General features: G+C 45.8%; 1 protein-coding gene and 1 non-coding gene across 5 annotated transcripts; both read right to left on the bottom strand.

Moving 5' to 3' along the window:
- Positions 1–59,636: 59,636 nt before the first annotated feature.
- On the bottom strand, positions 59,637–275,258 carry LOC135370263 (autism susceptibility gene 2 protein-like). 4 transcript variants are annotated; one of them, XM_064603971.1, is made up of 18 exons: positions 274,805–275,258; positions 200,382–200,525; positions 180,600–180,698; positions 176,591–176,626; positions 156,873–156,899; positions 91,355–91,403; positions 82,805–83,792; positions 80,024–80,292; positions 78,965–79,158; positions 77,186–77,236; positions 76,624–76,728; positions 74,281–74,310; positions 71,362–71,590; positions 66,560–66,634; positions 66,246–66,398; positions 64,980–65,274; positions 61,574–61,609; positions 59,637–61,479 (listed from the first exon to the last, which is right to left on the bottom strand). In XM_064603971.1, exons 1-18 carry the CDS (start codon positions 275,036–275,038, stop codon positions 60,534–60,536), a joined length of 3,960 nt encoding a protein of 1,319 aa, XP_064460041.1. In that variant the 5' UTR covers positions 275,039–275,258; the 3' UTR covers positions 59,637–60,533. The 4 variants fall into 4 exon arrangements, with proteins under 4 accessions (XP_064460041.1, XP_064460042.1, XP_064460043.1 ...); XM_064603972.1 differs by having other exon boundaries at positions 64,980–65,271; XM_064603973.1 differs by having other exon boundaries at positions 80,042–80,292.
- LOC135371301 (U2 spliceosomal RNA) lies at positions 186,597–186,780 on the bottom strand. Its single transcript, XR_010415558.1, has one exon. It is a non-coding gene; the product is annotated as a U2 spliceosomal RNA (small nuclear RNA).
- Positions 275,259–288,358: the final 13,100 nt, after the last annotated feature.

Raw genomic sequence — 288,358 nt, 5'->3', positions numbered from 1 at the left:
GTATTCCTTGTGTGACAGAACCACATAGCACGCTCCTAATCAATCAACAATCGTTGCGAACGATATCCTCTTTTTTCCTGATACCCCTGCCATACGGACCGTCTTCAGTGATCATTGAACACACCCCCCCCCCACACACACACATGCACACATAAAGATACGATGATGAGATGGGGCTGATGTCGGTCAGCAGGCTGGGTGCTGCTCCAGTGCCATTTGTAGGTAGTGAGGATGAGGATTCAGGTGGTCAAAGCAGGGTGGAGATGGCCTGTTGATGACAGGAAATCCCAAAGATGACGAAGGCCTTGGTGCATATGAACGCTACTGGACCATGGGCCCAGCACCTTGCCCATGGTAAAGGGGCGGTGGTCGACTGCATGCATTCCGTGCTGCAAGATCTCGCGCTCCCGCTGGTAGTCAGGGCAGTCCATAAGTATAGGTGGTGCAGGTCAGCGCGCACATTGCATGATGCACAAAGGTCCGATGGCGCACAGCCAAGACGCTGCCTCATAACTGGTGTAAATGCAACATTCAGCCGCATGCGGTGAAGAAGGGATGCGTAGTGTCGCGGAAGGCGATGAGGAAGCGACAGTGAGATAGACGGATCCACTGCGTGGAGCAGAGAGTAGGGTGTCATGTCATGCAGCCACTGTGATCTTGTCTTGTCTGCAGTTATAGCACAGACGAGGGCCTGACGATCACCTTTGTACAAGATGGTAGAGCGGGCTGAAAGTATCTGATGACCCCGTAGGGCAGCCCTGTCGGCCTCTTCATTGCCGGGTATGCCGACATGACCAGGTACCCACTGTAATACTATGCAGTGGCCCAGGTCCAGCAGCTTCTTGTAAGTTTCAAGCACGTCAGCAACAATGGACATGAGAGGAGCGCGAATGCCCATTGTCGAGGCATTGGAGAGCAGCCTTTGAGTGTAAAAGCCCCATGACCGAGCTGAACACTTCAGGATCTTGCGCAAGGCAAAGAGCAAAGCATGCAGCTCAGCACATGTTGACGACGTTGGATGCGAGAGACGGGAGATACCAGTTATGTCTTCGGATGAAATGATATAGGCGCATGCGGAGCTGGTTTTTGTGGACGGGCCGTCCGTAAAAACAGGAGTAAAGCATGCATACAGCACGCTCATCATATCCAATATGAGCGCCTTGGACCACACCTGCAGCGACATCATTCTTTCTCTGCAGTCCGGGAACCAATAGCGAAGCAGATGGTAGAGCGAGGTTCCAAGGTAGAGTTGAACGCGCCTGGGGCTCAACTTGAAAACGTGGCAGTTCAGGCTTCAGCTGTTGAATGCAGGATCGGAACTTGTTATTCCTGCGACGGGAAAGCTTCCACAGTAAAGGATGCCGCTGGTGATGGGCCAACAAACGGAGGTATAGTGACGGCTCGTCTCATTAAAGCGCTGGATAGCAAGCGGAGTCTCTCTCTCCATTGAACCCAACAGCTATTGAACATGCGTGTAGCTGCACCCAGCGTTTAACGTGTCAACTTCGCAAAGGGCATTGGATCCAATGCTCTCTGACAGGTTGGCACGGTACGCGCGTGATGGCTCCACGCACATGTTCAATGGGCATTTGTATTTATGCTAATTGTCACAGAAAGGCGTACGACCCACTCAGATCAGGAGCATGATAAAGGTGTCACTTTGGGCAGTAGCTGGCTTTGAATGAGTCATGGGCACTCTTACTGTGTATTCACGTGAGCGACATCCTCACAGAACATTATAGTGGAAGAAAAAGCGAAAACACTGCTCACGGAGCCAAAGTTCCGTCCGTGTTAGCAGACGACGCTCGGCGCTTAACATTTAGCAGACGACACCGTCAGCGTGTTTCCCTGTCGTCTGCTACGGAATATCTTGTGGCTCTGTCCAGACTTGTGCCCGTTACTCGAAGAAAGTAATTGATTGCAGTTACCAATTACTTGACTCCAAATGTAATTGAGTAACGAGTAAAAAAGTAACGCATTACTCCAGTCGTTACTCTGCATTCACGCAAATTATAACCGTCTTTGTGCGCCTCAGGAAAAAAAAGAACAAACAAAGAAAGGTTCAACAGTGGAACAGCTGAGATAACAACAAAAACAAAAACGCCTAGGATAAGAAGATCTGTATGTCTACTGTATTTATCGCAAGGGAAGACGTTGACCAGATTGTGGAAGAGCATTGCGTGGAACTTCCCCATGACTCAATAAACCTCCAAATCTTCAGGTACCATCACACTGGTGTAGGAAGGGATTAGAGAGAGAGACCCCGAAATTCCAGAACGTCATTACAATGACCTCCGCTTGCTATAGTAGAACAGCAACAGCCCAACAAAGGCAGACGGCACCAGGGGCTTGACTTGGGGCAGAAGATCTAAAAGATAAGCTAATACCTGCCGGAAAAGTAATCAATTACTGAGTAATCGATTACTCAGAAAAGTAATTGATTACAAGTAACGCAATTACTAGTAACGCGTTACGCACAAGTCTGGCCTCTGTCACAGCATATTCCCCACGGTTAGCAGTGTGCGTGAAGACACAACGTTGGGCGCTCGCCATCACGTGACAGCAGAAAACTACGACGTTTTTCGCATCTTCCGCTGTAGCGCTGCGAAACTTCGTCGCAGGATGAAAGAAGCCGTTACTTTGACACCAACACAAAAGGAACGAAATTCGTCCGTCGCATCGTCCGCGATTTATGCGCCGAAAGAAACCGGCAATTAACAATATCTTCTCTCCGTCTCTCAGGAAGCTCGACAATGCCGAGCGGCCTTCCGTTGGTCTCGTCAAACAATTTGTCCTATATCATCGCCGGAGGACGTTTGAGGAAACCAATCCGAGGTCTCTCCGCATTGTTGGGCTCCTTGGGAAGGAGGGAGAGGGAAATTACAAAACAAATACAGGCTCCAAGTGACCTCCATGCCCCGTTAAGGATGGTGTCCACGAGGAATACGGAATTTTAAAGTAAGTGTGATATCCACTTGAAGAGATGTCTTTCAAAAAGACAACACCAAAATAGTTTCGCAAAATTTGTTGGTGTTTATTTTTTTTTTTTTTTTCATATATCATCAAAAACATCGAATTCGAAACCAACTTCCGGTTGAAACGGCCCTTTCCTGCTTGGCCTCTTCTGATGACGTCATTGGCATCGCGGGCGAGGTTCCCAATCGCTCAGGTGACGGTGTCGCCAGGCTGGTTGCAATCCGATACCACCGAAAGCATGGACGCAGATTGTCAGTCGGAAGACCGCATTTTGTGCAGGGCAGCCCGCTTTGGTAACAGACTCCAGTGACGTCCGTTCGCACACTGTTGCCTCAATTCAGCCGGGAGCGCGCAGACGGCTGCAACATTCGATTAAATTCATTTTCTAATGTTTCCGACTGTTTCAGAACGAAATATTCCAGGTAAGTGCATTCACCCACAATTCCGATAGCACCATCAGTTCAACAGCGTTTTTTGTCGTGACAGCACCTTTAAAGTATTGGACACACACTTCATAGGGTATAGTGGTAGGTATATCATGCTTGCGCAACACAGTTTAATTAAACTTCCAAACGTAGCTCGCCGCAGGACGTGAGTATAGCATTAATACAGTGTTTCCCAAACTTTTGGCGGTGAAGGACCCCCGGAACCGATTAGAACCTATCCACGAACCCCCCCCCCCCCCCCCCACACACACACACACACCGTCACAGCCAGTGCATAACCAGCAACCTCGTCAGCTGCTGCGTGCTTTCGATACAGCTTCAGAAACGATTCCGGACTGGTTTCTTCTTGTTTGTATGTGTATGACGCGGACAAACGTGCATTGCAGGACTTTTCTATAGGAAATTAGAAGCTAGCCGTTGAAGCATGCTTGTAGCAATTTTGGAAGTTCTGGGTGTTTGGAAATCGGGCAGCATGTCCGAGCGCGTGTTTGTGGGGACGAAAATGCTCACTGAAATGTGAGAGACGGTCGCGGACCCCCACGGACACTCTCGCGGACCCCCAGGGGTCCGCGGACCACACTTTGGGAAACACTGCATTAATATTGAATTATTACGGTCGATGAAATCTGAAGGCATATCACATAATTCCGCCGCCTGTGGCGAGCGTTATTTGTAAGAACCCTTCTGCTCTGACGAAGGGATCAAGATTTCCAGATCACCCCTTTTTTTCCCCTCCTCTACCACATCACACCACATCCAGTCACGGAAAAGTTACTTTACGAATGTAACTGTACGAGGCACTACCATGGAAAAATAACTAACGTTGAGGTACGTATGCTTACTCTTCAAAACTTTATTTACTGAATTGTCACAATTATTCCTATTTGCCTTTCAGGCTGGCAAGACCAAGAAGTGAAAGTTAAACCGGTTTTATTCCGAGTTCTACGGGCGTACTTAAATTACCTGTACGAACCGTACTTGTACATCAGTTGTTGTGATAATGACCATTTCTTGTTGTTGTTGTTGTTGGCAGAACAGGAGACTATTGCCATGAGAGTTGTCGATATATTGACGCCATATTTGATTCCGTATACGTCCCCGCCCGCGCAGACAACACAGAAGTGAGTCTCTTATAGATGTTCGCGCTGTATATACCATTAGGGACAATGTCTTCAGGTGGCTAGCAACCCGTAACGGTACCTGCCCGTGTTGGTAGCAACGCGCACAGAAATACGAAGTCGTTACCTCGAAAAATGTTGAAGCTGGTTTAACTGCACACTCTAAAAATGCAGGTGGTGATGATGAAATGGCGGGCAACGTCACGACTGACGCCCTGAGGGGAATGTGCGTCCTGGGCCGACTTCTAAGGGAACTGTGCCGACATACCTCTGAAAGCGTCCGAGGAAAACCGAGGAAAGATACCCCAGACAGCACAGCCGGCACCGGGATTCGAACCCGGGTATCTCCCTCTAAAAATGCAATTTCGCTGCATAACATTTTCTCAACCGAACGGGTTTCAGAAAGATGTCGTTCTTTTCTGGTTGGTTGCGAAATCAGAAATGTAAGCCTTTTCTTTTGTTCTTGTACCAATTAACATTACCCAAACTGATACAAGACAAGCGTGCATCTCTTAGTGAATGGCGCTTAGTTCAGAGCGTGCTATGACTGATCGAAAGATAAAAACGCTGATATTACTGTTTATTAACGTATAAGCCTTTCGTGAAGTGATGTTTTGTTTTTAGTGTGCTTCTACACTGTATAGTATGCAGTGTATCCCAGAAAACGTGTCATTGAATTAGGATATAAAACTACGCCACCTAGGGTCACGCGGTCAACGTTAGTTCTTACTAGGTTTTTCCCACCTCCTAGCTGATGTGAAAGCTTTATTATTCAGGGTGTCGAACCGAAACGTTTTTCGTTCCGGTTTTCGTTCCGGTTCTATCATAAACGGTCCGGCACCGGTTCTGCTCCGGAGCAAAAAAATAACGGTTCATACCGGTTTTGAACCGGTTCCGCTTCTGGTGGGCAAATTCATTCCCAGAAAAAAAAATCAATGTTGCAAAATGTAAACCCGTTTATTCCGCACACATGGTATTTAATATTAATAGGCAGCTGTGAAATTGGTAGCTCCTGTTCCTGTAGGTGCTGGCTGTCTGTTCAAATAGGCTTTCCCCTTCCTTGAAGCGCATGATACAGACGGACTTGTTTGTCGTGATGTCATACGTAAAGTACTTTCTTGCTGGATTGGTGCGATCGCGTCCCATCCGAATGTCTGTTGCTGCTTCCTAGCCAGCAAGCACCACCGCATGAGTACGACGCAAATCGATGAACACCTTCACTCATAAACGCGCTCGACGGCTCCGTTTTCTTTTCTTCGTGTCCTGTCCACAAAAGAGGCACCACTTCGTACGCGCTTGCCCTCGCGGATACCTATAAACGTATTAAACTCCGCTGTTCTCAAACAAGGGACGCGTTGCGCGACATTACCGATAGAGCATTACGTTACCAGAACATTACGCAGCCCCCTTGGGTCGTGTTTTGTTCAGGAGGGTTTGGGCGGATGAAATTAAAATGAACACTACGGCACATTGGTAGAGAGTCACAACCGGTCACATATACCTGAAAGTCTATGTGCGCGAACGATAAAACGTTACCAAGGAGTCATAGTATACCGACATACATTCCACCATAACCGTAACCCTCGTAAAGTATGCGTGACATGACTTCAGAACACACGACGTCAGTTTCATTCGATCATTCGTAGTCCAAACCGGCGAAGCTTTTTCTTGAACCGAAGACGTTAAATAAATTTTTCGGTTTCCCTCCTGAGCGAAAAAAAAAACGTATACGGTTTCGATTCCGTTCCGGTTCGCAGCAAAATAGCGTGTTCTTTTTCGGTTTTCGGTTCTGGTTTTCGGTTCGCTCCGACACCCTGTTTATTATGCTGATTATTACGGAGTGAATTCGAAAATTTGCCAAGTAAACGCCGCTTTTTTACCTCACCAATGTGAAGCGCGTGCCAAATTTACTCACGTTCGTAATAAATGGCAGGGACATTAAGGAACTCTTCCATCAGAAAAAAATGGCCGAACATCATGCTTCTCGGAGAGCACCACAGAGCATAGCGCTCGACGACTTTCTGAGCGCCTTGGACGGAAGGAGGTTGCTAGACCCAGCCCACTGAGGGATAGTAGGAAAAGTAACAGTTCTTGAAATTGAGAGAGGGAGAGCATGATTCCAGCAGAATCCGGATGCGATAAGCCATCCATGTCTTATCTGTTTCTGCTATCCGTGTGTGCACTGAGTTTAGCAACCACCTTCGGTCGGACTGACAACCCAGGCAGCACAATGCACCGAAAGTCGAGTGCAATAGGGGTGGACGGTATGTGTCTTATCAATGTTCTTTAGTTGCAGGAGCGTGTTCAAGGCCTTCCACCTACCCGTCCACCCCTATTGCACTCGACTTTCAGTACATTGTGCTGCTTGGGAACCTATGCGCGGAAAAACTCGTCCAGCGCTATGCTCTGGACGCTAAACTATCACGAGCTAGAGCAAATTCGGCACGCGCTTCACATTGGCGAGATAAAAACGCGACCTTTACTTGGCAAGTTTTTTAGTTCAGTTCGTGAAAATTCACACGTTAAAACCTAGCAAAACAAATGTCGTTGACTGCTTATCTTCCGCCACCCGCGTGTGCCAACCAGGAAGATTAACACGAAATCGACAGTCGGACAGATGATCCAAACAGCACATTGTTGCAGTGCTCCGCGTAAGAACTATGTAAACCGAAACAGATTAATTACTCGAAAAACACACTGTGTCGACGCGTTTTTCGTTTTTTTTTTTCCTGGAATATTTTTGCTGAAGGTCCCGATACGTAAAACAGTGCTTCCGAAAGCGTGCGTAATAAAATTTAAAAGTTATGCTGTTTATTTAAATAGCCAGCGTATGCGAATGAGCCGCTCACTACTGAGTTCATGGTCGATGTCCCGAAGGACTTTACCGAAACTTTACCTCTCTCTCTGATGGCGCCACCTGTTTACGAATTATTCAGCCAGGGGACCTCCGTGAAACACCCGGTGTACTGTAACTGTACAGCTACTTGCTGACATAGCTATGTCAGAGCAATACGACGTGGACAGAAAGCAACACAGACGACACGGCGCCGAATACCGGCGTTAATAAAACTACCAAGCGTATAGCTTTACATCCTGATAGTTAATTTAATTTTTCCTCTGCTGTTTCACCTCCACCTGAATTTTTCATCTTTTCATCTTTCATCTTTCATCTTTCATTTTTCATCTTTCGCTGTCTGAACAATCCTCACAAGACTCATGTAACATTTTTGTATACCCGTGTTTTTTCCCCTCCTGTGCTGTTTGACAGGGCTTGCCCTCTCAGCGCAATTTTCCATGTATTTCAACTATACTGTCTCTAAGCAATAACAAAAAATATCTAAAAAAAATTTATCCGGGTTACTTCCCAAGGCAGAATTTCCGAACGAATAAGTAAAGAGTTGGTCTAGAACATTCCTAGTGCGTCTCTTGCGATAAATGTCAATAAAGTGTGAATAAACTGCATTTCAAAGGATGTCGGAAAGCGAAGTTCGTTGTAACTACACCACCCACATGAGCTGCACGAGGATCACAACCAAAAATGTTGCGCTTGGATCATCCGGGTGTTCGTGTCGCCGTATTTATAACCACCGGCGGGTGTCGCGGAGGCAAATAAAGTCTCGTGCGTGCAGCTGACGTCTTCGATTGACCTTTTCACTTCGAGTGACTTCGCTGGATGTTGACACGTTTCCCTAAGCCTAATCCACGCGGCCCAAGTCAGCTGTATCCGAAAACACACGTCAGTTATCCTGCCAAACAGTTCACGAAATGATTCGGCGCGATTATGTCGTCTGTCACTCGTTCCAGCGAAGGAAGCCTGTCTGAAAGCCGTCCATTTGTATCGACCTGGGTCTCCAAAGAACTGTTTGAACCGTTTTCTCATTTACTGGTTCGTGTAACGGTTGGTGAATAGGTACACGCCACGACCTACTACAGGTTTTCCCCGCGATTTTAATCCAAGTGCCAGCTAAATTAATCCATGTCCCATAAAGTTTGCATGGCATGTGGATTAATTTAACTGGCACTTGGATTAAAATCGCCGGGAAAACCTGTAGATTGTAGCGACCATGCGACATGGACCCCTTCCTCGAGATGCGAAGCCCCGGAAAAAAACCCGGAAATTTTTGGGGAAAAAAGTTTTTTTCGTTTTTTTTCCTCGTCTCAGGAAAAATAGCCCAAAATGTCCAGGAGACAAAATTCAAAAATGTACATTTTCGTGACTTTGATGCGTTCCCAACCCGCCAACAGTGCCTTAGGTGCCTCTAATCCGCCAACAAAACCACCAACTTAGTGCTCAGACTGGCCGCTCCAAGCGGTCGCCATCGCGTTCACATAATGTCGGAGTTCTGGTCGGAGTGGACAGGTTGTTCTAATTACCAATCTCTGAGTAAACGGCAGTTTCATTGGATGCTCTGCTCTGCATTTATGCCTAGAGGATGAGCACTACTAAAGCTTCTAACTCATTGTATGCTGTGGTTTGGCCGGCAATGCTTCGACTCAGCAGTAACCACATTTGTTTCCATTTTTGCCAATTTTTCGAAAAAAAAAACCGGAAAAAGAACGGTTCTTTTCTAGCGATTCAAAATTTCCGGAAATTTTGATTCTCTACCCCTCCCCAGCGCCGCATTTGGTGGCCAGCGGTGGCGCTACTCATCGGCCCGGTTATTGCTTCCTGAATTTCTACAGAGCTCTGTATTTTAGCTTACCTTAGTAGTTTTGTACAAGCGGTGGGTGTCCCACGAGAGATGCTTCTTTCTAAAGTTGATTATCATCATCATCCTACGCGTTTTCATAGGACCTGTTGCTGTCGTCTGCTACGGTATAGTCGTACACGTCCGCTTCTGCGCGTTCAAAATTCAAATTTCCATCGTCCAATCACGATGTAGATCTCGTGGGCCGACTAGTAGCGCCCAAAGCGGATCGTGCGGACGGGCTCCCCATTGGGTCTGCCGATTATGACATGGTCGCTATAATCCAGTAGGTCGTGGTACACACACGAAACCTCATTTTCTCCGCTTTAACCGGACGCTGCCTCGCCGCGCGAGTTATTTGTGCAGCGAATCAAATGTGTCCCCCACTCCGGATGATAAATAATTTTCCCTTGTGATGCTACATGATGCCGTTCCCTACACCCATATTCTCCCGCATTTTCTTTCTCACTCTCTTCTTTTTTTATTGCCACGGAAAACGTCTGGAGCTAGACTCAGACCGGAAGCCCATTCTGAGTGCGTCTGCAAATATATTCCACATATACGATATCGTCAAGTACGTTCTTGGTTACCATTCGGAGTTTGTCCACTGCCGACGGAAAACGACCGAGGAATATGAAGCCTGCATGTGACACTCGCTGCACAGAAGTGGAATGAGGAATGCATGATTTAACGCGGGATACGGATAAAAGTAAGAGTTTCTATCTCAAGATGTTTTCGCAGCATCAGCCTCCCATATAGAGAAGTACCCCTTCAGGGTAATGGCGGTGCCCGGGAATATTTCTTCGGTCCTCCATCCATCCATCTCAGTATTAGCCTCGACGTTCGCTCTACATTTCAACCTCTGCTTCACACAGAACCGTTTATTATTGTTATTATTATTTGTAGAGGTTGAAGAGGAAAGGAACAGGGGAAGGAAAAGAGGAGGTTGAAATAAACACTTGTTGAGGCATCCTTATTCCTTAGGATTCAGGTTCCTTATCTTCCGTCACCCCCGTGTGTCAACCATGCGGATGAACACGAAATTGACAGCCGGATAGCTGATCCAAAGAGCACATTGGTGCACTGCTCCGCGCAAGAAATATGTAAACCGAAACCGATTAATTACTCCGAAAAATCGCTAAGTGTCGACGCGTTGTTCTTCTTGGAATATGTTTCGCTGAAGGTCCCGATGCGTAAAACTGAGGTTCCGTACGCGTGCGAAATAAAATTTAAAAGTTGATATGTTTATTTAATTGGTGAGCGTATGCAAATGAGCTGCTCCCTACCGGGTTCATGGCCGATGTCCCAAGGCCTTTTACCAAAAAGAAATTTCTTCGCTAGCGCTACCTGTTCTCGAATTATTCAGGCGGGGGACCTTCGTGAAACACCCGGTACACACTATATACAGGGCTTTCTATTTTTTACATTTTATTTACCTTTTTCCTTTCTTTCTTTCTTTCTTTTTCTTCTCTGTGTGTGTGTGTGTGTGTGTGTGTGTGTCGCAGAATTGGTAGGGTGCCGAATTCAAGTTCTTCATATTCCATATGTTTTAAAAATTACTTATCAGCTTATGGCGTTCATTTTTGTCCGTTACAGTTTTTTTTTTACAAAGAAAGCTATCCTTTCGGACATCCTTTCGAAGAGACTATGCAACTACAAGATGACTAGATGACTAAAATGCATTGATTCGTTCGTTAATTAGGAAATTTCAGGCAGACGAGAGAGCAGTACGGCAGACAATCCTCGCTGAAAGATATTTTATGTTTTAAAACCACGAAACGAGCGCGTGCCGTGAAGTTATCCATCGCCAAATTTGGCTATGCAAATGAGCCGAAACCAACACAGCGCGCCTCAGGAGCGCCGACGGAGGCTTATGTGGACCGCGAAGCGGTTGATCTCGCCGGCAGATGAGCATCTACTCCAGTCATCCCCATCGCTCCAAAGCACGGGACCACCTGACGTGGAAACTGTCCGATCGGCGCGGTTTCGGTTCCAACGCACGTGCGCGCGTTTCAGGATTTTTATTTATTTATTTTTATTTTTATGGAATAGCTTTCAACGAGGATTCTGCTATTTCCCCCATTCTGCTATTTCCCTTTTTACCGGGATCCCCTAATTCGAGTGTTAAATAATGAATTTCAGGTAATTATTCATCTTGTAGTTATCTAAGTATTGTCGTTTCCAACTTAACAACTTCAAGAAATCTAGTCCGTCAACTATACCGTATTTTCCGGTGTATAGCGCGCACTCGTGTATAACGCGCACCCCTAAAAACGGGCCGAATTTGGAAAAAAATGTTCCATGTATAACGCGCATCACAATGTTGCTACAAGCTTCTGTACTGCCACCACTATACACAATAAACCAAGGCGGTGTATAATATATGCATATGCTTTATTTGAAACATGTTTAGTTTCGCGTCCCTTCTCAATCATGCCAGCCTTCTGAAATGAATTCAGGATTATTGACTGCTCAATAGCATCCTTAAGCAGGATCGTGAATTTTTATGAAGTCCAGCGCTCTTTCGCCAGCTTTGTCAGCTGACCCTAAGAGATTTGGGAGAAACTCACAGCACACCCTGGAAGAGGCTAGAATTTGCTCGTCACCGACCAGAAAAGGAACTCTATAGGAAAATATTTCAGTGTATAACGCGCAGGACCGCTTCAGAGCGCTTTTTTTACTGTATAACGCGCGCGTTATACACCGGAAAATACGGTACATACACCGTAGAAGGTAACGAGGTGCAATTGCACGTCAGGTGAAATACTGCTGCGCCGCCACGCGCCATCAGCAGGGGAGCGCACTTTCTGCCGCAGCGTATAGCGTCATGCGGTCATCTTAACAGCCAATATGGAAGCAGAGTGAGAACGACGTATTACATTACCTAGCGCAGGAGGGAGCACGACCTCTCTGTGTCCAGCCATCCTATCTGCGGCGCACTAATATTTTGAGAGCTGTCGGATTAGATACAGAAGATGTCCGCCTCGCCGTAAATTCAATTGCGAAAACGACATTTATGCTTCTCTCGTGCAGTTTTTATATTTTAAAAAAAATCTGTCATGGATAAACATACCTGTATGCGTGACAACGAAAGTCTGAGCATGGGTACAACAACAACAGGACGTAACGTAAAACACGCGAGCTTAAACCAGCAAAAACAGTTGTTTGCTGGTGTGAGCCTTATGTTACCATACGTCCCTCTTGTTGTTGTACCCAAAATCAGGCTTTCGTCGTCACGGATCTCGCCCAACAACTTACTTGCCTGCGTGTATGCTATTTTACCCTGTATACACTATGCTATAGCACCCCCACCCCACCCCCACGCGCACACACTATTCGATGGATATAAAACATTCTCCGCACGCGTTATCTGTACATGTAAACGTACATATGCATATACACAAGGCTCATTCGTACATTTATTTATTTTATTTATTCGTATTTTTATGGTGTCCATGAACAGAAGTTGCCTAGGTGATTACATACATACGTACATTACATACATTCTACATGTTACCTAACTATCTCTACATTATCTACAACCATGCGCAATATTGTTGTTATTCTATTATTATTGTGTTATTGTTGTTATTGTACCTGTTGTTGTTGCTGCTGCAACAGACACTTCGAAGTTAACTGATCCATTAGGTGCTCCCCCACGCTGATCGCTCTTGCCAGCCAGTGTTTCCTCTAAGGACATCGCGTCCAACTGGCATTTGCCCGTAGATTTATTAAATTTCAACTTCTCCAACGCGCAGTGAAAGCTGTCATCAGAGTCATGACAGCCACTAACAATCTCGGGCCACGTGCTCAAAATCGAGCGCAGCCACTGTTCCTCCCTCCAATCTAATAAACGTTTCGGGCATCGTCACATTTCACTTCCCGTTAAAGAGTGAACGCGTTCCGACACACACTCAGGTCAAGAGAGAGGCCACTTTCTGGTAAGCCGAGTCAGGGGTCAGAAAACTCTCACTCGAACAACGACGCGTATGTGCTAGTGTCATAGATCAGACCTCATGAGTTGCATGGCACGCAGGCTTCCACTGGCAGATTTATATTCTACAGAAGCACAAAAATTTGTCATTGATGAGCCTTCCCCCGTGCTCCGACTGCTAAACCAAAGTGCGTTTCTCGATGAAATAAAAAAAAAAACGCACATAAAAAAAACCAAGAAAGCATTAAGGTGAATTTCAGCCAAACGAAAAAACGAAACAGTGTAATCTTGGACTGAGTGTGTTATGGCACAAACAAACGTGTATAGAATACACTTTCTGGCCCAGCACAACGGCCCAGCGGGGTGAATGACAGTCTCCCATTTGGACCCTTTGAAAACACATTACACTGAGAAAGCCGACGTGCCGCTGTACGCCTAAAACCATATATCACCCCCGAATCAGTGCCGAAGCTCGTCTCAATTCCCTTATCGTCAAGGGAGGAAGTCTCATCGTTTATTGCGGTTCGGTGTGAGACGAAAGTCCTTCTTTTCGGATTTGGCGACCAAGGCTAATGACCTTGAATGACTTCCTTCTTTTCATGAGTCATGAATGACGATAAAAAAAAGAACGTACTGTCGTGGTCTTTTGTTGCTTTCATTTGCGTCTCCAGCGGTCTTACTGGGAACAGCACATGCAAAGGATTTTTTTTTTTTTTTTGTCTCAGGGTTGTTTTATGGATGACGTTTAATGGGATCTTCGGCACCATTTATTTCCCTAACGTATTGTCGTCCAAACGTTGCTATACCTTTTAAAAGGGACGTACCTCGAATTAAAATACTCGAAATCCCCGTTGCAAAACAAATTGGTGGATGTGAATGTCACTCGGTCCCCCAATCAAAAATAAGCTGCCTATAGAACGCGCAGATGCGCCTGGGGAAACGCCAACAGCGAACTTGGTATATCATTGGAATAGAAAATGCGAACACCGATCTTGGACTAACCTGGCAATACAGTAACCACCAACATGCTGTATTTCGGCGTGTCCGCCCTGCAAAGTCTAACGGCCGCCAAAAATGTGGCTTTCGCTATAGCGACTTCGACAGACATCGAAAACTCCTGAAGCTGAGAGGTTAATTAGTGTAACTAGTGGTGTCGGATTTTTAAACACGGCATATATCATCTTACGAAGCAATCGAACTTTTCTTTTTTTCTATTTCTTCTTTTTCTTCTCTTTTTTCTTTTTTTGCCGGGACCAGACCGGCGGTTTATATCGACGGCACCACCACCTTACCACCTTGTTGCTTGTAAATTCAGCGCAACATGTTACAGTGTGACAGATAACGCTTATATTTTTAATTTCCTAGCAAAGTTGAGGTAAAACGTTAGACGACCTCAGAAAATCCCAGAGAGCTTAGCGCCGCTTGGAACTATGGGAACTTGCTGATAAGGGAGGGGGAGAAGGTCTCCAAGCTGTTTCGGTTCCTTCTCTCTTGGCCGATTGTCCACGGGGAGCCGAAGGTCTGCGAAAATGAAACGTGAAGGACAGATCTCCCTTCCTCATTCCAGTAATCTCCCAGGATGCAACGCGTCCGCAAGGAGCTCTAGGATTTTCTGAAATCGCTCCTGACTGACTTGTTGTTGAAGCTAACTAAATGAGGAGCACTGAGGAGCCTGGACGTTAACATAACATACGCAGAACGCTACATTCGATAACATGACTTGTCGCAAGAAGCTGCTCTCCTTTAAGAACGTAATGCCAGCTGTTTTCAACATGCTCCAGCAATGAATGTAAACAGCAAAGTGAACAACAAGCGTTGAGATTCTACGACAGCATGAAGCGTTCAACGAATTACTCGAAGAATTTTGCGAAGCACTTACATGGCTTGGCGCGCTCTTTTGTTTAATCGTTCAGACTTCACGTACGGAATGAATGCACTATAAAAGCTTCGAAGAATACCTTGAGAGGAGGACTAGCCATGGTCACCGTCATTTACGCCCGCGAAGTACATACCAAACAAACGCTACTATGTTGCAATTTCGTACCGTCACAAAAAAAAAGGTCTTCCTGTTCACGACAAAACAGCAATTCGTGTGTCCACTGATAGTGTCTTACCCGTCACACAGTGTTCATTTTCTGTTCCATTGTTGGAACCAAAGACCATGAAACAGATTGAACGCACCGACCGTAAAGCATGCAATGCGAATTGCGCACGCCGATCCACACTGTTGACAGTTTCCACCGCGCGGTGTCGCTATGTAGTACCTATAGCCTGCTTAGCGTTGGCATAGCAGTATGCTACTGAAAAGTCATCGGTAAATACACCTATTTTCGCTTACCAGCGTGAGTCCTGACGCGACCGGACGTATCGTAGCGCCGCCCGTGCGGGTGCATTACGCCGCGCCACGTAGCGGCGCTACGGTGATACGGTGCTCACGCGCTGCCAGGAACGCGCCCCTGGCTGTACAAACACGTCCGACGCTAACCCAGAGGTAACATTCCACAAGCCGATCACACACTCTCCGCGACCTTCAGGCGTTCTCCCACCAAAGGTCCTTCGGTCGCCCCCTCCGTGGACTTGTCTGCGCAAAAGGCGCTCCCTGGTTGGCATTGTTCGAGTGACGTTTTCTCCGATTTCCAGAGAGGGTATTCTTGCATATTCTCAACATCCGTCTTTAGCTCTTGCCGTGCATTGCATCCAATTGCACAGAAGCTACTCCACTAGTGCGCGTCGGATCTGCGGTGTTATTGTCCACGACGAACGAGGGGTAAAAGGGCTCTACAGTTTCGGAATCGACTAGGACGGATATGGCAGTCCATTTAAGTGGAAGAAGGAAACGTCATATTTGTCATTCGCTGGTGCGAAATTACAAGAGGTTCGATGCTACTGACATTCTTCATACATATCAAGAACACAAAACCCAACAAAAGCTATCTCATGTAGTGTGAATTCATAACAGCATTCTCTTCAGATTATCTTTCCAGATCTCCGATCTTGTTCACTGCGAATGACGATTACTCGTTTACCATTTTTATTATCGGACCAATACTTTCCCAATTGGACGCCAAACGGACACGATGCCTGATTTCTGTGCCCATTCCTGCGACGCAGACAGGATGCGCGTAAAAGTGCCGAGTCATGTCTTCGCACATGAACAAAACTGCATTTTTTTCACTTTTAAACACGTGCCTCTTGTCCAACAAATTGCGGACGACCCGATTTGCACTCCACGAGTCTTCTCCGCTTCTGGTTCAACAGAAAATAGAACGTTCTGTCTGACTCAGCCGGAAGCCTGTGCGAAGCTTCAATATCACTTTGACACACGGTCTGGACACCTATTTTTGTCGCTACCTCGTTTAATCTCTGGGATACCGTGGATTTCAAGCTGTTGACGACGACTACGACTCTACAAGTTGTCCACGTGTAGACTTACCCAAGGAACCAAGCTGATCTACTCGCTTCGATAGTTGCTTTGTTTCGGATATAACGAAACGCGTTTGAAACGCTATCAGTAGGTAACGGCACAAATGCTTCGGTTCCTTCAGTCTCATCGACGCTGGTTGGCAAGCTCAGAAGGAGGTCTATCTTGCACTGTAGACGCCGTAATACTGGTTGCCGTATAGTGCGGAAAATCTTACGCTGGTCGCTTCATTGCAATGTGTCGCGTTCAGTAGCTTTCCCAGAAATCGATCTCGGGGGAGGGGTTTTTATTTATTTATTTATTGCCGTCAGGGTCCCGATCTTGAACTTTCACATAACGATCGTTATCCTTATATTTGAAGTTCACGCGCTCCAATGCCGCTGTGGTGGGCTTGCACAGGAGCTCGTGGCGATTTACGGGATAACGACAAGTTGAAGAGGAGCCTTACACCCCACCCATGTTTTTATGGATGTATGCGTTGGTAGCAACCGTACTCGGCAATCTCAGAAATCTGCGGGGAGGGGTGGGGACATTGCAAAACACCTAGGAGAGTGTACACACACCCCTAGTGGGTGTAGGGAAATCCCATATAGTCGCGTTTCATTGGTTCGTTCGGTTCGCTTCGGCGGCTCAGCCGGTAGCGTGTTCGTCTCCTGATCCCGAGATCGCGGGTTCGAACCCGGCCGAGGGCACCAGCAATTTGATGGCAGGGTACAAGTTGATTAAACACGCCGTTTGCGGCGATGGGCGCTAAATACGTGGTGCCGTGTGGTGAGCTTTCATTGCACGTTAAAGAAGGTCTCAGGTGGGCAGAAGCAATTCACAGACTGACCGCTGTGGCGTTGCTCGTCATCTCAGTTGTCTCGCGGCGCAAACCCCCAATTACTATTATTCGTGCCTGAGCGTTCGCCAAGATAAAAGATAAAAGCAGAACTTACGGTGTGGTCACCTCGGCCGGCGTTCAAATCCTTTACAGCACTACAGCATCTGTCGCTCTCTGCAAAATCACACACTGAATCCAAGTCATGCGCGCACTCCCGCGGTCATAAAACAGATGTCAACTTGATTCCCACGACGCCTCGTAAAACTCAAACCATTACACCTCACAACTAGGATGGCAAATGGAAACTCCCATTTGCTTGAGCACCGGCCGTGTAGCCTTCGTGCCAAAATCAGTCGAATGTCTTTCAACGCAATTTGCCTTGCGTTTGGTGCCGTCTGCTTGATCTTCACGCTCAGGTGATTTGTCGCTAGGCTTAGCATGCGCGCTTATCATCACCCGGCACCCCTAGATAGTGAATTCATGTACTGCGTCATAACCACGGCGAAGAGATAAGACAGTCGGAGGCTATCGTGTGAATAGGAGGCTATCTGCTTGCGTCCGAGATATGCTGAGGCATGCTGACATGCGTTACTTGATAGAAGATTTCACCGCGGAAGCTGCATGTCGCCCGGTTAGAGTGCAGCCAACACCACCTAGGTAGAGAAAGTACTCGTCGCCATGACGTAACAATTAAAAGTCAGCCAATCAGGACCGTGTTTTCAACGGCCGTAGCCAATCATGAACGTGCTTTCAGCGGTCGTGGCCATGGAGAAGAACCACCGTCGTCTGCGAGTTGTGATTGAATGTCCCCCGTACTAAATGGGAAAACTTGAAAATAAAGCGCAGAACGGTCTCAATCATCCTCAAAACTGATCTTCTGGAAAGCGTCTTGCACTTTTTGTCTAAATATTTAGGTCTGCAGGTTCCAGGTGAGCTGCAATCATTTGAGGGTTCTTGAATTCGCTGAACGAAGAATCGCAGTAGAGGACGAATTCAATTCTGACTGTTAATGTCCACGCAGCGAAGGAGGGGAGAGGAGGCAATAAGCAGGCCTTCTGTATATCTAGGTGGCGTTGGTGTAGCCCGGTTCCTTTGAAGTGGCTGACATCATGTTACCGCGGTCTTTCATTTGACAGGCTTTTTTCGTCGTCTTCGCAGAGACAGAACGTTTCCGACATTCTAGAACTCCTTAACATCTCAAAAGAAAGAGAGCTTTTTAGCTTTTCTGTTTTTTTTTCTTTTCTTTTCTTGATGAATATCTGCGAACGTGCGCCCCTAACTCAAAAATGCGATTTTGACCTCAAACATCCAAGATGGGTCCCAGGGTAAACGGGCGCCGCAGGCGTTTTGCAGCTGCGAGTACGCCAGAGTTATACTGCCGCTGCGTCTCATTCTTTTCTTTTCGCCAATTAACATAATGAAGATGCGAAAGCGGTGCGGCAACGCGACATCACACGTAATTGGCTTGCTTGGCTAAACCCCATAGTTCCCCATCTTTATGTTTTCGTGCCCGCGGATAATGTACTTATAAAGTTAGTTGAAAACTGGACGTCAAAATAAATAAATAAATAAATAAATAAACAAGGACAGTCTCGCGGAGCGTTTGAACGATGGCAGTCGGTCGCGTGGCATGACCTACCCAGAAAGGCACACCGCTCTATATTATCCGTCATTAAGCGTTTCTTATTCCTTCCTATTTCTTTCTTTCTTTAATTCTTTTCTTTTCTTTTTATTTATTTATTATTTCTTAATTTTTGATTTATTTATTTATGTATTTATTTATGGAAGAGCAAGCCGACGTCTCGTTTAGCTGACCTTTCCCCCGTTTTTTTTTTCTTTTCGTCTAATAAATATATCCCCCCCCCTCACCCGTCGCTGATAATGCAACAGTGGGAACTCTCCTGACCCGGAAGGTCATGGTTATTAAGGGGAGTAATTAAATTAATAGGAGCTCCATAGCTTACGAAGAGCTGTGCTGGCAACATCAACATCCACTACAGGTCTCCGAATAATCACGAGTGGGAGTCGACAAAAAAAAAAAGGTGATGGAAGTAGAAGCGAAGTTTTTCTAGTGCCGTATATAGAGAAGACGATATCCAAAACACAGGAAGCAGGGTGGCTATGATCTCTTTGCGCAGTAGCGTAGCCAGAAAAACATTTTTTTTTGGGGGGGGGGGGGCACGGGACCTTTACGTGGGGGAAGAGGACTTCACCCTCGTTTTCCCTCTCACAAATGCACTACCAAATGTACGATATCGGGCGCGGGGGCGGTTGCACCACAGAAACCCTCTTCCCCTCTGGCTACGCCACAGCCTTAGCGCCCCCTCTCCAAAGGCAAATGGAAAGGATAACTGGACCTAAACAAATACAACTCTTTGTCGGAACTCCAAGGAAACGCTAAGGACGAAGTACCGACACATACGACGACATATTCAAGTGGCCTGTGCAAACAGGCAAGAACACAGACTCATTTGATGTAGTGGATGGCACTGATGAAATTACACAGACACAAACCGCCACGCCGAGCCGTCACCGTCACCACCGCGCATAGACGCACGCGGGCAAGCTAGCGAAAGATCCTAAGCGCGCTTCATCACATAACACGTTGAAGAGTATTTTGCTCAATACGCCGCAGCCATTTCACTGCTCCTTCCTTACTTATTAAACATTATTGCAAGTCGGTCAAACTCATTAGGGAGTTTTAGTATAACGTACGTAAGGGATAGCGTGGTGGTTCTGCGTAATGCGCAAAGCTCTACTTGTATCTTGCGCGTGCGCAGAACCGCCAACGCTACCCCTTACGTACGCAAAGGCAATAGCGTACTAAAGACCATTTAATTTTAGCTCGCCTCAAGATATTATCTTCTTCGCAGTTTTTGTAAACGATCTCTTCCATTGGATGTTTCTGTACGCAGATGAGTTCAATATACAAGCCTGCATAACACATCTGAGCAGATGATATCAGATCAATCAGGGTAAGCAAAATGAGACAATATTTTGCTCGACGCCACCTATGGTCGCGCAGCTTTATAAACTTCACACTTTACTGACAGGTGTCTCTACGTTGAACAGAGATAAACTGATGTTCTGAGGCTGGAACAACATAGAGGGGACAGATACAAACAAAGCCTCAAATTGCCTAAGAAATCAACGATGAAAGATGAAAGTCAGAAGATGTGGGTTCGATCCCTACAGCTGGCTAACCTTTTCAGTGACTTTCATCTTTCATCGTCTCTACGTGTCCGCTTCATTTGACTTCGGAGTTGTGACCGGTGCATATGCGTTGAAGAGAAAAAAAAATCAAATCGTCACCTCCAGATGTATAGGGTGAAGGCTTACACACACAAAAAAAGGCCGTGATCTTTCGCTTTTCACGCGTGCAGCTGCGCTTTACAAGTCTACTATGTCAAAATTCACGTTTTGTACATTTACTTATCTTGCTCGATTTCTGCAAAATGTATGCTCTCCGGGTTTCCTGGTTTTGAGTAGGAAAGATTATTTGGGTAAGAACCGGCGAGAGGGTGGGGGAGCCCCGGGCCCGAGCCACTTCAGGGGCCCGCGGGACCCAAAGCATGTCGTAAACGCATAAAGAAGAAATACTTTGACTGTGTTATCGAGACGTGAGGAGGGGACCCGGGTATGATTCATCCCCCGGGGCCCGTAATTTCTCTCGTCGGCCCTGGTAAGGACATGACACCGAGCACAACATAGAGTGTGCCATTTGGAAAGGCATAATCCTTCAATATTGTATTGCACGCCACGGAGAACACACACGGGAAAAATAATTATTTTTCTACGTGTCGTACTTGGAGCTCTTTAACCCTTGAACACGTTTACTCGTCAAGCTCTGACATCACAGCTCCGACCATTCCCATTGGTAGTCGTAAGCACGTGACCTCTCTCGCGCTTCCTCATTGGCGGAGAGAGGCCTGCGCCGTGACGTTTCTGGTATTCGTGGTGCAGGTTTTCTACGCATCTATTGACCCTTTGCTGTAAAATCTAGAATGTAGGTTCATATCAATGCAAATGACTGCGTTTTACATTTATCCGGAACAATAATTATAATAATAATCTTTATTAACGTGCCCACGAACAGCCAAAGTCTTGGTATTGGCGCACATAGACAATACAGTACTTACAAATATAGACACACACACACACACATATATATATATATATATATATATATATATACATATACAGATTAGGCAAAACATAACGTATTCAGGAACAGGAACAGGAACATATTCACACTGATACATACAGTAAATACAGATATACAGTACATGGCCGGGAGGGAAAAAAAACTGTACAACTTCACATGTTACTGAGTGAACGCCAGAGGAGGCTTTTGAAAACGTTTGTATGGGAGTCGAAGATGTCAACAGAGATATCAATAATAATAATAATAATAATTCGAGTCAATACGTTGCGAAGCAACTGTGATCATGAGTGACACCACAGCGGTCGGCCTGTGGATTAGTTTTGTGCACCATTAAGGGGGCACTAAACCGATATCGTACACCGAGAGCTTAGCACACGGTGCACAGTGTGTAACGCCCCTCGCTGCAGACGGCGTACCCAGGCTATACTTGTTCCCAGTCACCAAGTCGCTGGCGTCCTCGGAAAGGGTCAAACATGCAACCTTGGTATCAGTATGCTGAGAAGCTATCAACTGAGGCCGGTTTTATCAGAAATAACTTAACACAAGATGTTGCGACTTGCAACCCCTTCAAGTCTAGCTTCATTCTTGTTAGTGAGGAATTTCTTAATCACTTATTGTCTGGCGGGAAGTTTCGCACATATACGGGAAATGAAGACTTTGCAAAGCCGAGTACGACGATAAGGTAAAACAAGAGCCCCCAGGGAACCAAGACCAAGCCACGTGAGCCAAGGCAAACGGGAAATGGTTTGCTTACCCGCTCTCGTGGCATAGTGGTTAAGATGATCGCTTTTCCACGCCGAGACTAGGAGGTGACACGGGTTCGAATCCTGTCACCGGCTGTGCTGTCTGAGGTTTTTCCTGGGCTTTCCGAAGACTTTCCTGCCGAATTTCGGCACAGTTCCCCCTGAAGTCGGCCCAGGACGCATACTAACCCACTTTTTCCTGCTGTCCTCTCTCCATCTGTCCACGTCTGTACGCCGCTCATAGCGACAGTTGCTTCGCGGCGCTGACATGGAATTTAAAAAAAAATTGTTTGCTTATTACGGAGGATCAGTGCGCCGGATGCGGAGAATGGGCTCATCAGGACGATTGCGATATGGGAGTGGTTCACTTTGCATGCCTTCATTTCGAGAACGAACCGGCACGGTTCATTTTGCAAGGTCATCTCATTTTGCCCCCGAGAGTCGGCGGAAAAGGAGACGAAAGGGTTTATTCACTGACGTCATCCCGCCAGGGGGCACTAGTTTGGAAAAGGCGAAATAGCCGCCATGATGTATTTCGTTTCGAAGTTTGGTTTCAGTTTTCGTTATGCTATTTAGAGGGCTCTCGGCGTTGAAAACGTGGAAATTGCTTGGAAATTATGGTACAAATCATCATCTGATCATTGTTTCTTTGTGTGTGTGTGTGTGTGTGTGTGTGTGTGTGTGTGTGTGTGTGTGTGTGTGTGTGTGTGTGTTACAAATAATATTCACACAGTACAATAATTTTGAAACATCAAATGGCGAATGCGATGTGCATTGATGAAGAAGGACTGGACGGTCAAAACATGAGGACCTATATTATGGCGGCAAATCGGCTATCGACAGTGGCGCTCTCCTGCGGGTGACGTCACGTGAATGAACCCTAGTGTGAGTTTTGAATTTCACGGCACAATCTATTTCTCAGACTAAGTTTACCGTTGTTATATTTTCCGGTCGGAAGCTCGGTACCCCTAAGAAATGTTGTACCTTTAGTTTCTTTCGAAATAGGTGTACAGATAAACATGTACGTTCAATTCCAAATTGACCTTTGCGAATTTGTGCCTCACTTTTCCCCACGTTAACCTATAGTCTGATACAAACACGTTATCGGAGTGGTTTTACGGCATTTTGGACGCAAACTCGGTTAACGCATGTGAACTTTATTGTCTGTGATAGGCTTCTGACTTCATTGCATTCCCTCTGCTCTATCCATGGCTCTCCACACACACACAAAAAAGGGAGTTACATCGTAACACTTCTCCTCCATGAAGTCGACCGAGGATGCACGATGCACGATGTGCCTTCCCCCCCACACACTCCTCGATCTCCTATGAGCTCCCCACACCCTCCCCAGTTCCATACAAGCAGTCGTGAAACTTCCTATGGTCTTCGAGAAGATTTAGAATGTGTGCCGGTTGGTCGTACATTATTAAAAACAACGAAACCCATAGAACTCGCACAGCTGGGCCTCTTCAGACCTGCGCAGGGTATGAATCAATCTTTAACAAAACAAGAATTGTACAATAATGACAAAACAAAACCAAAAACAAGGTTCATTTCTGTACCGGAATGCCACGGATATTAGAAAATCAGCAAGTGGTTGCGTAAGTGCGCGCGTGTGCGTCTTCATTTTTAGCCAACTCTGTGTGGTGCAACTCTAAGAACAAAGGGTGTGAAAAGGTTGTAACTGCTATGGTTACCACCTATAGGTCAACATAGTGTCTGATAAAGGGTGTAAAAGGGTGGTAAAAGCAACTATCATTTATCCAAATTGCTACAAAAAGGCGTACGCCCCCCTCGCTCACCGAATCAGAAGCACTAACCCTATCATTCATGACAATAGTTGGCGGCCAACGTGCTATGCGGTGAAGTTCTTATTCTCCTTCTGCAGAAGGCGGGTCTTGCTCAACGACCCCTCTAACACTTTGCTCCCCCCAACGAACTCATGCACCCTCTACGCATCTCCACCCTTCATCCTCCATCCGTCTTTCTTTCTTTTTTTTTTTGCTATAGTCATGACAAAGCCCACTTCTGTGTGTCCAACAACGGCGAGCCGATCCTGCCATTACTCTCTCTCTCTACTTTGAGAGTGAGGTAGCAGGTAACTTTGCAACCTTTTAGGCACAACATACGTGACAACTATTACCTCCTAAAAGGTGTAACTGCTCCACCCTTTTTTCTAATAGTGTGTAGTGGTGGTGGTGGTACAATGTTCAAGCTCTCTGTTTGTGTACTGGAGTAGCATGATCGACTTTATCGCGCCTTACGTCGTCTTTCTTCGTCTTCTTCTTCTTCATTTCTTTATCGCCGCCACCATCGTAGAGAAATGCCTCTGCTGACTTTCTCGTGCGAAGTACCCTGCTGCCGGATGAAAAATACTTCCGTCATAACATTTATTCCACTCTGAAGTAAATTCATGTGCCTGCATACGACGCGAGACTACTGCATCATACTATACCTCGCAAATCCTACATGTTTGGCAAGTCCATATATCATTTTGTTTCATAGGTGCCGAAACACGACTCGTGAGTATAGAAGTATTCAGAGCGCCCTTCAACGTGCCTCAATATTTTACCATCTACAACTTCCCACCTAACAGTTGAGAGTCTGTTGGAGGAATTCGAACCGTTATTTTGGGAGTTCAGCTCGCGTTAGGCTTCGAGCATATCGGTTTGGTTCAGGCAGTGGCGTATCTAGGGTGTGGCAGGCGTGGACAGGTGCCATGGGCGCCAGGTGAACAGGGGCGCCATTATGTGGTCGGGTGTGAATGTGCCAGGTCGGGCACTCAACCTGGCACATTCATAAATGATCTAAAGCACCCGCCAGTAGGGAGGTTGTAGTGTGAAACCTAGTGCTGACCACACGAAAACGCATCCCCAAGGACATCATGTTAACCATGTTGCCATGGGCGCAGGTAGCTCTAGATACGCCACTGGGTTCAGGTTCGGGTCTAGAGCAGAAAAAAATAGAGGTTCCGTTCGAAAACGGTCCACCAAAGTAAATATTTCAATGAACCGATATTACAATTCAAATATGACTTAGACCACGTTAAGTACACAGAATATAACATGCTCACCCTGAAGTGTGATTTCATAGCACTCTGCAAGAAGACATTTGGCTGACGGATGTAGTACATCGTCAAAGCTATCAGTGTGTTGTAGATGGCCTCGACATATGAATTACAGGACTGCACTGAAAGTGCAAACGGTAATACCTGACGGAATTCGACGTTGTGTTCTCATTAGAGGAGAGCTCAGAAGCGTATTTTGCAACTGCTCGAAGCATTACATTTACGACCCCTTGCGAGCTCTTTCATCACCACCACCACCACCACCACCACCACATTTACGACAACGAAGTGGCAATATCTGTTGACAAATAAATAAATAAATGCGGGAGAGAGAAGGTCGGATTAAAGACAGGAAATTTCACCTAGTGGTTCTCTCTTTTATGCATGCTCGAAATGAAGAATGAATCGATCAAGTTGCTATTTGTTTCTTTGTGAACTTTCTGAGGAACACTCTACACTCGTACAAATGTGCGCTGGTCCCGAATGAGGTAGATTCATATTTTGGTTTATTTATTTATTTACCTTAAGAGCCCGAAGGGGCATTACATAAGGGGGGGATAAAGGGCATGAGCTTCACACAAGGTGTCACAAAAAGAAAAAAAAAACACGATAAACTACCATATCTAGCCTGTCACTTGTAGCAGCCCCAGGAAACTGGGTACAACTGAGAGGAAATCATTCACTCGATGTGACGATAGCGAATTCTGTCCTTGTGAACGATGTTCAGCTTTCACCTTCCTGACACTACATATGACAGCCAATATCTCACACTTTACTTACCTGCACTCCCGAACTTTATTCCAATGTCGGACCAAGAAGTCATTTTAATGCGACGCTTTATAATCAAGGCAGCAATGACATCTTATTACCTTCATAAATTCGCCGGTTGAAAAACATGAGCCCTGTTGCGAGATCCAGTAAGACGCGATACGTTCCAGTCAAAGACGCTGTCAACGCTCTCCGTATGCGAGACCGGAAGAAAACGAGAACGTCACGCAACTTCCGTTGACTTCCTGATTGGCCGAGGATGTTTTTTTTTTTTTTGTTATTCCGTGTTAGAGCCGCGAAGCAACTGTGACTATGAGCGGCGTACTGATATGGACAGATGGAGAGAGGACAGCAGGAAGGAGTGGGGAACAGGGGGGATTAGTATGCGTCCTGGGCCGACTTCAGAGGCAGCTGTGCCAACATTCGTCTGGAAAGTCTTCGGAAAACATCAGGGGAGGATGTGCGGCATCCGCCGAAAATCGTGCGCTGCGCGGTCGGCGAAAAGCGGATGCGGCTTTTTCAGCGTGTGGATACGCGGCTTTGCCGGGCTCCCTGAAGGAGTTAAGGGGTTTCTAGAGGGTGTGCAGACGAAAGACCTTTCTCGCGCTCTAGAGGTCAGCTACGATGATCGTTCTTGCGCAAGAGCGCATATTATTTGTTTCGCAGTCCGCCAGAAAGGAAAAAAAAAAAAATAGATAGGGGCTTCCACTGTTCCTTTAATCAATCCTGTAACCAAGGTAACCGCACACATTTTTGCTATGAGGCATCGAGTAATAATAACAGTCGGTAACTGGGCGGTTCCGCCTTGGCAAACGAGGCTTCTCAATCGTTAATCCTTTAGCCGGTATAGTAGATGCCGGCCGACTCCATCTACTCTACGTGTGTGTGTGTGGGGGGGGGGGGGGAGGTTGTGGAATGAGATTCGAATCCCTGGATCCCAAATTCCTGGGGCCTTGTGAGGACAAATCCCTGGATTTCGGGATAATAAATTTCAACTTTCCTGACAACGAACGATTAGTGGTTACGTATGAAAAGGAAAGAACGCTATCTTAGCGACCTTGCTTTTAAGGCGTCCCTTTCGCGAAATATATTATTTCCAATCCGAAACCGAAACCATCTGGCCACGGCACACGAAAAACACGTTAGCTAGTGAACCCAACGCGCCACACGCCCCATAGCCGAGTACAGGCATCAAGTGGCATTCAAACTAATATGAAATCGTAAGGATTCTTCTGTTATGAAAGATTACAAAAAATACTGCAGATCTTTCTCTCGCGCGCGCACTTGTTCTTTTAATCATCATGAATATACGTTGAGTTGAAAGAGGAAGAAAAAATGGAGACAGCCTTTCCAGAAAACTCAGCTGTTCTATAGACCAGAACACAATAGTTACTATGATGAGGAATAACGAGAGAGAAGAGAAAACGCATCACTTGGTAGGAAACGTGTACTGTATTGGTATTTGGAAGAGCGTGTATTAGAGACTGACACGAACCGGGCCAGTCCGAGGCCCGGCGGCACGGCAACGCTCGCTGGATGGGTTCGGGTCACGCATACGTGTTTGGCTCCGGGCCTGTGGAGGACTTGGATTGTTCTAGGCATTGTGAATATTCTTTATTCCGAAAACAAGACGCACACCAGCAGCGCAAGAAAATAAAACAGTTTAGAAAAGGCAATAAAGGTCGTTGTGTGGTGGTATGTATGTGTTTGAACGGTGTCCCTCGATATCGACAAAAATAAATTTCCCTTAATTAAATATTGTCCAAAGCCTTCCTCGATGGTGGCAAAAGGCAATTGCCGAAAGTCCCACAATCCTCCGGCGAGTGCATCGCCAGTTCCAATTTTTTATCACTAAAGTGATAAAAAATTCCCCCAAAAAAAGTGAAACGCCCTGCATAACGCAGAGTGTTGAGGGCTCGGGTCTTCGTGAAGAAACGCACCTAACGAACAGCAAAGATGTAGGAAGCAGCATTAGTGCTGCTTGAAAGCGTCACTGCCGCATCCCCGGAGAGGGGAGGGGGATATATGTTTCATTGCGAAAAGAAAGGGAAAGGGGAGGGAGGGAATGGAACTATATCTTTATTGGATGAAAAAAAAAACAGAAGAAATGAGAGGCCAGTCCGACTCAAGGTCGATTTGCTATTCCATTGGGAAAGAACGAGAAGAAAAGAAAAAGATTGAGAGGAAGGGAAGCGTGAACAAGAAAAAGGCAAAAAGAAAGTCTCACCGGTGATTTGTCACCGATTCACTCATGTGGTTCGCTTGTTCAGAGAATGGTCGTGACTTCTGTGTCTCTCTCGGGAAGTGAAGTCCTGTTTCTGTCACACTTCACATACTGTGAGGGGAGTTACTGCATATAGGGCCGAGTAATATCACCAAGGAAAAGGCTCTATGTCCCATCAGAGCCGTGTATAAACGAGGGAGTCTGGTGGTGATTATTGAGACCTGCCTTACACCAGTTCCACCCAATGTTTGAGGTGTGTGGCCAATCACCGATCTAAATACAGTTTCGTATAAGGTTTATTCACTGACGTCCAGAGGCGGAGAGTTTTCATTTTCCCGGAGGGGGCAAGGGCGCACCGCGAAGTAAGTACTCTGGCGGGGGGGGGGAGATATGTTTATTAAGAAAAAAAAAGAAAGGAAAGGTAAGCCAGATGGCTTGTTATTCCAAAAAAAAGTGAAAGGGAGAAGTCAAAAAAGGCAAAGAAAATAAGAAAACAGAAAAAGGAAAAGAAAAATGAAGAACACAAAACTAAAGCTGAAGAATCACACACTCTGGCGGGATCCTATGATGTATGCAGAACTGGTATAGAAATAAGAGGAAGGAAGAACAGAAAAAAAAAACACAAAAGAAAAAAAAAACAGAGAACGTAAACAGTGAAGATGTGCACAACTGAAGGCATTACGCCTTTGAAAACTTAGTGCAAAAGGAGCAAAATGCATTGAATCCTCGGTGTTTGACCCGAAATGCGCGCAATATAATGAATATGGTCAATGAAATGGAGCAGCGGGAGTTGTCAGTCTCTTAGCGGGACTTCCCGGGGGAGGCGGCGCCCCCCCTAGTTCATGCTCCGGGGGGGCAAGGGCCCCCGCGCCCCCCCGTAGTCGGCGCCTATGCAGTGACGTCCCCCTTCCACAGGGCTCTAGCTTTGAAAAGGCGAAATCGCTGCCGCATGGTGTCGGTCCCTTAAAGTTTGGTTCCTGTTTTCCGTTCGCTGCCATATATGCTATTTAGAGGGCTATTAACGTTGAATACATTGAAGTTACTTGGATTGTGGTACAAAACATATTAACGCAGTACAATAACTGCCAAACACCAAATGTATACGCTGATTGCGATGTGGATGAAGTCCTGGACGGTCAAAACCTGAGCGCCTACAATATGGCGGCAAATCTGCTAGCGACAGTGGCGCTCTCCTGTGGATGACGTCACGTGAATGAACCCTATTATTGCAGGTTGAATCCGAAGTTGTATTTCGCCCTTATTATCTGGGCGCCGCCATGTTGGGGAAACTGGGTTGGTTTGAATTGAAACGGATATTCCTAGCGACATACCAAAACAGTGTATTTTATCAACGGCATCTGGATGGACAGAGGCATGTCGGGGAGAGGAGGAACTACAGAAATGGTTGCTGGAAGAAATGGAAAAGCGGCAGAACCGCTTCTTCGTACACAGACTCCTGCTGGCATGAATCACGCAACATCCGCAGATGGAATCAAATATGGGCAAAGGTTCGTGTATAAATAAAATTTAATAATACAATGCAAAATTTCATGCATCAGTGGCGTTTTCCCTGCTATTTTCTTGGAACGCGGTTTTCACTATAGGGCTAACCACAGCGCGCGACGAAACATATTTTCACGTAAATAGTAATGGCGCAGTGAAAGCTCAAGCTGATTTTGGGTGCGTTTTCTTATTCAACTCTGGCAACTCCGAGTTACTCTCAGTCGGCGGAAATGACGTCATAACTCTGCGGCGAAAATTAGTCAGAGTAACCAGGAGTAGCAACTCTTCTCTACTCTGCTCTGAAGAAGGGTAGCCGTCGTTCTGACGTCACACACAAGATAGCAGACGACGATACGTCATCTGCTACCAACCGTCCTGTTGACAGGCAATTGCGGTGGTGTTCAATTTGGAAGTGTAGGACTAGTTAAAAACTGTCGAAGATTTTCAAAATCTGCTAGAGTGCACGCATGTGCGGTAAGTTGTTAAACAGGCAGTATATGCCACCACTTCCACATCGTCTCGCCCGTCAGGCCAGTCCGCCATTTTCAGCGCAGAGTAACTCTAGACGTTCGAAAATTACGGTCAAAGGTGGCTACTCTGGAGTCACGTGATGATAAAGTCTCTGACGTCGTTACCCAACTCCTGGCTACTCGGGTTGAATAAGAAAACGCACCCTTTGTAGATAGTACAACAGGACATATTGTACTCACCGAGTGAAATTTTTTGTCACGATATTCCTGCTTCGCCGTTCCAAGCTATACACCTCCATGGTGGGGAAGCTTTGGTGGTGGTGGTGGTGGTGAAAGGGCTTGCCGTTGTCGGCCTCACGTATGTGGGCAACGTCACGACTGACGCCCTGGGAAAATGTGCGTCCTGGGCCGACTTCTAAGGGAACTGTGCCGACATATGTCTGAGAGCGTCTGAGGAAAACCATGAGGTTTCTCCTGGGAAACTTTGGTATCATGGCGGACCCCATAGAAAACAACAACCAATGAAACAAGCCTAAGTTTGATTGACAGGTCCAGCCCCTTTATCGGGCTCCTCCCAATGTCCAGACTCCCTTTTAATACGGCTCTGCAACCCATATTGGGTAAGCGCCATCTGTGAATAGCACGTGGAATGCACTACCACATCCCGCTCCATGGACCATAGCGTGCCAGGGGAACGCAATGCATTCTTTACGGATCTGGGCCCGTCGTCACTGCAAACGTGAACATACACGTAATACACGTCACCATATGATGGCGGCGCGCGTGATTGGCGGCTGAACGCGACCGCCGTTTATGTTCGTCGTTTTGTAACGTGATGGTGATGCGATAAAGAAAAAAAAAATGTGGATATAAGTTGCGACGAAGTCTAACCGGCTACCCCAGTGCACTTACACACAGGACGGCTTTGGATCCATTCCAGTAGGCTTCGCCCAATATGCTTGCAGTTAGGCAGGTCGGCTTGTGCATGTGGCCTGGTACCGCTCTCCATTCACAACGATGTGATAACGACGCCAGTGTATCTGCGTGCGATTTTTTTTTTTTTTTCAAAGAGCAGCAATCCTTAGATTATGGATAACAACTCTTAACTCATAATAATAATCAGAAGAAGAACGACGCCCATTGTAAGCCCCCCCCCCCCACCCCCGAAATCGTACCCTTCACTCTTAAAAATGAACTTCACCTCATAGCACGCTCCTAGCCAACCATAATCTCGAATGATATCGTTATCTGCCCTGATTTGTTGAAAACGGGAGGCGTACGCCTTTTCTGTGACAATTATCAACAGCATAAGTGTCACAGAAAAGGCGTACGCCTCCCGCTTTCAACAGATAACGATATTATTCGAGATGATGGTTGGCTAGGAGCGTGCTATGCGGTGAAGTTCATTTTTAACAGTGTTGGTAGTTCATTTGGGAGAGGGAAACGAGAGTGAAATCCTCCTCCCTCATGTAAAGCCTCAATAGAATCTCCTCCCCCCCCCCCCCCCCCGAAATATTTTTTTCTGGCTACGCCGTTGACTCAGCCTGTGTGATGCACTTAGAATTCGCAAGAATAAAGCAGACCTTCGAGCACGAAGCACCGTGCAACTTGCACCAGCAAAATACGTTCATCTAATGATTTTATGCTAACAAGGAAATGTTATCCAGCGTCAAGAGGAAACATATGAAAAGGTGGCGTTTCCTTTTACGTGCGGCCAGGATAGCGATTTTGCCACAAGCGACCGCTTCAGGGTGGTTACAAAATCTGAACCCTATGGCGCCCCTTTGCGAAGAGCAGCGTATCATTGATCGACCAATAAGAGATTTGGCGTATCTGCTCCCGCGTCGCAAATGAGGCAGATTAGAGAGTTTGGAGGATGAATCTTGAACGAAAGCGATGGGGTTTTCGCAACGTGAAAACGTTAAACGATGGAGAATCGATCCTGCTCGTCGAGATAAATGTCGTGCGACGACAAAGTCCTTATCATCCCATAAAAGGCAAAGCGAAAGTGATGCCGATCATCTGTAGGCAACAGCATCGGATAAAGAGTTAAGTACAAAAAGACGGCGACAGATGTTTCTACAACAGAAAGGACAATGCGACAACTATACTTTTCTTCCGTCCTTCGGCGCTACCTTTTATCGGAGAATAAATGTGGGACATAATCTCGTCCCGACTATTAGGATGGAGCCGAGACTGCTCTGTTCGGATTGATTCGGAGCAGGGATTCCTCGAAAGCACAGCTACTGACCTTGGCAGTATGAGATCGATACAGCGAAGGAATCTTTCTTTTGCCCAATGCGTTCGGGCCGGTGGTTGTGAGCAAGCGTCGCCTAACAATGAGGTCGGGGTCTCGGGAATTGGGTGCGAGCAGCAACAACGGTTCTTTCCCCCTTTCGGGAATCTTTCTGCGCAGCTGGGAAGCAGTAAAATAAGGTGCTTCGCATTCAACGCGCATGCGCACTGTCTGTCGTCATTTCGTTATTCTGAGAATAACGGCGATAACACGCTCTAAGAAAAAAGGGTGCGAAAAGGTGGTAACCTCTACAGTTACCACCCAGGTCAACATAGCGTCTGATAAAAGATAGCGTGTAGAACTTTGCAACCTTTTAGGCACAACATATGCGACAACTATTACCTTCTAAACGGCGTCACTGCTCCACCCTTTTTTCTAAGAGTGTAGAAATGTGCTGTTGTGCCTGACATTATGAACGACGCTTGCTGATAAGCACCAAATGCTCATAACCTCCAAGTGCTCAAAACCTCCAAACGCTCATTGACGGTTTTGAGCGTTTGGTGCAAATGAGCAGGAGGGGAGAAGCTGCTCATCATAAGCACCAAATGCCCAGACGCACCAAATGCTCAGATGCACCTAAATGCTGGTAACTACAAAGGACGGCCGGGTTTCCTCCCCACCGCATTTGGAACAAGGAGTCATGGGGGAATGCAGAAACGACTCGATTGGAATGAGTGGCGGCTACCGAAACCGCTCAAATGTCTCTCTTTGAAGTTTATGTAACAGCTTCGTGATCGTGAGTGTTTGAAGGATCGCTGACAAACACATGCACGTTCCTTTTGGTGGTGGTGGGGGTGATACAATGTTCAAAGGAACACACTAACAGTGATGGCTGTCGCACACCACGTGTCTCCTCAACCTATTTTATTGCAATTTTTTTTTAAATGAATTGAAGAAAAAAATAGAGCGACCTATCACGTGTGTGTGTTACGTTGCGAAGTATCTAAACGTAACCAGCTCTTAAACGACACCAACCATGCAAGCTGGTTGCTCGTTGCTTTACACAACCCGGAAGCCGAATACTTCACTTCCCACAACGTTAGCCGCAGAGGTCAGTGCCACGGTCACCCATTCGCCGGCGATAACGTAGTCCGGAAGTGAGCTCGTTATGCGCTCCCTGTCCTTCCGGGACATATATTTCATCTTCAATGTCACATCATACCGTCCCGTTAGACCGTCATTCTCTTCTCGTTCGGAAGTTATGCTTTTGTTTTTCTCGTGCACAAAACGGAAGACTACAGCAGATCCTGTAGCAGGAAGAGACTTCATAGGCTTTCGTACGAACAGAAGAGATCTTTTAAGAAGACACATCACTCGGTCTATCTCCAGTAAATGGAAGGGAGAAGGGGTCTATCCGCTTAATCGGAAGGAAGTGTCAGTCAGAAAGAAAGAAGAAAAAAAAACGGCTGGCTATTTTTTATAAAGGAAAAAGAAGGATGTGTTTAATGGTGATTTTAAAAAAAAGGAGGGCAAGGTTAGCCGTGATGTAGCCTTGCTATTCCCAAGAGCAAAACAAAAAGGAAGATGAAGCGGCAAAGACAATTAAGAAGAAATACAGGAAGGGACAGCTCCTTCACTAATCGTTCACTCTTAGAAAAAAAGGGTGGAGCGGTTACACCTTTTAGGAGGTAATAGTCTATAGTTTAGGAGGAGGTAATAGTCTACAGTTTAGGAGGTAAAGTTGCAAAGTTCAACCTGCTACCTATGAATGATAGGGTTACCGCTTCTGATTCCGCGAGCGAGGTGGGTGTACGCCTTTTTGTAGCAATTTGGATATACGATAATTCCTTTTACCACCCTTTTACACCCTTTATCAGACGCTATGTTGACCTCGGTGATAACTATAGAATTTACCACCTTTTCACACCCTTTATTCTTAGAGTGTTGTGCAGCCAGTCATATAGGAGGTGTCAGAGAGTGCCCAAGACTTTAGCATCCCGAAGGAATCGTGTAAGCGCCGACGTAACCTCAGCGAAAAAGGGGTCACATCAAGTGAACAAGCAAGGTCCACTCAATGCGTGAAGCCTCGGCAAGCTGTTATAACTATATGTTTCCGGGTTTGCGAGGTTAATTTTTTTAGCATATTCGGGAGGAATTTATTATTTTCCCCAGAATTCGAGTTACTACGTAAAAATTGGGAGAAAAAGCGATGGCTGTGAAACAACATATACAAAAAGAATAAGAAGCTGCCTAGCCAAAACGCTCTCTGTTACGCGTGAGGACTTGTAGACAGAGGCGTACGTATCACGATTGCCTGGCGAAGTGGGCTATAGTGAACACCTCGAAATCTTGCTTCCTTGACATATACCCCTTGATAAATATATTCCTTGACATAGACACAAGGCAGCATTCGCTTGCGTCCCATCCTATACTGCCTGCGTTGCGACGGCTATAGTCATGCTTTCATTTCATTTCATTTCATTTATTCCTAACCCAAAGGCCCTAAAAGGACATTACATGGGTGAGTAGGTGAGGCAGCAATAGAACGATAATAAAACATTGAAAGAAGAATACATGTTATAACAAATACATGGTGACATAAATACGGCATAATCACTTTAGTAGTCGTGGATTAACTAACAATTCAACAATTAACAAGGATAGTCGAGAAGGTGGAAGAGCAAAACCCTGTTTCGAATGATTATGAGATCGCCTGATCTAGAGCGTCGTGGAAGCGAATGGGTGAAACGAGGGAGGGTGGGTGTCGTGTGAGAGGTTATTCCAAGCAACTGCGGTGCGCGGGAAGAATGAGCCGGTGAACCTTGATGTTTTACAGGCGAAACGTGTCACTTTATATTGATGATCAATGCGAGAAGATATTAAATGAGCTGGGACAATGTATGGTCGTACAGCGAGAGGAGAATGGAACATCTTGTGGAAAAGGCAGAGGCTGGCTATGGCCCTTCGTCGACGAAGTGGTGGAAGGTCAAGGGATTGTTTTAGTCCAGAGATGCTAGTGCCACAGTGATAGTTATTTGTAATGAATCGTGCAGCACTGTTTTGAATCTTCTCAATCTCGTCAGATAAAAACAGGGGTTGAGGATCCCAAACGACGGAAGCATATTCCAGCTGGGGGCGGACAAGGGTTAGATAGGAAAGGCGCTTGATGTTGTCAACTGAAGCTAAATGGAGGTTACGTCGCAGGTACCCTAAAGTACGAGTAGCCTTGGCAGTGATGTTAGCGATATGCAGATTCCACGACAGATTAGATTGTAAAGTGACGCCTAAGTATTTGTAAGATGTATTAGAGGGGATAATAGCAGTGTCGAATCGGTACGTATGAGGAAATTTCGGTTTCTTTCGAGAAGACAATTTGTACGTTATCCGTGCTTCCTTCTGCACATTAACGAGTTCGCGAAGCATTGTACTCACTGAGAATTGCTTTAAATTCTACCACCGTATGTTTTTCGAATAAATCCGAAACCGCGAGAACATATAGTTATGATACAGTCGAAAACTGGCGAACCTTCCACTCTTTCGAGTTAACTGCACAGATCACACAAAAACGGGCTGCGCGCTTGATTCTATGCAATTACCATCGAGTTTCTTGTGTGACACTAATGGAGACATACCTACACCTACAACACGCAGGCACATGTACGTTAGATGATGATGAGGTGGGCGCTTCACCGCCATTGTAATGGCCGTATGCACTGCCCCGTTGCTTCGTGAGAGCAAAATAAGGGGATTATGATTGAAAGGGTAATCTTAAAGATCTGTCGCCAGTCCGATGCAGCGCAAGAACTTCGCCAGCACATTACAAGCTCCGTATAAAATTGCCAAGAGTTCCATATTTCGTAAGATACACTATCGTAACTCTTCGAGAAAACATGAATTTCTGTCGGGATTACATTTTCAGGAGACTGGGGACCATGTTCGTGAAATGCTCGTTCCTCCAGCTGGGAGTAATATATTTCAATAACTCTCGCTAAACCGCTCGTTCGTTCCTCATACATTACTAAGGGCTCAGATTTTTAAGCATTTGCCTAGAAATGCCAAAATGCGGCATTTTCTCGGTTGCATGCCGTTTTATCGACTCTCTTTTTTAACAGTTCTATGACATAAGAGCTTTTCTCTTCTTCTTCTTTTTTTTTTTTTTTTAAGGTGTAAGTACGAGTGCTAAGCGCTGAATTTTGCTTTTTGTATCCGTCTGTTTGCGCCTATTGTTCCTTTTTTTGCCTTTTGGTTTCCTTCGGTACCTTGCTGCATTGAATGCGGCGACTGCTCTATGCAATACATTGGTGAAACCGGCCAACAAATGAACAACCGCATTACCGGACACAGAACCAACACGTCCAACAAACTCCCCAAAGCAGTCGCCGAACACTTTAACGTTCCTGGTCACAATTTTGACAACATTAAACTATATATTTCAGAAACCGGGTTTAGATCCACACGTGACAGACGTGATAGGGAGTCTTATCTCATATACAAGTTCAACGCTCTCTACCCGTCCGGTATCAACAAATCACAAGGCACCCTAGAAAGTTTTGGCAATAACGACACCGTACCAGGCGACGCGAACTCGATGTCAGGTATAGTCGGTACGGTTTGGGACACTGCTAAAATCGTCAGTACTTCCTTCCCATATTACCTCGGTTGCGCTTGAAAGTGTTGTGCCAATATTGTATTTGAAGATGGACCATGTGCAGCACGTGTTCATTACTTGAAAGAAATAGTCTCGCAACACCTGGAGATTTGAGATGAGATAAACCACGGAGTGCTTAATTTAGGCAACCATGTCCCCTACAGTATATACATCATTGTAACTGCCGAAAGAATTCATAATGCCATCATCTTGCGAGAAAATCGACGTGAAATAACTGTGACAGTCGTCGCCGTTGTGTTGGGGGACGGAAAAATCAGCACCCTTTTTAGACGACAAGACGTAACGCCAACATTTACGCGGCGATTCTACTAAAAATCTACTTGTAGGTCTGGTTATAAAAGCGAAGTCGATAGGTACGACTTTTCTCTTTCAACAGTCTCCGAGTTTCGGCAATCTGTTGGCCGGGGAAGTATGATCGCTTTGTCAACCTGTTTTAGCAACGCTTCAAATGAATGATTTTCCTGTCAATCGAATGGTTATTCCTGGCAACTTGTTTCTTTTTTAATGAAACGAACGCTTGTATAGAACTTTTTACAATATCATGAAACAAAGACCACAATTTATTACTGTAACAGCCTAAGGAGATGTCAGAGAAAGGATCCAGTTCATAAGCCAGATGGTCAAGAATACCGACATAATCGACATACCGACATAATCACATGAAATCGTAGATAAATTCAGGCTCACAAATCAAATACTACACTCTTAAAAATGAACTTCACCACATAGCACGCTCCTAGCCAACCATAATCTCGAATGATATCGTTATCTGCCCTGATTTGTTGAAAACGCGAGGCGTACGCCTTTTTTGTGACAATTATGATCAGCATAAGTGTCACAAAAAAGGCGTACGCCTCCCGTTTTCAGGTCTAAGAGGGACGCTGTTGTGATGAACCTGGTTACTTTATCAACTACCTGGATTGAGTTGATCCCAAACACGACATCACAGAAGAGTTCTGCACTAGTATTCTCTACATGCTTCTCTACATGCAGAGCCTTCATTTCTTACTCTGAAACTTTGGTAGCTGGGTTTCTGTACTTATTTGTTGTTCTTTTATTTCCAAAATATCTTCATGTAGGGAATTCTGTCATTGTTTTTAATATTATTATTGTTGTTATTATGTTATAGTAATGTACAACGGGTAGTGCGGTCCCACATACCGTGTGTCCGTGATAACCGTCCCTAGCCGACAGTCTCCTGTAAAGCGTGTTTCCACTGCACTGGAACAGTATATGGAGGCGAAGCGACCACGCAATATGACTCTTCCCCGGCTCTCTTAACGAGCGGACGTGATGTTGCCGTGCTGTTCTAATGGAGCGCGGCGATAGTGAAGTGGGCTCTTCGGGACTGCTTTAGATGTGCACCTAGGGAATGCATAATGTGCACAATCGTGGATTGCAATTCAAAATGGAGAGAGGGAAGGAAACCGGCAATGATTAAATGAAGAGGACTGAGCCTGTGTACAGTACACCATTTATTTCAGCCATCGTAAACCCATTCTCTGCATCACCAAGTCAATCCAGGGATCGGAACCGGAGCTCAACCGGAACCGAAAACCGCTATAAAGCGTCATTTGTTTGCTGAACCGAATCAATGTTGCGTTTTCTACCGCTGAACCGAACTGGAACCGGACCTAAAGAAATGTGGAACGGTTACTGGTTTGCGAAACGGTTCAGGTGGAATATTTGTGTGGAAGGAGCACAGAGGTGACCCACAATTATTTTTATTTATTTATTTATTTATTTTCCTTTTTCTTTCCTTTTTTTTCTTTTTTTTGCTGCGGAGTGTTCTGCGACGAATAAAATGATGTGCTCTCGCGAAAGAACGATGACCGCAGGGTGACCTACAGAGTGAGCGCGAGGACTCTGTTCCGCACACCTTTCAAAAATCCCCCCCCCTTTGTGAAAAGAGCGCATCGCAGATAGCGAGGTCGTAGTGACGTAACGTGATCCCGCAGCACGTGACCTGTAACGTACAGCGGCGCAGCTCAAACATGTATAAGCAGCGTGTTGTGAGCTGACAAGAAGAAACACAGCGAAAAAAGGGCTCGGGGCATTCTCCCCGTCGCGCGAGGATCGTGTCGGCCGTCCGCGGCTGCTTTCTCCGGCTGTTTTTTTTTTTTTTTGTAAATTCGATTGCGCAGCTATAATACACCGGAGAGCGGAAGTATTTTGCGTGGCGACTCCTGGTGGACTGCTTGACAGATGACGCTAGGTTTCGAGCGAAATTAAATGTTACATCATGTTACCTTTAACCTTTTAAGTTTAAATGTTACCTTTAACAATACACCCTACACTCTTAACACAGAAGTTCACCGCATAGCACGCTGTGCACCACCATTGCGAAGAATGATAGGGTTATCGCTTATGATTCGATGAGAGGGGGGGGGACGCCACATGGGGACGCGGTCTCCGCCGCTCTATGCCTCCGCCCCTATGCCTCGACCAGCCTTGGCTATACAAGCCTTGGATAGGGGCGGACAGTGACAAAATCCGTAGCCAACGGAAGCAGAGGAGCAAGCGTTGCCAACAGTTTTCGGAATTGCGCTTCCTTTCACGGGCTAAAAATACGCAACGTTCCCTCGTCTGATTCAATATGGCTGCCTCCGGGCGCATACATTTAGAGAGGGAAGAGCCCCGTTCAAATATTTTGCTCTCCTCCGATCCTGTTCCCCGCCTTTTCGTCTAGCCTCTCTCCTTAAGCTTTTTGTGGTAAACAGAAACACAGCTAAGTCTTCCAGTGCGTCCGTGACGCATTTCCATAACGTTCCTTCATTCACACAGGCACCGTCAGCCCCTGGTGTTCCCCCGTGGACGCTTCCGAGGCCATTCATTTCACCACACGTAAAAAATGAAACTCCGTTTCCCGTCTTCAGACAAACCGCACTAGCAGTGATGGACACAAGACTCAACAGTCATACCGCGTTGTTCACAGGTTGCTGTTCCACCAGCAACGCATAGTAAGTGTCTTCGATTCAGAAAAGGTGCAGGGCGCGAGTGTAATGCGAGCGACCGGAAGTGTACGTCAGTGCAGCCCTACACTCTTAGAAATGAGCTTCACCACATAGCACGCTCCTAGCCAACCATCATCCCGAATGACAACGTTCTCGCCCCTGATTTGTTGAAAACGGGAGGAGGAGCCTATTCTGTACCGTGCATAATGGCCACAAAATAGGCTCTGCCTCCCGTTTTCAACAAATCTAGGGCGAGAACGTTGTCATTCGGGATGATGGTTGGCTCGGAGCGTGCTATGTGGTGAAGCTCATTTTTAAGCGTGTAGTGTAAGTTGAACCAAAGCTGAATCGAGTAGGAGAGTTGACTCCGTGCAGTCTATCGTCTGCTGCGCGCCGTTCGGTTAATTTCGACAATTTTTCAACAATGAGCGACTTTTTGCCCAGCGCCTTTGAGCTCGCAAACTCCAGTACTGACGAAGAGAAAGACGAGAGACAACGTCCACCGTCCACCGTGATCGCGGCGTGTAAGGTGTTATGCGAGTTGCTGTTGGACAGGCATCGAGTGCCACTCTATTATGAGAACGTCGCAGACACACATGTTGGAAAATATCATTTCCATCGTCGTCGAGAGCAGGCCAAACAGATTTTAACACTCCAGCAACTTCAGCGGCGAATTCCATGATACAAAACCGTTTGCTTTAGTGACAAAATAGGCAGACGACACACTTCAAGCTTCAAGTACATTCAGAAACCGGATAAGGAATTAACGCGTAAAAGCGAAAACACGCAAGTTCATCACAAGGCTTAAAAAATTAGAATAGGGATACTGAAATTGAAAAAAAGAACGTGAAGCTACAGTTTTCTCTTCAGTGCTTTATTTTACGCAACCGCCATGTTGTCGTCTGCTACTGAGTTGCACGGATCGCTGCACGGTGGTATGAGGAGGTGCAACATTTTCCTGCACTCGTGCTGCACTCCTGCGGCACTTTTTTTTTAATCGAATGAGAAAGTGTAGTGTAAAGGCTGGGGGGGGGGGGGGCACCTTCGCTGAATCGAACGGCAGAAGTTGCACTATACTTGCACCAGTTCAAAAAGTGCAGCCCAATCGGAGACACTTAGTATGTGCACCTGTGTTATACCAGCCGAGTCCATCTCACGAGGCCGCACCGCACTTCGTCAACCTCTACTACGTGCCGTTCTGAAAAGCGTACCAGAATTCCAACCACGTACCTGGATGGTACACCCTGACTCCAAAGCGGCACTGCAATGTATAGGAAGCATGACTATACACTGTCTTCTACACTGTACGCCTTTTTTGTACCAATTATGCAGTATATAATTGGCACAAAAAAAAAAGGCGTGCGACTCCCGTTTTCAACAAATCGTGGGCGAGAACGATGTAATTCGGGATAATGATAGGCTAGGAGCGTGCTATGCGCTGAAGTTCATTTTTAAGACTGGGAGGTACCCGGGTTCGAATCCCGGTGCCGGCTGTGCTGTCTGGGGTTTTTCCTGGGTTTTCCTCAGACGCTTTCAGACATATGTCGGCACAGTTCCCTTAGAAGTCGGCCCAGGACGCACATTCCCCCAGGGCGTGAGTCGTGACGTTGCCCACATACGTGAGGCCGACAACGGCAAGCCTTTTCACCATCACCACCACCACCATCATTTTTAAGAAAATACTGCAAAGCAGCAGAGCTACAACCGCAGAAAACGTATCTGTTCGATAGCCTCAGCCCTCAGTACTCCAAAGTCACAATTTTCGTCACAATTGCCCTCATAGTTTTTTTAGACTATTAAAATGGAAAATTATGGGCAACACTGTGTCGAAGTCGGCAGCAACTGCGCATTCTTCGCCAAGTACGGCGGCAAAACTACATCGCATGCGCTTAACACTGTGTCTGAAAATAAATGAAGTCGGCTACGTGACGGCTACGTAGTCATCACGAGCGGCTAGCCAGTCGGGAACGTATAGATGACTGTTGCTTGACAAACTGGGGATTATTTCCCACCAGACGTCGCCCCGAGCCGTTTTCTCGTAAATTTATGAGCGAATTAAATATATCTAGCGTTCCCTGTCACATGTACAACTTGTTGTGCTGGGTTTGCAAGCAACAACCTGTTAAAGTAGGACAGAAGTAATTTTTAACACCCTGTTTTCTTCCTAAAAAAACTGCTAAGCAGGCCAGTAAGATGCACCATGAGAAGTAATTCACACCACAGAGTCATAATTATCGCAGAAATTGAATTTAAACTACGCCGCAAAAAGCGACCGTGCGCAACAGTTGTGGAGAGCCGTACCAGCCTGTGATCTGCCTGGGACCTCGCGCTGACGCTACAGGGCCCACGCTCGCTGATTGGTCCAGAGAAATGATGTCTGCTACTCGGCTGTTCCGGGTTTTGAAAAAGCGTTGCACCGGGCTCGGTCATGATTCGGCCGCTCCTTCTATCCCGAATTCTTTGGGGGAACTGGTAAAACTGGTTTACGGCGGCAAGGAGACAGGGCGCAGACCCCCACTGACCAGCGAACCAGAACGAGTTCTCCCTGTGACGTCATCGGTGACGTGCATCGTACCTTCTCGTCCTGGTTATACCCGGAGTGGCGAGTTAAGAGTGAACGCGCGGAGCCATGTTTATGTGAGTTGTTTTTTTTTTTCTGGGAAACAAATTGCGCACGTCAAAACCTTTCGCGCTACTCCGTAAAATGACACACACACTTTCCTCAGACGTCTTAATCTGATTTTTTTTTGGATGGCCCTCTGTACTTCTTTAAACTCCGACGTCAACATCAACTGCCTGTCTGCTGCACAGTGGATTGGGGTCAAGAGAACCACGTACTACACTTCCTTGTCCGCGGGGGCTGGTAATCCGCGATAAGAGACAATAACTTGAAGCGAAAGGCAACGAAAAAAAAAAAAAGAAGAAAACGTCAATCGGTCACAACGGCACTTGGTGAGCTCTCCTGTGTTACAGGCACCCCCAAAAGCGGAGTTCTGAGGATAAATCCGAATTTCTTTACATTTTTCCGGGCGTAGGTTTTTCACGTTTCTTTTTTTTTTTTTTTTGAGCAAATCCTTCATTCTCACACACCCTTTTCTAACCGTGACGCTTTTGACCAGAACAGCCTCTCCCAAAACTTATCCTTCACTTAAAAAAGCCGCGAAGAACGTCTGAGGGAGGCACTGAGTATATTGACACGCGGACCTGGGTGAATTTCGCCCACACGCACGAAGATATTGCCCTTTTGAGAACGGAAGTGATGTGCAAATTCTATCCGTATTGTGTAGATCCTTAGAAATTGTGGAGACTCAAGACGTACATCACAAACGCTCAATTCACCTATGTCCTTTTGAAAGTAGCAATGTTCGTTGCCGTTTTCGAGCACTGTATGGTGGTATTGTAGTAGCACTCAAAAGGACTTAACGTGAATCCTTTTTCGTGTATATGAAGGATATTACGTTTTACGTTTAAAGGCCAGACGCGGGCTGCAACACTCGGAACAACTCACGCTATCTGATTTATTTTATTGTCTGGACAGCGTGTAGTGAAGAGCACTACTTCTGAAGCGACAGTCTGTCTTCTCGTAGACAAGCGGTTGTAAGAATAGAGTGTGATAGGGAGTGAGATCCGCGAAGTGATTTCCGAAGTTGTCATACCATAGCGTTTCCCATTGTCCGACGATCAAAATGCAAATATAATACAAAATACCGTTTGCAAGCATCATTGCCTGCAGTGTGTTGTTTCCGTTTAGTTAAAAATATATACTAAATCAATGTCCACAGTAGTATTTGTGAATTTAGAGCGCGTAAAGAGCAGACACACTGAGCCTAATAGACCTCTCCCTGTTTGTAAACAAATGACGTCATTGTGTTCGACAGTGCCACCAATTTGGTAGAGCTGAACTAGTACGCTGGAAGCTCGGGGCGAACAACGTCACGGCCTTGAGAGGATTACGATGGTCCCTGAAAGGGACGCGACCTTCGGTCCTACTTTTCTTTCAATAGGAGGCAGCGAACAAGTGCCCATTCGTGGAACCCAGCCCTCCCCTTCCGATTTTTTCGGTTTCAGTCTGTCTACCAATGTCATGATGACGTTTCTCGGGTAGAAGTCTATTTCGTGCCATCGCTCACTTCTTTGTTCTTGACGTAATGTATCGGCAACCACGAAGCTTCAGTTTGGATGGAGCCTGGACTTGAAGCCTGGAGCCTTCGTCTGATTCTGAGATTAGAGCTATATCCGACTGTAAGGTACTGCTCGTCGGTGTCAAATGAACAATTTCATCCAGCAGAACGTCGTAGTTTTCGAGAGGATCGAGAGAAACGAGCAGGTCAAATACAGTTTCGGTTTCACGATGGCGTCAGCATGGCCTACCGCGAACCTTGACTATGCCTTGACCGGACGTCACGTCTGTGTGCAACCGAGATTAGGGTTATCGAGAGCTGTTTTCAGGTGTGGTAAAACGCAGTCAGCAAGCTCTGTACGTCTCGAATCTGTGAGTTGATTGTTTGACGGAACAGAAACCGAAAGTCTATGACTGTGACGTCACAGCAGCGGGAGCGCTGGCAACAAAATTCAGTTATAAATGCAAGTGATGGGCTGCGATTTTAATTGAAGTACGGTGGGTGACTCTGAGCATCACAAAAAGGCATGTGACAGCGTTTGTGTAGCTTTGGTGAGGGACAGGAGTGTCGCCTTACGCTACGAGAATGACGGTCACTTTCCGGAACACGATTCCGCCATTTCAGCTACTCTAACACGATAAATTCACTCATACCGATATGCACCGCGCAAATAGTTCCTCTGCTTCTCTACGCATAGTATAAGCCAACTTACTTTGGTAAATTAGCGTGAAATTATTCTCTATTGACAGAAAATTCATTTTTGTGCCGTTAACTTGGACGCTTTCAGCCGTTTAGCTTAGACGAACCCGTTGAAAACGGTTTGAACAGTCCTTTTTTTTTTTCGTTTTTTTTTTTTTCGCCGAAACATGAACCAAACCGCTATGCTTAAACCTGAACCCCTAAAAGCAAAAGAGTTCCGACAAAGTGCGGCAACAAAGTGTGAACCCAAAATGTCACGCGACACCGAAGTCTTTTCATTTTGGAGCAGGCATGCGTCCTGTGAAAATTGTGCCTTCAACAGCGGAGTTGCCAGTGTGACCTTCAAGTTCCTCACGCGAGATTTATAACGAGCAAGCAGATTTCGCGGCTGTGTTCATCACGTTAATGACGATCGTCTGGCGTTACTGCCCACGGTGATCCTGCGTGCTGCAACCAGACGACCCCCTAGACCTTTTTTTTTTTTTTTTCGCTGTTATTACACTTAATGGGTTTCACGTGTAACAGCTTCGACTCAATGTACACACCGCAAAGGCAGAAAAGCAGTAATCAATGAACCACATCCGCGTCGGCAGCATGAACCTCGGATAGGGACGGACAAAATGTGTAGACGTGCAAAATTATTGGCAGTTCGAATATCGATAAATATAGATATCTCAAACAGAGTATCGATTTAAAATATTCATAATACAGGGTGTTTCCCCTAAAGTGATTAAAATTTCTAACTTGCGACGTACTCGGCGCGATTTAGGAAGGCTTTGGACAGTTTCAATTGAGGGAAATTTATTTTTTTAAATTGAACTTTGAAAATTGCCAAGCGAACCTCACGTTTTTTTTACAGAAATATGAAGTCCTCTACGGATAACCGCAGACCCAACAAAAACTATGCGCAGTATATCGCAACGGAAATAGTCGAGAAAAAGTAGTAAAGATTCCGTTTTAGCCCCGTCTGCTTGATTGTTGCAAAGAAAAGCGCACGGAAGATGTGGGGAGAGGAAGAAGTGTTCCACTGACGTGACTGAGCGTGCACTGACAAGGGATGTACACGGAACCGTTCAACTGCAAGGAACGTGACCCCTGCTACTATGGGGGAATTTTATCCTCACAAACAGCAGCCAACGCCTACAGCGGAGTTTGGGGCTCACACAGAAATGCTGCGCCAGTTTGAGGGCTGCATTATTTACCGTCGCTGACTCTCCCAGTTTGAAACATCCTTCCTCTGAAGATTCGATACCTACTGCTGTCGAATCAGCTTGTTTTTTTCTCTTTGTGGAAACCCGTGCATTGCAAAAGGCCTCGAACGCGGGCAGTCTTTGGATAGCGACGGCTCGTGAATTTAACAAACAGCTTTGTCCCGCACAATCAGATCTCTGTCACAGTTTGTACACTCAATCACGGAACAAGTCTTCCCTCTGCTTTTCCAGACTTTGCACAGAACTGTAGCACAGCGGCAAAAAAGGTCAGAAACACTCACATAGCCAAAGGCACACAGGCACTCGCAGAAGGCAAGCGATGGCGTGGCTACTGTGGCGCCATCTATTAGAGCCCGAAGCAACTGGCCGCTGTAAACGGTCTATAGGAGAATACGTTTGGACTACATGTATTCCGCTCGTGTTGCAGGGGATGTTCATCCTTAGCCAGACGCTGTGAACCGTATGCAGGGAAGGACCCCTCAGAGCGCCTGGCCAATGGCCGTAGCCAACGACGGACACCAGTGCAACACGAGTGGAATAGTCCAAACGCTGTCGCCCTTTATTTCTGCTAAGCGCCGGGTGTCTTTCGACCCGCTCCGCAGGGCGAAGCTGTGTAGCAAGCTGTTCCATCGCACCCGACGGGGGACATTCTAGCACCGCCTATGCCAGAACGTTGTAGCTCGTCGTTATGTGGTGTTGCGATTCCGCCTCAAAGTAACGACGATGGACCAGGCTTTACCAGAGCACTGGACGTTTTATTGAAGACTGAGTGACGATGATGGCCGATTATAGGATTCAGGATGAGAACAGGAGAATGTTGATGATCGGCCCTCGTGGAGCCCGGTTTTGTTCCTTAGGACAACTGCTCGTGGGTCCACGAGAGCCGTTGCCTATAATGGGGTCTCTATCGGGCTCCCCCACAGAGCAATCTGCGTGGCCCCCATCTCCTCGTGTGACGTCAGCAGACATGCTGCGCGGTATCAGGCACGGAGCATCAGGAGCGGACGTAAATTTGTCAAAGGCATATGCCGAGCATTTTTGTATGAAGTCGGCCCAGGACTCATTAATCTCCCCAGTAGCATCCCGCAGTATCGACAGACAAATAGCTCGGCAAAGTAGCGAAACCACCACCAGTGGACACCCTGGACGACCTCTGAGGTGTGACGACCCACGATGAGTAACAGCGGAGAGTACAAACACAATCGTTTCCCGTGATCATGTCCTCCACTCTTAGGCCACTCCCTATCATATCCGTCGCACTCAAAAAGTTCGGGAGTTTATGTGTTAAAGAAGCGCATGGCATTCTGAGCCAACTCTTTCGTGGACGGAAAAATTCAACACCCTATAACTAAGGTAAACATCCTTCGTCCATGGGGCGCTTTGTTATAGTACACTCTTAAAAATGAGTTTCACCGCATAGCACGCTCCTAGCCAACCATCATCTCGAATGATACTGTTATCTGCCCTGATTTGTTGAAAACAGGAGGCGTACGCCTTTTCTGTGACAATTATGAACAGCATAAGTGTCACAAAAAAGGCGTACGCCTCCCGTTTTCAACAAATCAGGGCAGATAACGATATCATTCGAGATAATGGTTGGCTAGGAGCGTGCTATGCGGTGAAGTTCGTTTTTAAGAGTGTAGGATTAAGCTAAGCGAGTTGGTGCCCGAATGCCTGTTTAACACCGAAGCGGATTAGAAAGAGCGTATCATGAGCTGCAAGATACATATAGCTTTTATGTTATGATGTTGTAACTGGATTAGTCAGGGCTTAGGAGGTAGAATGATGTAGTGAGCACGCCGGTAAAAAAAAACATGAAGCATATTGGAGGGGAACCTACTTGTGAAGTGTTTACATGGTTCCTCTTGATTTATTAACGCTAAATGGATGGATTGTGTTAAGGCTGACGCGTGAAAAATAATTTCCGTCCGTCACGTTTGGGCCTAGTACTACATGTCTACGTAAAAACAGCGCAGAGACGGGACACGATGAAGAAACAAGTGCACACACAGAGCGCTTTCTTCTTCGTGTCCCGTCTCTGCGCTGTTTTTACGTAGTTATGTACCAACTTGCCCAAATCTCCGCCTTAACCTGGTACATGTAACTGGATTGGATTAGATTGGCTTGGTATGTATTGCATGTGGTGCCGTAAAGCAGTATACTGTAGGGGACACGGCTGTCTAAAATCAACACTCCGTGGTTTATCTAATCTCAAATCTCCAGGTGTTGCGAGACTATTTCTTTCCAGTAATAAACGCGTGTAGCACATGGTCCACCGTCAAATACAGTATTGGCACAACACTTTCAAGCGCAATAGCGGTAATATTGAGGTAGTATATCTAATTATTGTGTTATGTACAATTCTTTCTGGCACTGCTTTGTTGAGTGCCACACATTTTACACTTGCCAGTAGAGCATTCCACATTCACCACCTTATTTTGTAAACCCCACTGCCCTCTGTAACGCTAACGCCCTGGGGGTATGATAAATAAATAAATAAATAAATAACATGGGACGGCGAAGTACTGACAGGCAATTTTAGCTAACCGTGTCCCCAACAGTACAAGTGCAATCTCAGAAGATGCATCGATTCGATGGCCTGAGCCCTCAGTACTGTGACGTCACAATAGCGCTCATAGTTTCTTTTTTCTTTTAGTTAAAAAATTAAAATTGAAAATTACACTCTAAAAACTGAACTTCACCGCATAGCACGCTCTGCGCCAACCATTGCCACGAATGATACGGTTATTGCTTCTGATTCGAAGAGAGAGGGGGGCGTACGCCTTTTTGTGTCAATTTGGATACATGATAATTGACACAAAAATGCGTACGCCTCCCTCTCTACTCGAATCAGAAGCGATAACCCTATCATTCGTGGCAATGGCTGGCGCAGAGCGTGCTATGCGGTTAAGTTCAGTTTTTAGAGTGTACGGGCAACACTGGGTCGAAGTGGTCACCAAATGCGCATTGCACGTCAAGTACGGCGGCAAAATACATTGCGTGGGACGACACTGGGCACAAAACGAAGTTGGCTATACGTGTCGGCTACGTAGCCATCAGAAGCAGCAAGTCGTTCGGGAACATAGATCACTGTTGCTTGAAGAATTGTGGGTTATTTGCAACCAGACGTCACCCCGCGCCGTTACCTCAATAACGTGTTACGCTGGGTTTACAAGCAACAAACTGTTGAACTACGCCGTCGACATAAACTGCCCGTACGCTAATTTACGGTATACCTTTAAAATGTTCAGAAACTGCTTTGGGGAAGCTTTTTCAGTGCATAGCCGCTAAGGCCATCTTTCATTTGTTGCAAAGTGGTCCTCACTGTACTGCGTGCAGCAATCCTCGAGTTCAACGCAGCATGTACTTATTTACGGGCGCATTACACATCGCCCGGTCGATATAAGTAGTCATTGAAAGTGACAACAACAACAACAAATGCATTTTTAAGATGAAGAATGGGGAGTTTGTAAGAGACTCTACTGTTGTTTCTATTGCATCTCGGTAAACAGCATTATTAAAAGCTAAGTTTCTCGTTACGATCCAGCCAATCAGTACGATGCACCGCTCACGGACGAGTTGCAAGATTATTGAAGCGTTCAGTGAAGAAAGCTCCACTATCGAAGAGCGTTATTAGACTCGGAGATATAAACAAACATTCGAACTCGCGATGTAACGAAGCAAATTCAATGTTATCGACCGAGACCGAAATACAGTTGTCGTATGCAACGTATGTCGTAAACGCGTATGCAAAGGGGAATATATTGCCTTGCGAGAAACAATACACGCTATGATTGCGACACCTCTTTTGCAGCTCTGTCAATACGTGCCCTCCAGGTTAGGATATAGTTTATAGCGTGAGGGGAGGAGTAGATCACGTTGGAAGTAGTGCGCGTGAAGGCATGGTTAATAAAGGGAAAATGTAATATGTATGTAATTAGGTAATTAATAAAATAGGCGTCGCTAATGCCCGTGGTCTTCGTGCAATTGGTGCGTCGTATATCTCTGCAGGTTTTGCAGCGTGGATGGTTGCATGGGCGTATTCCGTTGCGGCGAGTTATTTTTGCTAATAACTCTGCGTTTACTAGAATGCCCCTGTGGCTTCTTCCGCGTAGTATGTGGCTTGTATAGGACAGGTAAATATCAACCAAGAAAGAAGTGTGTTTGTCCTTGCTTCTGTGTTCCAGCCTCAGGACACCAATGCTCATCGTTCCCATCAGGTAAATACGCTTTGAAAAGCTTTTCATGTAGTCGTTACTTTGGAGATGGTGTTTGTATCTCCGCAAGATAGCTTCGATGTTTGGTTACCATTAGCTGCATATCTATAGAGCCACTCTGCGAACATACAACCTTTATATTGGCCGCCGCATCAGAGAGTGTACAAGTTCGCGCTTAAATAATAGTAGTAATAATGCTAATGATGCCGCGATGTCACACTTCATAATTAACACCATAGACTAATTAATTAACACCCACCTTCATAATTAACACGTACTTCATAAGTAACACTGAGAAAGAAACGAGCTCAAAAGACGTGGCAAAGAGCGGCATTATGTAAGGCCGTTCAAGCGCATTATGCAATAAGAGTGTGTCCGCACGAGCGACTTTATCAGATGCTGGCGGAGGAGGGCAAGGAGGAAAGCACGCGTCAAAAAGGATATCGCGGGAAGGGGGGCATGCCAAGAGTATCGATCGACGCTGGAAGAAGAGATTCGAAGGACTGAGCTCAAAGCGACGCTGCTAGCTAGCAGACGACACAAGTATAGACGAGCGGCGGAAGAAGGCATATTCTGTGACGAGCGCACAGAATCTTCCTGAGGCGGCACGGAATACGCGAGGAGACGTGCTGTAAGGCTCAGACAGTCACGTGCACGCAAATACCTCTGACGTTGCACCTTTCGCCCTCGCATGTACTCCTGTGTACAGTCGCTCGTACCGCGTGTAATGACAGCGAGGCTGGATACATCGCCGCAAATTGTGCTACGTCAAAAATCAGCTCGTACGCAATGTTGTACTTTGAGGTCGCACGTGCACTAGCTGGAGTAGTTCATTCGTCGTGGTGAGAAGATACAGGGGGGAGTGAGACCGGGTGGTAAAGTCTACGTCTGCCGATGGCAAAACTTCGGGTCACGGCCCGCGACCGCTACACTCGTAAAAGTGAACTTCACCGCATAGCACGCTCCCAGCCAGTCATCATCTCGAATGATAACGTTATCTGCCCTGATTTGTTGAAAACGGGAGGCCTACGCCTTTTGTGTGACAACTATGAACAGCGTAAGTGTCACAAAAAAAGGCGTACGCTAGACGTACGCTAGGAGCGTGCTATGCGGTGAAGTTCATTTTTAAGAGTGTAGGCATGCTGTACGCGAAAGCGGCGATTCTTAAAAGACCGCCCGAGTATGCTTAGCTTTTCACAAATGGCTGTGATCAATTTAGAGAGCAGGCACTAACAGGTGGCGCTCTTGATCTCATAGCACGCAGTATGCCAATCATAATCGCGGATGATATCGCTCTGTCTCCCGATAAGCTGAGAAAGGGGGCGTACACCTTTTTATGTATCAACTTTCCTTCCAATTGGAAGATAAAACAATACGATTCTGAAGATTGGTTGGCCTAGAACGATTTATGCGACGAAGAGCGCTCGATCTAGTAAAGACAGATTTAGCTACGAGATGGCGTTGTCCACCCTCTACACACGATCAGAGCGAGCCAAGAGATTAAGCACTATAACTGCAATGAGAAGGAGTTGGCATCTCGGACGACTAAGACTGTAATACCCCCTGTCAGACGGACTAATAGACCTCTCCCTGTTTGTAAACAAATGACGTCATAGTGTTCCACAGCGCTACTAATTTGAGAGTTGAACTACGCTCGAAGCTATACACGCTTAAAAATGAACTTCACCGCATAGCACGCTCCTAGCCAACTATCATCTCGAATGATATCGTTATCTGCCCTGATTTGTTGAAAACAGGAGGCGTACGCCTTTTTTGTGACACTTATGCTGTTCATAATTGTCACAAAAAAGGCGTACGCCTCGCGTTTTCAACAAATCAGGACAGATAACGATATCATTCCAGATGGTGGTTGGATAGGAGCGTGCTATGCGGTGAAGTTCATTTTTAAGAGTGTAGGGGCGAACAAGGTCGCGCCCGAAAGCGAGGATCTTGATGGGATTACGATGGTCCCTGAAAGGGACGCGACCTTCGGTCCTACTTTTCTTTCAATAGGAGGCAGCGAACAAGTGCCCCTTCGTGGAACCCAGCTCTCCCCTTCCGATTTGTTTCGGTTTCAGTGCGAATACCAACGTCATGATGACGGTTCTCGGGTAGAGGTCTATTCACCTTCTCAAAACAAGGAAAATCAAGGAGAATGCTCGGTAGCGTCGTAAGATGACATGCCGTGTTTAAAAACACGACACCATTATTTAATCATTCATATCCACGGGCTCTCGACGTCTGTCCAACTCGTTTTAGCGAACGAAAGCCACATTTTAGCAGCCGCTAGGCTTAGCAGGCGGACACGGCGGAGCGGTATGCTGATTAGTTTATTATTAGATTAGTCCAAGTTCGGTGTTTGCATTTCGATGTCCAGGTTAGTCTAATTTCGCCGTTGGCAGTTTCCCGTGCGCGGCTGCGCATTTTAGAGTCAGATAACATCTATGTGCTGTACCCGAGCACTCTCGGCACATTGTACTGCTTGGGTTTCGTACAAGGCGTGCAGAATTTGACTTACAAAAAGGGCTAGTGCGAAGGTTATCGAAGTTTATCCGCACGATAAAGGATTCTGTCCTCCGTCGATAGATAGGCGGACTTTGACAAATAAACGGACGGCTAAATTATTTTGAATGAGCTAAACCTGTACGAAGGGAGGTGACGTAAAAAAGAACGCCGCTCTTCTTGGTTCAAGGGCGTATTCTGTAATTTTACAACGGAAGATTCTTCGATCCGTCGGTTCGATCCTGCAGGCAGTGCCGGATTGACAGTGGTGGGGGCCCGGGGCAGTGTACATGGTTGGGGCCCTCCTGCTTGGTCAGTATATTTTTCATGGTGCTTCGTAGGGATAAATTATGGCCAAGTCCATGGAGATGCCTGACCTCGGTGCTACTATTCCGTGCGATATACTTTATTACCACCCAGTTTCCGGAAAGGGTACTTCACTCTAGCTTTTTCAGTTTACATCTTCTTATATCTTGCATGGAGTATCTTGCGTGCTATTTCCTTACTAAGAAATCCCTAATGAGCTCTGCGGGTTGCCGTGGTAACCAACCTGTGCGTCGACAGGCCTATCACAGGTAATCATAGGCCGCGCTCCAGGTAGAAGAAGAAACATTGGGCACTTACACCACCGTACTACGAGGGGAGTTCAAGTCAAACCGGGACTTTTCATTTTTCGCAAAAGTCAAATGAACTTACAGGCGAGAAATTAGTTTTATTTTTCAACGTAATCTCCAGCTGCACTAATGCACTTGTCCCAGCGTTTCACGGAGGCTTGAATGCCAGCAGCGTAGAAATCCTTACCGGTGCGTAGCAGCCATGATCGGACCGCATTCTTGACCTCGTCGTCGCAGCTGAAGTGGCGGCTCCCAAGGAACGCCTTCAGTGGCCTGAAGAGATGGAAATCGCTGGGGGCGAGGTCCGTGCTGTAAGGGGGATGTGACAGCAACTCTCAGTCAAGTTCCTGTAAGGTGCGTGTCGTGAGATGCGCGGTATGCGGGCGTGCATTGTCCTGTAGGAGGAGGACTCCTTTGGTGATGAGGCCCGACCGCTTTTGCTTCAGCGCCTTATGCACATCCCTGAGAACCTGGCAGTAACATGCACTATTGATCGCACTCTATGCACTATTGATATCGAGACATGTTATCCGTTGGTCCCTGAGGATCAGGCGCTCCACAAGTTGGATGTTCTCAGGAGCTCTGACACTGGGCTCTGAGCCGCCTCGCCCAGTACTGATGTACGGTCGTCTAGGAAGCGTTTGCACCACTCAAACGCTTTGCTGCGGCTAAGTGTATCGTGGCCATACTGAGCCTGAAGTTTTCTGTGAATTTCAGATGACTTTACGCCTTCATTTACAAGAAACTTAATCACAATTCGCTGTTCGATGTGCGCGCTCACCTCGTTGTCGGCCATCTTGCCCAGCACGTTTCTTCTGGTTTGCACAAACTTTGGACCACAACGTGGTGAACGCGGAGGCCTGTCGTGTGTGAAAATGACGAAAAACAAGTTAGCACGAGCCACTTGTACACTCAGGAGACAGAAAGTCCCGATTTGACTTGAACACCCCTCGTATGTAAGGAGAGTTTCTGTCTTCTTCTTTTTTTTTCGGAAACGCCACTATGCTCGTGTTCAACTTAAAAAAGAAAAGAAATCTAGTTCGTTAAATACATACGCCGTTGCAGATAAACGGTGGTGGTCATTTTTGCGGCGCAGCTGCTGAGCGTTTGCTCGAAAACAAAGCCTAGAATGGTGTTTTGAACACGATCTAGCAGATTATAACGGCCATGTCATAATCGGCAACCCCTATGAGGAGCCCGTCCGCACGATCCGCTAGTGGCGCTACTCATCGGCCCGCGAGATCTCCATCATGATTGGACAATGGAAATTAGAATTTTGAACGCGCAGAAGCGGACGTGCTACTACCGTAGCAGACGACAGCCACAGCTCCTGTGAAAACGCGTACGATGATGATGATGATAATCTACTTTAGAATGAAAAATCTCCCATGGGACACCCACCGCCTGGACAAAAATAATAAGGTAAGCTGAAGTACAAAGTATTGTAGAAGTTGAGGAAGCAATAACCGGGCCGGTGAGTAGTGCCACCGCTAGCTTCCAAATGCGGCGCTGGGAAGGGGTGCCTATGACATGGTCGTTATAATCTAGCAGGTCGTGGTTTTGAACTCCGGTCGCGTCCATCCTCTTCCTTTATCCTGAAGACACTTCGTCATTGCCGTTCTCACGTTTTCTTTTGCAAAAACAATGGTTGCCACATTGAAAAATCGCGGAGTTTGTCATCTTTCAATACCGCTACCACGAAAAATGACCACCAGTGGGGGAGCTTATGCGAACGCCACGTCACAACGTGACGTAGGTGAATATGCTCTATAGCGCGCCAGGAGAAATACTGCAGCGCCACCACGCAGCGTAGTGTCATGTGGCCAGTCTTAACAGCCAATGCAGAAGCAGATTCAGTATGATCGACTACGTTATCTTGCGGAGGAGCGAGCGTGACCTCTCTGTGTCCAGTCATCCTGTCTGCGGTGCAGTATTACTTTCAGAGCTGACGGACTAGATTTCTCTTCCTTCTTATGTTGAACACGACTAAAGACTGTATTAATCAATTCATCAGGGACGTCCTGCCACAACGTATTATTTGTAAATCTGTTCCAGAAGCCATATATATATATATATATATATATATATATATATATATGTATATATATATATAAAGTCATCAAGTCCTCAGGTCCTGCTGCACAGACCCGGTCATTTCTTTCACTTAGTCACCAACCTGTGTTAGTCATGACAAAAGCGCATGCGCGGCTCTCTTTCCCTTGTACATAACCCTCTCCCATATATAAAGCTTGTTCTTGTCACCAAACCCCAGTCCCGTCTGCGCTGACTGCCGAAAAGGGGCCCCTATCCCTATATGTGTTAATAAACTCCCCTTTGTGTTTTCCTGTAAGCTCTTTGTCGTCTTCTGATTTTTCCTGCTTTATTTCATTCTCGTGGTCAACCGCCCTCCTAAGCTTCTAATCTCTCTCTCTCTCTCTACATATATATATATATATATATATATCCTGACGAAGACAGTGCCACTGTCGAAACGTCGCACGTTCTTTTAAACGTCTCATAGTATATTATATAGATGGGACAAATCCAGAATCCGAATCCAAGAATCTTACGAATCCTTTGTTTAAAAAGAGTAAAAAGCCAAGAAAAAAAAACCTACTGGAGAGTATTTTGAAGCACAATATGATACATTCGTTTAACGAAAAAAAAAAAAAAAGTTCAGTTTCGGGAGAAAGTATACCCATAAAGTTTACTTAACATATTTAACATACCGTTCACCGACTACAAGAGATACATAAATTCTCGAGTCTGAATTATTTCCATAAAGATAACGCAACAATCAAAAGTAAAACCATATTACTTTTAAACTTGTGATGCAACAGTTCCTGCCTGAACTCTTTCAGTCCAGAGCAATGTAAACAAACAAACAAGAAAACACCCGTGGGCCAATGAGGCTTTCGGCGGACTCCGGAGGTGCCAATTTGAAAAAGAAAGGAACAAACGTGGTTCGAAAGATCTGATTCGCCGTTTTGGGCACTAGGATTCGGATTCTTAAATCTCGAATCCCTGCCTAGGATTCGTGAAATCTGTTGGCACATCCCTAGTGTATTATAATTAGGGAGTGACGTTTTCGGGTTAAACCCGATTTCGCACGGTTATTCTCCCCCTCGAACTGACCTCCGACCAATTTGGGTTAAACCCGATTTCTCCCCGAATCCCAGTCACTTTGAAACCCTCAAGTGACGTTTCCACTAACGACAAACAAAGGTCGCCACGTGTAACGCATGTAAGAATGGGTCACTTACGTTCCCAGCAATATACCCGTGTGTGGCAACACTGTCTATGCCTTCGGGGATTACCGCTGGAAGATCACGATCCCACAAAAAAAAAAAAGAGAGAGAGAGATTAGGAAAGGACTTAATAGACAAGAGGAGAAAAAAAACCACCCGATAACACCCGAAAGCACAATTATCACCCAATTTCTCCCCGAATTACAGATTTAAAAATAATGCCACATTTCCCCCCCTCCCCCGAATCTGGGAAAGGCATTTAACCCCAAAAAAGTCACTCCCTAATTATAATTAGAGCCTGAAGTTTTCAGGAAATATTTTTTTCTAAATTCAGGGGGTAAAAATCGGGTAAACAAACATGTGCACTAAATTCATGCGAATTCGGGTGAAAAAACTCCCGGTATGCTAAATTCGGGGAGAAATCGGGCTGAGTTGCTCAAACTAACTGTAATTGTTAGGTACAAATGGTGATGTAACTGTATTTTGCTGCCAAACAAGCAAGTTAATGCATTCCTACAGACATCCCAGTGAGGGGAATTTGCCGGGTAAAAATCGGGTTTCACCCTAAAGGGTGGACCTTCAATTCGGGGTGCAAATTCGGGGAAGAATCGGGTAAAACCCTAAAACTTCAAGCTCTAATTATAATATTTGTGTTAAATTACCCACTAAATAAACAAATTTTTGTTAACTTCCCTCTAATCTGTTGTCCACGTCTTATTATTTTACTTATATATACATATACATATGGATGAGAGCTTATTAGCTGCACTGTTTGTTTGTTTGCATGACTACCTGTCATGGACTCACAAGTCTGCAGAGCTACACTGCACTGCTGTGTTGGACGAAAGAGGAGGCAGGAACAGGTCACCGCAACGGTGTCACCAGCATGGAATGCGGCTGCTTAGTAACAGTCAGCAAAGTAAGTGAACCTCGCCGTTTTAAGGAGATCAGGACCTTTCCTGCGCAGCCAACGAAAGACGTGGATGACAGCAGTTATTTTCTCAAGTTGGGTTCGTGAGATCTGCCATTGCGCTGGGTCCAGCTGAACAAACAAATGCAAACATGTATAACAGACTATTTTCAGCCCTGACACGTGATGATGCTTGCCTGTAAATAAATAGTTGGATATCTAAATGCGTCTCTTATACACAGTCAACCCTCGATTTATGAACACCCTCGGTTCCCCGAAAAATCGTTCATAAATCGAGGGATTCATAAATCGAAAATTCAGTTAACTGAGTACTATCGAGCAAATGGAACAGTATTTCCGAGTTGGGATTGTGTTTATAATGACATATATTGTGTAATTTTGCTCTTGACCATGCCTTCTACTGTATCAATCTCACAAAGAACAGAAGTTAGCGCATTCACACTCTGTTTATTATGGAATACTAAATTGTTTAATTTTGCTTTGGACCATGCCTTCCGCTGTGTCAATCTTGGAAAGAAGAGATGTCACCACATTCGCACTGGACTGGTCTCGGATTTCCTCCAGGATTTTTAACCTCCGTTTATTAATCTCCGGGTGACAGCGACCACCTTATTCATCAACTGAGGTCAGGAACACTTGGTCGCACCTTGTGCGACCCCGGAAAACCAGTTTGTTGTTCGGATTTCGAGGGGTTAAGAACCGAGGGTGCAATACCTGGAAAGCGTTTTGTCCGTTCGGGCGTCATTCATAAGACCACGGAATTATCCCTTTGAAGGTTTCTGTTGACCTCGGAACGATCCGTTCATAAATTGAGGGCAAAAACGCTGGGCACCTCCTAGTTGGTTCCCAGAAATTCCGTTCATTATTCGAATATCGAGGTTCATAAAACGAGGGAAAAATGAATGGAAAAAGTTTGGTTCCCCGTGCTCGTGTTCATAAAACGAGGGAATTCATAAATCGAGGGTTGACTGTATATCGCATGACCGCAAAGGCGCGGCACGGCCAAGTCTTGAGGTCCGATGCAGCTAGTGTGCAGCCAGTGCATCAAGCACCCATTCAGAGTAACTCCCTTTAGTACTCTAACAAAATCTTCAGTCCCCTTTGAGTTCGAATCAGTGGGATTGCACCGTATTCCATGATCGGTGCAAGTTGTAACAACAGAAGTTTCAAGACTGACTGTAGGACCTCGTGTTATAGTAAAGGTAAAACCCGTTTTTACGCCCCTCCAATCTGCATCCATAATCGCTTGGGGGTAAAACTCGAAACCCCCAGGAAAGCTAATTTGGCAAAGTGCCAATTCAGCCGCAGATACGTAGAGCCTGAAGTTTTCGGGAAATATTTTTTTTGAAATTCGGGGGGTAAAAATTGGGTAAATAAACATGTGCACTAAATTCATGCGAATTTGGGTGGAAAAACTTCCAGTATGCTAAATTCACGGAGAAATAGGGCTCAGTTACTCAAACTAACTGTGGTGGTATGGTACAAATGGTGATGTAACTGCCTCTGCTACGAAACGATTAAGTTAGTGCCTTCCTACAGACGTCCCAGTGAGGTCAATTTGCCGGGTAAAAATTGGGTTTCACACTAAAGAGGTAACCTTCCATTCGGGGAAGAATCGGGTTAAACCCTAAAACTTCAGGCTCTACAGATCTGGCACCATGCACTGTACCTTCAGCATCTTGTGTTCATCTAAAATGTGAGAAGCGCTTTTTTTTTTTTTTACTGTACACCCGATACCGCCCCATTTTGCAGTTTTACGACTCCTTAAATAAAAACCAGATTTTTTTACCCCATCCCCGCACCTGAAAAAACGTAGGACCCGAAAACACGAGGCCCTTGCTACGTGCGGCAACGCCCGACTTTTCGAAGACACAAAAACTGGACGACCTTCTTTTCCCAACAGTAGAGAGCATCCACTCCCCGATGGCATTTATTCTCAGCTATACACTAATTCAAAAACACCTGCTGCAGTGTTTCACACCAGTGGCTCCGAGGACTCGTAGAAAAACTTAAAATCAATGGGAGCGACAAAATTTCTCCACTATACAAAAAGATATCTGCTCGCGCGATCTTATAAATAACTCTTCACACACCACTTCGTACAGAGCATACGTTTCCTTTTTTTTTTTTTTTTTTTTACTGGCATGACTGACTGCAGGCTTTGCAATGTCCCTGAATGGTAGATTTACATTATAAATAGCGACTTTACTAACAGACCACCCGATTGTGTTAAGTTAGACGTGTTTTGGCAGCTTGCGACGGAAGGCTCTGTAAAAAACTAGCTGTACATATCACTAATGCAATGAACAAAAAACTTGACCCCTAGAGTGAAGCTGCTTCGGTCAGTCTTAAATATAAATATATATGTACACGTCTGTGCCAAAAGGACCGGGGGGGAATTAATTATGTACATGTGTACAAGCCCAATCGTCTCAAAATGCCAGCAAGGAGGGGGGGGAAGTCACGTGACAACATTGCTATTTCCTGGCAATAAATATTCTTTAAAAGAACGTATAACAAAAAAGCTGGAAAAAAAAAAAGTACGGATTGCATCGTTTTCGTTTATCACAAATTTCGGGGGAGCGGGGGGAGGAGGAAGTCCGAACACATCACACGCACACACCTCGAGGTTCTTACATATATACAGAAAAATGACTATGTACATATGAACAACACAACACACGTTTTTTATGAACACCTCTCACGGATTATGCTGTCCTATATCTTACAGGCACACAGTCGCACACACACGCACGCACACTTGCACATCACCGAGGCATTGCAGCTATCTCATCTGGGCATCCGCCGCGGACTTGTGGTTGCTCAGCTCCCTCCGGTCTTTGGCATAGAGCACGCCAGTGTCATTGTGCTCCACGAGAGAGCTGATCTTGTGGTGCACGGGAGGGGTCAGCCGACTGTGGTTGGCCGCCCCGCTGCTGCAGGGGATGAGAGGAGGGGGCACGCCGCCCCCGGGGGTCGCCGCCGCCGCCGGGGACCCGTTCTTGTTGCGCGCAGCCAGCCCCGTCAAACTGTTGAGGTACGAGTTCGGCGGAGGGAGGGGGTTAAAGAGCGCCTGCGCCGCGAAGCTGCTCGGGTCCGCCGGACGGAGAGGGGGCGGCGCCAGCTTGGACTGCAGCTCCCGCTCCAGCGCCAGGCGCTCCAGCTCCGACGGGCCCTCGCGGAAGCGATCGTGCAGGGGCATCATGGGACCGAGGAGCCGGTACCTCTGCTCCAGGTCCCTGACCGAGTGGAGGTCCAGGAGCCGGTAGGGGTCGCCGGGGACCCCGGCCACCCCGGGAGGTGCCGCGAGCGGGGCGCCCCAGAACGCGCGGTCCGCAGCCATGTTGGGGGGGAGGCCCCCCACGGAGCCCAAGAGGTGAGCGGCCCCACCCGCGCGGTCCAGCGACTGCAGGTTGCGGAGCTCGTTCTCGGACCTGGGCATGTGCTCCAGGCTCTTCTTTGGCGGATCGCGAGGCAGGGGAGCGCAGTGGCTGTCCTCGTCCCGCCTCTCTTCTTTTACCCTGACCTCCGGTTTCGATGGGGGTAGACTGCCGTCGAAGGTGTTCTCGGTCTTGGGGTCCCGAGACAGCCGCATGGGGGACCGGGGCCTCTCCCTCGGTTGACTCCACTCCCTGTGCGGCTCTCGGATGGGGTTCCTGCCGTCGTAGTAGTCTCCGTTCCGCATAAGGCCGTCCGACAAGTGGTGCATGTGTAAACGGTTCTCTCGGTCTCTGCAAAAACATGAAATGTAACATGTTAGTGGCTACCAGGTGTAGCTGGTGAGCACAGCAAACTGTTCCCTCTCAGCACTGGTTGAATGCTAACCTTTCTCGCTGTCGTTCTTCGTGAGCTTTCTTTTCCCTGCGGAAACAAATGAAAAGTGAAATTAAAAACATGACTAGAAGCAGACGGGTAACAGAGGTCAACAGAGCATCCTGCTAGTCCAACTTACGTAGCACGTCTAAAACGTTCATTTCGGATTGGGTGCAAAGTACCAGACTGCCATGATGTCCTTGCGTTGGGCAGTTGGTATTGGCACACCACGATTCCGAAAGCAGCCCTTAACATGGACAAAAGGTTACGCTACGCAACAGGTGCATTGACCTCCTGTTTGATCCTGTTGCAACACAATTAAAACTCAAGGTAGCTTCAAGTCAACTGCTCCAATAGAAACAATTATGTAGAGATGGGACGAATCCGGAATTTTGCAAATCCGAATCCGAATCCGAATCAAAGGAAGGTTCTGCGAATCCACGAATCTCAAATCCTTTCTTTAAAAACAGTTTAAAAAGTTAAGAAAAAAAAAAAAAAAACGTCTACCGAAAAGTGTTTCGAAGCAGAATACGATACATTCGTTTATTGAAAAAGAAAATATACGATAGTTCAGTTTCGGGAGAAAATATACCCGCATAGTTCATATATTTAACATATTGTGCGTGGACTACAAGAAATACACAGATTCTCGAGTCTAAATTATTTCCATAAAGCTAAAACAACAATCAAAACCAAAACCATATTACTTTTAAACGTGTAATGTAACAGTCCATGCCTGAACTCTTTCAGTCTAGAGCATTGTAAACAAAGAAACAAAAAAAAAACACCCTCGGTCAATGAGGCTTTCGGCGGACTCCCGAGGCGCCAATTTGAAAAAGAAAGGAACAAACGTGGTTGGCGGATTCGAAAGATTCAATTCGCCGTTTTGGGCACTAGGATTCGGATTGCGAATCTCGAATCCCTGCCTAGGATTCGGGGATTCGGTTGGCACATCCCTACAATTATGTATGTACGTCACTGCAGTTGCCCCCACAGAAAATATCTGCACCACTGATATGTCCGTATCTGGTGTGCTTCCTTGGCTATGAGCAAAATTTGAGTGCTTTCTTTTTTCTGCATTTCTACTAGATTAAATCAAGCCGTTTAGGTCATTCCCGTGTTTGAGCACCGCGTATGTATAAACAGAACTGTTTTCAAATAGGGCACCGCGCCACCAAAAATGTTAATGGCACAAATACAATCGTGAACATGATATTGTTCGGTGCACTTCTGATTCCCTTGTTCCTTGAAATCACTTAGTATATGGCCTGGAGAGTCTTTCGTTGACATTTTCGTACATATATGCTGGGATGGCTGCGTAAATATAGATCCCTATGCTTGAGGGTTTTATTTCTGACTGAAAATCGGGAAGGGGGAGCAGGAGGGGCACTTGTAATCCAAAACGGCCGAGGTTCACAAATTGCAAAGTCACGTCAGAACAGCCGCTAAAAGAAACGGCTCCCCGCTCCCGAATCCCACATATGGCCACGTCATACAGGGTGTCCCAGTATGCAGCAAGATTTAAGAAAAGATTACCGTATTTACTCGCATATTTTGTGCCACTGCATAATTTGCGCACCCCTAATTTAGCACTCAAAATTATGAGAAAACAAAAAATAACGTAATTTGCGCACCCCTACTTTAGCACTAAAAATTACAAGAAAACAAAACAATCACGTACAGTCGAACCTCGATATAACGAAACCCACGGGGACTGCAATTTCTTTCGTTGTACCGAATTGAAGGTCACGGATCGCGACCTTTGCGAAGGCGCGTGCTGTACATAAGCGTCGATATACTCCCGCTGCAATGCGGAAAAGTTTCTCGTGAAAAATGACAACAACTACAAATACAGCGCCAAAGTGCACCTACGGTATTTTATTCTTGCGTGAAATAGCCGGTTACACGCGTCTGCGTCGTGCCTAGAAGACGCGGTGTCACGCATTGTTCGTACGCCACCGAAGCCTCCGCAGCTTTCTCCATATCGTGTTGCGATCTCCCGCAAACCTTCTACGTCTATGACAGTGCGCTTTCTGTAAGGCTCTCCGTCGCTACGGCATGTTTGTCCCCGTCAAGAAAATCATCTAGGCCGATTTCGTCACTTACGCCGCCACGCGAACGAAGCGTTTCCCACGCGTGCGATGGCGCCTTGTGCTCTTTTTACTTGGCGGCAACTAGAGTGACTCTAGCTGCAACCAGACAGTTCAAAACAAGCGCGAAAAGGAGAAGCCTCGGAAGAAAATCCCTAACCTTCCAATGACTCAGAATTCCTTTTGTAGGCACCAGTTTCCTCCCGACCCTAATCGCGCGTGTCATCCTTCGCCGCAGGAACAGGACGCTGCTTGCGCCCTTTGTTTTCATGACCCTAAAGTCGGCTTTGGGGTCATAAACCTTATCTCGTTCTTTCGCTGTATCGAGGCGGCGGCTAAAAAGTGTTTCGTTGTAGCGGGCGTTAAAATACATTGATCTCTATGGCTCTCTGCCCGGGAATCCAAATTATTTCGCTCTATCGCGAATTTCGTTATATCGCGTTTCGTTGTAACCAGGTTCGACTGTAATTTGCGCACCCCTAACTTAGCACTAAAAATTACGAGAAAACAAAAAAAGAATCACATAATCTGCGCAGCCTTGTTTTCTTGCGCGGGTATTTGGCACGAGCGTCTCAGCGACAGTGGCGATTGCCCTTCGCAACGCGGTCAGCGCTACCGAAGTTATTGCGGTGTTTTTTGTTTGATCTGCGCAACCTTTCAGGTTACGGTACACAGACGCGATGGACGATAACGTCCCTCGAACTACAAAACGTGGGAAGAAACGCTGGGCAAACACGCCGCGACATACCTTGTGGCACAACATGACAAAGTTCGCGAACATAGTATGCTTTTGGTTGTCAAGGGAGACTAGCGGTGTCTTCCAGCAGCGTCTCGACGGTACTTCACCGGTGTATGAGCGTCAGTGGGCCGGCATTTTGCCTCCCATACTGTCGGCTGTTGCGCAGTATTTGGGTACTTCTTTCGTGTGTGCACAATGCAGTAATAACGTCAATATCGGCTCTAAGGAGGGTTTATATGGCCTGCATACTACAATTTTGAAATTTTGCATCGTTTGAATATCGTAAAGAATGTTTCTGCGCAATTTGAGCACCCCCAACTTTTCAATACAGTCAAACTCCTTTATAGCGAACACCTTTTTAACGAAAATACCACTACAGCAAATTTTTTTGGCTGTCCCCTGAGTTTCGTTGTAAAGGAGTTTGACTGTACTTTTTTTTTTGGGGGGGGGGGAGAAAAAGCGCTCAAATTACGCGAGTAAATACGGTACCTGAATGTTATTAGCAGTTCAAGTCATTCATTCATTTCATTCAGTTCATTCAAGTCAACACCGCAGGAAACGCTGGGAAAGGAGGTCTTGGGAAAGGTACCTTTCCAATTCCTTGGCCTTCTCCAGGGCTGCTTCCCGTTCTTTCCTCTCCTTCTCCTCTGCCAGCTTCCTCTGCTTCTCATTCTCGTGATCCAGTCGTTCCCTCTCGGCCTCCGCCTTCAGACCTCCCCACGCACTGCCGGAGGTGCGTTCGGGGGGTGCGGCACCCTGTACCCCCATTGGTCCTGGAAACGAGGACGACCTGTGGAGTCGGCTCCACGGGTCCTGCCCCACGCTTGCTCCTGCCAGGGCGCCCAGGTCGCGACTAGGAAAGAGGCCGCCTCCTGACAGGCCTGCTGGAGAAATGCGTCGTGTCACCTCGATAACAGCAGGAAATTTCTGACTTTTCAATTACGTACAATACAGAAGACCTTGGGGACTCTGCATCGTGCGCATACAGGGGCTTTCACTCAGGTGGATAATAATAATCATTCAATAATCATCGATAATCATTCAATAATCATCAATAAGTCATTATCGTATTTGCTCGGATAATTTGTGGAACGTTCTCGTAGACTGTGACCAGCTCATAACACATCCCATTCTATTCTCAATCAGTAATAATGGAACCTCTGTATGCAATAAGAGGATAAGTCGAAAAATCCCAAACCGAGAAATGGGGCCTGATTTGATTGTCCGTCCCATTGACGCACATGCATTTCCCGTTTTTTACCCTCCTGTAGCGTGCCAATAAATTGCAATACGGTCCTAAATTCTCTTTGGCATGTACATACTGGTATGTAGATGTCATTGCAGCAAAAATAGTAAAAATGGGATAAGCACACTTATCCCCTTATTGCATACAGAGGTTCAATTAGAGGTTGAAGTTTCAGGGTTTAACCCGATTTCTCCCCGAATTTGCACCCGAATTGAAGGTTGCCTCTTTGGGGTGAAACCCGATTTTTACCCGGCAAATTGCCCTCACTGGGATCTCTGTAGGAATGCACAAACTTACTTATTTGGCAGGAAACGCAGTTACATCACCGTTTGTACCAAACCACTATACTTAGTTTGAGTAACTGAGCCCGATTTCTCCTCGAATTTAGCATACTGGAAGTTTTTTTCACACGAATTCACATGAATTTAGTGCCCATATTTATTTACCCGATTTTTACCCCCCGAATTTAGAAAAAAATATTTCCCGAAAACTTCAGGCTCTAATTATCATCACTATGCTCTAAGGTTAGGCATAACCAAGTGCAGCTTCTCACAGTGCAGACTCCCTAGTTTGTAAAAAGCAATCCGTAAACTCAGTGAAACGACGTACCAAGGCCTCCGAGACTGCCGTAAGAATTTGCAGATGCCACACCAAAGCCAGGGTAACCAGGCCGTGCGAAAGGCGACATGCCAGGGGGCAGCACCCGGGATGATGCGGTGCGGTTCAGGGAACTGCTCGATGTGGAAGGCAACCTTGTCATTCCTGCGGACGAAAGGTGTTTGTTTGATGAGTGAAAGGACCAAAGCTCTCGGTGATTGGAGGGCGACAGTTCCCCTTCGCACTTTCCATTTCATCAGAAGACAGTGACATCCAGTTTTTATTGCATTTGCTAAAAAATATTGCTGCTTGTGTCTTGTTCTTACCTATATGACTGGGGTTAGGAGTGAGAAAGTTGCCATGGGGTGATGTATCAAAGTGAGGCCTTGTGTGACTGGATGCTGGAAGAAAAAGAGCGCAATGATTATGTGGCACTTTCGGAGACACTGCAAGTGCGTCGCGCTAATCTCGGTGCACATCTAACACACACATAGTTGTTGACTCTACTTGTTGTTATTGTAGACCTTCGCTGACTCGGTATATTCCAGAAATCAGTAAAATTCCAGAATGTTTGATGAAGTGATTAAGCACTATAAAACTGTATTCGTTTCAGAAAACTTGCTTTCACAACAGAACCAGAACTGTACAAATGACCACTAAAAAAAATCGCTGATCGTCGCGATGAATGTCTGCTTGGCGTTCACATTTGACCTTGACTTCCATTCCACTCTCAACGCTTTGCACTGCTTGACCTGTGCCCCAAGCAGCGCAACATGTTGGCACAATATTGGACCAATATCGGCAATACCTGCCCAATATTGTGCCAATATTGGTCCAACATTGTGCCAACATGTTGTGCTGCTCGAGATCTTTGCACTGATTCAGGAACTCGCGCTATCAGAGGCCGAAGCTGTAGGGAGCCAGACAACGAGATGTAAAGAGCACTTGATAGCAGTCTGCCCAGCCCTCCCCTCACAGTATGAGGAGCATGTGGGGAACTCCACTCCACTGTAGTACAGGTTGAATGGTAGAACATGACAACTTTAACGGCGCCAGGCACGGGAAATGGTTTAACAAGCAGGCGGGATCACAAAGGGGCTGGCGAGTGCCATGGGGAGATTGCTTGTAGAATGGCAGCGCAGCCTCGGAGCAGGTACAAGCCCAGTATCCTGCGGATGACTGGGTTTTTTCTTCCTTTAATGTTCGCTGACTACATTTTGGGGTATTGGAACTCCGTCCCGAACAGCTTTCGAGATAAGCGAGGACAAACAGGTGGCAAGTACTGCAGCTCGTTCCATGGCGTAAGAAACGTTCGACCTGATCGATTTTTGACGGACTCAAGTTAATGAGGTTCTACAGTATAGAACAAGTGCACCAGCCTTACAAGCCACCGCAACCACTTGAAGAAAGCTCGTAATATAGCCAAAGGGTCCCATAACAAATAATATGTTTGAAACTACTGCTCAGGAAATAGTAAAAATGTGACAAAAGATGTACATTTCCAAGTGTCTGTTTCAAAGGTTCTGTGCATGGGCATTTCTAAGGAATACAAAAATTTAAGGCATACTTTTCTCAATATCATACCTTCTAGTAACGAGTATTGAGCGAGGAAAGCTTTATTTAGCTCTTCCTGTTGTGTTCTCCAGCCTTGCAATCTAGATTAGCAGCATAGCTGCAATGGTATCCTCCAGTTTCCCATACAAATGCTGATTTTATTACTATTACTATCTCTATCCAGATTTTACTGGAAGCAGTTTTCTGGGCAAAATGTACAGCCTTAAAAATGCATACTCAAAGAAACCTAAAACAACCAGCATTTACAGCACCATATTTGAGACAAACAGTGGCAGAATGAACTACATAAATCTATCATTCCCATTAACAGCAGGAGAGAGTTGTGGTGATACTTGCGTTTCATTTTGTTAATAATCTGGAAGAGATTAATTGAATTCATTCATCACACAGAGATCATACAGAGAACCGACAGGTCTTTGTAAACGTGAATGATTGCGGTGTGCAGATATAGAACTTTGGGACGAAGAACGTCAACAAATCACGTCACTTAACAACCTTTTTCAGACTGCTGGGAGCCACAAAATCGGGCAAAAACTCGTTTTTTTTCCAAAACCACTACTCTGCATAGCCACAAGGGATTCACAGCCATTTACAATAATAGGTCTGCTCCACTGCAAACAAACACGAGAAAGTCGTTACAGGCAAATTACTGCAAACGCAGCTTCAACAAGCTTGTTACTGTCAGCGTTATCAACGTTATCATCAGCACCACGGCCATTGCGAACAAGAGGGGCACGACAGCTCGACGTGCCTTCGACTCTGCTGGAGGCTGGCGCTGACATTTCTCCTGACCATATTAGACATTTCCTCAGCATTAAAGCGCAAAGCTCTGGCATTCTGTCACCAGGTGATTACCAGGTGAAAATGAGAGTATGTACGGTATTCTACGACCCGAGCAGCGCATTGCCAATATGCGGCCAAGATGTTGTGCTGGTAGAAGTGCGAGGGTGCAGGCGAGCTGGTACACTGTAAAAACGACAATAAAAACCAGAGACACGGAACAGAAAAAGACAACACGACACGTTCTCAAACACAGCAACCCATTTAATGAACAGACCTACACTCCCAGACCGGCCTCGGTGGCTCAGTCGGCAGCGTGTTCGCCTTCTGATCCCGAGATCGCGGGTTCGAACCCGGCCGAGGACGCCAGCAACTTGGTGGCAGGGTACAAGTTGCTTAGACACGCCGTCTTCCGCGAGGGACGTTAAATACAGGGTGCCGTGTGATGAGCTTTCATCGCACATTAAAGAACCCTCAGGTGGGCAAAAGCAATCCACAGACCGACCGCTGTGGCGTCGCTCATGATCTCAGTTGTCTCGCGACGTAAACCCCCAATTATTATTATTATTATACCTACACTCCCAATAACCTCCGGATGGGTTTCCCCCTTTCCACCCATCCGGAGGTTATTGGGAGTGTAGGTCTGTTCATTAAATGGGTTGCCGTGTTTGAGAACGTGTCGTGTTGTCTTTTTCTGTTCCGTGTCTCTGGTTTTTATTGTCGTTTTTATTATGTTGTGCTGCTTGGGGATGGAATAGTGACAAGGTTTTCAGTAGGGACATGCAAACATTTGAGTCCTCGAATTTGAATCGAATGTCAATCGCTCGAAGTATTCGATTCGTGAATCGAGTACCCAATGTTTGGTTTTCCGAACATTCGACCGTTCGCCGAATACGAACGACACCTCCCCCGAAAGTGGGCTTCACCTAATGCCTCCCTGCATGAGGTGAAGCCTGCTTTACAAAATTGCCAGTGCTGCAGCACCAACAAAGGTGGATTATTTAGCTTAAGATAACGTCAGCCCAAGTTTATTGTGTATATACTTCGCCTGAGGACGGGGCGGTGACCCTCCCACATGCACTGTGGCAGTGCCGGCGGGTGATTTCAATATGATCTGTGGAAGGTTCCCTTTAAAAAGTTAAGGCTCCTAAATAATGCATTTCAGCAATGTAAAATTCCTCAGCAAATAAGCTGGAGGACATTCACGGCAAAGCTGAGGCAGGACGCCAATTTGTTTGTTTCACAACTGACCCATGAATGTTCAGAAACTATTGCAGCCCCATCTGTGTAACATGACACTGGCTGACACGAAATTTTGAAATCAAGGCAATTACCCCAGTAAGTACTCATCTGAAAAGCAGGAAACACTATCCTGTAACAGTAAAGGGTAGGGGCTCCCCACAGAAAAATTGCGTGTCTCTCTTGTGACAGTTAATGCCAGAAAAATTGCACTGAAGAAATGGGCTAGAAATTGCAAACTGTTTATGCAAAAAGCATGTATTGTAGACTTTGTATGACTATTCGATATTCGATTCGGCATTTTTTTCCCCACTCGATTCAATATTCGATTCGACTTCAAATATTCGGATTCGCACACCCCTAGTTTTCAGGTGCAATCATGAAGGTGCAGCTATTGCTGTGGTTGACAAGAAGGCTCCCTCGTGACATTAACATGCTTCTGCCAGCTTTCTACCATTCACACAGCAGCGTAATAGTTCCAGAAGTGCCAATTTGCTGTTCTTTGTACACCACCAAAGACAATGTAGTTGTATACAGCATTGATGCACCTGAGGTTATGCTACAGAAGTGGTAAATATCAACGTTATGATAATGAATGTGTATTGCTGTCACATCAATGTCCAGGATGACAGCCACCATCATGTCTTCCTCACTTCACATTGAGGACAATACTGACATTGTCTGTATTGCAAAGTCCACTGGCAGAATGCATTTGAAAGGGGTGCAGCTGAGCAGGCTCCACAACGCTCCTCCTCCACTGCCTACATGCAAGCTTCTGCACATGTGCTGTGTCACTGTGGCCAGCGCCAAAACTGTCCCGAAATAATTACGTCTCAAACGCATCATTTGTGGCGGCTCTTTGAGTGTCGAGGCAGCCAAACAGCCAAAAATCAGGCGAACACAAGCTCGAAAGTGTATAAAGCATCAAGCGGTTCCAAAATACTGTAAGACCCTAATTATTCGCAAATTTGGCACTTTGAAACTTTGCAAATCTTAATGGTATACAAAACTGTCCAGGAGGACTTGACACTTTGAAAAATATGCAAGGACAGCAAACTTTATATTCACCACTGGTTGTGCAGGTTACTAGTAAGGATTTGAACTCCTTTACAGCACAAGCATTCGCAATGTCACATTTATATGTGCTACGGGCAACGCCAGAGTTATCACGGATTAAGCCAACTTTATCGTACCGAATTCGCTAAATTTAGTCGCTGCGGATATGTACAGTCAAACTCCTTTACAACGAAACTCAGGGGACAGCAAAAAAAAAAAATTCACAGTAAAGGTATTTTCGTTAAAAAGGATGTCCATTATTGGACCTTTAGGGCTCCGGCGGGACCGCAAAAAAATTTGCTGTAGTGGTATTTTCGTTAAAAAGGTGTTCGCTATAAAGGAGTTTGACTGTACCCGATTATCCCAAAATTGAGGCAGCGAAATTAAAGCGTCTTACAGCATTGGACGTGAAGATACACACCGATTCCACAAAAAAAAAAAAATGTAGCATGGTGTAGAGGCAATTGCTGCGCCTTACCTCCTGCTGCACCGAGAAGCGCCGACGGGAAGGGACTAAGATCGTGGGGCCTCGGTAGAGAAGAATAAAGGTGGTTTGGTGGCCGCAGGAGGTCGTTCTTGCCAGGAAGAGTAGGGGGTGCCACACCACCCATGCCACCTGGCTTGTGTCCGTCCACCTGCTGCTTTTGTTGGTGATTATATATCTCCCAAGCAATTCGTACATGCATCGCGCACCAACGACCGGATTTCTGCAAGGAAAGAACCAACGTTCGTGACACGCACTTTCGTCAACGGGACAGGATCGCAAGTACGGTAGAACCTCGATGATACGATCACGGATGATACGAATTCTTTTCCCAAGTAGTACAGTTCGGATGACATGAAATCAGGGATCGGAACCGGTATTTTTTTCGGTCCGGTTTCGGGTTCGGGTTCAGGCATATTGGTTCGGTTCGAGGTTTAGCTCCACTGAACCGAAATTATCAGCTTGAACTGGTTCAGGTATATCAGTTCGGTGCGGGTTCGGGTTTGGCTGAGGGAGAACCCCCCCCCCCCTCCGCACGTACACAGACAAAAAAAATTGGTCAGCGGTCGGGACATTTACAGGGATTGGAACCGTTACTTTTTCGGTCCCGGTTTAACCGGTTCATGGGCAGTAATTTTGCTACATGAAAGCGTGCTTACGCTTGAGAAAGGTGCGAGATAACCATTTCAGGTGAGTCAAGAAAAAAGGTCGCTCAGTAGTACAATTATTTCACCTCTGAACCAATTCCCGAACCAGTAACCATATGAATTTTTTTTCGGTTCAGTTCCGGTTCGATTTGGGACAAGCAAAAAAATTGTTCTGGTTCGGTTCGGTTCGGGTTCGTCAGAAAATAAAGTTTTTTTTCCGGTTTTCGGTTCGGGTTCAGTTCCAGTTCCGATCCCTGATATGAATGAGCCAAGGAGGTGACAGATGTCGTCCCCCCATGGAGCATGCGCCCCAGTCATGCTCCTCCTCCTTCTACGAATGAGCGGGGAGGGAGGTGCTCAGCATAAACTCGTCTCATTGGTTTAGAGGGAGGACCCCCACGCATCAAAAGTAAACAATTACTCATCGAACTTTGGTCCGTGAAAGTGTCTTTGCAAACGCAAAGCCTCGGTGGATGATACAAACAGGCGAGACATTTTGCCTTGTCAACGCTGGTGTTGACGATGGTGGTGGAAGCACCGCAACTGGGACTTTCAGATAGTGATATCCCGTAACAAGTAAGACGGTATTCTCCTGTGCCGGCGCCGGAAACAATGCCTTCTGTGACTCGGCTACGGAACCTTCAATCCATATCAGAGCACACCGCATGTGCCGGTTTTTATGCGCATCCACGGGACGATATCGCAGGAGAGATAACATTAAAAGATTGAAACTAAGTACTCTAATTTTGAGTAGAGAGGAAACGCATAGCAAGTGTACCATTTCCTGCACTTTAGTGCGCTCACACGCTTAATTTCTGATCGTACAAATTTTGGATGTACAAATATTTTCCACGAACCCGAGAGACTCGTATCACCGAGATTCTACTGTACCACCTGATTTTACCCGTTTCACAGCTCCTGAAACCACACCTGGATTTTACCTCCCGATGTTCGAGAAAAACATGGAACCCATAAAATTACCGTTCTACCGAGCACCTATACGGCCGCCACACTAAAATTTTGCGTCGTTCGAACACCGTAACAAACGTTTCCGCGCAATTTGCGAAACGCCCACTTTTCCGAGCCTGAGTGAACGGCATGCCGGTCTTTTGATTTTAATTCTGAGTGATTCCGCTTTCATCTACTACAGTCATAACGTGTGGGATTCAAGTCACTATTGTTGTTGTACAGTCAACCCTCAATTTGTGAACCACCTCGGTTTCCCGAAATATTGTATATAAATCGAGGGATTCATAAATCGAAAATTCCGTTAAGTGAGTACTATCGAGCAAACAAACAGTATTTGCGATTTGGGATTATGTTTATAATGCAATATACTGTGTAATTTCGCTTTCAACTATGCCTTCTGCTGTTATCGCATTCACACTCTGTTTGTTATGCAATACTAAATTGTTTTAGTTTTGCTTTGGACCATGCCTTGCGCTGTGTCAATCTTAGAAAGAAGAGATGTCAGCACATTCGCACTCGAGTGGTCTCAGATTTCCTCCGGGATTTTTAACCTCCGTTTATTAATCTCCGGGTGACAGCGGCCACTTTATTAATGAATTGAGGTCAGGAACACTTGCTCGCCCCTTGTGTGACCCCGGGAAACCCTTTGTTGTTCGTATTTCCAGGGGTTAAGAACCGAGGGTGAAATACCTGGAAAAAGTTTTGTCCATTCAGGCGTTATTCACAAGACCACGCGGAGTAATCCCTTTGAAGGTTTCTGTTGACCTGAGAATGATCCGTTCATAAATTGAGGGCAAAAACGCTGGACAACTCCTAGTTGGTTCCCAGAAATTCCGTTCATTATTCGAATATCGAGGTTCATTAAACGAGGAGAAAATGCATGTAAAAAGTTTGGTTCCTCGTGCTCGTGTTCATAAAACGAGGGAGTTCATAAATCGAAGGTTCATATATCGAGGGTTGACTGTATGTCACAAAGAAATTAATCTCAATATTTTTTCCTCGTCCAAATACGTCCGCCAATACGCTTTGCCTCCCTGACGTTTGTACCACATGCCTCCCTGACTCCACCATTTGTAGCATGAACCGATGACTATGTCGTACCGCTCGACGGACGCAGTTACAGTTTTGCTTTTCTAAGGTTCCCGAATGGGGTAGATATCGGCAATGTAACACTCTGCCCCATGCCTCAGTGTGGCACACGTTCCCCTACTTCATGCGGCATTCGAACTAGAATTTGAACTCCCCACCTTGTTACATAAAAACTCAAAAATACATGTTACAATGTCTGAATGCTTACCATTGTCTTGTTCTTTACAAGTGGATTCATCTGCAAGTAAAAAAAAAAAACATGTCTCAGCAGGATGTTTCTGTGCCCCAACAAGAAATTGCAGAAGCACAATAAAAAAAAAAGGGCAATAGTAGAATTAGGGGTCCCTTCGATTTGGCTGCACTACCTGCACTCATGACGCACAATTCCACAAAGAACGGGGGTACAACACCGTTGAATACCGAAAAGAACGAGAAATGGGTACACATCACGTGGACGTTTGCGCTGATGGAACTTTGACTTGCGGCAGTTGTTATGCCCATTTCACCATCGTCGGCGTCATCGGCGCGAACAAAAACAACTAATAAATGGCACGAAACTGCAACCCACTGTCATCGGCATCAACGAAAGCAAATCAGACTTCCAAAGTGGCCAGCAGTACGCGTGTTCGTGTGCGAAAACAGGCGGGAAGAGGCCCGTGCGCCGGTTTCGAAACGGCGTCGGCGTACCGAAAATTACCGCGGCGGCGTCGCACATGCCTGCCGCTCCTTTTACGGAGTGCCTACAGCACCTGACAACCGCAGTAACTAACGAAAGCTCGCGTGAGGACAACGGAGAGGGGAAGGTTTCTCCTCCTCTTCTTCTTCTTCGTGGTGAGGGGGAAAGACATGTGCCAGAAAGCTTTCGTCGCCCAGAGATCTTCGTTAAACAGAGGCGACCAAACGAATGTATTTCGTTAAATCTAGCGCGAAAATACACTGGCATGTATGAGTAGGGCCTGACTTTTTCGGGTTTTATTTTTGGCCAAATTCGGGGGGGCAAATATCGGGTGAGATTTTTCGTTCGAAAATTCGGGTGTATTCGGGTTAAATCCCGTTACGGCACTATTCTGTCGTCAGGAATTCGGGTGTACAGTGAACTCCCGTTAAGACGAACACGAGGGGACCGCGGAAATTTGTTCGTCTTATCAGAAGTTCATCTTAACAGAAGGACACAAAAGTGTCATAGAAAATGTCAAAGCCAGAGTAGCAATTGTGAAACGGCATATTGGCAACATGGCAGCATACAATAGCTTACTTCCTGCCAGTTTGGCCACCTACTGAAGCGTTATTAAGCCGCTGGTTGCCCACTGCTGCGCACGCGGATAGAATGGGCCCTAATAGCACGCGAATGGCAGTTCCCCCGGAGACTGCACGCGAATTGCGCAATCGCACGTGCGCATGTCAACGTATTCCGAATGCCTGCACATCAAAAGACACCACAAAGTTTGGGTTTCATGTTATGGTGCACTTGCTTGCTAAACGCTCGTGCTCCCCGGTTGACGGCCAATGCGCGTGACGGAATGAGCGCGCAAATTTTGAAAAATAGCTATAATGATCGCTATGTGCAGATCAAGACTGAGCCCCAAACGACCACAGAGTGTTTCTGCGTGGCGGGTGTGGTGGAAGCTGAGCCCCAAAGGTGCCGTGTGCACAGAATCACGTGCCTTCCTCGCTTCCGTGCGTGCGGCGAAGCCCGTTTACAGGCGCCGCGGGCGCCGGAAAAGTTTGGGTTATCCGAAGTGCCCGCGGTGTCTGTTCGTGTTAAGCGGATTTTTTTTACATGGCGTCTATGGGAAAACAAACAAATGTCCGTAACTTGTTCGGCATAACCGGAAATTCGGCTTAAGCGAGTTCGGCTTAACGGGAGCCCACTGTATTCGGGTGATTTTTTTTTTTTTGTTTAATAAAAATTTGTCTTAACATGGAACTAATGTTTAGCAATGTTATCAAACTTTATTTTAATGCCCGCTTACGAGTGTGCCAGGCGACCCGGATGTTTTCGGGTAGATTCGGGTTAAACCCGAATTTTACAAATTTCGTTCGGGGGGGGGGGGGGGGGGTAAATATAGGGCGGATACGGGTTTAACCCTAAAAAGTCAGGCCCTATGTACGAGCGACGGGAATTCTTCGTTAAACAGAGGGTTGTCGGCCCAGGACGCATACTAACCCCCCCCTGTCCCCCACTCCTTCCTGCTGTCCTCTCTCCACCTGTCCACGTCTGTACGCCACTCATAGCCACAATTGAAGCAACTGCGGTGCTAACACGGAATTTTAAAAAAATTTAAAAACGGAGGATTTCGTTAAGTCAACGTTCGTTATTGCGAGGTTCAACTGTATTTGCACAGCTCTACAGGTTTTCCCGGCGATTTTAATCCGAGTGCCAGCTAAATTAATCCACGCCCCCATAAAGTTTGCATGGCACGTAGATTAATTTAGCTGGCACTTGGATTAAAATCGCCGGGAAAACCTGTAGTTTTGTTAACTCTGCTGGCCGTGTCTGCTGGTGACTATTCATGGGTGAAGACAAAAGGTTGGTTCAAACATACTGTACCTTTGGCTGAAATGCAGCTAAGTGCCCGGGAGCAACAAACGGGGTTGCGTTGGACACTCCAGGATTTAGCAATGGAGAAAGACCGGTATAGCCTGGTAGGCCCAGCTAGAAAAGAAGACATCAACACGTTGCTTATTTTCACATACAAAATACATGATGGCCCATCTATCCACATGTATATAGGGCCTGACTTTTTAGGGTTAAACCCGCATCCGCCCGATATTTACCCCCCGAACGAAATCTGTAAAATTCGGGTTTAACCCGAATCTACCCGAAAACATCCGGGTAGCGTGGCACGCTCGTAAGCGTGCATTAAAATAAAGTTTGATAACATTGCTAAACATTAGTTCCGTGTTAAGACAAATTTTTATTAAACAAAAAAAAATCACCCGAATACACCCGAATTCCTGACGACAGAATATGCCATAACGGGATTTAACCCGAATACACCCGAATTTTCGAATGAAAAATATCTCCCGATATTTACCCCCCGAATTTTGCCAAAAATAAAACCCAAAAAAGTCAGGCCCTACATATATAATGCCGATCTACGCCGACGTACCGCGTTTCTGGGGTAGAAAGGTGAGTCCAGCTTCGGATGGAATTTGTCGTACTGCAAAAAAGAATGCCATTTAGCTTTAGGCAAACTGCGACAGGTACAGTCAAAATAGCAAACTAAAATTTTGCCCCAAAGACTGGTAAGTGCAAGCAAGTTCCTCAAATCTGCATTAACATTACTGCAACCACTCACTACATCTTGCCCTCAGTTTCCCTTCACATTACTTAAAGAGGCACTAAAATGCAAAAACAACTTGCTCTCAAATGAAAGTCTGTGTTTCAATTAGTAGAGTGCAAGCAAAATTAGTAGGGGTGTGCAAATCCGAATATTTTAAGTCGAATCAAATATAGAAACAAATTAGGGAAAAAATTCCGAATACCAAATCGAATATCGAATATTTTGTGCAAAATTTACAACATTTGACTTTCGCACTAAAAGTTTCCATTTTGTAGCCCATGGCTTTAGTGTAATTTTTCTGGCATTAACTGTCACAAGAGAGACATGCAATTCTTCTGTTTAAAGCCCCTACTCTCTAATTTTACATGAGAGTGTTTCCTACACTTACTGGAGTGGTTACCTTCATTTCAAAATTTTGTCAGGCAGTAGCATGTTATACGGATGAGGCTGTAATTGTTTCAGACAACCACAGGCCATTTGTGAAACAAACGAATTGGCATCCTGCCTCAGCTTAGCCATGAACACCTTTTAGTTTCTTTGCACTCGTCCTAGGAAGTTGCATTACTGAAGTTTTAGATGTAAAGGACATCTTTAAGACACCCTTCTTGTAGTCATTATTCGAGAGTCCTAACTTTTTAAAGGTAACCTCACAGACATCAAATCAAAGTCCCTCGTCGGCACCGCTAAACTGCTTGTGGGAGGGGCGCCGCCCCTTCTACAGACGATGTCTACAAAACTAACTTTGGATAACGTTATCGTAAACTAAACACCGTCCGACCTGTGTTGGTCCTGCAGCAAGGGCAATTTCGTAAAGGAGGCTTCACCTCATGCACGGAAGCATCAGGTGAAGCCCACTTTCGGGTTGTGTCGCTCATATTCGTGGAATAGTCGAATATTCGAAAAATCGAATATTGGATATTCGATTCGCGAATCGAATAGTTCGAGCGTTTGATATTCGATTCGAATTCGAGAATTCGAATATTCGCACACCCCTAAAAATTAGTTCACACAGCACTACCGTTTAGGAGAAAAACGCCAATGGAAACAGAGCCGTATTTGGCAGCAACGAATGGTATCCCCAGGAGGCAAGGATTGGCGGCATCCAATCAGACAGCGGGGGAAGCGCGTGAATACCTATCGTGGGCTCGTGGATTTGGAACCGGTCCAATCGTAGTGTTCCGTATATGCGCTGCATATGACACATTGATATGCATATGATACATGCATTATGATAACAAGTAAGAAATTAAGACAGCGTGCAACATAATTTGAAGTGAACTTGTTTTTGCATCTTAGTGCCCCTTTAAAGCACGTATCAAGCAAAAAGTGTAAGCAACTTTGATCATTTCCAGTGAGGCACACAGATTTTCAACAAAATTACAGCAAAGAATTGGCCTGAGGTTTTGCCTTCTCTCAGTAGAGTTCAAGATATTGAAATGGTAAAAAGTACAAAAATGAAGCATCTCAAAACTCTGTGCAGAGTCGGCACTCCATCGGGTGATGGAAATTGAACATACAGCAAAACACCGCATGCAAGAACTGTCAGAAAGACATATGTACCTTGGTAGTCCCTTGCATGCACAAGTTACATAAAGCTTGGCTTACTATGTGCTGGGCCCCAGGGGGAACTAAGGAACCTCCGAGAGAGGGAGGAAGGAATGGACTGTGCTGATGCATGTGCTGATGTTGATGATGATGCTGATGAAGTTCTGTCCGCATGTAGGGCGGAGGAGGAATATTTATAGACCTATCTTGCGAAGCAAGAAACCGCGTATCTAGTTCTCGTAACAGGTCCCGGTCTGGAAAAAAAAAAAAAGGCAAGTGAGCATCAATGAAAAGTGTTTTCAAAGCTCACAGTATGAAACCCTAAAGAAAGAAGACCCTAAAAGCTTATCATAATCTGTTCAACAAATACTTGTCGTACCCACTGCATACCACTTCACGACTGCCCTGCACAACAATTTCGCAGTTTTGCAGTGAAAAATAACGCTACATTTCTGCACTACAGAGCAGTGCATATGACCACCAAAACAGCACAACGGGTGCAGTCATGACGCAATATCACGGCTGTGGTAGTGTGCGTAGTACTGTGGTACACCTTCTGACTACAGTATTTACTTGCACAAAAAAGGGCACCCCAACTTTGTTTGCTGAAATGTTGGTGGTCTTTTTTATATACATGCATATATAGGGTGTTTCACCGAACGTAAAAACAAAAAATTATTAGAAAATCTACTTCTCTGAGCACTATGGGATCAGTGATATTTATCTCGGGGCAGAGATTTTGCAGTGACTTCTAAGCACTTTTATCAAATTGAATTTTCCCAATTCATCTCCAAGGTTTGGCAAGTGAACCTCATGGGTTCTTCTTTCGTTTTCTTTTTGCAAAAACAGGAATAGCCCATCAGTTTTACCCCATTGCATTGTAAGATACATTCTTTAATGCTTCGGTAATTGGCTGAAAAAAAAAAGTTAAAAATGTCTGTAAGAGACACGCAAATGGTAATTCAAGCGGTGGGACTGGTAATTTGAGGGTCCATTATCTACGTGCACATGGCAAAGAACGCGACAGTCTAATGCTTATATATGTTTCAGTTCTGCTTGTCTTAGTGAAACGAGCAATATATATATCGTAATATATGATATTGTAATGCAAATCCATACCACGAAAGTGATACTTGCTTGGTAAAAGTGGCGTCTCCGCAACGAATCCTGCAGGCCCAGAGGAAAGACCAATGTTTGGTGAGGCCAAGGATGGTGCTGGAGGAGGCATGGGGGGAGGAGCAAACATTGGATGAAGCTGCGGATGGGAGGAGAAAGGGTGGTTGCTAGGTAGGGAGGTGGGAAGAGGTGGTGGTGGAGTAGGCCTATGATGGACAGGAGGGGTAAGGTGGGGACCGTTGGCACTGGCAACGTAGCTGTTGGCACTGGGGCTGCAAAAAGAAGTGGTGACATACTGTCAGGTACGGTTTGTACATTTCCTACCCAACCCCCCTATAACTAGGGCCTGATTTTTTAGGGTTAAACCTGTATCCGCCCGATATTTACCCCCCGGAACGAAATCTGTAAAATTCGGGTTTAACCCGAATCTACCCGAAAACATCCGGGACGCGTGGCACACTCGTAAGCGTGCATTAAAATAAAGTTTGATAACATTAGTTCCACGTTAAGACAAATTTTTATTAAACAAAAAAAAATCACCCGAATACACCCGAATTCCTGACGACAGAATATGCCGTAACGGGATTTAACCCGAATACACCCGAATTTTCGAATGAAAAATATCACCCGATATTTACCCCCCGAATTTGGCAAAAAATAAAACCCGAAAAAGTCAGGCCCTACCTATAACCAGCCTATAACTAGAGGTGCGCGGGGGTTATGTCCGCGGACCCGTGCTACATCCTGGTTTGCAGATGAAAATGCGACGTTTCGAAATCCGACGTGGCGCGGATAGATCTACGGTATCTGCATTTTATCTGCAAATAAGCACTAGTGTGTCTGTGTGTATACATCCACTAGGTGGACCCATAATTGAGCGTACGCGCTGAAGAGAGTGTGGTATACATAGGGCCTAACTTTTTCGGGTTTTATTTTTGGCCAAATTCGGGGGGTAAATATCGGGTGATATTTTTCATTTGAAAATTCGGGTGTATTCGGGTTAAATCCCGTTACGGCATATTCTGTCGTCAGAAATTCTGGTGTATTCGGGTGATTTTTTTTTTGTTCAATAAAAATTTGTCTTATCATGGAACTAATGTTTAGCAATGTTATCAAACTTTATTTTAATGCACGCTTACGAGTGTGCCACGCGACCGGGTTTTTTTCGGGTAGATTCGGGTTAAACCCGAATTTTACAGATTTCGTTCGGGGGGTAAATATCGGGCGGATACGGGTTTAACCCTAAAAAGTCAGGCCCTAGGTATACATTGCAGTAACTCCCCCCCTCCCCCAAATCTACATCGTTAACAAAAAATGAATGCATATACACAAGGATTTTACTGTCATATACACTGTATTCTGTTCTGCAGAGGTGTCTGGTATCGCGTGCTTCTTAAGAATTCTCCAAAATGATGCCGAAGCGTGTCACGCTTTATTCATTTTTTTCAACAAGTGTGGACGACACCTTAAATCTGAGTGGCTTACATGCTGAGAAGTGAAAATGTTTGTGAAATAACATTTCCATCATGTGGATTTTTTTCCCCACGATACAATGACTGCGGATGTGCTCGATATCCGTGCGGGTGCAGATGCTGATACTGTCAACGTTATCCGTGCACGCCTCCACCTATAACCACCTTATGACCACCAACGCACCCTACAACTGCGATAACCACCCTATAAATTTCTGCGAAGGGGCTGGTGCAGGAATAATAAAATACCCAAACACAATTTTTTTTTTTTTAATTTAATCACAGTGCCTTTTTTAACTTCATCATCCCACAAGGCACACGTTGCTCGGTTGATCTTAAAGGAGCACTGTGGTGACCGCCAAATTTTTATTTTTATTTTCATCATGCGAGGATCGGGTCTGTCGTCCGCGGCTGTTTTCTCCAGCAGTTTTCGTAAATTGGATTGCGCAGTTACAATCCGTGGCAGAGCAGAAATATTTTGCATGGTGGCTGCTGATGGACAGATTGACGAATGGGACGGGGTTTCGAGCCCGGTTTTATGTCACCACACTGCTCCTTTAAGGTAAAAAATGTGCCAACTGCACACTTATAATGAAATATATGCTACTTCGACATCTATAGACAAGACCAGGCTTGATTCCGTGATGCCTCGCGAGGGGTTCTGTGTCCTTAGCCAGCAATCGCTTCGTACAATAACTTCTTCCAACATATTGTTCAAAGAGTAAAAACTATTGTTGTACGACGTATATCCTTGCATGATGTGTGGCTACGTTAACTGTGGACTTATGTTTCATGAAAAGAACGCAAAATGGGCTTTCAGTTGTGAGGTTTTATGGAGGTTTGCAGAAATGTCTGTTCCGTTCATTGCTTCATTAAGTAACTTTTAGTGTGTTGTCCTCTGTGAAGATGTCACGGGGAAGGTGTGAGTGGCCCTCCCCATGGCACAAAATATGCTAGCAGTTCAGAGTTTTGTTCCACCAAGTACATAATGATTCCACGGATTCAAGACAAGACTCGCTGACTATGTTGTGCCATATCTCAAGGAGGATGTCTACCAGATCTACCAGAATATCTACCAGAATGTTCCAGGAGGAACTGATGTTTGTGCATGAAGAGAGTGATGCCACCACAGTCTAAGCCCAAGAAAAATGCTGGCCACCACCATTTGCCCCCGTTTCCAGACACCCCCAACAAGTAAATCTAGTGCTTCCGCTGGGAAAGTGGGACAAAAACTCTCCTCCCATGGCCCAGTTAACACCGGAGTGCCTTCAGAGGGTACCAGCGTACTTATAAGAAAGAATACACCGCTCACCTGACCCAGGGCTTGGAAAACACCAAGCTCGTAAGACTATTGGTGGTGCCCCCAGGAAAACTGGCAGCAGCACAGCATGGCGTAGTCGCTGTGCCCAAGGAACCCAACGCGGGCGTGTTGTTCCTGGAGCTGCTCCGCCCGCCTTCTTTCACCTGCAGCGACTGGCTCAGCTGGCTGAGGCTCGAGAGGCTGCTGTTGGAATGCGAACTCCCGAGGCTCGGCGTCGGAGTGGTCGGCTGCGTCGTCTGCGACGAAGACGTGGCCAGGTACCCCTGCGGAGGAGACGCCCTGCTCAGGGAGAAGGGGAAGAGCGGCGCCGGCGCCGGGGCCCCCGCGGCCGGGGTGACGGGCTTGGACACGGAACTGCCCGCGCTACCACAGTTGGTCGTGTGCACCAGGTGGCTGGCGAGCAGGGGAGACGGTGACGAACTGTTTGTGAACAAACTGCCGTTGCGCAGTGACACTCCGCTGCTTGTAGTCACCACGGGGGCACTGCTGGGGATTGGAGTTCGATTGCTGTCCGCACCAGCGGAGGATATTGGAGTCCGACCAAAGTCTGCACTACTACTGGAAATAGGTTGAGTCCGACTAAAGTCCCTCGCTATGGAACAGTTTGAATTGCTGCCGTTTAGAGCGTCCGTCGGTAGAAATGGGGGCTGGGAGAGCAGCTCCGAGACTATGCTCGGCTGCGTGCTGGGCGGAGGCACCTGCGGGGGGTCCGGGGTGGGCCTCCGCGGCTCCGGGCGCTGCGAGCCGCTCACCACGAGGGCGGCGGCACTGGCCGAAGGGGAAGATGGCGCGCTCGTCGTGATCGGGGGCGCGCTGGACGTGGCTGTCAGGGCCACGGCGGCGGGGGCCTGTGGCTCCAGGGGCCACGAGGGCCCATTTGCCACGGGTGATGGGGGCCCTCTGCTGCTTGGACTAGAGCATGCGTTGGTCACGCACTGAGCAGCCGGACTGCTGGTCGTCTTTAGGCTCGGCGGCCGCCCTTGGAGAAAAGGACAAAATGGCTCCTGTTAGAAATCATCGTAGCTACGACACACTTTACACATTTGATGCTTTTCACGATGCTTATTTAAATTTAAATTTAATTTGAATTTAAATTAAATTAAATTTAAAATTAAATTAAACTAAATTTAAAATTAAATTAAATTAAATTTAAAATTAAATTAAATTAAATTTAAAATTAAATTAATTTAAATTTACTGCAAACAAACGGAATGCCGTAAAACCCTTATTGTTCACGAGACCTTACGTTTCGCGAATTTCTGGAATCGCAAAATTTGGAGGTCTATGGAGATGCAAAAATGTCTGGCCAGATTTTTCACTTCGAAAACTATGCAGGAATTGCAAGCCTTGCCTTCACTGTTTGCTGAACATGTGCAACGTGCTAACTAGCAACTCTTGGGCTCACTGCGAAGTTAGCCAATTAAGATACGAATTTTGGCATCCACAATTCGTGAAACATACTGGCCTTGAATGTGTGCCCTGTGCCTGGTTCGCAAAAAAAAAAAAAAATTGCCGTCACGAAGTTATAGAGCTTTAGAGTATTATGCGGGTACAGCTCGCATCAATGCTAACTTGTGCTCCGCTCCAGCCTGCAAAGCCGCAAGAGAGAGCCCCCCTGGCAGCAAACAACGCCTTCATAACGATGGTCATCCCCCTCTAACTGGAATGAGATGACCCAAACACCCTCCACCATTATTTCTACTAAGCACCAGGAGGGTACTAAACACGAAGGCCAGAATGGCATTCAAGTTCACTCTGATGCGAGCTGTACAAAGAACCTCTCCGTGATTGCTCAGTCATGAAATTTAGTAAGAGAAAAAAAAAAAAAACTCAGCAGACCTAATCATTTAATTTAGGCCACTTTGAGGACAGAACTGTGATTGAAACAACCTGACTTTTTTGGAGGGGGGTATCCTTTACGTGAAACCAAAAATTTTCGTAACCTATTGCATGGTGTTTGTGACAAAATAAAGTTTATGACTCTCACAACCAGGTGCACGCACACAGACCCAGGTGTGTGTATGGGACTGCAGGTAAGAGAGTGTGAGCACGCTCTCTTCACTTCACCAGGTGGCAGTCACCAAGGGGAAGCACGACTTCACTAGTTTTCATTCCAGTCTGACGCAAGTATGTACGTAATAGATGCCTCGACATTCAGCACTTGTTCATCACTCTGCTGTGGACATGTGGCAGCAATGCTTGCAGTTCTTTCTCTGTTGGTTTTTCTTCCCTTAACTCTTTTTTTCTTCTTTTGTTAGTTAAAATTGACAAGTACACCTGTAGACATCTGTGTAACTACATCAGTGACACCTGACTCACGAAAGCAGCAATTTACTAATCTATTTATTCTATTCAAGATCAAGCATAACTTCATCTTTCAAAATCTCAATTACAGATCTTGTAGGCATCGTGCAGCTTTGGATGCATTCTGGTTATAATCGAGCATGAGAATGTGACTGTTTCCATACGGTGCGACCAAGGCACAGATTATACCTGTCAGCAGTTCCTTTCTTCTGCATGCTTTGGCACAGAAGCACAGACACAACAAACAGATTCTACAACAAACCTGAATTCATTCACCATCACGGTTAGATCAAATAGAAGAAAACATGAAGACGTACGCTGTGCTGGATGAGGCAATTAAACATAGTAGGACAAACACAGCACGAGCCTTACAATGACCTTGAAAAGAGGGTAGCAAGCATGTGTAGTTAGCACACTTGACTGACAATCAAAAGGTAAACCTTCGTGTTCTTATCTGTCTTGAGGGATGTGTTGTGTTCATCGGTTTGTGAGTTCCAGCCCTTTTTATTTCAATCCATACCCCACTTGCATCCGACGTTGCTTCAAGAACCTCATGCACTTTCAACAGTTTTGACCAGTCCGTTTTCAGGTAGAAACACTTGCAGAGCAAGAAGTATTTCCTCCCAAGCAAGACCGCCACAGAGAGAGAGAAGGGAACGCTCTCTCCAAATTGTGGTAACACGAGAGGGGGAGAGAAGTTGCCCTTCAGGGAGGTGTGTCCGAGAAGCCGACCAAAACAAAAGGATAACAGCAGGCAGACACAGGTCGAGCCAAATTGCAGGGAAAGCCAACGCCGTTCCCCCGGCAAAATGACGGCGTTGCTGCCTCCTTCGGAGCACCTAATCACCGCTCTTACGGCGATCAAATCACCGCGAGGAAACGGCGCAACCGTTCATCATGCGCGCTTTTAACACCCTCCAGACGAGATAATGGGGCCGAGGAGAGAAGGCCTCCATCTGCGGGTACCGAGGAAGAGGGATATCGCCCTTTTCAACGTGACCGAACGATCGGGCAACCGTCAACGCCACCTAGATAAAGAGAGTCCGCTTTGTGTCTCCTCTCACTGCTTCGTGGACATGTCGGGATGTCGTCTGCTTCATCCAATCTCAGCAGACGATCTCAAATAGGTGGCTACCGGTGGCTGCCCATGCGGCTGATGGCGGCTCGTTTCCATAGCAACAGCCGCCCAAAGCACGGTCGCGATTGGCGGACCCGTAATGACTACGTAACTAGTAACTCGTTTAGACGACTATGCTTTGCCCGTCTGGCCAACGTTGTGCAGAGTCGCGATGTCGTCTGCTTCAGCCAATCGCCGCAGACGATTTCAACGCGGGTGGCTACCAGCGGCTGCTCACGCGGCTGACAGCGGCTCGTCTCCATAGTAACGGCCGCCAAAAACTCGCTCTGCGATTGGCGGACCCTTAATGACTACGTCACGTCGTTTAAGCGAATGGGCCTTGCGTTTCTAGGCAACGTTGTGTGGAGCCGCGATGTCGTCCGCAAACAATTTCAACACAGGCGCTCGTTCCCATAGTAACGGCCGCCGAAAACACGATCGCGATAGGTGGACTCTGAATGACTGCGTCACACCAGGCTTCGTTTACTCTAGGTGGCGTTGCAGTGCGTCCGCTTACCGGAAAGACACATCGGACAGTTCACAACAAGCCGCGTGTAAGCCACAGCACTCTCACAGCGTTGAAAGCAGCTGCTCATAAAAACGGTCCGGCGGCTGCACGCATACTGCACTGGGGGGGGGCGTGGGGGATAGTTTATCGTTGCCAGCACCATTTTATTGCGCGGCGATAACGATGCTTTTACGACGTCTGTCGGTGGGGGGAACTCACATTTTTATGAGGAGAGGTAAAAATAAATCTATTAGCGGACGCGACAAGGCGGCGATCTCAGCAAAGCGCCCTCCCCCCCCCCCCCCCTTCCCGACTAAATGTGATCTCGTCGAATGTCATTTCCGAAAACAAACAGTACTCCAGAGGGAAAGAATAAAATAAAACTGCTGTGCCACACACGCTCCTGGGCTCGGCGTTCTTATTATCTTGATGGTGTACATTAGAGTCCGCGACGGTGCGACGCGCTCCGCATACACAGTGCCTCCGAGTTGAAGCAGTGTTCGCTGTTTGGCTCAATTTACGACGCCGACCACGTTTGGAATCCATGTCACGGAGGAGAGCAGGCCAGCGGAGGACTCATTTCGAAAGAGAACTGGGGGGAAAAAGGTGGACTCCGAGGAAAGTCTCCAAATAACACTAGTGCGCGTAGTGGAGAAGTTGCCGGACAATAACAAGTACAGGGTTACCCAGCACAAAGTACGGGGTCTGTAATGAAGACAGGGTTAGTAACCTGAGAGTTTAGGGCTAAGCTATACTTTAAAGGAAGTTTTGTGTGCTAGAACTTTATACAGGGTGTTTTGTAATACATATTCTGCTGCACAATGTTCATAAAAAAAAAGATATTAAAGCAGCGCAGATGTCGGTTTTGCAGGCCGATTACTGTAAACGTGTTTTTATTCGCGATGTATTAATTTTCGCGAATCGCATTCGGGAAGTTATTCGCGAGTATCTAATTTCGCGATTCCAGGTCTGCTTCCTTTCGCGGGATCAACGTCAGACTGCGTTCGCGAGTGCAATTTTTCGCGAATTTTTGGCGGTCGCGAAATTCGCGAACATTAATACATCGCGAATAAAAATACGTTTACGGTATATGGCCAAGCGGGCATTCTCTCTGGAGGAGAGTATGTTAATTTTTACTGTTCACCATTTGTTAACATTTGTTATTCTTATTTGTTATTGTTGTATGTCAACTGTTAACGTTTCAATTAGAGTTTTTGGGAAATGTGTGACAGCACCATCGAAGCCAGTCATTATTTAGGGCCACCATATTGAAGAAAATTCCAGAACGGGCACGTACTTTGACGTACCCGTCCCCAAAATCGCCAAAATTGTGAAACCAAGCGAAAAGAACATCCGGTATAAATACTGCCACGTGTAAGTCATCGTGAAAATTAAAGGACCGTTTCCCAACATTTCTAATCGCATATCGCATGCTGAGCCTCGTTTGTGTATAAGACCTCGCGTAGTTTTGTAGCAACCTACACCTTTGCGTTACGATATATTTACTTGGCTGCTTTGAAACGATTTCGAAGCGGATTATGTATAGAGTATTGAATGTAATGTAAGGGAGTCAGTGCCTAGTCAACCCACATGGCTTTTTTGCCCTGATTTCCAACACCTTGAGTGTGAAATAAAATTATCTATCTATCATTACGCTCTTTTCTTGTACCACTTTCAGCAAATATGCTCTCCAGAGTTATCTGCAAAGCCCCAACGATTTCCCTGGAGCTCAAGATAAGGGCGGAATAGAGTATTGACAATGTACAGGAACATGTCGTTAATTTTCCACGGTTCATTGTAGCAAACCTGGAAGACGAAAGTTTTTGACACGATTTTGTAGCGCTCCATATATCACTGGGGTCGGCGTCTGTCGTGCCACCGGTATTATTTTACGAAGTAGAGACACCGTACCTCGTCTTTGGGTAACCCTGTAGATTATGTGCAGATTATGTGCGAGCATGACGAATTTAGACCCATAAAAAAAAAGATTCACAAATTTTTCGACAGTGATGGAAATGGATGAAAGCGGTTGAGATAGTAGCACCCACCCCAAAGCTAAAGATCGTCTGCGCCGTGCAATCGCAAGAAGCAATGTTATACTTCTTAGGTAGGTTATATTTCTTGCTGGACTACGGCTTGACGAATTGGGCAATCAAGGACCGCATCCTTTGCTACAGACGACGATGGGGTTGACGTGCGGCGTCCCGTGGACGAAGACGATGTAGCCTTGCTGCCACACGCTACGCCCTGGCACCGCACATGCGTCAGCTCGGCACCGCTTTTTGGAAGACGCTCGCGGCAATGCCTCACGTAACCCCCACTGCCCTGCTACCACCTGACACGACGCGAGCACTGGCGCAGCAGCACGACGCAAAATGCACTACATCGCCAACGAACGTCGACGCCCGCTATCCGCGCGCCTGTGCTGCCACGAACCCAAGCCGTACGCGAAGCTGTCCCTCATCCACGTGTCGTCGTCATTCTTCCCTTCATGGTATCAACCGCATCGCAGACGTCAACCGCAAGCACCGCTTCGCGTCTGATGGGGGAGTGATGTGGCGGCCCGTGGACGACGACGATGTATCCTTCGCGTCACGCGGTACCGCGCTGGCTCGTCAGTACTACCAGCACCGTCGTTGCGTTAGGCCACGAACATCTGCCCGCTGGGACATTCCATCACCGCCGGTCAGTATTCATGTAGAGGAACACCATCTCCTCTGCAGACGTATTTAATACGAAAACGATGTCTGAACATCGAGACCCTGCGCAAGCCAACAAGCAACCTGTGACCTGCTGCATGGAACGGCTCTGTCACGACTAGAAGCGACTTTATCGGGCGAGATGCCGGGTTAAGAGGAAAACGGGCGAGGAGGAAAGCACACCTCAAGAAGACGTCTCGGAAGAAATGCCAAGAGTAATCGAGCAGCGCTGGAACGGAAGATGAAAGATTCGTTAGCAAACGCGGAGGGCGCTGAAACCAGGGCTGGTATAGCAGACGATGCCAGCACACGAAGGATGGAAGAGGGAATATTCTGTGAGGTGCGGACAGATCTTCAGAACTGTGTGGTGTCAGGAGCTATTTGGTTCCTTCAGTTGGCACCTACAGCTCCCTTTTTTTTTTTTAATGTGGTGGCAAGCAACTAAGGTTACTAGCACATGTGACACTCTATCACGAGTGTCACCGGTTGCTTTCGAGTCTGGGTCCCATGCTTGGGGTCACGTGTTAGTACTGGTTTGCGATGCCGTTTTCTCTGCTTTTCTTTGTTGTTGTGGGCATGGCCAAGGTCCCAGTAGTTTACAAACGCCGAACGGGCAGGGGTCGAGCTTTACAAGTCTTTCTCTGTGTGCTTTGTAGGCCGGACACTGAATAATTACGTGGAGTGTGTCCTCCGAAGTCTTGCATGTTGAGCATAGCGGAGATCGCGTGAGCCGCATTTGGTATGTTTTTTTTTTTTTTTCGTGGGCATATTTTTCCTTCTGTGGATCACTTCATGGGTTCTGTGGATCACAGTTTGCAGAGGTCTTTCACAAATTTTTGGTATGGCGCCTTTTAGGTAAGTCCAGATCAATGAAGGAAAGTTAAGGCCAACCTCCATGGAGCGAATGTACAGCTAAAAAGCTGCGAACTTCGCTCAGCGTCAGACTCCCTGCACGAGGCGCCAAAAATGCAAGCGTCTGCCGGCGGTCTGCCCATGCCAGATATTTTCCAGTGTATATTTTTGCCCAGCGTCCGCGATTCCGGAAGCGTCAGCTGCAGATGAACACGAGGCCGGCAAATCAGAGCGCTCTTCCGCTACGAATCTGCGCCAGCTACGTTGCCTTGTCGTCTGCTCCTGTGAGTCGTCGCCTTCTTGCTATGGGGTGCGGTCGTCTGCTCGCTGTCCCGCCTACGGCTCCGCTAGAACGCCAGGGATTCTCTGCCAAGAAACATGTTTTCCTTTCGCAGTATTGAATATGCCTTACGGTGCATGGGTACATGGCGTTACGGTGTTGGATTTAGTTACAAAATTTATGACATTAAGTACACTTTTCGAACAACTGATTTCACTAAGCTGTCACTTTGTACTCCTGCAAGAGTGACATCAGAGCCAGACTTCCGACGCCGTCCGCTACTTTTTCGTCCCATGGAGCTGGTGCCAGCGAACAACTAGCGGCGGAACGAACTTCGTTGCAAAAAATTCGCTCCATGGAGATTGGCCTTTAGTCGGAGGTTGTGTGTTGAGGCTTTTGTGTAGTGTACATGGCGCTAAACATTGTCTTGGCCATCTTGTCTGCTGTTTCATTACCTGGTATACCACAGTGTGAGGGGACCTAGTGAAGGATCACGTTGTGACCTGCCTGTATGATGTCGCTGAAAGTCGTCAAGATCTGGTAGATGAGATGATTGTTCACCCGTGCAAACCCATTAAACGTACGAGCAATGTATACATCACAATGGAGTTCCCGCAAGCATCACCAGTCTAATGCACAACTTGTTACGTATAGGTACGTTAGTTGACGTTGCAGCAGTCTGCATGTGTATGTGCGTCGCAGGCTCAAATACATTCGGTACTTGTAATGCATGCGTGCAGGGTACACTCTTAGGCATCACCGCAATTACGAAGACACTTACTTGGATTGTGTTGTGGGCCAGAGAAAAGATCCGAGCCTGCGTCGGACGCCTGCGGAAAGAAAGAAGTCATTTTGTAGAGCTCTTTCGCGCACACATACATGCACGGTTTTGCGCTCTCACATGAAACGTGTGCAAAACAACCCCAGCTGTGCGCGATGAACGATAAGTTGGCGACGGCCTCATTTCGCAGCGGGGACAAAAACGTGCAGCGACAGTGAACCCGAGCAATAATTTGTCTGGTTCACGCAAGATCGTTTTACCCTCAAACGGTATCGCCGGTGAGCAATGAGACAGGGAATCGACTCGATCATGGGCATCTTTTTCGTCTAGCTCGGCAAAAGCAAAGCCCGTTTTTACACTAAAACGCACTACCGGCCTCGGTGGGCCAGTTGGTAGCGTACTGATACCTAAGTAATGGGTAGGTAGGTAGGTACTGATACCTAGGTTGCAGGTTCGAACCCGGCCGAGGACGGTTGCCATTTTGGTGGTAGGAAATAAGTAGCTTAGACGATGCTACGGTGTGTGCTACAATTTGCGCGCGCGTTCAAGAACCCTCCGTAACGTAACGCTGTGGGATTTCGACGCTAGTTGGCTCTTATCGACGCCACCTAGATACAGAAAGCCTGCGCGCTCGTCGACGTGACGTAACAATTAGGAGTCAGCCAATGAGGATCGTGTTTTCAACGGCCGAAGCCAATCACGAACGTGCTTTCAGCGGTCGTGGCCATGGAGAAGAACCACCGTCGTCTGCGAGTTGTGATTGAACGTCACGGCGCGTATTAAATGGGAAAACTTTGAAATAAAGCGCAAAACGGTCACAATCTTTCTCAAAACTGATTTTCTGTAAAGCGTCTCGCACTTTTTGTCTACATTATTTAGGTCTGCAGGTTCCAGGTGAGCTGCAATCATTTGCGGGTTCTTGAATTCGCAAGAACGGTGAATCACAGTAGCAGACGAATTCTGACTCTTAATTGAAAGAGGGAAAGGAGGCAATCCGCAGGCTTTCTCTATCTAGGTGGTGTTGGCTGTATTCACCATCACGTGACTTTCACACGATGTCGGAATATCGGCAGTGGCGTACTGCGCATTTAGCAGACGACACTTAGCAGACGACACCGTCAGCGTCTTTTCCTGTCGTCTGCTACGGAATATCTTGTGGCTGTGTAGCAGGATACTCCCCACGGTTAGTAGTGTACGTGAAGACACGACGTTGAGCGCTCGCGTTCACGTGACAGCAGAAAGCTATGACGCTTTTCGCATCTTCCGCTTCTGGGGGAATGTCGCTCGTGTGAATACACGGCATCGTGACGAAGCGATCTTCCGTAGAGGGCTTGCAGAAAAAAGAGATGCAAGGCTCGTAAGGACAACCCTACATTATCGACAGTGCATTTCGCACGAGCTCGAGAATGCGAAGTGTAGAGCAGGAGCAGCACGTGCACTGGGAAAGCTGCGCTAAAAGTAAGCTCGTATCCCAACGGCACTCCTTGCGAACGGGACTCTATTTGTAGCATTACGTCGCGGTCTCGAACACTAACCACTGCCAAGTCGGCGTTGAAAGGGGGATTACACAACAAGTGAATCAACAGACAAAGACACTGTGACAATTGAAGGCGAGTGAAAGAGAGGACAAGGATTAACAGGCCCAATTAGCACCACGTATAGTGAGACAGCAACGCGGTATCTATAAAGGCTGAAAAGCCGGTCCCGATTTGCCCGATCGAGTAACCGCCCAGCTTTCAACGCCAGACCCAACTTTTGAACGGGAGCGTTACACCCGACGCTAGGCTACAATCGGAACCACAGCGCCGTTCCCGCTATATCTCCACAAACGATCTTTGTTGCTTTCTTTGCGAAGCCGAGCGGGTACATAATCTACGGTTTAACGCGGAATGCGGCAGGGTTGATAAACGACCTCCCAACGCGGTAATAGAGGCACAAGATCAAGTATCCGGAGAGAAAGCGTCGATCGAAAGAATCCCCCGGGGCGTTTAATTACACGATGACCAGATAAGAAGCGGGGGGGATTCTTCGAGGTCACAGAGACTCGTCGATGGGATTTCTTTTTTTTTTTTTTTCTCGCTCTCCTCCGTTCTCACCAGTGAAAGCACCGCCAGAAGCATTTCGTCGCTATACTCGTTAGGCCTCGTACAAAACTGACTGGAACGTTCCGCGAGTGACGCGCGAGTGAAACATCCGTCACGGCTTCGTGGAAATGCGCGAAATGCAGCGGCGGTGGCGACGGGATAAATATATACCCCGCCGCCGCTCCTTTTGTACCGTGTGTTGTTCCCCCCTTTCTGTTATGCAGTGCTCTATTTTAATCTGCGAAGTAGTGCGAACGTATTCTTTGTTAGCGACGAATTTCGCGACCGCTAAAGAATCGCGAAAAATTGTACTCGCAAACGCAGCTTCACGTATTTATCCCGCGAAAAAAAAACAGTCCCGGAATCGCGAAATTAAACACTCGCGAATAACTTTGCAAATGACTGAATGCACGATCCGCGTAAATTAATACATCGCGAATAAAAAAAAAATACTACGTTTACAGTAATAGAAGGCGAGCCTGAGACTCACTTGACGACCTTTACTTTCACAACTTTGAAACTGAAAAGGCAACTTCAACATCAGTAGTTTATTCGTGTATCACCTGGCATTGCAGATACCCGCTTTCACAACACCAGCAGGCATATGTCATTGTTACGGGATAGGAGTTCACGGGAAGCCTCTATAAGACAGCCGTCATGTACAGGCTAGCATGTAGAGGCCGGCTAATTCTCGTTCTTCACTGTCGGCAATGTCACAAACCCCGAACTCCCTCGATCCCGCGATTTCAGCTTCCGTCCGCTTCCACGCGGATTCGCGAAATTTCGCGAAAGGTCCCGCGAAATATTCCAGAAACGCGCTCCAACACGAATTCGCGAATTATTCGCGAAGACCGCGAAATTAACCATTTTTATAGCATGTCAGAGCCTCATATATAGGGCAAGACATTTACGCACGAAAGGTGTAAAAAAAAGACAAAAAAAAACGCGAAAATGTGCAAAGTGGGGAGACAAAGCAATGAGTGCCTGCTCGTCGTTTTTCGGGTGAGATGATGATGATGATGATGATTAGTATTTCTATGGCGCAGCAGCGACGAAGGCTATAATGCGCCAAAACGTTGTTAAAAGTGTCACTAGTTAAAAATGGAGTGATGGGGTTAAGCCCAGTGCATGATACAAATTAACCCACGTATTCTGTTTATAAAAAAATGGTCTCCTTAAATTTCAAGGCATTTAAAGAACCGGTGTCTCTATAATAAAATTATATTTTATTGGTGGTATTATATTATATTTTATTATTTTTATATATTTATTATTTATTTATATTTTATTTTATTTTATTATTTTCGGGCGAGAGCAGTTCTTTTTTTTTTTAAAAAACGTGTATACGGGCAATCACAGCGCTTGTCCCACCCTATGCAGATGCCACTAGAAACTTACTATATGTAGTCGAATCTCGCGAAATGTAACCATTACACCGACGTCCAAGACGCTCTGCAGTCGTTGGGCTGCGATCATTTCCTAATAGATCTGCGTTACTGGCCTACGAAACCATCGGCGTTCGTACGAGTCACAACGAAACTCCATACGACGCGGTTGCGTCGTAATAAATTGAGATTCTTACTAAGTGGAAGCTGTCCAAGTCCTAGCGACAATTTTTTTCTTTCGATAACAGATCAGGAAGTGCCTGCATGCGTAGGCAGGAAATAGCGGAACAACTGGAAAGTTTGCTTACAGGCGGCAGCCTTGTGTCAAATGGGCTCCAGAACGGGTTCAACTCAGAACTACAGACTGTGTACGTGATAAAAGGACATTGAAACACCGGTTGATGGTATGATGTCGAAACTCGGGACAGGGGCGAGATAACTTCCAGGGAAGGTGCGAACGTAGCTTGATTTCGAACATCGATAGCTATCGATATCTGAATCAAAGTACCCATAAATATCGGCTAAAAACGTTAATGCCTTGTCGATTCATGTTTGTATCTTATAGGTATACTAACTTACTACATCAAACTTGGGAGAAAAAAACAAAATCGTGATCTTATCTATATTGATCTATATTCGCCTAAAACGAAATCGATATCCTGGCGATACACAAATCGATAACATTTCAATCGACACATGCATCAATTAGATATCAATATACATCAAAGAGCGATATCCAAGCGAGGTTTATCGATATTCTACATATACACAAATCGATAAAATTTCGACAGTTAGATCGACGCACACATCGATTAAATACCGATATCTTTTGAAAAGCTATATGCCATCGACTGAAAAAAAAAACACCGACAATATACCGAAACAAATACCGTCATCCATCTACACCTAACCTGCAAGCAGAGTTGTACACGTTACTCGAAAAAAGTAATTGATTACAATTACTGTTACTACTGCGCGAAAAGTAATTCTTTACTGTTACAAATTACTTCATCAAAAATGTAATGCGTTACCGATTAAAAATGTAACGCGTTACTTTTAAATTGTCTCGCCTCCTGTCCCAAATGAGGACGACCGTATAGGCGTTGAAACATCCGCTTCGTTTTGTTACTATTGTTACTGTTGCTCTGGTAGGTGGCGGTTGTAAGGAATTATCGTATTACTGTGGTCTGCATGGAACACGTGAGGACTAGAGACGGCCGTCACAGTGACTTCTGCGTCATTGCTTCAGTCGAAGATCGGGCTTGCTGAAAAGTGTTGCCATTGTTGACAGAAGGTTAAAAAAAGTAATCGATTACTCAGTAATTGATTACCGAAAATTGTAATCAGATTATTTGGAAAATTACTTGCTCACAAAATTAATTGATTACGTTACAATTTACTGGAAAAAAAGTAATTGATTACTAGTAACGCGTTACGTACAACTCTGCCTGCAAGGTAAATATATTTTACATCCGGTCCACTTCCACGATACACGAAGACCCTGGCCACATAATACAGCGTCGCTGGCTGACTCTCACACGCGTCGGAGAGCTGTCGTCCACCACGAGTATACGTCGCTGTAAAAACAGCAATATAAGCGACAAAACGACGGCAAAGGAAGCAGCCGAAGAAGTGTCTAAAAAAAAATAGCTTTTTTTTTTTTCTTACAGCGTCGGCGGCGCTTTTTATTTTTTGTGCCGCATTTACGACGCCGTGAAAAGGCGGACACAAGGATGGAGGGGGCGACGTCGTTACACGTTGAGTAGAGCGGGATACGAGCGACAAAACGGCCTTTAAGACGCCTTTTATGCTTTCCCCACCGGCAGCTTGTTTCGAGGCGCGCGCGCGCTCGCGTCCACGCTGCAAATTATACGAGCTCGATATTTTTTTTACGACCGGTCGTTGCGAAAAGGTCCGTTTACTCAATCGCCAGGAAGAGTCCTCCAATGACAAAGAAAGAAAAGGTAATCATTTACGGCGTGGGTACCGCGGCAATAACTCGCTCGTTTTGTCCCGCATAAAAACGACCCCCCTCTTTTCTTCTACAGTGAGACGTTCCTGATTCGTAGACCCCTTGAACACGTGACAGCGGGGGGCCCTGTGAGGGCAGGCGACGGTGGTGGTCATCCGCACGACCAGTCTTGGGTAAGTTACTTCTAAAAAGTTATAGTTACTTCCCTGGTTAAGTAACTAAGTTACAGTTATAGTGACTGAGAGAAAGTAACTTACCGTAGTTACATTACAGTTACTTTTTTATAAAAATGACCATGAGAGGGTGATACAATTGTTAAAAACATATTAATTTACATTTACTTGAGTACGATAACAGTATTATTGCACTTAACCAGAAGCTGTATAAGTCAATACGTGGCTCTCCCACAGGGAAAAAGACGACACGCGTACGTACGTAAACAAGGATCAACATTTATTCGAGTAACTAGTTACATTTTGCAGTTACATTCACAGAAATAGTAACTAGTTACAGTTAAAAGCTACTTTTCTGGAAATATAACTAGTTACTGTAACTAGTTAACCCCAAAAGTAACTAGTTGCAGTTACAAGTTAAAAGTAATTTAGTTACTAGTTACCAAGACTGCGCACGACGGAGTCGAGCGCCAAGGTCAAGAAAACGATTTCCGACAGCGCTTATCTAATCTGTACGCGAGGCGATCGATTATGAAAGTGCTCTATCTGTTTACAAACTTCTTGGTCGCTTATTATCGGTACGCCGATACAATTTCGGTGTGTCAGTTTGTGTACGCCGGAATGGACCTGTTTCTGTGGGGCAGGACAACGTCAGCGCCCCAAAATATGCAACGCGCGGTAGTTTAGCAGACGACGTGGCACTTTCAAATGCATGGTCTCGAGTTGTTCGCTCTTGGCAAGATGCACCGCTTTTGCTGTGAACGTCCTACAGGTTTTGTAGCTCTCCCTGACGTATACTGCTTGAAACACCACGCAGAACCCGCTGATAGAACTCCCTACTGTTTGCATCCGTGGCCGCTTGGGCCCGAAATGGCGCTGTGCAAACTTTGCTGCAACGGTCCCATTGTATCGGTGTACCGATAACAGAGAGTTTTAGCGCATCGTACGCAAAGGCGATGGAGTACGATGCATTAACTCTCACTAATAAATAACGACGAACACCTTTCCGAGGAAAGGGGATGCCGCGAAACATCGTCAAAACCGAAGTACAGGTACAAAAAGTTTGTACTGTCTCAGTGTTATGGTCTACCGACTCGTACAGCTTGGGACAAAAGTTTACGGAACACGGCATCTGCGTATTTCTTCATCGGAGCGCTTCCCTGCTAGCTATCACGAAGCGATCGAATAGGAAACGGGTGGCGGGCTATTCTATTCATCTCTCAATATGTATGTCCACTCCTTATTGCTGCTAGGTTGTCGCTCCATTGGAGAAATGCGACACCCCGGTGTTCCGTGAACTTTTGTCCCAAGCTGTACATGTGTAGGTTAACTGTGGTGACGTGACAACCAGGGAATACAGCTAAAATTCGTTACTATTTAGCCAAACCTAACATCGCAGCTTACAGTGTTTCTGTCGCAGCAGTCGTAATGGTGGGAACACGAATCGACGATGACATCGAAGTCGCTCAGACTGCATCACATTAAAAAAGAAAGAAGGAAAAGCAATCCCTTAAAGTACAACCAGAGTCAAAATCGCCATTACGTGCAGACTGTTGCACACTTAGAAACCCGTGTAATGGCAAACACTGTGGCAGCCACGTGTCAGCATCATCCGGGTCCCTCTTCTCGTCCAACGCAAAGCGGTTTATCCATGCGTGCAATGGAGTACGGGCCAAACAACAGCACGTCGGAAATTATTAACATTAGGAACTGTGTTTTCGTATCACCCGAGTGCTGTGGCAAAAAAAAAAGAAAGAAAAGAACAAAAGTAAAAAGAATACCACCAGCACGGGTATTATCTATGGAAAGCGTGACCAGGCGGCAACGGCGCCATTTCACCTGGGGCGGTGGCCTCACGTTTCGTTGCTTTCCTGTCGGTAATTATATGGTGGTAATTTAATGGGCGCTCTGTCATTATCCCCCCCCCCCTCTTTGAAATGGGGTATCACGGAGATACCCAGTGGAAAAGATGCTTATCGGGGGGTCGTCGTTCCGCTTATTAATCCGGCCGGCCCGCGGGACAAACCGGCTCAAACAAAGGGAGGAAAGAAAAAAAAAAAAAACGTCGGAAAGCGAGAGTGCACGGCTGGCGAACGGCACAGTTAGAGCTCTAATTTAGGAGGTCCCAAGAGGCGGGTCCTTCTCGAACAGTGGCATTATAAGCTGGGTGCACCGCGGGTCACCGCATTCGTCCGTGTGACCAAGTGGCCCGCAATCCGTGCTGGCATGGTTCTCGCCTCTTTTATGCATTTATGCTTCGTCTTACGTTTGTGCTGTCCAAGAAGACGGAATACGCGTTCCAAGTGCATTTGAGAGCAGAAAAAAACGCACCAGCTCCCGTGGCGTAGTGCTTAGGTTAATTTAGGTTAGATTGGGTTGGGTTGGGTTAGGTTAGGTTAGGTGAGGTGAGGTTAGGTTAGGTGAGGTGAGGTGAGGTGAGGTGAGGTGAGGTGAGGTGAGGTGAGGTCAAAACAGGTCAGGACAGGACAGGACAGGACAGGATAGAATGATCGTTTACCACGCCGAGATTCAGAGGTGAAACGGGTTCGAATCGTTGCACCGGATTTGCTGTCTGATGTTTCCCCTTGGTTTTCCAGCATACTTTCCGGACGAATGTCGGCACAGTTCCCCCTGAAGTCAGCCCAGGACGCATACTAACCCCCCCTGTTCCCCACTCCTCCCTGTTTTCCTCTCTCAATCTCTTCACGTCTGTACGGCGCTCATAGCCACAGCTGCTTCGCGGCGCTAATACGAGATGTAAAAAGAAGAAAGAAAAAAGCGTTGGGCGAGAGACGTAAGACATGGGATGAGTTTTAGCCTTCTCGAAGCTTCGTAAGGGTCACGTTACCTAAGATAGCCAATGACGAGGCTAACTGCACAGGCTACTTGGGTGGGGGAGGGGGGGGGGGCGTGCACCTTGGCACGGTAGGATCACACCTCTCGAAGCATTCCGATACTATGCTATGCCGGGTTGCCGGCAACCACAGGCAACTATAAAACCGAAACCGGAAGATCAGCCGTGACGTCACACGTTTGGCCCCTTCGATCGTAACATGACATAAACATAAACGGCGTTGACATAAACCTGCCATCCTCAAACGGGTGCCTTTCGCAAATCTGCCATATTGTCCCGGTCACACATCATAGGAAACGTCATTTTCAGGTCACGTGACTTTGTTTACATGTCGTTCTAGGGCTTGCCGATATATTCCCGTCGGCACGAAGCCAAGAGATGAACGTATATTTGCCAGCGTAAACTATGCGGTACTTCTTCCTTGCATTCAATGGTATGGAAATGTGTCCACGTGGAGTTGCATGACGCATTGCAGATTGCGCACAATATAGTATGACGTCATACTTGTCAAGACTAGAAATTAATTACAGTGAACCCTCGTTATTATGACCCCCGTTAATCTGACATTCACGCTTTATGACCGAATTCGTGGGGAACGGTTTTTTCCCCATGTAGTAAATCCTTCCCGTTAATATGACATTCCGCTTATCGGACTATGACCGAGATTTTTGGGCACAGCTGGGGTCAAAGACACGTATTATCCTCCCGTTATTATGACCGCGTCACGCACCCTTTTGAGTGGCTGCTTAAGTTTCTCAGGAACAAAGTGACACAGTTAAAGTGGGGCGCAAAGGATTAGGGTGACTCGAGGCGTTGTTGTCCTCAAGATTACTCATACCTCTTCTCGGATTGCTAAAGCAGTGAAGCACTGAAGGTTGCCTTATTGTTTTTTGAGCAACACAATGACATTAATAATGTTTGCGTGATCAATAATACTCTTGTACAGTTAGAAAAGCTGATCACTGCAAGCTACTCCAAGCAGTCATTGCTGACAGACTTTTTTTATTAAATAAATTGTTGTACAGCATCATGCGTACGTTTTGTTCTGCCGTGCATGCCCTCTGGTCCCCACTGGACCGCTTTCTCGTTATTATGACAATTCGCTTTATGACCAAAATCTGCGGGAACCGACGCGGTCATATTAACGAGGGTTCACTGTATATGATACTTCCGCTTCGCATAGAGAGACAATATTTTGAGAGAAGTGAGTCACGTTGATTGCAGGAATATCGCAAATTCGGTAAGATTTTCTAAAGACACCACCAGATTTTGTGGGTATAGTGACCCTTTAATCATGTCCTTCTCAGAGCACTTTTTTTATTATTATTAGTGTTTTGGTTGCTACAGTAGTCAGTAGTCATGCTCAGTTTGCTTTACCGCTTGAGGCGGGTTGTCTCTCCGAGATGCTGTCAGCGGTGCTCTAGAACAGCGTTTCCCAAACTTCTCGTTGTGTCGGACCCCAAAAACCACTGAGAATCCATTCGAGGATCCCCGTTAAATACTTTTCATGTCGACATAAACGAGGGACGTGAAGAAAGAAAAGGAAAAACAAACAAGACACCGCCATGTAGGAAATGAGAAGTTAGTATATTTCGGGCTTGTTTAGTATTGACTATATCGTCCATATATCAATATCGTCACCCTCAGAGATGACGTGATCACCAGCACTCGCCAAGACGGTCTTCGATCGTCGTGACCCCCCACGAAGACTCTCGAGGACCCCCGGGGGTCCGCGGAGACCATCACTTTGGGAGCCACTGCTCTAGAAGATCTACGGCACCTTCTTGATCATTGCCCACACTACCAACCTCTCTCTCCCTTTCTCTCTCTCTCTCCCAAAATGGCTTGGTCCCTGGCCAAATCCATCCCACCAACGCTGTGCCCTCAAAGCTCTTTCGACCTTTTTGGACACCATAGGACTTCGATCCTTATTGTGAAGGGGCTCATTATGTTAGATATATTTACACAATGTGTTGTCTAGTTTCGTTTTCGTGTTCGTCTGACGTATGCTCACGTGTTTGTTCACTTTCATCTTGCGCACACTGCGTGTCTCGCGTAACACGCTGTTCCTTTACTTTTTCCCTTTTCCTTCACGAGTAAAGTCGTTCCTTGTTCGACTCTTGCTGTGGTCTCTGTCTACTCATACCTGCGCAGCGCTAACAGGTTATGGGCCCAGGGCGCAAGTGAAGACGACACGTCAGGATGCAAGAGAAGACGACAGCTCAGGACGTAAGTGAAGAGGGCAGTCCAGGACGCAAGTGAAGATAGCGACCGAAGCCCGAAGCGACGTTAGCGAAGCCAGACGCCAGGAACACAGAAGTAGTGCCTGGGACGACAAAGCGATTCTGAGCGACGCATACCGAGACGGGGCGACAGTCAAACCAGAGAAGATTCAGCAGTCATGGCTTTCAGCGACGAATTCAAGATCACGAAACTGAATTCAGAGAACTACCATGCGTGGTCGATTAGGACGAAAGCTGCACTCGTACAAAAGAATTGCTGGGAAGCAGTGGATCCTGGATACTCCGGCTCAGAAATGACAGGCGAGGAGAGGAAACACAATAACAAGGCCCTCACTTTCCTGTTCCTTGTAGTAGAGGACAGTTATCTGGATGACATTGGCACTTGCACAACCGCGAAGGAAGCGTGGGAAATCCTTCGGGAAATTCACACGAAATACGGATTGCTGCACGTCCTACAACTCCTGCGAGATTTTGTGAATGTCCAGAAGAAAGACGATGAACCGATGAAGGAGTACCTGAGCCGCTTGATGGACCTACATCGCAAGTTGACTAACGGTGGATACGGATTCACTGATAAAGAGGTTGCGCTTGTCATGCTGATGGGACTGCCGGAATCTTACGAAGCCCTCATCCTCAAGTTGGAGCAGGACGAAGCCACACTCACCGCTAAGGAAGTAAAGGCAAGACTCTTAGTCGAAGAAAAACGCAAGAAACGTCGAGATGAAGGGCAGACGACGGAGAGTGATGGTACAGCAAGAGCTTTGTTCACCAAACGGGAAGCTGAGAGTCAGTACAAGTCAGTAGGCGACAACATGTCCAACATGTCTGAAGGGAAATCGTCCTCTCGAGGCCGTGGAATGAAGAGTTTTCAAAATGTAAGACACGATGTTGGAAGACGACGTGTGAGATGCTTCGCCTGCGGGAAACTGGGACACATCGCCAAACACTGTGAAGAGGTTGATGACGACACCACACCGCAGAAATCAACAGGACGACGGCAAGCGAAAAAGGTGACTCACGCATCATTATCGGTGTCAGATACAAGATCTGGGAGTCATGCTGTTTGGTACATGGACAGCGGAGCTACAGACCATATGACATCAAATAGGACGAAATTCGTGGAGTTCCAGCCATATGAATCTACTGTACACACAGCGAACCAAGACGTAATGAAAGTCCTCGGACTTGGCGAGGTGAAATTCCAACTAAAAGAAGAGTACGGTGGGAATTTCTTAACCCTCAAGAACGTGCTGTACGTACCCGAGCTAGACGGCAACATCCTATCTGTAGGGAAAATTGAGGAACTTAATTTCAAAGTAACATTCCACAATGGAAAAGCAGAAGTGCGACGGAGCAACGGTGAGACCATCTTATCGGCAACAAGGTCGGGAAGATTATACACAGTAGAAGAGTTGTGCTCGTCATCGAGGCTATCGAAACGTGGTTGTACTGCAGATGCATCGCTGTGGCACCGTCGACTCGGCCATCTCCACCTGGATGCCGTATACCAGCTCTGTCCAGAAAGCTTCAGGAGCGATGAAGGAAGATGCTCGACGTGTGTGGAAGGCAAGCTCAGGAGAAGTAGTTTTCCGAGCAGTGACGTCACAGTGAGAGCTACAGCGCCGTTAGAACTGATCCACTCAGACGTGGGGAGTGTGACACCAACTTCGAAAGGAGGTTCGAAGTATTTCGTAACTTTTATTGATGATTATTCCAGATACGCAGTCGTGTACCCCATGAAAAGGAAGAACGAAGTCCTTAAAAAGTTTGATGAGTATAGACGGATGGTGGAAAATCTTCACAGCACTACCATCAAGACCCTTCGAAGCGACAACGGTGGCGAATATGTTGGAGAAGACTTCAAACAATACCTGACGAAATACGGGATAACACGACAGTTGACAGTACCTGGGACACCGCAACAGAACGGTATAGCTGAGAGATACAACCAAACGCTGATGGACATGACCAGATGTCTGTTGATTGAGTCCGGCCTGACTAAAACACTTTGGGCAGATGCGCTTGATACAGCAGCGCACATACGTAACAAGTGTCCTTCAAAAGCCGTCAACCATCAAGTGCCGGAAACCCTATGGCTCAACCGAGAGGCCAAAATAGACTACCTCAGAGTCTATGGATGTCGAGCTTGGGCAGTACAGCGGAGACAACGTAGAAAGACGAAGTTGGACCCCAAAGCGGTCGAATGCATTCTTGTAGGTTATCCTGAAGGTGTCAAAGGATACAAACTGTGGGACATGAAGAATGATGAATTCTTCTTGAGCCGTGATGTTGTTTTCGACGAAGGCATATTTCCCTGCAAACCCGAGACTGTCGAAACAGTCACGGAGCCAGTGACTGCGGAGTCATGTAACGACGACGGAATCGTAGTCGTAAATCTTGAAGTCAACGACGAAGACGAGGCCCCAAAGGAGACTCCTATACGAGAACCCGAGCAACAAGAAGTGGCATGCCAATGTGCAAACAGAGACGAAGAGCTCGTCGATGAAGCAGGTCAAGTGGAGCACGAAGTAGAACAGCTACCAAGACGATCTCAACGACTAGCGAACAAACCACGACCAAACTACTGTTACACGGTCACACAAGCCGACGCTATCCCAGATCCTATCACTCTGGAAGAAGCGTTGTCGATGCCTGATGGCAATTATTGGCAGGAGGCCATAGATGAAGAACTGGGAAATCTAGAGAGGAACGGTACGTGGGAAATTGTCCCAAGACCGCGCGATCAAGGAGTTGTCAAATGCAAGTGGATATTTCGAAAGAAATATGACGAGAACGGGAATCTACAACGGTACAAAGCACGACTTGTCGCTTGTGGCTATTCTCAAGTCCAAGGAATTGATTTCAACGAAACTTATTCACCCGTTATAAAGATGAAGTCAATACGGATACTCCTTGCGGTTGCAATTGAGAGAGATTGGAAAATACATCAGGTTGACATTACAGCAGCATACCTCAACGGAATTCTAAAGGAAACCATATATATGGAGCAACCCACTATCTTGTGTAAAGAAGACCAGGACAACGTTTGCCTGTTAAAGAAAAGTCTTTATGGACTCCGTCAATCAGGGAGGGAGTGGAACATAAGATTGGACGAACTCCTAAAGAACGAAGGCATGACAAGGTCAAAAGCAGATCCCTGCGTTTACTTTTGTGAAGACCTCATTATAGGTGTGTATGTGGACGACATACTCATCCTAGCGAAGACGGAAAGGAAAATTGAGGACTTTAAGCAGAAACTGCGAAGTGCATTCGAAGTAAAGGACCTTGGTGAAGCGAGCCACATACTATCTATGAGAATCAGAAGAAATGAAGACGGAAGCCTGATCCTGGACCAAACGAAGTATGCTGAGGAGCTCGTGGAAACCTTTGGCATGAAAGATGCGAGGGGAGCTTCGTCACCACTAGATCCAGGAATGAAGTACAAGAAAGCGTGTGATGACGACGAGGCAGCGAATGCATTGTCTCACCAGTACCGTCAAGCGATTGGAGGGCTACTTTATTTAGCTGGAGGAACGAGACCTGACTTGGCATTCGCGGCGTCATATATGAGTCAGTTTAATGTGAAGCCTACCGAACAGCATTGGAGCGGATTGAAGCACATGCTACGCTATCTCAAACAAACGAAAGACGTTGCGTTAACGTTTTCAAAGACTGGGAAGCAAATTCAAGCCTTCTGCGACGCAGACTGGGCGACTGATTGTGTTGACAGACGTTCTTTCAGTGGCTACGTTTTTACGCTAGCAGGTGCAGCGGTATCCTGGAGTAGCAAAAAGCAGACGTCAACCGCACTCTCAACAGTCGAAGCGGAGTATATCGCAATGTGCCACGCAACTAAAGAGGTCTTGTGGTTGCAACATTTTACGAAGGAAGTGGGAGCGAGTGAATTCATCGGTGAGCCACATACCCTCTTCGTTGACAATCAGGGTGCAATTGCGGTCGGAAATAATCAAGTGGTATCCGAACGCAACAAGCATATAGAGTTGCGACACTTCTTTCTCCGTGAGAAGATCGAGACCGGACAATTGAAACTCCAGTACATCAGAACATCGGAAAATTACGCGGACATCATGACCAAGGCTCTGAATGGGAACAGGACACGCCGGCATTGTGAGAGTCTGGGTCTTCATAAACATTAGACTCCGATACCATCGACAAGGGTTTTTGCGACGACACATTGAGGGAGGGTGTTAGATATATTTACACAATGTGTTGTCTAGTTTCGTTTTCGTGTTCGTCTGACGTATGCTCACGTGTTTGTTCACTTTCATCTTGCGCACACTGCGTGTCTCGCGTAACACGCTGTTCCTTTACTTTTTCCCTTTTCCTTCACGAGTAAAGTCGTTCCTTGTTCGACTCTTGCTGTGGTCTCTGTCTACTCATACCTGCGCAGCGCTAACACATTATTTAATTCCCCACATCATCACCACAAGCAATGCAGTAGACTATCGCCCTTGGCAATGGAATTCCCCATTCATCATCTCATAATAAAGTTGTTGCTGTTGTTGTTGTTATGGTCACGCTATTTGATCGGTAGGTTCGAAAAAATTTCTTCAGAAGCTGGTCGGCACGTAAGCTCTATTCGGGAAGCGCTAAACGCATTCCGTCTCTCTCTCCTCTTTCTACCTATCTATCAGTCTCAATCTCTCTCTCTTTTTCTTTCTATGTATATTCATCGCGTATCCCTCTGTGTATCTACCCCTATGTATCTCTCAATCAACTTATCTCTCTCTTAATTAATCTACATGTGTATCTTTTTCTTTCCTATTCCGTGTCAGCGCCGCTAGCCAAATGTTGCTACGAGCGGTGTGGAAAAATGGAAAGGAGAAATGAAACCGGGGCGATGTGGAAGACGGTTGTATATAGCGAATAGACTTCTCCCTGTTTGTAAATAAATGACGTCATAGTGTTCGACAGCGCCACCAATTTTGGTAGAGTTCAATAAAACTCGAAGCTAGGGGGCGAACAAGGTCGCGCCTGAAAGCACAGGGGTGGCATCCAATGTATTGCTCCGTAGACGAAAGCGTGCTGGGCGAACGCAATGCATCCGGGGCAGGTCCTGGTCGTACGTCACAGCAAACATCAAGACACACGTGACCTTAAAGATGGCGGCGCCCGTGATCGGCGGCCAAACCGTTTGTAAACAATGCGGTTGTTGTTTCTGGACGACGTTTTGGATGTTTTTCGATCACGGGAATTATTTTTATCCGATAATTTCGCAGTAAAACGCGCAGTTTTACACATAAAGCCTCGTATTGTTGACAACTTCCAAAGATGTGATGACGACCGCGCGTTAAGACTTACCGAGCTGATGCGATGTACTTAAACTAAGGTGAAATGAGCTACCATGTTGCGGAAGCACTGCATAGTTTACGCTGGCAAAATACGGCCATCTCTTGGTGTTAAGACGGTGAAAATATGTCGGTAAACGGCAAAACGACATGTAAACAAAGTCACATGACCTCAAAATGACGTTTTCTATGACGTGCGACCAGGACAAGATGGCAGTTTTGCCAAAAGCACCCGCTTGAGGGTAGTTACAACAATGGCGGGTTTGTGTCACCCCTGTGCCTGAAAGCCACGGTCTTGAGGGGATTACGATGGTCTCTGAAAAGGAGGCGACCTTCGGTCCTACTTTTCTTTGAATAGGAGGCAGAGAACACGTGCCCATTCGTGGAACCCAACACTCCTCTTCCAATTTAATTTGTTTCAGTCTGTGTACCAACGTCATGATGAGGTTTCTCGGGTAGTGGTCAATTCAGCTGGTCGTTCTAGTGCAGTGTAGTGTAGTGCACCGGTGTGGGTTCAGCCTATAGAAACGAGCGAACAGCGAACGGAAGGACCGGTGGAACACAACGCACGTTGGGTTGCAGCGGTCACGTGATATCTACACTCGAGCCAGTGCAACCTTTGCTGCACGAAGACGACCAGCTGAATTCGCTATTAAGTAACAAGTCCCGAGCCAGCTTCGCGGGGAACTGTGATCCATCCGCAAAACCTGCCCGAAAACCCGTGGAACGTCTCAGACAGGGGAGGACCTCGATATTACCGGTTGCGAAATCCCCGATCGCGAAAATCACGTTCTCGAAGCAAGGAAACGTTAGTTTGTTCGTAAGATTATACGCCGCGTCTGAATTTAAACACGGCATCACTATATATATAACCACTTAAATTCGCGGGTTTACGACGTCTATCCAAGTCGTTTTAGTGGCCATTAGGTTTAGCAGGATGGACACGTCGGAACAGAACGTTGTGGTGAGTTTATTGTTGGGCTAGTCCAAGTTCGGTGTTTGCATTTCATTGCCCATATTAGTCCAAGTTCACTGTTGGCAGTTTCTCGCGCGCGACTGTGTATTTTATAGTCAGATAACATTTATTTACAGTGTATTTTGCAACGTGGATTTTGACGACACTCACGTGACCTTTGTGGCGAAAACACACACACACAAACACACAAGAAAAACACCCATCATTTTACACCCAGTTTTGCCATTAGTGAGCGCGAAACTCCCAGACACTCGAGCAAGGTAAACGTCAGAGAAAACCGGTCGCAAAGCACACGGCGGCTTTCCGTTCCCTCAGGCTGTGGACGTCTACGCATACCAGCTACTTATTTAGCCGCAATTTTCTTTATCATAAACGATGTAAAGCCATCAGCGTGCCCGAGTGTTAAGCGTCTCGGCTTTGTTGCGGCCCCGAGGAAGTCTCCACAACGCTGAATGCCATGCGGTATTTGATACACCGATAACGTTATCTCGCCGAAGTCAGTTGAAACAGCGCAAAACCGTGTCAGCGAAGATGGCGTAGCGATATTCCCCGTTCTGAGGAAGAAACTGATGTGGAAGCCCGTTACTCTGGCTCGTAATTATTTATTTATTTTAAATTCCGTGTTAGCGCGGCGAAGCAACTGTGACTACGAGTAGCGTACAGACGTGGTTAGATGGAGAGGGGACAGCAGGAAGAAATGGGGAACAGGGGGGTTAGTATGCGTCCTGGGCCGACTTCAGGGGGAACTGTGCCGACACTCGTCTTGAAAGGCTGCCGGATGACCAAAGCAGATGACAAAAAAAAACAGACGACCAAAACACCCTCCGACGTTATTTCCCCGAAGCACCACCAGGGGGCCGGAATGGCGTTCAAGTTAACTCTGATGCGGGTTGTACAAGCCGCTTAGACACGCAGTCCTCCGCGAGGGAGGGAGGGAGGTTGAATAGCGCGTTAAATTTCGGTGCACGTTAAGAGGGCATACCCAGGCTCTCTCCGTCCCAATGTATTTCCTATGGAACATATTGTATGCTTTTTCTCGGTAACCACCGCGCAGATTTTAATGCGGGTGGTTTCATCGTAAAGAGGAAGCCAAGATGAATTAAATAACTCAGAAAGAATTCTGAAATATGCCGTATGTGTTTTCCAGCGACGTCAAGAAAGTGAAAAAATACACGTTTTTTTTCTCATCCCCCTCTTTGAACAGGTTTTTATTACATTTCTAAAGCCCTGTGAGAATATTTCAGCGTCTTATAATGTGGAAATATTTCGAGAATCGATAGACACCTCACTGATATGTCTGCCACTTTCCGTTTTTATAAAAAGAACATGAAATATGAGTACACATATACACCTACTGAAACCCCAGTGAACCTTGTCAGTCTGTGTCGCCACAAGGCACGGCGAACGTGACGCCATCTAGTGTTTGGAAAATCGTGAATCGGAGATGCTCGTAGACTGGTATGCCCTCTTAAATAACCCCAGTCGGGCCAAATGAATCCACAGAGCGACCACTGCGGCGTCGCTCGTGATCACAGCTGTCTCGCGGCGTAAAGCCACGAATAGATAGTATAGTAATACATGTAGTATAGAGATAATAGTAATCATTATCTCTAGAAGTGGCACGTTCACAAGCCCCCTTTGGACGCGCGAAAATATCGTACAAGAACCGACACTCGGAAAATTATGCTGCAATCTCGAACTCATATAGTTTTCATAGGTTATTGTACGCGTCGCTAGTAAGCATTTGAACTATGCTTTCCAGCGCAAGCATGTACTTTACTTTACTGCAAGCATACTTTTAGCAGTGTGACACTCTTGTAACGATAGTTCACACGCAGAACATCTACGTTGTTATGGTGTTACTTACAAGCAAAGTGTAACTTGAGAAGTAACTTGTGTACTTAGATAATTATGTTAAATAAAATATTCTGAACAGCATGTACGATCCTGCTTCTACCAAATGCTGTTCCTGCAATCTCAGAATTACGAAGAAGTAAAGCCACCAACTTTAGCATCCAGAATTTCGCGACATTTAGAAGCCCCCTACATAACTAAGATGATCGCCTTCGACACTCAAGGATAACCCGCGTTCAAATCCCGGCACTGGCTCTGCTGTCTGGATGTCACGCTGTGTTTTCCTCGAACGCTGTAAGGCGAATGTTGGCACAGCTCCCCCGTGAAGTCGGCCCGGGACGCACAGGCTGACAGGTCGCTCGGTAACAACACGACGCCAACCAACGCGGACATGTGCCAACGTGTGTCCGACTCCTGAAAAGTTGAGGCCGTGGAACTAAATGGCATCGTCAGTCGTCATCAAGAAATGGTAACCCTATTTTCCGCTTCTCTTATACCTCGGATGCAGCGAAGCGGGAAAGTGGCAAAAGGGAGAAAGCGAATAAACTGGTCACACACACACACAAAAGAGCCATCGGGTTATTGTACGCCACACCGGTTATTCTTCCTATATGTATTCCTATCCGTGAAAATTCCGTTCAACGAGTTTCCGCTCCGACGACTCGCCCTTTCCAGCACATACACCGGACGTAACAGGTGGGGAACAATTACTGGTACGGACAAAAAATACATGTCGAACAGATGGCTCTATTACGCTTCGTCGCTGATGCGCTAGCGAGGCATTTAATAGGGCCACGATTTTTCTTCTTCTTTTTTTGTATGATTTACCAATATTTTTCTGTTTATCATATATTTTCTCTTCATTTTTCTCTTAATATTTTCTCTTATTTTTCTCTTAATTTTCTCTTAATCACCTATATAACTATTTCCCGCGGAGGAGGCACATTTGTTTCACCTCCTCGTAGTTTCATCAGCTCTCGATCGATCGATTGGTAAAAGAAAAAAAATGGCCCTCATGGCATGAGCTCTCATTCTGAGATAGCTGAAACGTCGCACTGAGACATATACATAGGAAACCGATAAAATCGTTTCAATATCTCATTCACAGCACGACACGAAGCTCCCCATTATTGCGTGTGTTACAGTCGCCGTGCAAAAGCGTTGAAAGTTTACGACGAAACGTCCGCGAATTCTGCGTGTACGAGGTAATTATTCTTTTATGTACAGTGAACCCTCGTTAATATGACCCCCGATAATATGACATGCTCACTTTATGACCGTTTTTCTTGGGAACCGTTCCGCCGCCATGTAAATCCAACTCGTTAGTATGACAACCCACTTATGACTTATCCGACTATGACTGAGCTTTTTGTCACAAGTAGTGTCAAACACGGGTATTATCTTCTCGTTATTATGACCACGTCGCATAACCCGCACAGTAGCCCCAGGGAGAGGCTACCCAAGCAGCACAATGTACTGAAAGTCGAGTGCAATAGGGGTGGACGGTATGTGTCTTATCGATGTTCCTTAGTTTCACGAGTCTGTTCAAGGCCTTCCACCTACCCGTCCACCCCTATTGCACCCGACTTTCAGTACATTTTGCTGCTTGGGTACACACGTACCTCAGGCAGAGGGTGACAAGTGTTGAAGTAGGGCGCCAAGGTTTGGGATGACTCCTGATTTTGTTGACCTCGGAATTACTCATAGCACTTTTCGGACTGCCAAAGCACTGTAGTGCTTAAAACAGCAGTGACCACGACACCAGGTCACACTGTGCTGCTGCTGTTGTGCACCTAAGAATGGCCGGAACGAAGCGGTCCCTGAGGTCAGCGGATTGTGCGTTTCTCGTTAGTATGACAATTCGCTTTATGACGAAAATCTGTGGGAACGGTGGTGGTCATATTAACGAGGGTTCACTGTATACCAAATGTTCTGTTTGTGTCCAAACTCAAGCTTTTAGCACACTATGAAGTTTATACAAAACCTAACTGACACACTGTGAAGAGACTTCACGGTAAACTCGGAAGGAGTTCGGTAACAGCACTTTCCCGGCCGACGGAACAATTGCGACGCCATTTCATAGAGCGTGGCACGTTCCAGACAACTTTGCTTCGGAACTCTTCGCCGCGTTCCGTTTGCAGGGTTAATTTTACTATAGTTATGGACGTAATGGAGTTACTCCAGTGGGCAGGTCTGAATGTACGTACAAATCTCCACTGACGCGAAACTTGTGCCGACGACATACGCGCCTGTAACTATACAGCAACCACGAATTCGCATATTAAGTTTGGTGCAGTCATTCAAAAGCTTCTACACCGGATAAACACCGACGGATGTTCTTCTCGAGAACGGGCTTTGTTCCCTGCGCGAACCGGTTCCGAATTTCGAAAAAAAAAAAAAAACTGGGGAAACCGTGGAAAGACGAGGAACACGACATGTTCAGAATGACGTACGCGTGACGTTTTACATGGTGCCATGGTTTCTGTGGTCTGAGGACGTAATATAGTTTCATTTACAATAGGTTGTTTCTCGAGAGAGAGAGAGAAAGAGAGAGAGAGAGAGAGAGAGTCGCACTTGGAAGTGAAATCCAGGGTAAAGAGTGGGCTTGAGACAGTTCATCCTAGGGATGGGCCAACCGGATCTGCGAATCGTCGAATCTTATAGGGTTTATTCACATGACGTCATCCGCAGGAGACCGCCACTGTCGCTTGCAGGCAGGCGGCCGCCATATTGTATAGGTCCCATCCAAGCCGCTACTCATATCGTACTCTCCGTATATTTGGTGTTTCAAAGTCATTGTGGTGTGTGATTTGTAGCGTATCCAAACAATTTCCATGTTTTCGACGTTAGTAGTCATCCAAAAAGCATATGGCAGCGAACGAATGCGGGAACGTAACTCCGAGGGACCTACAGTATGGCGGCGAGGTGACGTCAGTGAATAAACCCTATAGGCAGGGAGAGGGGCCTATTATTGGGAGAGGGGCCAATGAGACCCACTCCACGAGCAACAGGGCGGAGAGGGAAGCTGCGCAGACAGCTGACAGACTTGCATAACGTTCATTCAACCGGGGGGGGGGGGAACAACAACTTTATTTGGGCTGTTTCGTCGCCATACCTGTCGCGGACAAAAAAAAAAAGCTCGGCCTCCGTCGTGTAAATATGCCAGCGTCCAAATTTCAGCGCCAACTAATCTTCTAGGCAGTTTGTTATCTCTGCGTGCCCCTCCGGGCACTTGGTCCGCAACGTTGCCAAATTCCTGAGACAAAGGAGAACCTCAAAGACCTCGAAAGCAGCACGTGCTGTACACAACACCCCTCCCTCCTCCTCCTCCTCCTCCCCTCATCGTTAACTGCATAGTCCGCCACTGCGGCCATTAGCCTGGCGTGCATGTTTTTTTACGAGCCGTATAACGAATGGCCGGAAAAACGGCTCAACGACATCGTAAACTTTCACGAGCCTCTTTTTTTTTTTTTTCTACCCGTGTTCTTCGTTTTGTCGGCGGTTTTGTGCAAAACGGCATCACACACACACACATACACAAAGGTCCGAGAAGAAGGAGCTCGGCGTTTCAAAAGCCTTTTTGGCCGTTCGCCCAAATTCTTGGCCCGTTTTACGCGTCAGACGGGGACACAACACTCGCGAAAAAGGCCATAAATATTTGCGTCGCAGCCCCTTATGCGTTCCATTGCGCGAATTGCGATCTGGTTAGCCTTTTCTCAGAGCTAGAGGGGCTATGTTCGAGTCGTAACAATTTTACAGTTGGAGTGAAGAGAATGCGGATAGATATATATATATTCGAATCTTGAACGCATCATTGACGATATAGGCTAAAGCGGTTCTGGAAACGGCCTACACAACAACGTGCTAGTTCTTGTGACACCCAAATCGAAGGGTCTACTCTGAATGCTATATTATGGGATAGGGGCCAATTGGATAGTTACACAAGCAAAAAAAAGGGTGTGTAGAAAGTCAGAATATTGTGCTATTATTATTATTATTATTAAGTGTGTACTTATTGTTAACTGTGTACACATGTGTACTGTGAGGTTTTGATGGTCTATGGGTATGATGTGGGTATGGGTGTGTGAGACAGCGAAAGACCTCTGACCCCCCATCGCCTTACTCTTAACTACCCCAGGAATACGCACTAAGGAATTATTTAACAAGGAATAGCAAGCCGTCCTTTCCTGCCGAAATATATAGTAGATTCCCCCACCCCGGGAATGATGTTTGATGTTCTGCTGAGATGGTTCCGTGCACTGACTGACTCTAAGCCGACAAGCCGTTTGGCTTAGGTAGGCCAGTTGTTTGCGTATTTTGTATTCTCGGTTGCAATAAAATTATTATTATTATATTACTCTTATTTTGTGTAATTACATTCATTCGATTACTGTTCTTCGCTGTCTGTCTGCCGTGCCGAGCCCACAGGCCGTTCGACTTAGGCGGCCCTGCACTGTATTATGTGACGAGTATTTTGAATGCAACTGGGTGTTATTAGTTATATTTATAGCATTACCATTTCGTGTCGCTTTCAAGTCCGTGCGGAACAAGTCAATGAGCGATTAATTTATGCCTCTACACAATAATTTCTTTCTTTTTTTTCTTTTTTTTTACATGTACATATTTCCCGTTTTCGGCAGAATTGCCTCGAACGGGAAGATATTGGAGCCACTTGTGACCCCCTTCAGGGGTCGATCGTATATCAGTTCATACTGCAAGAAGAGCGTCAGAAAAGTAGATTGCTACCTTCTGGTACTATAGGGATTGTACGGTGGAGCTCTGAATAAATTAGCGCGATTATCTAGCGGGAAGTCTGGGTGAGGATACAGTACTGAGTAAAACTACAATAGTTCAGGATTTCCGTCGCGTTACGTCTATCCCATGGAAAAATTTCTGGCAACTATAAGGGTAATTACTGTGGGGGCACGCGAAACACGGGAAAAATAGTTCCGTGGAAAAAAAAATGAAAACAAAAACAAAAAAGCCATCCTATAGGGTACCTCCTTGAACATAACACGACGAATATCCAGACGTGCTTCGAAATGCAGGGAAACGTTTCTTGATTCAAAGCAGAACTAATATCGATTCATTGACTAGAATATTGTACAGTTCTCACCGATGTTCAAAAAGGAAAAATCAGACTCTTTCGTACATACACCTTGTTACCTCTTCGTGTTCATGCTTACACTCGTAACTTTACACCGCGCTGGCATACACTTTTATGATATGCTCGTCTATGTATATATATATTTATATATACCCTCCCAGGTGTATATCGCTCGCTGAGTGACCCCTGGTTTGCCAATCCCGAACGATGCGCAGCTACCCAGGGCCGACGAGCCGCAAACACGGCGAAACACGTGTCCTCTGGTGCTGTCGCATCGTTCAATGAGTATCTATATATATATATATATATTTGCGCGCCACAACATCGTTCTGACCCTCATGGCACACAATGACCCCCCATCGCACGCATACGTTTGTATCTATACTGGCAACGACGTTTTCTCTGCAGCCGTGCCAAGCTGCCAGAAGTATCGTCTGTTGACACGATAGCCGTCCAATCAGTGCGAGCGACATGGAAAGCCGTGTGTGTACTCAACCACTCCGCACCACAAGTGGCCGTTTGTCAAGAAAGCTCTCGGGCACCGAGTGGCTTTTTATCACACACACACACACACACTGGCTGCGTCGTACGTATACTAGAAGGGACACTCGAAACAACCCCGACGCCGTCCTCACGTCGAGACGTTTATTTGCTATACACGACTTTTTGAGCGCGCATAATCTATTTCCGATATTACGTCACACGCAGAGACTGAGGCGAATTCGTTTTCTCTCCCTCAAGGAACGGTGCCCCATGTGGAACCTATTTCTAGAGCCTGAAGTTTTAGGGTTTTACCCGATTCTTCCCCGAATTTGCACCCCGAATTGAAGGTTGCCTCTTTAGGGTGAAACCCGATTTTTACCCGGCAAATTGCCCTCACTGGGATGTCTGTAGGAATGCACTAACTTACTTGTTTGGCAGAAAAATGCGGTTACATCACCGTTTGTACCAAACCGCTACAGATAGTTTGAATAACTGAGTCCGATTTCTCCCCGAATTTAGCGTACTGGAAGTTTTTTCACCCGAATTTGCATGAATTTAGTGCGCATGTTTATTTACCCGGTTTTTACCCCCCGAATGCGGGAAAAAATATTTCCCGAAAACTTCAGGCTCTACCTATTTCACGCACCCCATTCGCGTTTTTCGCCAAATCGACGCCGCACAGCGGTGAAACTCGGGACTAGCCAAACCAGGTACACCCGGCCGACTCCGCGTGCGCTTGCGGAGAAGTCGCTGCTTCTCGCATGAATCGCTGAGCTGCACCCGTATTTTGCTGTTGAAATCATGGATGAAGTAAACATTTTGCAGACAACGACTAGCGAACTAAACCAAACTAGTTTTGTTCTGTGTCACAATGCGACTCTGCGCGCCGAGGGGATAGCCAGTTTGTCTTTCCGCGTTTTCTTCTTTCGACACATACAATATCGCCTACTTCGACGCATCCTCGGAAGAAATGGATTGAGCGACTCAAAATCAGCAAACCTGTTACATTAGCAATGCTTGTGCCTGTGTCTGGCAGAGCTCTTGGAGCGGTACTGCCTACGTATCTGATGAACGTTCTTTCTTTTTTTTCCTTTTTCCTTTTTTTTATTTTCTGAAGCACCCCAAGCAGCAAAATGTACTGAAAGTCGAGTGCAATAGGGGTGGACGGGTAGGTGGAAGGCCTTGAACAGACTGATGAAACTAAAGAACATTGATAAGACGCATACCGTCCAGCCCTATTGCACTCGACTTTAGGTACATTGTGCTGCTTGGGACACGTCTGTGCAACTCACGACAGGAAGGGAAGCAAAAACTTGTCTAGACAAAACAGAACAATGAATCCCCTCTATGTTGTTGCCGCCTCAGAACATCAGTTCTTTCATGGAAAACAGAACAAGTTTGTTTCAAACTTGAATAGCCATTATGTGTAAGAAAGCGCAAGAGATAGCGTGAAAACGTACACCAAGTCAGTTTTGTAACTCTGCATTTGAATCAGCTCGTCAAATCACCTGGGAAAGAACGCAGAAAGAATGCGGCGTTTCGTTAAGGTTTCCCAAAAACATGCGCACCAGTGACACACGTATGTCGCAACATTACCGTGTAACTTGTAAACTACATTAGTACACGCGCTACACACTTAGAAGATGTTAAGCTGTAAGAGAACTGCAGCACAGATGTCGTCAGTGCTTGCAATTCTCTCACGTTCCTGCAGCGCAGGACACTCGCTGCTCGCTATTTCGGCCTCGCAACCGGTAAACGTGAAATTCACCTTCACGAAGTGTGGTTGATCAAACACGCCGGAACTTCGAAAATAATACGCGACAACTATAGCCTTCTCTTTGGACAACCCGGTTACGCCTGCCAGAAGTATATGAGCAGCGTTTAACGCTAGTTCGACTTCAACGCATCGACAATTGACACTGCAGTTCAGAAATCTCAAAATCGAAACTAAGCGACAACCTGGATACGTCCGCCATGTTTGGAGTTTAGGTGCGCCACCTACAGGTCATGAAAAACGCGAATAGGAGCATCGGAATAAGAACAAATGAGAGACGATGGTACAGAGAGTTTAGCGTAGGTGTGTTTATTATGACAGGGATTCAAATAACCCGATTTTCAACTCTCGCTTTCCGGATGCCACGAATTAAGACCTCTCCCTGTTTGTAAACAAATGACGTCATAGTGTTCGACAGCGCCACCAATTTGGTAGAATTGAAGTACGCTCGAAGCTAGGGGACGAACAAGGTCATGCCCGCAAGCCACGGTCCTGAGGGGATTACGATGGTCGCTGGAAGGGACGCGACCTTCGGTCCTACGTTTCTTTCAATACGAGGCAGCGAACAAGTGCCCATTCATGGAACCCAGCCCTCCCCTTCCGATTTGTTTCGGTTTCAGTCTCTCTACCAACGTCACGATGACGTTTCTCGGGTGGAGGTCTGTTCATCGGATTCGGATCAGTGTGACTTTATAGTGTTCAGCGGCGTTATACCGTTTGTGACAAGTTGACTCTCCTAGATGCCCTCACTACGGTGATCTGGAAGATCTAGAGCACATCTTTCTTCATTACCCGCACTATCACTCTCAGCAACAATAAAAAAAAAAAAAGTGTAGAAAGACGGTAACCCACCACCTTATGCGTACGTCACCTCCTTGCTCAAGACCGCAAGGGGTGTTACTGCCCTCGTTACCACCTTCATAGCAGGGTGATAAAACCATGCAAATCTTGCGACTGCGTGCATTTTTCATCTTGTATTGAATTATTCTGACTGTGTATCGACATTAATTGTATCGTTCTTTGCTACACATATGACTGTAATGGGTTCTTTTTTTTTATTCCTTACTTGTTCCGTTTCTTTTTCTTCGAGGCTATGCAAGTGCATAAATACTGGTATTAGTGACTGACTGCCATCTAGCAAGGACGGCCCACATGCAAAAAGGCATAGGCCATCCTGTTTAATAAAAATGTTAATAAAGCTATTATTATTATTATTATTATTATTATTACTAACACAAATGTTGCGTCTCTTCAGCCGTCCACGGTGATTCAGTCGGCTACGCGTCCGCCTGCTGATCACAAGGTCGCGGGCTCCAACCCGGCGGGGGCGGCGGCAACTTGGTAGAAGGGTAAAAGGTTTCTCCGACACGACGTCTTCCGCGATGGACGTTAAATGTGGTGTACCGTGGGTCATGATTGCACATTGCACGTGCACGTTAAAACAACCCTCAGGTGGGCAAAATTAATCCACAAGACCGAGCCTCTGTGACGTCGCTCGTGATCACAGTTGTCTCCCGACGTACAGCTCCGAATTGTAAACATTATTATTATTATTACACCCGAGCAAAATCCAGCCCACCAATGCTCTGCCCTGAAAGCACTTCTAACCTTCTCGCATGTCTTCAACTTCGCTGCCGCTCTTCACAGCGAGATGAGTCATTATTCCATTTCACCACCATTACCGCCTGCAATGGGGTAGAGCATCGCCCCTGGCGACGAAACTCCCCTGCCATCATCATGGAAATTAAAGTTGTTGTTCTTAACCGGATTTCTTTTGTATAGAGACGATGGAGAATGTACAACGGAATTGAATTTCTAGCTACGATGAAGAAATGTTAGCGAAATAGTTTGTCGTCGACAGTTCTTATAACATCAATGTGGCGTGCTTTACGAGAATAGAGAGTTTTAGAATATAGGGTACTCGAGCACTTTCCGGCCCCAATGACTGGGTCGAACCCCATGTCTCACCCCAGTTCCGTGACTGGGGTGAGACATAAAGTGCGACCCAGTCATTGGGCCCCCAAAATGCTTGGGTGCCCTTATTCTGAATCTCTCGATTCTCATACAGCTCACCTCACTGACGCTAAGTTTGGAAAATTTGAAATATAACACGTACGGCTATCTCGAAATGTTATTTTCGGAAAATAGCGTGGGTGCCCAAAACGCTTCCCAAAGTGAATTTTTGCGTCGCCTTAGCGCAGCGCGAAATGATGCGAGAACTAGAGCAACTGAAGAAAAAATGAAAGAAACGTTGTTCAGTGTAACGTAAATTCAACGACGATAGTTGGGACTTTCCACGGCGGATGCACGCGCAATTCCCTCTGAAGTCGGCCCAGGACGCATAATAACCCCCTTTACCGTCTCCCACTCCTCCTTTTGCTATCCTCTCTCCATCCGATTACGCCTTATACTTAGGGCCTGACTTTTTAGGGTTAAACCCGTATCCACCCGATATTTACCCCCCGAACGAAATCTGTAAAATTCGGGTTTAACCCGAATCTACCCGAAAACATCCGGGTCGCGTGGCACACTCATATGCGTGCATTAAAATAAAGTTTGATAACATTGCTAAACATTAGTTCCATGTTAAGACAAATTTTTATTAAACAAAAAAAATCACCCGAATACACCCGAATTCCTGACGGCAGAATATGCCGTAACGGGATTTAACTCGAATACACCCGAATTTTCGAATGAAAAATATCACCCGATATTTACCCCCCGAATTTGGCCAAAAATAAAACCCGAAAAAGTCAGGCCCTACTTATACTCCGCTCACATCCATAATTGCTTCGCGGTGCTCACAAAGAATTAAAAATAACACACTATACAGCGTACATTCAGCTGCAGGAAGATTAACCCCCCCCCCCAAAAAAAAAAAAAAATAACGCATTTTGTGGTAAGACAGCCTACCTGACTGTCCCAATGACACTTAGAAAAAAAAGACATGTGCTCAAAAATAATTCTGACGTAAATGATAACACCGGAAGAGTACGTCACGCGAATTGCAGGTGTCGACATAAGTGTAAACGTATATGGGGCACATATATGGGCTGATAAGGCAAGTGGCGAGATAAAAGCATCTCACTGCTACTCGGCGAAGCGTCTGTGTGATTGCCGCTTTCGTCGCTCTCCCGTTGCAAGACCACATTCCGGTAAGTATGTCCTGGTAGCGGACGCGGAAAAGAACCAGCACCGGAAACAAGACAGGAATGGTGGTAGCTATACGCCCTTATTTGTAACAAACGTCGATTTTACACGTACGCGCACTCAGTTTGAGCGCCTCATAGCGTTTCATTTGAACCTGCGTGCGCCTCACAACCTTGAGCTGTTACCCCCTTATTTGGAAGAGGGACCGATGAGATCTCTCCACGGGCAATAGGGGAGAGTGGGTACTAGAGAGCTGCGCAGAACAGCTGGCCTATACTTGCACAGCGTATTAGGCCAGTGTGCTACTCCGAGTGTTTCTTTTCTCTTTTTTCTGAGGGACAGCGAGCATATTTTAGTCTGGCTGACATCTCCTTTCGTACAATCATAAACATCTCCCCCTCTCCCAGTTCGGATTGTGCATGAGCGAGGGAGCGATTGAGAGGGGCGGGTATAGAGTAGGGGTAGCTTTCTTTTTTGCGAGGCGGGTTCAGTGTCGGGGCAGCAGAAAGCGTCGCGTGACGCGGTCAATCTCGCTTTCTCCTTCTCTCCCTCTCACAATTCAATTCAATTCAAATCCGCTCACGAAATATCGTTGGCGTTCCGTCCCAATTCAATAAACGAACCCAACTTACGAACACAAGAAGCAGGAAAAGAAAAGACGTCGCTTAAAAGACGTCCGTACGTCGCTATGGCGTTCTGTTTTCTTTTTTTTTTTTTCTCTCTCTCTTCTTTTTGTCCGTGTGTTTGCTTCAGCTGTGTGTAGAAGGTTCCGCCGTGATCTCGCTATTAGGCTGAACTGACACGGACGTTTTGTTTCTTTTCTTTCTTTTAGAGAGAAACGTATAGGGACCCGTTAAACGCTACGCTGATGGTCACACATCTTCCAGAGTATACGCAACTCCATAAATACACGCCAGAAGATGTGGGTTCGAGTCCTATACAGCTGGCTAACCTTTTCCAGTGACTTCCACCTTTCATCAATAATTTCTTAGGGACTTGAGGCTTTGTATGTATTTGTCCATACACTTAACTTTGTGTGTTTCAGCCTCAGAACATCACTTGTCTCACACCATTCTTGCAGCTACAGAAAGAGAAAGGCCCATTCGTAAAAAAAAATAAAAATAAATAAAAAATAAAACGATTAAAATAATGAGCGGCTCTATCGCACGCGCCGAACATGAATATGACGCAGACGATACGAGAACTACGCAACTTCAGTGTCCGTGCCACCCCCCTAAAATAAAAAAAAAATAAAAAAAATCGCAGTTATCTACAGCCGCGTCAGCTTGTATACCATTTAGCGCTATACCGGCGCAGAGTCCATGGAGTGACGCGACGCCATTGGGAGCGCACGCGCACACACAAAAAAATAAATAAATAAATAGATATATAAAAGAATAACAACCGTTATTAGGTGCACGCATGTCCGCAGCGAATGAAGCTCTGCGTTGCGGAGAACCGTGAAGGGATATGCGCAAGACCCAGGTTCCCGCGCGTGCGAGACCGCAGCCATTCTATAATGGGATCGTTATTGAAGCGTGCCAGCTCGGAACAAATTGTCCGTTTGCGTACGGCGGTTATTTTGGCGGCACTAAATTCTCCAGATTTCATGCGCAGCTGGCGTGACCGCACGTCGTTCACCGGTCCTTGCCGTCAATTCCGTGCATAAAGACCATGCGTCAATTGTACGCACTCTTCCCCCTCTCCCAAGTAACGCCCCGTCACGGTTAACATTTTTAAAGCGGGCTAGGTATTGATTGCCTTCGAAATCTGTGCTTGACTCTTTCTTTTTTCTTTTTTCGCTAGTCATCATCATCACCATCATCATCATCTTGAATGCAAGTTGCGTGCGGACAAGCGTCACGGCCGGGTTAAAAAAAAAGGCGCTGGGTACTCCACACTCTTAAAAATGAACTTGACAGCATGCACTCTTCTAGCCAACCATCAACTTTAATGACATCGTTATCTGCCCTGATTTGTTGAAAACGGGAGGCGTACGTCTTTTCTGTGACAATTATGAACAGCGTAAGTGTCACAAAAGAGGCGTACGCCTCCCGTTTTCAACAAATCGGGGCAAATAACGATATCATTAAAGATGATGGTTGGATAGGAGTGTGCTATATGCGGTGAAGTTCATTTTTAAGAGTGCAAGATCGTGCTGTCTTCATGTTGATAACGTCTGACAAAGGAGGAAGTTGATAAATTATCTCAAATCGAAGGCGTGTTTAGCTTAGCTCAATTGGTAGAGCCCTGCACCGGCGATCCAGAAGATGTGGGTTGGAGTCCTACAGCTGGCTAACAGTGACTTTCATCTTTCATCGTTAATTTCTTAGGCAAATGGAGGCTCTGTATGTATTTGTCCCTTCTATGTTGTTCCAGCCTCAGAACATCAGTTCTTTCATGTTCAACAGTTGCCGCCTGCGTCGATCCCGTCGTATGAATGTGTGTATGAGTGAGCAAAAATGTAAGGGTGAAAGGAGGATGAGTGAGAGAGAGTGGCTGGTTTGTCCCTTCAGATGACGCACCCTTGGAAATCGCTGAGAAGGCGTGTTAGCTTAGCTCAATTGGTAGAGCCCTGGACCGGCAATCCAGAAGATGTGGGTTCGAGTCCTACAGCTGGCTATAGCCTTTTCAGTGACTTTCATCTTTCATCATTTTTCGTCATCTCAAATCTGTTGGACAATGACGTAGCATGAAATAGCGCACCCCGGCGGACGTCGGAAATGTGCCATGAAAACAAAACTGTTCGATCGTTGCGACTGCTTCGAGATAGCGGTGAGATAGCGGTGACGCAGCGTTAAGGTAGCGCTGAGCAGTATATGGGAAGGTGCCGGAAGGTGTTTACGTCGAAGGGCATCGCCTTGTGGATCTTTGATTTGACAGCTTCCTCTGCCGTATCGTGTTCGTAGACTGCTTAGGAGCCGCTAAAAGTGTCTGCTATAATGCGTAATCAGCAAGCTTTTGTCCGAGTCGGTTGATGGATTGCTTTGGCAGAACAAACAACGGAAGCCGGAAACAACAGTTAGAACCGAGACTGCTGCCTGTATAATCAAGCATACAAATAATTGGAAGCGCATGTAATTCGGAATATTTCGCAAGGTGACTGAGTACCAGAAGAACCACGCTGTTTTTCCTTTCTTTTTTTTTTTTCGTGTTAGCGCCGCGAAGCAACTGTAGCTATGAGCTTGGGGCTAGGTCACCACTGTCGTGTTATAGCGCAACTACCGATTATAAATCTCGTGTCTTCAGAATCTTACTTTATGAACGCCATTGCAATCCATGCGTCTCACACTGTATGTTTAAAAATATAGATTTCGTAAACTTAAGCAAGTAAACTCAGTAAACTTAGTCTTGATGAATATGATGTTAGAGGGCGCACAACATTATCTGCATTGCGTCTGGCAACATCGATCCTCAAAAGGCATAGCCGCTGGCAGACTTCCAACGTCAGGAGAAGACTGGAGACGCTCGCGCTGTTGTTAGGAGAGAGACACCAACACTGGATGACGTCACCAAGTCTCGGTGAATCCGAAACTACGAAACTTCGCAGGTTCCTTCGAAAACTGGTGGAAACGCGTACTGTTCCCTCACGGCATTTAGAGTATATTTTGCTTACGGAGTGTTTGAGCGAGGATTGCCTACTGATGAAATAGAATGAATATCTTTTTTTTTTAATCCATAGTTATACTTTAATGTAATCGAGCATAAAAAGAAAGCTCACAAAAAAAAAAAACAGAAGACAAGAAGTGCAAAACTCTTTTCGTCCGCTCTATTTTCTGATACAACTCGAACATGGGTCTGAAGAGAACGCCGGTCGCTGAAATGTAAGCAGAAGAATACGAAGGCCTAGAGTCACTAAATAAGCTACGCTTCAGAGTATCGACACTGAGCCGCCATGTTGTTTCGGATGACCTCCAGCGCCATCCACTTAGCGCTCTTCGAAGTGTTGTCTTCTTCCACTGCTGAACTTCACCTTCGTCTATTTCTACTGCCAAAATAGAGGTGGGGCTGGAGGTCATCCGAAACAACATGGCGGCTCTTTTTGCCTCAGTGTCGATACTCTGAAGCGTAGCTTATTTAGTGACTCTACGAAGGCCCACGTACAAATGGAAGAAGAAGCAAGGGCAGCTTTTGAGTTGAGCAATTAGGATTGATTGATTGATTGATTGATTATTTAAAAGAAAACCAGGGAGCAATTAGGGTTCCTCGTTGTCCCCATAATACGCAGCGAGACGCGCTACGACGCGAAAAAAGCCACCTGTACGCTCCCGCAAATGGCTTTTATCGGGCAGATGGTATTTCTCATGAGAACGTTCGTCACGCACCTGTATACGGACGCACGTGCTGCGGAACGCGCGCAACATTATTTTCCTCGAAAACAGTATTACATCTCTTTTTTTTAAACATTTCCCCGAACTGTTTTCTTTTTCCTCTACGCATACAAGGTCACTCTATATAGTACACTTCGCACAGTTATTGTATCTCATCAAATGTAGGATGGGTCGGATTGTCTCACGAATTTGATCGAGAAATTCAGCCTGAATGGCCGGAAAACAGCCAGAGGCCGAGTGTGCCAACTTCAAGCTAGTGAACATGACGCACATGAACATGACGTGTACATGAGGCACCCTGGAACCCAGGCACCCAGTGAACATGACGCACCCTGGAAGTCGCTGAGAAGGCGTGTTAGCTTAGCTCGATTGGTAGAGCCCTGGACCGGCAATCCAGAAGATGTGGGTTCGACTCCTACAGCTGGCTAACCTTTTCAGTGACTTTCATCTTTCAAGCTAGTGTTCGGCCTCAGTGGACCCGTCGGTAGGGTGTCCGCTCACTGATCCCAAGGTTGCGGGTTCGAACCGCGCAAAGCCGCGTCAACACTGTGTCAGGGTACAAGTTGGTTATACATGCCGTCTTCCGCTAAGGACGTCAGATGAACCGACCCTGTGGCGTCGCTTATTATCGCAGCTCTGTCGCGACGAATTAATATTAACTGACAAGCTATTTGGCCATCTTTGTACCCCAGTTTCACTCCACTGCAATTTGGGCCCTGCTAATTTACGAAAAAAAAGACAAAGAAAATGAAAACAAGTGCTTGTCGGGGCCAGTATTTTCGCACGAAAGACCACGACGGCTTCACGGTAAGCACATGGAGACCCACGACCCTCTCATCTTAGCGAATGTTCTGCATATGTCCATTGAGCGTTGTATTTCAATTTCAATTTCAATTTATCGAGCGATGGAAATAACAAAAGGGAACACCAAGACAAAAATGAACTCCCGTAGCTCTCGAACCATGGGGTCCAGGGTGACATCCCAGAATTGCTTCGGAATAAAATTACTGTGTCGCGACTAGGCAATACGGGGCTGAAAGAGACAGGGAATTCGGTCGGCGGCCAGACCCAAAGTGGCCGCGAGGCGCGCCAAGTGCGCTACCGGCGCTGATGATGACACTGACCATACGGCAAGACCATACAACTGTAAAAAAAAAAAAATTATATATATATATTGTAACGCAGTCCTTGGCTGTACTGCGGTGGATCAATTCGTGGCTTCATTATTAGCAACTAAGGGGTTACCGTCGCGACCTCAGACACCGCCAGTAAATCCACTTGCATGCGAGACGACTGACCCGTGCAAAATGGCCCGTTCGTATACCCGGCCGGTCGGCATTTAGTCAACCGTGGCACGTCCCATCCTTCTGTACGTCGTACGATCGCCATCGTTCACAATGAGATATCCACAATTTCTTTTTTTTTTCTGTTTCCTTTTCCTTTGGGAATAGCAAGCCTACCTCCGTTTGGCTGACGTTTCCTAATTATACCAATAAACTTTCACATCACCCCCCACCACCACATGTTTTTCTTCACAGGTTCTGCATCGGCCAACACGAAGCAAAACAGCCTGTTTTCGTAGATCGGAAGGCGTTCACGATGACGGTCACGAGAACATGATAAGCCAATCGCCTTGCTTCTTCGAAGTATGATTTTTAGGAAAAATCTTCCCGGGAACAACACCGTAAAGGATACTGCGAAGTATGATGACGTCACTTTGCTTATCTCTGATTTGACAGCTTCATTTATGGTATCGTTTTTGTAGTCAAGAGAGTAAAATAATACACAGTCCAGCTTCTTAAAACGTCATCGGAAAAAATAATTTAAAAAATTAAGCACGAAGCACTATTTAATACGTATAAGCTTTCGTGCAGAGCCTGCCCTTCTTCATATTGCTTATTTTGTTTATTGCTATTTGCTTATTTTTCTCGACATCGTTTTTGTAGAATGCTTACGATCTATTAAAACGGTCTAATGAAACGGAGAGCTTGTCCCTCGATTCCCATTTGCCTGCAATGGATGACGCATTATGTTGAGGGATTGCTTCCGCGAGTGCTTACGAACACAGCTATATGCCACGAAGTAAGTGGACTTGCGTGCATCGCGTGGAAACTGGTAACACTGTCGCAAGAACACGTTTTGTAGGTTTCCTATTTTTGCTCACTTGCGTGTCGCCAGCGGTAAACCAGTTTTTTTTTTGTTTTTTTTTACGCTGTATCAGAGCTATACGTACTATCTCAATGCCATCGCATTGTCTCGGTATATAGACACGCTCCTAAATTACCGCCACGGGAACGGGTCCTTCTCTTTCGGAAAAGCGGTCTTTATCTGTGTTTTTATGCTCCGTTCCTGCGGCGACATGGCCTCATACGACACGCTCACACTTTGAATTTTTTCTTTCTTTAATCTTTTGTCGGCATCGTCGCAAGAAACCCCCTTTCCCCGACACACACACACACAAAGAAAAGCTTCATTTGAGAACAGTATGAAACACGTTAATATCGCGACTCGAAGTTTTCGCGAGTCGGGCGACACAGCGTACATGTTCGCGGCCACCAGTTTTCGCGAAATACGTACAATCCTAACGTTCGTGGCTTGATTGCCTCACTTTATGATATACGCCTTAGATCGTCCTCGCTATATTTAATTAAAACGGATATTGCCACAGTGAGCACTGATACCCGATACATTACTCAATTACATTACCCAATGATCAGTGCACTTACCCGATTACATCTGGGGGTTAGTGCCTAATGGTAATGCATTACAATTTGGGAACAGGTAATTAGTAACGATAATGCGTTACATTTTGACCGAGTAACGCGTCATGGCGTTACTCATTGCTTGGGCTGAATGTTCTTGCTCTGACTAAGGCGAACAGCTAAAAATTGTTCGAGGGACGGAAAACGTCTGGTTTTTTCCAATCCGCCTTTAACAATGACTCAGACTTGTACGTATCTTGAGTACGTATGCTCAGAATATAGTATTTTAAATACTTTTTCCGGTATCTTGGTACTCTACTCAATACTTTTTGCGACGAGTATTTTTTAAAGCATTTAAAATACTTTTTTCAGTATTTGCTACTCAGTACTCAAAATACTTTCTTGCGCCGTATCCAGCACACTTCCCCGCCGTGTAAAGATTTTTCAGCTCACTGGAACTTAACCCCTTTCTTTTTAATTATTTTTTTATTCGAGCATCTGTCATTTATCCTCCTACAACAGGCTGGTCCCACGCTGGGCCTTGCTTGTCAATAGCCCGAGCCCTTAGTCAGAAAACGGTTCCTATTCATATTAGATCCTATGAGATACAAGAGAATCCCAGCATTTATTTCCTTGGTCACCAAAGCAATAAACACGCGCCGGAGGTTGAAAGACCCGAGCTGATATACAGAAGGTATTATGAAGTGAGGGATCTCCCTTTTTTTTTTACAAATGAAATCAAATCAGGGATTACAAAGTTTGGGGTAGAACACATAACCAAAGTTCACCAAACATTAATTGACACAAAGACCTTGCAAATAAAAGACATACTGAAGTATGGCGGATGGAGCTTATTCCTTTCATCATGAGATAGTACAGATAATTTATGTTCATCGACCCGCATTTAGGTATGTATCGTCGCGGATACAGGCGGATGGGGATCTATTAACCTGCGGGTACGGGTTGGATGCGGGTCAAGCAATTCCTACCCACGCAGCACTCTACAGAGGGGCAAAGTACCACAAAATTGTACTTTAAGTAAAGTACCTAGCACCTGTTGTACTTTAAGTACAGTACAAAGTACCATACTACAAATATGCTTACAGTAAAGTACAAAGCCATTTGCAAAGTACTTTAAAGTAGTCATCAAGTATATTACAACTTTATATCGTATGACTGGAAGCTTCAACACTTGGTAGTGGTAAAACGTAAGGTAATTATGTTTCGACTGTTATCTTTTTATGATTTATCTTTTTTTTTTTAAGCTTTTATGTAGCAGTTTTGCCGAGTACCAGCTAGAGAATATGGATAGTTTACACTTGACTCATAAATATGGACCGAAAGAAATGATTTCGCGAACAAGCTTTGCCTTTGTATTGCCGACTGGGTACTTGAGTACATGAAAGGAAAGTACCGAAGAAAAGTACTAAAGTACAGTACAAAGTACCCAAACTGAAACGTAAAGTAAAGTACAATTACCGAGAAATGTACTTCCAAGTAGTACTTGGGTACTTCGTACTTCAGGCACCGTATATATATCTCCGTTGTATAACGGCGCGCGTTATACACGGAAATATTTTCCGACAGAGTTCCTTTTCTGGTCGGTGTCGTACAAATTCTAGTCTCTTCCGGGGTATGCTGTGAGTTTCTCACAAATCTCTTAGGGCCAGTTGACAAAGTCGGCGAAAGGGCGCCGGACTTAATAAAAATTAATGATGATGCTATTGAGCAGTCAATAATCCCGAATTCACTTCAGAAGGCTGGCGTGATTGAGAAGGGACGCGAAACTAAATATGTTACAAATAAAGCATATGCGTATATTATACGCCGCCTCGGTATACTTTGTATGGTGGTGGCAGTACAGAAGCTTGTGGCAACACTGCCGTGCGCGTTATACATGGAACTTCTTCTCAAATTCGGCCCGTTTTTAGGGGTGCGCGTTATACACCGGAAAATACGGTACTTCCCCATCACTGTCTACAACCAACCAAACAACCGTAAACGCATATGTGGCATCGCGTCACACAAGTTAGACTGAGCGGGGCCGACGCAAAAGATAAATTCCGAGCAATTTGTCGCGTCAGCGCGTATTTGTCTACAATTAACGGCGGTGAAGGCGGAGCGTATATATACGAGTGCCACAGAGTGAAGACAAGCACGAAGCAAATACGCAATCGCTCGGGCAATTTTCCTGCCACAATAGAAGGCGCCGCCAGTCATTTATCGCCCAGTTCCTTTTGCGCGGAACATGAAGCTCCAGTTGTTCGTCGACAACAATGGCCGGCAACAATGAATGCCCCCCCCCCCCCCGTCGACAATGCGTCGTTGGGTGTAACGATTAAAGCTGACATTGCGAGTCCCTTTTTCCCACGTCTGAAATGACACGGATGCGAGACAACAATTGCGGCCCGCAACATAAGAGCCATTCGCGCTAATAGCTGGGACGAAATAACGCTCTCGCCGCGCGCGCGCGCGTTGTCCGAATGGAGCATATAAACGATAAGCAGTAGCGCATGCGGGTTATCAACTGTTGTATATAAGGGGGACAATAATTGTGGTCGAAAGACTTCTTTAGATCTACAAGATACATACATTAACGATGTGGACACAATAATTTAGTAGACTGCGTAGTTCCGAGCTTGAAGAGTTTAGGTAGGGGCAGACATGTACAAGATACTCAAAAATGTATTTAAGATAAGATAATAAATACTAACGTTAGAATGTAATTAAGATAGAGTATAAATACATGAAAATTAAAGTAATTAAAATAGAGTACAAGATACTTCAAAAAGTATTTGAAATACAATGAAATTAATACTATTTATCCTTGAACGCAAAAAGTCACTGGTCATAGCGGCGAGTCGCCGTTATGTGACATGAATCACCAAAACCCCGCGCACTACGCAAGCCGCCGCTGTGTGATAGGAGTCATCTAAACACAAGTCCCAAAACGATGACAAAGAGATACCAGACAAGTCCACTAAGCAAACTTCTAGCACGTCCCTGCTCGGCGAGGTCAGAATTCGGCGTCAGGGCACACATAATAGAACCCTCACTGGCCAAGGATTAGGACACACGGGGTAGGATCTCTAAACAGAGACCTCCAAGAAGGGCCAATGTCCAGGTCAAGTCCGAGGGACTCAGGAAATTTGCACTGAACAAGCAAGATAATGGAAAGACGAGACACAAAAAGTTTGAGAGGGAGATCCAAAATATGTAATTAGAGTATTGAGTAGAAAATACCTTAAAATGTATTTTAAATAGAGTACAAATACACAAAACAAAAAGTATTGAGTAGAGTACCAAAATACCTCAAATTGTATTTAAAATACAGTTTTTTAAATACAATACTCCAAATACGTACAAGTCTGGGTAGGGGGGGGGGGGGGGGTTCATTTCACCCACAGAGTTTCGAATGGTGGTGTTTCGCAGGTATTTCGGAGACGGCGACGTGGTGTACGAAACCGTGACGACCTACATTATTAGTCTATAACGCTGGAGGAGCCAGGGGGATATGCTCTCGGTTGACGGTTACTCCGAACAGTGAATGCATAAGAGATGCTAATAAGTAGGGCCCGGATTTTTAGGCATTTGCCTATAAATGTCTAGAAACGCCCAAATACGACGTTCTCGGGCTTGCCTGCCTTTTTATCGACTCTATTGAGTTGTAGCCCTTTTTTAAACATTTTTAGACGCCACAAGAGCCTTTTTTTAGAGGTGTATAAGTTCGAGTGTGTCTTTCAGGCTCGTGCTGAGTGCTGCATTTTGCTTTTCGTCACTGCGTGTTTGCGCCTTTTGTTGTTGTTGTTGTTGTTGTTGTTTTTTTGCGTATGTTTGATCCAAAGATTTGGCCTCCCTGGGCCTTCTGTCCTGGGCGGCTTCTGTCCAAAGGCAACTCCCTTCCTGGGCCTTTCAAGATCTTCAAGGGCGGAAAACTAAAAGTATCATTCAATAGCTGTCCTAGTAGCTGTCCTAATAATAGTTTCCTGGCTGCCTCAGCATTGATGTACCACACATCAAGGCTTGTATGGTACTGTTGCCTTTAAAGGACGAAGCTTTCCTGGATCGAATCCTTCTGATCGAAACACCAAGAAAGCCAAAGAGCGTACCAGATTAACGTGCCTATTTTTGCTCTTTATTGTCTATTTTATCCTAAATGCCTGCCTATTTCCGTCGTTTTGGTGCCTAAATTTCTGGGCCCTGCTAATAAGCAGTAGGGGAAAAAATAAAATAAAAAACTGATGAGAAAAGTTGAGTAAGACTAAGGAATTGGACATGTTGGCACGTACTAAAAGAGTTAAAATACCCCAGTGCTGGGTAAAAACGTTTAAAACAAGGACAGATAGGAGGACACAACACAAGCCCGGAACCTGAACCAAGTGACGCTTGCCTTTATTGAACCTGTGTAATTGTAATAATGAATTGCAGTCGTACTGAGCCAATCAAAGACAGGGTGTACATGTATTTAAACCGGTTCAGTACAGGAAATCGTCGCTCGGTTAAGTTCAATCCTTGCGTTAATTGTGTCCCTCTTTTCGTCCTTGTTTTAGATGTTTTCACGCAGCACTGAGGTATTTTAACTCTTTTTTTTGAGAAAAAAAGTTCTACCCCATTGCAACAAAACTACAAATCTACGTGACAATCGGCTACATCGTCTTCACGAGCAGAGTCAATAAAGAAGTGAAAATGATAAAATAAACAAATTGTCGCGTATATGGAAACCGCCGAGTCTCAAAACGCTGTGCAAAGTACAGAGTATTATGTTACTTTGACTTTTCAACGTTAGGAGATGACAGTGCTTGCGTGAGGGGGGCGGGGGTGGGGGGGGGTCGGTTTAAACATTCCCCAATATACCTTTTTGTTTGTTTCTTCACCAAGGAGAAAGGCTGCAGGGAGTTGCGTGTGCTTTGACACAGTGCAGTTTCGATTCCACGCCTCCCCCCCGACAAGCCATATAGATGTAAAACAAACAAACAAAAGTGCTCTCTCTATATATATAGCGTTTCACAAGCGGCGGTGTTCCCTCCGACAGCTTATCGTCCTCAAAGGGACACGTTGCGACAAAGAAGAGTGAGACTAATCCCCCCAGACTCCGCCAGCGTACAATTCACTTAATCCCTTAATCTTCGACGCCTGCCTGGAATTAAGAGGAGGTCGGGAGATTAGCGAAATCGCATTCGGAGTTCCTGGCGACCGACCCTCGAGGTGAGCGATAAGCACCATAAAAAAAGACACGACGAGGAAAAAAAAAACAAAAAAAAAAAGACGAATGGCCTGCTCCTGTGATCCCGTGTAAGAAATCGCGTTTTGCTTTATTTCAATTGGAATTAACGCCTCCAAATACGTCGTTAGTTAACCAAAACGACATGGTCCGTGTCCCTCAGAAATCGTTCGCTTTCTTTTTTCTGCTTTCGTTCTTTCTTTCTTTACCAGACCTTCCGCGAAAAAAGCTGAGAGCAGGATATATAGCGTTTTTGCGGTTCAGTTTTACGGCCAGGCGAACATCATCTCGATGAGAGTATGTAACTACAAAATGACTAATTAGAGACTATTAAGGACTAAATGACTATTAGGGAGTACTAGTAAATCTGAAGATTTTTACTGATCAATGGTATACGTGTAGCACCCAGAAGAACTTTGCGCCGTCGACGGCAAGACCAACCTATTTCTCGATAATCTTATTTACTCATGTTTAGCGAGAAAAAAGAAAAGAAAAGAAAACATTATACCGGCATCGATAGAGGGCAGAGCCACACTCACACACACAAAAGCGCTCCCGTAACAACGTCCATTGCGGAGATAGCGGTGACTCACTGCAATGTCTGATAGTGGCGTTATTCAGGAACAGAACAAGCAGAAAGCGGAAACCACGCGCGCGCACGTGATTGATGAGGCGTTTCAAAACTACATTCAACATAGGGCGTTAAGAGGAAACCGGTGGGATTGGAAATTGAGTTTTTTTTTAATTCCGTGTTGGCGTCGCGAAGCAACTGTGGCTATGAGTGGCGTACAGATGAGGACAGATGGAAAGAGGACAGCAGGAAGGAGTGGGGGGGGGAGGGGTTAGTAGGCGTCCTGGGCCGACTTTAGGGGGAACTGCGCCGACATTCGTGTGGAAAGTCTTCGGGAAAACCAAGGGAAAATCTCAGACAGCGCAGACGGTGGTGGGATTCGAACCCACCACCTCCCAGTCTTCAGCACGACCTTGGCTACCACCAACGAGCGGAAATGGAGATGGACCAATCTCTCCTACTCTAGGCTAGCCTCTCCCCTTACAAGTCCCCTAGCGAACCAAGAGCCAACCAGCACCATTCATCAGTCCGAAACTCTCAATCTCCTAGTGCCTATTAAGAGGACGTTTATCTAAAACCTGCCGTCCTTTCCACGAAGGCGTTTTTTTACTCGGAAACCAAGCTAGATCCCATTTAAAATACAATTCTTCAAAACAAGGCTTCATAATACCCTATAAGCTTAATAAATATATAACATTAACTAACGATATAACTAACTTCTATAACGTTAATATTTAACTATAAACGTTATACAACAACATAATTTACTGCGGCCACATCGCAGGATAACGTAGACAGATCTAGCGCTCGATGAGATCTCATCGCAGGACTAGCCGGCGATCACACCCGACACGAAGTAAGTCTTAATGGATTCAGCTCACATTGATCTCAACGGCGTGCCGTCCCGCGCGTCGTATTCCAATGGTTCGTATATATCCAGCGGCGAACAACACACAAGTGCACAGCGAGCGAATATGTATTCCGCACTGGCCGGCGTTATATCCAGGAGGGCAGAGAGAGTCTGCAAACGGGCGAAGTTCGCGGCTCGCACACACACACTGAACGAGCTGCCCGCCATCTAGAGAGATACAGCTGCGGATACTTCCCGCCACGCCACCTGGCGGTCATAGAGACGGCGGCTATAACAACACGCCGGCAGGCCCGGAGGGAAAAGAAGAGCGAAACATGCACGAGGAAATGTGAGCCGGCCAGACGACAGCGGTCGTTATCTTTTCATAATAAGCTGTTCCCCGCGGACGGGTCCAGCCACGATTCGCAGTGGCCGCAAATCGCCTCTAAAGAGAGAGTGAGTGAGTGAGAGAGAGAGAGAGAGTACGATGGGGGACCACTTCTCCTCGTCCTCAGAGTGCTTCTGGTCTATCTCTCTCTCACTCTGTCTCCGCAAAAAGAAACTACCGTAATTTCACGTGTATAAGCCGCACCGCAGATAAGCCGCAGGACGCGTTTTTAGGAACGTTTTGAAAATTTTCTGGCAGATAAGCCGCACCCGCAGATAAGCCGCGGGCAGTACGAGACGACTGGTTTGTGCGACAAAGGAGACCATAGAGAAGGCCATACACCCTGTGGTCCATACTCCGGGATCGGCACAGTGTACAACAGAGGAGGTCAGTTCTGGAGTTCTACCAAGATCGGATTGTGCCCTTGTCGGTTGTTTTTCGTGTGCTGATGGGTCAGTGATCATCCAGAAGACGTGAATCACTGTCACTACTTTCGTTAAAGCTGCTTGGGGGAATGCACCAGGAAGATCAATCTACTCGAATGTGGACCCGTCCCTGTTACGCACTGCTCGTACATCGGCAGGGCAGTGCTGTTCCAGAGACACTGTCGGCCCTTTCGTTAAAATCGGCGTATGGGGAAAATACCAGGAAAAAATAGTCATCAGATAAGCCGCACCGGTGGATAAGCCGCAGGGCGCCCGTGAGAAAAAAAAATCAATCGCGCATAAGCCGCAGCTAATACGCGTGAAAATACGGTAGATAAACAAGAGGGCAAAGAAGCAGGGCGAGCTTGCGGTGACGGACCCTGAGACTGCGGGACACACAAACGACACGGTACAAATCAACATACTCCCGAAGATCTTCGCAACGCGACATCAAAGCCAGCCAAATGCTAATAGAGTGATCGATCTGAACTGATGTATTATAATATTCCCCAGTAATACCGTTATCACCAATAGGGTTCAGTCACTGACGTCACCCCCTCCAGAGGGCACTAGCTCCGAAAAGGCGAAATCGCGGCCATGCTGTAGGTCCCTCGGAGTTTGGTACTGGTTTTCGTTGGCTGCCATATACATGATATAGGGGTGTCTTCACATGACGTCAAGCGAACGCTTGATGGTGGTCACTTTTTCGGCGCAGCTGCCGAGATTATATAGCGTTTGCTCGAAAACGAAGCCTATAGAATGGTGAAAGATGAAAGTCACTGAAAAGGTTAGCCAGCTGTAGGGATCGAACCCACATCTTCTGGATTGCCGGTCCAGGGCTCTACCAACTGAATCTTGTTCAACAGGTGCCGCTTGCGTCGATTTCCGTCGTATGAATGTGTGTATGAGTGAGCAAAAATGTAAGAGTGAAAGGAGGGTGAGTGAGAGTGGGTGGCTGGTTTGTCGTCCCTTCAGATGACGCACCCCGAAAGTCACTGGAGAGGCGTGTTAGCTTAGCTCAATTGGTAGAGCCCTGGACCGGCAATCCAGAAGATGTGGGTTCGATCCCTACAGCTGGCTAACCTTTTCAGTGACTTTCATCGTTCATCGTTGATTTCTTAGGCAATTTGAGGCTTTGTTTGTATCTGTCCCTTCTATGTTGTTCCAGCCTCAGATCATCAGTTTATCTCTTGTTCTATAGAATGGTGTTTTGAAAACCGGTCGCGTCCATCCCCATCTTTTATGGTAATCCCCTTCTGCTAGCCCGCCATACTTCTTTTATCCCAAAGCCACTTAGTCACTGTCGTTCTCACGTTTTCTTTTACGAAAACCGTCGAAAAATCGCCCAGTTTGTCATCTTTCGATGCCGCTAACACGAAAAGTGATCACGAGTGGGAGGAGCTTACGCGCGTGCTACGTCACCACGTGACGTAGATGAACACACTCTAGTTATAAGCAGGGTGTCGAACCGAACCCGAACCCGAACCGAAAACCGTACCCGAACCGTTATTTTTGCCGGAACCGAACCCGAACCCGAACCGAAATTTTCATGACACTGCTGAACCCGAACCGGAGCAGAACCGTAAAAAATAATAGCGGTAACCGGTTCGCAACAAAACGGTTCGGACATAAAAGAAGTCAGCATAAGAGTTCTTCTCTATCCCCGAACGAAGGCACATTGGTATCATCATCACGCGCCTATATCATGGATTTCAGAAATTTTCACCTAGCAGTCAGACGACGACGTATAGTAAGTATACTTTCAGTGTCTTTTTAACACGTTGAAGCGCAGTTGTCCTTGTGAGCGCCGCGGCTAGCGCCCCACGCACGCGGTGATGCGGAGTCTACTCTTCAGAGACGAGGTGCCACGCGGACGAATGAAACAGGAATGGAGTAGGCCAGTTATGTAGCTCTACAGGACGAATATGTGATCAAATAAGCGCCCAAGATTTCCCTTTTCACGTGAGCAGTACAAATTAAACAAGTCAGAAACATGAGAAGTGGAGAAGGAGCGTACGCAGAACGGTGCCTGTTTGATTGGTCGTGGTTTGAAAAGTAAATGTGGTTCTTCTTATTGGTAGTGCAGTTGTGTCGTGACACATTGCCTTTGTGTTGTGGATAAACTAGTACACTGCTGTGAGCTCGGACAGAGTAAGGCTGGCGGCTTATTTTCGACATGCTTCAATACGGTTTCAGATCGATTCACGCTGCAAAGGCAGTGTGCCGGCAAGTACTGTCGTCTATATGTTACGCTGTCCATCTTATTAGGCTTCTTTAAGTGTATCTTGCTGGCACTGTGCGTGTGAAAAAAGAGATTTTGGGAACAGAAAGTAGCAGGACTACACCGCTTCAACAGCGTGGACTCTATTTGGAATAAGTGTTCATCCATTTCTCATTGCTCTCGCTAAAGGGCTACCTCACCTCTAGAGAGTTATTAGCCACGCATTTCCTGATAAATGCAGTTTTATGGAACATATAAAACGGAAGCGTTGAACCGGTTCGCGAACCGGTTCGGGGCCGCGAACCGGTTTGCGAACCGGTTCGGTTTTTGGCGTGGCCGAACCGGAGCTGAACCGGAACGAAATCAAAACAATGCGAACCCGAACCCGAACCGAACCCGTATTTGTTGCGGTTCGACACCCTGGTTATAAGGTCTACGAACGTTGCAAACATGGAACTTCCTTGGATATGGTACAAATAATATCCACACAGTACAATACAATACACAGTGTGACGTTGGTGAAGGCCATAGGACAGTCGAAACCTGAGGACCTACGATACGGCGACAAATCTGCTAGCGAGAGTGGCACTCTCCTGCGGATGACGTCATGTGAATAAACCCTACACACTGGTAATACAAGAAACAGGTGACTTATTTCCATCTCGCAATGACCACTAAAACGTGCATATACCCAAGCAAAGATGAACCTATATAGCCTTCGTGCCCCAGTGCTACAGAGGAATGACCTTTTTCCGTTTTTTGATGATGATGATGATGACTTTACAACGTACTTTACGTATGAGTACTTTTGTCGCACGAAGAAGTTACCAAGCACGTGCTCGAAACTAAGTAAGCAACCGACGGCACGCATGAGACTATACCTTGTGACGTCACGCAAGGTACAAGAGGCCACGAGAGAGAACCTTCGGGAGTTTAGGTCTCTATACAAGCTTTCCAGCTCTTTTGGCAACTGACGAGTTTCCGACCGGCAAACCAACCGTGTTTCTCATCTCTGAAGAATGCACCGAACTCATTTCCACAGCCACTATAAGAACTTCGAATTGTCCCCCGGAGACCGGACACAATAGGCGCAAGGACGTCCTTATGAAGTGACGCAATTATTCGGGCTCAGCCACTGCTCGAAACGAACTTAACCGCCGCATGCGCAGCAAAACGAATGAATGTGCGAGAAAGTGGATTACTAGTCCCTGGGGATGAGAACACCGCCTGGACTTTACGCCGACCGTTCAGGCACGTCCGGGTATGGAACGGCAACACGAAATTCCCCCTCTAGTCGGCCACAAATCCTCCTAAGCCCAACTAATCCGCCAAACGAGCAGGGGGGGAAACGGCAGGAGCACTCCCATGCTGTGCGTGGAGACACTTGTCCGCTTTGAAATCGGATGCTTTGTGCGGAACCGCTAATGCTGACAAAACGTACGCCGGATATCCGCCCATTTTAATCCGGTTGACGCCCGGCAGCCCGCGCCACGCGCCAGATGGCTTCTTTTTTTTTATTTCCCCTCTGGGGGTACGCATTACGTCATTACCTTAGCCTGTAATGCATCGAGATTACTCTCGCTTTCTCGTGATGGCAGACAGTAAAAAAAAAAAAAAAAAAAAACAGCTCCGGTGGCGCAGCGGTAACGCGTGCGCTTGGAGACTGGGAGGTCCGCGGTTCGAATCCGCGGACCGGCTGTGCCGTCTGGGGTTTTTCCTGGGTTTCCCTCAGATGTGTAATAGGCGTATGCCGGCACAGTTCCCCTGAAGTCGGCCCATGGACGCAGCTATCCTCCCCCCGAGCGGATTCCGCTCGGTCTTCCACTTCACCCTTTCCTCTCCTCCTCTCCACAACCTTTCCCTTCCCGAGAAACATGCCGCCTAATCAGGCAGGCAGACCTCTCGGGTTCCTCCCAACGACACTCCTCCTCCTCCCTCCTCGCAGACAGTAAAGTATGATGCGCTGTGGGAAGTGACGTCACGGATCTGCGGCCACTCCACGGGCGCCGAGATGGTGCCGTGGTGCCACCGTGCGGACTACGGTGGGGACACGGAATCGTGACGGTGCAAGAATCTCCAAGGTACAGTCGAACTCCTTTATAGCGAACACCTTTTTAACGAAAATACCACTACAGCAAATTTTTTTTTGCTGTCCCGCTGGAGCCCTATAGGTCCAATAATGGACATCCTTTTTAACGAAAATACCTTTACTGCGAATTTTTTTTTTTGCAGTCCCCTGAGTTTCGTTGTACAGGAGTTTGACTGGTATATCTAAACTGGTGGCCAAGAAAACAACCAAGGATACCAAATCAGACCCATCGGCGAGGCGGGAGGGATCCTGGGGGGTTGGTAGTAGACGTATGATAGTGAACAAGTAGGAGTAGGGTTGGAGTAGTATTAGGTAGGAGTAGGATTGTAAAAAAGTAGTTTTGTAAAAAAAAGAGGTACGATTGTGTGTGTGTTTTCTGTACGCTGTGATCGTTACTGTATTGTTGCTGTAAATAGTGAACTTGGGGGAGGAGCCGGTGTCAAGCCTCATTGGCTTTTTGCTGCTCTCCCAGCCGCAAGGAAATATAAATTGAAATTGAAAACTTTACAGCATCGGTGTGGCGTGTGTGTACTAATAAGTTATTCATAATTTCACTGTAGAAAAAACTATCTGTTGCCCACTCGTGCACATGTACAAAAATCATCTACCACCCGAGTACGTTTTCGTATTCCGCTCCCCTGCGCATGTATCACAGTGGCCGTATTTATCCGTGCATCTCTGTATGCGTGCCGCGTGTCCCTGCATTCTAATACGGAGTTCGTACACTTTTTCGGTTTAAACACGAAGCGACGTTGACATCTCGGAGTTGTAGATCAAGATAAACACGTGTAAACAGGAGAATACACCGCAACCCCTGTTGCTGGCGCCCCACGAAAAAAAAAAAAAAGAAACACTTCGCCATGATGGCATGAGTGCCAGCAGGAATCAGCTGTGCACCAATGTCATGGGTTGTCATGGGTTTTTCTTTCTTCATCTGTTTTCCTTTTTTTTTTTTGTGGGTGGGTGGGGGGTGGGGGGTGGACCCATTATGGGCAATCATTAAGAAATCCAAACGTGTAATCACTACGTGTGCATATGGGCTAGGTGAGAAATGGACCTTAGGTGAACCTTCCTAATCTCTGCGTGGTCATCACGATGCCCTTCTGTTTGGAGTTGCCAAAACCTCTGGTAACTGTGTGTATTTCGAATTTATATGCGTCATTAAACGCGATATGGTTTATTTTTAATTTATGTATTTTGATTTATTGATGTTACGATAAATTCCACTGTTGAAGAAACTTGAGCTAGGGCACTAAGGAAGAACGACAGACACGTATACGGGGAGCTCAAACCAGCAAATGTTTAAGAACACAGACCATGACAGAATTCACCAACAAAATGCGTGGGAAGAGAGGGAAAAGGGTGAAGAAGGAACTTGCTTCGCGTCACTAACACGGAATAGAAAAAAGAAAAAAAAAGAAAAACTCCGCTGGTACGGTTTCATGTTCCCCTCTTATACTATCAACGACGACAGAGAGAAAAAAAAAAACTCGTCATTCTCAGCAGTGTCGGATGGTTTGCGTATCGTTTTGAGTCATGCCGCTTCGGAGCATCATGTTGCGACAACTTAATCGTAGCGCATATAGGATACGGCAGCAAAAAAGGTCAGCCGTAAAATCACCAGACACCCGTTAATGTGATCTTATCTGCCAGGGAAAGCTGACAGGATATGTTACAGTTTCCATATGTACAACTAATGGACATAGCGGCGGGCAGATAAGGTAGACAACTGATTACGATTAATTTTTGTGTAAGAATAAAACTGTATGCATTCTGCATTAAAATGCACGACGGTTTTAATGGGGAGCGTTTATCGAAAGAAAGGAAAAACAGGCGGTCTGCCTACCGAGACGGACGGTAAGTTGACACAGAGAGCGAAAAACGAGGAGAGAAACAAGGAAAAAAAAGCGGGAAACGACAGGGAAAAACGACACACACCAACACATCACACAAACGGGACACACCGACAAGACGCACGACACATAGCAATGATCCGTTCAGTGCAAAGTTCGGTGGTTCGTGTTCCATCTGGTGGTCATCTTCGGTTCGCCATACAGTTCACCATAATAGCTTTCAGTTGGTCGCATTATTCACACTGTATAGGTCATTGGGGTAAACGGAAACGGCAAGTATTCTTTTCTCACTTCCGATATTTTTGTTAATTAATGACTGTAGTACCGTCGAGATTGTCTCTATAGCAGTGTATGCGCCTCCGAACTAACCCCCCCCCCCCTTTTCAGACTGAAAAAGGATTGCTGTTACTACAGTAACCAACATCATGTTAAATTGAAAAAAAAAAAAAAAACTCGTCTCGAACTCACTTCAAAAGAAGGACATTAATCGTCAGAAATAAGCCCATCAATAACCAGGACAGAACAATTCAACCCCGCGGAAATAACTCCACAAACAAACACACACACACCAATAGGAATACCATTAACTCCCACAGAGGGCAAACTGAACAAAGAATAAAAATGCAAACGACGTCGATGCAAGAAAATGGGAAACCAGCATCTGGACTGGCATGTTCTGGAAAGGGCGCACAAAAATAGACGACAGTAAAGGCAGTTCGAAGGGAGAAATCTTTATGCGAGAAAAAGAGTGAAAGAAAAGGAAAAAAAAAAGGGAAGCAGCCAATTTGCACTTTGAAAGCTTCTTCTCTGTGCACATATGAGAGCTCCTCATTCAAGCGCTCCTTTCAAGAAGGAGGAGCGTGCTAACGATAGAAGCCACCACCACAAGCGCCACTCGATATTAAAATGCGCGGCTGCATTTTTCTTCCCGTTTCCCTCCTGTTTTTTATATATCTTCATTTTTTTTAAAAGGGACGTCATGTCTGCCCCGTCGCGTGCATCCGACAGAAACAATCAATTTTCTTTCCGTTAGAAAAAAAAAACTGCTCTTGCCATTACACGGGGAGCCGTTCATTAATGACGCGGACCAATTCTGCGGGGTTTTTTTTTTTCCTTCTTTGTTTTTTTATTACCCGCAGACTCATTGTCCGGGTGAGTTTGCTACCCGCCTTCAGCGAGCCATCCTTTTAACGAGTACTTGAAGAAAAAAAAAAGAGACTTGACCGAAAAGATATTCCCGAATATTTGGAATTCTTCGCTAAGAATGGTGCTCGAAAGTGACTTTTACTCGAAACATAAGCGATTTTTGCAGTAATGCATTCCACGCGGGAATGCATTTTGTTTCCAAACCTAAAAAAGCAGAGAGCCGCCATCCGAGCCCCCCCCCCCCCCCCCATACAACCCGGATGACGTCACTTGCACCATTTGCCCACTCCAATTTAGTCCACCAGTGGGGAAGGCCGCCTGCTTCTGACGTCACATCTAGTTCCCCGGCGCGCCGGCAGCGATCGGGTCGTGGCAGCCGCCTTCCCCCCCCCCCCTTTTTTTTTCTTGCTGTGGTTTTTAGTCAATACGTATATTATTTTAACGGATACTATGTTAATGGCCCGCGTGGTGTATGTATTATTAGCGCCCGGGAGGCATGATCCCTTTAATGCGCACTTTCCGCGTGCGTGATAGCTAGTACTGACCATTTTCTACGGAGCAGCTGAGGCAACATGCAATGCACACACATATAGTGATGCATCTACATACATGTGGGTACGGACAGATGTCAAATCATGGGAGATAATTTGCAGCCTAAGCAGCAGGGGAACTTTCCCAGAACCCATCACATACATCCCTAATACCGTTTCAAAGACCTAACAACAACACTCTCCACAACTGAAAAAAAAAAAAAAAAAACACTGCTAAAAAGGCCTGAAAAGCCAGCAGATACGGGTGCCACGCCCCCCACGGAATTCCATGACACTCTGAGATGAAAATCCTGCTCAAATCCCTGCATAAGCCGCGTCCAACCATGGCTAACCGTGTACAGTGAACCCTCGTTAATACGACCCTCGATAATCTGACATACGCGCTTTACGACCATACTCCTGGGCAACAATGCAGTGAAACCTCCGCAAATCCCCCCGTTAATATGACAATTCCGCATTATGACCAAAATTTTCGAGAACGACCATGGTCATAATAACGAGGGTTCACTGTACAGCACTAGAGCTAAAACACCCGCAGCAAAAATCTCCGGGAACACCGCGTAGACGGTGACCAGATGATGCCCCAGTTAAATTCCCGATATATGGATGGGTAACGGCGCTTTTGAGGGCTCCGGAGTGTGCTTGCAAGATTTCATGCAAACGCCAAAGTGACGCTTGTCAATGTAGACCTCTACCCGAGAAACGTCATCATGACGTTGGTTAGCAGACTGAAATCGAAACTAATCGAAAGCGGAGGGCTGGGTGCCACGAATGAACACTTGTTTGGTGCCTTCTATTGAAAGAAAAGTAGGACCGAAGGTCGCGTCCGTATAGACCTGTTTCTCTGGGCCAGGTGGCGCGAGTGAGCAGCAGCGTCAGCGCCCCAATAGACGATTTCAGAAATTGCATGGATGGCCCACCAGAGAGCGCCGTGTTGCGAAAGCCCCGCTGCACCTTGGGATTTAGTTTTCATGGGTCAGAGAAAAGAAGAAGAGCGCAAACGGTTTCGGTTTTCTCTCTCCTTCACCTCCCGCACCTTCGAGCAACAGGCAGACGAGCACGAATGTAAACCATTTCCCACGACGCATTGCGCGATGCGCGTGACTTGGGCGACGGAGGGCCCCCGTGCGGAGCACAAGGGCAATATCTGAAATCGCCTATTTTGTGCAACACGCGGTCGTTTAGTAGACGACGCGGCACTTTCAAATACACAGTCTCGAGTTGTTCGCACTTTTCAAGAAGCACCGCTTTTTTCTGTGGATTTCCTACAGGTTTTGTAGCTTCCTCGGCACCATACTGTTTGAAACACCATGCAAAACACGCTAATGACACGACCTGCAGTTGGGATCTGTGGCCGTTTGGGCCCGAAATGGCGCTGTGCAGACTTCACTGCAACAGCCCTATATCAGGGACCATCGTAATCCCCACAAGACCGTTGCTTTCGGACGCGACCTTGTTCGCCCCCTAGCTTCGAGCGTAGTTCAACTCTACCAAATTGGTGGCGCTGTCGAACACTACGACGTCATTTGTTTACAAACAGGGAGAGGTCTGTTTGTTTTTGAATATCTACAACGGTAATCATCAGCACCACGTTCGAAAAGATATGGTCGCTGATCTCGATGTATAATCTTTTACTACCGAGATCAGTGGATATGATACAGCATTCATAGTGAATGTAGTGAGCAGCTCGGAACCAGTAAATGATGCGTAACGCATTACACGGTTGTGCCCTAAAGCTCCAGTGGCCCACTATGGCTTCCAGGTCGACGTCTGCGCTCAACGACCATAAATGCATGATTACGATAACATCGGGTGTTTCGCTGCTAGATTGCGGTACCCTGCCTCATTACACGTGAGGGGTTAGATCACTGATATCGGAAACGACGTGGGAACGAGTACAGTAGTTCACAGAACAACTGATGTGTCCGCACTTATAGATGTGCAAGTGTAAGAGCAAAAGAGGACGAAATCAAGAGAAAAGGAAAGCTCTGGCCAATATTCCTTTGTGGATCACGGCCAGCAGGTCCCCCAAACTCACCTCGGAAAAGCGTGCAACGAAGAAGGCCGCCACTAGATACCCCACTGTTGCCGTTCCGGATCACTTCAGCGCGCTAAGTTTAGCGGCAAAATGTTTTCGTTGTTTCTGCGAATGAATGTAGTCTTTATATGTCCAAGTCAGGTCCCCCAAGGTCGCCATTTTCCCATGTATTTGTTCCTATCCCGATGCGTGCAATGCCGGAGGCCGCCCTTAGATACCCCATTGTTACCAGACGTTGGCTTGCGTTTGATTGTAGCGCGCTAAAGATCCAGTTGAAGCACAATCCAAGCCAGGCCAAGTCACCGAAGGAGAAATGGACGACTGCGCCTGCGGCGCCTGGTACGACAGGTACGCTATGTGATGCACGCAGCCGTGCACTAGATTCTTCCGATCACTCAACACGTTTAAAAACGGGACCATAAAGTGAAACAAGACACAGAAAGTTGTTATACGCGTTCTACTTGGACCAGGTCCCCCAAACTCACCTCGGAAAAGCGTGCAACGAAGAAGGCCGCCATTAGATACCCCACTGTTGCCGTTCCGGATCACTTCAGCGCGCTAAGTTTAGCGGCAAAGTTTAGCGGTTTTTGTTGTTTCTGCGAATGAATCTAGTCTTTATATGTCCAACAACTTTCTGTGTCGTGTTTCACTTTTTGGTCCCGTTTTTAAACGTGTTGAGCGATCGGAAGGATCTAGTGCACGGCTGCGTGCATCACATAGCGTACCAGGCGCCGCAGGCGCAGTCGTCCATTTCTCCTTCGGTGACTTCGCCTGGCTTGGATTGTGCTTCAACTGGATCTTTAGCGCGCTACAATTTAACGCAAGCCAACGTCTGGTAACAATGGGGTATCTAAGGGTGGCCTTCGGCATTGCACGCATCGGGATAGGAACAAATACATGGGAAAATGGCGACCTTGGGGGACCTGGGCTACAGCTTCACCACCTATCCTCACGTCACTTGCTGCACGCTTCTCTCTTTTGTCGAACAGCCGTTGGGGCACCTCCATTTTTTTTTTTTTTTTTGTCTTTCCTTTACGGGGGATGGTCAGACGCTTCATGAAAATCGAAAGCCTGAAATGATCTGCACAGGGTTTCCGAGAAAGGCCTGTAGTTGCAGCCATGCTGAATGGCCTCCCCTGCTGATACCATTCGACAACAAGTAGCGCGATAGACGGTTTGGAACGGACAATGACATGCTTGCATTCACCGCGAACACATGGGAGACCCGTCCGCCGTGTCCAGAGGTTATAGCTGCAGAGCCACTGCCTGGATCGTCGAAGACAAGATGACCTCCTGTCAGCCTTCGACAGCGCAAATCAGCATCGACCGTCCGCGGCATCGGCGGGTAGCCTCTGTGTCGGCCTGGTACATTCAGAAGCCCACTGCAGGTCTATGCTGTGTCCTTCACCGCCCTTACAACGGACTTCGTGGAGGCTTTTCAATTCGTGTAGACCACCGAGTGCCGTGGATTACAATACGATATCTTGCGCAGAAACAAGGTGTCATATAGAGCTCTGCCGACACTGGGGATGTACGATGTGATCAGCAGACCAGCAGATGAGAACTCCGGGCTGGTGTACCCATCAGCGAAGGCTGCTGTGCATCATGTCCGCTGCCAGTCTTTTAACACCTCGGTCCCTCTCGACAGGAATAGCAAAGAGGAGCGATGGCAATGGAAGTGACGACGTGGGCACTGTTGATTTTACTGCGAGCGGCGAAGCTTTCAGTCTCACTTACAAATATGTGTATATCACGACCTACTAGATTATAACGACCACGTCACAATCAGAAAACCCTATGAGGAGCCTGTCCGCACGATCCGCCAGGGGCGCTACTGATCGGCACAACACGATTGGACGATGGAAATTTGAATTCTGAACGCGCAGAAGCGTGTGTACGACTACCGTAGCAGACGACAGCGATAGCCCCTATGAAAACGCGTAGAATGACGATGATAATCAACCTCAGAATGAAACATCTGTGGAACGTCCACCGCTTGTACAGAAATACTAAGGTAAGCTGAAGTACAAAGTATTGTAGAAGTTGAGGAAGCAATAACTGGGACGATCAGAAGCGCCACCGCTACCTTCCAAAAATGCGGCGCATAGAAGGGGTGCGCCTGACATGGTCGTTATAATCTAGTAGGTCGTGGTGTATATATGCATTATTTTGTGACGCCGTCTAACTTTCGCTGTTACTTGATGTTAGTGATGACGTTAATCATGAAGCTCGAGTAACGTCGAAAAGCTTCATTTTACGTTTGAGACTTTCATTCGGTATTTCGCGGTCTTCGGCTATCATCATAGCTTCCAAGGCCCTCTGCGCACGTTAAGACCGTCTCCACCAGGGACGAAAGGGTTGGGCAAGAAGACAAGTCGCTATTCTTGCGCCCGTGAAATTCCATGTAACGCTAGGTATCCAACGCGTTCCACGGACTATAGCTGCGTGGGAGGCAAGGCTTTTCAGTCATTCTCAACTTGTCACCTGCAAAATGACGGATGACAGATGTAGTCGGTGTGCTTCTGTGTCCATGTAATCCACTTGTTCTTTTTCATTTTTATTTTTTTAAGATCCGTTAACTGCAGTATAAGATCCAGAAGGTGGTGATAGCTAACTTGTCTTGGCTACATGCCACCAAAGAAAAGCTCGTAACGTTCCTTCCCGATTAGGCACTAGCGCTGTTACTTTTTCAACTGACATTTCCATGCAGGCTTTCTATTAAATGTCACCACATTATCTCCGGCCAATGCTAGAGAGGACGTTTGAGTTATAGGCTTTGATTTTCAAACAGTCCCGATGCAGACGTAAATTGACGAAGGAAATATTGACACTATAGAGGCAGCACGGGTCTTCAGGTTCTGCATCACCAAGTTAAAAATGATTGGGATTAGCACGCCTCCCTGTGGTATATCCCACGAGACAACACTACTCTGGGTGTGACCTTCTCACCCAGCTTTCGACCTAAAAAGGTTCATATAAACCAAACGAAAGACAGGGAACAGGGCATAGAAGCAGAACTGCTGGACTGTGTGACATCGACCTGTTCACGGTGAATATTTTCAACAGCGAGGCGGCGATATCAATATCGTTACGAAAAAAAACATTCGTAGAAAACCAATCAAACGAGTGAACAATAAGCCGACGGCACGCAAACATCTTCAACATCCAGGCCCGCCAGGCAAACTATACTGCACAACGGTACACAACGCACAGCTCCCGTCATACCTATTTCGCAAATTCATTTTGTTCCCCGTACAAGCCAGGATTGGAACCACCTTCCTGGTTGTCTCGCATCGATTTTATCCATTAGTTTATTTAAAACCGCTGTCTGTGATTATGTTACCCAAGTGTGAAATTTCCTAACGCAGTATATGTTCTTATTACTATCATGTTGCCATCATGTTGTAACCTCTTGCAATCCACTCCCCTCTGTAACGCTTCTTGCCCTGAGGGTAAATAAATAAAATAAGTATTTAAAGAGATTGAAACATTTATTTTACTGAAGAACAAGCTTTCGGACGGAGTCCGTCCTTCATCAGGTGCGATACATTGAAATGTATCGCACCTGATAAAGGACGGACTCCGTCCGAAAGCTTGTTCTTCAGTAAAATAAATGTTTCAATCTCTTTAAATACTTATTTTATTCACTTGCGAGTGCTAGACTTCTCCCATTTTTTGCCTGTTAGGTAAATAAATAAATAAATAAAAATAAATAAATAAATAAATAAAACCTTAATAATAACACACACAAAAATATGGTGTCGTGTCCGAGCGCGATTACAGCAACACTTGGGTCCATGAGGAAATCTTAATTGAACAAAATTATTCTGTTAGTTTAACGCAATGATTTTGTTCACTTATAACATTCCCCCAGTGCCCCCCAGGGTGACTGTTATTGCGTTCGGAAACCAGACCGATTTTTTTCCCCAGTGTTATTATTAAGGTTGACGGGAGCTGTACATGCTACACAATGCACATGTAGGCCGAACTCAATAAAATGTCCTTCTCGTTCAAATCTCAGAAAAAGCACGTCGCGCCAGTCACGCAAAACCTTTGGCTGCAACAGTATATTTCATGGCCACGTTGTCTACAAAGTAAGTCGGAAGCACCGCGAACACGATATCTTCAATTTATATTCGAAATATATGCGCTATCGATACCTCATCCGAGGCAACCCAATACACCGGGAGTACCGTGCCTGCAGCACACAAAGGGAAGGCGGTTTGGATTGCATTGAGCGAGACGTCTCGCGAGGACGCAATATGAGAATTCCGGCCTCATCCAATTTCATAATACTTCACTCCGCTCTTTCCAGTCTCGGAAAGGACCTCGCAAAGCGCACGTTCTTCTTTGATATCAAAACAAGCAGCCACGACTCTTGAATGTGTGTAGATGTCAGTGATGGTCACTAACTACTTCTAGAGTAGTTTAACTATAACTACTAACTACTTTGAGATTGAGTAGTTTAACTAGTAGTTCAACTACTTTTCAGGGGAGTAGTTAAAACTACTTCTTTAACTACTGCAATGTAGTTTAACTACATCTATAACTACTTAACGCTGTCCATCAACCCCAATCCCTTGTGGTGTTCTTGGACACCTAAATATGAATCACAAGCAATGATAAACTTTGGCTCAAGCCATTGCTACGATCGTCAAATACAAAGCTTGCGGCGGGATTCTTTTTGTGCCTACGCGATAAACTAAGTTGCAGAATTATTTCGCAGCAAATGAGGCTTCACTAGAGAAGCATCAAAAGTGAAGATTTAGTGCACATGCACAACACAATTGCTCTGCACCTCCGTTCTCATCAAACAAGTAGCTCAAGGTAAAAGTCGGAAGCACAATCGTGCCGTAAAGCTTGCGGCAAAATCAGAAGTAGTTGGCGCCTGCAGTAACCTAACTACTGTAGTTAACTACTCAAAATAATAGTTTAACTAGTAGTTGCCACTACATTTCTGAAAGTAGTTGATAACTACTTTTTAACTACAATCAAGTAGTTTAACTAGTAGTTTAACTACATGTAGTTAACTACTGGCCATCACTGGTAGATGTACAGGGTTAGTCTAGCAAACGTTACGCATTTCGATCGCGTCGTGAAAATACAAGACAGGGTTGAGCCTGCCCCAAACTTTGAAGACTGATAGCCATTCATCTCAAGTTTTATTGTAATTTTTTGTAGGGACCATAGTCATGTAGAGAAAAAAAATTAAAAATCAAGCAAAAACTCGCCCCATGCATTTTCAACGGCCTATCTCACGCAAACACCGCCATTTTTCCTTGTCGCTGCTTCACATTCATATCACCTCACACAGGCGGCGCTGCCTACAACAATGTGACATGCTTATTCTGACCATAATTCTGGCGTTATGCATTAATCCTCCTGTTCTGTGTGGTGGTGCCATCTGTGTGCGGAGAAATGAAAATGGCGGCTTTTGAGTGAGATAGGCCATAGAAAATGCACAGAGTGAGATTTTGCTTGATTTTTAATTTTTCTTCTAGAGGACCATAGCGCTCACAAAAAATTCCAACAAAACTTGAGACAAATGGCTACCAGTCTGCGAAGTTTGGGGTTGGCTAAACCCCATCTTCTATTTTTTACGATGCGATTGAAATGTGTAACGTTTGCTAGACTAACCCTGTAGACCAATGTGGAGATAATCTCTATGCAACACGAGCCGTTTGCGTCGGCTGTATATACACGCTCCTGTCAGTCCACAACACATATTAGGTAATGGTGTGCAACGGTGGTTCTCAGCCTCGTTACATGACGCTCGTCTGTGTATTTCCCGAAGTTGCATTCGAAAATATTACGCATCCAAAATATTCGCAGTATATGGTGTCCTGCATAGAATAGTATCTAAGATACGTCCTCCTTTAGAAGAAAGCAACTGTTCTAAGGCTGAAACACTTAAAGGAAGACTCCTGAACAATCAGAAAGTATTGAGTTTGAGTTTGATTATAGAAAAAAAAAACGGAAGATATTGAATTCGTCACTGACGAATTCTGCTACTCCCTCAAAGGAAATGAAATGAATGAAAGGAGAAAGAAAACTGAAAAGGTGAAAAGGTAAAAATAGAAAGACATCACCCCTCCCAGTCACCGAACTGTACGTGCATATGCGTAGCTACATCCCCTAGAGGTGAGCTGAAGTGCAAGAAACTAACAGGAACGGGGAACACATGCCTAGAATGCGGTCCTAAAATACAGACACCATCTCACTGCTCACTATGAAGTTGACAAGCGCAGAAAGTATTATAATGGCTGTGTAAATAAGTTCGATACATTCTTCCGAATAGCGTCAGTATTTATTTTATTTTTTTTTGTTCTTCCTCTATTATCGCATCATATCACATCACGTCACGTCACATCACATTCTTCGGAAATGAGAAATAAAGTTGGTTCGGCATAGTGGTTACGATGATCGCTTTCTACGCCGAGACTGGGAGGTGACACGGGTTATATCGGATCCTGTCACCGGCTGTGCTGTCTGAGGTTTTCCCCGGGTTTTCCGAAGACATTCCGGACTAATATCGGCACAGTTCCCCCTGAAGTCAGCCCAGGACGCATACTAATCCCCCTGTCCCCCTACTCCTTCCCGCTGTCCTCTTTCCATCTGTCCACGTCTATACGCCGCTCATAGCCGCAGTTGCTTCGCGGAGCTAACACAAAAGTAAACAGTAAAAAAAAAAAAAAAAGAGTTGCAGAAAGAGCTGGGAAGCTCTAAACGAAACCGAAACTTCTGAAAGGTGTTCCCTCTCCTACCCCCTGTACCATGCGTGACGTCACCGGTAGTCAGGCTGTTTTTCGGGCACGCGCTTTGCCACGTACCGGTGTGGCTGGCCTGCTGGCCATGTCACGTCGAGACTGGGAGGTACCCGGGTTCGAACCCCGGTGCCGGCTGTGCTGTCTGTGGGTTATTCCAGGGTTTTCCCTCAAACGCTGTCAGACATTATGTCGGCACAGTTCCCACAGTTTAGCGCACTCGCAAAGCCGATCGGGAGATGCCTGGTTCGATTCCCGCCGCCACCTGGCAATTTTGCGACGGCTGGCATATTTCAACTACTCGCTCTTTCTTTTTTTTCTTGCGGTTAAGCCGACTCCCGCCAGCCTCACGCTTACATACCCACGCACACAAGTACACAGAGGCTTCGGTTCCCACGCAACGCCAGTAGAGGCACGCACTTCCCCGGCTGCTGTTTCGGATCGATTTGTTCCGTAACCTCGTTCTTCACTGCGTCCCTCATTCTGATACCATGCTGCTGCTGTCATTGCTCTTCACTAAAGTCCGTAACTTAGGAGTGCACGATTGAGGAACACACGACGAGGAGGAGGAGGAGGAGAAGCAGGAGATAAAGAACGACACGGACAACTCTCCCGAGTAATGGAGGTACAGTTCACGTCAACCTTAATTGCAACACTCGAAAAAAATATGGTCTCGTTCCCGAGCGCGGTTACAGCAACCCTTGGGGCCATGAGGAAATCTTAATTGAACAAAATAATTCAATTTTTTTTTTGTTCGCGAAGATTTTGTTATTCGTTTAACATTCCCCCAGTGCCCCCATAGGGTGGCTGTTATCACGCTGGGAAATGACAGTTTTTCCAGCGTTTTTATTAAGGTTGACGGGAGCTGTACAAAAACGCCCATCAACACGCCGTATCTATTACCCTTCTTAGTTGTTTACTAATTTCGCAATATCGTTTCTCTTTATTTTATTTTTTATTTTAATTTGGCTAATATCGAGGTTCGCCGAGAAATGCCAGCAACACTGGACTCAAGTGTGCCATTTTCGCGTCACATGACGGGTGTTCACAAACTATGAAGAGATGAAACTGCCTCTAAGTCGTGATCAACTTAAGAAGGAAAAGAAATCTAGTCCGTCAACTACATACGCCATTGGAGAAAAGGGAGAAGCCATAGCGCACCAGGAGAAATACTGCAGCGCCACCACGCACCATCAGCAGGGGATCGCACTTTCTGCCGCAGCGTAGTATCATGCGGCCTGTCTTAACAGCCAATGCGGACGCGGAGTGAGTAACATGGATTAAATTATCTGGCGGAGGAGCGACCGTGACCTCTCTGTGTCCAGTCATCCTATCCGCGCCACAGTAATGTCTTGAGAGCTGACGGACTAGATTTCTTTTCCTTCTTAAGTTGAATACGACTACAGAAACCTAGCAGAAGAAATTTCACCCGTTTTCGGATTTCCTTCGTTGAACGTGCTCTACTGATAAGTTAACGCAGCGACTCCATCCTGAAGGTCCATTAGGCTCTAGGGATCACCGAGGACGGAGCGAGAATGCCGCGGAAAGAGAAGAGACCCTCGAAGGCGCGCTAGGAACCACAGACAATACTGGGTTCCCTTGGGTCCTAGGGATCGTTGAAGGCAGCGGAGCTAGAACATGACGCTGTAACTGCGAGACGTGCACTCGACTCTAGTGAACGTCACGCACAAAAACACACGAAAAGGAAAAAATATCGTCGACGATATAGAGATATCAGAGTTCAATGTCAACAACGAGAACTGCGGACTTTCCTCACGAAACGGAAGTAGTGCGTGCGGCATCGTTGGATTATTTTATCTCTAGCGGCTCTGCTAGCAACCGCAAAGAGAAGCAACTCTCATACGTCCGCCACATCCGGCCATCGAAAAACAGGACTTGTGTGCGCGCACACGCACAATTCCAATATGTTACGCTCAAACCTAAAGCATTCCAGAAGCGCCCCGTTTCTGTCATCATATATCACTGAAAGACGATAGAGAGAGAAGGGGGGAAGCTCTTCGCAAGAAGGAAAAAAACAAAAACAAAAAAAAAAAAAACAGAGGCTGCAGTGGTCCAAAATGGCGACGTCTACCGCCACACTGTATCCCCCCTCTTCCTCGCTGCTGTGATACGGAGAAGCGCAAAAGATCGATTGCGTCATTCCCCTCTTTCCACTGTTTGATTTTTATCCTTTTCTCTCTCTCTCTCCTTCACCGTTTACAAAAAAGGGCGGAGAGGACCCGCAGTGGGTCCACAACAAAGACTTCCTCTCGGAGGACAGCTAACAAGTCCCCCCCCGTTCCTCGCGTTCTTATCATCCGTCTCGCAGACACCGCCATCCATCTTTGAAGCGTCTCATCTCTCTCGCGCGCGGTGCTGGAACCGCAGACGAGAAGAGGGCGTTGCTAGGCGACCAGACACCCGCGATTAAAAAGAAACCGTCTCATTCGCTTCGCTCGGACAAAAAAAAAAAAAAAAAAAGAAGAAGAAAGAGGGGGAAAAAAAATAATAACGGTGAAATAAAAGAGAGCACAATCAATCGCCGCTTTGCACGCTCGGACGATTTTGTTGGCGGGAAGGAATGACGATGGGACGGACATTGTCCAGTCCAGTACGTTTCATCCCCATACAACGATGAAACGTTTTCCGACGTACGAATATTAGGAAAATCGCACGAAAATCGAACAAGTTCCTGTGCGTGTTCTTTTCTTTTTTCTTTTTTTTTTATTCCATGTTAGCGCGCCGCGAAGCCTAACTACGGCTATGAGCGGAGTAGAGAGAGATAAAGAGTGGACAGCAGGGAGATTTGAGGGACGGCGGGGGGGTTAGTGTGAGTTCTGGGCCGAGTCGAAGGGGAACTGTGCCGACGTGCGTCTCGAAAGTCTACCGGAAAACCCAGGGAAAACCTCAGATAGCAGAGCCCGTTCCTGTGTTGTCTGAGGTTTTCCCTGGGTTTTCCGAAGACTTTCCAGACGAATGTCGGCACAGTTCCCGCTGAAGTCGGCCCAGGACACACACAAGCCCCCCGCCCCCATTCCCTCCTGCTGCCCTCTCTCCATCTGTCCACATCTGTACGCCGCTCATAGCCACAGTTGCTTCGCGGCGCTAACAAAAAAAACCATGTCAACCGCCCAGTCCCGATGTGGAAAGCAATCATCCTAACCACTACGCCACAAGGGTTGGTCCCTGTACGTGGTTCCGAGTATCGGATGATCCCAGGACCCAGTGAGAGGCTATTTTTCTTATTTTCTTTTTTTTTTTTCGTTTATGCTGTCGTCGCTTCTAACCAATTTCTCGTTTCCGTGATCTGGCTCCGATAAGCGGACGACTGGCGGGCAACCAGGGAACCAATATTGACCTCGTCGAGGGCGGCTGGGCACCGGCACGGTAGTGTGGGTCACGTACACGAGTGTGGATGCAAGAGGAAAAGAAAAAAAACGGGGTAGCAAAAGACGGGTTAGGCTATCAGTGGCATCCTACCGGTACAGCTTTGCGGCCATCCTCGGGCTTATCTTACACAGTACACAACACGCCCAGTTTTTCTTGCGTTTTTTTTTTCTTCTTCTTACGTTTCAACTCTTGGATGCGACACGCAATAACAGTGCCCCCCCTGGATGGTTCCCTCGTTGCCCGCCAGTTGTGCGCTCATATAGGAGCGATGGTAGACGGGAGATTGGTTAGAAGTGACGACGACAGTACATAATGGACGATTTCAGGAAATCCCAGCGCTCCTTGCGCACGCGTTGCATCCTGGGAGATTACAGTGCCACGGGGAAGGGAGAACAGTACTTTACGTTTCGTTTTCTGTGCGGGGTAGTAAAATGACACTAGAGTTTCGAAATCGACTGGAACGTGCGCGACCCTAATCGTTGAAGTAAATCGTTGTAAAGTAGTAAAGTAAATCGTTGAAGGCTAAATTAAGGGTCGATAACATCCATTAAAGGAGCACAGAAGGGCTCGAAAAAGAATATGTCTTGAAGAGTAGAGATTAGGATTACAAACCCTGGGGTACATATCCGAACAACAAGTACGAAAGCAGAGTGCAATCCTGGTGCGCAAAAGAGCTTGCGACCTCACGTGTTGGAAAAGCTGCTTCCCTATATAGGCTGTCAGCATGCGACGTGTCGCATGACGTCTACCCAATAGCAAGGTATGCCCAGCTTTTTTTTTTTTTTTTTCGCAGGTGTCACGTCGAAAAACTAAAATTCCCCATGTCCTGTACCGAACAGCCGATACATTCGAATCCTAGCGTGCGACGATAAGACGCTGAAAATTGTTCCTCTTTACACCCTTTCGTTGGGCCAAACATGCTAACTGGGCTACTTAGACGGACGAGCTGACTCGCGAAATCTGTGAAACCTTTCAAACCGCTCAAACGGATCGATGTCATTAGCAACCCCCGCTGTCGTTCACCTTGCAGAGGCAGAATAGTGACTTCCCACGGGGCTGGCAGGCGGCTGCAGCGGATAATAGGTTCAGATAACCGCGAGATGGTACGATATCTCAGGAGTTATCTTGTTTTTTCAACCTGCAGTTGGCTGCAGCCTTCTTGTTTCTTTTGTTACGTGCTTTAAACGCTGCCATCCCAAGCAGCACAATGCACTGAAAGTAGAGTGCAATAGGGGTGGACGGGTAGGTGGAAGGCTTTGAACACACTTGTGTAAGTAAGGCACCTTGATAAGACATATACCGTCTACCCCTATTGCACTCGACTTTCAGTACATTGTGCTGCTTGTGATGTATTCAGTGTCGTGTTACGTAACCCCGTTTACAAGTAACGGTCTGTGTCATCGCTATATTTTTCGGTAGCGAAGCAGTAATCGCGCTGCTTTTTTTTTTTTTTTTTTTTTCGAAACGGTAGCGGAGGCGTATTTCCGTTACAAATGTACGGTAACGCGTTCTCAATCCAAAGCAGAGGAATCCATCAAAACCAATCGCTCGGTATTTTGTGATTCCTTGTCCTCTCTGACGACGGCACGAGGGAAAAGAAGAAAACGCACTCACCCGTTCGCTCTCGCTTTCACTGTCACACTGGAAATAGAGAGAAAAGGAAAGGTTAGAATTCATTTCAAAGAATCCCTATTGGGCCAAACAAAGTTTCGAAATCACTTGTTGTTGAATTTAGAATCGCCTGTCAAACGTGTCAATAGTGAGTTTTAGTGCGACGTACGCTACCGCCTTTGCGTATACGTGAGGGATAGCGTTGGCGGTTCTGCGCACGCGCAAAACATAGAGACCTTCGCGCAGTGCGCAGAACCCCACGCTATCCCTTAGGTACGCAAAGGCGATAGCGCACGATATACTAAAACTCAGTACAGTGAACCCTCGTTATTATGACCATGGTCGTTCCCGAAAATTTTGGTCAGAATGCGGAATTGTCATATTAACGAGGGGATTTGCAGATGTTTCACTGCATTGTTCCCCAAGAGTATGGTCATAAAGCGCGTATGTCACATTATCGGGGGTCATATTAACGAGGGTTCACTGTAATAGCTTGTACGTGCCGTTGCGTGAAGTCTGGTGAGCACGAACTTAAAAAATCAAGAAACAACAACAAAAAAACGATCCATTATGATGGTGCTGCGACCAGCATGCCGGTCACAACAGCCACACTCCCCGCACGTTCCCGAAAGCTAAAGGACACCTTATCCGCGCATTCGCTTGAGAACACTCCAGCGGAAGATGCGCAAAACGTCGCAACATAGGGACCTTTCGTGCTCTTCTAACAACACGGGGAACATCCTGCGGCTCAGTCACAAGATATTCCGTAGCAGACGACACGCCCGACGGTGTCGTCTGCTTCATGCCCAATTTCTGCGCCGTCCGAATGCATCCCAACGCCTCGTAAGCAGTTTTTGCGCTTTCTTCCACTGGAATATTCCCTAGCGATGTAGCTCATGTGACTACACCGCATATCGACTGAAGCACACGCCAGGATGCATATCCCATAACGACAGTTTGATGTGTATGAATCATTACACCGTGCACGCATTGTACCGTGCGCAGAAGTACTGAGGAAACAATCATTTTTGTATATGTACTGGTTGGGGGCGGGGGGGGGGGGGGGCGACGTTATGGTGGAAGAGAGTGAGGTCTGCTTTACCGGCGGTGAGATAAAGCCTTCAGCACACAAAGTCTCGGCCATTTCTATTGGTTGTCGCAAGCATGTGACCACTCCCACGGTCGCTCGCCGCCAGATTTCGCCGTGACGTCATAATCAGTCGAGTTGCGGTACTGGCGGTCCCGATTTTCGACCAGTCGATTACCGCTTTCGACCTAGACCTTGTTCAGGTTCACATCGATGCAAACGACCGTTCCTTTTCCTATTTATTTTTGCGTTGATGCGGAATATCTCACGGTGAGCAGAATCGAACACTGGAAAAGGGACGGAAAAGGAGTTGTCCACGAGTATTCTTTCCTTAGGTCAGCAAGCGGCGTGACGCCAGCGTCGGAACTTACTAAATAGGATGCCACAACCGGGGACTCAAAAATAATTGATCCGAAAATCACAATCCTGGCGTTAATTACGACGATATTTTCCGCGCTTTACTCTTCAAAGAGGGGCAACAATGAAGCCGTGAAGCGATATCCATTTTACCGGTACTCAGCGAAGAAGTGGACCCCACTCATCGTATACCATTGACCCGGCAATGAACGGTAGAAATCCGGAACACCACACACATATAGTACGACATGTATCACCATCCTAAACTGGTCCCCCGAGATTCATGGCGCGCTATATGGCCTCATTCGGTGAAGCAAGAAACAAAAGCGGGGCTTGAAAAATTGGGAGGAAAAATTGATTTCCGCTCCTACGGTTCCCATTCCCTTCCCTTCCTTTTCTTTTTTTTAACCAGGGAAGCAACTTTGCGGAGAGCCGATAACGGGAGAAGAAAGAATGGCTCAACGTTTAAAAAGGAAAAAAAAAGGAAAGAAGTAAAAGAAAAAGAACTTTATACCACCAAAGAGGACTCAAAAGAAAGAAGGAAGGAAAGAGAGAGAGAGATAGAGAGAATAAAAAGAGACGAGTTGATCGACCATCATAACGATCTTTCCATGGTGGCGAATCGATTCCGCCGGAGCCCTGACAAATGGGAGGAGGCTGCGGTGGAATACCGTTTTCCCGGTCACGCTCCCGGCGAACGAGACGAGCGTGCTAAAAGCCACTCTAATTGCCCCTTGCGGCGGAACAAAATATCATCGCTCGTCGGCGTATACGTCCGACACATGTTTGATAGAGAGAGAGAGAGGCCCGAATGCCGCGCAAGCAAAATTCGAAAAGGGAAAGAAACAAAAAAGTTATAGCTCTGAAAAGCGTCTTTGAGAAAAGGGGCTGGGAAGGTGCAAAAAGAAAAAAAGAGCACGTACTAGGTATATGGAGGTGGTATTTTTTTTGTAGTTTTGCGTTTTCTCTTTTCCGTTTTTCGCCTCCTAGCGGCTCACAGGCAGTGAATACTATAGCTCCCTCGGTTTATGCAGAGGGAGCTAGTAGTGAAGCACCCGATAGGCATGATATCCCGTTGCCCGCCACAGGCATCGAAAAAAAAAAAGTGTTTGCTCTTTACCATACAAATCGGCAGGGTGAAAATGGCTATTCACGAGCACGAAATGAGAATTGCCGCTGAAAAGGCACAAACAGAAAGAGGCGGTAGATTGTCAAGAATGCATTTCCGCCCCCTTTGAAATAAATCTTGAGTGGAGAGGAGGAGTGAATGTACGGTACCGATACAAAACGTTAGAAGAGCAACAGAACGGCTCTGTAGAGAGAACTTTGTAGACCTTTATTATCCCTGTAGATAGTACATAGTGGCGTAGAGATAGCGTAACACAATACTACTATCAGTTCACTTTTTTTTCTTTTTTTTTTTTGCGATTGACCACTGGCTACATAGAAAGGTACCGTACATTACTTTAGCAAGAGTCTGCTGATAGGCGTTCTTTCTCTCTCGTACTAATACTGATTTGCAGACTTCAAAGTTCAATCCAAAAATTGAGCTTGATTATATATAAAAAAATCAAAAATTATTTTTCAAACAACTTCTGACCGATGGAAAAATAAATCCAAAAATTATTTTTCTATCGATTACAATTTGTTTGTAGTATGTGGCAAATGCTTCTTGAAGGAAGGTAACGTTAACGCCGTCATGCTTTTTTAATGTTTTTAATGTTCGTTTGTTTTAAATTTTACTTTTTGCACGTTAAGAAACGCTGTCTCTATTGCTGTTACTTGTTTAGGGCAAAGAACGAGACCAACAAATACACGACGACAATGTCACGGGATGTGTCATCCACTCAAGCTGCGCTGAGCTTCTCTGCAACGTATTTCCTATATCTCAGTCCCAATTCTCGAGTGAATAAACTTACCAACCCGCTTTCAGCTCCATCATATATGACATATCCCCTATATACGCGTATACAATTAATAGCTCTTTATTTTGCGTAGGCAGCGTGTATGATATCCGCACCGTGTTATTTTCACTCACACATTTCCCAACAAAACGGGAGAATAAGCACCGAAAATCCGATACCACCAAGTTTCGGCCGAACCCGAACAGAAGCCATAAAAAGAAGTTGCCCATACGGTCAGCTAATACGATTCTTGCTCACGATTCCCAGAGGCCAGATGGGAAAGAAAAAGAGAAAAAAAAAAGCATCTTGCCATCCGAAGTTCCCAATAAAAAGCAACACAAGGCGGTCAGTGGTACTTTATAGGGTCGGCGGCGATTCCAGCACGTCCTTGGTTATAAGGCGCAAGTTTCTCCAAATGCGGGGCCCGCGGAGTTTACGGCCCTTTTTCCCTCCTGCAGCAGCACAGGTGGGACGTGACCCGCCGATTGCACGGTGAACGTTACGCACACTATGTACTGAAAGAAGCGCAGTGGGAATCATGTTTCAGCTGCTAGGAAAGCCATCAAATGGTAAGACCGGATGTGCTGCCGGTTACTTTTTCAGACACGAAAGTACACATGTCGCGAGGTCAAAGATGAGTCGTCATTTCCTTTTCACTCCACCCAGGTCCCCCAAGGTCGCCATTTTCCCATGTATTTGTTCCTATCCCGATGCGTGCAATGCCGGAGGCCGCCCTTAGATACCCCATTGTTACCAGACGTTGGCTTGCGTGGATTGTAGCGCGCTAAAGATCCAGTTCAAGCACAATCCAAGCCAGGCCAAGTCACCGAAGGAGAAATGGACGACTGCAGCGCCTGCGGCGCCTGGTACGACAGGTACGCTATGTGATGCACGCAGCCATGCACTAGATCCTTCCGATCGCTCAACACGTTTAAAAACGGGACCAAAAGTGAAACACGACAGAGAAAGTTGTTATACGCGTTTTATTTGGACATATAAAGACTAGATTCATTCGCAGAAACAACAAAAACATTTTGCCGCTAAACTTAGCGCGGTGCAGTGATACGGAACGGCAACAGTGGGGTATCTAGTGGCGGCCTTCTTCGTTGCACGCTTTTCCGAGGTGAGTTTGGGGGACCTGCCCCATTGTTACCAGACGTTGGCTTGCGTGGATTGTAGCGCGCTAAAGATCTAGTTGAAGCACAATCCAAGCCAGGCCAAGTCACCGAAGGAGAAATGGACGACTGCAGCGCCTGCGGCGCCTGGTACGACAGGTACGCTATGTGATGCACGCAGCCATGCACTAGATCCTTCCGATCGCTCAACACGTTTAAAAACGGACCAAAAAGTGAAACACGACAGAGAAAGTTGTTATACGCGTTTTATTTGGACATATAAAGACTAGATTCATTCGCAGAAACAACAAAAACATTTTGCCGCTAAACTTAGCGCGGTGCAGTGATACGGAACGGCAACAGTGGGGTATCTAGTGGCGGCCTTCTTCATTGCACGCTTTTCCGAGGTGAGTTTGGGGGACGTGACTCCACCTATCTTACATTCTGGAATTCTCCTATAGAGGAACACGAGCCCCGCTGATTTACACGGCTCGCTATACTGCGGGAAAAGAGAGAACGTTTATTAACAGAAAGGTATCCCTGATTCTCCCAACATATATGGGCCATAGTCGTATAAAATCAATATTCAACCTGCTGTACAACGGGCTTAAAGTGACAGTCCGGTCGAAAACATAGGTCTGGGAAACACCGCCTTATGATTTCTAATACTCCTCACAACAACTGTGCAAAATATTTCAGAAGAAATCGTATCGCACGATTTATAATCGACTTTTTTCTATGCCGCAGTTGGACCCGAGTAATGGCCGCAGCGAGCTCTCGCGTGACGTGCATAAGAGCAATGCCGCACGTGATTTGCGGATGCCTGTTTGCGCGATAGTTCATTGTTGCGTGCTAGCATTTATCGATTATGATGTTTTTGAGTATCAGTCACGCGTTATGTAGAGTAGCGTCAATGTAAACACAGGTATCACGACGCAGCCTTCTGTTCAGTACACTCATAGTCAAAAACACCTCTCTGCATTCCCAGCAACGGCGCAGTCCTCCGCTCCACTTCGTACATTGGGGACGTCATGCTCACGTGACGGCTGACGTACATAGAGGATCCTTGGGGCAAGGAGTATGCGAGGGAGAAAAACGAAACCGGATGTCTTCAGAGGAGTATTCTTTATTCGATATCTCGAAAACCACGCCATTTTGTGAGCTGAAAGTTTCCATACAGCATGTAAGCCTCCGTGGCAGTTGGAAAAAATCAACTTCCGGTTTTCCCGGACTGTCCCTTTAAAGGGACGGTCTCGTACAGATCGGGCGATTCCGAAACTTAGCTGAAATTATATTCAAGAGTGCTACAGAAATACAGTCGCGAAGTTTCAACCAGAACAACGAAGTGGTTTTCGAGAAATTTGAAGGAATATGCCGTGACAGCAGACGACGGAAGTCGCAGCTGGATTCAACTCCCTCTCATGCAACGTCAAATGTGACGTGGTTATGGTATTTATGGTGGCAGCTCGCCCATTGGGCGACCGAAGCGGAATGCACAATACAGTCGGAGGTGTATGTGCTTTGCGCTTGAAAGTTGTCACGCGCGACGTCGTAATGTCTGATAGCAATTTTAGCGATAGTGACGGGTCCCTGTCACTAAGCGGTGAAGATGAGCTCATCGGCTCCGATCGATTGAAGAACCGGGGACGTCGATGAACCTTTAGCTACTGACCCTTTGCAACATCAAAGTGGTTAGCCAGTGAAAGTAGTGGATGATCGGGAATCGATTGACGCGGGTAAGACTCATCCATAAAAGCGCACTTTTTTGCGTATATATGTTCCGCTTGATCGTGACACCATTCTAAATTGTACAAACATTGCAGGTGTGTGTGTAGACACTGCTCGCCAATACCAGCATGTGCCGGAACCTGTTTCGATCAGTCACGTACACATGGTGTTGTATTCTCCTGAAAGGTGTTGTAAGGTTTGTTTTTGTTGCGCAGCTTTTTATTTGCATATAAAAATGTGTGTTTCATGGTACGTTATGCAAAATTTCAGATTTGGCCATGTATGTATCAGAACTTGGATAAACTGCTGAACAAAGCTGCTCTCTCTATCCATTCCCGCAAGCGGCAGGGGGTTGTCAACGTGATAAGTGAAGGCTTTCCATTCATGTCATTACACCTGGAGCAAATGACAAAATCAAGGATAAGCTGATCTACTTCAACGTCTTCAATTACCTCTGGCCTATCAAAAAAAAAAACAGCCCTTTTCAGGACCATCCAACATATCTGCATCAAAGACCATGCTTCTGCATCGAATAAGCTCTTATCATCATGGATGATTATAGTGTTTCATATCAAAAATACCTAGACGTGCATTACGAATGTGCAAGATGGATCAGCCGTATTTTTGCTAATGTTATGGCGGTGTGTTCATGAGCACATGGCTCAGATTTTGATTGTGTCAGGGGTTGCACACTAAGATGTCTAGCACGTTGAATATAAAAGATTTGGAAATGTTTAAAAACCTTCAAAAATATCAAAAATACCTGGACGTACATGACAAATTTGTAAGATGGAACAGCGGTTTGCAACATGTTTACATGTCGTCTGGCTTATTGTTGCTTATGTTACACCGGTGTGTTCGTGAGCCCATACTGGCTCAGATTTTGATTGTGTCAGGGGTTGCACACTAAGATGCCCAGCACGTTGAATATGAAAGATGTGTAAATATTTAAAAAATATGAAAAATACCTAGACGTGCATGACAAATTTGTAACATGGAACAGCGGTTTGCAACTTGTCGACATGTCGTCAGTCTTATTTTTGCTAATGTTACACCGGTGTGTTCATGAGCCCATACTGGCTCACATTTTGATTCGATATCAGGGGTTGCACACTAAGATGTCCAGCACGTTGAATATAAAAGATTTGGAAATGTTTCAAAACTTTCAAAAATATCAAAAATACCTAGATGTCCATCACAAATTTGTAAGATGGAACAGCGGTTTGCAACATGTTTACATGTCGTCTGGCTTATTGTTGCTCATGTTACACTGGTGTGTTCGTGAGCCCATACTGGCTCAGATTTTGATTGTGTCAGGGGTTGCACACTAAGATGCCCAGCACGTTGAATATGAAAGATGTGTAAGATTTTAAAAAATATGAAAAATACCTAGACGTGCATGACAAATTTGTAACATGGAACAGCGGTTTGCAACTTGTCGACATGTCGTCAGTCTTATTTTTGCTAATGTTACACCGGTGTGTTCATGAGCCCATACTGGCTCACATTTTGATTCGATATCAGGGGTTGCACACTAAGATGTCCAGCACGTTGAATATAAAAGATTTGGAAATGTTTCAAAACTTTCAAAAATATCAAAAATACCTAGATGTCCATCACAAATTTGTAAGATGGAACAGCGGTATGCAACATGTTTACATGTCGTCTGGCTTATTGTTGCTCATGTTACACTGGTGTGTTCGTGAGCCCATACTGGCTCAGATTTTGATTGTGTCAGGGGTTGCACACTAAGATGCCCAGCACGTTGAATATGAAAGATGTGTAAGATTTTAAAAAATATGAAAAATACCTAGACGTGCATGACAAATTTGTAACATGGAACAGCGGTTTGCAACTTGTCGACATGTCGTCAGTCTTATTTTTGCTAATGTTACACCGGTGTGTTCATGAGCCCATACTGGCTCACATTTTGATTCGATATCAGGGGTTGCACACTAAGATGTCCAGCACGTTGAATATAAAAGATTTGGAAATGTTTCAAAACTTTCAAAAATATCAAAAATACCTAGATGTCCATCACAAATTTGTAAGATGGAACAGCGGTATGCAACATGTTTACATGTCGTCTGGCTTATTGTTGCTCATGTTACACTGGTGTGTTCGTGAGCCCATACTGGCTCAGATTTTGATTGTGTCAGGGGTTGCACACTAAGATGTCCAGCACGTTGAATATAAATGATTTGGAAATGTTTAAAAACTTTCAAATATATCAAAAATACCTGGACGTACATGACAAATTTGTAAGATGGAACAGCGGTTTGCAAGATGTTTACACGTCGTCTCGCTTATTGTTGCTCATGTTACACCGGTGTGTTTGTGAGCCCATACTGGCTCAGATTTTGATTGTGTCAGGGGTTGCACACTAAGATGTCCAGCACGTTGAATATAAAAGATTTGGAAATATTTAAAAACTTTCAAAAATATAAAAAATACCTGGACGTACAGGACAAATTTGTAAGATGGAACAGCGGTTTGCAACATGTTTACATGTCGTCTGGCTTATTGTTGCTCATGTCACACCGGTGTGTTCGTGAGCCCATACTGGCTCAGATTTTGATTGTGTCAGGGGTTGCACACTAAGATGCCCAGCACGTTGAATATGAAAGATGTGTAAATGTTTAAAAAATATGAAAAATACCTAGACGTGCATGACAAATTTGTAACATGGAACAGCGGTTTGCAACTTGTCGACATGTCGTCAGTCTTATTTTTGCTAATGTTACACCGGTGTGTTCATGAGCCCATACTGGCTCACATTTTGATTCGATATCAGGGGTTGCACACTAAGATGTCCAGCACGTTGAATATAAAAGATCTGGAAATGTATCAAAACTTTCAAAAAGATCAAAAATACCTAGATGTCCATCACAAATTTGTAAGATGGAACAGCGGTTTGCAACATGTTTACATGTCGTCTGGCTTATTGTTGCTCATGTTACACTGGTGTGTTCGTGAGCCCATACTGGCTCAGATTTTGATTGTGTCAGGGGTTGCACACTAAGATGTCCAGCACGTTGAATATAAAAGATTTGGAAATGTTTAAAAACTTTCAAAAATATCAAAAATACCTGGACGTACATGACAAATTTGTAAGATGGAACAGCGGTTTGCAACATGTTTACATGTCGTCTGGCTTATTGTTGCTCATGTTACACCGGCCGGTGTGCTCGTGAGCCCATACTGGCTCAGATTTTGATTGTGTCAGGGGTTGCACACTAAGATGTCCAGCATGTTAAATATAAAAGATTTGGAAATGTTTAAAAACTTTCAAAAATATCAAAAATACCTGGACGTACATGACAAATTTGTACGATGGAACAGCGGTTTGCAACATGTTTACATGTCGTCTGGCTTATTGTTGCTCATGTTACACCGGTGTGTTCATGAGCCCATACTGGCTCATATTTTGATTGTGTCAGGGGTTGCACACTAAGATGTCCAGCACATTGAATATAAAAGATTTGGAAATGTTTAAAAACTTTCAAAAATATCAAAAATACCTAGAATTCCATGACAAATTTGGAAGATGGAACAGCGGTTTGCAACATGTTTACATGTCGTCTGGCTTATTGTTGCCCATACTGGCTCACATTTTGATTCGATATCAGGGGTTGCAGACTAACATGTCCAGCACGTTGAATATAAAGTTTGCGGAAGTTGAGTGTTTATGTAGTCATCTTTTATTGTCCCTTATTGTAATGTACGTCCACAGGACTGACCAATTGTGTTAAAATTGGATTGTTGGTATCGGGTAGTCATAATGATGTTCAAGCAGCAAGCTCTGAGCAACCTGTCGTCCTGTCCTGTCAACAAGGTTGTCTTGTCTTTTGTTGCTTGAACATCATATAATCACAACACTGATTTGTGGATATAACTTACATATTTATATTATGCAATACTTTTCTCACATCAGCAATGTGCAGGGAAAAATTAAATAGAGCTGTGAAACCTGCGAATTTGAGTTGTTATATTTGTGACCCATTAATAGGTGTTGATTCTGGCACAGGAAGGAGTGCCACTCTCATCAGTTAGTGTCAGCTACTGAAGGGGCACAAGACAACATTATTGAGCATAGTTTGGCGATATACTGCTCCGGTAGGGATAATACCTTAGAGAGGCTATATGCAAAACAAACTGATGTAGCCTGCTGGATCAAGCACTTCCTTCCGAGGTACGCGGGACTGCCGTTGCGTGCGGTGCCGACAATTTCTGTACGCATCACTTTTGGCTATTATCAACAAAGTAATACCTACATTTCAATACTGCGCGTATCCAGTTCTTTGGACACCGTTGCCGATAACAGTTGACTGCGTGACGGCCGACATCTTTTAGTTCGAGCTGCGTCCGGCGCCGTCCCATACATATCGTGCCCGCAGAACGTCTCTTTAGCTCATATGCATCGTGAACGAAACGTGCGGAGTACACGCACGCGCGTGTGACAATCAGACCTTTTGTTGAAGATGTTTCGAGTGTGTGACTCCCAACAGGTGCTTTTCTATATCCAGTTTCGTCACATTGTCGTCGACAAAAGAGTTGTTATACACCCGGGTTACGTTTTCACCACTTCCATACGGAATATTCTTTTCGCAGGTAAGACGAACTAGAAGTGCTCAAAATACCGAACGATACGAGACAAGTTAGTAAATAAGCGTCAACTGCCTTTATTAGGAGGAGTCATCCACGTAAACTGCCGCTCGAAATGAAGATGCGAGACGTATTGACATTGTTGTTCGGCCACATTTTACAATACGCATCTTTCGTTTGACCAGACTACATGCAGCAACTTTATTGCCGTCGCCGTGATCCTCGAGCACCTTTTGGAAGTCGTCTGCTCTCACCGCTGCAAGAAGGCGCGAGAGCAGACGATTTGTTCATCCAATAAGCGGTCTGCCATCGTAGCGGATATCGCTGTTGCCAACAGAAATCGCAATGTGCTGGCGCTGTTCTTATCAACTTAATTCGTTTATTTAATAACCGTGGCGATTCTGGACGAGCGAATTCACAGTATTACGTTTTCAGATATGAGGAATCGAATGGTACGCTTTGTGGATAGGCCAGGGTGTACGAGACCGTCCCTTTAAGTCACACAAGAAACTGACGATAAGCTATCGGAGATGCTCTCGAAGCAAAAATTATTAAGAGCGTCTCGTTACATTGTTTGCTTAACGCGTTCCGGAGATAATCGAGTTATAGGTTCTCCTTCTTCTTTCTGACTCTGCGAAGGAGTCATAACAGAACTTGCGCGAAATGTAGCCCACAACAGATATCGTTTTTTTTCTTTTTGATTCAGTGTTAGCGCCGCGAAGCAACTGTGGCTAGGAGTGGCGCACAGATGTGGACAGATGGAGAGAGGACAGCAGGAAGGAGCGGGCGACAGAGGGGTTAGTACGCGTCCTGGGCAGACTTCGGGGGGAACTGTGCCGATGTTCGTCCGAAAAGTCTTCGGAAAACCCAGGGAAAAACCTCAGACAACAGAGTCGGTGGTACGAATCGAACCTCCCCCATCCCAGGCTTCAGCAAGACTTGGGCTACCATGTGACATGGCATTTTAAACCAATTGTTTACCTGCCGGATATGACGACACACGGTGGAATAGGCGGTTCTGTTCACCGTGCGAAGTGCAGAGTAATTAACTCATGACGAAGATCACTATTTGATAAGATGCCCCATTGGAGCAAAACGTAAGAGGGGACTATCATCTGGTGGTGGTGGATGGTAATATCGTTCTAAGCGAGTTGTCTACCTGGTTGCTACGATCGCTGGTTCGGGCAAGAATAACGCAGACCGTTGGGCTAGTTGGTATTCCATAGCAAGTAGCAAAAAACGCTGCAAAGTGTTACAAACCGTACAGAGGTAGACAAAACCGTAACGTGCGCCAGTAACAACTTCAATGCAATGAAGAAAAAAGAAAAGAACACACAATAGCGCCGGGGCAACCACAGCTCAACCTGGTGGGCACGCCCACCCCACTATCTCTTAGCTAGACCAAAACGCGTGCAACATATCTAGCTCCCTCCAGCTCAGTGCCACGGAAGGCTGACTCACACACCGCTCGCTACCGAGTCGCCAGATATGATAAGCTTGACACGACCATTTTGGATAGTGCAAGAGATACTGTATAAGTGCTTAAATTCGCGGGCTCAATAACTCGCGAATTTGTGAGAAGCCAGGATCAGGCAATTATTCGCGGAACCTTAAATTCGCGGTACCGCGCTGCGTCCACCCTGCATCTTAGGGACCATCCACCTTGAACTTCCTAGAAGAAGCTAATAAGAGGTATCCCAACTGGGTAACTCGTTCAATTTGTCTTCCTTTTGAGCACTTCTGACTGCAAGGGATGCGATTAGGGGGTCCTACTCGGCTCGTATCTGTGCCATTGCCCAATTACCCTGTCTCCCGTCATCGCATCGAGCAGGTGCGATTGGCACTTGGTAGTGATGCGACAACTTTTCCAAAGGTCTATACGCGTGACAGATTGCATACGCGCTTTCTGGATGATCCAGGCTTACAAGGAACCGGAATCACGGGAGGCTTACATCCGCGGGGGATTCGTACGTGAAGGCAGGACTACAGTCTCCAGTTGCAGCGGCGAACTGAACACTTTGCGAGGCAATGCGGTGTAACAGCGTAAGAAACTCCGTATACATAAGTTGCCTCAGCGTCCTGGGTCAAATTTCTTACATATTTCTTTCACGTATTTTTCTGTCATTGGTTCGAATATTTCGCGGGACTTTAAATTCGCGAAAAAAGGGCGTTCGCGAATTTCGCGAAAAATAGGTCCTCGCGAAAATTACTACTTTTACAGTAGGTTAAAGAGGGAAGTGATAGAAGCTTATCATATCTGGCGACTCGGTAGCCAGCGGTGTGTGAGTCAGCCTTCCGTGGCACTGAGCGGGGGGGGGGAGCTAGATATGTTGCACGCGTTTTGGTCTAGCTAAGAGATAGTGGGGTGGGCGTGCCCACCAGGTGGAGCTGTGGTTGCCCCGGCGCTATTGTGTGTTCTTTTCTTTTTTCTTCATCGCATTAAAGTTGTTAGTGGCGCACGTTACTGTTTTGTCTACTTCTGTACGGTTTGTAACACTTTGCAGCGTTTTTTGCTACTTGCTTCGGGCAAGAAGTTTCTGCTTCCGCCCGCCGACAAGTCGGAACTTTCGGAGAAGACATTTACGGGAACATGTTCCTTTTATATATGTAATCTAATCTAATCTGAGATGATGCGGAAGCACGAGGACAAGACAGCCGGAGAACTGTGGCACGGCCGTGACCTCCTTTTGTAAAAGACTGGTGGGCTCCCATTGAATTGACCGGTCGATTAACGCGCTTCGATTGGAATCGTCGTCTGTGGTGACACGACGACAGACAAGGCTTATTGCACACCCTGCGTGGGCGTCGACCAAGTAGGCGCGTGCAACCTTATCGTGCGAGATATCGGCGAAGATGAAAAGCATGCTGCAAGAGCATCCGAATGACGCTGGAGGAAACGAAGGAAGACCTGTCTGAAAACGTGAGGGAGGACGCTGAAGGTATAGGACTCCTGCTGGCAGACGAGAAGCGAAACACGGAATATTCTGAGGCGAGAGGACATAATCTTCCCGCGGCGCTCGGAACACGTGGGAAGATGCGAACGCGAGGCACAACTGGTCACGCGCAGCCACCTATCTCCTGGCATAACTGCTTTTCCACTCGCTTCTCTGTCGACGTCTGTCTCGATGTCGAGCGGATACAGTCCCAAGCAGCACAATGTACCGAAAGTCGAGTGCAATAGGGGTGGCCAGCATGTGTCTTATCAATGTTCTTTAGTTTCAAAAGTCTGTTCAGGGCCTTCCACCTACCCGTCCACCCCTATTGCACTCGACTTTCAGTACATTGTGCTGGTTGGGGTCTTGCTGCGTCTGCGTTATCTATGATAAGCTACTCGTGATAAGCTACTTGTGAAACGGCTTCCCTGTGAAACGGTTTTGGGAATTACGCCTGAAATGCGCAGGCGAGACAAAATTCAACTCTTCGTTTCCATTTACCAGACGTTTCGAGCACCAGCGGCATGGCCGAGTGGATTAAGGCGTCCCTTCTCGTTGGTGGTAGCCAAGGTCGTGCTCAAGACTGGGAGGTAGTGGGTTCGAATCCTACCACCGGCTGTGCTGTATGAGGTTTTCCCCTGCGTCTCCAGACGAATGTCGGCACAGTTCCCCCTTGAAGTCGGCCCAGGATGCATACTAACCCCCCTGTCCCCCCACTCCTTCCTACTGTCCTCTCTCCATCTGTCCACGTCTGTACGCCGCTCATTGCCACAGTTGCTTCGCGGCGCTAACACGAAATTTAAAAAAAAAAGCATTTCGAGCCACTTTGGAACTTCCCAAGGCGACTGCATGCATCGCAGCGCTTATGAAATGTGTTTTGAATAAAATGTCAAAAAGGCACCGACGATTTCTTTAGTATACATGTATAAGTGATCTTGAAGGGAATCCTTTAAAAATTCATCAACGAAAACAAACACCCGGTAAGCTAAATGCACTTTTTTTAGGCAAGTAGCTCCGCATAATCTGCGAGCAATTAAAAAAAAAAAGACGTGTACAGGGTGTTTCACCTAAAGTGATAAAAAAATTCTAACTGGCGACGTACTCGCCAGAGAATTGTGGTACTTTCGGCAATTACCTTCTAAAAACTTTTGCAACCAATTGGGGAAGGCTTTGGACAATTTTTAATTCCGGAAAATTCTTTTTTTTTTACATTGAACTTTGAAAATTGCCAAGCGAACCCACTTTTTTTTTTACAGAAATATGAAGTCCTCCACGGATAACCGCAGACCCAACAAAAACTACTGGCCCCGCCTGCTTGATTGTCGCAAAGAAGCGCGCGCGAAATGTGCGTCTAGAGGAGGAAGTGTCCCCGTCTTCATTTGTTTTGTCTTCTTTGTCATGAGACGGCTGTTACCAGCATCACGGTCAAAGCAGGGCAAAGGTATAAAACAAGAGGCGGGAACACGTCCTCCTTTCCGAGCACCTTCCGTGCGCTCTTCTTTGCGACAATGAAGTAGGAAGAGCTAAAGCGTAATTTTTACTAATTTTTTTTTGGTTATTGCTGTTGCGATACTGTGCATAGTTTTTGTTGGGTCCGTGGTTATTCTTAGAGGACTTCATAGTGCTGTAAAAAAAAAAAAGTGAGGTTCGCCTGGCATTTTTCAAAGTTCAATCGAAAAATAAATAATTTTCCCTCAATTAACTATTATCCAAAGCCTTCCTAAATGCCGGCAAAAGTTTCCAGAAAGTAACTGCCAAAAGTCCCACAGTCCTCCGTCAAGTACGTCGCCAGTTAGAATTTATCACTTTAGATGAAACACCCAGTATATATATACGGGACAGGCATCGATGCATCTAGTGCAGGACATCCATCACCGAGACAGAAAAGAAAGAAGAAAAAAAGTGGTCCTCCTTGGCCTTATGGCATCATGACACCCGGCCTTAGAAAGCCTGAAACGGCAATGGCTCTCTGAGGGCAAGAAAATGGGAGACGGCTTTCGTACGGCGCGGTCTCCATCCCAGAAGCAAAAATCGATAGCAGACGAGGCTGCATGAAGGCGTCAACGGAAAAACGGAAGCAGAACATGCTTGTCACGCGATAAAAGGGGCGTACGCAAACAGTTCCACCCGGAAAAGAATTCGTGCGTTTTCATGTTTGCCATTGAGGTTTGCGCGTTGATCGGAGCAGCAATTCAACCGGACGGCGCGGGTGCGTGTCGCGTCGGTCGTGTTCGCGGGAGGGTCTCGCTGCATTCCAGAGGTGTTTCTTTTAGACCAGTTTGCGCGCCTGACGTCACACTGTTGCGGTGGCGCTGCAGTCAGCGGATCGTCTGCTTGGTGTGGGCCAGGTCCCCCAAACTCACCTCGGAAAAGCGTGCAACGAAGAAGGCCGCCACTAGATACCCCGCTGTTGCCGTTCCGGATCACTTCAGCCCGCTAAGTTTAGCGGGAAAATGTTTTTCTTGTTTCTGCGAATGAATCTAGTCTTTATATGTCCAAATAAGACGCGTATAACAACTTTCTCGGTCGTGTTTCACTTTTTCGTCCCGTTTTTAAACGTGTTGAGCGATCGAAAGGATTTAGTGCACGGCTGCGTGCATCACATAGCGTACCTGTCGTACCAGGCGCCGCAGGCGCAGTCGTCCATTTCTCCTTCGGTGACTTGGCCTGGCTTGGATTGTGCTTCAACTGGATCTTTAGTGCGCTACAATCCAACGCAAGCCAACGTCTGGTAACAATGGGGTATCTAAGGGCGGCCTCCGGCATTGCACGCATCGGGATAGGAACAAATACATGGGAAAATGGCGACCTTGGGGGACCTGGTGTGGGCAAAACAGAAATCAATCTGAGTGATTGGAGTGACCGTTTTCATCCAAAGTGAGCGTGCCGCAAAGCCGTGTATCCCTCGGGTACACAAGCCGACGGGGAAAGGGTGGCGAAATCGCTTTTCATCAGTTTCCGCGCAACGCAGAACAAAGAAATCGTTTGCTTGTGAATCGCTTTTGTGTGTTTCAATCGTCTTGATCAGCTAAAGGGAAAGATTCCCCGACTTTGTGAGATTTCTTTCTCGATACCCGTGTACAAACAAACGACGCTAAGATGCAAATCAGTGCTGTTTTCAGAAACGCCCCGATCAAACGGTGAAGTAATTGTGTGCTTCCAGTGACTTTTACGCTTGCACAGTATCAGCAGTGAACTGGCAGGCGAAAATATTAGATAACTGGGATTGGGCAGTTGTCTATGCGCAGCGCAATGGGATCGTCATGTTGTATACCGTTTATAAACAACTTCGGCTTGTAGCAAAACTTGTGTGATTCCTTCGGAGCTCTAAATTATCCAGGTACTGTGGAAAGAGACACTCAAGAGTGGTGTAGCAGTGCAACACGGCCGATGTCGCATTTTCAGATAGTACTCGCACGCTGCGTTCAGCGTGTTTTGCCCGCACCAACCCCGCGCATGCGCATATGCCACGTCCTGTTGGTGAACTGTAAAGTGGTCTACGCTGTCGAAATACACTACGCCAGTAGGTCAGCTCTCTGCGCAGCTCCCCAATATCCCCCTCTTCCGTATTGTACATGCGGCGACCGCACTGGTCCTTCCCCCAAGTTAGGGAGTAGCAGCTCAAGGCTGGGCGCACGCGGTTTCTTCTGCGGAGTACCACGTCGGTGTATCAATGCCCCCGGTTATTGCTGCCTTGTGATTGGACAGACATTATTTCGTCACGTGGTTTTACCAAGCTTTACCCCCTCTAATGCGCAGAGACAAAGGACGCGTTAAGTAGCGACGCTACCCAACACGGTCGGTGTACTCTGTCCTTGGGACGGTCCTTCAGAGCGCGCTACGCGCCCAGGCGAAGTTTCCAAGCCGGCCCCTCATTATTTTTCCGGCCTCCCCTTCCTCTATCCGCGTCACGGAGCATCACTTACGCTCACCAGCTCGCCTGACTGAGTGGTTAGCCTGCTGACTGACTCACGTCGTGACTGGAAGGTACCCGGGTTCGAATCCCGGTGCCGGCTGTGCTGTCCGGGATTTTTCCTAGGTTTCTTTCTCAGACTCTGTCAGAGTTCCCTTACATGGCACAGTTCCCTTAGAAGTCTGCCCAGGATGCACATTCCCCCAGAGCGATAGTCGTGACCTTGCCCACCCCTGTGAGGCCGGACAACGGCGAGCTCTTTCATTCGCACCCCCACGCCACCACCACTTACGCTCTCCGACCTGCACGCGTGGAGCGTGAGAGTTCATCAAGAGCGCCGCGCTCCGGAAAAGGAGCGACACCCGGTTAGCAAAAAGAAGCGCGCTCCCCGCGCTTAACGCACCCAAGGTGTCGTAGCGTGTAGCGCACGCGATGGAATTAAAGGAAGGAAAAGAGACGGTGGGACACGGGGACCCACAGAAATCACACAGTACATCATCCCCTTCCCACTTGTTGTGTCGGCAAAAAAGCCCTACAAAAGCCTGCGGGACTTTGGAGACGTTTGAATGCCGACTGGCGTTACAGGGCGGCGGAAGGTCTGCTACTCGCAAGGCGTAGGCCAAGGACGCCTGGAGATGCCGCCGTCGGCAAGACAGCAAGCTACCTTCTGCGTCCTCGACAGACACGCACATTTCGTCAGTTAGGGGAGTGCAGTTCCCTGTCTGCGTAGTTTTCTTAGCGCATATGGCTTGGGTCTATTCTGTCTTTGTATCTGCGGGGCGAACATCCAACGTGCGAACGAAGATGGAACACGGCACTCGTAGGGATCTGACGTCTCCCGTGTCAGTGATTGACCGCGAACGCACTTAGACGCCAGTGTTCTAAACAAAAGTCGCGAAATTCGCAATATAAACACGCGTGTCCAAATTTGTGTCTGGGCCCCCCGGGACTTGACTGAGAGCTGCTAAGAAATTCCAGATTTTTGTTCCCAAAGAAGGAAAAGATTAGCTCGCCCCGGCACGCTCTGTTGTTGTTGTTGTTAAGTATTGAGAGAGGTCAGCCAAAATACGCCAATAGAAGAGTTCAGAAAACCCCAGTGCTCTTTGCACACGCATTGCATCCTGGGCGCTTGCTGAACGGGGGAAGCGAAGAATAATCCTTCACATTTTGCTTTCGCTGACCTTGACACGTCGTGGACAATGGACTGGTAGTGGAGAAATCAGAACAGTTATGAAGGCCACCCGTTTCTTTCGTGTTAGTAAACTCCCACAGTTCAAAGCGGCGCTATGCACTCCGCGATTCTCTGAACTCGTCTATAGGTATACGCTCTGTTCACGAGGTACCGTACTATGTACTGCTTGCGACACGCTTGCCTGATGATGATGATGATGATTGAGGTTTTATGGCGCACAAGCAACTAACTAAGGCTATCGTGCGCCAAAACTGTCTGCGCTTGTCTGAAATGAATATCCTGTCCCATCTCCATGTGCTACAAGTTCATTTATTTCGAGTAATAAACGCGTACAGCATATGGCCTTTCTTTAAGTATAATAATGGAACAACATTTACGCGGGCAAGCAAGTAAATATTGGCTGCAGAACTACTGACAGGCGATACCGGACAACCGTGTCGCGCAAGCACTACAAACATCATGGTCACTTTCAAAACTTACTCAAACGCGACTAGCTTCACTAAAAGTGAAAAGTAACAAAGACTCGTGTCAAGGTGCATCAACCTCGAACAGCAAAACAGCAGTGGAATAAACGACGCTCTAGGTCACAGTACAAAAGGGGTTCTGCGCATGGAATCGGTTACAACGGAGTTGTACAGGCTACTTACTTGGCATCAAAATGTACGTAAATGCGCTATAGATGCGAAGTCGACTTGGCCTGCCTTTCTTGCAAGCACAAGTCATCGTCAACACAAGCCTCAACACTTGGGTGGTGCTCTTTACCTCCATGATAATGGTGTATTCGCCCACAAAGGGTCGGCTCTCGAGTTCCTCGAGTCCAATAAACGAAATGTAACCACTGCGTCACATCGAGGAGGACGTAATATAAATCGACAGAAATGACTTACCATATAACCCCTTCCAGAGCTTGACCTAGTGCTGCCCTGTAGTAAAGAGAGGGACCACATGAGACACACACGCTTCATTGGTTCACCATACCATGGTGGAGAGTACAGGCACAGGTATATGCAGTTTCACCCCCACCACCCTCCATTTTTTGTAACCGCCTTCAACTTAGCCGCTACGTGGCAAAATCACCACCTGGTCACACGCCACGGGCAACATCATCGGAGTCACGTGACCTCGTTTATATTCAGCTTTAGAGCTCGCCCGACGTGTTCTCATCAGCATAGTACCGGGCGATGAACGAAACATGCCGGCGTAAATTATACGGTGCTCCCTTACGCAACCTGGTAGTTTATTCCCGCCCTGCGAAGCGTAAGTGCATCGCACCGGTCGAGTCAGTCTTAGCGCCGGTGTCGTTATCACATCTTTTGGGAGTGGTCAGCAACACGAGACCTCATTTGCAAATCGACGTGTCTCGCCTGCGAGGACAGTGGATAAAACTAATTGCAGCGGACGAAAGAAGTGGCAAAACGACGCGCAAAAAAAAAAAAAGAAAACAGCAATCGTGTTTTTTCCAAACGGTTTGCTCGGCCAACCGCCATCTACATAGATTACATAAGGCCTGCTTTTATTGCCCCCTCTCCCTCCTTCGCTAGTTGGACATGTAAAGTCAGAATTCGTCCGCTACTGCGAATCGTAGGGAAAACTTGAAAAAAAATTGAAAATTGAAAAAAATCTTGAATTCGCAGAACGACGATTCGCAGTAGCGGACGAATTCTGACTTTACATGTCAGAATTCGTCCGCTACTGCGAATCGTCGTTCTGCGAATTCAAGATTTTTTTCAATTTTCAATTTTTTTCAAGTTTTTCCATTTAGTACGCGGAAACGTTCAATCACTATACTCGCAGACGATGGGTGTTCGTCTTCATGGTCACGGCCGCTGAAAGCACGCTCGTGATTGGCTACCGTTGTTGAAAACACGATCTTCATTGGCTGACCATTAGTTTTTACATCACGTCGACGAGTGGGTCGACGACCCAGGGCGTCAGTCGTGACGTTGCCCACATCTGTAAGCCCAACAACGGCAAGCCCTTTCACCATCACCATCACCACCACCACCGACGAGGAGTAGGTAAGCGGCCTTTCTCTCTGTAGGTGGTGCTGGCTCGGCTGATCGTGGGCGCGGCCATTTTTATGGTCACGTGTACGTTGACGTCCGGAACGACGTGTTAACGGGACCGTTGCACTCGCCTGGCACGCTCTCGTCCGTGGACTGACATATGGTTGAGCACCCTTGTCAGTACAAGCGCCTGGAAAGAGTTCAGCAATGTTTCCCCCCCTTTCAGAGCTATTTTCTGACAGAGAAGGGTCATTGAAGATAGCTTTCCCGGGCGCCACTTGACAGCGTTGCACGCGAGCGTTGACGTTAGTTGGTAGGGAAGCGTCTAGGGACAGTCGCCACAAAAATGGCGTCGCTAATAGGATTATCTCCTCCGAGCCCCACAAAAATACCTCGGAGAAGCAACGCACACCGGTATGTTTTCCCAATACTTCGGGTGGGGCGGACACGCTGCTGTCAAAACGATAAACAAAGATAGTTTAACAAGAGATAAACTGATGTTCTGAGGCTGGAACAACATAGAAGGGACAGATACAAACAAAGCCTCAAATTGCCTAAGAAATCAACGATGAAAGATGAAAGTCACTGAAAAGGTTAGCCAACTATAGGGATCGAATCCCTATAGCTGGCTAACCTTTTCAGTGACTTTCATCTTTCAAAGATAGTTTGTTTTTAGATATATTTTTTAGAGCAAGCGAGCTGGTGGCAGATATCCATAACGAAAACCCGAGACTACGGGAAAATAAATATAGAAAAAAATGTCGCACAACATTTGGGAGGGAAAATCGGGTGCTATTTACACACGAGAATTCGGGCGCTGTCTATTTATTTATTCATATACCTTAAGTGCCTACAGAAAACATTTGATAAAAAGGGGGGGGGATGTACACAATACACTGCATAATGATCACAGGGTTAACACAAATAAAACCTCTCACAGTTTTGCACAAAATCATTGTATGATTGTGATGCAACGACGTGCTCGGGTAGAGAATTCCAATCGCGAATGGCAGCCTGCAATTGTGCGTGATAAAAGTACTTGGTGGTACAGTATTCAGCTTCGAGTTTCAGAGAGTGGTCAACACGGCTGGAGGAGTGGTGGGCGCTTTGCAAATACAATGAGACCCCGAAAGGAATAACTTATAAAGAATGCACAACTTGCACAATTTTCGTCTGCTCTCCGATAGCGGGATACCTTATGATCTCAGTTTGATATGTCACCGGGAAATTTTCGGGCGAAACGAAATGCATACGAAACAAGCTGTGACACTGGGACGAGAAACAATAACGTTTACATTTCCGTTCGGAACTGGGATAGTGAATGACCTCTCTCGGATAGCTCTCTTTGCTGATACAGTGAACCCTCGGTTTATGAACACCGTCGGTTCCCCGAAAAATCGTTCATAAATCGAGGGATTCATAAATCGAAAATTCCGTTAAGTGAGTACTATCGAGTAAATGAAACAGTATTTCCGAGTTGATATTGTGTTTATAATGCAATATATTGTGTAATTTTGCTTCGGACCATGCCTTCTTCTGTATCAGGCTCACAAAACACAGATGTTAGCGCATTCACACTCTGTTTATTATGCAATACTAAATAGTTTAATTTTGCTTTGGACCATGCCTTCCGCTGTGTCAATTGAGGTCAGGAACACTTCTGCAAAAACCCGTTTGTTGTTCGGATTTCGAGGGGTTAAGAACCGAGGGTGCAATACCTCGAAAACGTTTTGTCTGTTCAGGCGTCATTCATAAGACCACGAATAATCCCTTTGAAGGTTTTTGTTGGCCTCGGAACGATCCGTTCATAAATTGAGGGCAAAAAAACGCTGGGCAACTCCTAGTTGGTTCCCAGAAATTCCGTTCATTATTCGAATATCGAGGTTCATAAAACGAGGGAAAAATGCATGTAAAAAGTTTGGTTCCTCGTGCTAGTGTTCATAAAACGAGGGAATTCATAAATCGAAGGTTCATAAATCGAGGGTTGACTGTATTATGATTCACTTTTCCGGCGGTTTCCCGAGAACGACAAAGTTGAAGAACCGCAAGGATTTCGGGTAGATATCGGGTTTTACCCGAGTTCTTGAAAATTTGTTCCGGGGGGGAACTAACGCGAAAAATCGGGTTTAACCCGAAAACGAAGACCCCACGTATTCACAAGAGCGATGCCATGGCCATTTCCATTGGTTCCCACCAGCACGTGACCTCTCCCGCGGCTGCCTCACCGCTGGAGACGACTGCCGTGATGTCAGAGCGGGATGATCTTCAATATTTGCGGTGCCAATTTGCTACGCCTCTATCACGCCCTTCGATGTAAAACTTGGAATGGAAGTTCACGTCGCTGCAAACATCCCCCTTTCTACGTTTAGCCGGCTTGTGTCTGATAAAGTGTCCACTTGAAGCTGTAGCGGGCCGTGGACAACGACGAAGATGGCCACGCGCCTGGGGCACCTGCCTCAGTTCCACCGGCGCGGCCATGGAGATAGGCCACCGTCATCGCCTCTCCGTGGCATACCATCATCGCCGGTCGGGGCTCATGTAGAGGAACTCCACCTCCTCTACATAGCCAAGTGTCGTAATCCCTTTAAGTGTGTAGTCAGTGCTAAGTTCAGAGGCAGGATTGATTTCTGTGCGGCTGCGTATGGAAATTTACGAGGAGCGCTCGAAAACATATCTTCTACGCTGTCCTCTCAGGAACACCGAAAAAAAAAAGGCGAGTTCCCAATTTTCGCGAATTTCGCAAATCGATCGAAGGGCATACGAAAAAAAAAAGATTGAAATTAACACTTCAAAAAAGCTACGTTACAATCGCAACCTTTATTTTCTTGCTCTTTATTATTATTATTATTATTTTCTTTGTTATTTTATTCGCTGGCAAAGAGGTACTTACGTCGCTGAGTCGGTCCCTCGAAGTGCTCCGTGGCGTCCGGTTGACCGGAGGCACTTCGGGAAAGCTTTGTTCACTCGACACTCGAGATCCTTTCCGCACCTGCGCACAAAACAAACAACTGCATTAGAACGCTTCACGTACAGCACACACTTGTCACCTGAACAAACGAGTACAAAAAAAAAGAGAGAAGGAGAGAGAGAGACAGCTACATCCGTCGACGGAGAAAGCAGCAGTTATGAAACCCCTTCCTAACGCCCGAGGCTCTTTTACATAAAAATAAATAGCCCTGCACCCGCTGCCGCTAGCGTGTGACTGACACCACGCTCACTGAGGCAATTAATGATCGCGCAAGGCCGTGAAATTATGCGGTGCTCTTCCGTAAGCGTAGGCTTGTGCAAACAGTATTTTTGTTATTAGAATTTTGAATAGTGTCTTGCCTCGAAGACAATTCTGTAAAACGTTTTAAATTCCGCGACCTAAATTTTTCGCGAATCGGCAACAGGCCATATTTGCGTCTACTCAATTTCGCAAATTCTGGATGCTAAAATTCGTGACTGAATTAGTTTACGTCGTGATAAAACCAAAATCGCACGCAGCACCCTTGATAAACAACAACAACAACAACAAAAAGCGACAACGCGCGTGATTGCGCTGCATATCACTTCAAACTTCAACTGTGAAGACAAAGTTTGTGTTTTCAGCACAGTTTTCGACCAGACGTCTGTCTCTCTCTCTCTTTCATTTTTTGCAAGACTTTTTCTCTAAACGCTTCCGAGTCCCCTTAAAATTCGCGAATTTCTTCAATTCACGAAATTTGTGAAAAGTAATGGCGTTCCGACACTTCGTCTCTCAAGTTATTCAGGACAAATATAAAATGCAATTATTTGCTTCGATGTGAAACTGCTTTCCAAGTTTCCACTTCCTTTTGTACCTGGCCCTCCTTTCCTTTGCAAATAAAATAAATAAAATGAAATGGAGGAAGTTTCACACATAGGAATAATAGACGCGCAGAAAACCGGCAGACGGCTCCGCTAGCGAGGAAGCGCGAGAGTGGTCACGTGCTTATGATTACCAATGGCGATGGCCGGAGTTCTGACGTCAGAGTCAGACGGGTACGTGTGTTCAACGGCCAAAACCTGGCCAAATATGAAACATAGGAAAACGTTTTTTTTTTTTTTTTTTTTCTACTCTAGTGAGCAATACGGTGTGTGCGCAATGCAATGAAGCCACATTTATCAAACCACAGAGTATCACAGTCTTTACGGGATGGAATCTCTCTGAATGGGTACGTGTTTAAAGGAGTGGTGACACATCAGCCCGCGTCATGCGGGATAAATGTCAAGAACGGTACACAGGCATCTACATGAACCTGCATTCAGTGTTCTGCCGCAAAGGATTGATTGATTAATTGATAGTGTATTTGTCTTCAGCAGTAATACATACAAAGCAATGTGGGATTGCTACAACAAGCCAGATAAAATTAACGTGTAGAAGAGCAGTACCGCGAATACGCGACGATATTTTGTCTCTGTGCCGAGGAAAGGGTAAAGTTTGGAGAAACCACGTGACCAAGTCCTCGTCCAATTACAGGGCAGCAATAAGGGGGTATTCGTTGATCGGCATTGGTCCGCAGGAGAAATCGCGTGCCCTTCACCTTGAAATGTTGCCCGTTTGTTTGGGAGAGAGACCTATGATGTGGCTGCGCTTTCGGTCAAGAGATCAAACCGGACACGTGACAGGCGATTCAAGAGATCCAACCAGTCAAAGCGTCATACTGGTCAGGATCCCCCGACAGAAAAGAAAGACTATCCCTTACCATGTTCATTGCAGAACGATTGCGCTGTACGTAGTGTTAAGTTAGGAAGTAATATGCCCGGTAACAGTGAAGACTTTTCGGTGTTTTCTCTCTTCTTACCACACACGAACAAAAAAAATGCAAGCGAGAAAATCCTGAGTTTGTGCTGTAAGTTACGGCGGCGAGTCCCCCTTTTGCGTTTGCACGTTTATGTCCATTGCCCCTAGAGACGTACCACGTTATGCCAGAACGGATGCTCGTTACCAAGAATGTTGAGCTCAACTTACAAAGAATCGTAGGCCACAGGTCCCCACCCTTATCACGTTATTCTATTCTTTTACTGACCGTGCTGGAAAATATTGTCCGACTGTGCTTTCCAATCAACACTGGCCTGTCACGTTCATTGACCTCAACCCCAAAATGCAGGGTATACTGCTGGACTCAGAGTCGTCTTTGTACTTTTGTGTCCATTGGCGCAGCCGTGCCCACGCTATGCCAGAACTGAAGTTTGTTACCAATTATAATGGGCCCAGCCGCAAAGTGCTTTGGCTTTGTCCTTTTGTGGGACGGCGGGAAAAATTGAGGGGAAAATTGATACAAAAACACACACAAAATAAAAAGCTCTCTTTAGTACCCTAAGAGAGTCCATGATCAGACGGTTCCGCCATGTAGAACGTCTGTCCACAACAGCGACTTGGCTCTTCGACTACGAGCCTGCTGTGATACGAGAAGTGATTGAATAATCAACGTGTTTGAAACAGCCGCCGGCCCACCCAACGTGAATGTACGTAGCCTACGCTAACTGTAGAAATAATCTCTAACACGAAGCGCTGTCAAAAAAAAAAAAAAAGGACAGAACTCCTATAAATCCTGTATTAGAAACAGGTTGATCTTACAATGCAACCACCTGTTTTTAACACAGATGACATAAGAGAACTGTCGGCTTTTCTTCGACTGCGCTATGTGTTGCAAAGTAACTAACTAAGTCAATAAAATGTTGATTTGCCATGATGTTGATTTGCCACCTACATTTGTATTCTATTTATACCGCACGTAAACAGAGTCCTCGTATATCGATACGAGTAATCCCTGCTTAGCGATGTTAGAGTTGAAGGATTAAAGTAATCCGGTAATCCAGAAGATGTGGGTTCGATCCCTACAGCTGGCTAACCTTTTCAGTGACTTTCATCTTTCATCGTTGATTTCTTAGGCAATTTGAGGCTTTGTTTGTGTCTGTCCCTTCTATGTGTTCCAGCCTCAGAACATCAGTTTCTCTCTGATGTTAGAGTTAACGACGTAACACAAAGCGAGCCATTTCACCATCACCACCACCACTACGAATCACATTTCGAACCGAAGTAAACTGCTAACGATCTAAAATGCTATATGAGCATCTCCCAATTTTCCGACCCGGTATATATATGCATGCAGTTCTTCGCCTTTTCTGCTAATAGAATATTCCGTAAAGATGTCGCTCGTGCGAACACGTGGTTACTATAGAGGTGCTGAGATGTCGTAATCTTAAACGTCGATAAATATCGACGGAATTATCGACATTCTATATCCGCGAGAAAGGTGTCGATATTTTATCGATCCACAAAACACGCGCAATGTCTTTCGAAAAAATAATACCGTACTTTACGTCGTTCGATCCGTACCATATACCTATCTACAGATGCGTACAAATATTGAACTGCTACGCGCTGCCATTTTCTTGTCGCACATTCCAAAAAAGAAAAAAAGAAAACGAAGAAGAGCGCGCAGGCTTGTGGCTCAATTTTCACGCCAGCAACGATTTGAAGGACAACGTCCCCAAACACTATACCCCCCATTGTTTTGTCTGAGCGGTTTATTCGCTCCATCGCAAAAAAAAAAAGAGTGACGGCACGCGAGTATGGGTTACAAGGAGTTTCTTCCACCGCCCACTTGGAGTGATGACAAATTGGATACGGCGCGCCAAGGTATTGTGCTCGCTTGACAGGTTTCTCCTCCCCGAGAGCCCAGAATAGCCCCCCTTTGTGAGCCATTTTACGCCGTCTGGGAACAGCTGCTCCCCTCTTTAAAGAACACTGTCTGCAGGGGCGCGTAGTAGTTGTCTCCCGACATTATGGACGTCGTCTCCAGCGCGACGCGCTAATGTGCTGCATTTGGAATATACTTACAATTTAGAGGCGGTGACGTGTTTCTGTGCGAACATTAATCGCACGGTTGGCTATGATTGCCAGTGATGGCCACTAACTACTTCTACAGTAGTTTAACTATAACTACTAACTACTTCGCAATGGAGTAGTTTAACTAGTAGTTCAACTACTTTTCAGTGGAGGTAGTTAAAACTACTTCTTTAACTACATCTATAACTACTTATAGTTGTCCATCAACACCAACCCCACTCTATAGTGCACGGCACAATTGTTCTGCACCTCCGTTCTCATCCAAACATGTAGCTCAAGGTAAAAGTCGGCAGCACAATCGAGCCGTAAAGCTTGCGGCAAAATTGGTAGTAGTTGGCACCTGCAGTAACCTAACTACTGTAGTTAACTACCCGAAATAGTAGTTTGACTAGTAGTTGCCACTACATTTCTGCAAGTAGTTGATAACTACTTTTTAACTACAATCAGGTAGTTTAACTAGTAGTTTAACTACATGTAGTTAACTACTGGCCATCACTGATGATTGCACAGTCGACCTCTCTGGATCACACGGTCTAGGGTTGCCACCAGGCCGGTATTCTACCGGCACGGCCGGTTATTTGCTCTCTCTGCCGGTTGCCGGTAGGAAGGTGATACCGGCAGCATTTTGCCGGTATTTGTGGCACGACACCTTTCATAGGGGTTTTTTACGGGGTTTTCCTTTCAGCATTCCACTGCAGCTTGAATAAATCTGGAGCACAGACCCAACTCCGTAGTCACCAGTCGTTTTCTTAGTTATTCATTATTATTATCATTGTTGTCTTGAGCCAGTACGCTTGTTCTTTCTCTCTGTCTGTATACTGTCCACCCCTCACTTACTTTCCCTTTCCCGCGTACATTTCCTCCTTTCCCTCTATTCCACCTCCTCTCCCTCAGCCGGTATTTTTCACTGCGAAAGGTGGCAACCCTAATCACACCAGCAGCTTGTTAATAAGAAAGACGCGGTCCAAATCAATGGCGAAGTTCCTGAGACAAATTTTTATGCGGGAAAATGAAAACGTCTGCGAGGTCACACTGCCATCACGGTGACTATTTTTGTACAAATGCAACGACCGCTGATATATGCAATATCCGCGCGGATACGTGTTTTAACTAGTGCGGTCGCGGATACCGTGCGGATGCGAATGCCCTAAATCTTATCCCCGCTGATCTCTAATCTTATCTGGACCCGTTTTCAGGATGATAGCGAGTCGACAAATAACCGTCTTGTCAACACGGAGTTCACGGGTCACTCGGTTCCTGCTCTTATTACAACTATTTTATGAACATTGTATCAAGAATATTAATAGCCAGACGCCGTTGGAACCGTGTACATACGAAAGAACTAAGTGTCCGTATTGCGGACGTATTGCGGACATTACACGCGCGTCAGGCGAAGCATCGTACGAGTATTTGCAGTCAGAAATGCAAAAAAAAAATCCTTTCTTGCAACAACTACAGGCTCATAAAGGCAGTTACAGCTACAAAATGAGAATTGTAACTTAATTACAAATACGGTTGCCTTAAAAATTGAATTATATAGAGTCACGTTTATTTCAATATATAATTTTGATTTATACATTTATTCTTCTTCCCCTAGCAACGCAGTATAAATATAGAGGTATGTACTGAAAAGACAAATTAAATTACAAACTTGCGGAGTACGACGGTGAGAAATATTTGCGTAGCAGTAAGAACCTGCCTGTACTGATGCTGCAAGAGCGTGACAGGAATCTGTTGAATGCCGCAAAAATGCCGCAGTAAAATGGCAAAAAAAAAAAAAAAACGCCATGTATATCTGACGAATTAGTAAATCTTCGTGAAACTGATACCATATCGCACGGGAAGTAATTATGAAAGCAACACTCAGTGCATCACAAATTACTTGAAACGTAATTGAGTTACAACAGCATAATACAGAAATAGTAATTATTGTTGTATTGTTGACTCTATGAGATGAGCCACAGCAGATTGTGTACTCATCTTCCTATGCTTATTGGTGCTGTTTCCGAATTTTTCTTTCTTTTGATTTGAGACGGGTGGGCTGCACCTGGAGGTAGTGCAATAGCAGGGCAACCCTTCACAGTGCCGAGGCGAGCTTCAGACACACTGTCTCGGGCCAAAACAAAGATTAATATAGTGAGTCCAAATAGGGCTCGTATCAGATATTAAGCTGATAAGAACAGAATTGGTTTTATTAGTGAGTTTGAAACATTATTTAAAATTATATATTTTAGAATTATTTACAATAGTATACACGTATTTATAGGATTATTTACAATGAAAGGGGTATTATTTACACTGTCTGTTTTTACGGTATTCACAATATTTATGGGTTGCAGTTACAGTCACAACTGTGTCGATGGCAGCATTTTCAGGGGCATCTTGTTGTCTTGTCCAGTTGTACTACATACACACCAGTAATGTGCGTGCTATAAATGTCCTTTGTAGAACACACCACACTTTGATCTTAGCCAAAAGGCCGAGAAGCGATAAATATTGCACGTCCATTTTTCGCTCTGGTCACGGTCGCGGCACCTGCCTCCGCGGGTGTCTTGAAGCAAAACTAGTGAAACATGTACCGTATTTTCACGCGTATTAGCGGCGGCTGATGCGCGATTTTTTTTTCTCACGGGCGCCCTGCGGCTTATCCACCGGTGCGGCTTATCTGATGACTATTTTTTCCTGGTATTTTCCCCATACGCCGATTTTAACGAAAGGGCCGACAGTGTCTCTGGAACAGCACTGCCCTGCCGATGCACGAACAGTGCGTAACAGGGACGGGTCCACATTCGAGTAGATTGATCTTCCTGGTGCATTCCCACAAGCAGCTTTAAGGAAAGTGGTGGCAGTGATTCACGTCTTCTGGAAGATCAGTGACCCATCAGTTCACGAAAAACACCCGACAAGGGCACAATTCCGATCTTGGTAGAACTCCAGAACTGATCTCCTCTGTTGTACACTGTGCCGATCCCGGAGTATGGACCACAGGGTTTATGGACTTCTCTATGGTCTCCTTTGTCGCACAAATCAGTCGTCTCGTATTGCCCCGCGGCTTATCTGCGGGTGCGGCTTATCTGCCAGAAAATTTTCAAAACGTCCCAAAACACGCGTCCTGCGGCTTATCTGCGGTGCGGCTTGTACGCGTGAAATTACGGTACTTGATTACAACAATTTGGTTATTGCGCGTCATTACTGTACAGGTCGGATAGCAACACGGCGTTGACGACATAAACATTTACGACGGCTTCCGTTTAAAAGCTGAGGCTGTTTCAGAAGATACGATTCATCGTGACGGCATCGTCGCAGCAGCCGTTTCTCGTGTGGGAAAGCGTTACGCGCAACAGACGTCCCACGGGGGCTAACGACCGGAGGACAAGCAGCGGAAGCCTATGGCACACAGCAGGTCTGGAAGGCACGGCAGGTGCTCGAAAACACTCGCTCGCTCGCTCGCGAGGAAGCCCTGCCGCTGCCAAACAGAGACAGCGTATACGAAAGGGAGCTGACAGGGCAATTGGTTTTTTTTTCGTCCAAAACCCACATGCATTACCACAGAAGCCAGCTGCAGCAGGTGAGACAATAGAACTGTTTCCCCACTTCTCTCGGCGTACCGAACTTTGATTGTAGACTGAGAAAAAAAAAAAATGAGTAAAATGGGGAGTAATTGCAGCTTCTAGTACACTGAAGACTGCAATTGAACGTCTGTATGCAATAAGGGGATAAGTCGACTTATCCTCTTTTTACTATTTTTGTTGCAATGACATCTACATACCAGTATGCACCTGCCAACGAAAATTTAGGACCGTATTGCTATTTATTGACCCGCTACAGGCCGGTAAAAAACGGGAAATGCATGCGTGTCAATGGGACCGGCCGTCAGATCAGGCCCCTTTTTGTCGGTTTATGATTTTTCGACTTATCCCCTTATCGCTTACAGAGGTTCGATTATTCCTCATTTTAGTCCCCTAACCCCGACCATTTACTCCCCGGAACTGCAAATTGTCACTGAACTTCACGAATGGTCTTCCGAATGCAACAGTGTACAATAAAAAACAATACAATAATACAATATATATATATAATACAGTATAATAAATAATATATACAATACAGTACAATACATAAGTGCTCTTGGTCAATCTGATGGCATAAGGCTGTGTAACTCAGCCAACTTCACAGTTTTCCACCCAAACAGAGTAAGAAAAAAAACAGCTCTTCTTTCTTCGCGAATTGTGCCCTGTATGCCGTAGGATTTTATATCACTCGATATATCACTCTTGTCGGTTTGATTCCAAGTATTTTCACGCGTGCACACGAATTACGTACCTGGTAATACTGTTAGAAGAGAGCGTGAAATGCAGTCTCCACTCTGTCTTAATGGATTTAGTCCCCAAAAGGAGTATCATTACAACCTGTTTTTCTTTTCTTCTTAGAGTGTGTGGCGACTTTTACAGAATGAACGCAGGGATGAAAGTAACACACTCCATGTGCCAGCCGAACACATGATGCGACATACAGTCATGTATCGTTTTGTCCCGGGCGCCCTGGAAGGAACCCGCCGTTCGAATATAGCGAATTTCCGCATCAGCGAATGAAGCAGATTCAGTATCATTACGTCGGTTTATTACTCCAAAAAGAAAGGATGTATTTTTCGAGACAAAATATCTTAAAATCTCTGTAGAACATTAGACATTTTTAGATTTTTCCCTAACAACGACATAGATCGTGCACTTTGCGACATCAACGCCCAGTTCTTTTTTTTTATCCCAGCCTTCGGGGCTAGAAATAATTTCACAACGTTTGAACAGCCGACGCTCGGATGTCGACTTCTTGTGCCCAGTGGAAATCGGACACGTCTCGTGCTTCTCGGGAGCCATCACTTCTTCTTCTTCTTATGGGTTAAGTGAGGTCAGCCAAAGTCAATGGCTTGCTACTACTTGTCTGTCCACACCGGTCTCCAGTGACTGACCTCGGACGAAAACGGCATCAAAGAGCAGGACTGGACGCTTACACAGTGAGATGACGCTCCTCAAGAAGAATGCCAACGCCAGCAAATGTTAAGGACGAAAGTGATTGATACGATTTTTTGGTATAAGTGAATTAGAATGACACTGGTTCTGACTCCAGTATTCCACGTTCAAATGTCTGCAAGCGTGCTCCCGACCACGCAGACCAGTTAACTAGTTTTCCGGTTTTGCGAGTTACAGATAGGCGAGGCAGGACCGCACTTCTAGCTCATTTTCTTTGCTTGTCGTGCACACGTACATAAAACGTCGAAGAAGGCAACACTTCCTCGATATTGAAGGAAAAGAGAGAGAGAGAGAAAGTAAAGGGAACATGAAGTGCGAAAGACAAGTCTCATACTGCGCGCTGTCTTGCGTCGGTGTTTCCCTTCAACATCAAGGAAATGTTACCTTTCTGTTTTTACCTTTGTTCCAACCTGGAACCTGCTGTCCACCTGAACGAAAATTATCCCGACGAGAGACAATCATCGAGTATCGAAAAGAAGGCGGGCACATCCGAAAGTCCATGAAGGCACAACTTCCCGTGAAGTCGGCCCTGTTGCGCGATCCGCAGCCCAGCAACAAGCCGCCACGTAGATCGCTTTGCAATAAAACGCAACCAGCCAAATGTCCACGCACTGGTCGGAGTCCTCTGTTACACCAAGTGCTCGGTAAGGGGATACCCGCATTGTCAAGCTAAGAGCTCCTATTTCCATAACAGAGTGTCATTCGATGAAACTGTGGACGTGTGCGAAAGTGTTTTCCTCCGTCGGTGTATCTGTTGCTCTGCTCGCTTACGTTGCTATTGACGTGCGCAAAAAGGATGAAACAGCAGAGGGAGAAAAAAGAAGGAAAAGAAACCGGCTACCAAAAGATGACCCTACGTTCCAGAAATAATCCTCATCCCAATTTCTAATCACAGAAAGTGCGTTCCCCAAACGTAGTTACCTCTCCGCAGACGGGCTCGAAGATTGCTACAAAAAACTCTGCAGAAAACGAAACAGAAAACGTTTTCCGGTTGGCGTAACCGTGTAGTGTAACTCTTCGAGCGCAATTCGTATTTGGGAAACGGAGAAACAACGGATTTCGGCAATACCGAGAGCCATAAAAAGAGCGAACCCATCGCGAATCCAACGCGCTGCAGTAGGACGAGACGGACGGCATTTTTGTGAGTGCGCCTCGGCCGGCTCTGCGCGCCGTACTCACCCGAAACGGCGAGGCTCTCGCAAACCTTGTAATCCAGGGCACAATGTACGTATCCCACGGCGCCTATATATCCAAAGTGATCGAAACACAGCACGATGACGCACACAACACACGTACACCACACACATCGGGCAACGTGGATCCGAACATCCAGACGGGCACTACCGACATGGACTCCCGGCAGCCAAGGGCTTGCCAGCAGACGACCGCTGCAGAGTGAACGGGCAGCCGCCGAGCGCCGCCACTGCGCAGGATGACGCTTTCGGATGACGCGCATTGGACGTCACACTCGCGTAGCGCCATCTGGTATTGAGGAGGAGAACTAAAGCAGCAGAACTATGGCGGGCTAGTTCTAGCCCGCCATAGCAGAACGAACGGAACGGGTCCTTCTCGTTTGTTTCTTTTTCTTTTTTTCGCAGCGAGATTGTGCGGTCTTCCGCGCGCTCCTTTTAAAAGGCAATTCATTTACATGTACAGCTACAACTCTTTATACGGATGAGTTGCAAATGGCGAGAGCGGTGGCGTGGTATTCCGTGGGGAAATGTGTAGCTCGTGACAAGATGGCGTATATGCAGACCAGCTGGTGGATTTTGAGTCGTGTGTTCGTTGTCGTCCCTCTGCGTGCCCAGACTCATGCTTTTACGTTATGCGTAGCTCCTGCGAGCTTCCGCAAAAGCAGCGTTTCGTGTATCTTTGCTCGCGGCGTATTCTTTCGTATACGCCATAAAAAGCAACATACTAAATTGGTTTCGAACAAAGTACTTGTGTGACACTACTGGGCAGGCTAAAATTGCGGTTGGGTAGTTTCTAAAACCCAGCCCCTCAACTTAAGAAAATGTAAGGTCGCATGGAAGATGTAAAAATTTTTCGTCGGTCGCTCATAATTCATAAGAGTTTTTCTTTTGTCGCTTAGTTATAATTCAAAGAAAGAAAAAAAGAAAGAAAAAAAGAAAGGAACACCACATTTTAATTCAAATATTACTGACGTAACCGCATGGGAGAGTGTCCCCCACTTCTTAACTCAGAATACAGTCAGACGGTGAATTCTCCACTCCACTTTCCTTCTTCTTTTCTTTTTTTCATGCATTTTTAAACGAACGCATTAAAAATGGACAGTCTGGACAACAACAAACGATGACTGTCCGGAAACTGGAAGATTTCCGCAGAGAAATGTTACGTCTCAGCGATCATCGAAGCCATTTATTTTTGGTGCCATTGTATAACTATGTTCTCCAGACGAAACGACTTTCGCGAGGAATGTATAACACATTCCTACATCGATATTTCTGTGTACTTTTGAGAACCTCCAGGCGGCCGAAACTAATCCACAGTCAGTTCAAGATTCACAGCTGTTTGTCAGTGTACGCCGAGAGAGCAGAAAAAAAAAAAGAGACGTCAGCCAGGTGAATACATTAGTAGAAGCGAGCTAACAGAACATAAATAGGGTACCCGCCGTACAACCGGGAGATAGCAGCTACAGGACGCGAGCGGCGATAAAAATGTTAATGCCCTCTGGATAAGCAGAACAGGACGACTGAACGCGTACCAGCCGCGGCTGCTTGGAAAGATATCAACTATTAGGGATGTGCCAAATAGAATCTTCGAATCCTGGGCAGGGATTCGAGATTTGGGGATCCGAATCCCAGTGAGCGAAACAGCGAACCGAATCTTTCGAATCCACCAATCACGTTCGCTTGTTTCTTTTTAAAATTGGCGCCTCCGTAGCTCGCCGAAAGCCTGACCTGCCGGGGCGGGCCGAAACCATAGAATAAAGCTCCGACACTACAAGTTTAAAAGTAACACGGTTTGGCTTCGATTCTTTCGTAGTTTTGTGGAAAGAACTCAGACTCGAGAGTCCATGTATTTCCTGCTGTCGATGATCAACGTGTTAAATAAATGACACTTAGGAAGATGTATATATGGGCACATGCTTTCTCCTGAAAAGTGAACATTATTTAATTTGTTTACCATTATACAAAGGTATCATATTCTGCTCAGAAAAACATTTCAGTAGAAGTTTTTTTTTTCTGTTTCTTTCAACTGTTTCTTTTTTCTTTTTTTTCTTTTTTTTAAAGAAAGGATTCGTAAGATTCGTGGATTCGCAGAACCTTCCTTGGATTCACATTCGGATTCGGATACGGATACGGATTCGAGAAATTCTGGATTCGTCCCATCCCTAATATCAACCAAAGCAAATATCAAAGCAGTGTAATTGTGGTTGTCTTTACGTGGATTTGCTAACTAAGGGCCAAATATTTCTGCCCCTCATGACTGTCACCGCGGAGGTTGTCACACGTTCTATCTGAACTACAGTTCGAGAGAAAAAAAAAAGTATTCTCCTAGCAACCGCTGTGTACGTATTAGGCACAAAGATAGATGCACGGCATAGCAGACATTTCAATACCAGAAAGGTCAGTGTGTATACTGGCCTGCAATAAGTGTATCCAATGCACGCAGCCGAGCAGTTTTCGCAGCCATCAGTTGTCATCGACATCCCCGAGGGTTTATTTCCACTGTTACCATCGGCGTCAGCCATACCGTATTAGACCCTTACTGCCTCGAGTGCTCGTGCTGCTCACTGACAATTTATATTTTTCCTCGTTCCCTTCCTAGAGCTCTTGACTCTGTTTGTCTTTTCGCCCGCTTCCCTCTAATCTCGGATTTCGCATTGATTCTTAGTGGCTAAGCTAGAGCAGTGCTCACTACGACAGCTGAATTGGAACTGAAGTTCCGATCACTAGTCTAGCCGTTTTTTCCTTTTTATTTGTTTTGTTGTCAATGCGTCCGACTCTGACGGGTTTAACAACTCCACATTTCTCTTTTCAATCTCTCTGTCTTTCCACACGAACATGCTTCTGATCATTGACTAGAATTTACCACCCACATATAGTACTACTTATCTACAGTCAAACCTCGCTTTACGAACACCCTTCGTTTCTCAGAAAATCGTTCGTAAATCGAGGTATTCGTAAATCGAGGTCTGAGGTGTGCAGTGCACAAATACCTCACAACACCACGGGAAATTGATTTGAATAAGTTTTATTTTTGAAAATACTGCGTAATTGTGCTTTGCACCATACTTTCTGCAGGGTCTGTCCTGTTTAGAAAAGATGACAGAAGTCTGACACTTGACTCATCCACCCGGTCCTCAAAGTACCGTATCGCGCGTGGATGAGACTGTTTCCAACGGCAAATATCATGCTTGCACCGGCTGTCAGGACTGAACGCCTTCTCTTGGAACGGCAAGATGTTTCCATCTCGGAGACCTGGTCCAAACTCACAACCGTTCGGCTGTAAACGCCCGAATTACTCTTACAGGAAATTGTGAGTCATGTTTGTGGAACGTGGTGGCGTTGGGACATTGTATGTTCGACTTTGGCAGCATGTACTGAGGAACTTTCATTATCCTCCGGTCCATTGGCCTGTCCTCTGTACGTCCATAACGCCCGTTCGTATATCGAGGTCAGAATGGCTTGGCTACTTTCGGTCTGTTCCCTAATAATCCGTTCATAGTTCGGATATAGAGGGTTCGTAAAACGAGGTCAAGATACACGGAAAAAGTTTGGTTCCCTGTGGAGCCGTTCGTAAGTTGAGGGAATTCGTATATCGAGGGTTCATATAACGAGGTCCGACTGTATAGTACTACACACTACAGTAGTACTACGAAAGCGTATCGAACCCATCTTGTCGACTAGAAGCCTCCCACGTAAACGGGCCGATTCGCTGCAAAAGCGCATCGCATATCCAATCCTCTAAACTGCCGTGAATCAAGACGGTTGATGAAATTCAAACAGTGCCTGTAAATAAATATTATCTGTTACGTTAAATAAACAAAAAGTTAATGAGAAAAACTAGAGATGGGACGAATAAAAAAATTGTTGAATCCGAATCGGAATCCAAGGAAGGTTCTAGGAATCCACGAATCTTTTCTTTAAAAAGAGTTTAAAATGCAAAAAAAAAAGGAAACACTTCTAGTGAAAAGTGTTTTTAAGTAGAATGTGATACCTTTGTTTAACAAAAAAAAAAAACAAATGAAATAATGCTTCAGTTTCAGGAGAAAATGTACACATACATATAGTTCTTTTTAAACGTAATTTATTTAACATGTTGTTCGCCGACTGCAAGAAACGCATAAATTCTCGAGTTTGAATTATTCCCCATAAAACTAAGCAACAATCAAAAGCAAAACCTGGTTACTTTTAAACTTGTAACAGTTCCTGCCTGAGCTGTTTCAGTCCAGAGCAACGTAAACAAACAAACGAACGAACGAACAAGAAAACACCCACGAACGCCCTCGAATCCTTGCCCAGGATTCGAGGATTCCTGAATTCGGTTGGCACATCCCTAAGAAAAAACATTCCGAATACAATTGGGCATGGCAGCAGTCGAGTACGAACTCGAAGAACTATGAAACGCAAACATATAACAGGATACGAGACAATTGATGTTCTGAGGGTGGAACACATAAAAAGGACAAAATACATACAAATACAAGTACCTAAGAAATTAATGATGAAAGAAAGGAAGTCACTGAAAAGGTTAGCCAGCTGTATAGGCTCCTACAGCTGGCTAACCTTTTCAGTGACTTTCCTTCTTTCATCATTAAGAACAAGATACGTGCCACGTGTTGTTTTCCATTTAACTTCTTTTATGAGGAAACAATTGGACTGAATCAGGAGGAAGCTTTCGAGGGCGGCAGAAGTGTGCTTTTCGAATGTGGCACCGCGCGGCGCCACCTTCGCGATGGACTCGATGCACACTCATGTAAGCGAAGACGTGTCGGTCGACCTCCTTCGAAGGTCGACTCGAATAAAGGTACGCTTTCTGCGTTATTCGCGTAAACGCGGCTTATTTGTACGCAGTTTCCTAAAAGTTCCCTTTTCAAATAAATAGAAAACGCACCACTTGCAAGTCACGAAATATTGTGCTCGCCAAATAAGAACGATGGCGCTTCGGTTTAACTCCGAAGACTTCGCCCAAAAGGTCAAAGGAGGAACAGCGACACAGGTCTCGTGCACAGCCTGTGAACCCAAGACTTGTCATCTCATTAGTCAGTACCCCGTCCTCACCTCACCTCTCACTCTCACGACTGGGAGGTACCCGGGTTCGAATCCCGGTGCCGGCTGTGCTGTCTGGGGTTTTTTCCTGGGTTTTCCTCAGACGCTTTCAGACATATGTCGGTACAGTTCCCCTAGAAGTCGGCCCAGGACGCACATTTCCCAGGGCGTCAGTCGTGACGTTGCCCACATACGTGAGGCCGACAGCGGCAAGCCCTTTCACCACCATCACCACCATCACCACCACCACCTCACTCTCAAACACATTGCTCTAATTTGTTTGAAATCGTATCTGTCTTTAATCTACCTCATCTTCCTTTCATCGTTTGTTAGTTTATCCTTTGTTTCCTAATTCTTTTCTTTTTATTTGTTTGCGGAATAGCAAGCCGGCATACCGTTTGGCTGACCTTATACCTACTTTTCGCTCTCTCTCTCTCTCTCTCTCTCTCTCTATTATAATAAATATATCCCCCTCCCCCGCTTATATAGCGAAGTAAACCATAGTCGTGTTCGACCTATAAGGACAGCCACTCACGTGTTGCAAGAAAACCCGTGTTTACTTACATTGCACTGTGAAGACAATTAGTGCGACACGCAAATATGAGCGGAAAAATTATTAATACAACTTTTCAAATATTACGTCATCTTCGGGTGGTCCAATACAGGAACAAAAACATGCACCGACAATGTCAAGGCTGAACAGAACTATGTATGTATATTTCTTCAGCAACAGGAAAAAGGGTGGGGGGAAAAGGGGAAACAGGTGACAAATCGGAGCCTGCCGGCGCGATGGGTAGCTGACAAAGTGTTGGGGACCGTAAGGGCACGCGGCACCCACGAAGAGGTAGTCACAATGGGGAGGCTGATGTTCGATACACTAGATTAAGGCCGCTATATGCGTATGGCGTAATCTCATCGACGGTAGTGCACTACGGGCTATGGGCAAGGAGGCACCTAATGCGCAAGTGTGGTGGAACTGTCCTCGTGAGCTTTGTTTGGTTACATTTCAATATACAGTTTTGCAGCCTATATGTTTACATTCCCGTGTGTATCAATGTTCTTATTGTAATCCAGTGAGGGTTTTCGTCCCCACAAACACGCGCTCGTACACGCTGCCCGATTTCCAAACACCCAGAACTTCCAAAATTGCTACAAGCATGCTTCAACGGCTAGCTTCTAATTTCTGATAGAAAAGTCCTGCAATGCACGTTTGTCCGCGTCCCCCATACACATACAAACAAGAAGAAGAAACCAGTCCGGAATCGTTTCTGAAGCTGTATCGAAAGCACGCAGCAGCTGACGAGGTTGCAGGTTATGCACTGGCTAGCATGGGAAATACAGTGCGTCATATCGTTTTGCTTCGAGTTCGAACTGACTGATAGTGTTCCTGTGTTTAGCGCATTTTATATTTGGCAGCCTGCGGACCTCTTGCAGCGATGGTGGCAATACACTACTACTGGTGGTGGTGGGGGTGGGGGGATGGGGTGGGGGTCCGTGAATTGGTTCTCATCGCTTCCAGGCGTCCGTCACCGCCAAAAGTTTGGGAAACGCTGTTCTAGTGTACGCAGCGCTGCGATGAGCATAATTTATCGTTTTGTGTGTAAGCAGCAGGGATCCGATATTTGAAAGTTGTAAAATGTTAGGTCATAGGTACAACTTTGTTACATGGTTAGGTACAAGTTTGTCACTAGAAGCTTGTTTATCACTTGCCCGATTGCGGAAGTATTCTGACAGTTTCCCCAAGTCGTGTATGAAGCACTATGTGTATTCCGAAATTTGGAGCTCCCGTGTTCTAATGCTTTAGTCTTACGCGTATGTTTAATCGCACCGCAAGTTCGTTTGATTGTGTCAGAACAAAAAATGCCCTGTCGCACTCTTGTGGTGGGAGGTAGAGCCCTGCACCATCCGCGGATGGAAGCGGATATCCGCGGATATCCGCAAGATACTTGCGGATTCGGATGAAAATTTAGCACTTTCTGCGGTGTGCGGATCGGATGCGGATAGCGCAAGTTCGGATGCGGTTCGGATGCGGATACGAAGGCAGCGGATCGGTAGCGGATCGGATGCGGATATACCGCGTGCTGTCATTTTTCCACCAGCAATTTATTTGTATTGCTCGCCGACAGCCGACAGCGAGCGCATTCTCGGGTTCACCTTTGACCATGCACGGCGGCAAGACGGGAGAGAAGGCATTCTGGCGTCTCGAACCGCGCGAGCACCGACGAGGTAGCGTTCCACGCGTTCCAGAAGTCTCTCCATATCGCGTTTGTTGAAAGGTTAAACCTTTGCTTGTTGTCATGACTGAGTCCTTCCGTGACAGCATGGAGGCATCCGAAATTATACCAACATGCTTCCGGCGGTCTTTACGCGTCATTCGAAACGTGCGGATTTTGCGGATCGGATGCGGATGGTGCTTTTTGCTCAGCGGATCGGATGCGGATGTAAACTGTTGTGTATGGTGCGGATGCGGATCGGATGCGGATAACGTGTGCGCGGATGCGGGTCGGATGCGGATGCCAAAAATCTCATCCGCGCAGGGCTCTAGTGGGAGGTGTAAAGTTCAAACTTGCTGTGCGACAGAAATGTTGGGTTTCTTTTGTATATTTACATTCATATGTCTCCGCTGCTTTCGTAGAAAACGACTGGCCGCTTTGAGGATTCGCCGTCGGTCCCCCACCATGTGGTCTGGAAATAGTCACTAGAATCTTGCGCCAAAACACAGAGGACCGGGTTTCTGCGTGGAGTACCTCGCACGTGTCCGTATAGCAGACGACAGGAGGTCGTAAACTGTGGGGGTCGAAGACGCTTGGTCAGCCGAGCTAACTGTTGCGCGAGAGGTGTTTTGTTTTGCTCTATTTTGCTGAGCGTGTAAAGCGCGGACCCCATAACAAGCGACACGCGACGCGCTGCAGAATTTGTCGCTGTCGCGTCTGGTCATGGCGCGACTTCCTGGTCCATTTGAGCAGCGACATTTCGTCACCGAGAAATGATGTTTTTGGAGAAGTAATGCTTATTTTATTCGAGCTGAGTTGTAAATTGCCATAAATATACCAAAAATAGTATTTCATTCGTCAAAACGAGGAGAAATTGTAATGAAGTTGCTATGTAATATTCGCCGTAACGCAGTGGCGCTGCGGTTGAAGTACCCAACGCCCCGCCCACTTCTTCGTCTGCTAGTTTTGTTGGTTGCCCTCTCCACCCTCTCCCTTGCCCACGCGTTCAGTTCTTGTTTCACGCCGCCAAATCTAGCTGGTTTTGTCAAACAACAGGCAACGAACTCAGCGACATGCTACAAATATCTACTGGGAGTAGATGCAGAAATATTGAGCCGCGACAAAGCTTTTTTGACGCTCGTGTGGCGGCAGTGACGTCGATTTTGTCGCTTCTCGCGTGTATCTGCCGCGTGTCGCTTGTTATGGGATTCGGGCTTAACATGAGACGCGTGAAAGGAGAGTATCGGGCGGACGAAATACAGCGCAGGGAGCGGGGGTGTTTTTTGGGAAATTAGAGGGACTTGGCCTGCGGACTCCGTAGCAAACGGACTGGCTCGGAGGGTCGGAGTGACTTTGTCATACGATGTAAATCTTGTCCACTTAAAATCCATTGCTGTAAATAAACCTGTTACCAAGTGTTGAAGATCGTCTGCTGTCGAGTGCGTTTACTCAACCGTCATCATCACCGACAACAACTGGCAAGCCAGGGGGATTCAAGAGAGAGAGGAGAAAAGAACCACCTTTACACACAACACAAAAGAAAAAAGAAATACAGTCAACCCTCGGTTTATGAACACCGTCGGTTCCCCGAAAAATCGTTCATAAATCGAGGGATTCATAAATCGAAAATTCCGTTAAGTGAGTACTATCGAGTAAATGAAACAGTATTTCCGAGTTGATATTGTGTTTATAATGCAATATATTGTGTAATTTTGCTTCGGACCATGCCTTCTTCTGTATCAGGCTCACAAAACACAGATGTTAGCGCATTCACACTCTGTTTATTATGCAATACTAAATAGTTTAATTTTGCTTTGGACCATGCCTTCCGCTGTGTCAATTGAGGTCAGGAACACTTCTGCAAAAACCCGTTTGTTGTTCGGATTTCGAGGGGTTAAGAACCGAGGGTGCAATACCTCGAAAACGTTTTGTCCGTTCAGGCGTCATTCATAAGACCACGAATAATCCCTTGAAGGTTTTTGTTGGCCTCGGAACGATCCGTTCATAAATTGAGGTCAAAAACGCTGGGCAACGCCTAGTTGGTTCCCAGAAATTCCATTCATTATTCGAATATCGAGGTTCATAAAACGAGGGAAAAATGCATGTAAAAAAAAGTTTGGTTCCTCGTGCTAGTGTTCATAAAACGAGGGAATTCATAAATCGAAGGTTCATAAATCGAGGGTTGACTGTAATAGTAAGATAACACAGAAAATTGCGAGCAGCACGGATCGCGCGCTTTTTCCTTTTCTTTCTTTTCCTTCCTTCCTTATTATGGGTTTAGAGTGGTCAGCCAGACGGTATGGCTCCTAGACGCAATTCTATATTTGACTCCAGACTGACCTTTCCTAGACATCCCCTATTGTTCTTGTTTTTCCTAGGCGTTGGCGATTCAGGTGAGTTCTTGTCGTTGCAGTTGATCCTGTTGTTGAGGACGGGTTCCGGCGAAGACGGCCGCGTCTCGGGTTCCTGCCGTTTCATCGTGCTCTGAAGAAGAAGAAAAAAAACGACGCACCAACATCAACCGAAACGCTCGCAAGCACACGAAACAAAGATCAGCAAAGGCCATATACACTGCACTCCACTCAAGTGGGAACCCACTTTCCCGTGGTCCTCGTTCGTATAATAAGGAGACTCTTTCGCTTTACGTTACGCGGACCTCCTATACCCTTAGATGAGAACCGCGGATCTACAGGGATAACTGGAACACGCGGTGCCTCGATATAACTGCGTGTTGTTACGGATGGGCTGATCCCACAATTACACGGAGCGAGGAACAGTAATACTATCATAAAGAGTGCGCATAATTGTGTTTCTGCTACGTGCCCACTCACGTTTTTTTATTTATTTTTTTCTATGTGTTGTTTCGTGTCAGCGCAGCAAAGCAACTGCGTCCGGGGTCGACCTCCGTTATGTAATGCGATAACGAACCTTTAACTAGGGTTCCGCGTTTTCTGTTTTTATTTTTGGGCGGATCCGGCGTATGTTTTTCGACGTTTATTGACTTTCACGATATCGGCGTTTTTTTTTTTAATGTTTTTCCTGAAGTGTACATCGTTTACCCGGCAGTTATCGGCGAATAGAAATCACAATGTAATTTCCGCGCGACGCTCATTGAACTTTTTGAACGCGACGCTCATTGAACTTTCGCTGCGGTGGCGTTCTAAATAATAATAATTTATTTGGTCACAAAGTTTACCGGGGATAGCGACAAAAACTCACAATGTCACTTAACGAGGTCACTGTCCCCGTACAGCAGCATCACATAGTATTTTATCTTTTGTTTTTTTACAGAAAAGTGAGGTATTAGGACAGTGCACCTTACAGAAAAACATAAACAAAACGATACACTTATTCGACACACTTCTTAATTTGTAAAATATTTCCTAATACATTTTCTTGTGGCTCCTAGTAAGTTAATGGAAATGTTATTTAACACTACGACAAACGAAAAAGTCAACGGACATTTTTTTTTTCACAACCATCGTATTTCTGTGTATGGTTTTCTGATCTGCATCAACAACTTCTTGGGCGTGTGCAGCAATTTATCTCTGTCATCGTTCATGTAATGTCCCTCTGTGTTCGGTGTTTTTCGATAAAAACCGAATGAGGGAAAATTTCCCGGCGTATGTTTTTAGATTAAAACCGAAAACGCGAAATTCTACCATTCAGGTACGATCCAATAAAAAAAGTAGTTTGAGTACATCGTACGCTATCATCTTTGCGTACGTAAGAGATAGCGTGGGTGGCGCTCTCTATCTGTCATGAGCGTGCGCAGAACTGACAACGCTATCCTTTACGGACGCAAAGGCGATAGCTCACGATGTACAAAAGCTCTCTGATAGAGCTACAGTCGTGTTCAGATTAGGATGGAAAATAAATCTAATCCGTCAACTACGTACGCCGTTGGAGATAAGGAGTCGCAATAGCACGCCAAGAGAAATACTGCGGCGCCACCACGCGCCGTCAGCAGCGGAGCGCACTTTCTGCCGCAGGGTGGCGTTCATGCGGTCAGTCTCAACAGCCAATACGGAAGCAGAGCGAGGATGGTGAATTACATTATCTGGCGCAGGGAGAGAGCGTGACCTCTCCGCGTCCAGCCGTGCAATATGCGGCGCAGTAATATTTTGAGAGCTGACAACCTAGATTTCTTTTCCTTCTTAAGTTGAATACGACTATAAGTTATTACACGCACACCTACGCAATCAGCAGTAACGCGTAATGAGAAATACACAAATGCAAAACAGCCTCGGATTCACAAAAACATGGCGTAACGGTGTTCGTTAGAGGGTCAGTTCAGTGGTATTCCGCTGTGAGTTATACGTAGATGTTACGCGCAAAATTTTGTTGACCGTAACATCGTACACCTGAAAGGCGGCGGTCGACAAAAGGTCAGGGAGTGCCGGTGGCGGGGCTCGAACCCGCACCTGTCACACGGCAGGTCATGAGAGTGAATTATAATGCAGAAAAAAAAAAGACAAAAGAAACAAGTAAATGACACTAGACTTGTTTGAAATTGAAAATTACAGATTAATATGGCTTCTATGGCTGCACGCAGAGAAACAGATACTCATGGAACGATGCGACAGCACCAGAGGACACGTGTTTCGCCGTGTTTTGCTACTTTCGCTATTGTAGTACCTCCTATAATTTACGTTAGAGCCTCGTATATTTTTATGTAGATGAGAGGGACGAAGCACGTGGTCACATCCGGGTTCCGTCTCATCATGACGTAGGCAAGTGGTCACCCGACGACACAATGGTGTATGAGAGAGATAAGGACGACAGTGGATCGATCTGAAGTATAGAGTAAAGCCAAGTCGGAAGGTTGCGTCTCAAATCAATGGACGACTTGCGCCCCTACGTCATTGACTGCGTAATGCCACCGCGCAAAGCATGCTGCTGGGCACTATCAGCTTGATCAGCCGACGCGTTTTTTTTTCCCGCTTCTTGCTCACCACAACAAAATATAACCTCGAACCAGTCTTCGCGTGACGTCACGTGTTTTGTAAACAGAGAGACGTCTATCGTCTGCGTTGCAAGTGCAACCGAAGAACTAGCATTAGCATCGTCATCATGAAAAGGTGAAGTGCTAAGTCATACTACAGCACGAGACATGTGTAGAATAAACGTCACGGTTCAACAGACTGTTCCTCTCCCTACTAGTCTGATCAGGTTGCACCGCGAATAAAAGAAAAAGTGAAGCTGCTCACAATGATGTCCCTATTGCGGAAGCGCTGGCTATATAAAATTCCATTATATCAAATGTTTAGGAAATATTATTCATTAGATTAAAAGCTCACCTCCAAGGAGGTTAAGGCCACCCCTATCAATAACCGGTTGCGAATTTAATTGAAATATTTGACACGGAAGCGAGAAGCACTATGAGGAAGCGTGGGGGGGGGGGGGGGGGGGTGTGTGTGTGTGTGTGTGTGTGTGTGTGTGTGTGTGTGTGTGTGTGTGTGTGTGTGTGTGTGTGTGTGTGTGTGTGTGTGTGTGTGTGTGTGTGTGTGTTCGGTCTGGTCTCAAAGTACGCTGAATAAGGTAGCGTTTAAACGAATGATAGTCGTCCCAGAGAAAACACAACGTTCGAGCGAGTTATATTTAAAATAGCAGCGTATTCGGCTTGTTGGTAGTTACAATACCAGACAACGAGTGCAACAAAGAACAGCAACACGACACTCAGGACGCACGTACTTCCAACTGACGTTTAATTCCGAGGCAACGCCCACTCATACAGACCGCGTACCTTGTACATTCAAACGGTTCCCCAGTTATCGTGCGGTAGCTCCTACATTGGCCAAACTGGTCGATGTATAAACAACAGACTCGGACAGCACCAAAGGTGCGCGTAGAGGCTATAGCTTGCCGGTCACCATTAGAGAACATGTTTCGGTGTGTGGCTGCCACCCCGTCTTGAAAAATTGTCAAGCGTTGTACAAATCAAGTGATACGATCAGAAGGGAAGCCGTTGAAGCCTCTGTTATCATAACAACAGATACCTGCATCAGCAACGAGTCCATTGACTTGCCTCAAAAAGAATGTGTACTAGTTCACTCCTGTTTGAATGTACAAGATGCGCGGTCTGTATATGAGTGGGAGTTGCTTTGGAATTAAACTTTCAGCTGGAAGTGAGTGCGTCCTCATCCAAGCAGCGCAATGTACTGAAAGTCGAGTGCAATAGGGGTGAACGGGCAGGTGGGAAGCCTTGAACAGTCCCGTGAAACTAAAATATATATATATCTTGAAAAGTTGGAGTTGGATCGGACGGCTACGTAATTATAGTTCAAATAAATGGGAGACAGAAGACGAAAGTAGGGGAAGTAACAAAAAAGGGGTTTATTAAAACTTAAAAATCATAAAAGTTAGGGAGGGTGTCTACGTTACGGCGGAAGCTCCGCCTTCTTCGGGACAAAAGAGCTAAATGTGGCCACGAGGCTGATAAGCTGATAAGCCCCTTATCAGCCTCGTGGCCACATTTAGCTCTTTTGTCCCGAAGAAGGCGGAGCTTCCGCCGTAACGTAGACACCCTCCCTAACTTTTATGATTTTTAAGTTTTAATAAACCCCTTTTGTGTTACTTCCCCTACTTTCGTCTTCTGTCTCCCATTTATTTCAACTATGTATGTATGTATGTATATATATATATATATATATATATATATATATATATATATATAAATATAAGACACATACCGTCCACCCACATTCTACTCGACTTTCAGTACACTGCGCTGCCTGGGCAATGTCGTGTTGTCCTGTTTTTGTTGCGCTCGTTATCCAGTATTGGAGCTGTGTTTAGGGAACTCGTTCGACTCAAGCGCGTAAAAAACATAGCGGATTTCTCGCAGTAAAATCAGCAACTCGAGCGTTTAACGACAACGGAATATTGGCAGAAAGCACTGTCTTAGTAAATGAGGTGTAAGTAAGTAATCGTCAAAATGAAGTAGTTTGTAAAGTGTACGCAAAGTCAAGTCTCGGTACCGCCCAAATGCACCATTCGAGCTTCTTCCTTTTATTTTTGCACTTCGCACACATTTTATCTTAGAAATGTTGAACGCTGTGGAGAACAAGGCGTATTCGAAACTGTCATTTGCAAAAATAGCATTTGTCGCTTATACGCTTTACAGTTGCTGTATTCATGGATACGCTAATCTGATGAAGCCTTAGATGGCACAACTTCCTGAGGATGTACTAAAGACTGATTATTATGAAGTGGAAGCCACTTCATAATAATCTGCCACTGACCTAGATATATCAGCTTCCTACGCGGCATGTGCGAATATATAATTATTTTAAAACCGAAGCGCGTAGATACGTATAGTCAAAGCGAATACGACGCGAACAGTTACAAAAACCGAATCGAATATGAAGCATAGTTAGCATAGCAATCGAATACTTACACAACCGGAGACAGGATACATACGCAGCACATGAACGAAGATATAAACATATTTACGGCTCGTATTCGAGATGCATTCGTACGGATCAGAATATGAAGTAGCAATCGCCTTGTATTATGCCTTTTTCGATCTTACGTGTGCTGCTTCGGAGCTATTCGAATATTCTCGGTTTGAGCGAAACGCAGATCGAATTCGAATACAGGATTGCGAAATCGAATAGACAAAATTATTCGTTTCGTTATACGAAAACAATTGGAATATTCTTACAGGCCCATTTACCTCGTCATCTCCTAACCAATGCGGCACAAAGACAGTGAGCACGACCGTAGCATTAGGTTTTAGCTCGTAATTTTCCATGCGGAAATTTATAAGAGAACTCCACAAGCAGAGAAATATAGTCGCGCCTGGGAATAAAACAGGATGTAAATAAAGTGAAAAAGTACTTTACGTGAATCGCCCCTAAGACCACACGACGACAGTCGTTTGAGTTACAGGTCAATATTGCGTTTCCTCTACGTTTGTTTTCTGTTGTTGTTGTTTTTTCTTATTCCTCAGCACGCTATCTCTCTATCTTTCTACAATGCATGGGAGAATACAACACGGATCTCCAGGCAACATTTGCTCAGTATTGATTCTGTGCGCTCAAACGTGATTGCTGCGAAATACGGCCAATAACGATTAAAAAAAGAAAAGAAAAGTAAACGGAAGCGCACTTGTATGCGAAAACGAAAGCGGCTTAAATCGATAGTTCTAAGCATTGGAGCACTCGCGAAATTTGGTGTATTCTTTCTCTCTCTCTCTCTTCGCGTTTCAGGCTAATCCTCTATTTGGGTAGTGGCAAAACCGCTCGGGAACCACCCGAGTGAAAACGATTCACTAAAACTCCCTATAATCGCTCCCTTCCACGGCAGCGAGCGATACTGACACTTCATCCGAAGGCATACGCGCTCGGAACCAGGGATCGGAACCGGGACCGGAATTGAACCCGAACCGAAAACCGAAAAAAAAAACGTTATTTTCTGACGAACCCGAACCGAACCGAACCCGAACAATTTTTTTGCTTGTCCTGAGCCGAACCGGAACTGAACAAAAAAAAAATGATACAGTTACCGGTTCGGGAATCGGTTCAGAGGTGAATTAATTGTACTACTGACCGACCTTTTTTTTTGCTCACCTGAAACGGTTATCTCACACCTTTCTCTTACAATCGTGTACGGTGAGCGTAAGCTTGCTTGCATGTAGCAAAATTACTGCCCGTGAACCGGTTAAACCGAGGCCGAAAAAAGTAACTGTTCCAATCCCAGTAAATGCCCCGACCGCCGACATTTTCTTTTTGTCTGTGTATGTGCGGGGGTGTGAGGGGGGGGGGGGGGTTCTCCCTGAGCCGAACCCGAACCGAACCGCTATACCTGAACCAGTTCAAGCTGATAATTTCGGTTCAGCGGAGCTAAACCCGAACCGAACCAATATGCCTGAACCCGAACCCGAATCGGACCGAAAAAAATACCGGTTCCGATCCCTGGTTTTAACATATCCGCCAGGAATTATGCCACACGGCATAATTGAACGGCCACAGAGAGAAATACACATCACACCGAATGCGTTACATAACCGCGGCAGGCACATGCCTGGCACGCAAGTTTCTTTGCCAACGGATCCACCTCAAACAATAGCATTTACAACCACGTCGTGAGTCGACGACGGCCGTCACAGCGCTTGGCGATTATCCAGCGGAAGCAGCAGCAGCAGCAGCGGCGGCGAGACGAGTACCGAGTGCGGTTTCCGTCAAGGACCTTGAGGGGAATGCCCAGTCAAGGTCGCGCTGACAGGCTAACTTCCGCCATACGTGAGCCTATATGTCAAGCGGGGTTGGGGGCACACTATTATCGCTGTGGCAATATTTTTTGTATTTGTGTCACGCATTATGGTCCACGTTTCGAGGAAATGTGTTAGTACGAATATAATAATAATCGAGTTCAGCGGCACTTGTGAAATTTGTTCGGAGCTGTGAGGATGGACACCACCTTTTATGATCCCCTGTGCGTGATCTTGTGATAATTGTGAGTGGTGGACTTCTAGTGATAGTGGTCTTCTAGTGAACATGTGAATAGTAGACCGCGAGTGAACATGCGAATTAGTGGACTGCCAGTGAACGTGTGAATAGTGGACTTCTGAATAGCGAACACGTGAATAGTGAATAGCGAACTTTCGAGTAGAGCAGACGAGGAGTATTTTTGGGGAGTGTGTGTGGGGGGTGAGAATTTGTGAGGAGCAGCAGAACAAGTCGAGGGACGAGCTCAATTTCTCTTTTTTTCGTTACAAACAAACAATCATCCAGTAATAATATTACAAAGATGTGTTTGGAGAGTCGGAATTTTTCTTTTTATGCTGCAAAACCCTTTTAACTTCGCGGTCTCAATTTCTCGTGAATCGAGCACACAAGGCGATTATTCGCGAATTCTGGATGGCACAATTTGTGGCTTGACTGGTTCGCTTCGTGGTAAGCCTGTGAAATGGCCGCGTATAATACCTATATATGGTCTGATTTTTCCCGGTTAAATGCCCTTCCCGGTGCCAGGTTCACGTTCCATATTTTCTTCGTTGTAACTGGAATAGATTTACACGTAAGGTTTGCCAGCCTCTTTGTGTGGCGACACACTGGAGCGTAGGCAGGCGCTCGGCCATCTGGTGTTCTTTTGACATTTTCTTTTTACTTTTTTTTTTTTTTTACTTTTACCTCCCCCACATTAATATCGTCCTGCGCCGGTATTGAACCCGCGATCTTGAGCTCAGCAAGCCAACACGTTACCGACTGGTGCTATACCGAGGCCGGTACTTTCTTGGGGGTGAACATTGAAAGTCCCGGTTGCGAAATCCCCGACCTGAAAGTCCCCGTCCTCGAAAACAAGGAAAAACAAGGAGAATGCTCGATTGCTTCCGAAGATGGTATATGCCGTGTTTAAAAACACGGTATCACTATTTAACCACCCAAATTCAAGGGTTTTCGATGTCCGTCCAAGTCGTTTTAGCGAACGAAAGCCAAATTTTTTAAGCGGCCGTTAGGCTTAGCAGGGCAGACACGACGGAACACCTATGTTGGTTAGTTTATTATTACCGTCAGTCCAAGTTTGGTGCTTGCATTTTTCTGTCCGGGTTAGTCGTTCGCTGTTGGCAGTTCCCGCGCGCGACTGTGCATTTTATAGTCAAATAACGCTTATATCTAGTAGTTTATTTTGCAGCGGGGATTTCGATCACTTTATTTCGAGGTACGTACACACGGTTTTGTTGGTTATCGCGTCTTCGTTGTTCTTGTGGCAATTTGGGCTGTCCCATGGGTGAGGGGAGTGGGTGCTTTGTCCATCGGAAGGCGGGGTGAGGTTTCGTACAGGGATGGGCAGTATTTAAATACATTGTAATTAAAATACTATTTAAAATATAAATACATGTATTTATATTTTGTATTTAAATACAGACTTGAAAAATGTATTTATAATTATATTTAAATACCAATTTTTGGGTATTTATTCTTGTAAATACTTTGTAAATACTCCTAAATACAATATATACTGACTCATGTCTTAAAGTTGCCCTCCATTTGACCTTTCGGGAAGAAGAGAGAGTTTGGAGCGCAGTTATGCCGTGTTTGCGCTACCATGCGCATGCGACAAAAAAAAAATTAGATGGCAAGTTTTTCACTGTTGTAAGCATTTGTTCATCGGCACATGTGGAGATGCTCTTCTCCCTTGCGAATCTGATTGTACGGCCGAACAGAAGATGCCTAAGATGCAATAATCGAGAAACTTCTAATATTAAAATTGGCATGATAATCTAACAAATAAATGCTATTGTTCGTTGCTGATTTGGTGTTATGATCATCGGTATTTCTGTAATTCTAGATGACATTTTCCTCACAGTATTTATGGTAGTAGTTACGGTATTTAAATACTGTATTTATATTTTGTATTTAAATACCTCTTTCAACAAAGTATTTTGTATTTATATTTAAATACTCAAAAAATGTATTTATGCCCATCCCTGGTTTCGTATCATAACAGAGACCCGAGTGGCAAGGACAACACACGTACACAAAAAAAGTCATCAGACATAGCAAGGTCGATGCGGACAAGGCCCACCTTGTATCCCTAAAAATCGACAAAGGCGAGAGAGGGAGGGTTGAGCCCTTGTATCAATTAATTTCAATCGAGTCTCCTAATAATCTCCAGTGTCTGTCATGTCACGTTCGAAAGCAAGAGCGCCCGTCTCGTGGAAAAGATGTACTGTAGCCTCGACATATTTCCGGAGATTAATAACCAGGAACTGAAGCAGGTATCATTTCTTATTGTCCCTAATTTCCTTGCTTGCACAATTCTCTCCTGTCGTTATAGCGGGGTGAAGTGCGGAAGTAGCAAATTCGTCAGGTTACGCTTTCAATTCCTCCCATCGCTTTATTCACAATTCAAAATTCTTTTTTTTTTTTTAAATGTGTATTATAAGTATTATATGACCGCAAAAGAAAAGACGGTAACACTTCTCAGTCTTCACACTGACTGTCTCCTCCCGTATATGAGCCATCTGTGGCACAGTGATATTCGTGATTTAAAACTACATTCAGGTCACTAAACCATTGAGATGTGCCTTTTCTTTTTTTTTTTAACTTCTCTGGGGTCTAGTATCCGAAACCCGTGCCTGAAAGTGTCAGTACCAAGAAAATTAAAAGGGAGAACGACCATCGCTACCACTGCGTTAAGAAGGCTTCTGTCCATCTTTAAGTCACGACTTACTAGATCATAACGACCATGACATAGGCACCCCTTCCCAGCGCCGCATTTGAAAGTTAGCGGTGGCGCTATTCATCGGCCCGGTTATTGCCTCTTCAATTTCTGCAATACTTTGTACTTCGGCTTAATTACCTTAGTATTTTTGTTCAAACGGTGTACGTCCCACGGGAAATGCTTCTTTCAAAAGTCGATTATCATCATCATTCTACGCGTTTTTTCACAGGAGCTGTTGCTGTCGTCTGCTACGGTAATCTTCTGCGCGTTCAAATTTTCTATTGTCTAATCATGATGTAGCTGAGCCAGAGTTGTACACGTTGCTCGGAAAAAGTAATTGATTACAATTACTGTTACTACTGCGCGAAAAGTAATTCTTTACCGTTACAAATTACTTCATCAAAAATGTAATAGGTTACCGATTAAAAATGTAACGCGTTACTTTTCCCGTTACTTTTAAATTGTGGGCCACAGCAAAGCCAACAAGCCTGCAGTGAATGCAACCATGCAGCTCTTGTTGCAAATTCTAAAATGAGACACCAACATATATGGTAAGTGAAATTCACAAACACATTTGAAAGCAACAACCAAAACACATACACGCGTTTATTACAGATTTCTTTGCTGAAAAGGGTTGCGCCATTGTTGAAAGAAGGTTAAAAAAGTAATCGATTCAGTAGTTGACTACCGAAAATTGTAATCAGATTACTTGGAAAATTACTTGCTCACAAAATTAATTGATTATGTTAAAAATTACTGAAAAAAGTAATTGATTACTAGTAACGCAATTACTAGTAACGCGTTACGTACAACTCTGTCAGTACCGTAATTTCACGCGTATTAGCCGCGGCTTATGCGCGATTTTTGTTTTCTCACGAGAGCTCTGCGGCTTATCCACCGGTGCGGCCTATCTGATGACTATTTTTTCCTGGTATTTTCCCCATACGCCGGTTTTAACGAAAAGGCCGACAGTGTCTCTGGAACAGACTTGTGCCCGTTACCGAAAAAAAGGAACTAAATACCGTTACCCGTTACTTCAGAAAAAAGTAACTAAATACGTTACTCGTTACCAACATACAAAAGTAACGAGTTCTCGTTACTCACAGGTAACGAGTTACATTTACGTTACCGCAGCATAGTTAAAGGAGCCAACAAACACGCCGTCACTTGCCCTCAACTCTTAATTAATGAGGAATTGCACTTCAGGAGAAGCTGATACTCGAAATTTGTCGTCCGTCCTTCGTGTTCCGTGTCTCTCGGCCCATTACCATGAATCTATATCAGTTTGCCTGAACCTTTTCCCTTGTTTCCGAAGTGGGGGTGATCGGAGATTACGAAACATAAGAAACAACACTGGTTTTCGTGCCACAGATCACCAACGGTTCCCCAAAACAGACGAGGGGCTGCGTCATAATTTAGAGCGCTCAGAAGCTTAGCAAAGATAAGAAAAGTCGAAACGCGTTTTTTTGTAGCCATAGCACAATTGGTGGCCATTCTTGGGAAGGACTGATGGTCGGAGATTACGGAAACAAGAGAAAGGACAACAGCACACAGTGAGGGACTGCAATAATACTTTGAGTCACACGTCACGCAGGTCAAATCTGCAGGCATTGCGCCACACGGAACGCCGAAATGTGCTCTCCGTGCTCAAGAAAAGGAACGAGTAACGTCAGTAACGAGTTACCAATTTTTGTAACTGATTCCGTTACTATTACTATTTTTTTTAAAGTAACTGAATCGTTACTTCGTTACCAAAAAAAGTAACCGTTACCAGGTAACGAGTTACTTGTAACGAGTTAGGCACAACTCTGCTCTGGAACAGCACTGCCCTGCCGATACACGCGAACAGTGCGTAACAGGGACGGGTCCACATTCGAGTAGATTGATCTTCCTGGTGCATTCCCCCAAGCAGCTTTAACGAAAGTGGTTACAGTGATTCACGTCTTCTGGAAGACCACTGACCCATCAATCCATGAAAAACGCCCAACAAAGGCACAATGCGATCTTGGTAGAACTCTAGAGCTGACCACCTTTGTTGTACACTATGCCGACCCCAAGGTTTATGGCCTTCTCTATGGTTTCCTTTGTCTCAGAAATAAGTCGTCTCGTATTGCCCGCGGCTTATCTGCGAGTGCGGCTTATCTGCCAGAAAATGTTCAAAACGTTCCTAAAAACGCGTCCTGCGGCTTATCTGCGGTGCGGCTTATACACGTGAAATTACGGTAGCTCTCGCGGGCCGATGAGTCGCGCCACTACCGGATCGTGCGGACGAGCTCCACAAAGGGGTTGCCGATTATGACATGGTCCTTATAATGTAACAGGTTGTGCTTTAAATGAAGAACGAACCGACAGCCGGGCCAGCTGCTACGCATCCACGAACGACAACGAAAACACGGGACACAAAATGCGACTTGTCCAAAGTTCGTTTTGTATTCCGCGTTTTCGTGACGTGCATGAAGACGTGTTCTAACGTTACACCAAGGACCGAAACGCCGGCTCATTAGTCATCTATCGCTTCATCATTTCGTATCCACGGCGAAGATCAAGCAGCGATCGTTTGGAAGGACGTCGGATGTAAATTTCAAAATTTACAGAAGTATATAAATGAAGCCAAAGGCAAGAAAGGAAAGAGCACCGTTCTATAAAGGCAGTGCACTCTTGCGAAAACTGCTATTGATCACGTACTTAGCGTGGAAAGATGGGAAAGTTGGCGGGAGGCCATATAGCTGAATAAAAGAGCGCACCACAAATAACCACGCTGGCTAGGCGGCTTGTGAGACACCCCTCCCACCTCTCTCTCTCTCTCTCTTTCTCTCCCCCCTCCCATACTTTCCCCACAACGCCCTTCCCTGCGTCGTGTGCACAATATATCTCAGTTGCAAGTTCGAGCTCGTCCGGCGTCGTTCGTTTTGTGTACCCATTCTATTCAACTATGGACTATACTATTGATACAGTGTTGAGTATTCCAGTCTTCAAACGTAGAACAACAACAATAAAATCGAGGAAGTATCAACTGAGCATGATGGGAATTGATGTTCTGAGGCTGGAACACAATTAAGGGACAAATTCATACAAAGCCTCGAGTGCCTAAGAAATTAATTATGAAAGATGGAAGTTACTGAAAAGGTTAGCCAGCTGTAGGACACGAACCCACATCTTCTGGATTACCAATAGACGATTTCAGAAATTGCATGGATGGCCCACCAGAGAGCGCCGTGTTGCGAAAGCCCCGCTGCACCTTGGGATTTAGTTTTCATGAGTCAGAGAAAAGAAGAAGAGCGCAAACGGTTTCGGTTTTCTCTCTCCTTCACCTCCCACACCTTCGAGCAACAGGCAGACAAGCACGAATGTAAACCATTTCCCACGACGCATTGCGCGATGCGCGTGACTTGGGCGACGGAGGGCCCCCGTGCGGAGCACAAGGGCAATATCTGAAATCGCCAATTGAGCTACGCTAACACGCCTCCCCAGTGACTTCCAAGGGTGCGTCAGTTGAAAGGACACACACACACACCCTTTACTTTGACAGTATAAAGTAACTGATTACTCGAAAAAATACTCATAAAGTAATTGATTACAAGTAACGCAATCACTAGTAACGAGTTATGCACAAGTCAGCCCTTAACAAGGGCGCCGCGTGGAACAAATCGACCACGAACTTTGGCAACCTAGTTACGTAACAGGTTCTGCTAGAATATTGCGCAACTTTTACGTCCATTCCCGTCAAGCGTCACACGAAGGCGGCTTATTTCCGATACGACACCGAACATGAGGGCACGCACGTGGGAAAAAAAATCAGTCGGTCCCACGCGCAGGGAACTATAGAAAAAATGAACTGTGTTATGCAAATAGAAGATGAAGGATCGAATTAAAAGTTTCCAAGACGGCACTAGCTCAATTTATGCGGCCCTAAAAAATGTCACCTACTTCAAAACACGCCACAGTGTGTCGCGTAGATATAATTATATGTGACAAAGTACGAGAAAATGAAAAACGAGATTTTATTAGTCAAAATAGAAAAAACCAACGAGTGCCAAAGCAGCTCCTGCGCCGCTTTGACATTTTCCATTACAGCGGCGATATTCCCTGATCGAACTAAAAAAAAGGGGGGGGGGGAATTCCGTCGCTGCTTTCATCACTCCTCGGATATTCTTATGGGTAACGGCTGCAAAAAGACTATCTTGGGTAGCAGCTAAGGTACTAGTAATTCGAAACCATAACTAGTAATCGCCGTTGGTGGAAGTATGGCTGTAGGAAGAATCTCTATATAGCTCAGTCACTCGGGTAGTGCGTTTTCCTCTTTCTTTTTTTTTTTTTTTTTTTTCGCAGAACAGTTCCTAAACGTCGTCTTGTCGTTCTTTCAAGGTGGTGTCCGCGAGGAATCAGGAATTATAAAGTTAATGTGATATCCTCTTCGAGATGTTTCGAAGAAGAAAACACCAAAAACGTTTCGCAAATTTCGTTCGTGCTTCTTTTCTTTTTTTCTTTTTTTCCATAAAACATGAAAAACAGCGAATCCGAAACCAACTCCGAGCTGCGGACAGGTGGAGAGAGGAGGGAGTGAGAGACAGGGGGTTAGTATACGTCCTGGACCGACTTCAGTGGGAACTGTGACGAGATTCGCCCGGAAAGTCTTCGGAAACCCGGGGAAAACCTCCGAGAGCAAAGCCGGTGGTAGGATTCGAACCCAGCACCTCCCAGCCTTGAGCATGCCGCTGTTATGCCTAAAATTCCGGGCCCTACTTTTATGCCTTAGTTATTACCCAGGACTGGACGTCACAATGACTATTACATTTACTCGGATTTCGTTTCGGATGTTCAAACTAAGGCTGCTTCCTTTCCCCGTAATATATCTAACGACCGGAAGACGAAATAGTGTTTGAAACGTTGTACGTATAATTTCTTCGGGCATACTTATGCTTGAGAATGATTACTTTCATAGTTAAGCGTAATAAAAATAGATTATAAAGCTATCCTTCAGCATCCAAGCGCAGTTCTTACACTCTTAAAAAAAACAGATGTATTGTAACTCCTTTTTGGAGAGTACATCCTTGCCACATTTATCACTCCCTTTGGAGCGATATATATCAATATATGTGACGAGGGTTACTCCGAAAAAGAAGTTACAATACACCCTTTTTTAAGAGCGTAGGTTGAACACGACAATAACTACATTTCGAAAAAGTCTTGGGATTTATGACTCCGATACTATAACAGAGCAACAATGATCCCAATGATCTGTGTGTATGTGTGTGTGTATTCCGTTTTCTTTCCCTTTTTTCGTTTCTTTCTTTTTTTCGTTTCTTTCCTTTTTTTTCCTTTTTTCGTTTTCTTTCCTCTTTTTCGTTTCTTTCCCTTTTCTTTTCGTTTCTTTCTTTTTTTCTTTCTTTTCTTTTTTTTCGTTTTCTCTCTATTTTTTCGTTTTCTTTCCTCTATTTCGTTTTCTCCCTTTTTTTTCGCTTTCTTTCGTTTTTTTTCGTTTTCTTTCTTGCCGCCTTCTTTCCTTTTTCGTTTTCTTCCTATCTTTTCGTCCCCTTTCCTTTTCCGTTCCTCTTTACGAAAGGAATAGCAAGTCGGCCTTTGCCTGACTAACCTTTCCTTGTTTTTTTTTCCTCAATAAACATATCCCCCCCCCCCCAATGATCCCAAGAGCCTTTCTCTCTCTCTCTCTCTCTCTCTCTCTGGTAGAAAAATTTGAGACCTCGCTGTCGGCTATTGTGCGGCTTTGCTTTAATTGCTCTCGCCCATAACCGGCTGCACCTAGAAGATACACCAGCACTGTTTTCAGAAAAAACAGAGCAGTAAACATTTTATTTTAGCGTATACCTCGCGTACTTAGGCAGTAGTTACGTAAATACTTTTAGTACGTACCCTTTTCGGCATATTTTAAGTTTCACGCGAAAATTAATAAACTTGAAACCTATAATATGCTGTTACACAGTGAATCTCAGCGCTTGCGGGCGTCTACCAGGTGACAATTATGGGAAAGCGGACCTCCACAGAACAACCTGTATGTTGGCTGCTTTGTGCATTCAGGCGCAACCGTTCGTTTCCTCGTGTTTGTTTTTTTCTTTCTTTGCCTCTCTCTTCCCCTTCTTGATCCCTCTGTCCTCCCCTGTTCGCCTCATGAAATGCATCGGCGTTTACAATTGTGCTTGTGTCCTTTTCTTTCTTTCATTTCTTTTTTTCCTTGTTCTTTCTTTTTTTCTTTTTTGAAGCCATCTCTGACTGCTCATACTGCTCTTGACACCGTGAGGTGATGATGATGATGATGATTCGTGTTTTCCTGGCGCACGAGTGACGAAGGCCATATGACACCGTGAAGAACGGACAAGTTTGATGTCCCCTTCCAAACGGGAAAAGAAGCTCGTAAAAGCAAGAACTAGCAGGAAAAACGTCGCCATGCCAATCATGTCAACACTGAGGCTTTCTCTCTTTTTTTTTTTTTTTTTTTGCGTGTTAGCGCCGCGAAGCAACTTGGCTATGAGCGGTGTACGGATGTGAACAGATGGAGAGAGGACAGCATGAAGGAGTTGGGGGACTGCGGGGGGATGGGGGTTAGTCTGCGTCCTAGGTCGACTTCAGGGGGAAGTCTGCCGACATTCGTCCGGAAAGTCTTCGTATCTTCCGCTGGTGTCAACACTGAAGTACTTTTTTTTTTTACACCTACAGGGGCACTAAGTGCAAAGATTTGTTTTCGCGAAGGGAAAGATGTCATTATCTTGACAATAACTTAAAAAGGAACGGGGTGCGTTGGTTGCGCCTCTGTGATTCATGAGCGAAAGAAACCGCAATTCACACTCCCCCCCCCCCCCCATCTCTCTCTCTCTCTCTGTTTCTCAAAAAGGTAGATAACGCGGACAGGGTTCCGGATTGGTCTCCTCAAACTATCTCACGCGATGATTGCACGAATCGTTTGAGGAGACCAATGCAGAGCCCGTTCCGCATTGCCTCGCTTCTCGAGCAGGAGGGGAAGAGGGAAAGCATAAACCGGCGAATCCCGTTCATTTTGCGTCGGTGTTAAGGTAACCACACCTTTAATTGCGCGACGAGATTCTTTCTTTCTTTTTTAACTTTTAGTGCCCTTTAATAGCTAAAAAAAAAAGCTGACACACAACGCCACAACTAACCATGTACGACCGACCGCCCGACCGACCAACCAACCAACCGACCAACCAACCAACCAACCAACCAACACAGAAGCTGGCGATCAGCCAAAGAATATTGATACGTACTTCAGTTAACGAAGTTCATTCAGTTGCCTGTTTCAGCTAACGCAGTAAGGGGAAATGGCCTCTATCGCTTGAAACATTATCGCTTTCAACATTTTAAATACGAAGAAAGCTGCGTCGACACCACCGTGGTGGTGGTGGTGAAAGGGCTTGCCGTTGTCGGCCTCACGTATGTGGGCAACTGACGCCCTGGGAAATGTGCGTCCTGGGCTGACTTCTAGGGGACCACCGTGGTGGTGGTGAAAGGGCTTGCCGTTGTCGGCCTCACGTATGTGGACAACTGACGCCCTGGGAAATGTGCGTCCTGGGCCGACTTCTAGGGGAACTGTGCCGACATATGTCTGAAAGCGTCTGAGGAAAACCCAGGAAAAACCCCTGACAGCACAGCCGGCACCGGGATTCGAACCCGGGTACCTCCCAGTCTCGACGTGACATGGCTAGCACGCTAACCACTGAGCCACGGGAGCTGGACACCATCGTATTGTCTCAAACTAGCGCCTGCGATTCGCCAGTGGCCAAATGAACTCGCACGCGCGCTCCCACAATGGCGAAGGCCGTCCTGCTGCGTCAATATTTGCGAAACGGAACTCACATTCTGGATGCGCCTCGTATTAAAGCATCGAGAGTGATCGATAGTCCGCGGTAAATATTCCGCGCGCGTCTCCTTTCCGAGACCCAATTGTACAGGATGCAAGTCTTGAGTGCTGGAATACATGCTTCATTCATTCATCCATCCATTCGTTAGGGCGGTACCTGGAACGATGCCGAGACGCCCAAAGTTGTTCAAGATTAAACGATGCTGCTTGGGGGTATAGATTGTGACACGCCGAGTGAGACAAAAGAAATGGTTTTCGTAGACAGGCGGCAGTATTGTACCCGTTACCGAATTTTGGTATCGCGATACCGATACTCGTTACTTGAGTAAAAAGTATCGAACTACCGATATCGATACTTCTTTTTTAAAGTAACGGAGTACCGCTACCGTTACTAAAAAAAGTAACGCGATGATTTGTCCGACACTTTTGTTTGAAATACGGAGATGACCCCAACATAGAAATATCACTTACGTTAACAGTTTTGCAGTGAAAAGACAGCGTATTTCATATGTAGCTGTATGCTTGACTTTTATCAATAGCTGGTTCTTGAAATCGTCTTCTGCCATCCTTGCAAGCCGTGGTCTCTCCGGCAGCTGAGAGAGGCCAGTGTGACAATTACGTTAGTGTCAGGCCCACAAATACCATGGAGTCCATTGATCAAGGAATCCTATCCGAAGTTAACAATGCCACAGTATATGTGAGCGTGACTCAGTGTTACACGGCAGCTTAGCAGTGGAATCTAGAGCGCACTGTCAAAGTCTTGACCTCTCTGTTCGTTGACCTCAACTCTTTTGTTGAACACAGCGTGGTTATTTCCTTCAGTTTCAAAGAAAAACGGTGAACACGTGTTTGGTATAATTCCATAATTCCGGTTACGGAGCACGTAGGCGTATCCACAAGCTTCTTGTCGAGGGCTGTAGGCGGACTATTGGCAATGAATAAGAGTGAGAAATATGGCCGGTGAAGAAAGCGTGGGGTACTAAAAAGTTGCGGTATCTCGGTAACGATACAGAGATCGCGTTACCATAAATTTGTAACGGAAATACTTCTCCGATACCGACTTAAGAAAGTACCGCGGTACGCACTCCGATACCAAAAAAAGTATCGATTCCTGCAACGGCGATACGTAGAACACCGGCAGGCGGGGTAGCTGGTACACAAGTTCACGGTGAATATCAGCAGCGGTAAAGCCACGGCTAGGACAACTGCTAACTCTCAACTGACGGACTTTACTGGGTATTTCGGGAGGTGATCGTCCCTCGAAACAAGGCAACCACCTACATGGAGTTTTTTTGGTACGGGAAGGACCTCAGCCGCCGGTACTTCGAACATGGACAGTCCTTCGCCTGGGCCCGGACGAACAGACTCTGTTCGAAGTATATCGACGGCTCTCGCAAAGACGCTTTTCTCGGTTTGCTGAACTTGCTACCTTTCTACGTAGAAGTTTGCGTTTAGGATTAAAGACGGTATATAGAGCAGTGATGGCCAGTAGTTAACTACATGTAGTTAAACTACTAGTTAAACTACATGATTGTAGTTAAAAAGTAGTTATCAACTACTTGCAGAAATGTAGTGGCAACTACTAGTTAAACTACTATTTTGAGTAGTTTACAGTAGTTACTGCAGGCGCCAACTACTTCCGATTTTTGCCGCAAGGTGTAGCACGATTTGCTTTACCTTGAGCTACTAATTGTTTGATGAAAACGGAGGCGCAGAGCAATTGTGCCGTGCATCTGTACTAAATCCTAATTCATTTTTATCACTGCTTGTGATTCATATTTAGGTGTCCAAGAACACTATAGAATGGGATAGGTGTTGATGGACAACGTTAACTAGAGAGAAACTGATGTTCTGAGGCTGGAACAACATAGAAGGGACAGATACAAACAAAGCCTCAAATTGCCTAAGAAATCAATGATGAAAGATGAAAGTCACTGAAAAGGTTAGCCAGCTGTAGGGATCGAACCCACATCTTCTGGATTTCCTGGTAGAGCCCTGGACCGGAAATCCAAAAGATGTGGGTTCGATCCCTACAGCTGGCTAACCTTTTCAGTGACTTTCATCTTTCAACGTTAACTAGTTAGAGATGTAGTTAAAATACATTGCGGTAGTTAAAGAAGTAGTTTTAACTACCTCCACTGAAAAGTATTTGAACTACTAGTTAAACTACTCCATCGCAAAGTAGTTAGTAGTTATAGTTAAACTACTGTAGAGGTAGTTAGTGGCCATCACTGATATAGAGCCTCCTGTAGTCTCGTTTTACTCCCAGGTTGCGTCGTCGTCGCTTCCGGCAAAACCAAAAGAACAACGACAAAAAAAAGAAAAAAAGAAAAAGAAAACCGAAAACCAATTTGTCAAAGTGCAAATTCGGCCGCCACGACTGACCGTGGAGACGGTTACGTAGTGTACATCCAGCAGAGGTGCTCGACGTCTCGTGTTCGCTTGAAATGTGAGAAGATTTCGTTTCTTTTCTTCAGCACGTATCGCCCGATTTCGCAGTTTCTCAAAATAAAACCCGATTTCTGACCCCCGATTTTCAATGAGAAAAACACAATAGTCCCACTATGTATTGCTGAAAATTTGCGAAAGCTTTTTGGAAATGCTATTCAATCTTCATTCGAAGCCTTTTTTTTTTTATATGATGCATGATGTAAAACCCCAAAACTAGGGAACACGAAGGGACAGACACAAACACGAAGTCTCAATGTCGGGGTCTTACATCATGCATCATCTTCACCAGCTCGTTTGCTTCCCAGCCATTTTTTTTATTGTCATATCCTCATGCAATCTTCGTCCCATATACCCCACATCTGCTTCTTGGTTCTTCTTGAGACTTCGTGTTCCCTAGTCTCAGGGTTTTACGTCATGCATCATCTTCACCAGCTCGCTTGCTTCCTAGCCATTTTTTTTTATTGTCTCTTTTATATATTCGTCAACAACTTTTTTTTGCACTGCAACTGCGGTAGTTGCACAATTTCAGCGCACCGCAAATACGGCCTGGCAACCACGCGGCAGTCACACGTGACAGGTCACGTGGACATTGTCATAGAGCTCCGGACGCACCTACACCATGGTTCGCCTAATAAAGCCGACGCTAAAAAGCAAACAAACAAAAAAAAAGAGAGAAACAGTGCGAGAAACATCGCTAAATAAATGACCGACGTCAACACAGCTCTCGTGTCACCCGCACAGAGACAGCGTCCTTCACGAGCCAAGCGGTGATTATGCCGTTCCAAAATGAGCGCCGATTAGGCCCACTGTGTGTGTGTGTGTACACAACAAGGGTGCTTTATAACTACACGCCTCCTCTCCCGGCGAAATGAATACGAACGTAACGACTTATTTCCGCAGTAAAGCGGAGGGAAAGAGAGAGAGCAGCCGGCAGAGCGGAAAATAAGGCGCTACTTTGGGTCCCGACGAGAAATCGATCGGCGCACAGCGGCAGCCACTCGTGTTGTTATACGATACGGCTTCACCCTCTCCTTCTAACAACGCCCTTTCCGCTGTGCACACGCTGCTTCCAACGTGATGAGCCAAGTGACAATATGCTGGAACGACGGAAGGGGAAGGATGCAGAACAAGAGAGAGAGAGAACAATGTTTCGGCAATGCAGGCCTTCGGAAATCGGTCTCTTTGTTTTGACCAACGTTTGTTCCGCCTTTGTCGGGAGGGGGGTCTCGGGGGGTTAGTGGGGGAAGGGGCTGCCCCCCTTGTGGACTTAGGGTTGCCACCAGGCCGGTATTATACCGGCACGGCCGGTTATTTGCGCGCTCTGCCGGTTGCCGGTAAGAAGGTGATACCGGCAGCCTTTTGCCGGTATTTGTGGTGCAGGACCTTTCATAAGGGCTTTTACGGGGGTTTTCCCGTCAACATTCCACTACAGCTTGAATAAATCTGGAGCACAGACCAAACTCCGCAGTCACCAGTCGTTTTCTTAGTTATTCATTATTATGATGATTCATTGTTATTATTATTATCATTGTTATTCATTACGTCTTGTGTTCGGAGGGGACAAGAGCAGTGGTTGTGCAAAGCTGTTGGTGGTTGTGTCGAGCCAGCTAGAACGTTCGTCACCCACTTTCCCTTTCCCACGGGCCTTTCCTCCTTTCCCTCTATTCCACCTCATCTCCCTCAGCCGGTATTTTTCACTCCGAAAGGTGGCAACCCTACTTGTGGTTAGGCCTTTTGTGTGTGTGTGTGCATACAGACCGGACAAGTGTGTCTGGCATTTACTCTTATAAATAGGGCCCGACTTCTCGGTTTAAACCTGATGATTGCCATCCGATTATTCACTCCCGAATCAGTTTAGGATCAATAGACGGTTTCAGGAAATCCCAGTGCTCCCTGCGCACGCGTTGCATCCTGGGAGATTATTGAAATGCGGACGGAAGAGAAAAGTTGACGAGTTTCGTTTTCGCCGGCCTTGACAACCTCGCCGACAATGGGCCGGAGGAGAAATCGAAACAGTTTGGAGACCTCCTTTCTGATAAGCAAGTTCCCATAATTCAAAGCGGCGCTAATAGTATCTGGCTGGCATTTTCTGAAGCCGTCTATTGGGGTTAACCCGGTTTCTCCCCGAATTCCAATCACGTATCACTCGGTTGTACCCCATATCACGTACACTGTTTAGCAGCAATTTGTATGCACGCGTGATGTCCACCTTGAGGATTGCGTTGTGTTCGTGTGCGTGCGTGTGTGTTTTTTAGCCTCAGAACGGTTACCTACTTTCCGTCGTGCATTTATATCCTTCGCTTCGGCCACAGTTGTTATTACAGCCAGTCCTAAGCTCGCACGATCCGTATTCTTGCAATTAGGTTTATTAGCTGTTTAGGCTTTTAGCTGTTTTAGTTTTATTAATCCTGTTTAGTTTAGTGGGCTCAAGATGTATCACAGTTTGTTTTTCATCTCCATATCGTAAAGATAAATATAGTAATTGAATTGAATAATGTCCCCACTGCCAGGTTTGTCTACCAAATTGTAGCTTCAAATTTCGACTTTTCCAGGATTCACTGACTATTTCAAGCGAATTCCTGGACCAACACAAAAGGGAGCATGGTGCTCACAAAACAGGTATCTTACTGAACAACTCAATAATACGGATCAGTTATCGAATTCAAATAAACAGAATACAAATACGTGTTTCCCCTTAGTGAAATTTGAAAGTCACTGAAAAGGTTAGCCAGCTGTAGGGATCGAACCCACATCTTCTGGATGTCGGTCGATCCCTACAGCTGGCTAACCTTTTCAGTGACTTTCAAATTTCATCGGTGATTTCTTAAGCAATTTGTGGCTTTGTTTGTATCTGTCCCATCTATGTTGTTCCAGCCTCAGAACATCAGTTTCTCTCTTGTTTCCCCTTAGTGTTTAAGAGATGAGCCAATTTTTTCCTGCAGTTTAGAAGACCTCGTGTTATGACCCTTGTTGCTGCTGTTTTTATTATTATTCCTTTATATTTTCTTTCTTGCAGGTCATTTATTAGTGAGGCTGCCCTACACTTTTCTGCCTCCGAGCGCGTACGTCGTATTGGCGAACTGTTACCTTCGGCAATACTGCTGCGGCATAGCCGCACTGATCGGCCCCCGCCATTCGCTGCGTATATCGCCGTGGCACTTGTCATATACTGTAAACATACTGTTATTCGCGATGTATTAATTTTCGCGAATTTCGCGACCGATAAAAAAAAACTCGCGAAAAATTGTACTCGCGAACACAGCTTGACGTTTGTCCCGCGAAAGGAAACAGCCCTGGAATCGCGAAATTAAACACTCGCGAACAAGTTCGCAAATGACTGAATGAGCGATTCGCGAAAATTAATACATCGCGCATAAAAATGCGTTTACAGTATTACCCATGTCACTGTATTGGAATGTCATGTATTTATTACCTGTACTCATTATGTCACTGTATTATCCACGTACATACAATCTGCCCCGATCGTTGTGCTGGCAACCAGAGGAATTCTCAAGATGGCGGAATAAAGAGTATATAATCGTGTACCTGACGGTGCGTGCTCCTCATCATATATCAAGCTATACACAACAACAGCACTTATCGACGACTTTCCCTGACGTTAGCTGCTTGGGATTTTTTTTTTTTTTTTTTTTTTTTGTTACTATACTGTTTTGAGAATCCCCCGACTATTCCAGACGCCTCAAAATTCTCTGACTGATAGGTTCCCTGGAATTCCAGGTTGGTAAAACACCATGAGAGACGAGCAGTATACGCGACAACACCAGCCGACAAAGGATCGAAACCGAGTAAGAAACATTGGTTACCCTCTCGCTATGCATCTATAGGGTTTATTCACTGACGTCCCCTCGCCGCCATATTGTAGGTCCCTCGAAGTTATGTTCCCGCATTAGTTCGCTGCTATATGCTTTTTTGGGTGACTATTAACGTCGAAAACATGGAAACTGCTTGGATATGCTACAAATCACACTGCACAATAAACTTTGAAACACCAAATATACGGTGGGTGCGACATCGGTAGCGGCTTGGATGGGACCTACAATATGGCGGCAGATGTAGCACATCAGCCTGCAAGCGCACAGTGGCGGTCTCCTGCGGATGACGTCATGTGAATAAACCCTATTCCAAAACAGCCTAATAAATCAGATCAACAACGCGGCAAGGTAACGACGCACGAGCTATACCGCCATGAGAAAGACAGAACAAGATGGCGGCGTCGGCCATCCAATGTTGCCAAGCTCTATACAGGGCGTTTGCTCTAACGTGTCCAGAAATTTTATTTAAAGCGAGCGATAAAAGAGAAACGAGCGCTACTTTTCAGCTACTCGACTAAGAAACCGGTGCTACTGGTGAAGCAGTACCTGTTTCTTACTCAAGTAGCAGAAAAGTACCGCTTGCTTTTCTTTTATCGCTCGCTTTAAATTTAATTTCTGGACACGTTAGAGCAAACACCCCGTATATATACTAGTTGTGGAAGGAAAAGGACGCAGACAACAGATTTTAGGGAAATTAGGAACACTAGTTGATTTAAGAGAGAGAGATTGAAAGTTAAATGAAAAAGTGTTGAAGAAACAGCGTTAACAAACAAACAGTTAAATAAAACAGTACTCCGATCTTACTTCTTCCGAGTACTTCCACAACTGTAAGACTTCGTGGTCGTTTGCTTTTTTTTTTTGTGTGTGTGTGTGTGTGTGTCATCGACCTATATATACACATACATATATTCTGACAACGTAAGCATCCGTATGACAAGAGGGGTCCTCATTCTACCGATGTGTTCCATTTCCCGACCAATATTCCGAATTACACGGTAAGTAAGCTGCAAGTATCAAGTATAAGAGAGCATATAAAGTTGGGCTTTTCAATGACAGTTTTCAGTACGAAGGCATATTAAAAAGGAGGGGGGGGGGGTAAATAAAGCGCGTGGAAAAGTGCCCCCCCGATATCATTTCTCTGCCGCATAATTTACGACGGGGCAATGACGGCGAAAATATGCCGCATCCCGATCAATAAACAGAGTGTCCGTTCTTTCACGAAACACTCGTGTTTCTCACCTGTTTAGAAAGGCCAAAGAGAAATAACGAGGACGAGACAAAAAAAAAAAAAAGGAAAAAGAAAGAGTGGGCCCCCCATCAACGATTGAAAGCAGAGCTGCCGCTACGCGGGAATTGAATCGGAGGAGGGTGGGAGTGGAAGATTTTCCTGTGTGGCGCAGCTCGCTACACCGGCAACGATAAACGCACAAAAAAACAGTCACTTCCCCCACCATGCGCTCTCGTACAAAGAAAGAAAGGGAAGGAAGGAAAGAAGGATAAGAAGGGGGGGGCGGTTCTCCATGGTTACAACAGCCAAAAGACACCCAAGCACAATTCGCAACTGGCGTTGCCTGCTCGAATGACAACATTGAGAGCGACGATGGATTGCGCAAAACTTCTTTTCCGTTCAAAACGTTCCAGGTCGAGTCTTTGGGTTGCAGCGCGCTTCGAAAAGCTTTCGAATTTTTAGAGCAGAACCGGCAACCGCTTAAATTTATTTCGGTTCACCTCCGGTTCGGTTCAACGCGCGAAAAAAAATACTTTGGTTCGGGTCAGCTCCGGTTCGGCGAAAAATACGGGTTTTTAGCGTTTTTCGGTTCGGGTTCAACTTCGGTTCTGAGCCAAAGTATTTTTTTTCGCGCGTCGAACCGAACCGAAAGTGAACCGAAATAAATTTAGGCGGTTACCGGTTCGTGAAGCGGTTCATACGTAATGTGCGCGTGACAGATCGAAACTACGATTTACACAGCGGCTTGAGCCGCGTTGCCAAACAAATTCGAAATCGAAACTGAACAAAAGAAATCTGCAACTATGGCCGGACCATACTGCAACCCAAGTGCGGGAGGTATATTTCCTCCTCGCAGGTATTGCGTTCATTCAGTTGTGTTAGTTTTGAGGTCATCCTTTTAGACGGTCGTTACGCGATTTTTCTCGCCCAGCAGCCCCACGTTTTTCATATTGCGCTGCGGATATAACGGCCAGTCCCTAAGCAGGGTGTAACAGGCCGTATACGGTGAGTGAACGTAGAGAATACAGTATGCTACCGTAAAGTTGCACCTGAAATGCAGATCTGCAACACGTAGTTTTGCCGTATAAACCACTGCTGTGTCGGCAGCAGCAACAAAAGTACATTCGTGTTATTTGAGAATCGTAAGGATGTGCTTGCTTTTAATCAATGTCAATCTGCTCAAAATTCAATTTCCTGAACTGGTTCAAACCGGTTCGAATCGGTATTTTGCGCCGCTGCGGAGCTGAACCCGAATCAAAACAAATAACCGTGAGAGAACTGGTGTTCTGAGGCTGGAACGACATAGAAGGGACAAACGCATACAAAGCCTCAATTTGCCTAAGAAATTAACGACCGGCAATCCAGAAGATGTGGGTTCGACTTCTACAGCTGGCTAACCTTTTCAGTGACTTTCATCTTTCATCGCAAATAACCGTTCCGATCCCTGCCACAGCAAAGCGTTGACGGAGGGCACGCGAGTACTGCTCCACGCACTGATAACGTCATTACGCCTCATTAACTAACGTACACATTTATCGCTGATTTACACAATACTCAATACTTTAAGCGTTATCCGTTTATATGTGTATCGGTCGTCGTGCGCTGCGTGTACGACGTGTCTGGGAGGGGCTACCGAACTAAAGATGACTGTACAGCAATGTGGCAGAGGTATGCATTCCTCCCAGCGCGTCGTGCGTCGGAGATTTCCGGCGCACGTCAAAAAGAGCCCAGGTGGTCGAAATTATCCGCAGTCTCATACCCCGCGGCATGTGCCGCATACCGCCGCACAAATATATATACTGGCTCACATTTCGTGTAGGACAGGTACACCTAATCGGATTTTTCCCCGGCGCGTGCCGATGCATTATCCTCACTCTCTCCCTCATTTCTCTCTCACGTCCCTCTCGACTTGCTCGGCAAGGCAACGAAAAAAAGATGTTCCTGTATCCTGAGCAAAGACAAAATCCGAGAGCATTACTTTTTCTTCTTCTTCTTTAATATGTACATTTGAGGAAATAGTGCAAATATTGCGCACTGTGACGCTCACAGACTTTGATACTCAGCAACTATAATAATAATTCGAATAACATTACTAATTAATCAGAATTCGTGGCTTTAGGTCACGAGATAGTCCATGAAGCCAGCAGCTTTACGTGACGGACACGCTATTCTAAAAGTACTGTGCGGACAGATTCGTTGCGTCCGATATAGCGTTTACGTTTTACGTTTCCAACAAACGCTATTCTAAACAACCTAACAGTGAGTTTTAATGCACGGAACGCTATCGCCTTTGCGTACTTAATGGCTAGCGTGGTGGGTCCGCGCAATGCGCGAAGTTCCTCTCTATGGTCTGCGCGTGCGCAGAACCACCAACGCTACCCCTTACGTACGCAAAGGCCACAGCGTTAGTGGTTCTAAAACTCTCCAATGTCTTTTATCCTCTTTCATTTCCGGCCCGCTTCAGCACAAGACGGCGCCCTTACTTTCCATGCGTAACGCCTCCATTGCTTTCTTTTCTTCTTCTTTCTTTTTTTTTTTTTTTTCTCGCAGAAGGAGCTCAATGCAAACACGCGACAATGGGAACATAAGCTCTCGTGAACGGGTCGGGAAGGATTGCAGAACGCATAGCACGATAGCGGGCCGGATTACGCCCATTTGCTTTATACATATCGTCCATACAAGAGAAACCGGAGATTTAGTATGGAAGCAAGGAGCAAGGGAAGAATTATTATTATTCGGCTTCAGTACAGCAGAGTGCTACAATAACTGACAATTCGTGGCTTTATACGGGTGTTTTTACTATGCATGGCGGGTTTTTTTTTACAAAATTTTCATTTCAAAAATATTTTTATAAAATATACGTGATTTTTATATTTTAGAACAGTGTTCCCGTGAGGTAAAGCTGCTAGCTTTACGGACTGGATATCTTAAAAACGAATGGAAAATAATAATAAAAAAAAACGCGGAGGAATTACTTTTTCTATGCATGCTTTGTTGTTCCTAATAAAAATATACGCTATCGCGAGAAAAACTCATGGTTTTCTCGTGAGCTACTTGGGAACGTTTAGCAGACGTCCCGCTGTCCTCTCTCCATCTGTCCACATCTGTACGCCGCTCATAGCCACAGTTGCTTCGCGGAGCTAACACGGAAGCAAAAAAAACATTGCGTCGAAAGGAAAATGACTATAGAAAGGAAGGAGTTAGCGTCGCAATCATAGCATAGACATTCATATTATTCGCGTCGCGCGAACAAAGGAAACGGCTTTGGAACGAACCATTTGATGGCCTCTAGTAATAGCTGGGATAACACAAACCCGTCTCACATACGAGGTCAAGAAGGTGAACGCAAGGTTAAGGTAGCTATAAGAGCTTGCTTGTAGCGTAGATTGTTGATCACCGTCTTCTTGACGCAGTTTCGAATCATCCCTGTGGCATCTTTTTGATAGCGCGCTGCCTTTGTACATAAAAACGCGTTTCAAAGATTGGGTGCCGCCGTAAGTGCTGTCAGTCGTGCCACCCCGTGGTACAGGTCCCGACAAAAGTTTACGGAACACTGAAGTGGTGTATATAGTCATCTGAGTCAACACGGTTGTTGCAGACAGGAGCCGATAGACTTACAAACAGGTGACCGGGAACTCGACGCACCTCCCAGTAAGTGTGTCCACTCCCGTTCGCCGCTAGGGTGTCGCCGAGACCAAGAAATACGTCGCTCTGGTGTTCCGTAAACTTTTGTCGGGATCTGCACTCACAGGAACTGTGCACCTGTAGACCACTTTGGGGACTGCCGTTTGCGGAGTTCCTTGATTTTCTCCGGTGTGCTTTTTTGTTCATTTCGTGTCCGTTCATTCTCTCACGCTCGGGAACTAGTGTAGAGAAGATATCGCATCGGCCAGCACTCCTCGCGTGAACAACCGTGCATATCGCAAGCTGAAGCAAGCAGTACAATGTACTGAAAGTCGAGCGCAATAGGGGTGGACGGGTAGGTGGAAGACCTTGAACAGACTCATGAAACTAAGGAACATTGGTAAGAGACATACCGTCCACCCCTATTGCACTCGACTTTCAGTATACATGGTGCTGCTTGCGAGTCTTCTTTTTCCTTGTTCTTTCGAACATTGATACGCTACTCAGATATTTACCGGGTGACTGGTTATAGTTACGTTGTCGTCAGTCATACTCATTAAAGACGGCGGCCACCAGTATTCATCCCAAAGGGAAGACGTGATTTTGGCAGTCCACCCCTGTCGTGTTGACGCTGAGAACGAGGCTAAGGAGCGCATGGAGAGCATAGTGGTTTGAGAGTAACGCGACACAAGGTCTATGCTGTCCCATTGTTCACGAGGACATGTGTCCAGCGGGGGCTGAGAAGACTTCATTCTGGAGTGATAATAAAGGCACGTGGAAGACATAGGCCATGTTTCTCCAATATGGTAAACGTCGAACCGAGATCAAGGGTTGTTGAAACTTGAAGTTAACACTCAATTCCTTTTTACAAACATCAGTTGGTGGGGTGGTGAATGTTTCAGTGACAATAGCACCCGTCAGTAAAGCAGAGTTAAGCGTTAAATTCAAGTTAAGGGACCTCCGATCTCGGTTCAAATGTGAAGCGGCCATTGTCACACAAAAGAGGGCATCCTCAAAGCAGCTTGAAAACAGGCGAACTGAAGTACTCATCGTTGATGTTAATACACGTTAGATTATGTGGATTATGTGGACGGACGGATGAAGCTTTATCCGTCCATCCACATAATCCATGGTAGGGTACCTAGGAATGTCACCAATGAACTCCTGATATAATCGACGTTCAGAAGCATGGCGGTACAAGGAACAATCTTCATGGAACAATTTCCCACAAGGGGAGTGACTTTGACTGTGTTATAAATGGTGGTGGGTGACAATGGTTAGTCGAGCAGCATGCCTTCCATGAACAAGAGTGTCACTACTCTGATTGAAGGTGAAAGCTCGCTAGAGCAGTGTTTCCCAAAGTGTGGTCCGCGGACCCCTGAGGGTCCGCGACCGTCTCTCACATTTCAGTAAGGATTTTCGTCCCCACAAACACGCGCTCGTACATGCTGCCCGAATTCCAAACACCCAGAACTTCCAAAATTGCTACAAGCATGCTTCAACGGCTAGCTTCTAATTTCTGATAGAATAGTCCTGCAATGCACGTTTGTCCGCGTCATACACATACAAACAAGAAGAAGAAACCAGTCCGGAATCGTTTCTGAAGCTGTATCGAAAGCACGCAGCAGCTGACGAGGTTGCTGGTTATGCACTGGCTAGCATGGGAAATCCAGTGCGTCATATCGTTCTGCTTCGAGTTCGAACTGACTGAGAGCGTTCCTGTGTTTAGCGCATTTTATATTTGGCAGCCTGCGGACCTCTTGCAGCGATGGTGGCACTACAGATGATACCTCTGTTTGGTATTCTCAATCTTGAAAGACGACATTAATTTCGTTCCTCGTTATACCCTGCCGCACATATTAAACGCAGTCTGCAATGCAGTGTACACAGCGCGTATCCCGGTATATTTGTGTGTGTGTGTGGGGGGGGGGGGGGGATCTGTGAATTGTTTCTGATCGCTTCCGGGGGTCCGTCACCGCCAAAAGTTTGGGAAACGCTGCGCTAGAGTACATTTCCAGTTTCCTTGCGTGCAGCAGCGCAGAAGCATATCAGAGCCGCATGTTGGCGTCAGCTGCGTTCAAAGAACTCAGCAGATCTTATAAGGGTCAATATGCGTTTCTAGCGGTTGCTGCTAGGGGTATAGCCGACACCCTGGACAGACAGCTTGCAACATCTTGCCTGCGACTTGCACCGAATGTGTCTGGGCGTTGTGATATGATCCCCAGTGTCTCTTTCTCCCCGTATGCTGCACTCGAAGCACGGCAGGGCCCCTGTCCTGGACAGGCCACCTGCTGCACAGAGTTGTCCTGCAGACGCATGTGTACGCTGTATCGAACAGCTGCCACCGTACGCTTCGCAAATATGTCTTCCGATTGTCCTTGAGCAAGCAGCAAGGCTCGTCTTTGGTGTGGTTGTTCTCGCGAGGAGCTGCTTCTGCACTGTCAATCCTTACGGGATGACACCGAAGGTATACCACTGGGCCGGTTGAACAACCGGGCTTATTCTGGGCCGGGCGTCTTTAGCCGTGCACTGTAAACTGAAAAACACCCTTATGGGTGTAAATCGCTTGTCCTATAATTGACTCCTCTTTTTACACCGTATGGTCTGGAACACCCTTTTTAGAGGGTGTATCCCGTGTAAAACGCCCTTTGAAAGGGTGCTTTTCCTTGAAAATGCCGTCTTTTGCACCCTTTATACACCTTTTCAGGAGGGTGTTTAACGATCTTACACCCTCCTAAAATGGTGTTTAAAGGGTGCAAAAGAGGGCATTTTCAAAGAAAAGCGCCCTTTCCAGGGGTGATTTACACGGAATACACCCTCTAAAAAGGGTGTTCCAGACCATGTACGGTGTAAAAAGATGTGTCAGTTGTAGGACAAACCATTTACACCCATAAGGGTGTTTTCCAGTTTACAGTGTGATCGCCGATGCGAAAACTAGCGGGTCTGTAGCGAATGGTGATCCTCACCCGACATGACTTCGTCGCCCTGTTCCGCACAGACTCCATTGACAACAAGGGAGTTCCCTTCTCCCTCGGCAGCCACTGATCGATCGTTTCGGAACTCGCGTTGTTCGCCCTACATTCTGAGAGGCAGCAGACGAGGGGAAAGCCATGTCGGAGAATGCGCACGAGGGGGCGCCCGCTGCTGGTCCCCGACCGCAGGCACAAGGGGCACGGACAGGTTGACACGAAGAAGGACGAGACGTACGTACGGAAGACGAATGGACAGGGCTATACCCCGAGATACGGTGCGGATGTGTAATCAAACTAAAATGAGTATAAATGGACCTTGGGGGACGTGATATACTGGGTGAAAAAAACAGAAATTGACATTCGGTCCAGCTCCTCGTCTAATCGTGAAAAAAGAAAAGAAAAAAAAAGAGAGAGAGCTGCCCTTTTCACGCTTCAATTTTCATTTTCCGCCTGCTGCGCCTCGTATTATGTACACTATGAGAATCTTTTTTTTTTTTTTTTTGTAATTCCGTGTTAGCACCGCGGCGTACAGATGGAGATCGGACAGCAGGAAGGAGTGGGGGACAGGGGGGTTAGCATGCGTCCTGGGCAGACTTCAGAGGGAACTGTGCCGACATTCGACGAGAAAAAGTGAGTAGCTATATGGTCCTTGTTTGGAAAACTACATGCATTGCCACAACCGTTGTTATAGTTCGTTACGGGATTAAGTTTTGGGGACTATATGACGTGTTGGGGAATAAATCTCACGGCGGGGAGACTAAAATTGGGAGTAATTGCAACCTAAGGGACTAGAAGCTGTACTTGCTCCCCATAATTTACTTCCTTTTTTTCCCTTAGGTTTATGAGAGTTTGCGTTTGTGCATGAGACTTTGTTATACGATATTAAGTTTGCCGCTTTTGAGCAATTGTTAAACATAACATGCACTTTCGTTGTTTCACCTTTAGCAAACGTGCCTTACACAATTAATTTGAAGGACACGATGGTTCTTCGACAGGTCCGACACTTTCGTTTTCTTTCGTTTCCTTTTTTAAATGAACTGAAAGAAATTGGCGATAAGAGTTAACGGATGTATATTTTCGTTACTGAAATATTTCCATACTTTCTGCTTATACTAGCTTTTCAATTTCACTTGCCTTACGTTCCCCCTACTGTTACTGTTTCCAGTAACAAAACGGCTGCGCGGAGATGCGAGCAGACACCGCTGTCGAAGTCACGCGCATGTATACTCCACAAGTACTTTCGCTTCGGTAATATATCGCCACGCTTTCCGCGACTTAAAGACAAAAAAATCTATGGAGGCGTGGTTCGTTAAAACGTCCTAATACCCAATAGCATCAAACAGTTCGGTTTCGGACCAGCTCCCGCGGCGGCATAGTGATTAGGGTGACCGTTTTCCACGCAGAGACAAGGAGGGCTTTGCGGCAGACTTTCCAGTCGAATGTCGGCACAGTTCCCCCTGAAGTCGGCCCAGGACGCCATCTAATTCGCCACTATACCCCACTCCTTCCTGCTGTCCTCTCTCCATCTGTCCACGTCTGTACGCCGCTCATAGCCACAGTTGCTTCGCGGCGCTAACACGGAAAAAAAATGATGCCAACTTCGTTTTGGAATTTTCGTTTTGAACCCCAATTTTCCGCGAATGGGACACCAGGCACGCGCTGCTCTTCGTTATTACCAGCTATATGAAGTCATAACATGAGTGCTACGAGTACTTCCATAAACTCCACAGCCAATTACTTATTCGTGACATTATTTCCTAACCAAGGCTTTGGCTAACATGACGTCACTTTCAGTAACTTCCGCTTCCTGTATACCGCCACGCGATCGAGCCACCTATTCGAAACAAAAACTGCTTATTATTATTGCGTCATATTTCAAACGAACCCTCCACCGCATCTGTCCAGTCATCCATCTATTCACGCTCTCCAACGCCCCCCCCCCCCTCCCAACATCCCCCCAAGGGTCTGACAACACCTCCCTTCTATACCCTCCCCTCCTTGCGCGTCCCCTATACAAGGGGGCCATTATTTCAGCTTTAGACACATATGTCGGCTGTGATATATAAAGCTGTTACAACGTAACAGTAATAATGACCCCTCCCCTCAAGTTTTTTGCAGCATACGCCATACTTGCGGTTCCGAATAAAGCACTGCCTCTGTCTTGACGGCACAAGCTGTTGGTGTTCGCGATAGCTCATGCTTAGCTAATAGTGAAACAGAAACAGGACGTGCGTTTTTCTTGTTTATCTGGTGGACTACAGCGCGTTGCGCGATGAAACTTTGCATCGGTCATCTAGCCGTGACCTACAGTGCATCTACACCGGCGACGTTCCCGCGGAATATTCTGGTGGAAGAAAACGCGATAAAAAGTGCACGAGGGGGCATAAGTTCCACCGCGTTTTACGTTGAGCACTGGCATGGCGGCAGAATATGGCGACGGCACTTATCGCAGACGACACAGTCTTTTCTTGTCGTCTGCTACGAAGTACCTTCCCCGTGGTTGGCAGAACACGAAAAGTCGTGACGTTGAGCGCTAGCGCTTACGTGGTAACAGAAAACTGTGACGTCTTTCGCATCTTCCGCTGGACTATACTGTGGGGTGGTACTCCCCCACCCCAATTCGAAACTCAAAATCAGTCGACAGTTCCACCACGCTCACGTGGTTCCACACTACCTCCTTTACTGTCGGGACTACCGACGGTGTAGAGTATTGCTTGTTGCGATGGAACATCCCCAGTCATCATTAAATCATTAAAATACAATGCTGCTGTCCTTGAACGCTCGCTTTCTAGAAAACTAGGCACGAGCAAGTATACTGGAATTTTTCGAATCCCGAAGCAAATAGTTCAATATTAATTTCGTTTTCCGAATCTAGTACGGTATTCTATGTTCGAATTTCGAATTCAATCGATGCTTCTCCCGAACCGAATACATTCGAATAGTACTGCACAAGTACGGCATAAAACAAAATGAGCTCTACTGCATATTCTGATCCGCATGCATACATCGCGTATACACGCAGTAAACATGTTCATATCCGTACCTGTGTTATCCGGTCTGGTTATACAAATATGCGCTTATAGTATTCGATTGAATTTCAGAACTACTCGCTTCAAGTTTTAGAATAATTATTAGCACGTGCCTACACAGATCGGTACCTGGCAGTGGCCGCTTGCGCGCATCGAGGCCGACGTTCAAAAAAAAGCAAGAAGAACGATGTTAACCCAAGCGAGAAATACTTCTTGGCAGCACCGAAGTGTGCCGTCACAAACAGATAAGTTTTTGGAGGAAGGCCAGCGTCTGAAGAAATAAAGGAATTGTAAGGGCGTTCATTGCAGCACCACGGGGGACGCTACAGTCCATTTACTTCTCTCTCTCTCTCTCCCTCTCTCTCTCTCTCTCTCTCTTTCTCCCTCTCTCTCTCGCTCTATATTTGTGCCACATCCAGGAGTAACCATTTCGCCGTGGCTATATACATCGGTTGTCACACGTACGTCACGAATAATCTTCGTGATTACGGCGCTCCTAGTGAGCGTTAAAACTAGAGATAGGACGAATTCAGAATTATTTCGGAATTCGAATCCGGATCCAATGAAGGTTCTACGAATTCGCGAATATTACGAATCCCGAATCTTTTGAATCCATTCTTAAAAAAAGAAACGAAAAAAAAAAACACTTCACCAGCTTCAGACCGCACCTTCTGAAGCTTCTGAAGCTGGAAAAAAAAAACACTTCAACTGAAAAGTGTTGCGAAGCAGAATTTGATATCGTTGTTTAATGAAAGACAAGTTAAATGATAGTTCACTTTCAGGAGAAAACATACCCATATACTTCTTCTTAAACGTAGTTTATTTAACATGTTGATCATCAGCTACAGAAATACATGAACTCTAACTGTGAATTCTTTCCATAAAACTAACGAACAATCAAAAACAAAACCACGTGACTTTTAAACTTTTAAGGCAAGGGTTCCTGAACTCTTTCAGTCCTGTGCAATGTAAACAAACAAACAAACAAACAAGAAAACACAACTGAAAGTTTTAACTTAATGCAGATTTTTGCGCAAAAACACCAGCATTCTCACCCGCTCGTGGTCTATAAGCTACTGTGTGTTTTTTTTTGTTTTTTTGTCACCTATGACACCCGATGTGCTGAAGAGCCCTTCCGCATGGCACTGTCAATGCGGGTGCGTGCAGGAACTGTTTTTAGTCCAATCGGCGGACTCCGGTGGCGATAATTTTTAAAAGAAAGAAACGAAAGAAAGTGTTTGGTGGATTCGAAGGATTCGATTCGCCGTTTGGGTTAGTGGGATCCGGATTCCCGAATCTGGAACCCTTGCCTAGGATTCAAACATTAGGTTGACCCACCCCTAGTTAAAACCAACAGGATAAGGTACAGGAAGCCGCAGCCAACCAACTATACGTAGTGATGAAAGATGGACGTCACTGAACATCCTCATCATCCTCAGAACATCCTCAGAACATCTGTTCTCTCATGTTCAACCCTCGTTGAACCCTCGTTATTATGACCAAGATCGTTCCCGAAAATATTGGTCATAACGCGGAATGGTCATATTAACGAGGGGAGGGGGAATTTGCAGAGGTTTCACTGCATTGTTCCCTCGGAGTATGGTCGTAAAGCGCGTATGTCAGATTATCGGGGGTCATATTAACGAGGGTTCACTGTATCTCGTTCGTTGCATAGTTTATACATGTAGGGTCTGACGTTTTCGAGTTAAATGCCTTTCCCGGATTCGGGAGGGGGTGGAATGGGGTGCTATTTTTAAATCTCCGATTGTATAGTGAAATGGGGTGCTACTGATACATTCGGGTATTATCGGGTTATATTTTCTTTCTGTCGAGCGAGCCGCCGGCAGTTAAAATTCATATATTGGTCAAACATGCATTTTTCGCACGTTATGAACAGAAGCGGGACATGTTGCAACAAAAAATGTACTTCGCACAGTTTATTGTTGCACTCAAATAATATTAACACCCGATATGTCTACAAATCGCTACTGAATACTGCAGGTGACACAATGGGATAATTAACTGGGATTCGGGGAGAAATCGGGTTTAACACGAACTGGGGGAGGCTATCAATCCGGTTAAAGACGAAAAAGTCGACCTTATCTATACACCTATACCTACAGCCTTAGATAAAATGAACGTCTAAATCTTGTCCGTGACAATGAGGTTCTCGGCAGCCATAGGTCAAACTAGAGTCACTAAATAAGCTACGCTTCGTAGCTTATTATTCGAAGCGTATTTATTCGAAGCGTTATTCGAAGCGTACCTTATTTAGTGACTCTAGGTCAAACTACTAGAAGAAAAAAAGTGGTAACCTTGTTGATCAGTAGCAATGTTACGTAACCCCATTTAACCCAGGGAAGGAGGCAGACGGCGTCCTGCGAAGCGCATGTAGGTCAAGTACGTAGAAAAGGCGACCTTCCGTCTTGACACAATTTTTACACTCCTCCCCCACGTGTTGCTGCGGGGAGGAGGGGGGGACTAGAAAAGAGATGGGGAAATGAAAAGAATCACGAACGGCATAGATATTGTAGGAGGATTTTTTTTTTTTTGCCCATTTTTCGCGAGGTGCCATCGCAAGTTCGCACAAACCGTGCGGGCTGCGCATACTCGGACTATCGTCGTGCCCATAGAATTAGGCATCAGACTTATCTAATGGATCGCTGCTGCGTATACACGTATGCGCAGCTACGTCGGCTTCATGGTTACATTCGCGTTGTAGGCGGTGACTTGTCGACGATTGCAGTGATTTCTCCAGACACCCACTTCAACACCGGCATCACCTCCCCCCCCCCCCATTTGTTTGGCGACACCCCCTTACCTTTGTCAGCTGTGCACCTCGCCCCGCCCCCCGCCCTGCAGAGGGGGCTTGCAATTTCAGCTGTGATGGCATGTCGGTACGTTAAGGCGTTATAACGTAACTGTAATAATGATCGCCCCCCTCTAATATGTTGTAGGTGCGTGAGCACCGCAGCATCGGCACGCTCCTAGCCAATCCTCACCTTGAACGATATCGTTATCAGCTCTGATTTGTTGAAAATGGGAGGCGTACACCTTTTTTTGTGACAATTATGAACAGTGCCACACACACAAAAAAACGTATGCCTCCCGTTTTCAACAAATCAGCGCAGATAACGATATCATTCGTGATGATGGTTGGCTAGGAGCGTGCAATGCGGTGAAGTTCATTTTTAGGAGTGTACGGTGCTCACGCGCTGCCAGGAACGCAACTTCTGCAGTTTTCAGAACGAAGAACCGTTCCTTCCACCATTTGCCCTTCGTGTTTACGAGAGCGAGCGAACAAGTTTGACGTCTTATCGAGTATAGGGTGAATTCTGTCGTTGGGTAGAAGAGAGCTGCTCGATCCTTGCGCGACCCAGATATTACGCCCTTGTCCCGCTAACGAAAAGCGCACGTCGGAACATCACGTGGCTGACCGTCTAAACGAGATATCCTCGTTAGTCTGTTAGACGTATAATCGCTAAACCGCCAACCCTCGTCAAACCCACAATGAAAGAATGAACGACGTAAAGGGATTTTTTTTATTTATTTTTTTTAGAAACATGTCCGACAAGGCGCCCGACATTAATTGATAATCCGCGGCTTTATGTGGCGAGACAATCGTGTTCACCAACAGCGAGCTAAAGAGAAAAAAAAATAATATTCCAGATAAATTTTACGGACGTGCGCCGCGTTCATGAATAGGGTGGTGAATAGCTGTTTTGTGTCCCGCATTAAAAAGTACCGAAGCGCGTGGCATTATTAGGACGTGGGTGTATGTAGGTGTAATAATTCGCTTAGGAATGTCGTCATATCAACATGCCACACGTGCAGTTCGTGACATCTAACCTTGAAGCTCCTCGAACTATATAAGCGTGCATTTTGTCTGGGGCGGATGCGCGCTCGCGTGCGTGTATATACGCAAAGTTGCGCAAAAGGTATTCGTTTTCATAAGCGAGCAGATCATTAGAGAGTTTTAGCGGCGCGGAAGCACCCTCCACGCTTTCGAGACAGAGTTTCACCTCGAATGACTTTGACCCCGATTTCTTCAAAGCAAGAACAACTATGTTGAACTGATTTTTCGTGACACTCATGCGAGCATGCTAAGGCTGAACCGCATCCCAAGCAGCACAACATCTTGGGCCAATATTGGACCTATGTTGGCAATGCCGGCCCAATATCGGTCAATATCGCCAAATCGGTCAATATCGCCAAATCGGTCAATATCGGCCAAAATTGGGGCAATATCGCCAGTACTGCATGGTCGAATATTGGGCCAATATATTGTGCTGCTTGGGATGGTACGAAGAACTGGCCGAAAACTGGCCGAACCGAAATCGGGACCGAACTCTTTCCTGTGCATCACCGCATGCTACCGAAATGCACTCCGAATTTCGGCCCAAGATTTCTCGCCTTGGGGAACATCGCCTTTCAACCGTCCAGCTCAAAGAGATAGTAATATCCCTGTATTCATAGGGGTAGAAATCGCACACACGGCAACAGTCGATCCGATTTCTACACCATCGTTGCTATTGTTCTTATTCCGGCTGAGTAGCCGGATTGGATTGGATTGGATTGGATTGGATGCTTCTACTTTTTTGGTTGGCGTCACTTCCCATTTCAGGGGAGATATCTGGCTTGGCCAGATCGTGCCGAATTTGCCACTTTTTTTCATCCGATCTTCTCAAAACTCACCCCTGTCTCAATCACTCTAAGAAAAAAAAGGAGTAAAACGGGGAGTAATTGCAGCTTCTACTACCCTAGTCTGCAATTACTCCCCATTTTAGTCCCCTAACCCGACATTTAGTCCCGACGTTTACTCCCCAGGACTGCAAATTGTCACTAAACTTCGCGAATGGTCTCCTGAATGCAAAAGTCTGCGTAAATATGTGCCCTTGCTCAATTTGAACGACATAAGGCTGTATAACTCACACAACGGAGCAATTTTCCAGCCACACAGAGTAAGAAACAGTTAGCGCATCTTTCTTCGCAAATTGTGCCCTAGTATGGCGCGAGATTTTATATCACTCGATATATCACGGTTGACGGTTTGCTTCAAAGTATCTTCATGCATGCGCACCAATTATGTACCTGGGATTCTTACAACAGCGCGTGAAATGCGGTCTTCACTCTGTGACATTCATTTACTCCCGTGCATTTACTCCCTAAATGGACTATTTTTTGTGGCTATGCAATTACTCCCCAAAAGGAGTAAAAATACTCCCTTTTTTTTCTTAGCGTGTATTATTCTATGGGTATCCATATCCTTTGACTGTTTACACGGCACAGGCGCACGCAAAGCGCGTTCGTTCATCCCTTCTTTTAAAGGGGCACGAAAGCGTAAAATTTTCTCCTCCCCGAATGCCGTTACCTTGAGGACACTAAAACACAAAGGATTCGTCGCTTGCGTCGTCAGTTTTTTTTTTTTTTTATGATCGATAGAAAAAAGAAATTTATGCATTCCCTATCCCTCTCCTTCTCAAGAGGACCTATACAACGCGAAGCGGTCTCCCATTTGTCGCCTCAAACGATTCGTCCAATCATCTCGGGAGATCGATCGTTTGAGGAAACCAACGCGGAGCGGGCTCCCATTTGTCGCCTTAGACGATTCGTCCAATCATCACGGGAGATCGTTTCAGGAAACCAATTCGCAGCCTCTCCGCATTGTCGCGCTTCTTGTGAAGAGAGAGAGAAAAAGGCTGAATTAGGGTTTCTTTCGCATCATAAATCCAGGAACGACGCAACAGCTCAATCCCGTTCCTTTTGTGTTGGGTGTAAATGTAACGCCGTCTTTCATTACGCGATTAGTGCTCGTTCGTGCTCCTTTAATGCCCTTTTAACTTTTCCTCAGGTGCATTCTTAGAAATGAACTTCACCTCATAGCACGCCCCTAGCCAACCAAAATCTCTAATGATGTCGTTATCTGCCCTGATTTGTTAAAAACGGGAGGCGTACGCCTTTTTTTTGTGACACTTATGCTGTTCATAATTGTCACAAAAAAGGCGTACGCCTCCCGTTTTCAACAAACCAGGGCAGATAACGATGTCATTCGAGATGATGGTTGGCTAGGAACGTGCTATGCGGTGAAACTCATTTTTAAGAGTGTGACTTCCAATGATCAGGGCACACCTAAAGGGCGAAATGTCAAGTGCATCCCCCCCCCCCTAACCATTGTAATATGCTGCAATGAACCTGAACGGGGGTCGAAGCTGCGCCGGCGCGTCGCACGTAGAAAGCAAGTTGCATAAAGCACGCGGAAGTGAAACCGCGTTGTTTACTTTCCGCCTGCTGTACTGTGACCGATAAAGGCTCGGCTATTTTGCACGTTGTTATGCATGGGGCGCTATTTTGGCACGCGCATCTTGCAAAACAATGGATCGGAAAACGGGGCGCTCACTGTAGGGCCTGACTTTTTCGGGTTTTATTTTTGGCCAAATTCGGGGGGTAAATATCGGGCGATATTTTTCGTTTGAAAATTCGGGTCAAATCCCGCTACGGCATATTCTGTCGTCAGGAATTCGGGTGTGTTCGGGTGATTTTTTTTTTTTTGTTTAATAAAAATTTGTCTTAACATGGAACTAATGTTTAGCAATGTTATCAAACTTTATTTTAATGCACACTTATGAGTGCGCCACGCGACCCGGATGTTTTCGGGTAGATTCGGGTTAAACCCGAATTTTACAGATTTCGTTCGGGGGGTAAATATCGGGCAGATACGGGTTTAACCCTAAAAAGTCAGGCCCTATGTATAGGGAGTTTTAGCGAGTTGTTTTCGCGCTAACGATACGACCGATTCGGGTGTCGCGCATGCGCATTACTAATCGGTTCTACTTTCTTCTACTTCCTTATACCTATCAGTGATGGCCACTAACTACTTCTAGAGTAGTTTAACTATAACTACTAATTACTTTGCGACGGAGTAGTTTAACTAGTATAGTTCAACTACACTTTTCAGAGGAGGTAGTTAAAACTACTTCTTTAACTACTGCAATGTATGTTAACTACATATCTTACTACTTAACGTTGTCCATCAACACAAATCCCATTCTATAGTGTTCTTGAACACGTAAACATGAATCCCAAGCAGTGATAAAAGTGAAGATTTAGTACCCATGCACGGCGCAATTGCTCTGCACCTTCGTTCTCATCGAACAAGTATAGCTCGAGGTAAAAGTCGGAAGCACAATCGTGCCGTAAAGCTTGCGGCAAAATCGGAAGTAGTTGGCGCCTGCAGTAACCTAACTACTGTATAGTTAACTACTCGATATAGTAGTTTAACTAGTAGTTGCAAATTACATTTCTTCAAGTAGTTCATAATTACTTTTTGACTACAATCAGGTACTTTAACTATACATGTAGTTAACTAATGGCCATCACTGATGCCTACTACCTATGTCTACCTACTACCTTGCCTTATACTTCTACTTCTGAAGGAGGGGAGGTTCAGGGAAAGCCTGTAAGCCTTTTTTTTCTCTTCGTGTTAGCGCCGCGAAGCAACTGTGGCTATGAGCGGCGTACAGATATGGACAGATGGAGAGAGGACAGCAGGATGGAGTGGTGAGACAGCGTGTTAGTATGCGTCCCGGGCCGACTTCAAGGGGAACTGCACCGACATTCGTCCGGAAAATCTGCCGAAAAACCCAGGGAAAACCTGAGACAGCACAGCCGGTGGTGGGATGCGAACCCACCACCTCCCAGTCTTCAGCGTGACCTTGACTATTACCAACGAGGGGGACGCCGCTGGTCCTTTAAGCTCTAATTCTCATGTGGGGGGCCTTTTGTGGAACGAGGCATCTTAAATTTAAGTCCGCTTTTCTTTTTATCCTCCCTGAGAATATATCTTGTTTTTCATCTTGCGCTACGTGAGGAATTAAGCGCTTATCGAAAACTGTTCCACTGAAGATGGAAGTGGTGTGAGAAAGATCTATCCTCCGACAACAGTATCCCTATATCAAAGATGGCTTCCCGATCTCGACTACACGCGGCAGATGCGAAAAACTATCGGAACTGTGACCATCGATATCTCGAACGGAATGTCGGTAAGCGTCGAATAGAAAATCGATTTCAAAAGCTACGTTATCGATAAATAGTGCACGAAAAAATATAGCCGTTTTATCCGTACGCTATGCGAAGTGACGGACCCGTCAAATACGTGTAAACACCATACGTATACCTTACGTGTATATCTACTCCAATTACCACTACGTCACGATATTCGCGGGAGAAATACAAATATTTTATCGAAATCTATCGATATTCGACACTCGATCTTTCGAAACATGCGTAACGTCGGTCGTGAAAAGATAACGCGATATCTTTCCATCGCTACGACAGAGTTACGACTGGTCACGACGTGATGGAACGGGCGAAGCATTAAATAAGGCAGCCCCGGCTGACCACTCTTAGCCCCCTGTCCCGCCAGCTATACCTCATCTTCCCTGTTGTACAGGAATTTTGGCCTACCGAAGCTGCGGGAAAACGTGTACCTCGCTCGTGTTCAACGGCCGGGATCAGATGCGACAAGATCGATGGGGTACGTTGTACGGGGTCAGCGCTGAGCTTTGGGTACATGCATCGCTCTTGTTTGACATGGGAATAATGGAGGACGGATTCCATAAGCATGTCAACGGAAAGTCGCTTTTAGGAAACACATCGCCGTTTATAGTTATTTGTTTTTTTTAGAAGAGACGCACAGCGATTGGCCTTATATACCGTATATTCACATGAGCAACATTTCCCAAAATATGCCAGCGGTAGATGCGGAAAACGTCAGATTTATTTTGCCACGTACGCCACTTCCAACATCCCATAGCAGACGACAGGACCGATGGTGTCGTCTGCTATCTGCCCAGTACGCCACCTCCAATATTCCATAGCAGAAGATATTCCGCATCAGACAACACGGTCCATGCTGTTGTTTGGTATCTGCGCAGTATGCTGCGTCCAATATTCCGTAGCAGACGACAGAGCCGGCGGCGTCGTCTGCTATGTGCCCAGTACGCTACTTACAATATTCCGTAGCAGACGACACGGCCGACAGCGTCGTCTGCTATCTGCGCAGTATGCTACTATATTATATTCCAGTGCCACGCGAATGTTCAACATGAGACGCGGCGAAACTTCTGTCACATGAGCAGTTCCTTTTTCTCCTTCTTCTACTAGCACGTTCCGCGCTGTCTCGCTCGCGCGTATGCACGGTAACATGTACGTGTCTTGTCATATACTCTCGTCGAGTTCATTGCTTCGCCCTGCGGCGAGAATTAACGGTACTAACGGTACGGTTCACTTGTCCTGCTGGTACACACGAACAACTTTTTGTGACCATCCTCTCTGCGTAACCTTTTTTACATATTCTCCCCCCGTGACTTGTTTACAGGCCAGTGCGTCGGACCCGCTGAACAATGCACCGTTCATGATTGTGGTACCATCGTGTCTTTCGATGCGTTAACCGTCACCTTCGACAGTTTAACCCTCTGTCCAAGACAGGAGAACGGGACAATTGGCAATGTTTGACCACGCTGGACGAGATACTCTATACTGTAGGATGGGAAAAGATGTTGTGTTCGACCAGAATGAGCGCAACGGGACAACCTTGTACCGAAAACTTGAAACACTTTACCACAACAACGTTCCGCGGTTTGGCGCAAATATTGGAACAGAATTACAGGTGACACCACCACACACTCGGACTTCCGGTCAGAGGTGTGTTCAGGCAGAGGGCGAGTGTTACTTCCTGGCAGCTTTCTTTGACAGGTCATCTCGCTCAAAGCGTGGCAATGGTGCGTGTTCTCGAGGCACGTTCCTATATGGCGGGAAGAATTCGAGAGCTAGCGCTTTTTTTTTTTTTTTCGCTGGGCAGCCGGTTGCCCAGCTATTATATACGGTGTTCGTCACACCAGCATCGCGCGAGGGTCCGCGCGACGAAGTTAACACGGGTTCGCCGACGACGGACCCGAAACACGAACATGGTGCCCTAGCACTCGTGTTCGGGCGACAATTATACCGTATTTTCCGGTGTATAACGCACACCCCTAAATTATAATTTGAAAAAAGTTCGATGTATAACGCGCACCGCAATGTTGCTACAAGCTTCCGTACTGCCACCCACTATGCACTATAAACCAAGGCGGTGTGTAATATATGCATATGCTTTATTCGAAACATATATTTAGTTTCGCGTCCCTTCTCAATCACGCCAGCCTTCTGAAATGAAATTCAGGATTATTGACTGCTCAATAGCATCCTTAAGCAGCAGCATTAATTTTTATGAAGTCCGTCGCCCTTTCGCCGGCTTTGTCAACTGACCCTAAGAGATTTGTGAGAAACTCACAGCACACCCTGGAAGAGGCTAGAATTTGTACGACACCGACCAGAAAAGGAACTCTGTAGGAAAATATATTTCCGTGTATAACGCGCAGGACCTCTTCAGAACATTTTACTGCATAACGCGCGCGTTATATACCGGAAAATACGGTATCACGTGACACAGCACCGCTCCCTCTCCCGAAAGCGCACCTTTTGTAGAGCAACTGGGAAAGGGAAAAGAGGGGAACCCTCTTCCCCATGTAGAGTCCCCATAGAGCCCCTCCAGGAATTTTTTCTTCTTCTTTTTTTTTTTTTTACTGGCCACGCTAATGTTCGCTAGGCCGTGTTGCTACGTCCTGGTCACGCGAATTCCTCACCATGTGTGTCTTAGCCATGGCTCCGTATGTTACTGGGCATTTGTGAGACCCCATGAGTGTTTTATTTATCCTTACGTGTTTCAGTGCATCACTTATACGTACTACAACGCTACTTATAGCTAGGATCTGACCCTTTCGGGTTATACCCGATTCCACCCGAATATGGCGCCCCTCGAATTCGGGTCAAACTCGTTTTCTCTCCGAAATTCCAATCGCGTATTTTCGTCGTATCACGTAGACTATTTTGTGGCAAAATGTGGGCACGTCTCATGTAACTACTACGCGAGTGTAACAATACATTACGCTAAGCTCATTCAATGTTACAACAATGGTCCTTGTCACTATAAACCGCGAGGTACGAAGAAAATAAAAATGTAACCCAGTAGCACTTGATTTCACCCCTCTTTTTGTTCGCCTTTATTTTTCCCTTTCCTTCCTGGGAATAGCAAGCCGCCATAGCGGTGGCTAACCTTTCCCTCCTATTTTCTTATATAATAAACATTCCCCTCATTGCGGATTTAAAAAAAAAATTGCACCCAATCCTAAATTCGTAAGAAACTTAACAATGAGAAGAACATAGTCATAGAAATCTAAAGGTGCGGCAGCACTGTGGAACGGAAATTGGATCCCAAAGAAACCTGCACCATCAGTCACGAGCTGTGATTATCCTCAGAAAGGGCGAGAAAGAAGACAAGGCCAACGCATTGTTAAAACGGATTCCCCGATCAGCGCAGATACACTAAAGGTCATTTTGCAGCGAAAAACGGACCTCAAGTCCGCACACAAAATGGTCTGGGCAACACATCAACCAGCCGTTACATTTTTAAAAAGCTTCTTTCCTCTCTCTGACAACAACGTCACACGATCCACCTGGGATAACATATGTCTTCTGTGTCGCACGGACGAAAAGCTTAAAAAAAAGAGAGAGCAAAAAAAAAAAAAAAAGAGCTTGTTTCGAAACGGGTGGTTGAATCAATAAGTAACGAGCTGTCTAGTGTTCCACCGCCAGTCGCGCAAGTGCAACGATTCAACAACCTTTCCTTTCTTTCATTTTCGTGCTTTCTTTTTTGCTTTATTCTGCTTTTCGTCCAGCAAAACCGGTTAGAACATGTGGCGCAATTTTTTTTTTCTTTTTCTCCGAAGACCACCATCTATTCCTTGTTCGGTCATTGGCTTTTTTTTAGTTTTCTAGTTTTTTTTTTCATTGACAGAAAACGGTACGAAATCCTGAAAACTCTTTCAATACCACCACTTGGCGCTACTTGACGCAAAGGTTACGCAAAAATCACGCACTGCTTCGTTCTTTGTCCCGCTCATGTTTACTCAAGTGTTACCGTCGTGCACACGGTTTATTCAGCGTCGTCGCGAAGCCTTCCCACAATATTTTTTTTTTTCTTCTCCTTTCTTTGTTTCGCTAGGAATCTGAAATGATATCGCTGGAGTTCCCTGTCTCGTGAGTTTACCCGTGAGATCTGGAAAGCATTCACCATGGAAATAGTGACCACAGCTCGTACTGATCGCTGATCTACGGAGCTCGGATTTCTCCTAAAAGGGTACTAAAACCCTCCCATACTCAAATGTGCTATATTCAGCCTCATTAGTTACTTTAGAACAACCCGGTACTGTGGTCAGCAGGGGAAGCTGGTATAAAGACACACGAAATGGTCGGAGTCGGTAACGCAGTGAAGAGGAAATTAATAAAGCGAAACAAAAGGAGGAAAACCGCCTTACCTTACTTCGGCACAAACCAAACTTAACAAAAATAAACAAATTAAAGGCACCAAGCTCTTCCGAGCAGTCATGTGTTAATAATTAGTTTAAAACAGAAGCTCCACTTCTTCCACAACAAAACGAACAAAAGGAACAGTGAGCATTTCTGCTAGCGACCGGCTGCTCGAGGAGTTACGTAACTATACAGCTACAGAGCGTTACTCTTCTTGACTTCTTTTTAAAGAAAATCACGCTAGTGAGCCCTAAGGATTCAAGTAGAAACAATGTATCCCACTTTTCTCTATGAAAGGCCCAGAATGCCCGCAGGCGCGCGATTTGTTTACTAATTGCAATCTGATACTTGAACCGCTATGAAATACGGCCCAGTTATGCAGGCAGCGCCATCCCCGCCGCGTTGGCGTTTCCATTTATTCCCTTCATCTTTTTTACTGTACGCTGAGGTTACGCAAAAGAGGAGGGGGGGGGGGGTATATTTATTATGAAAGCAAAGACAAACAAATGCGTGCACGTAATGTTTAGAGCCTGTTTTGAAATCGCAGGCCTCTTTGGGCGAGACGCACTCCAAATTTCTGCCTCTGCTTTACCACCAACGAAATGCAATTTGCGATGGAAAGAAAAAAATAAGCGATTTTGAGGCATAAAATTCCAGAAGAAACGCCTTGTCGTGATCCTGCAATGTATAGTACTTCTTCATTTCCAGTCGGAATACCATGTGTGTCCATACTCGAGATGTGCGACATTTCAGATAGAATTTTTAAATTTCATCCGTTCTCTTCGCAAGAGCAAAACACGGAGACGATGTCCTCCGAGTGTTGAGTGTTCCCTACCCTTGGAGGAAAACGGCGGACAGCGACTACTTGATAAGATAAATAGATTAGAAAGCCATCGCGGAACAATGTCTCCGAGAGAGTTTCCTTCCCTCAAGAGCCGCAATACTTATTCAGGCCCATTCGTACAGGTGAGGTCTTCGAAAGGCCATTGTGTCCGCGTGACACAAGAAGAAACATTCCTCCCCGTAACAATCAGACGGGCCTTTTCTCTGAATGGCCGGATCAACCCCGCCGCGTACCACTGCCAGTGGTCCCATCGATTTCTGGCTACTAGCGCTTACGACGCTTTCAAAGCATTCATTCAAGAGCGGCGCATGTACTGCTTGAAAAAAAAAAAGGGGGGGGGGACGTGTTGAATTTAATAGAGAGTTTTAGCAGACCGTTGATAACGTGGCTAGCGCCTCACCGTATCAACCGGAACCAATCAGTGGATAAGATTCTGAGTCACGCACGAGTGCGATTGGTTCCGATAGAGACGATAACTTTATCAACGGTATACTAAAACTCACTATTGTTTTAGAGAGTTTTAGAAAACCGTTGATAACGTGGCTTGCGTTGAATCGTATCAACCGGAACCAATCAGTCGATAAGATTCTGAGTCATACACGACTGCGATAAGTAACTAATATTCTAGTTCACTGCCAAACTTTTCGCAGAGGTCTCACATACAGCTTATACGTGTACGTACCCACACGAGCGACATTCCTCAGAATATTCCAGCGGAAGATGCGAAAAACGCCATAGATTTCTGCTGCCACGTGATCGCGAGCGCTCAACGTCGTGTCTTCACGTGCACTGCTAACCGTGGGGAATATCCTGCGACAGAGCCACAAGACATTCCGTAGCAGACGACAGGAAAAGACGCTGACGGCGTCGTCTGCTAAGTGTCGTCTGCTAATTGTGCGCAGTACGCGACTCGCTATATTCCGGCACCGTGCAACTGCTCAACGTAACACAGGGCGGAACTTAGGCTCCGCGAGAACTTTTTGCTTTTCCTTCCACTAGAGTCTTCCGGCGAGGATGTCGCTCGTGTCAATACACGGAATACGCTGTAAGAACAAATAATTCCCATTCAAATCCCCATTCAAAACGATATCGCTCTCGTTCCTGATTCGTTGAAAATCGGAGGTGTACAGCTTTTGTGTCGATCAACGTCTCTATCCAAATTGACACAGAAAAGGCGAACAAATCAGGCAAGCGGATTATATCATCCTGAATGGCAGTTCGCTGTGAGAGCGTCATGCGGCGAAGTTCTATTTTTAGAGCGCATAGAAGTCGAAGGCATCGTGTCTCTCAGCAACCAATCGTAGCGGACACGCACGGCTGAAACCGGGCGCATGAAGAAAATGTGGAGCGTCACAGCAGGTTCAGATATTGTTAGCCACATGGACGGAGACGAAATATATAGGCTTCGACGTTGCTGCGTGGGAAAGTTACACAATACCGCAATACGCTACGGGCGCGTTTTCTTATTCAACTCTGGCAACTCCGAGTTACTCTCAGCCGGCGAAAAATAGCCAGAGTAGCCATGTTAGCGGAAATGACGTCATAACTCTGCGGCGAAAATTAGCCAGAGTAGCCAGGGAGTGACAACTCTACTCTACTCTGCTCTGAAGAAGGGTAGCAGTCGTTCTGACGTCACACACAAGCTAGCAGACGACGATGCTTCGTCTGCTACCAACCGTCCTGTTGATGGACAATATGGGTGGTGTTCATTTTCGAAATGTAGGACCGGTTAAAAACTGTCGAGCATTTTCAAAATCTGCTGGAGTGCACGCATCTGCGTTAACTTGTTAAACAGAGTGTCTGCCAGCACTTACACATCGTCTCGCCCGTCAGACCAGTCCGCCATTTTCAGCGCAGAGTAACTCTAGCCGTTCGAAAATTACGGTCAAAGGTGGCTACTCTGGAGTCACGTGATGATAAAGGCTCTGACGCCGTTACCCAACTCCTGGCTACTCGGGTTGAATAAGAAAACGCACCCTACCACAGCTTGTCTCTACCTAGGGGAGAGGGTATTGGAGAAACCACGTGACCCAGTGTCCATCCACTCCCGAGGCGGCGATAAGGAGGCATTCGCCCACCCGTTACAAGGCCACAGAAGGCCGTTCTATACACAGAAAAAACTGCCTCAACCTCGAAAGCTTATCCCCTCGTGTGGCAGATGGACCAATCAGGTCACGCCAATGGCAACAGCGGAGAGAGGAAAGCTGAAGAGCTGCGCAGACAGCCTGACCTACTTGCATAGCGTATTCCACTTGCATGACGCGCGCGGAATACACTATGCAAGTAGGTATATAGACGTGGGCAGACGAGCCTGACGCGTTGTAGACGGTGCATCTGTCTGCAACGCGTCAGGGCTGTCTGCCGAAAGGATAATAAGTTGGTGAGAAGCACTTCGCTTCCTAGTACCCCCAACGGACCCGTCGTCTGCTCTTTCGATGCGCAAGAGCCGTCCCGCGATCACTCGCGGCTACAAATAGTTTGGCTTGAGTGCCGTCCAAGGTCTTTGCGTTAACCAAGCGTACAGAAGCAGAAGTCTAGACGGAACATGGTGGCAATTGATGTTCTGAGGCTGGAACAACATAGACAGGACAAATACGTACAAAGCTTGTCCTTATTTCTATGTTGTTCCTGCCGCAGAACATCAATTCCCATCATGCTCAACAGATGCCGCTTGCGTCGCCCCGTCGTGTGAATGTGTGTACGAGTGAGAAAAACATGTAAGAGTGAAAGTGGAGTGAGTGAGGAAGTCACCGGAGAGGAGTGTTAGCTTAGCTCAACAGACGAGTTCGGAAAATCCCAGAGTGCTTAGCGTCGCTGTGAACTGTGGGAGTTTGCTAATACGAAAGAAACGGGTGACCTCCAAACTGTTCCGATTTCTCCCCTACAAGGTCAAGGTCAGCGAACTGCGAAGGATTATTCTTCGTTCCCTCGCTCAGCAAGCGCCCAGAATGCAATGCGTGCGCAAAGAGCACTGGGATTTTCTGAACCCGTCTATTGGTAAGAGCCCTGGACCGATAATCCAGCAGATGTGGGTTTGAGTCCTACAGCTGGCTAACCTTTTCAGTGACTTTCTTCTTTCATCATTAATTTCCTAGACGGAATGCTGGCCCGTATATAACTTTCATCTCCTGCGCATGAGCAAAAAGTTTCTGCTTGTTACGCTATGGAGAGTACGGCGCAGATGGACAAACCCCATAGTGCAAAGACCTGAGACCGGCCTCAAACGGAAGGATGACACCAACACAAGGCTCGGCTTGGTGTCGTCCTTCTGCTCGTGTCCAGACTTCTCCACGATGGGATTGTTACGCTATGTACCCCTGAGTTGGCTCCCAATTTCTTGCGGGTATCGCCTCGCAACCCAAACGACGACATACGCAACAATACGAAACGCGAATACCATCTTCATTTGGACTTGGATCGTGTGCAAATGAAGTTGTACGTCCCGGACGTTGGAACATCGACGCCTTTCTCCGTAACCGACAGCCGATGACAGGACGACGTGGACGCAGACGGTTCTACTTTGCTGCTATACGATTTCCTCAGCGCCAAGCTTCTCTTCTGTAAATGCGCAGCCCAAATGCGATCCCCTCTCTTTGGCAACGTCTTCGCTTACATGCAGAGGCCCGCTTCCCTCGTCGATAATGCGGTTTCCCTCTCTTTCTACCTTCTCTCCTAAGTTTTTACTACCGAGGGGGACACGCCCGCCAATCTCCTGGCGCACATGACAACGGAAGACAACACGAGAGAAACGGATTAGGCTTTTTTGTTTTTTGCTCGGCTGTTTTGGCTCCGCTAACCCCCCATAAGTCTTCAGTTTTTATTGTTCCGGAGTCGACGCTTCAACTATCAGACCTTTCTTGAGTCGAGACTGAGGTCTCTGCTAGCCGCAACTGCGGTTGACACAGGGAGGAACCCGGGTTCGAATCCGGGTGTGCCGGCTGTGCTGTACGGTGTTTTTCCTGGGTTTTCATCGGACGTTTTAAGACATGTGTCGGCACAGTTCCCTTAGAAGTCGGCCCAGGACGCGCATTCCCCCAGGGCGTCAGCCGTGACGCTGCCCACTTCTGTGAGGCCGACAACGGCAAGGCCGTTCACCAGCACGGCACCAGCACCACCGGTTAGTTGCTGCTCGTGTCGGCTGCCGGTTGAAAAGCAATACCGGCAGCGTTTCGGCCGGTATTTTACCGCAGAAGGTGTTCCACGGGGAAGTTTTGGGCAAACTCCGTGAGCCCATTGGAGCGGGCCAAACTCCGCTACGGTAGCATGGTAGTACTTTCCATTGTTTTTCAAGTATTGTTTTCGATCTATATTATAACGCCAACAGTACAAACGGAAGAAACAGTTTGATATATATATATATATATATTTTCTTTCCCGTTTCGCTTTCACTCTCTCCTATGTATCCCTATCAATTCCCCTCACCCATTCCTTTACCCTTCCTCCTCTCCCTCTTGGTCTCACTCACTTGGTCGGCGTTTCTCGTGGCAATCCTATCCGTCACTGCGACCTACGCTTTTATCGCATTGCGGGAAACACAACGTATATTTCTGCAGATTGCTTCAACTCCTCGCAAGCAAAAAAGAAAGAAAGGAAGTCTTCACTTTACTGACACAATTCGTGTGTGTGTGTGTGGACGGCATTCTAGACAGTCGCGATATTCACCTGCATCACGTCGGACGCGTCCGTTGCGACCTTTCCTAGCGGGTGGCTATATAATGTCACACTCTCCGTGATGATTTCCCACGCGCATCCCACGTACCTTTTATAATTCGGTGTCAATTACGGAGGCACGGTGCCGGCAAAGCGCTCGCAACTATATAGCGGGGGGATTACGACGAGCTCGCAGCTGACACGGTGGGTAATTGAGTACGATTACCTAATCAAGATGGTGTCTCAGCCCATTCGTAATTTATAGGTTGTCGATTGACACGAGGAATCTCGAAGACTATGTCGTTTGTAGCACCTCGGAGGTTGTGATCAAAACTGAGTATAGATTCTGGCGCAGCAGGGGATACCATATGACAAAGACCTCCAAAATATAATACCCGCATTAAAATTAAGGGAAGCCTTCGGAAATACGTGGACGGGACGTGCTCAAGTTCGAAGTTTTGATGTACATATTACCAACTTTCTGTATACAGAGAAAAACAAAACAAAAACAAAAACAAAAAATAAACAAACAAAAAACGCAATAGAACGATTCCATTTATGTTCAGCAGTTCCGATCCGTGGGATTCCGTCGATTAGGCAACGGCAAATCTTTCTCTATATTTGAAACAGATATTCAAACGCGTGTTTTCTGTGCACAAAAGAGGCAGTCACGCTGTACACGTTCATAGGAAGTAATCCATGAAAGTGAACATGCAAACCTTGTTTGTTTGTTTTTTTCTTTTTCTTTTTTAATTCCGCGTTAGCGCCGCGAACCAACCACAGCTATATGTGGGGCACAGACGTGGACAGATGGAGAGAGGACAGTAGGAAGGAGTGGGGGAGGGGGGGTTAGTATGCGTATTGGGGGCGACTTTCGTCTGGACGGAAAGAGGCTTCGGAAAACCCAGGAAAAACTTTAGACAGCACAGCCGGTTGTAGGATTCGAATGCAACACTTCTTCAACACGCAAACCTCGTACATATATGTCTTTATATAAATAACGAAAACCAGGCGCGTCTTCTGATCTCCATGCACGAAAATGGGGGGGGGGGGGGGCACTGGACGAACTCAATTGCTGGTGGCCACCCTCGCTGATCTCCGAAACACTGTTGTGGCAACACTGGTACCAAAATACGATACACGTGGCAGAATCACCTGACTTCCCCCTCCCCCAACAGAAAACCGCAAAAAATAAAAAGAAAAACGAACTTCACCCCCCCGCGCAGCTACCTGCTTGCGGCGTCTGCAACAAAACAATCGCAGACGACGCTGCCGAGCGCGTGCATTGCGGCACACATACATACATACATCGCCCGGGGAAAGACGTCTATCGAACCTCGTAACCCGCTCATTATTGTGATAGGGAGTAAACGCTCCGTCCCACTCGACCTGTCCGCTTTTATTACAGCTTTAGTAACGCACGCGGTACAGCCTTCGAGAAATACGCCTTGGGGTGCGGCACTTTTCCCCACTTACCTTACAGAATGACGGTTAAACGAAGCAATGAAATGACATGTCGCATATTGATCGAAACTCCGTTTCATTCATCAAGTAGTCTATTAGTCGTCAGCACCGTGGAAAATATCTTCGCTGAACACAAACGAGCGGTTCGGTACCACCTTGGAGGTCCAGTTCGATACTATACGGTGGCGCGAGGTAATCAGATCGACGTGACTTAAGGATATGGGCAGCGAGCAACCCGCGATGACTGGCGTTGCCGCCTTTTGCCACGAAAAAAAAAAAAAAAAAAGAAATACCGGCTGAGTGAGCGAGACCTAAAGGGAGAGGAGGAGGAGTTGATTGGGCAAGGGGAATTTTAAAAAATGTGAAGGAAGGGAAGTGTGTCAAGACAGAAAAAGCGCTCACATTCAGCAATGTTCACAAAAAAAAGAACTTTGTTCTGTTTAGGTAGTTCCTGTTACAAAATAAGTAGAGAACAAGACTAAGGACCAGTGATGGCCACTAACTACTTCTACAGTAGTTTAACTATAACTACTAACAACTTTGTGATGGAGTAGTTTAACTAGTAGTTAAACTACTTTTCAGGGGAGGTAGTTAAAACTACTTCTTTAACTACTGCAGTGTAGTTTAACTACATCTATAACTACTTAACGTTGTCCATCAACACCAATCCCATTCTATAGCGTTCTTAGCCCCCTAAATATGAATCACAAGCAGTGATAAAAGTGAAAATTTAGTACACATGCACGACACAATTGCTCTGCACCTCCGTTCTCATCAAACAAGTAGCTCAAGGTAAAAGTCGGAAGCACAATCGTGCCGTAAAGCTTGCGGCAAAATCGGAAGTAGTTGACGCCTTCAGTAACCTAACTACTGTAGTTAACTACTCGAAATAGTAGTTTAACTAGTAGTTGCACACTACATTTCTGCAAGTAGTTGATAACTACTTTTTAACTACAATCAGGTAGTTTAACTAGTAGTTTAACTACATGTAGTTAACTACTGGCCATCACTGCTAAGGACTAAACAACGCGAGGCTAAAATCATTTTACTTTTGAAGATAATAAGTACCTCCGTAATGCTCGCGACACGGTTGGCCTGTCAGTGTAGTTCCGAAGCCCATATTTACTTGGTAGTCGTCGAAAACGCTGTTGCAATACTATAGTATTTAAAGAGACCATATGCTTCACCCGTTCGTTACTGAAAGCAAATGCTCTTGAAGCTCCTGGACCGGTCTCGGTTGCTCAGTCGGTAGCGTGTTCGCCTTCTGATCCCGAGAGCGCAGGTCCGAACCCGGCCGAGGACGCCAGCAACTTGTTGGCGTGGTACAAGTTGCTTAGACACGCCGCCTTCCGCGCGGGACGTTAAATACGAGGTGCCGTGTGATGAGCTTTCATCGCACGTCAAAGAACCCTCAGGTGGGCAAAAGCAATCCACAGACCGACCGCTTTGGCGTCGCTCATGATATCTGTTGTCTCGCAACGTAAACCACAAATTGTTAATTAATATTAATTAATTGAAACCCCTGGAGATTTGAGATGAGATAAACGACGAGTTCACGAAAGAACTCCTTCTGAGGTAAAATACCGGCAAAACGCTACCGGTATTGCCTTCGAACCGGCAGCCGGCACGACCAACAAGCAGTCGGCCGTGCCGCAACCCTAGCCTAGCGATGCCTCATTTCCTGTTGTAAATTCGCGCTGTGCGGAAATGGAACTGGTACAGCGTTATTTCCGTTGTATTTCACACATTCCTTTTTATATAGAGGGTGTCTTGCGTAACGTGTCAATAAATTTTATTGGAAGAGAGCAATAAAAAAAAAAAGACGATCGCTACTTCTCTGCTACTTGAGTTATAAACAGGTGCTACTTTCAGGGTGTCTACCAAATTGCAGCCTTCAAATTCCCTGACTTTTCCAGGTTTTCCCCGACTATTTCGAGCAAATTCCCTTACAAAAACAAAAGGGAATCTGGTGCCTGCTCCTATGTTTCGATACCAGATCCCTCATAAAACAGACCACTTATTAAGTATGAGTGAGGGGCTACTCTACTTTTCTGCCTCAGAGCTTTTTGTACTGGCGAACTGCTACTCGCGGTAACATTGCTGCGGCACTGCCGCTCAACCACCGGTCAGAACTCGCGATTCGCTGCGCATCATCACGGCACTTGTCTGCAATTTTCCCTGACTTCAGCTGCTTTTTGGCCAAATTCCCTGACAATTCCCTGTTTTCCAGGTTTTCCAGGTTGGTAGACACCCTGTACTTCTGATTTAACTGAAGTAGCAGAAAAGTAGCGGTCATTTTTTTTTCTTTTATTGCTCTCTTTAAATAAAATTTATTGACACGTTACGCAAGACACCCTGTATACCTGTTCAAGAAGTTGCACTTACACTTGAAGTTGCGCGCTGCGAATGAACTACAGGCACATCGTTCAGGTTCTTGCGCAAGAGCGAATGTAAGTTACGCGTTTGCACAATGCTTCGCAGCTGAAGAGGAATAATTTCCTTCTTTACTTCTCGTACAAACACGTTACGTAAGCATTGTACGCGGACTACAATAGATACCATTATCCGCGTCGCCTCGTAAATTAAATTCGCAAAATACCCGCAGGAATAGTTGAGAACGCACGAGTCGCTGGTGAGACGTACTAAATTAGTCTCATCCGTTTTTCTTGACGTCAGGAATGTAGCCTCACGGCTTGCGGGGTAGCTGCGTCACAATCTGTTTGCTCGGAGGAATCTTTTCGGCGTTGCGGGGAAGTTCGCGGGAGTGCCAGGTGGACAAAGGCAGGGGAAGCCCGAGGCAGCGTGAGCAGGCGAGGTATCGATGGGAAGTACCGTATTTTCACGCGTATTAGCCGCGGCTTATGCGCAATTTTTTTTTCTCACGGACGCCCTGCGGCTTATCCACCGGTGCGGCTTATCTGATGACTATTTTTTCCTGATATTTTCCCCATACGCCGATTTTAACGAAAGGGCCGACAGTGCCTCTGAAACAGCACTGCCCTGCAGATGCACGAACAGTGCGTAACAGGGACGGGTCCGCATTCGAGTAGATTGATCTTCCTGGTGCATTCCCCCAAGCAGCTTTAACGAAAGTGGTGACAGTGATTCACGTCTTCTGGAAGATCACTGACCCATCAGTCCACGAAAAACTCTCCACAAGGGCACAATCCAATCTTGGTAGAACTCCAGAACTGACCTCCTCTGTTGTACACTGTGCCGATCCCGGAGTGTGGACCACAGGGTTTATGGCCTTCTCTATGGTCTCCTTTGTCGCACAAATCAGTCGTCTCGTATTGCCCGCGGCTTATCTGCGGGTGCGGCTTATCTGCCAGAAAATTTTCAAAACGTCCCAAAAAACGCGTCCTGCGGCTTATCTGCGGTGCGGCTTATACGCGTGAAATTACGGTAACTCTTATGACTGTGTAGGGCCCTGAAATTTAGGCACTACAAACGATGGAAACGGGCAGGTATTTAGGCCCTCAAAAAGGCCAAAATAGGCGTTATAAGGCCAAAAATATAAACGTTAATTTGGTACACTCTCTCTGCACTGTCTGCGTCAGTGTTCGAGAATGCTCCATCCGGGTAAACGTGCTCATTTAAAGTCTACGGTACAGTGCTAGCTCTCTTTTCTTTTTTTTTATGGTGCTTTTAGTTCTCCACCCTCGATGATCTCGAAAGGCCCCCCAAGAAAGGGCAAATCGTTTTATCAAATATACGTGGACGCTACTAGCAAACCAAGGTTTCCAACGCATCACGTCATTAAGTCATAGTTACCCTCCCAGGCCTTTAAAATTTAACGATCTGTACGGAAACTTACCTCGCTTACCCAAAATGACGACAAACTTAGAAACTTTCGTTGTTTTCATTACGCCCATAATTTTATTGTATTAATCTAGACACGCACACAGTTTTATAGTCGTATAGTTTCCGAATATTATGTTGAAACATCGTTGAAGCCACGCGTTTCCAACCCCCCTTTTTTTTCTAGTAGATTGCTGAGAATTGAAGCCAGATTTTGAATTAAGACGTTTCGCACACTTTTAACATCGAAACCTAGGAGCATGCTACACTCTAAGAAAAAAAGGAGTACTTTTACTCCTTTTGGGGACTAAATGCATTGCCACAAAAAATAGTCCCTTTCGGGAGTAAATGCACGGGAGTAAATGAATATCACAGGGTGGAGACTGCATTTCACGCGCTGTTGTAAGAATCCCAGGTATACATAATTGGTGCGCATGCATGAAAATACTTTGAAGCAAACCGTCAACCGTGATATATCGAGTGATATAAAATCTTGCACCGTACATATAGGACACAATTTGCGAAGAAAGAAACGCTAACGGTGTCTTACTCTGTGTGGCTGGAAAATTGCTACGTTGTCTGAGTTATACAGCCTTATGCCGTTCAAATTGACCAAGGGCACATATATACGTAGACTGTTGCATTCAGGAGACCATTCGCGAAGTTCAGTGACAATTTGCAGTCCTGGGGAGTAAATGTCGGGACTAAATGTCGGGTTAGGGGACTAAAATGGGGAGTAATTGCAATCTAGGGGAGTAGAAGCCGCAATTACTCCCCGTTTTACTCCTTTTTTTCTTAGAGTGTAGTTATTAAACAACTAAGCAATCAAGTATTTAACGCGTTCATTAACGCTTGTGGAAAGAGTCCATTAGTAACGAAGTGGTGAAGAGAATCTTGCATCAACTTAGCCCGAAGGACTTTGGTTACCTTTACATACTTAACCTTACATAACCTAATCCAAACAAACATGGCCAACGAAATGTCGTACCACTTTACGGATGTTTAGGGTACCCCAATGTAGTGGTGCATAAACTACATGTGCCACAAGCATACCATCAATTATTGTGTGTTGTGTTTCCTCTGGGAAATTCCAATCATAGGCTATGATTACAGAATATACACAGACATTTCGACTCAATCGTGACTGAAGGGTATGAAAATATTATGCAACCTTGACACTCTATTTACTCCTTTTTCATTTGTGATACAGATTTTCAACATCCTCAACAAGCAACTTAGGTTAATTAGGTTGGTTAACATTTGAGCAGAGATCAACAGCCCCTTGACATGAATTTAATGCTTAAATCTGCTTCACTAAAGGGAGTTATTGTCACTGAAACATTCATCACGTCACCAACTAACCTTTGCAAAAAAAAAAAAAAAAAGAATTGAGTATTAACTTCAAGGTTTAGCAACCCTTGATCTCTGTTTAAAGTTAACCAACACTGGTGAAAGTGGGCCAAAGACGGACAGCCTGTGCCGCTGGATGGAGTGAAACCAGCTCCTGTAATCAAGGAGGCCCAAGTGCTGGTGTTGTCAACTTATATTGTGTCATTATGGTAACAAGGATGAATGCACCATCTGCACAATTTTACCTACAATGATGTACACACAAGGTGCATGATCGGAACCAGAAGCAAAACTCAGCCACAATTGAACCTCTGTATGCAATAAGGGGATAAGTCGACTTATCCCTCTTTTACTATTTTTTCTGCAAGGACATCTACATACCAGTATGCACCTGCCAATGAAAGTTTAGGACCTTATTGTAACTTATTGGCCCGCTACAGCATGGTGAAAAATGGGAAATGCATGTGTGTCAATGGGACGGACAATCAGATCGGGCCCCTTTTCTCGGTTTGGGATTTTTTCGACTTATCCGCTTATTGCATAAAGAGGTTCAATTCTTGCACAAAGCGAAAGCATGTATATTACCTAACACCACATATTGCAATGCGAGAAACTTCAGATCCTCCTTTCGATAACACGTAAACAATGAGCAGTTGATTGTGGTACAGTTGACCTAGCCACCATTTTTATCACCTACCACACCCATTGGAACACAGTGCATACTCTTTAAGATGTACATTCCTCCCTATCACATTACACTAATTTGTGTTCACCCTTGGTGTTCCAGCACCGTGTGTCTCAGATCTCATGCTGCTGAACCCACGGTGGTCAAAGCTACCCGCAGTCCCATCCTGCAGCATGTCGCCACACATTAGCAGGCTGACTCACCGAGATGTAAATCCAACCAAAATTATTAACCTCGGTGTTGCCAGAGTGGTACGAAGCAGGTCCTTATCAGAACTTGGGCAACCTTAATAATCAGAGCTGGTATGAATCTATCGAGTGGCACTCGCTGGCTTATTTTGTTAGTTGGTTTTTTATTGTCATTTGAAGGCACAAAGCCTGTTGCCCATACAAGGCTCGGTCCATCATCTCTCACGACTAGCATTTTTCTTACATACTTGCGTACTCCCAAAGTCAACAAAATACAAAGATCAATGTTCAGGGTCACCAACATGTGCATAATTGTCAAATTCAATTCTGCAGCTCCGTTACAGTGACAGCTTAGTGAAGGTCTGAACTGTGTTTAACTGATGGGTATGCATCTCGTAATGGAGAATTGATTCTACGGGCGACAAGTTCAACGGCAAGAATTATCCCATCACAGCCGGTGCTGAATGAAGCCAGCTAGTGAGGGCTGGAGATATTTCGGGTATAACCCTCACTTTAGCTGTGTCTGTGATTGTCGAACTGGTAACTTCAAGCAGGGTGACGGAAAAGGAGTAGACAATTTGGAACCAGAAGCTAAGACGTCAATGCGGCATCACATACAGCCACCAGGTTTACTAGAATTCTTTTTTGTGCACCGACACCAGAGGACGTTCAACCTCAACCTGCAGCTGCCAAGCCTCTCTTAAATTATTGGATCATTAATTGAAACTAGAACCCACCAATGGAGCTACGCCTCAGCATTTATTTTCCTTCTTCCCACGCACACTCGTTGAAAGGAATGGCCTTCTGCAGTCCTTGGTCACGATCACAGATCATGTCACATTAAAACGCTCAGTATCCATGTACATCGGTGTCCCATAGTTGCATATTCATGTTTACCGTAATTGTTTATAAACACAATATTTTTCATATGTTCTCGTTTCATGTTCATGTTTATTTGGTCAATGTTGTAACGTTTCCTATGTCATGACATGTTGTCGTGTTAAGTTGCCATGTTATCCTGCTATATTATCGTTTTTGCTCCCCTCATGTAACGCGCTTGAGTAATGTACGTAAATAAAATATTTTAAAAAGTCAACAGCAGTACACGTGCTATGAAAAGTGATGCATGAGGTAATAAACCTCGCAGATACATCTTGTGAAAGGTTTCCTTGAAGGCTTTGTGAACTTGCGATATGCGTAATTCTATTGTAGATGTACTTTTGCAACTAAAAAAAAGAAAAACGTGGAAGTGTTGAAAAGTAGTTTTGTGCTCCTCACACTACGACAAATATAGTTTAGGAACATGCGTAGCAGTTATGATTTTCTGCATTAATACAGACATGACATCTGCTGAAACTTTGTGCCACCTTTCCCGAGGGCAAAAGCAAAGCGTGTATAGTGACGAGAATTCACGAGGCAGGTACGTAAAATACAGTACCTACCCGCATACCTCAAGGTATGTGGAGACACAAATCCAATGTTCATTTAGCGTGTGGCTTTACACACAGTCATGCACTTACACTCAGTAGTAGAGTAGAATAAAAGCTGAGGCGATGACTACACCACAGGTGAAACTAAACTTTGACTAAACTAACTTTACAGATGATGCTTGCCTTCACGAACAGCACGTGCTGTGCTTTGGTTTATGTAGAAGCAAAATGTATATATCAGACTTTCCTCTCTCTCTCTTTCTTTCTTTCTCGTTTTTAGGCTTCATAGACTTGACCTCTGCTGATCTGTGCCAGGATTATTAAACCAATTCCTCAAACACCTTGCTTTCCTCTCTCACGTATACTTTCATCCTTAATACACACGTAATAATCACCATAATAACCAAGAAGTGATTAAAACTGGGCCTAGTGATAATGCGTCCATTTCTCTCCTTCCCTATCTGCAATATGTACACTATTGAAAAATTTTGCTGACGTATGGATTTGTACAAGGTTACAAGGGAATGTTAACGAGACGAAAATTAATGCAAATCTATCACTAAACTGCATGCCGAGAGCCTTTCCGAAGCGGAGCAACTGGGAGAAAGCTGTGGTATCGATAGCATATAAATGGGTTTCGTAGTTGCCAGTGTTCAGTGTTCATAGTCGCAGGATTTTGAAACTTATGAAACTCTGCATAATGTACTTATTATCGACGTAGGATGCTGTCTACTACAACTGTAAGTGAAATCAGAAAGTGTTTGTTCTTGTGCGTAAGATCCCCTTTCTGTACCGGTTATTATGGGTTTCCTCGATACGGGCTCATTATTGTGAACAGCTTGACTAAAAAACAATCTTCCCCTCTTTTTTTCACCCAACATTTCCTACGTACTTTTGTCGTGTTGCCATGGCAGTTCATGTATTACGACGTATGCTGACAAAAATAGGGGAGAAATCTGGATGTCTCGAAATGTTTAACTCAAAAATGCAGACGTGTAGACCCTGAAAGAACATGAAAGAACTGATGTTCTGAGGCTGGAACAACGTAGAAGGGTCAAACATATACAAAGCCTCAAATTGCCTAAGAAATTAATGGTGAAAGATGAAAGTCTGCGACTTCCATCTTTCATCGTGTAGACCCTGTTCTGAAGTTTATTCACATGTAACGTATGATGATTGTGAACAGTAAGATGGAAAACTATACAGGTATGCAATGAATGGGATCAATATTTGTATCAATATTTCATAATATTCTACTAGCAGATACTGAGATGCATGGTACATGTTCATATACATTCATAAAGAATGGATATTTTCTCATGGGTACGCTGCAACCAACGCTTTAATAGATGTTTAAAATAATCAAGAGGGATTACATAGAGGAATTATGTTAGTGCCCTCTTGTGTAACTACATAGTTACTCCTTGCTCCTCACTTGAAACCGATATCTTATTTTCTAAAAAAAAAAATGTGTCGGAGGTACACGACTCACTTGACGTGGTTGTTGGATGCACTGATTGTAGATATATTTTTCTAGCACTTAATGACATCAGAATTTTTGTGTGAGGCATATTTTGCAAGTGATCAAAAAAAACAAACGAAGCAGGAAACAGTTTTTTTCTCCTCATCTAAGCGCTACAGAAAAGTTTCTGGGGCTCAAATAAAAGATCTCATAGATATCATATTTAAAATTCTAATATTTCTCTGCCTCTACTCGCAGGTTAATGCCACGCATGTATGTCTGTGCATCCTCCCTAAGACTCCCTTGAATGAACAAATAAATGAATACTGGTTAACGCGAGTCATTTCGAGGTAACGTATGGCATTACAACATCTGAATGGCGCGTCCGACAGCTGCTCACCACAAGGTCCCATTGTTATGCGCAACTTCCGTCGCAGAGTACGTCTAGTTCATGTCTACAAAGCGCAAAAGGCTGAGCAAGAACTAATATTTATGCTTTGACTCAAGCAAATATTGCTTAGTGATTAGTGAACGCTCATAAACACTCTTTCCAACATTTACGGAAAGGCTCGAAAAATTACGCTAGCTAAGAAAAAAAATACATACATACAATCGCATCGAAAATGTGCAAAAGAAGTTTGTGCGAATTATTTACGATAGGTATTCACAAAGAAAATGGTTTTATGAATACAATCACCTCCTTGCGAAGCTTAAGATGACATCACTGAAGCAACGTCGTTATATTCGGGATATGACTTTCTTGTTCAATTGTCGTGCATGGTAAAATAGATTCTCCTTTATTGTTAGCCAGTGTCGATTTTCATGCGCCATCTAGACATTGTAGAGTTCATCGTACTTTTTATCCACGTTTTTGTCACCCGTCTTCTCCTTTGGCGCGCATGCAGTGTTGCTTTAATGACATTGAGAACAATAGTGTGGACATTTTTGCTAATTTTACTTTATTTTTATCCTCTTTGTAACTTTTTATCGTTTTGTAAGTTGGTCTTTGCACCTTCTTTGCTGGTTCTTTCCGTGCACCTCTATGTAGGCTCACGCTGTTGGCGGGCACGTGAAACTAATAAATAAATAAATAAATAAATACATACAACGTACATACGATCCTCGAGTAAAATAATCACAACCGGACTCCGATACTTATTGCGGAGGCGCTCAGTATTTCATTCCCCACACCACCTCCATGAATGGGGTAAGAGTATCGCCTGTGGCAATGAAACTCCCCATTCATCATAAAGGTGTTGTAGTTTAATAACATAGCTCGCTGTCACCTGGCAAGCAGTGGTAGTTAATTACGTGTACAATTTGTCTGTTTCGATTGCTTCCGTCACGGCAGGACGCATTCGTTGGGTGAGATGAACGCTTATCCCTTTGGGCTTCAAAAATATCCAGCAAACAGTCTAAAAAAACGCTGTTTCTGATGTTGCCGACCTTTGTCAATGGTGGCTTTTGCTCGGAGTTGTACACGTTACTCGAAAAAAGTAATTGATTACAATTACTGTTACTACTGCGCGAAAAGGAATTCTTTACCGTTACAAATTACTTCATCCAAAATGTAATATGTTACCCATTAAAAATGTAACGAGCTACTTTTCCCGTTGCTTTTAAATCGTGGGCAATAGCAAAGCCAACATGCCTGCAGTGAATGAACCATGCAGCTCTTGTTGCAAATTCTAGTATGAGACACCAACATACATGATAAGTGAATTTCACAAATACATTTGAAAGCAACATACAAAACACATACACGCGTTTATTACAGATTTATATACACATTTAAAACAACATCGAAACATCCGCTTGATTTTGTTACTATTGTTATGTTCAGCCCGCACAATTTATCAATACAGTCACCTATTTTACTGCTGCTCCAATTATGTCGCGGTTGTAAGGGATTATCATATCCCAAGCAGCACAATGTACTGAAAGTCGAGCGCAATAGGGGTGGACGGGGAGGTGGAAAATCTTGAACAGACCCTTGGTAAGACACATACCGCCCACCCCTATTGCACTCAACTTTCAGTACATTGTGCTGCTTGGGATTACTGTGGTGTGCATGGAACACGTGTGGACTAGAGACTGCCGTCACAGTGACCTCTGCGTCATTGCTTCAGTCGAACTCGTTGTGGAATAGAAGAACAGATTGGTTTGCTAAAAGGGTTGCCATAAATGACAGAACGTTAAAAAAGTAATTGATTACTCAGTAATTGATTACCGAAAATTGTAACCAGATTACTTGGAAAATTACTTGCCCACAAAATTAATTGATTACGTTAAAAAATTACTGAAAAAAGTAACTGATTACTAGTAACGCAATTACTAGTAACGCGTTACGTACAACTGTGCTTTTGCTACGACGGTCAACGGGTCCTTATAATTACGACACGCTCTAAACCTCGACAATGAACGGCCAGGGCAACGCAACTGCACTCCAGCGAGACCTGGTTGCTGATCGCTTCAGAGCGAGGCGCACCTTGTAAACTGTCAAGAGATACAAGACCCAGCGTGACACACTCCAGCATCGCCTGGCTCGCCCTGAGGGATGTAACGACCTTTTCCCCAGCCAATCTTACCCAGCCTTTACACAACAACGCAGTCGGTGGCGTCAAAACGGTGCTACTGAACTTCCTGGTTGACACGAAGCTTATCGGCAATCTGTGAGCAGTGATTTATTCTAACATGGTTGTGCACTAATTGATTCACGGCGTTTCATTTCTTTCGCCCTTGGTTCCCTTTAGGAGCAGCCGGATGACTGTTCATATGGCTTATCTTCCCCCTCTCATAATAAACACATTCCCCCCCAGATCCAGATATGAAAGTGGTTACAACCAGAGGTCAAGGTAACTTGTTACCGTAACTAAGTTCCGTTTTTTGGTAACTTGTAACTTAACTCGGTACTTTTGCGCCGTGGTAGCTTTCGGAGGAACTCGTTTCTTTTTACAGGTAACTTTTCCAAAGTAACTTAGGCGAAGTGCCAAGTTACTTTTAATTCGCTTTTCACTCACGTCCACTTAGTTTCTCGCTTTCTCTCCGGTTCTTTCATGGCATTTTATGCCACAGAACATGATATGCAATCAATAACAGTATTCCATTCAGGATGGAAGAACTGATGCCACTGAAATGAAGCTGAACAATTGTGCGCCCACAGGGAGTAAGATGCAAAGCGTTTGAACTGTTGGACATAAACGAAAACGATCTAAGCGTGTTGCACTCCCCCGCAGGCAACTCAAGGTCAGACTCAGCTGTTCACGCGGGCTGCACCTGTGTAGCGCCATTTTGTGTCCGAAGTCACTTGGAAGTAACTCAGTAACCGCGAGTTACGTTTCAGGCTGAAGAACTTCGTTATCAACTTAGTTACATTTTTCACGCGGTAACTTAACTCGTAACTAGTTCTCAAGCTATGGTTCCAACTGTTTCAAAAAACGCTTTGAAACGCTGCTTAATGGGTAAAGTACCCGATGCTCATCGCTGGTCGATTGATAATTAGTTAACAAATGCAGAATGATACGTGCTGCTGCACACGTACTCCTGCAGCAGTGTTTTTGCTCCAGCTGGTGAACTACCACCTGCTCACTAGAAGCCACAGCTGGGCGAAGCCACACCCTCACACACAAACATCCGACCGGGACACACAATTCCTGTTATCTGTCACGCTATAATATGTGTCGTATTACTGTTCGTAACTTACAATGTTGCGTAGTAGCATGGAATCGAAACTGGCACAAACTTGATTGCCATATCTCCTTCGTATGAATCTAGTGAAAAAGTTTTTAAAAATTTCACAGCATCTTTTGTTCTCGATTCTTATATGTTCTCGAAATACCAACGCGAAAGTAATATTTGACACGTTTAGCAATATTAAGTGATCACTAAATTGCCATAAATTCTGTTCATTAATCCCCAGAAATCGCAGTAGTATAACTTTGGATAACTTTGCATCTCTCTTCGTAAAAGTATCTCCGTGTGTCTCCAGATTTTTTGTTGCGACATATCTTTGAACTTTTTTTTTCTCTTTTATTTTAAAAAATCAACTTCCAAAGTTGCGACTGCTGACAAGAACATTTGGCGGAACATCCTTCTCTTTCCCCGTCCCTTTGTTGTCACTCCGTCCGCACCTGATCAAAAATTATCACTGATTAAACTTGAGATAATAACATGTTGCATATCAGGGTTGACGCTATAATTGCTACGTGCACGATACATCGATGTCCTCCAGATAGCGTGTGCTTGCAGGCAAGACTCAAACGGCGGCTTCGATCACTGCAATTTTTTTTCAAACAGATTATGCAACCCATATGTGCTTTGAAAGCATATTTTAGGTGTGCCCAGTTAGCAGGAGCATGCCTTGGCTGCTGCAATGAGCCCCTGCGTGCAGCGGGGCCAAATACACGTAGCCAGGAAGAGGAAGCCTTCCTAATCACGCACAGACTTGTCTGGAAAGTCACTGCGCCAGGGTATGCCTGTTATTCTCCTGTCACGTGGGCTAATTTAGTGTCATTTTTGTCAAGTGCACTCCTCTCAAGCGAACATCACTTTCACTACGTGCTTGCTACACAGTTTAAAGTAGCACAGAAGTCATTTTTAACACCCTGTTTTCTTGCTATAAAACTGTTAAGTAGGCCAGTAAGATGCAGCATGAGAAGTAATTCACACCACAGAGTCAGAACTGTCGCAGAAATTGAATTTAAAGTACGCAGCAAAAAGCGACCGTGCGCAACGGCGGTGAAGAGCAGTACCAGCTTGTGATCTGCCTGGGACCTCGCGCTGACGCTACAAGGATCACGCTCGCTGATTGGTTCAGAGAAATGTTGTCTGCTACTCCGCTGTCGTCTGCTACTTGGCTGTTCGGGGTTCTGAAAAAAACATTACTCCTGGCTCAGTCATGATTCTGCCGCCCCTTCTATCCCCAGTTCTCCGGGAGGACTGGCAAAACTAGCTTACAGTGGAAAAGGGACAGGGCGCTGACCCCTACTGACCAGTAAACCAGAACGAGTTGCCCCTGTAACGTCATCGGTGACGTGGCATCGTACCTTCCTCTCCTCGTTACACCCGGAGTGGCGAGTTAAGGGTGAATGCGCTGAGCCACGTTTATGCGAGTTTCTTTTTTTTTTTCTGGGAAACAAATTGCACACATCAAAACCTTTCCCTCTATTCTCCACAATGACATACACGCCTTCAACAGACGTCTTAATCTGAAATGTTTTTTTGGATGGCCCTCTGTACTCCTTTAAGTAAGCATCACAAACGATGATGAAAATCACGATAGATAATGAATGGCGGCAAAGCTTTTAGGCATGCGAATAATAACCTTCCTGAGGACGTTTTGCTTTGATATAGAAATATCGGCAAATCTTCTCCCATCATGAAACGAATTGTCCTCAAACGTGTGCCAGAACATAAATGGGTGCCGCAAGACCGCAGAGACGGCGAATTTTACGCAGGCTGTTAACGAGAGTAATGACGTGTTTTTTCGGCACAACGTCACACCGTACTGAAACCAAATAAACACGCTGCTCAAAATACTTGTTCCCAAAATATTGTGGTTGCAGGGGCCCGTCACTTTTTCTCTATATTTTTATATTTTCACCCGTACCTCGAAGCCTGTCGTCGAGGCTATGCACTCGGTCCGCCGCAGAGAAGTGAAGTGAGTTTGGGAAACTCACTAACGGCCTAGTCAGACGGCAAACCTAAGGCCGTTAGCGTAACGGCGGTCACTTCACCTGTTCGCTGGCCTTAGGTTTGCCGTCCGGCTACGGTATAAATTGCTAGTGCACTTTCTGCCGAGCGCCACTAAATGATGCCATCTGGCAGCGCAAAAACGACACTGTGTACAAGTGTCACTCGGTGAAGGTGACACTGAATTAGTTCACGTGACAGAGGCATACAGCATGCCACATCAGGCGTGAACGTGCAAAGAACGATAACGATTAATGATAACAAAAAATATAACTATCCCTCATGTAACAAACAACAAGGGATACGCATTCCTGCCATTTGCCTTACAATCACTCAAAAACAACTTTTTTAAATTTGTATGAACCTATGTCCGTTGTGTATTCCTTTTGTGAAAGTGTCCTCCACACCACCAGTAAGACTCCTCTTACTAGTAACAGGGTAAATAGTACATGACCATAAAGTCGCTCTCCTATGGCGCATTGCTTTTACTCTTTTTTTCCTGTTTTCATGTACTAGAACCACCACTGCATGGAAGTCCAAATTACGCATTACTACACAATTCGCTTTGCGGTATCCGCAGTTTCTGCACCAGAGTTAAATTTCTTTTGTTACTGTGTTCTATCCCGTATTTTTAGTGCAGTGTTTTGTCCTTATTTTTCCTTAGAATGGAGCAACAAGTACAAGTATGACAAAGAAACCCGAATCAGTGATCCATAATTTTGTATTTCTCACGTTGTAATAATAAAAAAAAAGCCCAAAAAAGGAACCAGTGAGCAGCAGTAAGTTGCCCATATTGGGTTTATACTACATGCAAGACAGTCGGAAATAAAAAATCGTAAATGCGATACTTATTACACTAAAGCCACACAAAAATTCAGCAGCAAACTGGTTTTGCCCCCTAATATCGATCAACGTATCTGACAGTACTCACATAATCGGAAGCACAGAGGTGTTTACGAACGGCACATCCTTTATTATCATGCTAGCCACCGAGCATATTAGATTAATTGCCCCTAAGTCTTGTCCTATACACATGCGTAGAATATGTAGCGGATATATGTAGCGGATATATGGGACCCCCCCCCCCATCCCCTTGCAGTCAAACTGAGAGAGGAAATAGAAAAAATTCACACTTACAACACACTTTATCCTTTCACATTGTGCTAAGATGAGCTACTTCGCATACTATCAGAAAGCTAAACGCACTTAACCCTGGTACAATATTAGTTCTGGTTTGTAAACATCAACACTGACAAATATACTTCCGGGATAGTCACTTGGTCAGCGTGACCACTAGAAAAAGGTCGGGCTGTTACGAGCATTCTGTTAGAAGCACCCCTCTCCTGAGACTATTGTCAGGTGGAACCCATTGAATGGAAGTCATTGAACTTGAGTGGTGGCTTGACACGTTGCCATATGCTGCACATATGTATCGGTTTGCTTTTCATGTATGCTTTCTTTCCACCTATCCATCTCTTGTGTTGGCCGCATTACAGACTGACAGTGTGTAAAGAAAATGAATATTGAATAGCTGACCGTTAAGCCGTATATCCGCCACATGTTCGGCTGTTTTTCTGCGGAGATCCAGATGGGATATTTTCACGAAATATTTAGCAGGTCTTATACAGAGATCCACGTTTCTACAAAGTGGTCATCTTGTCTGGTACAAAAGATGTTTCACTGGTCACATGATGAGAAGCTCACAATGACCACTAGATTATTCGAACCGTATAATCAACCACCAATTAAAAACAACAGCAGCATGCTCCATATGTGTGAATGACCGGTAACAAATGTGAAGGACGTTTTGAGAGTTGGCAAAATGGGATTTAAAGAAGCAGTACAGCTCAATTCCAATACACAAAGAAAAGAGTGTCCGTTACACAAACTTGAATGCGTGACACTGTGAGAGGAGTTGCAGAAACATCCGAGACAAAAAGCATAAACTGACTGTCTTGATCTAAACTCAATCTACTAAAACGTTATCACATGCTTTCCTATATTGCAAACGGTCACTGTGGAGTAATTTTTAAATTCTCAGCCAACCATCTGTAGTTGAATTTCGTAGACAATGTTGCTGCAATGACGTCACAGTTAGTACCTTCCATGACGCTTAAGAAATTGGGTGAGTTGGTGAATGTCTAACACAACGAAAACAGAGCTCCAAAAACATAGGGCGGAGAAGTAGACAGGACAGGCGCTACCACCTAGCGCCTGTCCTGTCTACTTCGCCGTCCTTGTGCATTTTTTCTTTTCTGTTATTTTCACACTGTTTCCGTTGCATCAATACCTTCCGGTTTTTGTCCTGTCTGGCAATTGAGTCATCAATTCGGAACAAAAACCTGCTAGTTTTTTTGGACTATGTTTTATCCTGTCAACATCCACCGCCCTCCAGGGGTCAGTGTTAAGCCTTCTGCGTTTTAAGCTATTTCTCAATGACACATGTTCTAGCGTTAAACATACATAGTTCATTCGACAGACCAACGATCTGAAGCTTTACCTCTCATAACTTCATAGAGCGATTGTGACTTATTGGAGAAAGATATCTCTGCTGTATTCCCATATTGTACAAACAATCTACTTAGTTCAAATCTGTCTGTGACTACAATCATTTCTTTCATGAAAGGGTCTGATGCATTATTGTATGACGATAAACTAGCAACTCCCTTTCTTCGATGTGACAATGTCGTTAGAGACCTTAGTCTCCTTAGTGATTCTGAGCTAATGTTTGCAGCACATAGCTCTCACGTTTTCAACGGTACTTTTCGTATGTGAGGTAAATTTGCGTGCCTGACTACAATGTTCACCTCCATTAATACTCTCTCATACCTGTACAATCAATGCTGTCGAACTGCCAAAACTTGAAATTGCTTTCATCGCGTGGAATGCTTGCAATCTCACCAATTCTTCCTGACTTGAAAGTCTGCAGCAACATTTTGTACGTAGAGATAAACTGATGTTCTGAGGTTTGTACGTGTTCTACATGATCGATACATTGGTTCAGCTTCATTCTACAGTAATGATTACATTCTAAAAAAATTCCACATGCTCACTTGATTCCAATGGCGCCTCACACAAAAATTCATGCTTCTCCACAAGCTTCTCCACACCAATATAGACTGTTCAGAGTTTTGTCTTCACGTTCCTGCAGTCATCACAAGACAGTTCCAAAGGTTTACGTCCACAACGGTAACACGCAAAGCCCTTTACATTTCATCAGGATTATTGCCGATAAGATATAATGCATGGTCTTAAACTTAATAATGAATATTTTTGATGTATCGTTCCGTATGAGCTGCACCTTCACCGAGCCACAACATATGAGACTTTTAGAAGGGTACCCAAACGCATGCCGCGATATCGCTGTTTGCGATGGCGTCAGCGTAGTTCGTAAGGAGGCCGCTAATTACGCTCCTTTGCACAAGCAGGTTCAATGTCCACTTTTAAGCTTTCAATTGGCCTCGTGCAGATACGCGAGGGAAAACATGTCAATCACCCAGCCGTCTGAGAGCCTGTTTAAAGCCATCGCAGACGGCGAAAGGAAAAATATAAAAGACAGGAGGCGACCTCATAGACCGCGATGTCGTGCATTCGCTAAAACTCGCGCTCCAGAAAACGGGGGAGCAGGAAGCGGGAATGCGTTTCCAGGAAGAAAATGCGAAACGTAAAGAACGATGCAACTAAAATCGTTGTAGAATGACTCTGACATGCGCTGGGATTATGGACACTAAAAATAAACACGACGGAAGTCTACAAAAATGTCCTCAGCAATTCAACCCCTTCCTGATATGACTTCGGATATATTACACTTGTACAACAAATGGGGGGAACTTTGAATATTTTGCGCAGTGCACCGAGCCCTCAGTGTTCGTGTATCAAGTGCTTACATATATACACATATATCTGGCGTCGATTCACTATTACTCGACGGACGCATAGCATTGCATCACGATTTACACGAATCTAGAAAAGTCTAGGACAATGCAAACCAAAGAGGGAAGCAGACGACAGCAGATATGCAGATCTCGTCTGCTACGCGTTACGAACAAAGTTGCGTTTCCTTTCCTACTAGCTCCTACAATGGCTGGGTTCACACAAGAGGGGGAAACAACTTCCCTGAAACTGTCGAAAATGAAGAGCACTCAAGTCTTATCTACGAAAGTCTCAGAAAGTCTTATCTACGGGCAGTCACAATACCGACGGCGCTAACGATAACCCTGCCTGCCGGATAACACATACAGCTACACGGACCGAAAATCACTTGTTAAGTGCCTACAATGTCATCCTTTGGTAGATTACGTCAACGACGGGTGCCTTTTCTTTTTTTCCCGATTCACAATGGGGCACACTATCTTTAATGCGAAATGTGTGCAACTCGTCTCGATACAATATCACGTGCGGTATATCGCACCTTGAACTGGTCGACAAGTTTCCTCCGACTGGGTCGTGCGACCTGTTCTTTCCGCAATGTTCTTGAAACGCTTCGTACTTCACGCCCACTAGAGATACTGTTCGTTTTTGTGCAAGTACTGCGCAAAATTTATCTCGTATTTATAACACCGTCAATCCTTACTGATAAGACGCCCTTAAGAGTCCATCAGCAGTGATTGAGCGTTGCACCCGGAGGCACAGAAGAAGGCAATGAAATGGAACACGATTGCAAGCTCCGCGATCCGCTGCGATGCGCTTGAAGATCGACCCCTTTGGCACGCGTCCGCCATCGCCCTAGATTCTTACCACTACTCGCCTTTCCAACTCCAGTACTCTAGCTGTAAGAGAGCCTCACACAGTGAAGTCATTTACCCACTCCCGGCATGGGAAGCGAGATAATCTTGGCTTAAATAGCTGTCCAAAACGGCATACAGGCCTCTCCACGTTCGGTAAACATTCAATTGCATATTTACTCAATATGAATGCCACGGTGGAAGACGTAAACAAAGGCGCTGCGATACTGTCCGCATGCGGTAGGCACGAGGAAGGTTTTACGAATAATTTACAAGAACACTGAAAGCAACGGTCTTTTGGGAACCGCCGCGCTGCGTGTATATACCAGTGTAAGCTCACAGAGATGAACCTCCTTACGTGCCATAATTCAACTTCCGTATTTCCTGCGTTGCAACTAGAATGCGTCACAATGCGTAAGCGATTGCATACCATCTATCTATTGCCCGATAAAGTGATCTGCGGAGGCATAAAAAAAAGAGCTTAGAACCGGATCACCTGCTCATCACTACTTGATTTGCAGTTCAAAACAACGGAGCTTCATGAACTCGGTCGTAATGGTTATCCGTGAAACGCACAACGGTTGCACTTTACTCGGGTCCTGCTTCGTGATGGTTTGACAGGTGCAGGAAAACATACACACGAACATCACTTCGCTAGAATGTTCAGAAAGCAATATGTTAGGCCTAAGAGGACAGAGAAGCCGTTCTCTTGGGTCCGAGCAGTCACTCTTCGTGCATCCAAAACAGCTGCTTGAGGGTGCACCCTCTCAACACGGCACAATGTCACACGCTATCCTCGTTACGCCATATCCATCGTTGATGTCTCGCACGACGAATAATCGCATATCGGCGTGGTTTCCACAGACACAGCGTCGAAACTTTGAGCATGACAACACACTCGCTGACGAGCACAGAGCAGTTAGGCCTACTTACCTCCAAATCGTCGTACGTCCGAAAGCTGAGAATTGCAAATCCGTCGATCACGTCCTCTTCGAAGATGGGCTCTTTATTCCTTTTCTTCCTATTTGGAGGCCTCTGAGGTTTCGCCCGACCTGGAGATTCATCGCCGTCGTCACCACTTTGGCAGCGCAATGCCTGCTTTTGCATCCTGGCTGCCCGCTCTCGGCGCCGTGAACGGGGGCCTCGCATTTTGGCTTCGCCATCCATGGCGACAACGCGGCGAACCTCTCACCCGCGCTTGTGTAATCCCATTCGGTACCACATTCACAGGTTAATCCAGGGATGATCCTTTATCCACGTACGGCACAAAATCCAAGAAACGCGCTCCAACCTTGATAATTTACCGGTAATGCCGACCACTCGACACGAAACCCGATTGTTCGCTTGGAATGGCGGAGGAGACCGTCGACTGCGGTGATGCGGCAGCGGAACTCACTCCGCGACACGGACGACACAAGAAAGAGGGCGCGCTCTGTTCTTTTGCTGGTCGCCCGTTTTCTTGTTTATTCTTTTTCTATCGCTGTAAGTGCAGTTACCGACACGTTTTCTTTAAGGTAAGATGAAATGAAATAGCTACTTTACGTTCCGAAGGGTCGTCTGCTGGGTTATGTGAAAAGTAATTTACGAGCGACTGATGAAAGGGAGGTAAGAAAAGGAGCAGAAGCTTGAGAACGAACAACCCGCAAATTTGAATATATCAGAGCAACTTGAAGAGAGAAGCAGCGTCGTTTCGCTCCGCGGGCTGTTGCGAGATGTAATCCCATTTTATAAGATGTTCTCGACAAATATGTTCCTCTTGTTTTTCGCTCTTTTTATCTCGAAGGTGTACAGAAAGGAAGCACAAAATTCCCGATGACGTGAGTTGATGAGTTGTAGAAAACGTATTCCTTCCAAACGTATTCCACGTAGAGTGCGACGAAAGGTCTTTTCGCGCGCATAATTGCATCATAAATGTTGCATACTTTAATTATTGCCTGTTGTGAAGACTATTGTCGAATTGCGAAACAATGCAGTAGGTATTTTTCGCCAAGAAATTTCGCTCTCGCAACGGTTCTCTTTACGCAAGTATTGCTCTATATACTTTCTGTTTAACTTCTCAGTTCTCGTAGGAATGTTCACGTGGCTAAGTTTGAAGTAAGATTATTGACGTACATTAGTTTAACTTTAAAGAACTTTAAGAAACGGGGCCAAGAAGGGGCTGAGTAGTGCACAGGACAGCACATGAGGCAATCACCGGGTTGCCGTAACCGGGTCCCCGCTTCCACTAAATCACTCGGGCTAAAATCGTGGTGAATCGCGGAAGAGTTCCGGGTATTAGCGGCGGCACATGTACCTCTCCTCGCAACGCCCCCTCTGTGGTCGTGCGATGGCGTCGATTGCAGGGATTTTTCGGGGATTTTCACTTCAGGTGAAGGGTTGGAAATCCGCGGGGGGTGGGGGGGAGATGGGTTTGTCTGCAGGAGCATTCTTTTTTGTGAAACCGGTTCGAACCCCGTCACTGGCTATGTTAGTCTGTTCGTTTCGCTTGGTTTTTGCCCGGACGCTTTCACACAAATGACGGAACAATTGCCTACGAAGTCGGCCCGGGCCACGTGATTCCTTGCAAACAGCGTTCCTCTCGACGTCGTCTCAAGGGGAAATCCACTCGAAAGACACATAAAGGCAGAAAGAGAGCGAGAGAGAGCAAGTGGATGAGAAAGGGCTGGCGATGCTAAGATCCACGAGAAAATGTTCTGCGCCAGTTTGCGCCTGGAAAATCGAACAGAGCGGGCATGCATGTGTTCCGCAGCAGCCGCGATACTCTTGTTATAGCGCCCTTTCCTCCTCTCTCTTCTCCTTCTCTCTTTCTTCCCCCTTCTCTTCTCTGTCTCTCTCTCTCGATTGATGTGAGATTGGGAGGCGAGTGAATACGGAGGCCCACCGTAGCAATGCCAGCAAAATGGCAAGTTTGGATGTCTCCAGGTAGCTTCGAAACTGCCTCACAGCTTTGGGCAGCTCTGCGTCGGGCGTGAATGAACGTATTCGGGTAGGAGGTGCAAGAGTATCGGGATTCTGAATATCGATAAATAACGTTGCCTGAAATAGAATATCGACAGTCGCCGATTGCAATATCGATTACAAGCGTCGATACTTTATCGATATATATGTCGATATCTGCGCGCGAAAGAAGAAACAAAAATCAACATTTAACACTATAATTAGGGTTCCATGTTCTTGGGCTTTAATCGAACAACATCAAAAAACATACGCCGGGTAAATTTTCCTTCATTCGGTTTTAATCGAAAAACACCGAATACAGAAGGACATTCCAGGACATGACAGAGATAAATTGCTGCACATGTTCAGCAAGTTGTTGATGCAGATCATAAAAACCATACAGAAACAGGATGATTATGAAAAATATCCGTTAATTTTTTCGTTAGCCGTAATTCGGCACTGCAGCGAACAACGCCATGTTGGACGACCGTCGTGCGGAAATTACGTTGCGATTTCTATTCACCGATAACTGCCGGGTAAACCATGTACACGTCAGAAAAAAACGTCTAAAAACGCCGATTTCGTGAAAATCAATGAACACCGAAAAACATACGCCGAATCCACCAAAAATTAAAAAAAAAAACGAAAACGCGGAACCCTAAATATAATCTACGAAAAAGCCAATAAGTGCAGAGCCAGGTGGTGATGCGGGACACTCTTAATTACCTGTAGGCACTCATTGTTTTTTTTATATATATTTTATTTATTTATTTTAGTTTCTTTATTTTTTATATATATATTTTTTCCCTGAATTACATGTTGTGCTTGTCCCCTGGATGGAGTTCGGCTCGGCTCGTTTGCTTGCCTATATCTATCGACATTTAGTTATATTCGATAAAATATCCGTATTTTTAAAACAGTAATAATACTGATCCGAAGAAATATTGATGTCGCTCCATCCGTTGTTCTGATACATCTCAGAACCCGTACAAGCATTTGTGTGTTTTATGTTTATATTCTTTAATTTTTTTCCTCTCTCTAGTAACGTGGCTTAGCCGAGCTGGTCTTGCCGCGTAATAAATGGGAATTACCTTAATTTCCAGCGTATAACGCGCGCATTAAGCATCGCAAAAAGTTATGCGTGTAGAGGCAGCGCGCGCGTTATCCACCGATGCGCGTTATGCATCGGAGACTTTCCCGGAGGTGTATAGTCCATAAGAAAATGGCCGCTCTACCTGTGTAGCCTAGTGGTTCAGTCCAGGCGCTCGATATGGATGACTTTGGATGAGCGGTCCTCAACCGGGGTTCCGCGGATCTTGTCCTGAGCTTCCGCGAAGATAATACGGTTCGCAGATGAAAAAAACAAAAAAGAAAAGAGAAGGAATTTGTCCAATGGAACAATTTCGCATTCAAACCAATTGCTTAATTCCAGTTGCGTCTTTGTCGCCCATTTGGACTAAACCAAACCAATGAGGTTCGTGCACATGACGTCACGCGCAGCCTTCCTTTGAGTGCCTTTGAGTCACGTGACTCAGGAAAATATGGGGAGATGCGTCACAGGCGTCATTCTGTGACTCCTGTGCGGCAATGTGTTTTTCTGTGTCACGTGACCGAACGTGACGTCACTGCGCAAGCCTCATTGGACCTCCCACGGCAAATAACTGGCAAGCTCGGGCTTACCAATTGGTCACATACTATAGCTATAGCCAACTAAATTCGAATGGTTATACCAAATGGTCCGCATGGACCTAGTGGGATCCCGAAAGGGAACCAACTGAACATTATGTGAAGCTAAGTGTCCAGATGCAGCGCAGGAAACGAATTGTACTTTCCAGTTAGTTACCAACTGGACAGTCCAACTGGAACTGAGTGACTCAATAGGTCTTGATGTTGGACTAGAAATTCCAACTGGACCCGTTTCTTTCTTTCTTTCTTTTTCTTTTTTTTTTTTTTTTTTTTTAGCGAATGAAGTTTGAGGTTCGCCCTCAGCGTCTCATCACTGTCAGATTGTCATCGAAATCGTCGAACCTGGGTGCCGCTGCACGCGCTCGCTGTAAAGAGTGGAGCCGGCAGCTATCATCATCATCATCATCATCGGTTGAACCAACGGCAGACTTGTGTAGGGAGTTTTCACCTACGTCACATTGTGACGTGGCGGTGACGTGCCATGCTCGTAAGCTCCACCCACTGGTGGTCACTTTTCGTGCTGGCGGCATTGAAAGATGACAAACTGCGCTATTTTTCAATGCGACAACCATAGCTTTCACAAAAGAAAATGTGAGAACGACAATGACGAAATGTCTTCGGGATAAAAGAAGAGTACGGACGCGACCGGATTTCAAAACACCATTCGAGGCTTCGTTTTTGAGCAAATGCTAGATATTCTCGGAAGCTGCGCCGAAAAAGTGTTCAAACGCGCAAACGCGTTCGTATGACGTCATGTGAAAACACCCTACACAGTGATTTATCCAGACCTCCCTACACCCCCCTAACACCTCCCAAATGTTCAGTGACACCCCCTAACTTTTTCACCTGTGTACCCGCTACAGGGGGTGCGTTTGTGATTTCAGGTTTAGACACATGTTGGTAATGATGTGTTAAGCTGTAATGACGTAACTATAATAATGACCCCCTCCCCAATTTTTTCCAACACTCCTCTACTGACCCTATACTCTGCTGAATATACTCTATCTACTTTGGGGAGCACGCTTGATGTCTTACAAACACTTTTAAAAGTCAGTATCTATAGTGCTGGACAAAAGTTTACGGAACACGCTCAAGTGCATTCCTTCCTCAGAGTGACACACTAGCAGCGAATGGTACCCTACGGACCTGCAAACACGTGACTGGGTTACCTAGGCACATGTCTGTGAATCCGTACGTTCCCATTCGCTGCTAGGTTGTCACTCTGAGGAAGGAATGTGCCGGAGCGTGTTACGTAAACTTTTGTCCAGCACTGTACCTTAACTGAAATGTTTTTTTTTTAAACTAACTTGTACTATCTTGTTTTTAACTAACTTGTAACTTAAGTTACCCCTTAGATCAGTGTTTCTGCATCAAACTGCGGGTCATGACCCCCCCCCCCCCCCTCAATGGGTCATGAGTCTTTTTCTGGAGGTCATGGAGGCTCCAAACAGACAATACGATATGCCTTGAGCCACACAGACCCACGTATTGATATGCTTGTATCAAGTAAGCAAATACATCCTTCTCATTAAAACACATTATTAAATGAATCATTACTAAAAAAACATTAATAAGCATTTTTGGAATGCTGTCCCTGCGGTTAATGTCTTTTAAATACATTACGATGTAAAGGTATTTGCGACATTAAAAAAAAGTAAATTTTCGGAAGGCTCATAAAGGGGGGAGGGGTCATGGTAGGTTTGGTACTCTCAAAGGGGTCACGTACTGGAACAGTTTGAGAAACACCGCCTTAGATACTCCTTATTTCGTTTTTCTTTTCTTTTTTTCAAATTTCCGACAACCGTCCTGTCTTACTTTGATAAACGTTTTCTGAGAACCCAGTTTAAGGTAAAAAAACACACGTGTGTTTCAAGCTAAATGATAACAGCGTGGACTTCCTTAGAAACGGCCTGGAAAGGTCAACTGTTGTCTGGTGCGGCAAAATAAATAAATAAATAAAAAGAAAGATAAAAAAAACAGAATGCCCATCTGAATACTCGACAAAAATGAAAGAGTAATTGGAGTACTGAGTATACTAAACACTGAAAAAAGTATTTTAATTACAGTACAAATACCTTTCACAAAGCGTACTCAGTAAGATACTAAGATACCATCAAAAGTATTTAAGATACAGTACTTGGAGTACGGTACTCAAGATACCTTTAAGTCTGCTGGAAGTACTGTCACACAGTGCAATGAATCCGGAATGAAAGCTCAAACGCCGTCTGGCGATGAAACAATAAATAATTGAGTAAGTTACAATCGAAAAAGATTAATGACTAATTAAACGAAACAAATAATTCACTGTAAGTACGGCAGTCCTTCTATAGTAGTACGTTCCTTGAAGTCCATCCATCACGATCACGGGATTTTTGTTTTCTAACGCACTGCCATTGCTCATTACAGCTTTGTAAAGTAATGCATTAGATTGCTCATTATTTTTTTATGCTCAGTAATGCGTTCCGAATGTCATATACTTTCATCCAGTAATGACGTTCCTTTGGCGTTAGATTTTCTCTGAAGTCCCGTATGGTGGTAGTCCCGTGCGGTGGGTGAAGCGCGTACTATAAAGAGACGTGACTATTTTTTATAGTCTTATAAAGCAGTATGTTTAATATTAATGAGCAATCATATAAGTAAGATTAATTGCAGCGAAGGAAGAGTTGGTTTTAAGGAGTTTTAGTTAGTTAGTTATTTCATTGTTCCCTCTCCGTGACATAGTCGTTGACAAAAGTGGCAGTGAAAAAACAGGATTTTCATTGACTGACTTCAGGCAATGCCTGAACTTTCAACCCAAATAATGAATATTTTCATTACGTATTACCCGGCTAAGATGTAACGGCATTACGCATTGCTCCTCCACAAAGTGTAATGCATTATCATTACTCGTTACCGAGGCGTAATGCATCACTTTATTATCGAATTATTCCCCATCCCTCCACGAAGCATGGGACGCTGTCGACACGTCTGTGACCCTGATTCCAAAGGCTGCCGCTGTTGAAAGGTCACGTGAGACAGCTTGGCGAGGAGACCGGCGTCTGCCGCGGCACGACGCCAACACGCTCGGATCGTTGTTTGAGGCTTGCGATACACGTAAACATTGCGTCCGTGAGAGATGTAATAAAAAGTGCACACAGCTGACACACGGGCTTTGAATACAGAGGGCATTAACGGCAATGTAGAGTGGATGGTTTCTGTGAAGATTAGCGCCGGTATTTTCACCTCCATGCGTGTGGTGGGGCGTTATGCAATCGTGCGCGTAGAACATTTTTCAAATTCTTTGAATTATCGGGGACAGTGATGCGGGAGTATTTGAAATACTAAGTATTCAAGTGCTACTTTTTGATCATTTCTGCCCACTCGTACTTTACTTTAAGTCGATTTCAAAGTGTGTACTTTCTACTGTATTCTTAAAGTACCTTTATCTAATTAACTTTCTTATAAAGTACTCAAGCACCCAACAGGGACTCCGGACAAAAAGTTGGAAAATACGAAAACATAATTTCTGTGTCCTGAAAGTTTTTTTTTTAGAAGAAAATGCATTGTTGACATGCTCGAGAATGTTGACGAGTCATTAGAACTAGTTATTTCATGCTGTTCTATGGATTTTCCCAGGGCTACTTGACACAATCCTGAGCTGATTGCCTGTGCATACATGTAAATGCGAATAATGCCATTTGGTTCCGATGATATTCATAGCACTATCATATCCACTGCCGAAAATGCTTGCTGAAGTTTCGGTAAAAAATCAAAACATCACTATACCACGGCCCCTCAATATTGAAGTACCGTGACTGTACTAAGTATAGTGAGACACAAAGTGATGCATGTACATGATGAGTACTTTGTTGACGTACCTTGCCTGGTTTTTTCGTACTTTACTTGAAGTACATTTGCAGTGTGGTGCTTCGTACTGTACTTACCTGAGTACTACTGTATTTTCCGGTGTATAACGCGCGCGCTATACAGTAAAAATGTGCTCTGAAGAGGTCCTGCGCGTTATACGCGGGAATATTTTCCTACAGAGTTCCTTTTCTGGTGGGAGTCGTACAAATTCTAGCCTCTTCCAGGGTGAGCTGTGAGTTTCTCACAAATCTCTTAAGGGTCAGTTGTCAAAGCCAGCGAAAGGACGCTGGACTTGATAAAAATTAATGCTGCTGCTTAAGGATGCTATTGAGCAGTCAATAGTCCCGAATTCCTTTCAGAAGGCTGGAGTTACTATTGAGAAGGGACGCGAAACTAAATATATTTCAAATAAAGCGTATGCATATATTATACACCGCCTTGGTTTATTGCGTATAGTGGTGGCAGTACAGAAGATTGTAGCAACATTGCGGGTGCGCGTTATACATGGAACTTTTTTCAGATTCGGCCCGTTTTTAGCGGTGCGCATTATACATAGGGTTCCGCGGTTTCAGTTTTAATCTAAAAACATACGCCGGCTAAATTTTCCCTCATTCGGTTTTAATCGAAAAACATCGAATACAGAGGAACATTCCAGGGACTATGACAGAGAGAGAGAGAGAAATACATGATGACGATGATATGGGGATGACAGACAAATTGCTGCACATGCCCAGTTTAAAATTCCAACATGCCAAGCAGGCTTTCCTTTATTCGGTTATTCCTCATATCATCGTCATCATGTATTTTTTTTTTTCTCTCTCTCTCCTTTATTACACTTCTTTTCTTGGTATTTGCTATGGTTGGATGACCTACGACCACACTGAGTGTTCCAGGGTCAATCCTTATGTCCCGGATCGGGTGCGGTGGTCGAAATCTCATCCTTCTGCCATTGTAGGTGCCCTACAGCGTTTGCGAACCTTTTAGGAACGTGACGTCAGGTAGAACCTCGGTCACCGGCCTTTAGTTGTTTAGTGGAGAGGTTACGACGGTACATACTTTAGTACACACACCTCCACTTTTCACGTACGCCGGTCCTGTCATTCCGCGGCACCCCAGATGGGACGAAAAAGGAAGATTTTGAACTCTCGGGCAAGGAAGATGTTGTCGTATGCAAGTATTTTCGCGTCACAGTTAATGCGGGCTGTGGAAGAGGTGCGGCGCGCATATCGGAGCACGTGCAATCGCGGTGCTGCGTGAATCTGAAAATCCTCGTAAGGAACAACGTGAGCAAACGCCTTCCGGTCATTTCTTGCAGCACTTTACTGGTACTGCGTAAAACTGGTAATTCGCATTGGTTGTTGTGCTAAGGCTGCGTTAGACGCGCACAGCACTGTAATTACATTGTAATCGCAAAAACGCGGAAAACTGTCGGGTAAACGATGTACACGCAAGGAAAAACATCGAAAAACTTCGATTTCTCGAAAATTAATAAACATCGAAAAACATACGCCGAATCCACCCAAAAATAAACATCGAAAACGCGGAACCCTAGTATACACCGGAAAATACGGTAATGATTCCGGGTACTTGATCCTATACTTTAAGTAAAGGTAGTTACTTAGTTAGTAAAAAATTACTTAAAGTAAAAATTTTGAGGTATACTCTGCCCCGATCGGTGCGCATTGTACATCGGAAAGTCCGGTATGCGAGCTAAGCAGGCGACGTCTTTTATTTGTTTGCTCTTCTTTTGTAGGTGCGAATGACCGCGAATCGATTTATTGCTGTCGGTCTTTGCATTATCTGGGAACGAGATAAGCTCGTTGTGTGTTTTAGCGCCATTTCGCGCGGATCCCACTCCCAGCCGATGTTTTAACGCTTCCGGCTGAATGTCCCCGACGATGTCAGGTTCCGGAACAAGATCGGGAAAGCACAGTCTCTTCCGAGTGTGATCGTTGTGCGCGTGAAACTGTGGGGGGCGTCAGTGGAGCGTAAAAGAAAAAGGAAATACGAGGCCTTTTTAGTCGTCGGAAGGAACTTCTCTCTCAATCCGGCGGAAGGGCGCAAAAGAGACAACACGTCTGAACGCTCGGAGAGAACAAGTTCACGCTGTAAACGCAGGAAACGAAACCGGAGCATTGGTTAATGCGAGTTACGATAGAAGTATGGCTGCGTCGGAACTCGGAAAGAGGTGCGGACGACAGGCTTGAGATAACGGGGGATATTGAGATGCAGAATTTCGGGAAGTTTTCAACTGCTGAAAATAAAGAAAGAAAGCCATTTCGTTCATGCTTTTTTTTTTTTTTTTCGTTAAGAAAGAAACACACACACACACGAAATTTTCAATCCTGTATACTGTTTAGATTTATTGACAAAGAGAACAAATCATAGTGTAAGATAGATAAATAGATAGATAGATAGATAGATAGATAGATAGATAGATAGATAGATAGATAGATAGATAGATAGATAGATAGATAGATAGATAGATAGATAGATAGATAGATAGATAGATAGATAGATAGATAGATAGATAGATAGATTGATTGATTGATTGATTGATAGACAGAAAGACGTAGAAAGAAAAATAATAATATGTATTGCTTTTATACGAAAATACAAATAGGGAAAAATGTCGGTCAATGTAGAGCAATGCATGGCTAACTAGCGAACGCATAGACTGGTTATGTGGGAGGCGCAACATTCCGGGTAATTTTGAGTCTCTCATATAGAAAAGAACGACTTTCTTCTTCTTCTTCTTTTTTTTTTTTATCAGGAAGACCTAGACAAATGGTGAATATAAACAACCTTTTCATTGTTCAGTGACTAAGATTAGCGTGAGCGATGAACACGTAAATGAAAGAAGGAACAGCTTTTTATTTGGGGGAAATTCAAAAGGCGTATAATTTGTTGACGTTTTCGCCTGGTTCATGCATTGTTAATGTTTCTCTTTTTCTTTCTTTAAATCCGTTACAGTCTTTTCAAAGAAATGCACGTATACAACTTTTGTAGGCTGCGCTACGCGGCCATGCCGACGTCCTGTGGGAAGGAGGATGTAACTATATACTGGACAACTAATTACCTAATATTCATTAATGAACTTTTGAATTACATGTTTTCGCGAAAATGCGAGATAGCAGAATTGGAGGTGACTATTATTCGAATCCACCATTTTCATCTGAAAAATCCTGAAACAACACGCACTGTGAGATATACAAATCGACAAACTTTTGTATACAATGCACGCATGCAAATGTATGCAGATTTTCTATGCAAATGTTTGTAATGCATGAATTTTGGGTAATTACTCGTTCTGCATACTATTTACCAAAGGACGACCGCATGGCTGCGTAACCCACACGTAAAAATGCCATCAGTGCTGCTCTCAGCTCCCTCTCTTTATTTATTTCTTGTTGTTGTTGTTTTTAACCTTTAACGGATAAAAAAGCACCCTGCATTTCAGCAGAACTTGATATTTTCATTAGTTTCAGGTCTGCTAACTGCTTCAGCAATAGACCTCTCCCTGTTTGTAAACAAATGACGTTATAGTGTTCGACAGCGCCACCTATTTGGCAGAGTTGAACTACACTCGAAGCTATAGGGCGAACAAGGTCGCGCCCGAAAGCCACGGTCTTGAGGGGATCACGATGGTACCTGAAAGGGACGCGACCTTCGGTCCTACGACGTGGTCCTACTCTTCTTTCAATAGGAGGCAGCGAACAAGTGCCCATTCGTGGAATCTAGCCCTCCCCTGCCGATTTGTTTCGGTTTCAGCCTGTCTACCAACGTCATGATGACGTTTCTCGGGTAGAGGTCTAATAGACCTCTCGACGAGAAAGCGTGGAAAGTTATTTCCCGATTTTCCTGCCCCCTCCCCTCCCCCGAGGCCTCGCATCTCTTCATGGGGACCCCAGTTCTAGAGTAGCGTACCCTGGCCAGCGGCGTCCCCCTTACAATACTTATGACCCACATGACATGGAGGACAACCAGACGCACTTGCTGTGTTTATAGCTCGCATGTCAGAGGGCACGAGCAGCCTGCCCGATTGTGTTGTGGAAGATGTCGGGCACATTCTACTCCTGTAAACATTAGTGCGAAGCCACCTGCAGTGAGACTTGGCAGCAATGGAGCGCTTTCTGAATTTTGGGTCCGTGGCACTCACAGGCAACGGGCGACTCCGACGGGACAGCAACTTTTCAGTTTTTCAGCCTTTCGGCTGCAAGCTAGCGGTATCACTGGAACAAACTTATCCGGTCTCGGTAGCGTGAGTATAAATTAGCGAGTGATTTTTTTTTTTTTGTTAAATGCCGTTGTCAGATTCGGGGGGTAAAAATCGGGCGCTATTTTTAAATCTGTAATTCGGGGAGAAATCGGGCGATAATTGTGCCTTAGGGTGTTATCGGGTGTTTGTTTCTCCTCTTGTCTATTAAGTCCTTTCCTAATCTCTCTTTTCTTCTCTTTTTTTGCGGGATCGTGACCTTCCAGCGGCAATCCCCGAAGGCATACACAGTGTCGACACACATGGGTGTATTGCTAGGAACGTAAGTGAACCGTTCTTACATGTGTTACACGTGGCAACCTTTGTTTCTTTACAGTGGAAACGTCACTTGAGGATTTCATAGTGACTGGAATTCGGGGAGAAATCGGGTTTGACCCGAATTGGTCGGGGGTCAGTTCGGGGGGAATAACCTGGCGGAGTCGTGTTTAACCCGAAAAAGTCATCCCCTAAGTATTATAATGTGTCTTGCAGGTCAGTCAAGGCCAAAATGAAACTAGAAATAAGTGAACAACAACAGAACAATATTTGCACGATGATGAGGAATGTACCAGAAATTAAAGTTGTGTATCAGATTCCAAGCATTGGCGTGCCGACAATGATGAGACCGTGTTCGTGTTGATATTGTTCCTGTCGTAGTTCTATAGGGAACCGGGTACCTATACTATACGAGTACGACACGGTTAGTTCTGGTGAAAATCTGGAGCAGAAACAATCTGCTGTCCTGATGATAGCAAGGACTAGCAGGTGCGAGGGTTTATTTGCACTTATGGTAGCGGCCTATCTACAGTACATGGTTACACAAGAACTGAGCTGCGACAGATTCTCACCGTGGCATGACCACGACCTAACAAGTTATAACGATCGTGTCACTGGAGAGCCCGTTCCCAGCGCCGCGTTTGGAAGCTAGCGGTGGCGCTGCTCATCGGCCCGGTTATTGCTTCCTCAACTTCTACAATACTTTGTACTTCAGCTTACATTACTATTTTTGTACAAGCGGTGGACGTCCCACGGAAGATCTTTCATTGTAATGATGGTTATCATCGTCATTCAACGCGTTTCCATAGGAGCTATGTTGCGGTCGTCTGCTACGGTAGTCGTATACGTCCGCCTCTGCGCGTTCAAAATTCAAATTTCCATTGTCCAATCATGATGCAGATCTCGCGGCCCGATGAGTAGCGCCCCTAGCGGACCGTGTGGACGGGCTCCTCATAGAGGTTGCCGATTATGACATGGTCGTTACAATCTAGCAGGTCACGTGGGCATGACAGAGCGTCGCTCACCCGGTCTCAAGTTTTCAGGTCCCTTCAAATCTAGGGTCATAACTCCACCTGAGGAACAGCGATCGGAACTCCGGTGGTCCAAGCGGCCTTGGTCAATGTTTTACCAAACGTAAACCATAGATATTCTTCAGTTGAATAATGGGAGCTGAAGAAAAGGTACCGGCAATGGAATTCGAACCCACAGCCTGCGACCAGAGATACTACCAATTAGAACATGCTGGCTACACTCTCTCTCTCGATTGACCACCGTCAGTCCGAAACTTTAGGGCTTACGACTCAAGCGTGCGGCAGACCGGCAGTGCACGTCTCGGTTTCAGGCAGTGCAAGTTCCTGAACCCGCCAGTTGCTGAAGGAACTGGTTCACCCGTTGCGTCGTTCGTGGTTTATGATGGGTAAAAAAGGAATAAAGAAACACACACACAATTTACACATTCCCTTTCCCTCCCCTTCTCAAGAAGTGCG

This window comes from Ornithodoros turicata, chromosome 10 (genome assembly GCF_037126465.1).
Source record: "Ornithodoros turicata isolate Travis chromosome 10, ASM3712646v1, whole genome shotgun sequence".
Lineage (NCBI taxonomy): Eukaryota > Metazoa > Arthropoda > Arachnida > Ixodida > Argasidae > Ornithodoros > Ornithodoros turicata.
This window is presented reverse-complemented; position numbering and strand designations above follow the sequence as displayed.

Coding starts and splice junctions, on each gene's coding strand:
- LOC135370263 (XM_064603971.1), bottom strand. CDS start 275,038: ATGGATGGCGAAGCCAAAATGCGAGGCCCCCGTTCACGGCGCCGAGAG. Junction 200,526..274,804: donor GGACGTACGACGATTTGGAG/GTAAGTAGGCCT, acceptor CTTCTTCTTCAG/AGCACGATGAAACGGCAGGA. Junction 71,591..74,280: donor TTGTAAAGAACAAGACAATG/GTAAGCATTCAG, acceptor CTTTCCTTGCAG/AAATCCGGTCGTTGGTGCGC.